The sequence below is a fragment of the Colletes gigas genome, unplaced genomic scaffold (genome assembly GCF_013123115.1).
Source record: "Colletes gigas isolate AHSC1104 unplaced genomic scaffold, ASM1312311v1 Colletes_gigas_Sc00012, whole genome shotgun sequence".
Classification (NCBI taxonomy): Eukaryota; Metazoa; Arthropoda; class Insecta; order Hymenoptera; family Colletidae; genus Colletes; species Colletes gigas.
The window spans coordinates 3,292,200-3,501,523 of record NW_025106641.1 but is presented as its reverse complement, the minus strand read 5'-3'; the positions used below and the strand labels follow the sequence as shown (position 1 = coordinate 3,501,523).

At 44.7% G+C, this 209,324-nt stretch overlaps 23 protein-coding genes across 32 annotated transcripts; 12 read left to right on the top strand and 11 right to left on the bottom strand.

The window, feature by feature from the left end:
• Positions 1–3,890: 3,890 nt before the first annotated feature.
• LOC122398670 (zinc finger protein 530-like) lies at positions 3,891–7,363 on the top strand. Its single transcript, XM_043398754.1, has 3 exons — positions 3,891–6,067; positions 6,304–6,463; positions 6,523–7,363. Exons 1-3 carry the CDS (start codon positions 4,686–4,688, stop codon positions 7,153–7,155), a joined length of 2,175 nt encoding a protein of 724 aa, XP_043254689.1. The 5' UTR covers positions 3,891–4,685; the 3' UTR covers positions 7,156–7,363.
• Positions 7,364–8,743: 1,380 nt separating this feature from the next.
• On the top strand, positions 8,744–29,247 carry LOC122399210 (protein yippee-like 1). 3 transcript variants are annotated; one of them, XM_043399714.1, is made up of 5 exons: positions 8,744–8,965; positions 26,300–26,695; positions 26,842–26,885; positions 27,300–27,408; positions 27,935–29,247. In XM_043399714.1, the coding sequence occupies exons 2-5, from the start codon at positions 26,594–26,596 to the stop codon at positions 28,022–28,024; spliced, it is 345 nt and encodes a 114-aa protein (XP_043255649.1). In that variant the 5' UTR covers positions 8,744–8,965; positions 26,300–26,593; the 3' UTR covers positions 28,025–29,247. The 3 variants fall into 3 exon arrangements, with proteins under 3 accessions (XP_043255649.1, XP_043255650.1, XP_043255651.1); XM_043399715.1 differs by lacking the exon at positions 8,744–8,965 and adding an exon at positions 11,342–12,089; XM_043399716.1 differs by lacking the exon at positions 8,744–8,965 and adding an exon at positions 24,121–25,000.
• Positions 29,248–29,387: 140 nt separating this feature from the next.
• On the top strand, positions 29,388–33,389 carry LOC122399209. The gene is made up of 5 exons (XM_043399713.1): positions 29,388–30,794; positions 31,504–31,850; positions 31,944–32,215; positions 32,353–32,584; positions 32,661–33,389. The coding sequence occupies exons 1-5, from the start codon at positions 30,766–30,768 to the stop codon at positions 32,831–32,833; spliced, it is 1,053 nt and encodes a 350-aa protein (XP_043255648.1). The 5' UTR covers positions 29,388–30,765; the 3' UTR covers positions 32,834–33,389.
• Positions 33,390–34,778: 1,389 nt separating this feature from the next.
• Positions 34,779–37,909, bottom strand: LOC122398695 (FGGY carbohydrate kinase domain-containing protein). Its single transcript, XM_043398796.1, has 12 exons — positions 37,775–37,909; positions 37,591–37,680; positions 37,117–37,383; positions 36,918–37,029; positions 36,602–36,839; positions 36,410–36,537; positions 36,151–36,333; positions 35,886–36,093; positions 35,661–35,811; positions 35,511–35,585; positions 35,158–35,435; positions 34,779–35,080 (listed from the first exon to the last, which is right to left on the bottom strand). Exons 3-12 carry the CDS (start codon positions 37,291–37,293, stop codon positions 34,993–34,995), a joined length of 1,638 nt encoding a protein of 545 aa, XP_043254731.1. The 5' UTR covers positions 37,294–37,383; positions 37,591–37,680; positions 37,775–37,909; the 3' UTR covers positions 34,779–34,992.
• A 102-nt stretch (positions 37,910–38,011) lies between these two features.
• Positions 38,012–38,959, top strand: LOC122398696 (ribonuclease P/MRP protein subunit POP5). The gene is made up of 4 exons (XM_043398797.1): positions 38,012–38,217; positions 38,352–38,497; positions 38,569–38,738; positions 38,832–38,959. Exons 1-4 carry the CDS (start codon positions 38,198–38,200, stop codon positions 38,946–38,948), a joined length of 453 nt encoding a protein of 150 aa, XP_043254732.1. The 5' UTR covers positions 38,012–38,197; the 3' UTR covers positions 38,949–38,959.
• Positions 38,960–39,306: 347 nt separating this feature from the next.
• LOC122399245 lies at positions 39,307–68,624 on the top strand. The gene is made up of 12 exons (XM_043399793.1): positions 39,307–39,653; positions 62,906–63,265; positions 63,572–64,928; positions 65,030–65,145; positions 65,216–65,356; positions 65,426–65,523; positions 65,597–65,780; positions 65,858–66,080; positions 66,168–66,418; positions 66,487–66,695; positions 66,856–67,009; positions 67,135–68,624. Exons 2-12 carry the CDS (start codon positions 62,921–62,923, stop codon positions 67,249–67,251), a joined length of 3,195 nt encoding a protein of 1,064 aa, XP_043255728.1. The 5' UTR covers positions 39,307–39,653; positions 62,906–62,920; the 3' UTR covers positions 67,252–68,624.
• On the bottom strand, positions 59,625–60,758 carry LOC122399246. The gene has a single exon (XM_043399794.1). It carries the CDS (start codon positions 60,303–60,305, stop codon positions 59,778–59,780), a length of 528 nt encoding a protein of 175 aa, XP_043255729.1. The 5' UTR covers positions 60,306–60,758; the 3' UTR covers positions 59,625–59,777.
• A 386-nt stretch (positions 68,625–69,010) lies between the features above and the next one.
• On the bottom strand, positions 69,011–71,088 carry LOC122398970. Its single transcript, XM_043399239.1, has 2 exons — positions 70,404–71,088; positions 69,011–69,126 (listed from the first exon to the last, which is right to left on the bottom strand). Exons 1-2 carry the CDS (start codon positions 70,763–70,765, stop codon positions 69,066–69,068), a joined length of 423 nt encoding a protein of 140 aa, XP_043255174.1. The 5' UTR covers positions 70,766–71,088; the 3' UTR covers positions 69,011–69,065.
• A 929-nt stretch (positions 71,089–72,017) lies between these two features.
• Positions 72,018–74,416, bottom strand: LOC122398842. The gene is made up of 2 exons (XM_043399075.1): positions 73,806–74,416; positions 72,018–73,127 (listed from the first exon to the last, which is right to left on the bottom strand). Exons 1-2 carry the CDS (start codon positions 73,975–73,977, stop codon positions 72,313–72,315), a joined length of 987 nt encoding a protein of 328 aa, XP_043255010.1. The 5' UTR covers positions 73,978–74,416; the 3' UTR covers positions 72,018–72,312.
• Positions 74,417–74,918: 502 nt separating this feature from the next.
• Positions 74,919–76,655, bottom strand: LOC122398841. Its single transcript, XM_043399074.1, has 3 exons — positions 76,196–76,655; positions 75,383–75,885; positions 74,919–75,214 (listed from the first exon to the last, which is right to left on the bottom strand). The coding sequence occupies exons 1-3, from the start codon at positions 76,619–76,621 to the stop codon at positions 75,118–75,120; spliced, it is 1,026 nt and encodes a 341-aa protein (XP_043255009.1). The 5' UTR covers positions 76,622–76,655; the 3' UTR covers positions 74,919–75,117.
• Positions 76,377–80,710, top strand: LOC122398838 (A-kinase anchor protein 10, mitochondrial). Of its 3 annotated transcripts, none has more exons than XM_043399072.1 (10): positions 76,377–76,499; positions 78,259–79,036; positions 79,114–79,237; positions 79,303–79,439; positions 79,522–79,672; positions 79,791–79,905; positions 79,997–80,171; positions 80,233–80,306; positions 80,378–80,430; positions 80,581–80,710. In XM_043399072.1, exons 2-10 carry the CDS (start codon positions 78,516–78,518, stop codon positions 80,668–80,670), a joined length of 1,440 nt encoding a protein of 479 aa, XP_043255007.1. In that variant the 5' UTR covers positions 76,377–76,499; positions 78,259–78,515; the 3' UTR covers positions 80,671–80,710. The 3 variants fall into 3 exon arrangements, with proteins under 3 accessions (XP_043255007.1, XP_043255006.1, XP_043255005.1); XM_043399071.1 differs by lacking the exon at positions 76,377–76,499 and adding an exon at positions 77,760–78,006 and having other exon boundaries at positions 79,821–79,905; XM_043399070.1 differs by lacking the exon at positions 76,377–76,499 and adding an exon at positions 77,760–78,006.
• Positions 80,711–83,093: 2,383 nt separating this feature from the next.
• On the bottom strand, positions 83,094–84,938 carry LOC122398839 (G-protein coupled receptor 143-like). Its single transcript, XM_043399073.1, has 6 exons — positions 84,392–84,938; positions 84,214–84,325; positions 84,055–84,149; positions 83,797–83,975; positions 83,395–83,722; positions 83,094–83,326 (listed from the first exon to the last, which is right to left on the bottom strand). The coding sequence occupies exons 1-6, from the start codon at positions 84,539–84,541 to the stop codon at positions 83,102–83,104; spliced, it is 1,089 nt and encodes a 362-aa protein (XP_043255008.1). The 5' UTR covers positions 84,542–84,938; the 3' UTR covers positions 83,094–83,101.
• Positions 84,939–92,383: 7,445 nt separating this feature from the next.
• Positions 92,384–95,556, top strand: LOC122398693 (lymphocyte-specific helicase-like). Its single transcript, XM_043398794.1, has 7 exons — positions 92,384–92,565; positions 92,879–93,240; positions 93,302–93,885; positions 93,970–94,577; positions 94,659–95,053; positions 95,122–95,380; positions 95,444–95,556. Exons 1-7 carry the CDS (start codon positions 92,502–92,504, stop codon positions 95,512–95,514), a joined length of 2,343 nt encoding a protein of 780 aa, XP_043254729.1. The 5' UTR covers positions 92,384–92,501; the 3' UTR covers positions 95,515–95,556.
• A 264-nt stretch (positions 95,557–95,820) lies between these two features.
• Positions 95,821–97,706, bottom strand: LOC122398694 (putative 28S ribosomal protein S5, mitochondrial). The gene is made up of 6 exons (XM_043398795.1): positions 97,591–97,706; positions 97,365–97,439; positions 96,936–97,280; positions 96,610–96,840; positions 96,338–96,537; positions 95,821–96,198 (listed from the first exon to the last, which is right to left on the bottom strand). The coding sequence occupies exons 1-6, from the start codon at positions 97,679–97,681 to the stop codon at positions 95,821–95,823; spliced, it is 1,320 nt and encodes a 439-aa protein (XP_043254730.1). The 5' UTR covers positions 97,682–97,706.
• A 2,384-nt stretch (positions 97,707–100,090) lies between these two features.
• LOC122398886 (homeobox protein Nkx-2.4-like) lies at positions 100,091–129,080 on the top strand. Its single transcript, XM_043399147.1, has 4 exons — positions 100,091–100,821; positions 104,404–104,708; positions 119,985–120,071; positions 128,739–129,080. Exons 1-4 carry the CDS (start codon positions 100,101–100,103, stop codon positions 129,078–129,080), a joined length of 1,455 nt encoding a protein of 484 aa, XP_043255082.1. The 5' UTR covers positions 100,091–100,100.
• Positions 129,081–143,344: 14,264 nt separating this feature from the next.
• Positions 143,345–172,772, bottom strand: LOC122399267 (5'-3' exoribonuclease 2 homolog). The gene is made up of 17 exons (XM_043399825.1): positions 172,574–172,772; positions 172,121–172,248; positions 171,930–172,041; positions 171,674–171,847; positions 171,433–171,595; positions 170,902–171,362; positions 170,613–170,819; positions 170,391–170,534; positions 170,161–170,321; positions 169,920–170,088; positions 169,738–169,827; positions 169,514–169,670; positions 168,967–169,195; positions 168,621–168,827; positions 168,461–168,540; positions 144,023–144,237; positions 143,345–143,841 (listed from the first exon to the last, which is right to left on the bottom strand). The coding sequence occupies exons 1-17, from the start codon at positions 172,646–172,648 to the stop codon at positions 143,770–143,772; spliced, it is 2,844 nt and encodes a 947-aa protein (XP_043255760.1). The 5' UTR covers positions 172,649–172,772; the 3' UTR covers positions 143,345–143,769.
• An 807-nt stretch (positions 172,773–173,579) lies between these two features.
• On the bottom strand, positions 173,580–178,202 carry LOC122398862 (3'(2'),5'-bisphosphate nucleotidase 1). Of its 3 annotated transcripts, XM_043399107.1 has the most exons (6): positions 175,723–175,826; positions 175,391–175,604; positions 174,655–175,025; positions 174,330–174,549; positions 174,169–174,253; positions 173,582–174,106 (listed from the first exon to the last, which is right to left on the bottom strand). In XM_043399107.1, exons 3-6 carry the CDS (start codon positions 175,010–175,012, stop codon positions 173,846–173,848), a joined length of 924 nt encoding a protein of 307 aa, XP_043255042.1. In that variant the 5' UTR covers positions 175,013–175,025; positions 175,391–175,604; positions 175,723–175,826; the 3' UTR covers positions 173,582–173,845. The 3 variants fall into 3 exon arrangements, with proteins under 3 accessions (XP_043255043.1, XP_043255044.1, XP_043255042.1); XM_043399108.1 differs by lacking the exon at positions 175,391–175,604 and having other exon boundaries at positions 173,580–174,106; positions 174,655–174,945; positions 175,723–175,940; XM_043399109.1 differs by lacking the exons at positions 175,391–175,604; positions 175,723–175,826 and adding an exon at positions 177,986–178,202 and having other exon boundaries at positions 173,581–174,106; positions 174,655–174,945.
• LOC122398861 (dimethyladenosine transferase 2, mitochondrial) lies at positions 176,186–178,016 on the top strand. The gene is made up of 3 exons (XM_043399106.1): positions 176,186–176,920; positions 177,019–177,317; positions 177,390–178,016. Exons 1-3 carry the CDS (start codon positions 176,186–176,188, stop codon positions 177,586–177,588), a joined length of 1,233 nt encoding a protein of 410 aa, XP_043255041.1. The 3' UTR covers positions 177,589–178,016.
• A 288-nt stretch (positions 178,203–178,490) lies between the features above and the next one.
• On the top strand, positions 178,491–180,036 carry LOC122398860. Of its 4 annotated transcripts, none has more exons than XM_043399105.1 (3): positions 178,491–178,536; positions 179,250–179,403; positions 179,471–180,036. In XM_043399105.1, exons 2-3 carry the CDS (start codon positions 179,287–179,289, stop codon positions 179,921–179,923), a joined length of 570 nt encoding a protein of 189 aa, XP_043255040.1. In that variant the 5' UTR covers positions 178,491–178,536; positions 179,250–179,286; the 3' UTR covers positions 179,924–180,036. The 4 variants fall into 4 exon arrangements, with proteins under 4 accessions (XP_043255040.1, XP_043255039.1, XP_043255038.1 ...); XM_043399104.1 differs by having other exon boundaries at positions 178,500–178,583; XM_043399103.1 differs by lacking the exon at positions 178,491–178,536 and adding an exon at positions 178,823–179,176.
• A 279-nt stretch (positions 180,037–180,315) lies between these two features.
• On the bottom strand, positions 180,316–181,612 carry LOC122398859 (transmembrane protein 179). The gene is made up of 2 exons (XM_043399101.1): positions 181,345–181,612; positions 180,316–181,262 (listed from the first exon to the last, which is right to left on the bottom strand). The coding sequence occupies exons 1-2, from the start codon at positions 181,452–181,454 to the stop codon at positions 180,707–180,709; spliced, it is 666 nt and encodes a 221-aa protein (XP_043255036.1). The 5' UTR covers positions 181,455–181,612; the 3' UTR covers positions 180,316–180,706.
• A 919-nt stretch (positions 181,613–182,531) lies between these two features.
• Positions 182,532–190,990, top strand: LOC122398885 (autophagy-related protein 2 homolog A). Its single transcript, XM_043399146.1, has 19 exons — positions 182,532–183,027; positions 183,224–183,536; positions 183,627–183,940; positions 184,024–184,203; positions 184,287–184,511; positions 184,593–185,065; positions 185,135–185,443; positions 185,531–185,648; positions 185,715–185,815; positions 185,890–186,369; positions 186,435–186,713; positions 186,776–187,304; positions 187,380–187,567; positions 187,635–188,134; positions 188,215–188,686; positions 188,757–189,461; positions 189,586–189,860; positions 189,990–190,291; positions 190,373–190,990. Exons 1-19 carry the CDS (start codon positions 182,854–182,856, stop codon positions 190,610–190,612), a joined length of 6,177 nt encoding a protein of 2,058 aa, XP_043255081.1. The 5' UTR covers positions 182,532–182,853; the 3' UTR covers positions 190,613–190,990.
• Positions 190,991–192,162: 1,172 nt separating this feature from the next.
• Positions 192,163–195,659, top strand: LOC122398921 (dynein regulatory complex subunit 7-like). Its single transcript, XM_043399186.1, has 2 exons — positions 192,163–192,525; positions 195,160–195,659. Exons 1-2 carry the CDS (start codon positions 192,163–192,165, stop codon positions 195,556–195,558), a joined length of 762 nt encoding a protein of 253 aa, XP_043255121.1. The 3' UTR covers positions 195,559–195,659.
• Positions 195,660–195,839: 180 nt separating this feature from the next.
• LOC122398784 (protein distal antenna-like) lies at positions 195,840–198,489 on the bottom strand. The gene has a single exon (XM_043398970.1). It carries the CDS (start codon positions 197,910–197,912, stop codon positions 196,536–196,538), a length of 1,377 nt encoding a protein of 458 aa, XP_043254905.1. The 5' UTR covers positions 197,913–198,489; the 3' UTR covers positions 195,840–196,535.
• Positions 198,490–209,324: the final 10,835 nt, after the last annotated feature.

The window sequence follows — 209,324 nt, the reverse complement described above, 5'->3', positions numbered from 1 at the left end:
GACGAGAAAAAAGTACAACGAAGCCATTAGGGCATATGGACGGAGCAAAGATCTCCCCTGAAACTATGCACGCATTAATTCATGATCGTGATAGTTTTTCTAGAGGAGGGTGCACGATTCCCTGTCGATGAACGCATGAGTTGTCGTCGGTGCGAGTCGATTTCAGGGTGGCTAGAAAATCGATGAACTTGTGGCAGGTCCTAGGACTAATCGTGATCGATGAGCTGGCGCGCAACGGCACGTGACTGGTGATCTATCGCGTGGAAACGACCGATCGCGATATATGGACGAGAAAACATTTTCGCCCTTTCGTCGGTTCGTCGTTCTTTTTCCGTCGACGCGACACGCTTCGAATCTTACTTCAAACAGTTTCGTTCGTCAAACCGTCTCTCCGTTCGCGAGACGAAAATAAAAACACAAGAGCTATCCAGATTAATTTCTGACCGATCATCGAAATCATAATCGGGTCAAGAATGCGTGGGCAACTAATTGCTCTCAAGGTTTCGACCCTCCGGACACGCATACCGACGCCATTCGATCGGATAGAAATCTCGAAATTATAGCCGGCTATATAGATGTTCCCGAGGACAGAAAAGCTCGTTAGACGGTCGTGAGTATCGATGACCCTCATTAGGTAATCATCTTTTAATTAAGCCCAACGAGAAGGGGAAAAAAGACGCCGCCGATCGGTCCGCGACCACGAGTCCGTGATTACCTTGCTCTACCGGTTCGACTGGAGGGGTTCGTGTCTTCGAATGGGGCCGACATACAACTTGACGCACTCTGATCTTACCTGTACGAGAGGGGATAGGTGCACCTCGATCTTCTGTCAGGTGCATTTTAAAAGCGCCTGCCTCAGCAGGAAACTCGTAATCCTCTTTTCCTTTGTGGCCGGCGACGACTTTTTCTACACAATACGTAACACGTGCCTCTTTCTTCGAGCAAGGCGACGTAATCGTATCGCGTTACGGTGCAGGCAAAATATTATGACTTCCGTGGCTCCGTCGCCGGCAACTGCAAGCAATAAATATCCCATCGGGCAAGTTACGATCACCGTACGTTTCGCGAGCGCAGGTTTCAAACAATTGTAATCGCTAAATATTTACATGACATATTTGAATTGTTTTAGAATGTATACTGAACACGTTACGACTGCATTTCTATTGCAACAACGTTCCCGAAGATGCGTCTGCGGAGATGACGAAAAACGTGATGTCATCGAAAGCGGATCTACGGAATACAGAGTTAATTGATACACAGAAATCGCAACTGACCTGCAGAGGATGGGTACGACGAAGGGATGGTCGTCGAACGGTTGTTTGACGGCACCATCCCCCTCCCTCCCCCCCCCTTCTCCACCTCTCTTCGCCGGAGCACGACAAACCTGGTATCGCATTCACGGTCCAGTGCCTCGGGATTCGGGTCTCCACCCTGCTTCTACGCTGTCTCCTCGTAAAAAAAAAGAGAGCGAGGGGAGGAGAGAGCGAGAAGGACAGCACGGCGTAGGCTACGCTACGCGTCGTCGACGATCCGTAACCCTCGATCGTCGGTTTTCAAACGTATCGCAAACATACTTAACAGATGGTTACATGAGGAACGCATTTGTCTTACAAATCGCGGTTTCGGTACGTCACCGTGTCTTCTGGTACGGAAACACTTTACCGAAGTGTCCGCTTATCGACGGAGATTTATCGACGACGGTTTACGGGAATTATTTATCGTCGAATACCTCCTCGTTCGCGGTCATAGGCGTTGACGATATCTTGGAAGAAGGTGTACAGGCGTCACCGATCCGTTTTGGATACTCGACGTCGCCCGTAGCCCAAACCTTTGCACCCGTGCTCGGCGTGAAATGCATCTCGCGATCGGATCGCGAGACGTGATCGCAGTCCCGTCACGCGTCCCTCGTATTCCAATACGGAATCGCGAGTGCGAATGTTAATCAGCGGACGGGAACGGAGAACGAAAGCAGGAGGGCGCCTTGGTGCAGAGTCCTCTGTAAAGAATAGATAAAAATAAGTGAAACACGAACGTCACGTTGACGCTTCTAATTCGCGTGATATTTCGTCCACGTTTGCGTAATGGATAATGGGATTTTTATTTCGCACGATTCGCTGGTAATTGTGGCCGAGTGTGGCGCAACGTTATTTTTGATATAATAACTCTGCCGCGCGAAAGTTATCTATCAAGAGGGCATAAGTCGTCGGTCGCGTGGTAAGAAACTCCACGGCGATATACACGGCAGGTGCGCGTGCAGACAGCTCGAGGCGCTTACCAGTTAATCATGGGGCGGGCAAACTTTTTTCTGAAAGGGCCCCGAGTAAGAAGCTGCGGGATTTACCGTGCCAAAAAGAGGTCACGCTATGCTAAAGCGAACGCAAGTCTTTTTAATCATCTTGTCAGGGTAGTATAATCCGTGGAAATCGTTCGTAAAAATTCTCACCACTGGGCTACCACTGCCGCAACAGGCATCGTTTACGCGTGAAAAAGATACGCCCGCAATAATGTTACGCGAATCGTACGAAATATTAACAAATTTTTGCACATCCACAATGTGCACACGATGTCCCGCGGTTTTCCCGCCAAATCCCGAGAACGTGATCTAGAAATCAAAAGGAGAAATAATAATAAATATGAAGAAAATCTACACTTTCGATAAATAAATAAATAAATAATATTACCAGAATTGTAGAAAATATTTAAAGTTAGCTTGGACAAGCGAGGTTAGTTTGACGTCGCGTCATCGATGGAATGCATAGTTCCTGTTGAAATAAGAAAATAGGTACATGTTTGCAAAGATAACGCTTGATCTATCGTGTACGTCGAGCGGAGAGTCGACTCGAGGGAGATGAAAATGAATGAACGTAACAGTAAGATTCTCATTTCGCCAGCACGCATTGGCTTTTTGCCAAATCGTGAGCGCGAACCATTAACGCGCGGGATTGCTTATCAGTTGCTGAGTCCGCGTTATTGCGTCGACGATGACCAACCGAGCGACGGCAGTGTTTCTGTCCCTGTGCCACCTAGATGCCCCCACGTCTCATAACTCGCCAGATATCGGTCATAAATGACGAAAGCGATCACATTCGCGGGAACGTGCGTCCATGATATCGACCCTCCATCGATTAATATACTATTCGCACGTTGTAGAAAAACGGTCGCGCAAATGAAGATTCCCTTTCTTCCTTTGACGTTGCTTTATTCGATAAATATCGATGCTCAACATCAATAAATTTTTACATTCGTAAAGAAAAAGGTTAAAAATTTGATAGGATGCAAATTGAGGTTATAAAAATAGTCCCTATGCGACAATGACTTTTGGTCGACAATCGGTAGCGCTAAGTGTCAACGTTTACGCGAATGTGTGCATGTATGATAAAATGGCGTTTATACACGATGAAAGAAGATGAAAAGAAGTAATAACAACTATTTTATAACATGACAGTAACGTAGGGAGCGTAGATGTTATAACAATACTGCCGACAACACCCTACGTAGTCACCCTATACTCGTTTACCATTTACATCCTGGAATAATTGATTACCGCGTAACCTGTAATTGTAGGTTACCGCGCATTACAATAGAAAACGTTCATTTTTACCTGGATTTTGTACGATCCAATGTCAAGCCACGATCGATCGAGGATCGCATTTCGAATTCGAACGGAATGTCATCGCGATGAAAAAAAAACCAGGGAATAATAAAAAATATTTAACGAAAAGAAAAACGATAATTCGTAACCTACGAACATTCAAATATGGCGGAAGAAATCGCGTCGGCGGTACAGTGTTGCCAGTACGGAAGTGCTCGATGACGCTATTGCTCCCTCCAAAACCGCGCGTGCATTGGCAGCATTGTTTTTTGGTAGTTTACAAATAAAATGGCCGATATATGAGGCTATTTTGTATGGACAATAAAATAAGCAATTCTGTAAAATTAATGACCATCGGCCGTTCGTGTATGTACGTCAAAGTACAGGTACAGTGTCGTGAAACACGAGAAAAGAAGGTGAAGTGTAAGTGAGTGTGTGGGAGTGCCGTGAGAAGAAGGTGGAGGTTGTCTTTCAAGACCCGTGGACGCCGCGGTCCCGAAGACCGAAACGAGGAATCACTTACGGACTCTAATACATACAAAAGCCAGCCGACCGCTGTATTTTTTCCATTGGCGCGCGGTGGCGCGGCAACTAAACGAAAACGACTCTAGGTTTACGGAACCTAGTTTACAGCACGCAGGCCCCCTCTGCCGTCTGCTCCAATTCTTCAAGCACTCTCGCTTCGCCTCCTAAACACTGTGTGTTCCTAAGTCTGGCAAAATAATACTTGGGAACACGCCGTCTTACCCGGTCTTTATATGTCACACATGATAACCAGTGCACGGTGGTGACCACCTTGCAAACATATCTTTATGCATACTGCTTATCCATACATCTTGGATAGTACTGCGACAGCCACAATATTATTGTACCACAGAGCCACTTTAGGCAGATATGATTCCCAATCTTGAAACCCAAGGCCGAGATACTGGAGTGTGACGGGTACGTTTACTTAGAACCTTTCAAAATATTTCCCGCCGACCAATTTGTTGTAGTGGAAAGAAGTGGTGCGGACGATGCGTTGACAGAGACGGAGGGGCCCACGAGCACTGCGTCCAGCCAGCCCACCCCCTCCGTTACCCCCCTGTCAAACATGTGCACCACTCCTGGCAACGTGGGCACAGGGTTTGGGTATACCTGGTCCTTTGGCGGACCTGGTGCGGAAACCCGAGAAAATGCACAGGGTGAACTTACTACGAATATTAATTACGCTGTGAATAATAATCAGGATCAAGGTACCAGTCAAAAGATACAGGTTGATATCAAGCCTACAAAACTTACCAATAGTACGCATCGTAGACCAATGTTCGCTATGAACGAAACTTGTCAACAGACCCCCACGACCCACCATGGCCATACAGCTGGAGCTCATAATCAAACGCATGGCACGCATGTCCGTATTAAAAAACAACATGATGTATTTTCATTAACATGTGACAAAGGAGGTTGCAATTGTGATGCTGCACACCCAACACCCCCACCTTCTCTATTTTCAAATACACTAGTTTTTACCACAGCTGACAAGCACGCCATGAGTAAGCATTTCATGACACCCCTTGGACCATTACAACTTACGGCGGAAGAATGCAATGAGATTTTAATGAAAAGAGCGGCTGCTGCCTCAAATCAAGCCAGTGTAAACAATGTTGCAACGAGCCAGACAGACAGCACTGCTCATTTTGGACATGTTTTAACGCATGTCAATACCACACAAATTGAAACAAAGGTCAAACAGCAGCAAGACATGGGAAGCCAAGTACGGGTACCAAAGGAAAGGCCATATTCTTGTTCGGAATGTGGAAAATCTTTCCTCCTCAAGCATCACCTTACAACGCATGCGAGGGTGCATACTGGAGAACGACCTCATATTTGTGTTCATTGCGGAAAAAGTTTTGCACACAAACATTGTCTTCATACTCACCTGCTCCTTCATAGCGCGGATCGACCGTATCAATGCCGCGAATGTAAAAAGTCTTTTACATTAAAACACCACCTGGTAACGCACACGCGTGTACACACGAGAGATCGGCCATTTATTTGTCAAGAGTGTGGGAGAGCATTTCCTTTAAAGCGTCACCTAGTGACTCACAGTAAATTCCATTCAGGAGAAAGACCTTTTGTTTGCGAAGAGTGTGGAGAGTCGTTTTCGCAAAAGGACCACCTCACAATGCATTCGCGCTTCCATGGCAGTTTACATCCATTTGTTTGTCACGATTGCGGGGCAACCTTCCAGAGGAAGTTTGAGTTAGTGAATCATGGCCGTCTACATGGCAGAGTTCCACATTCGTGTACTGTTTGCGGAAAGGAATTTCTGCAAAAGAGAACACTATTGGCACATATGCGTTTACATACAGGGGAAACTCCATTTGCTTGCACGGTTTGTGGAGAAGCTTTTCCTAGGAAAACAGACCTGGTTGCCCACTCTAAAATCCATAACAACAATACTAATACAGATGAAAAGCCTTTGATGTGCAGGTAAGCAATGTTTTCGATATCCATGTATAAATCTTCTCTGTTCTGACATGTTACATATTTCAAAACATGTAATTGTATAACAATCATAATAAAGATATAGTTGAATAAATTTTAAGTAAACATCTTTAAATTTTGTTTCTGTTTCATCCAGTATGATGTCACTAAGATGTTTCCATTCTACGTAAAAAAGACGTTTTTATGTCTTTCACACACTTATGCTACACGTACTATTTCAGGGAATGTGGATTGGACTTCTCGAATCGAGAAGCCCTTACTTTGCACTTAAGGTTACATTCTGGTGATCGAACACTTGTTACGGATCTTTGTGGATTAGCAGCCGCCTTCCAGCAAACTCCTGGACACTTCCTTACTCCCAACACCCCAGGAACCCATCAGGTATCACCTATATTAGTTTAACATATAGAACGCGCTTGTTAAAACGTTCGAGTTTACAGATGAATGGACCCATTGGAAACCCCGGTGTCAGCCATATGCACGGTGCGACGCAAACATCACCACCAGTCGGAACAGGCCCAAAACCGAAACCACATGTCTGTCCTGATTGCGGTCGTGGTTTTGCACAGAAACACGGTCTGTCTCAGCATCAACGGCGTCACACGGATGGCAGTTGCCACATACGATCCCATGTGTGTGATAAATGTGGTAAAGCCTTCTACCAGAAGAACCATTTGTTACTACATCAACGTCAACACATGGATCCTCCTCCAAGTATACTTCGGCAGCAACAGAGGCAAGCTGCGCAAGCTGCTGCCCAACAAGCACAACAACAACAACAAGCGCAGCAACAGCAACAGGTGCAGCAGCAGCAACAGGTGCAACAACAACAACAACAAGTGCAACAACAACAGGTGCAGCAGCAACAGGTGCAACAGCAACAGCAACAACCTCAGCCGCAACAGCAACAACAAACGTGCACTGTAGACACAAAAACGATACAGCTTCAAGCGATACAGCAACAAGTGCAGCAACAAGTTCAACAACAGGTACAACAACAGCAACAACAACAACAACAACAACAAGCGTGCTCTGTGGACACTAAAGCAATACAGTTAAATGTTACTATGTGAGACGATATAGAAAGTGGGGACTGGACAGTCCCTGGAACAATAGCACTCCCAAATGCGCACTCGGCTGCCACCCTCTGCACGCACTTCTCTTGTACTAACAATACACATTAGATATATTTATTATCTCTAGAATCGAATACGAAGTAATCAATTTTATTACAAGAGTATATATACAAAGTATACATATTATATTCTAAATATGTAAGGCTTGTAACAAGAAAATAAAAATAACCATATATTAGTGTTTTACATATACTTTATATATCATTTACTCTAGATATGTAAAATGAAACTAAACAAATTAGTTGCCTTAATGAAATGAAGAATTTTAATGAATATATTAACTATTGTTTGGTGATCTTTTTTTTCATTTACTTTTAATTAGTAGGACATCACTTTATAAGAAAACGCATATTGAATAAACAAACATAAAAAAGAATAAGTTTTTTATGTACTACTGCTTTGTTATCCTTCATGCTGTGCTTGTATGGTGAAAGTCGAAAGAAACGTTTGATCGTGTGAGTGATCGGTAAAGATGAGTATGTAGAATGTATCAAGAAAGAGGAAGAGGGTGGCAGACAGCGCATTTATGAGACATTGAAATTGTAGGTCTGCCCGAGCATAAAAATGAATGGTGTCTATAAACGTATTTTTACGTTACGTGGTTTGTGCAATTTGTTTAACAAATTGAAGAGAATTAAGAGCGCAAGAGAATTACAAAATTTATATTCCATTAAATGGTCATTAATAATTTAAAGAATTCGTAGATTCGAGCACATTTTGAATCCGTGAAACATTTTATTTTCATTTTTTATACAACCGTACTCTTTCAATTTCTAAACTTCCGTGCTTTCCTAGGTTCGCAACTTAGACTTTTTTACTTTATAATATCGGAATGATATGCGTGAAAGGCGTTCACATGTTCTCGGAATAGCGAACTTTTGTAATAGTTTGTCAGAGATATGTAATAGTTGATAGAACTGCGCAAAAAAAAGAAAGAAGTAATAAAGGTAGCTTTCCTACATAGTTTTAACACATATCATATTTTTCCAGACAAATACAAGCACGCAGTTCGTTTCCAGATTTACGTTAAAGTAAAAAAGAAGAAAAAAAAGTTCGACGATAATATATTGTAAGACGAGCTTTACCTTTTGTGCAATACTCGCGTTTAAGATGTTCCTTTTTTTTGCATTCCTGCCTGCGTGTACAAGAGACGGATTATTATGTCAAAATCACATTCTGCCCAGACATGTAAAAAAAAAAAATAAATGGGGTACGCGATTAATTAGTATTTCTATTTTTGAAACCACAAACGTGTACAATCAAATTCACATTTGCACTCGTATCATGTATCCTCATTAAAATTATCTAGTCACAAATTTGCTAGATTGTCTCGCACATTTTCTAAGAGTTTATAGCATCGTTATATCAGTTCCGAAATTTCCCGCGCGTTGCAATTCAGATAACGTAGCAAAGAAAGGAAAAAGGTAATGTTGTCGCGAGCGATCTCTGGCGACGATGTCCGGAGAGAAATGGAAACTCGGATGGCGCATGCGCACAGGTCATCGTATACCGTCCCGCCTGCGGACGAACCGAAATAAATCGAACGACGCCGAGGCGATCAGCGGTACGGTGCTCGCTGGACGCGACTGTTTCGCGTTAGTGATGATCGAAACGAGTCGTCGTGGTCGTTGTTTGCGGCATTTCGCGAAAACGAAGGAACCGTGATCCGTGATCAAAGGCTCGAGGTGCAGAAGAGGCCGAGGACACGCGTCGTCGCTCGTTGCCGCGGCCACGGATGCATATGGAGGTGCGTAAACCCCTCGTTTTGATGCACCCTCTTCTTATGCACGCGTTCTTTGTTTGCTTTGACAACACCACGTAAATACAAGACCGAGCTAGTGCCTGCACACAACTGCCATTTTGCTGTGGTCCGATCGTAACCGTTCCGCGAAACGCTACGTCCCACAAACAATCGAAAGTGCAACGGTTCGCGTTTAACCACGGTGAAAATTGTTATCGACGATGCCCCTGGGCTCAGTCCGAAGACTCGTCGTACGCGAAACCCGTTAATCTTGTACGATGTCTCGTCCAGTTTCTCTGATATCGATGGCCGTAACATCGTAACGCGGTCGAGGAAATTTACGCTCGTGTTGTTTTTCCCATTCGGTCTGTGCTTCGAACGACGCAATACTATTTTTTTTTTTCCCAAGTCTTCCTGCACTTGGCGTGCAATTATTCAGGCCATCGGGACAGCATCGTGTTCGGCCAAATCGTGCTACATGTGTTTCGTGCGACGATGATCGTTCCCTTGGAAATAGAAGGAAGATTAAATGTACGTGCGCATACGGCATCAGACTTTGTGTACGCTCTCAGCTGACGGGGGCCTGTCAGCTGCCTTACACGAGAAGATCAGGGCCGTCGCTTTGTGGCGTTCTGCGCGATTTTTCCCGTTACCTCGGTCGTTACAATTTTCTCACTGGTGTTCCTTTCATTCACGTCTTATTGCGATCCTGTACCGTAATCAGGACTTTTCCACTTGGTAACAGTGCAAAATCTGCCATATCGAACGGGTCTGTCGTCACGTCCACGCGTATGTGTGTGCGTGTTCACGCGCGTGTGTGTGCCTGTGTTTGTGCGTGTGAGACAAGAATCTTTCATTTCGTTGTTAATTGATAAATCGCGTCGAGACCTTCGCGAACTCGTCGAACATGTAATTACATTTCCATTGACATATTTTCTTGTTTCCCGTTTCTTTCGACTTATTTATATATATATATATACATATGTATATATTTTTGACGTTGTTATTAACCTCAGTGCAGTAACGTCAACGGCGTTATAGTACGCACATTTACGACGATAAATTTCACTGACATTTAACCGGCAATGTCACCAGATAATGCGCGCTGGCTTATGTTTTGTACACACTCGCAGCTGATTCAACCGTCGCGTCATAAAAATGTTTCGAACCGTATTATCTTTCCATGCGCGCGTGTGTACTCTCCCGCGATGTGTTTTCTTCTTACCGTGATGCGGAAGGCTTCGATCGTTCTGGAAAAAAAAAAAAAAAAAATACCTACATAATACCCAACGACACCCCCTCCTTTCCCCTCGGTCGCGTGTAGCCGCGGTAAGACAGCGACAGAGAGAATTGACGTAACGCTTCTCTGTCCGCGTTTCCCGACGACCAAACCGCGATCGATTTTTCTATCGTAAATATTTGGCGAAGCCAGCAAACACCGACTCGCTAAAATCGTTCCCGCCGGATGGGAACGATTCCGACGCTGGCCGTCTATTTTCCTTCTGCCTATCGATCGTAATTCGACTACGGTTTCTTGAGACAGAGCCTTCCCCGTTCGTCGTGTGCCGCCTTTCGAATTTAATAGACCGAGAACAGCACAGCGTGCGTGGATGCGCACGAAGCGCGCATATTAAAGTGCAATTCGCTTTGAAAGCGACATCCGTCGTCGTCAGGACGCTTACATGGAAAATTAAATATGCGCGACGAGTGACGAAGGACGATGACCCGAATTAACTAAACTCGAAGCTGCTGGCTGCTCCGCGCTTGTTCCTCTCCCGGTGTGTTTATTTAAGTTGCAGTGGCGTAGCTTCGCGCGACTCCCGTCTGGATAGAGTCGCGTCGTTCGAAGCGTGGAAAGCCACCGTTGTCGAATAAGTTTCTTTAACCGTTGCCGCCTGTCGCCACGCGTGCGAACGCTCCGCGGATACCGCTCTTGCTCTTTCTCTTTCTTCACGAAAAACCATTTTCTATGGCTTCTCGAGCTGGAATCCTTTGGTTGCTATGGGCGCGCTCGGCCGGCCAGTCGATCGACACAAAGCGTGCGACGAACGCTTATAGGCGTTCCGCGAACACGGTCGACGAACGCGTCTACGGGATTTCCGCACGCGATTTTATGTCAATCTCTCAAATCTTCCATCGAATTCACGATTATCTCATATACATATAAATGCAGTTTTATTTAATAATTTTTTGTCATCGTATATTAATATAAAAAAAAATTATATAACACTTTCGACAAGCATTACTCTTCTAGCGTCATTATTGCAATCGGTGTGCAACTTCGTTTGAAATTCAACGCGAAATTACGGTAATTAGCAGTAATTAATAATTGTTATCGACGCGTAATGTGCCACGATTCGGTGCACTCGTTTCGTACGAGTTTTCTAATCCGTGGATCGCGATCACGACGAGACGTTTTGTGCAAGATAAATACGTAGTTCCGTTCGCGCGAACTTGTGGACCTGTTGGACGACGCTTTTGTGTACGTTTACAGCTGATTGGGCTGTCAGCTGGGCTACGCGATAGATAGAACCGTACCCAGGCTGGCCAACGCACGTTCCAGAACGCTCTCCAAGGGGGCCCCTCTTGTTTTTCTCCTATTTTTTCTTCTCCGCTCTTTTCCAGCGGAGGCACTCGCTGTGCGACGCCAACGGGGGCAATGGCTCTTACAATCTTTAAACTTATCCCCTGCCGACAATGAGTTGCACGCGGGTTGGGATGGAAGCGTAGGGGTTACACGACGCGCGTATAAATACTTGTGTAACGTAAATATAAATACTCTCGCCGTATTTGGCGGATCTACGTGTTAATCATCGACACGGATCCTTTTCTCTTGCACAAACGTCCGTCTTCGCGTAAATTTATTGACCGTGCACGTGACGAGTGTGTACGTTTCGCATTTTTTTTTTTTTATTTTTTTCTGCATCGTTGCGAGTGTCCAGTGAGAAAAAGTGTGATGAACAGTGGCGCGAGTTCCGGATCCCGTACGCGCCGAGGAGCACGTAGCAACGTACAAAAGATCTCGCACGAACGTGTTTATTCCACGAACGGACTCGTCACACGAGCGTCGAGAATTCTGACAGGCCATGGAGAATTCCCCATTCATTAATCGAAGAGCGATACGTCACAGGTAGACTTCCGTTAAAACGTATTTTATCGCCGAGGCACGACCACGCGTATTATTTTCTTCGCTCGCACTTGATTAAACTCGGCGTCGGTGGTGGTGGGGGCTCGCGATCAAAAACCTCGCTATTATCATTTATCACTCTGCGCCTGGTTCGTTGTACGTGCGTGACCTATGCAACTACGCCTCGCATTTTCTTCAATTTCTTTTTTTTCTTGCACGTTTTCTCCTCTCATTTTTCTATCGCGTTGCAGGCCATTTGCGCGATATGGTTCTCTAACCTCAAAAAGGAACCAATGTCCGAAACGAATTACCAAATAAGAAAAGGGAAGCTAAATAAAAAGAAGTTTTTAAGAGGTAGCCTTTATTCGTAATCTTTCAAGTCGTTATTCCGAGTAACTGTGACCCGACACCCAAGCCAGTTGGACAATCAAATGCGTTAGCCTCTTCCCTTCTTTTACCGTGCACGGTTTTTTCCTGCCAGCGTATATACACACGTACATGTTCCAGACTTGGGTAAACATGTACGAGGGCGCGTACATATGTGTCCCGCGGATATATTTACGTACAGCATGGTACGGCTTCGATTATTGGTTCGTCAACTGCGAGTGAAATCAAACAAAAACACTCACTTGGCGGCGCGCAACGCGAGCGCCGATGCACAGATTGAAAACACTTTTTCCTTCCCTCCCACCCCCACCCATCCTTGTGTAACACGTTCGTAGACACGGGAAGGACGCGAAACGAAACGGTATAAAAACGGATACGAATCCACCGCGGACGATACAAATTAATTCCGGAGTCTCTGTTCTGCGCAGTTGGTCTAAGAACGAGCACGTTTCACCGTGTAGCGTAATAAACCGTAACCTTATTGTTTATTTATGCATGTGCGCGTGTCGTAATCGTCTATACGATACGAAACGTTTTAATTAACGCACGGAACAGTGAATGGACTTCGCCATTTATACGCGTCCCATTATTATCAGTAATATCCGCAAATAGCCGAACAAAGTTACGCGACAAAGATTTTTACGAACGCCTCGGACACGCGTTCGTTCGCGAGATAAAGGGTACGATCCAATCTGTGCAAACCCGTTCGTTATTAAATCCATCTATTTCGTCAGCTTCCAGACGTATTTCGCTATCTGAAAATTTCTTTCGCCGAAGTACAGTATTTTCTCCATATAAGCTCGGAACTCGTCCACGATATAGGCAAATATCATATCCCCTCTACTTATCCCCACTGCGTACCGTTAGAACTAAGCACTCGCTGTATCGGCGAGTATGCCTTCCTATGGGCGGTTCCCCAAGATAGCGGCGCGTTTGACAGTCGGTCGTCGAACATTGTCATACGATACGGGCTCAAATTACTAAGGCAACACTAATGCAATAATACAAATTTTTTATTTTTCGTTTTCTTGTTTTGAAACTTTTAACATGTCTGTGACAGTTTTCTGATTTAACTAAGATCAAGTACAACATAATTTTTATTATTGTTTTTCATAAATTATAATATACATTTGACCTTTCTTTAAAGTGTATCCTCATCTGAAAAAAGGAATTGTAATTTAATTGACCTATCATTTATTTGCCGAAATCGTGAGACAACTCAGAGTAAAATAAGTTGGTTAAACAGTTTAAATTCGCAAGTTATGTATATCTTTTCGGGTTATATCACTATTGCAGTAAACGATCGATACATACATATATGTACTGAAGTTATGACACGATTTAACTAGTACATATACAATATTAAATCAACAACGAAATTCATCTTTATTTTTGTTCTTCCTTTTTTCAAACTTCATCAACATATTCGTGACACTTTTCTGATTAAAATGACACCAAATACGATATACAATTTAGGTCCTATTTACTAACGCAATAAGAAATCAAAGGCATGCATCGCTCAAGTGACTCCACGTCGGCTGTATCGAAACACAGGCGATGTTTACGCGAGCCTATACAGAATCAGTATTTCATTCTGCGACCTCTACCAAGAGAGGTAGAAGTCAGAATTAGAACACCGATTTCGTATAGGCTCGCATAAACATCGCCTGTGTTTCGTTACAGCCGACCCGAAGCGAAGGAAGCGATAGCAAATTCGGCGATGCTCGGCCGCTCAGTCCCTCTTTGTCATATGCTCGCTGTTCTTTTCTATACTCGCCGCCTCCAGTAGGCGTCAACAAAGTATCAAGAATCGTTTCTCGTCCACGATATAGCCGAGCGTTGAGCCCCGAGAGCGTCGCTTCTATAGAGACAATACTGTATCGTGTTCCCTTATCGGTTTCGGTTAACGGAGATGCGCTGCTCTGTATGCGTGCCACGGATTCGGTAATCGCCTTTTTCTTCGGACGCGAACGAAAGATAGAGATTTAGGTTAGGATTCTCTTGTCATCATCGTTATCTTATTTCGTCGAATTACCGGCACACGCGGATCGTTAATTATGACTGCGTGCCGCTTCGTCGTAATGTAAATCGTCACGGCAAAAAGACGCCAGCTGAATATTATTGTATCGTCGTTTAGCGATTTGCTGGGAAGGGTGATTCATTCGTTCGCACATGGAACGTTATTGTACTACGCAATTCACAATGATCACGAATTCGAACGTTTTTACGTCGCTTTCCGTGACTCATTGCCTGTCGCGGCTGGATGGGTTTGAAAATTTCTTTTATCGTGACTCGCGGTTGTGTGCAGGATCCACGAAAATAAATTGACGAATTGATGGTACACGCGCGTCGTGTAAAGGGTTAACGGTAACTGATAGAGGGGGCGCTCGCAGGACCTTCTCGTTTACCGTAGCTCGTAGGGCGAATTTTCAATACATATTATATTAATTAGTCGATGCATAGAGGAAGGGATGATGTAAGATTGCTTGTTTGGATAATTTTGTTAGTGGAAACGTTACTACTCGCTCGAACAAATAAACGGCTAATATACTCTCGATTATATTTCCACGTTGAGTTTAAAATATTTTTGTTGGCTCAGTGGAACCAACACAACCGGAGAGAACGTTCCTAGCAACAACGTATCGTTATCGTGGCTCGTTTCTTTCTGACGTTTGTGTGCACGGCACCGTTATATTGTATATAATTACTTAGTGTGCGTGCGTGCAATCTCTCGCCAGTGGTTCAACAATCTTGGTCGTTTTAGAACTCCGCGCGAATTATTTATAAAACGGCTGCACCTTACGAGTTATCTGCATGCTAAGTGAACGCCGTTTCTCGGCTCGGCGAGTCCCGCGTGTAATGCAAAACTTGTTGCGAGGAAAACTCGACGTCGACTTCTTTAGAGTCATTGTTCTCGCGGGGGATACGACGATACACATATTGCACACAGCTCTAATCGCGTCCTCCGTGCTGCGCGGCGTACGTCGAGATTTCACAGTTTACCCCGACGTGTGCGCAGAAACGATCCACGAATATTTTTGGGTTTCTACTTCGCGATCTTAAATTTATCGCGCCGTTGGCCGCGCTCGGTTCGCGGAATAGAGAAAAATAAATATCGCGGTGCACGTTTCGCGGAAACAACTGACCGTCCGTCCGATATCTGGATTGTGTTACGTTCAACTATTTTATTCGACCCCGCGAAACGTCTACGCGCGATACATCGATTATTTTACCGTCTAAACGAATCGCGATATTTTCTTTCGCTTCGTGTTCCGCGACGCGAATCGTTCATAGGAATTGCCAGTGGTCGATACGTTTGAAAAATTGATAAAATCTGATTCTTTTACGAGCGTCGTTCGACTCTCGCGCAAGCGAGGCGATCTTTATCCGTCGAACAGCCTGCGTGACGTATTGAAGCCGTATCTTCCCGCGCACGAAAAAGAACATGGCCGTTGCACAACGCGAAACGAACGCGGATATTTACGAACTTTTTCGATGCAAAATAGACACGACGAACGAATGCAAGGGACCCATAATAAGGAATTAATTCGTATAATTGTTTGTGATGTAGACCATCTAGTGTTAAATAATCACTAGATTCTGAGATAATGGCGGGAAAAAATTAAAATAGGACAGTCTGTAATAATTGAAAGACTCGTTGTAATGCCACAGATTATACAAGTCAATTGTTGCGTATCGTCTATAGCAGACAGCTGATAGCTCGAGTGGCGTATGTATACAGGGTGTTCGGCCACCCCTGGGAAAAATAAGACGAAAATCAAGAATATCAATTTCTTGACTGAGGCTTCGTTAAAAAGTTATTAACAATTAAATTCAAAAATTTCAAATCGTTCTAGAAAAATTATTTTTGGTCGCGGGGGTCAATTACAATCATTTTTAGTGAATAGAGATACCCCCGAAATCCTACCCACTGTCTAGAAAAAAATTCGAGAAAGTGAAATTTTTCGACGGAAAAAAACAATTTCAAATCGTTTTGGAAAAATTATTTTCGATTGCGGGGGTCAATTATAAACATTTTTGGTGAATAGACATACACCCGAAATCCTACCCACTGTCTAGAAAAAAATTCGAGAAAGTGAAATTTTTCGCCGGAAAAAAAAAATTTCAAATCGTTTTGGAAAAATTATTTTCGATTGCGGGGGTCAATTACAATCATTTTTGGTGAATAGAGATACCCCCGAAATCCTACCCACTATCTAGAAAAAAATTCGTGAAAGTGAAATTTTTCGACGGAAAAAAAAATTTCAAATCGTTTTGGAAAAATTATTTTCGATTGCGGGGGTCAATTACAATCATTTTTGGTGAATAGAGATACCCCCAAAATCCTGCGCATTATCGAGAAAAAAATTCAGCAAAGGCGGAACTTTAAAAGTTAATAACTTTTTAACGAAGCCTCCATCAACAAATTGGTATTCTCGATTTTCGTCTTATTTTGGCCTCTGGAATCTCCCGTTAAAATTTTTCCCATTATTGGCCGGACACCCTGTATACAATATCTTTCTTATTTCCACGACAATGGTTTCATTTTATTCGCGTAGTTGTGTTTACGATTCGACGTAGAGCGAGCGATGACAGATTACGACGGCCCCGCGATAAGCGAAGACATCTGTAATCTCGTGGCGAAAAAAAAAAAAGGAAAAAAGATCGATGAAAGCGAAAGACTCATCGGTGCAGCTGGTGGTTCGGTATACGCGGCGACAATCGATAAACTCTTTTCAACAACTAACCCTGTACGGGAAGGGTTAAATAGATGATCGTGAATAGTATGGTATTTCGCGAGAAGGCGATCACGTGTCTGACCCACGGTCGACCGAACACGCATCGCGGGTCATGCAATACAGTCGCGACTCCACGCGTCATCGCGTGTATTGACAAAATGTTTTCTATTGCATATCGCATGGAAGGCGGTACGCGGTGATACGGCCTCAACGCGTTACACACAGGGGACGTGGATCGACGTCTTTATGTTACAACGTAATAGGAAAAAAAAAAAAAAACAAGATCACGAAGATTTAGCAAACGTTCGTTAAATGGCTCGCGATACTGTTACATTTTGCTCGACGTTCACGATGGATCGGTGTATCTACGTCTCTCGACCTTTGCAAACTGACCTTTTCCTTGAAAAACACACAGATCTTCCGACACGCGAAGCACGCCGATCAGATCCGCACGAACGTTAAACGATCTGTTTTCAGCGACAGCAAAAAATTACTTTTGAAAATTGTACCTAGGGGGCGTGGTAACAACGCGTTTAAATTAAACAGAACAACCTCTTGTAAAACGTTCGATCGATTAGTTATTGGTTAGAAAAATCACCGCGACATAAATCAGAAACGAAACGGTTTATAAGACAGACAGGTTCATTCATATGCATTATCTTGGTCTGCGGCTCGTATCTAGCCAGTAAAAACCGATGGTGGGAAATACGCGCTCCAGATGCGAAGTTCAACGCTTGACAAAAGGTGCGCGCACGGTGCACAAATGATCGCAACGAATGGGCGATACAAAGGATCGTAGATATTCTTGCGATGTAAATCAGCCCCCTTCGCGCATCGTGCGTAGCAGTTTACATCGGAATTGCGTCGATCGCCCCCTCTCGGGCGTAAACAACGAATACCTACACTTTGAATACAAAGTACCACTGTAAACACAAACATTTACGATGAAGAAAGGCGACGAGCGGCGTCTGTTGCGTAGTTTCTTTCTTTATCGCACGGCGGAGAGGTTTTAACGCGTATATCGCGCGCGTCAAAATACCGTCTCCGATGCTAACGTAAACAGTGCACGTCGACAGAATTTCGAGGCGTGTCTGTGTCCATTTTGTGCAACGGGGGGATATCCGTGAAATCGCGCTAGGGTGGTTTATCATTCGCAACGCGGCAGACGATACTGATCAGCGACGGAAAATTATTCAGATTGAGAATGTCCCGAAAAATATTGCACGTTTAAATTTATTTATAATGTTTTGCATTTGATGCGAGAGCAATTGCATTCCTCTTCGTCGTGCTGGTTTCTTGGGTGCGAACGTGTATAGACAGTCGCGTTTGATGGCGGCAAAGTCTGGTCTATACACTCCGGTGTATTATAGCTTTAATTATAGAATTATAGTTTTGGTTTCCAATAATGACGCAAAGCAACGGAAGACAAAATGTAAATACACGCGTTGTTTTCGCGATCGATGCGAAAAGAGTTTCTTAACGATGTATTGATATATACATGCTTCGTTTTGATAGACAGTTTAAAAATAACTAGGAAGACAAAGCGACCATAATGCGCAATATTTTCTGGGGCAACCTAATACCACGCTTATCTCGCAAGATAAGCAAAAATCAGTGTTTAAGAAATTTTGACAATCGTATCGTTAGTAGCTATTACGTTAAAAGGACAAATAGACGCATCGAGAGCAGAATATTTTAAGGTTAGAAAGGAAATAATGTCTCGCCCAGATATCGGTTCGAAACATTGACATTTCCATGTCGCGTTACGTACGTCTATTTATGGTAACCCATAATTTCGGATAGTTAGTTATAGATGGCACCACATGGAAAATTCATGTTCGACGAATATAAGTCTTGCTCGCGCGAGGGCCGTTTTTGCATGCACACTATCAGGTGCATCTAGATCCTCGGATTATTTTCTGTCACGGAAGTAGTCTTATCAATGTATAACGCCGTCTGTGCCGGGCGGTATTATCGTATTCGTGGTTTTACGTCGTATCGGGTACCGGAGGCCTGAATAATAGTCGATCTTTGCAATTAAAGGCTCATTCAGCGCCGCCATGACACGTGGGGCAGGCTGCTTTGCATGCAACTTTCGTTTCGACCGGTATTATGAAAGAGAGACCGTGTTTCCGAGCAATGTTATCCGGCGATATTTAGAACCCGGCACCGAAAATTGTATTACTTATCTTCGAATTCTAGAACGGTTCGAACAAGCGTTCGTTAGCATTCGTATTCGCTTTTGAACGGTGTGCAATTCACGCGAAGCAAACGCGTTCGCTCTTAAATGTAAACTTGAACGTCGCCGCCGAGACTTTCTAGTTTTCGTTTCAGTTCGATGATAGTAAATGGGCCCTTTGTCGGGGCAACCGTTTATTCCGAATCCTTGGAACAGGTGCTACGTGAATCCATGAACTTCGATAGTTCCTGCTTAATCCGCTCGATAAAGATTTCGCTGCTGCAGCGTCTCGTATAATCGCGTGCATTTGTATCATGTTACCGCGCGGTGTCGTCGACTGTGTTGCTCGAACGAAGTTCAGTCGAAAACGATCGCGCCTTCGCGTTCAATGAAAGGACAGCGGTAATATGTATAATTCGAACGCGGAAGATCTCGGCGCGCCGCCTTCGGGATGAAATTAGACGTAACGAGAATTTTTGTACCGTTGGCCGACAGCCATATGCACGCGTATATTATTACAGTAACGGTCACATTTTCTGCGATCGAAACTGTTTTTCTGTCTGCACGCGTGCCCGATCGTTAATATAAGTGTTATTTAACGACGCTTCATGAACCTTTACGATCGCTTCAATTTATGGTTCTGTCGGAATAATTCATTCGGCGTCACTTGACTTACGGTGGTCAGTACAAACGGACGGCCAACAAAGTACAGTAAGAAATTATTAATTCCAAAGCGGATGATTTAAAAGAATTTCAAAATGTTCCTAAGAGCCTTGGATAATGTCGTTGTCGATGGAATTACCAATCGAGTCCCGGGTGGTCAAATTCATCGCGCAAACGTGAACTTATCGACGGTAAAAACGAGGGATAACGAAATTTTCGTATAATGTTGTTACCTTCCGCACCGATTCAATCCTCCGCGGGAAGATTGTGCAATAATGCCGATGGAAGCTCCATCGAACATCGTTATACCGACTGTCGTTTTATCTTCGTTATTTATATCGAATCAGAAGCCTCTCCTTAGCGAACTCGATTGAGCAATTAATAACCTTAGTTTATTCTATCATCGTCAATACGCAGTCTTACGAGAATATTCGCCGTGTGACATTGATACTAAGGTCGACCGAGACAAAAACTTCTTGAGCGTGGAAATAAATTGATAAGATAGAAGCCCGGTATCCGTATCGATCGTTTGATTTCTCTGTCAATCGTTAATATTTTTGTAACGCCATTTTAATCGACGCTCATTGTTGTCGCGCTTTCGATTCTTTATTACGTTCGTCACGACGCTACCGTTGTTTTTCGTACTCGGGAGTTATATTTTCATTGACCCTGAATCAGTGGTTCTTAACCTCACTTTTTTTACGGATTCCTGTGCAATCTTCTTCGGAATAACGAGATAAGAATAATTGTTTAGGGAATTGTACATTTCTACTCCACCTTGACAAAGTACTTCTTTCAGCGTTTGAAAATTTCTAAATATCAGCTTTTATCACTACGTCTCGGAACAGTCGTAGTGATAAGCTTGGAACTTGTATGTGCAGGTGTCGTGGGCCCCTAGATATCTACATATCCACCAACACACAGGTTAAGAACCACTGCCCAAAATTGTTCCTACTCAGACTTCGAATGGCCTTTAATGCGACCGCAAATGTTTACGTCTTTCGGTTTGTTTGTTCGATAATCGTGCAGCATATCAAATCTTTCGCTTTGTCCAATGCCTACGAAAACATCTAAATTTCCATAAAATTCGTGTGTCGACATTTCTGCCAATGTCAATATCGACGAACCTCGTTCGATTATCTTATCGTTGCACCAAAATGCGCATTCATTTTTCTACTTGACTCAGCGGCAGGTTCAGGGTCGTGAGAAATTCACGGGCCGCGACAAGACCTCGACAAACAGATAAAAATCTTACATTAATTGTTTCGAATTGCCTCGAATTCGAAGCCGCTGCCAGAATCTTCCGACGGTTTCCGGCTTCCTTTCCGGCGCTTTTTGTTCGTAACGTCGAAGGTAGGTAGAATATATACGATCGTTTTAAAAAGAATTGCGGGTTACCGACGGTGAGTCACTCACGCGATCGGGAACGTGCGTCGACTCCGCGCAAGTTCCTTTTCTACGCAATTAAAGTTTTCGAGAGCGAACCGTGCACATTTTTCTTCGCTCGTGTTGCGCGTGGTTGGCTGGTTGACACGTGTTTTCTGCTGGAACACTTGGATCTGAAACGGATACGCCGATCGCACGTGTGTCGAACACGGAACGCCAGGTGGAAAAACAAAGCGTCCGCGCGAAGATACCGGACGACAGACGTCCGCGCAGGGGCTTTCGTTTGAATTCTTCGTGTCTTATTCGTTGGCGAGGCGGGCAGGCGGCGGCGCGCGCGCGCGGGCAGACTGCACGGGACGGAAAAAAAGGATGAGAAGAAAATCGGAAATACCGGGGATGCGTCGGCGACGGGTAGCAATGACCTTGGGCCGTGTATTGACTCGGACGTTCCATCTCTTTGTTCCCCGACAATTCGTCGGGAAACTTCTTTCTGCGGATTCGCAGCCCGCGGCCGACGAACTGACTGCCGCGCGCCATGATTTTGCACGGGACTTGAATGCAGTCGTCGTGTTCAAGGATGTACGAAGCCCAAGAAACATTTTTACATTCGAACGTACGCGTACACGCGTAACAAATCACTGTATATGCACGCTACAGATCGGAGCTCGAAGACTTTTGCAATATAGGTTAGGTCATTGATAAGGTTAAGTACACCAAGAGTACTCGTGCAAACGAATGAATTGACGCTTTCTTTTTTTAGATACGTGCACGTATATTCGCGTGGTGATTTTCTGACTCATCGTGCCACAGTCTTTCGGAACCTTTTGAACCTCCTGCTTTAAATACAAAGTCGGGGTTTCGCAAAGTTTTGCATTTCATTTCGGAATACCGCCGTGCAAAACAATAAATGTTTCAAATGTATGCACGTGTATAAGTCGCGTCTGCGACACGTATACTTTCGGTCTGGCCAGACTGATTGGAGCCCCGACGCGTTAAAAGGACGACGTAGATTGGATCGTTCCGTCAATTTACTTTCTGCAGTGTTATACCGTTTCGGGTCAACTAAGGACACTTACTCGAGCAGTCGCGTTTAACTCTTTGCCGCACAGGATTTCAGATAATAAAATAGGCCCATGTTGCATTAAAATTTCATTGTGTTTTAAATTAAACAAAATTGGTACATTTTTATTAATAAAAAATGAACCTGTATTGGCATGTTGAATACATTTGTAACATTTGTCGAAGCTATTGCCAGCTGCTTTACGTGAATAAGACGAAATATAAACCAATGCACATGTAGCTAATTAAAAATGTCCCACCATGCATTACGGTGCATCAAAAAGGTGGGACACTTTTAATCCCAGCGTGCCCCAAAGAGTTGAACTGCAAACCACGCAGAAAATAGATAAGAAATTGTTTCGAGAAATCATCGCGAAGAACGTTCGTTCTTATTTGCACCATTTTTTTGTATTATCTTTGGAGTGACTAGCACGCGTCGCAGATAATACAACAGGAAACGTACCCGGCACTCGAGAGTGCTAATTCTGCACTGCCATAAGCCTGGAAAGTATAGTACCGTTATCGCAAGGCCGTCGCGAATCATTGTTTCGATTGATCCAAGTTGAAGCGAAAAGGAAAGAAAGGGACAAAGACGGAACACACGGACAAAGAAAAGGATACGACACACGTAGCAGGAGCGCAGAAGGAATGGTGGAACCGACAGACGAACGGGGGGGGGTTAAAGCCGCAAAAAACGTCTGGCGACCAAATCCAAACAAGAGGAGGAGGTTGCCGTTCTTCTTCTATCCTTATAAAGAACGTTCGTTATTCCGTCTTCGGTATAACAAAACAAAGGCCTTGTCTCGCCTTTGTTTGTGTACATATAAACGTATGCAACCACGTGACTCGGGTACGCGGTACACGTTTAACACACGACGATTACAATTGTACAAGTCTTCATTCATATTAATGATATATTTTAATTACGAGTCCTTGAACTGAATCGTAAACGTCGATGTTTATATTTCTTTCCCTCCTTTGTGTTTCTGGATCGTTTCGATAGAACGTAACGATTACACGTTAGAGGATATTCACGTATCGTTTCGTGGTCGAGATCAGATACATTTGAGGTAATTTTCTGTTCGAGAAGTGTCTTTATTTCTGGCAGAGGTCTGAGGTACATAAAGCCACGTGATACCGAATCAATGGTATTGGTCAGTCGCATCTCTGGCTAGGAATGAAAACACGAGAAGATTTGGCAAACGGTTAGGAACCGATGGTCAGGGTTAGGCCTAGGTTATATTTCGAATAAATGAAAAGAAACACGTGTGAAATTGTACACAATACCTATAACATGTATGATATTGCTACTAGTATTTACACATACTCGCGTATGGGAAAACGTGTACATTTCAATATGTTAGACTTCATGACGAACGTAACTTCGTTATCGTGAAACTTGAGATAAGCTTATGACGAGTCAGACACGTAATTGTACGTCAAGGGGTTAATGATTATGATTACTATAATTAGTTTCGGTAATAGATTACAGTAATTATCGAAATGTGGATAAATCCAACTCCCGAACCCCAAGAACAAAAAGAATGGGGGAGCTAGAGATTCGAAAGACTCGACGGATGGAGAGGGGTAGGGAGAATACCTCCGCACTTCCTCCGTCCTTATAAAGAAGAAACCTCTCTTCAGGCGCATCATAATAAAGACCTTGTCTCTTTTCTTTGTTTGAACACGCGCCAGCACGTGGCGTCGCTCGATACGGAAAGAGTAACATCGATGCTATTGCGCTTCAAAACGTTCCGAGCAGCATTTCTGTTCACCGCTGCCCCGTCGCGCCATTATTTTTATGGATATACCCGTACGTTATCTGTTCTTTCTCTCGGCGTGATCCTCTTCGCCCCCCCCGTCAGCCACATCGACGCGCATTCGGAGTTTTTTCCTTCGCGGTAACGCAGCGAGCCGCGTCGTTGCTGTTTGACGCTCGGCGGCGTGTTATTTAACAGGCCGTTATAAATAACTTGAAACTGATAGTTGCGGAATAAATATACACGATAGCGGGTAAATAGCGAGCGCGCGGCGAAAACTGATTCCGAAGGGGACCACACGCGCGCGGGAGCCAATATTCGTCTTTATTTTTAATCCGCCGTCGAACGTTACGGTCCTTCGGGCGACGCACAGTGGCCCGTGGTGCGACAAATTTCTTACGAACAAAGCTACGTTTTTTTTTTTTCTCTTCGCGCGCGCGAGGGGAAGAGAGAAATTAGAAAAATGCCCCACCCTTGCAGATTTCTGTGCGTAAGCGTCGCAATCGCGAATACGCTCTTTGAGCAAATAACGCCAGCGCCCGGCTATCTTTTGTACGCGAATGTTATTTATCCGTCTCGCGCGCGTTCGTTCCACGATGCTTCGCTGATCTTGGTTCGCTCCAACGAATTCCTCTTGACGTCATCTCCTTCAGGAGATTCACGATCAGATTGACCGTCGGAGCGTTAGATCAGACGACGACGATCCCAACGAAGTGGTCGTCATCGTGGGCGTGCTAGTAGGTAATGTTAAACACGCTCGCTGCAGTAGTATTTTTCGCAGACTTTATTATTTCGCGGCACGGAACAAATCTTATTGTATTATTACTTTTTCGGTTTCTCTGTAATAAAGCGTTTTTTTTTATGGATGGAAAAGTAACAAGATAGTAATATTCGAGAATGTTATTAATCATGTCGTTAAGTGTTAAAAAAAAAATATTCAAAAATAGTGCAAAATGATGGCGTTGCAGCCATTCTCGTGAAGCGTGTTTTGAATTTGAGGCGCTCTATTTTTTGAACAAAATTGAACTTTCTACTTCAAATACTTGTCAATCAAAAATTGTTTCAAAAATCCCCTACGTATTATATAAATTTTTTCTTTTTTTTTCCAGATACACATTTGCGTCATTTTGCACTAGTTTTGAATATTTTTTTTTCAACACTTAACGACATGGTTAATAACATTCTTGAATATTATTCAGATTTTTACAGTGCTCTTACACCTTAAACCAAAACTAGTTACCCCCAATCGGTACCACCTTTTATTTTACAACAAATTTTATTTTATTAGTTCGTCGTATGCTAGAATGGGATAGCGCTCGGTAACAAATCGATAATATGGAATACAAACAAACGAAGATATCGGACAATTTTCGCACTCGAAATACCGACACGATACCGGTATTTATTTCGTTTTAACGATAATCATATCAGTATCGAGTCTCTGATTGTAATTCGGTAGGACCTCGATTACAGCATGCGAGCCACGTTTATTGCGTAGTGTCGAACGGATAGAGGGGATGGTTGCTAAGCAATAAGTAAGGTTAGGAACACATGGGGCCGCAAGTAGTGGGGATACTTGGTGTGCAGGGCCGACGCTACCCATAAAAGACGTCAAGCTTTCCTTTCAAAGTATTATAACTTGGCAACAAAAAATCGTAAATCAATTTTAAAGATGTCATTGCAAAGGGAAGGACTTTCCCCTTATTTTTTTGTATACCTGTTTTCTTTCGAAATTCGTTCCAACGCGAGACTGGACGGGAAATGAAAGAAATTAAAACTCGGTTGCTAAGCAATAAGTGAGGTTAGGAACACACGGGGCCGCGAGTAGTGGGGATACTTGGTGTGCAGGGCCGACGCTACCCATAAAAGAGTCCATGCTTTCCATTCAAAGTACTATAACTTGTCAACAAATAATCGTAGATCAACTTTAAAGGTGTCATCGCAAAGGGAATGCTTTCCCCCCTATATTTTTTGATACCGGTTTTCTTTTGAAAGGCGCGGTTAGACGGGAAATGAAAGAAATAAAAAATCGGTTCACAGGTGTCCCCGAACCGGCGCTGTCTGAACCAGCTCAACAGCTGATCGGAGTACGAAGCGGCGGTGAACGGGGCCACTATTGCACCACCACCCCGCGATTGGAAGAAATTCAATTCAATAATCGTCGCTGGTTAACGGCCAGACGTTCGCCACACACGGGAGAAAAGCGTCTCGACGACACTTGATAAGCGGAGTAGAGGAGAACGACGACAGCGACGACGACGACGACAAAGAAAAAAAGAAGACGACGACAAGGGCAAGAGGAAGAGGTCTCTTTGCTTGCTTGGACACGCCATCATGGTCAAAACTTTTCAAGCGTACCTGCCCTCGTGTCACCGCACTTACTCGTGCATTCACTGCCGTGCTCACCTCGCCAACCACGACGAACTCATCTCTAAGGTGAGCCGTGATAGATCAGGTAACGGACTGACTTCTCGCATTCACTTCTTCCGCTCTCAGTTATATATACATATATATACACCGTGTTCACACAGTGTTCGACCGGTAACGCAACGCTAACACGGTTTTTCCTTTTCGATTTGCAGTCCTTCCAGGGCAGTCAAGGTCGTGCCTATCTCTTTAATTCCGTGTAAGTATGCTAATGCCTGCCCTCGCAGCCCGAGATCGAATCGTCGTAGAAAGTAGGACACGTTATTCTACCCGAGGAACTCGTGTGTCGCTCTTGATGCGCTCTACAGGGTGCAAATAATAAAACTGTCCGTCCGCAGTTTTTTCGCAAACTGTGCAAAAGCACTGCAACGTTCATCCTGACTTTGAAACGTAACCATAATTTTTTTATTTTTTTATTTTTTTTTCTTTGCGTATTCATCTCTCCAACGAACCGTCTTCTCGCAAAAATCCATCAAAAATTGATTTCTCGGTCAAGATGAATATTGCGGCATCAATTTCAATCCGTGGAAGACGCGTCGAATATTTATTTACGCTTTTGTATGTTAACGTGTGCGCGAACAGCCGCAATAAAGATGTCTCTTTGTTATTTTAGAGTGAATGTGGGCTGTGGTCCTGCGGAGGAGCGAGTTCTGTTGACTGGCCTTCATGCCGTCGCTGATATTTACTGCGAATGTTGCAAGACCACCCTTGGGTGGAAATACGTGAGTTTTTGCTCTCCCGAATGAGCGTTATCCTGCACCCCCGGGGGCAAAAAGATAGCACATTTTGTCATATTTTGTACGATGCATTACAGAGAATAAATATTTTATTATACATGTTAACATCATTAGGCATGCTTGTACAGGGTGAGGTACTTAACACCGGCCACCTGAATAACTTTGGCTGCTATTGGGTGATAGTGTTCAAGGTCACCATTTTGAACACTCATATTAGTCGTGTATTACTGTTAGATAAATAAATCAACGGGTGCTTGATCATTTCCTCAAAGTAAATTATTTTCCATAAATCATTGTATTCGTCTAATACTCCATCAGGATGTAAGTAACAAAACCTTCGTACCCTCGATACCAACTAATTTTTTCCTATCACCAATAGCAGCCAAGTTATTCAGAAGTGTCCCACCCTGTATATACAGGATGCGCCGTGGTTAACCTGTGGACATCCTGCGCGCTATCTTTTTGCTTGTAACGTGTACGTGTTATGTTTATAACGGTTGAAATATTCCAGGAGCACGCGTTCGAGTCAAGTCAGAAGTATAAAGAGGGCAAGTTTATAATCGAGCTTGCTCACATGATCAAGGAGAATGGGTGGGAATAAATCGTCCAGGGGCAGGACAACGGATGTTCACCCCGATGCAGAAACACCCGACAAACTTTCCCCGATGACGACGACGACGACACGCCTACAATGTTGTTCTAATTGCAATGTGCGGCCCCCTCCCCTCTGTCAAACCACCAACGAAAGTCTGTGATTTCATTTGTGATTTGTAATCTTAGTAACTTTTTATGTTTCGGACAATTCGACGCTGTTTTTCGTTCTTTCCGATCGATTCATCGAGCAACAAGCGATGACACTGGCGATCCGCTGCGTCGCGGATCGGACACACGAAGAAGTATTGTAAAGAAATTATTTTTCAAAAAACAAAAAACTAACAAAAAAAAAAAAAAAAAGAAGAAGAAGAGGAAGAAGAAAAGAAAACAAACAAACAAAAAAAAGAAACAAACGATAGAGTATAAGACCGAGATGACGTTACGAAGCGATGGTGAATATGATGACGATGATGGTGCCATGGTGGAGAGAATAAGGATCCGAGATCGCTCTGTTCGAACAGTGGGGTGCCCCACCTAATTTTTAAATTCATTCATCCTCGCAAGACGTTTTTCGCGCGAATGTCGACGATAAATGGTAAAAATTATCGCGCGGGGCACCCCGATCGATCAGTTTTAATCCGTTATGCACCCGGGAGCAGCGCAAGTGCCCACAGACATTGCTGGACTGACCGCCTGCCTGCCGCGTCTATCATTGGAATTTCACTGCCGATATTCCTAATATTAATTAAGAAAAATTGCTGCGCCGCGTGTAGTTGGCGACGCAGCGGTGGGTAGTTTTTAGTATAGCTTACGATATAGCGTACTAAAGCCTATGTTATAATATTATAGGACCTCATGGACATAGAAACTAAGGAATACGTAAGAGTTAATGATGTTGAGAGAAGCAGAGAATGAGAGTGATGATAGGATAGAAAGGAAAGGTCTGGTAAACTCGTGTCGCGTGTACATGTTTGATTTTTATGTTCACCATGCCTGCCAAACTTGTCTGTTTGTCTGCCAGTCGCCATTACTGTTAGTCAAGAGAAACAAAAAATGGAAAAAAAAAAAAGAAACGTACCGTAATTCTAACATGTTCACGTTTTTTCGTCGGCTCTCGCAGGGTGTGGTATGACTGAATAATATTTTTGTTGTGAAAAATCATTTGGACTGCGCCTTCCTATGCACGCTCTATGATATATTAAAAGTAAATGAAAAAAAAAAGAAGAGGTTTAAAAGAAAAAAAAAAAAAAAAAAAAACGGAACAAGGTAATTGCTCATTACTTTTTAATAATCGATCTCATTTGTAAATATTAAATAGAGTTCAGTGTGACGTCGCGTATCACTACTACATGAGCGAAACCTCTGCACAACCGGCGGTTCGCTATTTCGATGCTCGAATTGTACGATTGATTTTTCATCGTCGATCATTAAACGAAAACAAAATTCATCATTGGTATCGATCCATCATTTTCGCGCCAGGCCAGCATGTGTAAAACACAGCTGCATTCCGATACAATTAATTTCCCATCGGGTATCGTGTCACGGAGATCGCTTGCGTGAATTTGAACAATTTTACGGATTTTTAGATAGCTTCTTGACGCTACCTTCGTTATTCTTTTATCTAAAAAATTAATTCGGTATACATATAACGTGTAGAAACTAAAATTAAAACATTTTATCCACCCCCTTTTGGGTATATACACTTTAGACACATTAATTCGGTTGCATCGTACGAAAGAATAAAAAAATATGCCTTCGCCGTCAATTTTTCTTTTATTTTAATATTTCAATGATTTGTTCTTGGCCATTGATCACGATGTGAATGTTAGTATACATATATGTATACGCCAACGATGCAAATGGGTTAAAACGAAGGTGGCCGTAAAACGTAGACGCGGAAAGAATTTCTTTTTATTTCAATAACAAAACTTCTATTGAGCAAACGTATAATAGCGAAACAAGTGTACAAAATTGATCGGTTCTAATCGCGCTAGATTTCTCGAGGAAGCATAGATTGAGTAATGGACGTATAAAATCCAGGTGGAGCAAAGACATTGAAGAGGAAAATACGAATCGTATGTTCATTGTTTTAAAGGCATACATATGAAAGTGCAGTGTACTTGTGTATATGTAGAAAAAATGATGAATGAATGTGCCGGCCTAATCCTTCATGCTGTCTCTTGAAGAGTACTTTTTATATTACTGTGCCGATGCCCCTTTACCCGCACTCACTTTTCTGGAAATCTTGTTGAATTGTGGCCCACCAACACTGATTCTGTAGTTTCCAGCCTCCACCGATATCCACCATTTCCACCATTACACAATTTTGCTTTGTAAAACATGTTCATAATAAAAAAAACAAAAAGAAATACAAAAAAGGTATTTAATCGAAAGGGAGCTTCTTTTATTTCGAACATGAAACTGTTTTTTTTTCATCTGAAAACAAAATAGCACCTGTGCTCCGTGCTTTCGATTTTGTGAATAGAAAATTGTAAAAATCCGCGAACCAACGTGCTCCCCTTCTTTATCGACATAGTATAAAATTGTATCGTGTGGTTGGCCCGTATCTCGACGACAGTAGAAGTCGCTGCGCGATGGATGCGTAAGGTCGACGTTGGTCCGCGGGTCTTTTGTGGTTCCTTGTTGTGCCTCGTTTTTGTTTACATTTTAGTTCGTTTAAAAATGTTATAAGCTTTCATTTATTCCTTCGAAGTTGTCTAGTGTCGGTCGAGCGTGACTTCTACATCGATGATGAAAAACGCAAAAGTCAAAGCGAGGTAACGAGTGCTCTTCGCGAGAACAGTTTTGATTTAATTGTACTTGTTGCTTCTGCTACGCGAAAAAACTATCATTGTTCATTTTGTTACTATTTTTCTTTTAACAACGTTCTGCACGATTTTTATTCGTACAACAATTCATTCTCGTTCGATGGGCAATGACATTCCTAAAAATTTTCCCACATTATATTAAGAATAAGAAAGTTATATTTAACTCGAGAGAGTATTGATTTTCCTCTCCCACTTTTTACACATACTAGGGTACCGTAAGTTTATTTCATTCTCATATCACCAAACGTGTTCTCGCTTTTCGTTTACATTACGTAATTAATATTTGTTAAATAAAATACAGTTTGGTTAAGAATATTATTTTATATGGTTGTAAAAATGAAAGGTTATTAGGTTACTTTGTTGTACGCCGTTCCGATTATAGTAGTTACTGCTTTTCGAACAGAAGCGCTTTAGAATAAAGATAATCGGTAATACGATACAATTTATTATACAAAAATGTTATAAATAATCAAAGAATTATTAGTACTAACTTACGAAAATTATAACCTAACGACCTTTGATAAATAACGTTTGCATCTGCACGTGTTAGTTAATTCATTCGAAGTTTTTAATATTGATGAATTGGAATTAAAAATTCTTATGAATGACTAAGAAAAATTTGTTTGTCTCTTGTTCTAATTGTTGTGTTTGTTTTTAGACAATGTATGGAGCGTTTTGGAGATCAAGGGGGATACTTTGACGTCGTGGTACGTCCAATGCTGCAGCAAGGACACGAAGGAGAGCTGTGCGGGTGGTTGAAAGAAATGAGTTTGATCAGGACTGTTTCCAATTGCCCTCATCCCGAATGTAAAGGGAGAAGTTTGGCTTGGAATCAAGCAAGAATTGTAGATAAATATAGTTGGTCCTGTCCGAATTGTACAAGGAAACAATCTATAAGAGAAAATTCCTTTTTCGTTGGAATCAAATGCGACCTGAAAATGTGCCTTCAACTGATATTAGGGTGGTGTCAAATGATACCTAGCGAACTTACTGCCAATTATTTAGGTATAAGAAAAATTGAATCAAACTATCAAACAATTACCATAATACGTATCTCCGAAAACAATTATAAATATTCCAATTGTTTTTTTTTTTTAGAAATAAAGAAACACGTAGTTAAGAAAGTATACGAAAGATGCGACGAAGTTTCCGAAAATTATGTAGCGACTCATCCGGAAGATTGGGTTTTGGGAGGTCAAAGTGCAATATTAATTGTGGATGAATTCCCTAATGGATATATGACAGAGAACCCATCAGATATTACTACTGCCAAGAAACGCAATAATAACTCTCATACCATACTGTGTATAGCTGAAGCAAATACTATACCGACTCGTATGTGGTTACACATGATCGAAGCAATTCCAGAGGTATCAGATGCCTTATACATTTATACATATTAAAACGGGAAAGGCAAATGAAACTTTGTTCGAAATTGCAAAATTGTTTCTTTTATTATTTAAATTTTGCTGTCAATGTTTTTAATGTATGCTGTGTTTCATTCTAGCCAATCAAAATAGATAAATCTCACGGGGATATTGATAAATGCAATATGGTTAAAGAAACTCTAACAGAAATCATGAAACATAGTGCTCCCGGTAGTTATATCGTGGCGAATAGCCGAGCACGTTGTTGCAGCTATGAATCACTTCGGGAATTGAAACAATACAAGGTGATCAGTGTCGAACACCTGCAAAAGTTTGATCCGCCGGGTAAAAGCAAACTTCTGAACAATTTAGGTATGTATTTATTTTTAATTGTTCGAGTAACTTCGTTCGATGCATTGTTCTTCATAAAATTGTCCTGTATTTTAAGAAACAATATGGCAAACCAGCGTCGAAATTTGCGAAGACGTTCAAGAAACTACACACAACCTAGGACAGCGTATAATAGCAAAGCATTTATGGAGACAAAGATTCGGTACGTCACCTTCCATGGCATTTCAGTACATGCTTAATCACATTGCAGAATGTTATCGCTTTGTTTGAACTGATTTATTTCAGTATTTTTCAACTAATTTTAGTCTGTTTTTCTATTATTACAAGCAATATCAACTGTTAGCAAATGACATATTTTTTCTAAAATAAGGTTTTACGAAATAATACTTTAATTCGAATTAATACTTAGTAATAGGGGGGGGGGCGGACGACAATTGCCAGTTGAATTGGCAATGTTATTGCGTCTTGATTGCACAAGTTGCACAAATGGCCTTATTGAAATTAGAAAAAAAAAAATAATACTTATAAAGGAAGTATACATATATATATATATATATATATATACTACAAGAAGTATGTTCGTAAAGAGGAGAATACGTTTCAATATTTAACTGAAACACGCACTTTGTGTCTTCCAAATATCAAAATATAAATCATTTTGAAGTTAAATGTTTATGAGGATTGTTGACTAGTTAGAGCTATATCATTATATGAAACTTGAATCTGTTAAAGCACATTTAAAAGGTACTGTTTGCTTAAGATTTTTCACTTTTTTATGAATTTAGGTTGAAAAACTAGCTATTAAAAGACTGACAATGATATTGATATGATACCAAATTATTATGAAAATCAAATAAAATTATAACGTTCGATTAAAAGTTTTGACGAATTTTTTACGAAAATAATCTGTTCTCTTTTTTTTTTCTTTTTAATAACAAATTATCAATTTATAATTAAAACATGCACAATGTCACCTATTCAAATTGTCTTACAGAAAATTAATCGATTTAAAGTGAAATGTAAAATGTCTGGTGCAATTAGTACCAGTATTTGAATTAGAAATAGTTAGGTGTCCTTGAACGATTGTCAGTTAATATTATATTACACAATAATTGACAGTTGTAATACTTAATGAAATACTAGAGTTTTATCCAAAGTTTTTATACCAGTATTATTTTAAATTATATGCTGCAAATCAACTATAATGTAAGTTAATTATTGTCGGTTTTTTTCCCCAAATTTCGGTCGCCGGAAGTTCGCCGGATCGCATTGTGATAAAACCGACTTTGTGATATACAAATATTATTTTCATTCTTTTCTTGAATCGCATCATTAAAAAAGGAATAGAAATATCAAGGTTGTAAAATTTTCAAGAACTATGTGATAATGACGTTACTTCGTGTGGTAAAAAAAAAAATGATATATTGCAGGTTAGAGAGATAAGAAAATATTCTTCTTATTGTAAGTTAATTGAAATTAACGCCAAGTGTACTATATATTAGTACCGCTTATTTCTAAGTAGTTGGTAACACCATTTTATAAGTTTATATATAATGATATTGAAAGAAGGAAAATTTTTCATTAAGAACGTTTTGATTAAGAAGCTTTTTAATATTTTTATAACGATCGAACGACTAGCAATATTGTTATCGTTATACGTTTATACGAGTGTTGTTGAACAATTTTTAGCGTGAAATATGCAATAAGTAAAATTACGCGTTTTGTACCAAAATATTTGTAACGAAAACATTGTACCGCATTGTATGTAAATTTTCAAATCCATACTTCAATACCAAATAAAGCAATAGAATTTCATATCATCGTGTTCTGTCGTTCGACAGGGGTGTGTTGGAATTCGATGGTTGGGTTGGGTTCCTGAGAATGTTCATTCGAAATTATAAAATTTGGAAGATTTTTCAACTTTCATAATTTCATAACTTTATGAAATATAATTCAGCCTTTCCTTTAATACGTGTCTGAATACATCGAACATTCTCAGGAATAGGGTTAGGCAAAATGTAATCTGATTACATTTATCACGATACGATTACACGTACACGCAGTAATTATCGTCTAATCACGATCTAGTTGTAAACGTTTGAAGCGTGTAATAATTGCCTAATCGTCGTGCAAGTACATGTAATCGAATCACGGCGAACGTAATCACATTATATTTTGATATTTTCGGTTTCTGGCACACCTACACTCGGGACAAGAAACTCCACTGGATCAGTTTCGCGTATATCTTTATTTGTAACAAACAAGGATAAAAAGATAAAATACATAACAAAAATATCTCTTTACAATCGATTTCGTATATATAAAATAGATTTTTAATTGATAAAAAGAATTATGTAAGTAGCGTTTCTTTCTATACTAGTCTCTTATCATGAGATTCTTCGTAAAACACGGAACAGCTGTGTCGACGGTTAGGAAATGTCTTCGTTCATAATTTTTCTGTAATCTTTCTGGTGTTGTACCATACTTCGGAAAACTCGATATTTCTGGAGATGATACCTTGAACAAAACAAGTGACACGTAGTGTGCATTCATAGACCAATTAAAAATATTTCTCGTTTAGTATGTCCGCTTACTTGTAGCACTCGGTTTTAGGTTTAACGATATTTGCAGATCCTCCTATTGCTCTCATAGCGTCGTATATAGTATTGAATTTTTTAGCCGCGTACGATCCAAGAATTGCAGCTCCTATCAATACCGATTCCCTTTCAATAGGGCAAAGTACAGGCAAACCTAACACGTCTGCTTGTATTTGAATAAATAAAGGGTTCAGGCTCAGACCACCGCAAACTAATAATTCCTCCAGTTTATGACCAGCAGCTTCTAATGTTTCCAAAATATGCTTCGTACCATACTGTTGGGAAATTGAAAATTCAGTTCGCGCTGATTTAAAACGATTTCTTGGCCAAAATAATATAAACATTCGTACCGTCAGTGCTTGGACTGTTGCCAAATAGAGTAACGCGAGATTGTCCTGATCTACCGACAAAGACAGTCCCGATATCTACATAACATCGAACGATAAAAGTCTGTATGGAAATGAAACGTTCGTTGCATAAAAGAAATATTGTATTATTACCATTCCTTTAAGGCTTGGATCGGCCAGAGGGGAACGGTTCCCATGAAAGTCGGGCCAAACGTGGATATCTTTCGTCAAGTAGGAGACATTTTTCAAACCTTTTTGTTCTGCCATTTTTTGCAACAGTTCGGACAAGTATTGTTGTATGTGCCTAGAAAATAATGTAGCAATAGGTAGACGAACCGGTAGTACGTTTTATTGTATCGTTTATCGATAAATGCTCACTTGTTGCCGCTTAAAGTTTTTAATATTCCTGGCGTTGCTGGATGAGTGTCAATTATGTGATCGAGTAGCTTTCCGGTCGCGCTTTGTCCGCCTTCGTTTAACCACAAGCCTGGAATCATGGCACTGAAGTACGGCCCCCAAATACCATTAACAAATAGCTTCTTTTCATTGACTATCATGTGGCAGGTTGAGGTACCACAAATCAATGCTGGAAATTGCACAAAAAATTAATAAAAGCCGAGAGTGGTAGAAAAGAATTGCTCACCTAATCTGTTTTGTAAATTCCAAGATGTGCCAGGTACGGAACAGCCTATCATACCAAGTCCACCGGCATGTGCATCGATAAGGGAAGTACCCACGGCTGTTCCTTTCAAAAGTCCCAAATCAGACGCACCTTTCACTGACAATCCTTGATCAATTGGATCGCCGGGGGTCTTCACGTCATTACCTTCGTATTAATAGTTCTCTTTATTAAAGGTAATATTTTCATATTATCCGTCCTAACACACGCTACCCATTAATACCTATTTTTCGCCATTTATCCTTCTTAAGATCGTTCAAATGAATCTGATCAAAAAATTCCTCGTTCCATTTATTGTTACCGTCTGGACTAGCGCTGTAGTTCCATTTACATACTAAAGAGCACAGAGATCTGAAATCGGATCAGTTTTATCGTGTCATTCGTGTTATTCGTTGGAGTAGAATAAGTCTATTACCTCGATTCGGAACCTGTTGCTTTCCACGTTAGGAAATCGGGCAGATCAAAAAGTAACGCCGCGCGATTCCAAGACGAAGGTAGATTTTTTTTAAGCCATAGCATTTTTGGGGTCTCCATTTCCAATGATATCTTTCCACCGACATAATGGAGCATTTCGTGACCTTGTGCATTTATGAAATCAGCTTCTTCCTGTGCCCTATGATCCATCCATAATATAACATTTTGCTTGTCTTCTCCTGCAACGAGAATTTAAACGATAGGAGGATACATTTTGTCTAAGCAAAATTAATATTATGATACTTTTTTGCACGTACCTGTGGGACTCACTGTGACCGGTGATCCTGTTTTATCCACTGCTACCAATGAACAAGTAGCATCAAAACCAATACCTTTCACATTCTCTGCAGAGATATCAGCTACAACCGACTTTAAATAAAGTAGGAGATATTATACTCTGACAATACGAATAGAGTTGGATCTATCTCTACTTATAAAGTTTTTTTTAAGTCCTACCTTCACTACATGACAAACTGCACTCCAAATATTATCAGACGATTGTTCGTAGAAATTGTGTGCAGGATGAAAGATTTCCAATGGACAAGTTGCCACTTTTACTATTTTTCCTTTAGAGGATACCAAAGCAGCGCGAGCACTCCCTGTTCCTACATCCACGCCAACAAAATAATCCATGTCTAGCTCCTTTAAACAAACGTGCTAGGGTTGTGTCTTTCGTCAGGAGAAGCCAACTGAATGTTCCACTTTGAATAGAATCATCATGAGCTGTAAATTAAGTGTACACAACCGTTATCACATACAGCTTTACAGTAATCATAGACTTTTTAATATCGTATGACCCTGAGATAACACAGTATTAAGAAATACGTTTATTAATAGTATAAGCAATAGTTTGACCCTATGTAGAATTTTATTAATTTCGTCATGCGTGTATAAAAAAAAAAAAGCAGTATAGTGGAAAATAATAATTACCAATAAGTTCCTTTTATATTAATAATCGTTTAAGGCTTTAAATATTCACGTTACACGCTGTATGGCAATATCTAATCAATGAGATTAATGCTGAAAATAAAGTGCAACGATATTATATAAGACGGGAAACACGTAAATCCGTATAAGGAAGTACGCGTGCATAAAAAATTCCAGGATACATTACCTTAAATAATTTTTTACCAGATCGTTCGACGGTTCGAATGTTAATTTTTAACATTTTACGTACGATTACGTTCCGCTGTTCGAAAGAAAAAAGGTATTAAGAACTAGATGACACGATCAAAATAAAAAATTAAAAATCCTACTGTTGGAACATGGAATCGAAAATATGTTCGCACGTTACAGTACGCACGTGCGCAATGATTGTATTTGATAATAACCTAACCGAACCTTGTGTATCGAGTAGCGAAAGTAACGCACGTGGTGGTGTTTTCCGGATCACATCCTATAAAGCATATAATTTAACAGTGGTGGATTATTAATTTGCAGAAAATGACGTTTGGTTCACGTAATTGGCGCATATTCGGTTCTTGAGCGTCGACTCTGCAAGAACATCGTCATTTTACACGTCACATAACCTAAAAACATGGTACGCTTTAAGAACAGGTAATAAAATTTCTCATAGAATCGAATTGTATAGATCAGTTGTACGTGATTTATTCTGAACAACGTATTGTTGGTTGTTCGTTTATTGTATTACCTTATGCGTAATATATGTCTAATGTGAAACATACTCATAGGTATATAGCGTTCGAAATAACACTTGGTGATAAGTCTGATAAGCCTTTCCCGCTTAAAATCACTAGTCTACACAATGCTATTCAACAAATAGTAGAAAAATTGTATGGTGATTTTGGTGTGGCTGCAATAAAAGCGGGGTTCAACGGTAATGTAAAAATTGCGTCGTGATAATCGTTTTTAAGAATCTTTAGAAGTGTTTTTTAAACAAATTTTTAGCGAAGTATTGTAACGCTCACACGAGAATAGCGTTGGTAAAAACCAGACACGGTCCACACAAGTTTTTATTAAAGTCCCTTCCACGATTGAACGATATCGCAGGGCGTTTAGTGTCCGTAAAAATACTCTATGTGGGGGCCACGATGAAACATTGTTTCCTTTTTATCAAAGTATGCAAATCTCTTAATCTTGTACAGTTAAACCTACGAACAATAATCGTGGGAACGTGCGGTTTATTAAATACGTTCGCATAAATCTTCCAGAAATACCAGCAAAAGAAATTAGAAAAAATGTGGTACACTCTGAGAAACGAGACTGAGAGGAAGGCCATGGAAAATGCTTTAATGACATTAACCCACAGCATGAAAGATTATACGTGAAACATTCTTTTAACGACTATATTTATTTTACTTTCATTTAATGTTGTGTAATCGATTGCCTGAAATAAAGATCTTACAAACGGGCATCTTTTTTGTTACAAAACCATGTGTTTTTAAGATGTAAATTGTTTGCGTTTCAGAGCGCCCGAAAACAAGTGTATTCCGTTCTGAATTCTTTTTTCGTGCAACACGACCGGTCCCATTGTTCCCTCGAGCGTCTAGTTTACCAGTCGTCGGAAGGGTGCGCATAGGGGTCGTTAGTTGCCGTCGCCAGTTGTCGCTGGCTGTTGCTGGAGAGAGCCCGTATTGCTCTCGTTCTCCGATCAAAGCAACGGTGGTCCGTACGAATGTTAGTTGCCAGTCGATCCGCGAAGTGCTCTCAAAGTGGTGCGATAGTTGTGTGCAAGACAGAAACTGCGAGTCGTTGAACGAACCCGCACCGTGAAACACGCGATTTTGTCGAGCCAAAAAGCAATAGAACACGCGCTCCATTCTCTCGACGATTCGTTCGGTTTCCTCGAGAGGAATTTCTTTCCTTGTGAAATTCACGTCGGAAATTCAACCGGCACGCCTCAACGAGACCGACCGCATCGTCGTCCCGTGAACAAATGTGCGTTCACGTTGCAACCGACGGATAAGTATCAACGAGAACATTAGAAACTCAATCCTTTCATCTGGCAACGAGGATCCAACGTAGCGTACGAGGTAAGAGGCAGTGCCCTTCTCGTATAGGTTATCGATTTCGTACCCCGTTATTCGAGGGGATGCGTTTGAAATAAGTTCGTTTTCCCCTTTTATTCGCGACAACTTCCATGGTTGTATCCGATTTTCGTTGGTAAGATGTTCCTCGATGTCGGTCCGAATGGTAACGATCGATTCGTAAAATCAGTGGCGTCGCACCCCCCTTCCTGGATAGATGTTATCACCCAATAAGAACAAGTGGGAAGATATCCGAGTGTCGAGCCTCCCGTAATTAGTTTTCGTCCGTGCTTAATCGCGAGTGTTTGTATACCGATGCGGATACGATTAAACGATGCCGATTCGATCGTGCGTGTCGGTTGTGCTTGAAAAATACGATCTTATCAACCTGGTAACAGCCGAATTCACGTTTCACGGTGCAACCGTATTTTCAAGTTCGATCGACGTTCGATGTCCGAACGATTTCTCTGTCATGAAAGTGTAAACGTTCGCACGGAGAAAAACATTGTTCGAGCGTAGAGTAGAAATTCGAAACGGAATCGCAACGACACAGAAATAGCCAACTTCCGACCGCTCGGCGTTCCCACGTATTTTATTTGGAAATCGTTCTCGAGCCTGGCGCAGACCACTCGGAAGCTGATACGCAGAGACGAGGTTACATTTTATTCGAATAATAAACGACATGGAATATAATTTTATTCCGTAATTAAGATTCTAAATTTTATTCGCTGATCGACATTTTTATCCGGATAAGAACGTGTTTGCCTATCTCCGCCGATACCAACAGATGTCATTCCCGCTCTTGTTGCGTAATGATAATTTTTTTTCTTGGTCCTCTCTCCCCAGAGCACAATGAGGTGCATCAGAAATAATATCGCGGTCACGCTTTCCGCCAGAGATGGACGGGATTGTTTTTCTCGAAAATTTTAATGCTCGAGACGAACGAGGGTTTCTTTCGTGCGCTTTGCGTAGCACCGCGAAGGGGTCTTTCACCCGATTAGCCCGATGTTCGGAGAATTATCGATTTGTCAATTAACCCCTGTGTACGCCTACGTTTGACCAACGGCTATACCGCCTTTCGTCTTCTCGAATTCATCCGTTTTTAACCTCTCCGATACGGGATAAAATTGTTGCCCCTTTTTTTGTTTAACTGAACAGCGGAACTGATTATTTCCCTAGCATGGGAAAGTGAAAACGCGATACCGTCTAGGTTAGATTTTTTAGGTGGTAGTATTCCTTCGCAAAGGATTCGTTGTGTGTCATTCGGTTAAGAGCGTTTCAAGCGACGTGACAGCGACCGTTGTTAATTAATTAAAGTACGGACTTCCAGGCTTCCGTTATTGATTAATTAAAACACGGAAACCCGTGTAATTACTCTGCACGCGTTAAAAAATTGATCGTTGAATATTTTGTTCAAACAATAAGTGACCTACGAATCCCATATACAGGGTGTTCGATCAACCATGGGAAAAATTTTAATGGGAGATTCTAGAGGCCGAAATAAGACGAAAATCAAGAATATCAATTTCTTGACTGAGGCTTCGTTAAAAAGTTATTAACAATTAAATTTAAGAATTTCAAATCGTTTTGGAAAAATTATTTTTGGTTACGGGGATCAATTACAATCATTTTTGGTGAATAGACATACCCCCGAATTCCTACCCATTTTCCAGAAAAAAATTCGAGGTGTGAAATTTTTCGTCAGAAAAAAAAATTTCAAATCGTTCTGGAAAAATTATTTTTGGTTCTGGGGGTTAATTACAAACATTTTTGGCGAGTAAACATACCCCCGAATTCCTGCCCACTTTCCAGAAAAAATTCGAGAAGGTGTGAAATTTTACGACGGGAAAAAAAATTTCAAATCGTTCTGGAAAAATTATTTTCAGTTGTGGGGGTCAATTACACTCATTTTTTGTGAATAGGCATACCCCCGAAATCCTACTCATTTTCTACCAAAAAATTCGAGTAGGGGTGAAACTTTAAACGTTAATAACTTTTCAACGAAGCCTCCATCAACAAATTGGTATTCTTGATTTTCGTCTTATTTTGGGCTTTAGAATACCCCATTAGAATTTTTCCCAGGAATAGCAGAACATCCAGTATTTATTTGCGACGTTTATTCGATCGAATTGTAAATTAAAATTAGACAATTTGCATAAAATTTATGCGTTTGGCGAGGGCGGAGTGAAGTCAGAGATAGTAAGTGAAAGGTTGAGCATAAATTTGCCGGAAGGGAAGATCTCGGCCCACGTTCGCGTTAGGTTAGGATGCGCCGGTCTTCCCGCGCAATAATTCTATGATCTTTATGGTGACCATTCATTAGACTAAGTTTGTACAGTAGGACGAGTTGGTTTGCAGGAAGGGTAGATAAGCTTGTGTAATCGTCAGCGATAGAGTCGTCCGTACACGACTTAATCTAATCGGTAGATTTCGAACGAGAACGAAACGTTGGTAGCATCAAATTTTTCATTCCCTTCGCGTAACCTTGTTACAGGTTATGTTGTTACGATCGGTGACACAGTATGGGAAACATACGAAAAGTAACGTATAATATTCTGCAAAAGTAAAATGTTGATTTTAGACCATTGTAAGCTACATAACCTAAAATTTGTTTCATTCGTTGTTAAAATTAACAATTATTCTGATATCCTAATAGTAAATTCTGTCACCCATAGGTGTCGTGGCAGTCAAAAGTGTCAATCAAGGGGAAAACGAAGCTGTTTTGAAACCGATCGATGAAATATTTGGTAATCGGACTCGTTAACGGTAATATCGAGAGGCAGACTCGCGTGAGAGTATTTCCAATAAACTGCCGATACACGATCGTAATCGTTCCGTAGGATATTTAATATGCTCGATGTTTTTCGCCGTTTATTACATAAACCCCCCTCCCCGTGTTTCGCAATGTATCGCAAGTAGGGCATAAGGATGACCATTACGTAATCCATGAAAGCGAAGTTATTTGCAGATTATATCGTTTATTTCGACGGCAGTTTGGGGCCGTTGAACATAACGACATACCTCGCTTTCATTGGACCGTACAAAATCCCTAATTATCTCGGTTCGCGATACGGTCGTCCGTACCGAACGATAAATATCATGCATAAAAATAATTGGTCACCGTCTTTTTCTAGAAGGATTCGAGGTTAAAGCCTGTAGTTTAAATAGGACGACATAATTACCTCTTTTTTTCTTTTTTTAACGATTCTAGAAGGTATCGTAAATACGATTGCAACGCGTAGAATCGTTTTTTCGTCGATGCTATTGTTTTGAAAAAGCATTCCGCGTGCAGCGCGAAAAAATGACTCGCGGTAATTTATTTTAACCGCGTAAATCACCTCGCACTGTCGAGCAAGTGGGGCAAATACAAGATGAAGTAGTAAAAAGTACGCAAGTTGGATGCCCAAATTGGGTTCAACTTTCAGCTGTGCCAAGTTTCGTTGGTTGTTTTATTTCGTTTGCGCTAGATCAGCCAAATTACGTAAACCTACTGAACCGTGACACCACGAACCCCCGATGAAAAAAAAAAAAATAATTATCGTCGCTCCATCGACTTTCTTTATTGACGTTTAAGGCGAACGTTGCCGTTTTTTTGATTTTTACGATAGTTTTTGTTCCCCCGTGTCGGCGATTTTTACTTTCGTTGTTACGTACATAGGCGAATAATTTGCCAGCGGTACAAAAGCTGCGTGACGCGTGAAATTAAATCGAACCGCAGGTATATTGACGCAACAGTTTTCAAACGGTCGACCACGTATAAAAAGCTTTTCGACAGGAGCTAGAGCAGCGGTAAAAGTGGAACTTTCTTTCTTTCCTCGCGGTCTCCCCCGTTCTCGTACGTATGAACGATGGGTTGTTTAATGTTTACGCTGGACGAGAATAATTTACGGGCTGCGCGCGTCTGACCGGGCCCCCTCCCCCTTTTCAGCCACGATGCGACTTATGATGTCATTTCCGTGGCGAGCAGATAAACCATTCCCCGTGAATATCTGTTATCTGAAATTTAACCAGCGGAAAGGGGAGACGTGACTAAAAATCAACAGACAAAACTTTAAAATATTTTATCGATACATTGTATTATATTCGTAACGATTCGAGTCGAAACCACGGCGCTAAAGTGACAAGAAGAATACACTGTTATGCAAAGTTACGACGCATCTGCGGTTTTTGGTTTACACGCGTAAACGACGCCGCGGTAAAAAGACACTCTAACCTCGCTCGGGATGGCAGGAGGGGGCTCGATAAGTTGTTTGTCGAAGGGATATATTATTAATATCGTCTGCGGTAGCGCCGAACGGAGACACGAGAATGGTTCCCCCATCCAGTCGCGTGGGGGGCTAATCCCGCGTTTTCATATCCACTCCCAAGGGCGTAGAAGTATAGCAACTGCAGTCGCTGGACGCGTAAAATTCTCGTTTAGATAGAACCGTCTAACGGCGAAGAAGATGTATCTGTTTATCCGTTATTCGTTAAATGAGAATAAAAAAAAATTAAATTGTAAATTGATCGTGTGGGTCGGGAAGCGTTGTGTCGTGACATCCAGGCGTGGGTCGTATCTGCGAATGCGCGCGCACGTTCGCGAGATGTGCACAATGCACACTCGGTCGACACGGTGACCCTCGAACGCTGTTAAGAATCATCTCATTAAGAGGACGCTCGAGCCTTGTAAAAACACGAACCGAAGTTAGGGTGTTACGTTTTTTTATACGATACTCGAGTCGATTAGGACGCAGTTGATCCAATGACGGATACAATGTAATGGTTAAATTGTAGGCTGCACGCTTCGACTTTGCACGAAACTCGACGCCAGCGAATCTGGGTTAGGTTAGGGCATCGTTCGAACTCTTTGTTCGATTCGTTTTAAAACTAGTTATGCAAATAATTTCTGGCACAAGTTATATTCCCCTTGCAGTATTTACTCGTTACGAAAGTAAACGTTGCAGACTTCTATAGAGGTTAGGTTAAACGGTAAACAGGCACGGAAAGAAAAGAAAGGCTCGTCGATGCGTCGCAATTGATGCGCGGCCGTAAAAGGAAGACAGAAACAGGCGAAATACTATATGGGGCGTATAGAAAATGCACGTGAAAAACGCCGTGGCTGTGAAAACAATGGCGGTGAAAAGCAGTTCTCCGGTTAGAACGAAACAATGGATATATACATCCAGCGATGGAAATAATTATTAAACGAGGGCCAGCAAGTGATCTTGATTGTCAGATACGAAGACTCGAGCGTACGGATCGCGCCCTGTTCCTCCCCCGCGGTCATAAATTATGCAAAGTGCTTTCCGCTCGTATTATCATCAACTATTTTCTGCGCCTTGTTCCCACCGTTGACCGTAAGAGAAAGCGTGCCCGTAGTTTGGCAAATCTTATTCGTGTATAACGAATACGATCTCCTTGAATTTCGTTCGTGAAATTCAGTTTGAAAAAAAAAGCGTTTCAACGTTTCGCGAAAATATAGATCCTTTTGTGGGAACCGTTCTCGCGCCATTGCGAGCTTTACAGTTAACCGGGAAGCATCCAAGATGGCCCATTAATTTAGACGCGATCGTACGGTACCCTAACGATAAATTGTCTATTCAGAATTATCTATTGTCTCGCGGTATCAGCGACGTTCGATCTTTTTATTATTAGCGACGTTCTGCACTGGCACGTGGGAAATAAATGCTAAATCGAAGGAAATGAAAACATTCGTACGATTCAATTGTTAATTAATTTTAATCAGAAATGTAATTGCAGCTTTCCAAACCACGGCCCAGAACTAAGGAATACGGCGCGATTTTCGTAAAGGTTATTCCGCCCGCGAGCAAAGTTGTATTCCACGAAAGACAATTAGTCGCGCTTGTCGCTCAATGGTAGTCGTTTAATCTTCCCCGGCGAACAGGTGCAATTAAGAAGCGTCTCCGTGCTTTCACGATAGCACAATAAAGTATCTTTATGGGACGATCGGACCGTGGATACGCAGTTTACTTTCGCGACTCTGGCCCCGTCCTTTCTGGGCACGCATAATCGAAGAAAGCGACTGTGAGAATGGTATGTGTGAATAGAATATAAGCGCGTGTCTCTTCCCTTTGTTCCGTCGCTGTCTGCGTTGAATTTTTAATTGCACGTTGTTCCCGGGCTTTTTATATTTCGCGCGCTCGTGTTGCGAATTGTATCTAAATACCCGTACAGCGGGTATGCTGCTCGAAATAATTAGATCTCTAGAAGACGTTGATATCGCGGAATTTTCTACCTATTATATTCCAACAGCCCTGGTATAATGATAATTACACTTTGAGAACATTGAAATTCTAATAATTTTTTTTTATATTTTCAATATAAATATAAATTTATTTTTTATACAATTTTTATAATTATAATAACAGTACTAGTACGGTGGTCCCCAGGTACGCGTTAACAAAAATAATTAATCTTTTGTTTGCTAATTGACCCAGTCTACAGGATGATCATTTGAAATTATTAAACTATTGTCCAATAGTCTTGATACAGAATTGTGGAAAATGTAACCCGAATGCATTCGCCACGATACGATCGCATCTGATCACACTATAATTACACTGTAACCGCGTGGTAATTACACGATAATTAGACAGTTATTACACGCTTGAAAGATTTATGGTTATGATTGCACCGCAATAAAACAACAATTATCGCGCGATTACGTGTAATCGTATCGTTGCAAATGTAACTCGCTTGCATCTTTTTAAACATGTTTTATTTCTGTATCCAGTGTAAAGTTTGCAAAGGTCTGAATAATAAGGTGGATGTTGGAAAACCTTTGGACCTAACCTATCTGTTTATCTATCTTCTATCTATACAGGATGATTCTAGTAACCAGGTCAGGTTATAGTTCTCTTCTGAACAAAGATAGAAGAACGTTGTAGAAAAGTATTTATCGTGATTTGATGATCTTGTACCGTCACCTCCCGTCCTCGCCGCCAGAGGGGTCGCTCTCTCGCAAGCGCTGACTAACCCTTCCGTTCCTATATATACTCTCCTCGACCACGATCTCTATTATCTTACGATCAGTTTCGTAAATCAGCCCCCTGGTAGTTGTGAAACGAATTGAGGATTTATTCGTGACCAAACCCGGGAGGATGTTTACGAACGGTTTTGTGTGTTTGTGTAAATTCCTCGGAATCGACTGGAATTCTGCGAGTGGTGGCATCGAAACGGCGGATACCCGTGTCCATCTAGAAACTCCTCGTAAAGCGAGTCCGGTTGCATGCACTAGCGTGCAGAAAGATGCTTGGCAGTTAGGTCCGCCCACGAGAGTGCAGTTTCCCCCCGGTCGGTCCCGCGCGGAGAATGATTTTAACGAGACGGTAAATATAACCAAGCCGTAGAACGAACAGCAGGGCATCATGCCGAATGGTCCGGTGGTGTTGCGTTAAATCGACCGTGTTGTAATAAATGTTCCACCCCTGTCCACGAGCATTTACCAAACTCTCAGCGAAACGCATGCACCCCCGAAAGTTGTTCTCGATTTCATTCAATCGGGGGGATCCTTCGTCTCGATACCGAATACCTTCGAATAAAGAACAAACAGGATCATATCCTACCTATCCAGGTATAATTCTAACAATAAACCCCTATCGAAAGGTTTCAGAGCCCCCTAAGCTTTCTTCCGTGTTTATTCTGGCCTTCAATGATTTCGATGATCTCCATAAGGGGGGGGGTGATATTCGTATAACAAAATGGCTCTCTCGATGTAAACGGTTCCTCGTTAATCATCGGGTAGAGAATGCATTATACTGAAAACAAGTAGAACGATGCTGTCTAGTCTAAGCTCCCACAGCTGTGGGAACCATCGCTCATGCTCTATCTCTTTCAGCTCGGTAATAGGTCCTGCAGGACCGGTAACTGACTGACGTCGCATTATGGCCGATTTGCACTGCCCGTCAGCCATCTATTAAGACATTCTTCGAAGCGATTGCCAGACCGAACGGTGACAGACAGTTGCTGCAAATACCTTCGAAGAACAGTTGCCCAGTCGGTATGAATCAGCCTTTATGGCCGTCCCCCGCATAAACGGTAGCACAGGATGGTAAAAATCTTTAAATCATAAAGGGGAGCCTCCACGACCTTCGTGTCTACGTTGGAAGTTTCCTCGCGTGTCACGTGGTTCGTTCAGGCTGGACCGCGGTCAGAAAAAGTTTGAGAAACACTGTTTTTGATGGATCAGATCCGCAGAACGGCCGACAGGGGGCGCGATTCGGGGGCTCGCGAATCCAGCGAGAGTCTGCGGTCAGGTCAGGCCGCGGAGAATGATTTGAACGGGATGGTAAATATATCCGCGAGCCGGGACGGACGAGAGAGGAAGCGAGGACCGGTGATGTCGCGCTTTCAGTAGGGAGAGACCGCTTCGTCAAACGAAGAAACGCGACTCCGCTGGCCACTCTGCATTCTGCAGAGGCCATTTACCGGGCTTTCGGCTCGGTTGGGTGAGGTTAGGTTCCCTCGCTGGGCCAGCGTCTCTTATTCATCACCCACGTGGCCGGTCGAAATAGACGATTGGTGACGGTTCGCTTTCCCCACCTTGGAGGTGTGTGCCTTAACACCGGAATTTAGATTCTCTCGTTAACGAATTAGGATCCATCAACGGGTTCACTGCCAGATCAAAACCGTACAATATTCTGCACAAGTAAAATTTCAGACCATTGTAAGCTACATAACCTAAAGTTTGTTTCAGCACTTATTTTCGTAACCTTGTTAAAATTCGCTCTTTTTGTATTTCCCTCTACATCTTCACTTGAGAATTAATTTTTCTATTATCCTGATAGTAAATTCTGTTGCCCATAGGTGGCGTGGCAGTCAAAGTGTTGGGAAGAGCTAGTTGAGAACTGTGTATTTCGAAGATCGAGATCGGAGAAATCGGTCGCGTGTCATTACGTTGGTGTCACGATCAGAGACACACGGTGTTCCTCAACGACGCTTAGGCAGGCTGCAAATAACTCGGCGGAGGTCCGTACGGGGTGCGGTGCCAAAGATTTGCTGTTTTTAAGTCGCGACACGTGGAGACCGGGCATTTTTATCGCGGCCTGATAGGAGACCGCGACGTCCGCTAATAATATCGCGGTTCCTTCCGCGTTAACGAACCCGAAAGTTAATTATACGTGGGAGATCGCCCATGGGACCTTTCGATCCGTGGGAAATGTATTTATTACCGCGTTTAAAAACGTCGTTTATCGATGTATATTTATTAGCTATTAATATTCCTCGACCCCCCCTGGACTCTGTCAAGGTCGTATTTATGCGCTCCAATAAAACTGTCCGTTTATTTAAACAACGCCGATTCGAATCGTTCCTATGGCTTTAAAACATATTTGCAGAGATTATAATTTCGATTCTAAATAGGACCAAGAAACTTCACCTTAAAATACAGCTTGTCACGGTTATGTCTACGAGGTATTTAGGGCCAAGAATTTCCAAAAATACTGCGCCCGTTTGAGTAAGCGAAACGCAGAAACGTGTCTCGTCGAGCAAACAAAAATAAATAAAGCTGACGGTTTGGCTTTTAAAAAAGTCTACGAAACAGTGTTCCGTTCGATCTCGTATTTTCCCGGCCTACCATCTACCGCCGACGCGTTCAAAACATTCTGCTTTTAACGCTCGCAGATTTACGGGTCGCGACCAGTGTGTAAATCAGCCCGAAGTCGAAATTCCTCTCGCGCGCAAAATCGATTCTTTTTCTCTTATCGATTCCTCGGCTCGAGAAATCGTTATTCTATGTGGTACATTAACGAACCGATCGCTATAACTATACACGTGCTGCTTGTTCTTTTTCTCTCCCCCCAAGCACCGAAGCATTACAGGCGGTTCGCGTTGATCCGAGCGGAGCATAAAACGCCGAGTAAATACGAAGAGAACAGCAGGGTTATTGCTAGTAGATTTATACGGATAGCAGCGCACACGTGGCGAGACGTGCACACTCGCCCCTCGGCGAACCCCACACGATCCAGTCCCCCCGGGGGGGCGCCCCACCATGCGGTAGTCATTGAGTCATCGAACGCGTGGAACAGAAACGTTAGCGCGGCTCGTCTGCGACGCATTCAATTCGCACGACCGGGGTATTAATTGTGGGACTCGCGTCACATGCACGCGAAACACACAGGCGTTCGAGCAGCGGTTCTTAACCTTTTATTTATCACCAACCACCCTTTTAAATAACTTTTTAAATGTCACGAAACACCAAAATTCTCCAATCCGTTCGAAAACGTTTCTAACCTCACATTTTCGGTAAGGAATTTTTGTCTCGAAAATGCGTAGGATTTCGGGGGTATGTCTATCGACCAAAAATTATGGTAATTGACCCCTGCAACTGAAAATAATTTTTTTGGAACGATTTGAAAAACTTTTTTTTCGCCAAAAAATTTCACATCTACTCGAATTTTTTTCTCGAAAGTGGGTAGGATTTCGGGGGTATGTCTATTCACCAAAAATTATGGCAATTGACCACTGCAACTGAAAATAATTTTTTTAGATCGATTTGAAAAACTTCTTTTTCGCCGAAAAATTTCACATCTACTCGAATTTTTTTCTCAAATGTGGGTAGGATTTCGGGGGTATGTCTATCGACCAAAAATTATGGTAATTGACCCCTGCAACTGAAAATAATTTTTTTGGAACGATTTGAAAAATTTTTTTTCGTCCAAAAATTTCACATTTACTCGAATTTTTTTCTCGAAAGTGGGTAGGATTTCGGGGGTATGTCTATTCACCAAAAATTATGGTAATTGACCCCTGCAACTGAAAATAATTTTTTTAGATCGATTTGAAAAACTTCTTTTTCGCCGAAAAATTTCACATCTACTCGAATTTTTTTCTCAAATGTGGGTAGGATTTCGGGGGTATGTCTATCGACCAAAAATTATGGTAATTGACCCCTGCAACTGAAAATAATTTTTTTGGAACGATTTGAAAAATTTTTTTTCGTCCAAAAATTTCACATTTACTCGAATTTTTTTCTCGAAAGTGGGTAGGATTTCGGGGGTATGTCTATTCACCAAAAATTATGGTAATTGACCCCTGCAACTGAAAATAATTTTTTTAGAACGATTTGAAAAACTTCTTTTTCGCCATAAATTTTCCGGTTGGTATGGCAGTTAGATTGGACTACGAGAGTCTATAAGGTGTAAGGTCTACTCGTATGCCTCGTCTGTGGTCCTGCGAAGGTTAAGAATAGATTTTCAGTGCCGTAGGTCAGGCTGTTAGACGTCTCAAAGTGCAAACGTACAAGTCGGACGTTTCGATACGAAGAATTCCATTCCAACACGAAAGAATTCCCCGATTGTTGTTCAAGGTTATACAGCTTCCGATATTCTTGTTTGATTCTACAATAGGTTTCATAGATATTGGTAACACTGGTGGTTAAACTGACAGATTACTTAAAATGTGTAAGATAAAAGACTCAGCCTTATAGTTTTTATTATGACGAAGTTTAACCGCCATTTTGTTATGGGAATACGTGAAAAGGTTGTATACAGAGATTAGTTTATTACATCGTTGGTAGGCTTATAGAGATTACAGAGAAAAAAAGGGAATTTTAAACTCGCTTATTTTGAGCGACGAGAAAGCGTTAACCTTTGACGCGCGGACTGCGACGAAGAATTTTGTTCCTTTTGAGCCCGGGCCATCTGCGGCCTCGCCATAATATTTGTACAGCAATGCGGCGTAGTCGGTATGCAGAGAACGCAACGCATCGAGTCGCCATGCATCGGCGTCGCAGTCGCGATAATTGTCGTATTGTAATCGAAAATATATTTTCCGCCGCCTCGAATCAACTAACGTTTCAATTTATCCTATAAGCTACTTAATTTTATTCAATGTATCACAGCAACTATTACGTGCTCTTCCAAATTGCTGTATGCAACGTTGCTGCATTAACGAAGGCAATAAATTGCCACACGATACGAAGCAAAGCTTATAGTAGACGTTCTTAAACGTCGGGTAGGGCTTCCCCTGTCATCTTCCGTTTCATTCATGACACCTTTCATCCAGCAGCTTAGAAAGCTATATATTCATTATAAAGCGTCCGAGAATAATTATCAATTATTTAGTGTGCCAGAAATCTCGTATGTTAAGATCGTATCTCTGATGGTAATTGAAAGTTTACAGTTCCCATAATCGTATGGTAAGATCGATTCCTTCGGAAAAGTTTCCATGGGAATTGTGCTGGGATGGTAAAAGCGTTGATCGGTTAAAACCTCGTTCGATTCGACAACAAAATGGGCGTTGACGGGGATCTCCGAGCAGACTTGGAACAAAAGAGACGAGAGAAGTGGTTTCGTTGCTGGTCGAGGGGCCACCCATATGTTCCTTGATCGTTGGATAGTTCCGTGGCGACCGAAAAAGCTACTCGAGACTATCTCGAGTGTCCATGAGCTTAATGCAAACGGCGCTGAAAGCGTAATACGGCCAGACTCTGGCAGATGGCTTTGATTTTGCCACGAAACTGCACAGGTCACCGATCCCCCTAGACCGTTGTTCCTTACTTAACCCTAATGTGGTTTATTGCCCTAACAGAGTTTCGTGTTTCGCACACCTACGATTAAGTCGTAAATTTCAGACTAACGCGAGTTACCAACGTTCCTTAGTTAGGGTAGAAATTAATTTAGACTACGTATTTTAGATCCGTTTATATATTAGCTCCAATTGGTTTTAGTGGTTATGTTTATTGGATTCTGTTTACACGGGAATTATAGATATTGTGCATTATAATACATATTTAATCATTCGGTGTTGAATAATCTCGAGTGTTTCGTGCGAGCACGGAATGCTTTGGCTGCGAGTGGCGCGCCCCCTAGAAAATAAACGTGGGGTCGCCCCTCTGTTGGAGACACGTACAGTTTATGTTTCTTTAAGCTCGCTCGAATATCATTCCGCCCAAGACCGGCACTAGAGCCACCAGTGCCCCAGTGCCACTAAAACGTGATAAATCTCGTCTCTCGATAAATTTTTTCAACGTTTCTTTATTTTTCTTCGCCCGAGCGTCCCGCTGTGGCGATTCGTTTGCCTCCGCGTAAAATCGGGTGTCGAAATTTACCAGTATACAGAATTTCAATAAAATCAGTGAGAGTCTCGTTAGTTCACGACCATCCATAAAATAAAGTATCCATGACTTATCGAACTCTGCTCGACGAGACAACTGCTTTCCCTTTCTCTTTCTCTTTGTCGCGATTTGTCTCTTTTGGCAGGCATTGGTCGCCAGTGAGAAAATTCGATCAGCGATAACTTCGGGCCATTGCAACGCGTCTCGTTCGTTGCACGGCCGACCTCCAGACTCGTTGTTGCCTTTTTTGGTCACATCTTCGCCGTCGTCCGAACTTTCGTCGACTGGATGATGCAACCGGTTCGCATCATCGCGCACACCGGGGATCGTTGACTCACTGGGTCACTTTGCTCCTCTTCGTCGGCGCCGGAGTTATTGTTCTTTGACGTTAATGGCGGGAAAAGCCGAGAACCCGATGAATGACCGTGACGCGAACGACGGGGGTTATTCGGTTTCCTGAAATTCCAGAAAACACTCGCGCGATTCCTTTTCGGTTCTGATCAAAATGGGGTTCGAAACTCTTCCGGAAATAACTGTTCCGAACGAATTCTGGTTAAGGTATTCGTTCTGTATAGGTTATGTATCCGATACTTAACGGTTCTCCTATCGATTTCACATGTAATTTGTTTCAACGTGGATATAACAATTAGCGTTAAATAAAATTAAATTAATCTAACGCGTTCACTGTCCGAGCTCACAGAGGCGTATCTAATAACGCGACGCTGTGACCCGTATACGGGCCACGGACTGTGAAAGTGTTAAAATATAAATTATACATTGAAAATTTCGATTACGGAATAAAATAGTTTACAACTATGTTTATCGGTCCGTGTGTCAATTGAGATCGGTTAATTCTGTGCATCCCTAAATTTCAGTTGGAAATTAGCCATGACCGAAACTCGAAAGAGTCCTGTGTAGAACTTGAATTCAGCCACAAGTGGAATCCCGGATCGGTGTTGAGAGTTGGACCGTGTCCAAGTTTTAAGTAGAACTCTCGAATCCCTCGCGTCACCGATAGAATTCGAATCTACTCGTGCGAAAAAAATGTATTATTCGATTCCGAGTAATTTGTCGAATCTGTACTATTTAATTTTGTTCAAATTCGTTTTAACGTGCCGTGCATCGCGCTCGACGCCCAACGGCCACGAATTTGTAAAATAGAAACTCATCCGCGTTGTGAGTCACCGACAAATAATTTGTCTTACAATTAGTACGTACGATTATCGAACGTAGGAGTTATTATACCGCGAGTTTGCGCAACCGAATTTTACGTAACCGCTAATTTTCAAAGAAAACTCTGAAATTTTATTTCTCTCTTGTAAGACGAGGAAGTTACGTGAGTGGAGAAGAATAATCGATTGTTGTGCACGAGCACCGTGCGAGCGAGTGCATTTCTCATCATCAATTTATTTTATAGTCCCATAAATATGTTAATTTCGTGGATCGTACGATTCTAAAACCGTGTGTTTTAAGAGTTGGGTGGTACGTGTCTGTTTACGTGAAACTGTTACGCCTCGTGTTGTGCACGATTGTTCAGTTACGCACGTTCTGTAACTAGAGACGATGCGCGCGCAACTTCTCTGACCAAGGAAGAAAGGGGTCGAAAGGCTGTTCAGTGTCGACAGTTCATTAGAGAAGCTGGGACAGAATAAAAGGGATCACGCAACAGGGTCGGTCGCGTTACACCGTTCGCCGTTTTCGCGTTACACCCGCCGTCTCTACCTTATTTGGTTTCGTTTTCCAGCCACGAAATTGCATAAAAGGCTTCCTGCACGAACTTTTACGCCGCCATCGCTTTTATGCGCCGCGTGCATAATGCAATAATCCGTTTAACCCTTATTGTCGTCAACGTTTCCGTCGCACGACTTAATTTGTCGCCGTTCTCGAGCTCGCTCGAAGAGGTTATGGTCGAAGTATTTCGAAAACGATTTCATTCTCTGATTCGGTCTTCAACATTTCAGGGCAGAATTTCTAACGACGGCTCGTGAGCGCCGTGACGTGGACCGAATTGGTTTTTCAACGCCTTCGAAAGCGTTTGAAAACCACTGGTTCGAACGCTTGAGAAAAAGGCTTCTTTGAGGACGAAATCTGGACCAAACGAGTCGACGCAGAAATCTGCTAAGAACGCTCGTTTCCAGCTGGCTCGATTCGCGCGGCTTGTACGAGTTGAACTCTTTTCTTTCTTTCGACGGCTCGTGTTTGCTTCTGGGTTAAACGCAGATCTAAATACGAAACGTAAGCGACTGCGATACTCTTGCCAGGAGGGACCCCGACAACCCGACGCTCGAGATGTATTACGTCCGACCGTATATACAGGGTGGTACACGTCTTTCGAACCAGACGAATATTCATTTTCTATGGTGAAAAATTATGCATTTCGAATTGCTGATTCGAGAGATATTTTTAGTCGAGGCGTGTCTCGCGCGGTAAACTTCGAATTCCACGCAATCGGGCATGCGATAATACTCGTCGACGCTTTCTGTTACTATTGATTCAAGATAGCGAAAGCGTCTAGGCGACGACCGTCGACTTTCATCCGTGAGAGATTAAAAAAAGGCCTTGACATCGAACGGTACGAGGTATAGAGAGGCCACAGTCTTTATTAATGTAATCCGAAACGTCTGGGTATACATATATCTCGCGTTCAACGGTATTAGGGTACTGACGTCTCGTCTGCATTGCGGATAGCTTCATTAGGATCCGATAAATCTGACCTGTTATAGCAATACATAGATTCATTATTCAAAAGGAAATTTCACACGCAATATTTTTATACACAGAGTGCTACATAAGTAAGTACTTGTAATACGAATTGTAAAATATATTGCTGGGTAAAGGAAAGACAAGTTCTAGAAACGGTATTAGGTCAGGCATAGTCTACAGCGAAAATCACTCGATACCGAACGCATTCACCTTCACCTAACTCACGGTACCACATCTTCTATCTCCGGCTCGATCTTTCTTTCTCCTCACAATACAATCTCTTCTAAATAATGCGATTTCACGTCTAAACTGAGTTTCGCTAACGAGGAATATCATCCAATTAATAATCGCCGATTTTTATGAAAAATCTTTCACGGCAGTAATTTTCGTTGCATAGTTCTTTGTAACTTTTAATTGACGGGTGTTATAACAGATCAGCGTTTCCCAGTGATGCTGATGGATTCTTTTTATCAAAACAATAAGACTGCACGTTGCGGATCTGTATCAGTTCAATCGCGACATACTTTCTAGTATGAATGCAGGAATTGTGTTTACAAAGCAACGTAAATGAGCTTATCAGATAGATTAGTTACAGTTAGGCGCCTCGTTAATTTCATAACGTTTCATATTATCTTGCTTCTGATCCCTTCCCATTCGAGACAAATAAGAACAAACGACTTTTAATTTGATTAAATATTTGAAATGAGAGATTGCAAACCCGGTGTTTACAGATTTATTTTAGGGTGGTTTTGAACGCGTGTACCACCCTGTATATCGAGGCTCGGTATTGTCTGTACACGTGGCCTCATTAACCGGCGTGAGTTTCTCCGCTTTGGGGGTGGTTCAGCACGCTCTATTCGTCCCACTGTATTTTGTTAATTGCATCCGCCCCGATCGACTTTCTGCGCCTCGTTTCGTCCCTGTCCTTTCCGCTTTCGCGTCGACCCTTTTGCCGCCTCGTTATGGCTCATCTTTCGCATCGTCGAGCCTTTATCATAAAATCATTATTACGATCCCGTCTCGATCCTTTGATCGCCAATTTAATGATCGACAGAGTTCGTTGAAATAGATTTAAAAATGAATTAATTGGTTAGTGTGTGGCCTCGCCACCAGAGGGTTTGCGCTCTCACAAGCACTCGACCGACCCCTCCGACCATGGGAAAAATTTTAATGGGAGATTCTAGAGGCCAAAATAAGACGAAAATCAAGAATATCAATTTCTTAACTGAGGCTTTGTTAAAAAGTTATTAACAATTAAATTCAAAAATTTCAAATCGTTCTGGAAAAAATGTTATCGGTTTCGGGGGTCAATTATAATCAGTTTTGGTGAATAGACATACCCCCGAAATCCTACCCACTTTCTAGAAAAAAATTCGAGAAGGTGTGAAATTTTACGACGGGGGGAAAAATTTCAAATCGTTCTGGAAAAATTATTTTCAGTTGCGGGGGTCAATTACAAACATTTTCGATGAGTAGACATACCCCCGAATTTCTACCCACTTTCCAGAAAAAAATTCGAGAAGGTGTGAAATTTTACGACGGGAAAAAAGATTTCAAATCGATCTATAAAAATTATTATCGGTTGTGGGGGTCAATTACAATAATTTTTGGTCATTACACATACCCTCGAAATCTTGCACATTTTCGAGAAAAAAATTCGAGTAGGGGTGAAACTTTAAACGTTAATAACTTTTTAACGAAGCCTCCAGCAACAAATTGGTATTCTTGATTTTCGTCTTATTTTGGCCTCTAGAATCCCCTATTAAAATTTTTCCCTGGGATAGTCGAACACCTGTAAGCCTTACTGATGAGTCGATAGATTTTATTTAGCGCGCGAACATTTCGAACACGTGCAGAGATCGCACGGCTCACTTACCCCAAATTACTTTACAAAACTCGTGCACCCCCTTCCCCTATAATCAAGATTCTTCCTCGAAATCATTTAGGTTCCATAGCTGCGGGGGAGAACCCAGTAGCCGGCGGAACTTTTTCCCTCCGTCGGTTCCCAACGACGTTAACAAAGTAAAGCGAATTTTCTCGAGCAAGAAACTTGGCTAACGATCTCCAGTTGACCTCCATTACCAACCGGCGACCTTTGCCCCAGCGAAAAAGCTGGGTCAGAGTCGAATGAAAGAGCTTGAATGGCTCGAGACCGGGGCCCTTGATTCAACGCGTTCCTCCTTGAATTAATGAAGGAACGAACGTGCTTGTTTTCACGCGTGATACGGGATTCCGAGCGCCAAATGTTTTGGCCGCTCAAGGCCATCGAGCACGTACCCCACTCCATCGCGTGAGACCACAGAGATGGGCGTTTTTCATTTGGATAACAATTAAATCATATTATACGTGTAATTGTTACGGTAGAATGCACCCTTGAGAAAGAACGTGACTTGAGGTGTGACTTATGACCTAGAAAATAGTCTCGAGCGGCCAAAATATTCGACGCTGATTTTAATCTTTAGAGTGGCGGCGATTTTTGTGGGCGTCCTCGAAATTTCCATTTGGCGATCTGTACTTGACTTTGGCTATCGTTTGGAGGACCCCTTTTTATCGCGATAAGATAACCCTATTAAGCTTATCGATACGCGATAGGTTGTGTCCTATCGAGGCCCTTTAAAAGCGTTTGGCGGTATGGATCGTCTGCATTTCGTTATTGCAAGTTTCTAGTAAAAGGTTTCGGTGCTGTGGAAAGTCGACGGAAATTAAGAAGCGAAGGGCTCTGGATTCCGATGGTTCGTTACGCAAAATCTTATCTTTGGAATTTTTAATCTCGATATCAGATCGAGGATTAGGGGAATTCCATTTGAATTAATCGCACTTCTGATAGCAGGGGGGGCCAATTCGGAATTCTATCATTGATTGGCTTGAGCAACTTGACATTATCATTTATCGATATCGTTGATAAGAATTGCAAAAAGTACTAGGAAATGTCAAAAGCTAAATATCTCTTCTGGGAGGATTACGCCATGGTGGTCACCGGTGACCGACGACGTGTCTCGATATTGAAAACAGGCGTGGCAGTAAATGCTGTAATAGTTAACGAGACAATATTGCAACTTCTGAGCTGTCTCGATTGGTACATTCAGCGTACATATTAGAATCGTGAACTTTGAACAATGGCGGACGCCCCTTCTTCGTTTCTATAATACCCAATATTCCAATGGTTGCCTCAGATATGCTAATACTCGATAAGCGAAAACAATTCAGCCGGAATCGTTGATATTGTAATACCTTTGACCCAGAAGAAACGTTATGCAACAATCGCGAATTAATATTGTCGGCGGTGGAGCCCGGGGGACACGTGGTCGTTGAAAAGAATCTCGGTTGGATCCATTGTGATTACGACTGCCATTGTCTGACGACGATTGATGTTGTACGCAGTATATTTGACAAGGAAAATGTAAAAACTCGTTACAATGAACACGTGTCGCATAATTGGCACAATGGATTCCATCAAACGTCTTGCGACAATAGATTCCGTTCATTAGAACGTAAAAGACTTCATAGATCACCTTTCTCGCGTTGCAAAAAAGAAATAATCACTCGTGCAAGAAGTAGAGTTTTATATTAAATAGAAATATATTATATTTTCATCGCAGTCGGAAATTTGGCCTGCAGAAAATGTTTCATTTCGTTTGACCCAGTTGATAGGTTATGTACGGCTTAGACAAAACTCGACGAGTTCGCCGAATATCGCAATGTTTGGCGATGATTTACTGGAGATGCTTTATCGATCATACACGGTTTCTATGGAGCGTGGCTATGTACCTACGGTCTTCTTTTTATATTTAAATTGACCTTCGATAATCACAGAACTCTGGCATCATTCTTTGCGAAACATTTATTAAAGTTTGCTCGAGATATTTTCGGGCGGAGATGTTAATTAAGTCTTCGTCGGATTTGATACCAGAACCTATGAATATTTAAGGTATATCTATTTTATAAGATGGCTGAAAATGACTGGTACGAAAAAACTGACTAATCGATGAAGAAAAATATATTCTTTATTTTCAATATTACTTAATTCTATTCATTGTACAATTTTTATTTTACCGCTATAATACAATATTATTTGAGATCACATCTTGCGTACACTGGAAGCTCGATAAATTAATTTACAAAGTAGAAAATAATCAAGGAACGATATGATACAGGAACGTTGATTCACACACACGTTTGCTACCCACGCATCACACACATAATTAAATAATTTAGTAACCTTTAAAGCGTTTAGGACTTAAGTACGTTAAGGATTTTAATACTTAAAAATTCTTAAGAATCAATACAGGATTCTCAAGACTTCAGAGGCTTCGAATCAGATTCGAAGTAATTCGATTTTTACGTTATTTTATAGCTACGAAGCGTTTCAAGCTTCATCGCGTAGAGGTCACTTTAACCTTCTTTTCCGTCGCGCTGACTTTGACGAAAGTGGCTCCATCGTAAGATTTGACCACCGTTTTCTTTCGGTTGTTCCCTAAACCGAGTCGTTTCGCCTCTCTCCTCTCGTTCAAAGCGTTCTCCGTCTCCTCGACGTTGCACGAATGCTCTTTGCGTGCATCGTCGTCCGTCTTCTTCGATGATCGTTCGATCTTTCGGTTTTTCGTCCTCGTGTCGCCGTCGAACGTTATTTTCCCGTCGTCCCCCTCGTACCTAACCTTGCTTCGCGACGATTTCGGGCCCAACAGCACTCGTCCCCCATCCCCCCGGTACTCCACGTCTCCCAAGTTCAGGTCGATCCTCAATCGACATGCGTCGCCGATCACGCGCACGCATCCGTAGTTTTTGCCCACGGTGACGGTGCATCCGTCGCCGACGATCTCGAGGATCTGCTCGTTGGACGATAATTTTAAGGACAAACCGTCGCCGCGGATCTTCCTCACGCTCGCCTCTGCGACACCCATGTTCCTCAAATCGATCGCGTGCTCGTGTAATCGTAGAATTGTTTCTGTAAATCGAAACTGACCGAGACGGGAAACTTATGCAACGCGAGCAGATCGATTTCACCGGTGTTGTTCCCGATTGTGCTTCCCCGGGACTTTGGTTATTCGAGAGTCTCTCGCCGTTTTGACGTCCGTTCTTTCGTGTCTCGCGAGTGTTCCTTTGCTTTCAGAAGTTTTAATACTCTTCTTTTTCCACGATGATCGAAGACTGATGCAATGACTGTCTAGTGTTTCCTAACGAACTTGGTGTGCAAGGAAATAAACTGATTGTATGAACGTTCCTTCGTTGATCGTTTCAGTAGAAGTACGTTTCGCGAGTGCTTCTATGACACAGCGCGAATTTCAGCGTCGCGTCGCCGTAATAATGGTTTCGCCTGGCGCGGCGTGCAACGGGGTCCTCCAGGCCGACCAATAGCGGTGTCTAGTATTCGGGACTTCCCCGTCGGGGCATTAGCGGCGCGCCACGAGCGCTTTGAAAGTTCTCGGTCACTCCTGGTCGATTATCGCGATCGGGAGTAATGGCTGTGACGTTTTAGTAAACAAGCAGGCTCGTTGGGATGAACCGCGGAGATAGGAAGCTCCATTCAACGAATAACGAGACAACAATCTCTCTCTACATATGTACGACATAGAGATATTTCTTTTATGGTTTGAAAATGTGTTAAAGAAAGCTATTATGTGTCGTGGTGTGAAACGCTTCCGGGAATTGGACGTGTTCGCGTTGGCATTTATCAGCCGCGGTGAATCGCTCGCGAGATACGACGCGATTGATTCTTTCGTGGCGGGGATAATTATTCAATGACAACGTGCGGAGTACGATACGAGGAGCACTCGAAACGCGTTGTACGCGATTCAGCCGCGCGCGAAAGGGGAACACCGGTCGGTGACGCGAAGAATGCTCCGTCAATTACGATTGAAATACACGTAATAGCGCGGAAGAGGCAGAGCGGGGAGCGGCGGGCGAGCAAAACACGCGACAGATTAAGACAGAACGATTAATGACGCGAGTGAACGAGCGCGGCCATTATTTCCGCGGATCTGATAAACGATGGCGCCTTTTTTTCCGTTTCGGAAATGGTCGCGAATTTTTAAAGGACACATCGAAAATAAAAAAACATTTTCTAGATTACTAGGTCATATTTTCTACTCATTGAAACGAAAAAGAAATTTTTCATGATTGATATTCATTTTTTCGTCAACATTTCCTTGCATTTTAATCGCAAGGTTTCACGACCGTTTGAAAAAAGTTTCGCAAGCGAGACACGCCTCGGATTCTCGCGGTCGCAGCTGATGATAAATTACACGGTACGATTGCGTAATACGGTAACGCACGATCATAATTTCGCGCCGGTATAGCAATCCCATTTCGCCTCTGGGTAGTCACCGTTCAAGCAGATATACAGGCTTGTTCAACGAATCGGGTCTACCTCAAGCTGAGAAAATTTTATACCATTTAATAACCACCCTTACGATTGCATCTCGTAATCTTGTTTGTCGAGAATTTCCTCGGATCTATTTGGACCAAGATTGGGCGTCCGGCGAGCCCCGAAACGATTGGTCCGCGCGTGTTTCGTTTTCGTGATTCCTGGAAGGAACGCCGGCCCGGATATTATTCATCGGTAATCGAATATGGCCGTGATTGCCGCGCGCTACGGTCAAAATCCGGATTTTAATTGCTTTCCAATCGATTCGTCTGCCCTTGGTACCGGACAGTTGTTTCAACCGTAAATCGGAATTTTTATCCTGACCGTGAACGTTCGTTCGTAAAAATAGATAGGATCGAAGATTATTATTAACGGGTTGTTAATTCTTACCGAATCTCTCGCTCGTGCGAACGAACTGTTGGGAACGTCCTTTTGTTGCGTCATTTCCTGCTCGATCGTCGATGAGGAATACACCGGGCGAACTGTGCCATCGATCGCGTTCAAACTTCGCCAGGAATTTTGTGTCTGTTGCGTCATAGGCTTGTTAGTATGCTCTGGTGCAGAAAAAAGCCGGAAAAAGGAAATCGTTTACGTTTTAAATCGCCAAAGATTCACAGTCGAGGGAGTGGCTCTGACAATCTGATTTTCTTCCGGTTCAAAGCATGAACATAGTGTTAATTTTAACAGGTACGAAACTGTGGGCGTCGCCTCTCGTACTCGCCACCAGAGGGGTCGTTTTCTCGCAAGCGATTGACTGACCCTCCGTTCCTATATATACGCAAACCCCAACAGATCGTCTAAAGCATTCATGTAGACGAGGTTTTTGAAAGTTTTCCCTCGAGCCCCCTAACCCAAGGAAAATCACAATATCCGCATCCTTATAAATATTCCAGAACCCTTAACAGACGTTTTTAAGTGCAGGTTATAGGACGCCAGGATATATAGGAAACATGAAAACGCGTTAAAAAAAAAAGGCGTCTAAGGCAGAGCCTGCTTTTGAAAGCCTTACTTGATGAGTCCCTTAGTTAGGCCCCTTCATTACCTTCCTACGGATTTGTCTTGATTCCTCCATCAGCAAAGCATTTCCGCAAAACGAATCGTTGAATATAAAAATAAAAAGGGTTATTCTCTGTTCAGAATGGCGACCACGAAATGAGCGTCTCCCCGCAGAACAAGCAAGCCAGCCTCGAGATGGATACGCCACTCGAGGACAATAGCCTTAAAGTGTCGTCGGTGCATAACGTGGCGAGACAGGATTCAGGAGTACCGGAGGACCTGGCGTCGCCCGTGGGCGACACCAGCAAGCTGTTGGACGAGGAGGATCCGGACGGCACGATGAACAGCAGCGACTGCAACATCACCGTGATCCACGTGACGGAGTCTGAGTCGCACAAAGCCGATCAGAGCAGCGACAGGAAGGATTACGCGGTCGAGGGAAAGGACAGCAAGGACGGCAGCGACAGCGGCGTGGAGGGTTGCGCCACCGAGGTTCCCAGGGTAAAGATCGATCGCGCGCCTTCTTCGTGGAAAACGCGACGGGTCGTTGCGCCGTTCAATTATTTATTCGCAGGGAATCGAGCCCCCTGGTAGTCATAGCTTCGTTTAATCGTGGTCTTAGGGCCACTTCAAGACCTTTACCTTCCTCTAGGGAGTGATAATATCAGTACGTTTTAGAAAATGCTAATACTTGTGATCACACAGAGTAGATCACAATTTCGTCAAGGCCCCCCTCACCCAAACGACCCTTTCCACACCTGACCCAAGCTACAGCATTGTTCCTCACGTTGCCCTGCTGGTTTTCAGGTCCGTAGTCGGAACAGTATAGATTACGCGAGCAGTTGCGGCGGCCTGGACGAAGCGTCCTGCGACTCCAGCCTGGTGAGCTGTTGCTCCGTGTACGAGGACCCGTGCGCCACGTTGCCCGACGACGTGAGACTGACCACCGGCGGCGAGGGCACCAGCGAGGGCGGCAGCGAGAGTTCCTCGATCGCGGGCAGCGTGTCGGTCCGCACGAGCAGAACGAACACCAAGAGGACGGTGGCCGCGTCCAACGTGGGGAAGAAGAAGACCGGCGCGACGGAGGCGCAGAAGACCAGTCGCGGGAAACCGGTGGCGCCCGTCAGCACCACCTATCTGTCGACCACACCGCGCTCGAAACCACGCACCGTCCCACCGCGGAGCATCCTGAGCAAGACGCAGCCGGTGACGAGGGACAGGGCCAGATCGCGGGAGAAATCGACGGTGAAAGAAGGCACCTGCGACAACACACCGACCAGTAGCCGTGTGTCGACGTCGTTCCGCTCCGGGACGGTCACCATGCCTCCGCGAACGAGGACGAGACCGATCCCGGACTCACTGCCATCAGCGTTGACCACGGAGATAAACAAAGACTTGGCGCAGCGGGGACGCGGTCCTGGCGGGAGCTGCAGGTCCAGGGGAGGATCCAGTACGCGGGGCGCGCGCACACCGAGCTCCACGCCGTCCGAGGAGGTGCGGAAACCTCTGTGCGCGCCCAGGGTACCGTACACTGGTCGCACGGAGGCTGGCAGAGCTGGTAAACTCGACAAATCGACCATCAGCGCGGACAACAAGGCTCTGGACACGTACGCCACGCTGCCCAGAAGGAACAGGACCAAGATCAGCATTCCCAAGATCGGCGAGAAGACGGACAAGGTCACCAGGAGCAGGTCCGGCAGCAGAGACGCCAGTCTGAGCAGGCAGATGGAGAGGAAGATAGCTGGAAAGGAGTCCGCCGTTCACAAAAGCCTGCCGCCTTATCCTAGACACAAAACCGCGGAGAAGACGCGTATTTATCACGAGACCAGCGTGCAAACTGGTTTGACCGGTCAGGATATTGAGAACGCGTTGTCCGGGGTGCCGAGCGCCATCGCGGGACCGGAAGTGGTCGAGAGACTGCACGAGGGCTGTCAGACGGAGGGCACGTGGGAGGACATGCATACCATGCACACAGATCTGAAGCGGCTGAACGAGGAGACGTCCTGTCAGAAGGAGGAGAACGAGAAACTGAAGGCTGAGATCACGGAGGTGAAACGTCTGCTGGAGGAAGAGCAGGCAGATCATGCGTTCGCGAGGCAGGAACTGGATAGGAACGCGCAACGGGTGCTGGCGATGCTGGGGACCCCGCAATCCGAGCAAGCAGGTGCTGTTGCATTTATTAAAGATTTATAAGCGAAGAGTAATAGACCACGTTCTCCTAGATTGTTTGTTAGACGGTGAATGTTAACCGTGGATTGTTTGCAGAGGGCAGCGACAGTTTCCTGGAGCTTGAGTGCCATTTGCAGTCTTCCGGCCAAGTGGTCGCTAATCAGCAGTTGGAAATAGCGGATCTTCAGTCTTTGTGCCGCATGTTGAGTAGGGTAAGAAGCGAATAATAAAGTGTTTTATATGATATCCAAAATCACTGACTCCTCGTTGTCCTTCGGGAAGGATTTAGAGAAGAGCCTGGCCGCCCAGAAGGCGTTGCTGCAACAGCAACAGGAATTAGAGGCGGAATCCGCTGAGATGCAAGACTTCCTTCAAGAAGAGAAAGCTACTCTGGTGGATGCTCTGAAAGAGGCGGAAACGGAGGTATTCCATTTGGTAAACAAACGTCGAGAGTTTAATTTCCCGGATGTCTAATTTCTGCTCGATTCGTAGCTTTCGAAGAAGGAGGAGATGCTGACGAAACGCGAAGTGGAATTGGAACGGCAGACGGAGGAGTGCAAGCATCTAGTGCGAATCAGTGAACAACGACGGTGCGTATTTGCAGTGGTTCTGATAGTGTCTGTTAAGGTGAATTGTAAATCATCTCTTTTCGTTTGTCGACAGACAAGAGAATTTATCTATGAGCATGAAATTGAATGCAGTCGAACGACGAAGCAGGGAACTGCTGCTCACGCAAGGCGCTGCTGTTTCCGGCGCTGCAGTCGCGCTTTCCGGTCTGGGGACCAGGCTGGAAGGACTCGTGGACCAATTGATAACCTCCTACAATATCTCGGTGAAAGATCTCGAGGTGGTGCCTTGTAATATTGCCATTGCGCCGGTTACGTTCGGTGATTGATAGTTAATTAGTATCATTTCCGTACGTAGGACGTGATATATCATAACGAGGCGTACAGCAGAAGCAACAGCAGCATCGAGTCGAGTCCCGTCAGTTCGAAACATAGTCTGAAAGAGTGTACTCCTAGTCCAAAGAGCGGGTCCTTCGTGTCGGCGGTAATTGGGGCCATCCGGAACGCGGCAACGCATCCTTTCGCAACGAGAAATACGGATAAGAAGCCTACGTTGGAGACGGCCAAACAGATGTACAAAGGTACCTGCAGGGAATTTTATATTCTTTCTCCAAGACTATATTGTATTTGCCAAGAGATCAATACGCGTTGTTCGTTTGTTTAATTAGAATTGAGCATGGAGTCGTCGTCCGATTTGCTCGATTTCGAGACCGAGCCGTGCTTGATGATGGAGAGCGTGCTGGAAGATGTTCCCCTGCCCGACACGTACTCCCACAACATGGTGTCGAGCAGCGATTCACTGCGCAGAGCTCTGAGCTTTCCCGAGACGGTGGACGAGAGCAATCTAAAAAAGACCCGCATCAACGACGAGTGCTCCAGTCTGACGAATCTCACGCAGGCGATTCTGCATCGTCGCAAGGTAGCCATGTCTCTTCGCAAGGGAATCAACGATTAAGATACAGTATTATCAATTTACGTTATTCGCAGGTGGAGAACGAGGAGGACGATGATTGCGATTCGATTAGCGAATCTGACACTGGCACCAACGATGGTCCGCTGGCTTCGGATTATTGTCCCGCCGTTGGTCTTGTTGATCAAGTAATCGACGTAGATAATCTTGTTACTAAATTGTTAAAAGTGCTGCGTATCATACAGCTAGATAACGATACGTGTATACAGGAACTGAAAGAGGAGAAGTAAGCTCGTGTTTCATTGCCATTTGGGGTTCCCAGTTAAAAAAAAACCAGGGATCGAAAACCGTGTCCGAACCGATAAATAATCGATGTCGCGACGATTTTCGATCCCTGGTCGCAAGACGCATGCAAACCGTAATTAAAACTGCGTGATAATTCACAGATCCGAATTAGAAACGAAATTGGTGGTAACCGTTACGGAATTAGAGGAGCTGCGTAAGATAGTGGACAACCTCCATCAGTCCGAAGAGATTTTAAACAATACCTCGGACAGAAGGCGCAGCGTGATGGAAAATTGCCGTCTGCTGATCAAAGAGGTAATGGTCGGCGATGTTAACGATACGTATCTATAAAACATCCTTCTGAAGACGTTCTTAAATAATATTTTTAACGAGCAATTGACTTTTTAAAAAAGATGTCAAATGGAATAATTCCTCTGTAGGCGGGTAAGGAGGAATTAAAATTTCACGAGCCCGCAGTTGCTAATAATAGTGGCCCTGGAGAAGCTACAGACTGCGAAGATCTCAACGCAAACGCAGCCGCTCAACTTCCTTCCTAAACGTGTTTCCTCGTCTTTATTTTTTTCTTTTTTTTTTTTTATCATTTTCGACGATGTACGTCCATAACCGAGTCTCTGATATCGTTTGCATATAACTGTTCGTTGATGCTCGAGCGAAATCCACGTCGAAATATTCTAACGATCTTGTCCGCTAGAGTTAGCACGCAAGAACTTGGTTCTTCGTCGAAACACAGCCAACGTGATTTGGTAATACCATAGTCGAAACGCTGCAGGCATTTTTGCGTGTGTCGGGAGTCATGTACAGCTTTCTTCGTTCCGTCATAATGGCAGGTATATTCGTGCGCATCGCTTTTAGTATTTTATCGTTGACTCGTGTCGTTGTATATAACAGACAAAGCCTCTATAATTTTTGAAGCTGAATAAGTAGCGTATGATCACGAGACAGGAACGTGGCCGCGCGTACGCGCGTAATTTGAATCATACTTTTCAATCATTATCGTTTCGCGTAACGTTAAATTAAGGGTTAGTTGTCCCGCGTTAGAATTAATTGCGGTTAATTGCTTAATGCGTAGATCGAATCAAGGAATAACTTTAATCGTGACTAACGAATGAATTTCTCGTGCCCCACCGAGTGCATTTCATCGTGCTGTAACCACGATGTACATTTTTGAGAGTATTAATTCCTCGTGTACTAGGGAAGCGATTATAGAATTTAATGTACCTTAACGGATTCATTGAAGTTCGCTTCTTCGTTCGAATATTGAAAAAAAAAAAAAAAAAAAAAACACGTGTAATCTTCTAATGTGAAATACAGGGTACATTAGTTTTACGGTACAACATTATCATCGCGAGGATTGGCATTGTATTGACGAATGGGGAATCCGTTGTCGATATTTGTGAATGTCCTTACATTTTTCATCGGTAATTATAATTGTTGAGGCATCTTTCGTTGGAAACGTTTATCAAATGGGATAGTTACCCCGCGAGCATTGAGAATGTAAAGGAAAAAGAAAACAACGTTACACAGAGCTGCTTTCTATTTTAATGGTGAGATATATTTGAGAAAACATATTCTTGTACACGGTTCCACGATTCACAATTATTCGTCATGTGAGTTGAGACGATGTATATAAGCGACCATTGTGAAACTTACTTTGTATTCTAATGCGTTCCAAGGATCGCTTTTTAAAAAGTTTCTTTCTCCTTTGAAGTACAAGTTACTTACTATAAAAACTGTATCTGTAAAGTCCGTGTGAAAGTGATCGTTTTTTCCCCCCCTCTTCGCCCTCCCATTTTTTGTTTTTTTTTTTTTTTTCTTTCAACGACATAAACGATTCCACCCAGATGACGTGTATTCTGAGGAACATAGTCCTAAGCATTTTTTATACAAAATATTGTGATGATATACCAAAAAGAACTCACGAATAATGTATTTTAATTTTTAATCAAATAAATTTCATTTCGATAAGAACATATCGTACATTATATCCTTATGTATAAAAATGTTTATGAAAGACATGTATATGAGTCAAAAAACAGAGGAATGAACGGGTGATATATTCACACTAAAGATAGAAAATATCCCATGCATATGAACCTTGCACCGTTTGCTAGATCTTGTGAAGTTTTAGTGGAATATTTTTATTCTCTAAAGTTTTAGTAACTCTCCATTTTTTTTAACTAGTTTCTCACATTCATATAATCCCTTATGTGCGACATTATCTAAAAATGACTACTTTAAACTAACCAGTCCGTTTTCGTGATAAACGTAATACAATGTAATGCGATGATATGAATGGGGGTGCTACGTAATTGTTAGGAAATTAATGATGAAAGTAAGAGTCGAGACTCTTTCATTCTTGGCGAAAACGACGCAGGAACGGTGATAGTAGATTTGCCAAACGCAATCCAGCCCTGGAATAAAGATATATTCATATTAGTTTCAAGGTTTCCATTAATTTACAATACATTTAAAAAATGCCATTTTCCCCACTGTGAATTGTCGTAGGTAGGTACGATCTTCACTTTTATGCTTTCACCATGCAATTCTTATGTCGCTTATTGGTGTAATCAAGCAGTGTGATGAAGGTACCAAAGATGGACAAAATTGTAAAATACAATTATACAGGATGTTCTGCCAACCCTGGGAAAAACTTTAATGGGATATTCTAGAGGCCAAAATAAGTCTAAAATCAAGAATACTAATTTGTTGATGCAGGCTTCGTTAAAAAGTTATTAACAATTAAATTCCAAAATTTCAAATCGTTCCGGAAAAATTATTTTCGGTTGAGGGAGTCAATTACAATCACTTTTGGTCAATAGACATACCCTCGAAATTCTACCCACTTTCTAGAAAAAAATTCGAGAAGGTGTGAAATTTTTCGGCGGAAAAAAAAATTTCAAATCGTTTTGGAAAAATTATTTTTGGTTGCGGGGGTCAATTGCAATCATTTTTGGTGAATAGATATACCCCCGAAATCCTATCCACTTTCTAGAAAAAAATTCGAGAAGGTGTGAAATTTTTCGGCGGAAAAAAAAATTTCAAATCGTTTTGGAAAAATTATTTTTGGTTGCGGGGGTCAATTGCAATCATTTTTGGTGAATAGATATACCCCCGTAATCCTATCCACTTTCTAGAAAAAAATTCGAGAAGGTGTGAAATTTTTCGGCGGAAAAAAAAAATTCAAATCGTTTTGGAAAAATTATTTTTGGTTGCGGGGGTCAATTGCAATCATTTTTGGTGAATAGATATACCCCCGTAATCCTATCCACTTTCTAGAAAAAAATTCGAGAAGGTGTGAAATTTTTCGGCGGAAAAAAAAAATTCAAATCCTTTTGGAAAAATTATTTTCGATTGCGGGGGTCAATTACAATAATTTTTGGTCATTACACGTACCCCCGAAATCTTGCGCATTTTCGAGAAAAAAATTCAGTACTGGCGGAACTTTAAACGTTAATAACTTTTTAACGAAGCCTCCATCAACAAATTAATATTCTTGATTTTCGTCTTATTTTGGCTTTTAGAATCCCCCATTAAAATTTTTCCCGGGGATGGTCGAACATCCTGTATATTGAATTAAATTCTGACCATCTCTAATGGGCAAACGACATTATTTTTTGTTATCGTAAATCGTCTAGGATGTAGATTGTAATAATTTGTGAAATTATCGATAAAAACTAAACAAAATTACCTGTTTGCTGATTTAGGCGCTGGCAACGGTTTAAATTCTACTTCCGGTTTATCCGAGGGCGGCTTCGACAGATCAAGAACAGGTAAGTCAGGTTTATTACCACCAGCAGCACCGGCTAGGAGGAGCGCCTCGACGGGAGCAAAGACGAGCACCAAACCGTCCACGTGGACACGGTAATTGTCGGTTCCGTTTTGTCGTTGATCGTAATAATCGCCCTCCGAGGAACTGAGGGTAGATGGCGTCGAGGTTGGCGACTCCGCGATCGATGACTCGTTCGCGACCGGTAAACACTTCGCTTTGCTAAAGAAGAACGCGGCGAGGAGCAGCACCGTTTTGAAGACTCGCATGTTGATCGATAGCATCGATACGCGTCGCGATTATCGGTGCCGAAATATCGTTGATGTTCCTTGACGTTCCTCGGAGACTCTCTCGAACGTTTTCGTTTCGTCGTGTCACGGAACAGAGAATCCGAACCGTGATTCGAGCGTTTGGTCTCGGGTTTACCGGTCAGCTGGCACGGCCGAACGATCGATCGAGAATACGAAAGAAGGACTGCGATTCCCTTTGTCGAGAGAAAAAACGATGCCCGTGGCGTGATGGTAGCGTGAGAAACGAACGTCTTGACGATGCGGAGGATGAGCGAGGTGTGACGACGTCTCCTGCCGACCGGCGATCCCGGTCCCCACCTGGCATGGAAACAGATCGTCAGGCAAGTTCAAGAACCTGAGGGCCACTGTGCACGTTCTCTTGCATACATAGCCAGGGTGGAGCATAATCTTGGATCGAATCGATTTTTCTACCGACTTTGATATCTTACTCGCACGAAATATCGCAATAACGTTCTTCGTTTTAAACGCATTACCGAAAGTAACCTTGTCGATAATAAGCCCGAGGTTTCTTAACCTATTAAATTCGTTAGAAAAATCGACTTTTAGATTCGAAGATTTTTAGTGAGAAAAAGTTTTTAAACGATAAGTACTCTCTGTTCCGTGTTTGCCCCGATCTTTGGCTTCGTTTTGGCGCCAATTAAGTGGCGTAATTCTATTCGAGTCGAAGCTCGACATCGAGAAGGAACAACACAACGACGGTAGCCGGTTTGCCGCCGTTTGTGTGTACGCAACATTTGCGTGCGCGACGAGATAGGGACGTGCGTGTTTCATAGTGTGGAAGCGGTTACCCACACGTGCACGGAACCGATTTGTAAAGGGCAACGGCCTCGTGTGGCCCCACCGAGTTCATTTCCCCGTTCCTCTGTCTCACAGTCGCCGCCTATTACCGTAACCTTGCCCTTGCTCTCACATTTCCGCCATGCTTGAACTTCGCGTACCATAGTCTTCCTGGTTCACCGCGAACAGCGCCCCCTGTCGAGCTTATTGAAAATCAGAATTCAACGAACGCGAACAGGTTATGTAAACGAATGCTTCCACATTCTTCTATTTGTACACGCGGTTCTAATAGACAGAAACAAGTTATCATTGTTCGAGAATTGGGCCCAATTTTAAATCTCCAAATATACTCGTGGTAAAGTAATTAAATTTCGTGAAATGAATGCAATAGAATAAACTTAACAGACATCGTTTGTTCAAACTTGTAATTTATTTCTTTGTCTTCTTATATATAATACAAATGTGCGAGTAAAATATGGTATAAATAAAGTATAAAAAGAAAATGGGATGAGCCTTAAAATATACATGAATTCAGTTGAGATGTTAGAATGTAGGCGTTTATAACGTTGTATAGGTCTATTACATCTAAGAGCACCATTGTTTAGCTTGCAACCACGGTGTTATGCATATCACAATTGTTATACATATATCCTTTAATCGCTAACGATAAGTAGAATAACAAATATCCGTTAAAACATTCAATATTGATCGATACAAGAATCGTACAGTAAACTAAAAGAATTTCAATAAAAATTTTTGTCGTTCTGGCAGATGCCCGTCTTGTCCCGGAATCTTCCTGGTCCGCAGTTTTCGATTCCACCGCCAAGCAACACCAGTTCCTGGGACTTGTTGGTCAGTTCGTTTCGTTCCTCGGACACCGAGGACACGTCCTTCTCCTCCTTTCGGGACAGTTGCTTCTTCAAAGATATCCCCGGCCTGGTGGCTTTGGAGATCTCTTCCCTCGCCGTTAAATCATCGGATTGGGCGAGATTGTCCATCATCGAATACTTGATGTGACCCGGCCTCTTGCTCTCCTCTTTCGGACCATCGACCAGTCCATGGCTCTCTTCGTTTCTCCACAGACTTCTCGTCTTTTTACCTTTTTTCTTGTTCTCGATAAACACTTCCAGGCCCCCTTCCAAGCTCGTCGGAGACGTACCCGGTTCGATCTTCTCCCCACCGTTTGCCTCGGGACTCCCCGACTTCTCGGGGTGTTCGCTCCTCGTTGATGGTCCCCCTTCTTTCTCTATGCGCACGATCTCGACGTGGTACGGCTCTCTGCCCTCGTCTTTGTCCTCCGTCTCGTAGACCGTTGGTTCGGACGGTTTCTCCGATGGTGTTCGTTTCGAGGCGTCGCGCGACGAGGTTTGGCTGTTTAGCTGCAGCACCTGCAGCGCCTCTTGCGCCAACTTGGACAACTGGCCACTTTTATCGGAATCCAGAAAGACGAACAGGAAGTTCTCGAACTTCGCGTCCACGTTGTAGTTGCCGGTTTGTTGTTGATCGTATTTGGCTGGCGCTGCGTCGCCGCGCGGGATGAATAATCCAAACAGAATGCCTGCATCGTAGAAACCATATGTTATTCAAACTTTAACTACCATCGATATTTTCGGTATTAACCCCTTGCTCGTAGAACGATCAGTCTTACTAAAGTTCGTGCTGAAGTGACAGCAGTGAAACTTATCGAAAGTAACTATTATAAGACGGAGACATCGATGTTAGGGAAAAAGCAACGTAGAAAGTGTATCGAAAGTATGGGTGGATCAAGATTTCACAATGCCAAGAATCTCTTTAACTGTCAAACGATGATATTTCAAGACTCGTGTCTTCGTCTTCGAAACGCTGGCATTTTGATCGTTTAATTATTACATTTTGTCCCAAAACTCTGAGTCCCAACAACAGCCAATGTGCGTGTGTTTTTTTTAGGTTCAGTCGACGGGGGAGCACCGAAATCACATCGAACATGAGGATACTTTGTTATCTGATTAAAAAATGTACTTAACGTGGTATGTACCAACAACGAAGGTTTTTAGCCAATGTTACGAATAATCGTTTGGTAAAGTCCCAAGAATAAACTGTTCGTTTCTGTATCCAGACTAGAATATCCCGATACATGTCGCCCGTGTTACCGAAGACGAAACTCACAACGACGAAGAGAGAGGTCATCGAACCCCGATAAAAGGACCACACGTCGATATCGATCACGTTCGTTGGATCGATGGAAGATTTGCTCTACCTGGCAGCAGAAGAAGGCGCGCGTCGTAGGGTACCATGTTGCTGAAGCTCCCTGGATCCGCTCGGATCGGCCGAGCTGTACGAAGTCTGATCCTCGACTGTGTGTAAATCCGTACGCCTCCTTGGCAGCTTCGGGATACGCCGCCACTCGTATATAGATCGAGGGAGCACATCAACGGCTGGAGAGGGTAACAAACGTTTCTCGTCCGACCGGGCGATCGACTTGGACGATCAAGAGGAGCTAGCCACCCGACAACAACGGGTTGCGTAATTGCCCGATATATTTTTACTCGTTTCCTCGAACATGGAACGCTGAAGAGGAGAGAGAATCACAACGAGCGGAGCTTCCCAGGATCGCCACTTGTATCTAGAAAGCACAATCGTCTAGATCCGTGGGACCTTTCAGGTTCGCTCGTTCACTCGGATCGAGATCGATCCGCGCATAGAGGGACCATACGCGGGAAACGCGTGCTTTTTAATGAATCCTACGACCATAAATGCCCGAGCAAATATCTCTTGTCTCTATCATTTTATCTGAAGCGTTAGGGTAACCGTTTCTCTTCTTCGCTCTAATCGATAAAACACTGAGTAGTGGTATACACTCAAGATCTTGAACTTAACGAGCGTAAAAGTGGTACGTGTTTCCTTATCTTTAGAGATCTGTTTACTTTCTATAGCACTCGAGCCGATCTCGCGGTATATGAAATGTAATCGATGATCGAAATCGTGTAAAATCTTCTTTTTTATTCGAAATGTTATAAAATTCCTTCAGCGTCGATAGAGAACTCTTGTTACGACGATTTTGATTGCTTCGATATCATTGTATAGGTGGTCGTTTTAACGAGCATTTTCAAAGTTAATTAGAATTATATTAATTAGAAATTCTTCCACGTACCATTTTAATTGCTCTGGCAAAAATAGATGTACTTCAGCATTCGTTGTTCTGGCGCTGATTACACAGCTGCTGACTACTTCTGAACATTCGTTTCTGCGTGAAACTTTAACTTAAAAGACTAACGAAAAAAAAAAATAATCCAGGTGTTTAAAGAGACACGACAGATCGGGTAAACAATGCAACTTATAAACTTTATTGTTACTCTTGTAAGTTCGCCGTTCCTTATATATTATGTACAATAATAATTACTTCGTATGAGATCGAACGCGAGAGTACGGTACAATAGAAATGCAGGATGAAGCAACGAAACGGCGCGCGCATACGTAACTCGACCTAAGTTAACGAAGGACGGATATTCGTCTTATACTAGTGCATACGATTCCGTGTAGTCGTTCGCGAATAACATTCATGGCACGTTTCAGTACGAGTGCATCCAATGAACTTCTTCCTGCGCCAGATTCTTCGCGTTGCGCGCCAGGTCGTCCAACAGTTTCGGCGCTAGTCTCATCGCCAGACTGCAAAAGAAAGAACCAGAATACTTTTCATAAACTGCATGCAATGACATAGTTTGAGCTTCCACAACTCTTGCAATTAACAATGATTATAAAGTTAGGTCAGATTCTAATTTGGTGCCTTCTCTTGGGTGTAAGGTTAGGTTGAGATATTCTAAAACTAATACTCACGGTATGAACGACAGTCGACGATGACTCGATCGACGACAACGACCCTTTCCATCCGGCGAGTATCCAGACTTGCAACGTCTTTTGGTTAGTTTCTTCGTCGGGTTGTCGGTGGACGATCCTCCGGGGTTCTGTTCCGCAGGATCTTCATCGTCCTCGAACGTGTTTCTGGTTTTGTCGTTGACCCTGGCCTTGACCGTGACGTTCTCGTTGATCGAGTCTTCCGGCTTCTCGGTCAACGACACCGCGGCGGTGTCGTTTGATTTCTCAGCGTCCGCCGACGGGGGGACTATGGCGTCGTCGACGGTAGAATTTCCAATTAAAAATTCGTTGTTCTCGTCGGCGATAGTTGAATTTTGAACGGATTCGGACGTCCCCGAAGGATCAGCCTCCTCGGTTACCGAGGAGGACACCTGAGTGGTGGACTCGGACGCCGTGGAACTGGTGGTGGGCTTGACGGTCGGTTTCACCGTGAAATCGGCGTAATCATAGAAGTAATCATACTCCTGCAGAATCGCGATACGTGTCAATATAAAAAAGCGTTGTTAAATATAAATAAAATTTATTAAAAATAATAAAGCGTGTCTAGTACGGCGAAACCTTGAATATCTGTAATAAAAAATATCTGTTTAATTATATGTTTGGGTGGTCGTAGGCGTTAACGATTGTTTTGAAGTTTTGCCCCACCCGCGAGCCGTTCTAATGACAGAGATATAAGTTAACGAGAATAATAGTTCTTCGTTATCGCTTTATCAGGTCTTATCAATCTACTTAACAATAGCGTGCAAACCGCGAACGATCAGTCAGTTGCGTTACCGTGTAATCGTCGAGCAATTCCGTGTCCATCAGCGCCAGGACTTGCACGTCCTTCAGGTGAATCTGGACGTTCAGGTCGCCCGTCTGTCGTTGATCGTAACTCGCCGGTAATGACAGGCAAATAGCCGTGTAATAAACCACGATTAGGAGAACGTAACGCGTTACCATGGTGGCCGGGTACCAAGCACCTTGCGAGGGAGACGAGAGGTTGGAAAAATACGCGAGGATCGTCGACAGGACTCGGACTGATGAGCGGGTCCGGGTGAGAGGCATCGTAACCCGATGGGTCTTCCTTGATATAGTGGTCAGTACGCCCGGGAAACCGGTATTCTTTCTCGACAAACGGTCACAGGAGCCTCGAGCATGCTGCCCGGACATTGGCCCCGCGTATACCGATATACAGAACGCGTGCACACGTTTCCCCATCACGCCGGTCGATTCTGATTTAAATGTTAAAACGCCCAGAACCTGGCGTGTTCACCTACGCGAGAATAATTCGGATGAACCGTGAGAAGGTAACGATTTAGCACGCATCGAACGTTGGGAGCCACTTTGCCCGTGGAGCTCTATCTTTAGACACTAGCTTTGCATAAGATTTTACTCTTCGAAGCTTAGACACTGAGCTTTGAAAGCTTGGATACGAGACTCGAATCAATATATAATAAATGTTCAACCGCTAAGGTTGAGTCTTTAGAGTTGTTCGAACTTACCAAACTTTGGAAAAAGAAGTATCTTTTATTATTAGTACGATGCTTTTTTACAAAGTTACAGCAGTTTAAAGATTGACCATTTTTTAACCTCTTAAGTTCGTTCTTGAGTGTATAAAACTCGAGTCGAAGTTTTAATGAAACCAAAGAATTCTAGAATTTCTAAATTTTATTTACAGAGTACATATTGACATTGTAGCGGTAGATTTTAAAGCAAGGTGATAATGAGTCCCCTCCCCCTAAAATATGCAACGATACCGTACGATTTTCACTGCGACTGTACCTAGCGTGACAAGTGTGTGTAAAAATACACGAAGACACACTTCTGCGTGTCAATTTGAAAACATTTCATTGTAGAGAAGCAAATGCTTTTGTTTATACATTCCACGACGAGAAACACCATCGATACTTTCGTTACCGAACGAAAAATTGATTCTTAAGTTTCTATCAGCACTTGTTATTGCCTGTAACGTTTTACATTATTTTGTTCGTATTTAAAAGAATTCTGACACGAAGATTTGTTAAGATCGTTTCTTAAATAGTAATATCTCAGTGGTAATACGGTTCGCGTGATAACTGCATGCAACCATGAGATGCGCCGTGAAAACATTCTCTGGTTGTCATTACGAAACCGCTTAGAATAATCGTGTTTCACGAACGCGGTTATTTTTCTACGAATCGTTGACATACGAACGATCACACCAATGCAACGATCGTGATTATGCAAGATCAACATCCTCGATGTTGTGATTTACGATCCTCTTTTTTTTTTTTTACTATGCACATTTCGTCTGTAAATATCAGAGATATGGTTATTCAACTGTTGAGGCAGCGATCTTAAACAGAGTTGGCGATGACATTAATGACGATTCGGTGAAATGTCATGTGCCGTGTGTGCGCGCGATCGAGGAAATTCATCGTGTCGTTTTCCTAATTCAGTGCTCGTTACCGTGTCCGCGAGGAACACGCGCATAATTTTCGCCTTCCACAGGAAGAAACTGGCGTCAACCTTTGAAACATTATTACCACGTACGAACGCCACATCGCGTCGTTTATCATGTTTCGTTCTGACGTGAACAATGTTTCCATTTTTTAAAAAGACTGGTAAATATTTATCGCTCGTTCATTCCGTGGTCCATTAATATTTCGCGAAAGAGAGGAATCCTTGTTGATCGCAACGTATCTAACCTAAAGACGAAAATATTTATCCATCTGACACTTGAAGGCTTCGAGCTCCCATGCTCGTTGACACGCTCGTTGATAATCATCAAAAATCGAATAATTTTCACGGTTTATAATATTCGATAATACGTATCACGTAACCGGATATAGAGAATAATTTTTTGGTGATTTCAGGGCAAAGAGACAGGCCCGGATCTTTGCAAACATCTCCTTCAAAGCCGACAAGTTCTGGGACATCGTTCGGAGATGTATTCAATGGCGGTTCGTCCGTCCAAACATCAACAGGTACAGTGTGCAGCCTTGAGAAAGAAGAGGAAAATGAGACATTCGACGGTGAAACGACAGAAACGTGTTCGTTCAGCTCTCAGCTCTCTAAAACGCTTCCACAAATACTCGCGGACAAAGGTGCTCTCGGTTACTTTATTCAGTTTATGGAGACACGGAACAGTATAGCGCTTATTAAATTTTGGCTCGAGGTGGAATGTTTGTGCAGTTCGATCGATATACAAGAAGTTAATGGAAAGAATGTTGAATCTTCGAATTGCACAGAAAATTCTAATAGACTGTCCGATTCGATGGACAATGAACATTTTCATCCCGAGGTGATGCAGGATGCTAAGAACGATCGTGAAACTAAAGATACGTTGTCCAACGAATATGTAAATAGTAACAATACAAAATCAAATTGCAACGACATGCCAAAGACTAGTCAAACGATAAGCAGAATACGACAATCAAATCACAATTGCAAGAGACGCGACGTGACAACCACTAAGCAGGATGCTTTAAGAATCTACAAGAAATATATAGCTAAAGATGCTTTGGGTACAAATCAAATCCCTGAAGGTTTAAAGGCAGAAATGGAGGAAGCTTTCGCTTGTGAAAACATTCAGTCTATGTTGCAGTGCCTGTCATCCGTTCAAACGATAGTATACGTACTATTAGAAAATGAGTAAGTATAAAAGAGCTGCTTAGAAATACTTGGCTTCCTCTGAAGAGTATAGGAATTCTAATATAGATCTTTTTCAGATACATTAACGACTTTTTAAGAAGTGAATTTAACTGCAAACATCAAATTGATGTTCTTACCAGTGGCAATGTACAGTTAACAGATATATTGTACAACGAAACTGCGTTCTTTTATTTCATGGAGGTAATAATTCTGTTTGCACACTTACCAGTATCTTAATTCGCGCGATTAAGTCTATGGTCTTCTAGTTTTTGGAACTCGAAAATAAGCGAGAATTACTGGACTTCTGGATGTCTGCCATCAATTACAAACAAAACTTGTTGGAAAAGAAGGATGCTACGGATCCCGAGGAAGCGCAAACCGATGCTCTGATTATTTATGACAAGTATTTTCTTCTTCACCAATTTTTCATTTGTATCTTCTTTATTCCTTTCAAAAACAATTACTAGTGTCCGTTATTCGCACAGGTATTTTAGTTTGCAAGCAACAATGCCGCTTGGCTTTAGCAATAAAATTCGTTTCCAAGTGGAACAAAATATTTGTCATGAAGATGGAGAGGGACCACGATCGGACTGTTTCGATAAGCCATGTAAAATTGTATACAATTTCTTGAATAAGGTAAAACGACACTCGCATGCTACGGAAGATATTAGTATATCTTTGCAATTGATATCAAAGACCAACAGTGATAAAACTTAACATCACCGTGTTCAGATTACATTATTATTTTTTCCAGCATTATCTACCTACCTTCTTATCGTCACAGTTATATTACAAATACTTATCTGAGTTGATCAATACTATACAAAGCAGTCCATGTTCAGGTTTACATCCAAGGATAAAAAGAGCAGGTTTGTATATTAGTTTTTGTACGTTTTTCATTATTAGTCACGATTATTATATGAATAAAATGATCTGACACGAGTTCTCTGAATAATTTAGGTTCCGACTGTAGCAGCGAGGTGAGTTCCGTTAGTATTAATATGCAAAGTACCCTGCAGGCAGGGAGCGAAGGACATAGATCGGTCAATAATAAAACTAATATCAGCGGTGGTATGGACATTGATACTAGACAACTTTACGATCCGGATTCCTTATGGAGACGTAATAAATATAGGTAATTGTTTAATTAAAAGTGTTTTCTACTGTAAATTATTTCAATGCACATTTCTTTTCAGTTTGAGCGTTGGTTATATCGACAATTTAGGCAGATTCGTTACTGAGATAGAACCAGATCCTCAGAGAAAATCTGGTAAGTCGTTCAAGACACGCTTCTAGAATATTACAATGGAATCGAAATAATTGTATGTAAAATAATTTTAGAGTCTCGATTAACGCGTGTCGTGAAAAGGCTTATAAATATGGAGCAAGATAAGGTGAGTTTTGTGTCACGCTTGTTTGAAGTGTTTACGTATCGATGCCTTTTGTAGAGACAATATATTTTGCACGAGTATAGACAAATTCACAATTTTATTGAATATTTTTAGTCGACATAGTTTCAAATCATAACGTATCGGTATACTTAGGCTAAAGAAGAACTGGCGTGGAAGATCGCCGAGATGATCATCCGCGAAATCACCACTTTGACTTTAGGAGCTTCGAATTTTTCATCCTGATGGCAGACTCCGCGTACGATGACATCGATTTTCTTTCTATGTATAATATACTTCGCACTTTAAATGCTTAAAGGTAAATATTTTTTTTTTTTTTAATATAATTTTTTTTACGGACCGATATCACATATTTTGCCAAAGTGCCAAATCAAATAAGAACGAAACGAAATATTTTATTACATTTAAGAACGAAATTTGATAATCGGGATAAGCTCACGCCTATACCTACACGTAAATTATCGTACTTTTATTACGAATATTTTTCGCGTCTCTTTTTACAACGTGCGACCGAACCACGCATTTAAAGTTGAGTCTATTATAAGATTACAATTGTGATCAACGTAGAATTAATAAGCAAGAATGTATAAATTTCCTACAATCGAAACGGACGTTTCCTAAATATTGATTTTTCATTGCAAGATCGTTACTCCGGTATTATTCAGTTTTTCTTCGTTGGCTGCCTGATAATAAATATAAAGTGTTTTTTTTTTTTTTTGCTCATTAAAGGCATAATGACGAACTGTATAAACAAAAACAGTAATTTTAAGTTTTTGTTAAATTCGTGAGATTATTAATAGATTTGTCTCTGTTGTAAGATACGATTGTAGTTTGTTTTTTTTTTTTTTCTGTTTACGGTGATGATATTAAGATATGTAGAACATATTGCTTCGTATTCAGTATGCTGTGTTACTTTTCTGATAGCTCAACTGCCAAGTACTTGTATAGTTCAATAAGTTTTACGCTTTGCCTTCTGTAACAATTTTTGAGGAAAACGTTTCTTAACAGACAAAAAATAAGACTTGGAAATATATATATATATTTTACGTGTGACGAGTAAAAGGGTTTACGACATATCGCAATGGAACGTGATTAGAATGCAGTACACATGCGTTTCGAACGTTAACAAAACGAAGTGCACTTTAGCTGTATTAGAAACGATCGAGCTTCCGACGAAACCGTATATATTCGTAATTTAAATTACGCGATAACGTTCTGTTCATTTTGCACAAATCGTCTGCAATAATCTTACATCGTACGTTCCACTTGGCAGTGTTTATTGTAATTTACTATACGGAACGAATATCCATTTCGTAAGTATATAGTAAAAGAATCTTTATATACAATCAGTCGTATATAGTTAGATTAAAATCGTATGTACTGTTAGGTAAAACAATTTAGCTTTACGTAAAGATTATTTTATTAAAATCGAATCTATTTTTAAAACGAGACGAATGATCGTAGTGCGCTGAGAGTACGATTTAGGTAATAATGTGTACATGTAGTTCCATATATTAATGTTAAAAGCGTTAGTCGATGAAGTTCAATGGTGCACGCTGGTTCCTTCTTGCGTAAATGCGAAAGAACTTGTACTAGCAAGTTATACAGTATTTTAATTGATCTGTTTGCGTTAAATGTTTTACACACACTGTACATGTTTCTTGTACTTTGCATTCAAGTTTAACTTGTAACAAGTAAGAAGTATGGATTATATTTGTACAGTCTTCGTATTTAAATATATCTTTTGGTGCTAACATAGAAAGATTCGCTGTCCAGAAAAATGAAATAGTCTTCGCGCCCCTTACAAAATGTACGCAAAGTCGGTTAAAAATGCGAATTGTTTGTTAACAGCGATGTACATAAATTTTTTATTACGAGGGAATCTTGTACGAATAAAAGTAATTTGTTGATCAGAATATATCGAGATATCTGTTCGAAGATTCTACATGTACTATTAACCGGGATATAAATATTTTTCGAGCTGCCTCTTAATAATCATAGCGATACAGGTCGATCGCAGAATTGTCACATTGTCGATACGAAACATCCAATTCCATTTTGTATTCCATAAACTGACGTAAATTTTTACCGTTTTGTGTTGAACATTTGTGATTAATTAATTGTAAAATCGCAGCGTAAGAAACATTAGATGTACAGAAAAAAGGTTACATCGACTAAATAATAGTACTGTGTATGTGTTCTTATATATGTACAAAATAAAATCTCTTGTATTTATAACAATTAACATGCTTAAAGGGAAAAGCACCTCGTGTTGGAACAACGAATACTTTTTGCGTAAAGCTCTTTACGGCGTATTAATCTGTTTCGGGATGCAAACATTAGTAACAACTAATGCGCCACGGTTCATAAAATATTTAAAAAATCGATTACTCTATATATATATATTCGTGTAGACTATCGATCGCAAGTATTTAGATAATCGATTTAATGCTTATGATCGATGGTGTACATCCAATGCCTATCTATATAAATATTAATTTTTAACGTTGTTCTCGTCATATCGAAACGAATCATTGAGCATATTACAATAAACGTACCTTACGTTAAAAAATTGTACAAGGCAGTGAAAGGCACATACGTTGATAAATTCGTAACGGTAGCATCAATATGACGAATGTGTTTCATATCACAGACTTCAAAACGAAGAAGATCCATTTATACTCGTATGTGGCGGGCATCCGTATTTAGGATTTAACAATGGCGATGATTCGGTTAGTCGTATGCCCGTGTTACCTGTCGCAATTTTTCTTATATTGAAGCTGCCTAATTTCTGGCAACATTCGAGTCGGAATTTCTCCGCTTTGCCCCATCTTTTGTACACCAGCGCGTTGAAGAACGCTTGCAGGGGATTCGTAACAGCCTGTTAATAAAATTATGAATAATATACGCATCAAATTTGTCATTTATAATACCGTGAGATTTACATACCATTATGTACCACAGTGTAATAATGGCTTTGATCGGTAATTGAAACCATAGAGTCCATAATAGTATTCCGTTGATTAAATTCGGCAGCCAACACACGTAATACGCAACGTTGGTCAACGCGAATTTCACTTTTATAGTTTGTACCAGTTTTCTTTCTCTGCCCGTGATTTGCGCCAAACTGCAACTGACGGCAGTTTGAAGATCGCGCGTCGACGCGAAATACAATATTGGATTGATGATCATTACCGCCGTTAATAGTACGTAAGTAGCGCAATAATTCGGGAGAATGCGCAGTATGGCTGTGGACAAAGACGTTAAATTGTGGCAGCTGAAAATAAGTTAGATTTAATTTGTACAATTTCGAACCGATGGTAATATCATTGTCAAATTAAAGATACTAACTTTGCGTTTGGTATGTACAAGATTGCCAAGCCAAATGTTGTCAGAATTGCTGGACATATCCACGCAAAAGCATGGTAACAGGTAGGGTGTCCAGGTCGATCTCCGAGCAACAGTTTCATGTCTATAGCATAGCACAGAGTCCATATCCATGTTGCCATATAAAAATACTGTGTCCAGGCCTGAAAGACACGTTAAGAATCTGTGAACATGGCAGACAATAGATGAAGTAATTGCAACTGATTTTTGAATCTAATTTACAGATGAAAGTGCACAGAAGACGACGCTCGAAGTATCATCTTCCATTGGCATTATAGATTTGAAATTCATCCAAAGAGCAGATCTCATAAATACACCTAAAACATATAGAAATTACAGATAAACTGCTTTGAATGTACAAAGTGGTTGAGGAAGAATCACCTAAGGAAGCTAAGAGGTCGGCTGTTGCGAGCCATATTATAATCTCCCTCCCTCTGGACGAGGAAAAGCTTTGCCACCTGTGAGGTAGACTAGACGCTTCTCTTGGCAGTATCTGAAACAGAATTCCTTGTGTTTGTTGTTGTTGCAGCGTAGCTCGATATAATGAGATTTTACTTACCTGATAAATTGCACCTAGCATACCTATAGCTGAGGAGAGCATGCACACTGTGTTGTATGCATTTGTATTGAACTCCTGCATAATCACAATCGCCATGTCCGTACTGTTCGAGTGATGACAACAAAACGTTTGTATCGTCGGATCGGCCATATTATATTTGGTTTTGATTTCTCGAACATCGATCGAAGGGACGATAAGAAAAAACTATCGGCGATAAGATATTGCTTACTTCGTACGTTGTCACGTGTATCGAATTCGGTCATGCAAACCGGGGCTAACGAGTCTCTTGTTGATCGAATGTCGTTTCCAAACGATTTCCTCGCGGAATCAATCAAGATCCGTTCATTTCTTTTATCTTAAAACGAAGCCGTACTAGGCTCCCGATCGCCGGATCCGTCTCGACGCCATGCCTATCGCTTTGATCAGTATTCGCGCGTATATCTTCGAGTGGTAACATAGCTTCATGTAAATCTCATTATGCGTATTTCGTTTTAATTCCTATCGCTGGTAATGCTGTAATCGGATTCCATTTAGAGTCGGTCCAATACAGATGTCATCCGTGGGGTTGACAATTTTATTCAAACTTGTTTGATTGCTGTAAAGAACTTACGATGGTAGTTGCATGTTTCATTGACAATGAGGTTCAATTTTATGAAGAGATGCCAGATTCAGTATCGTGTGCTCCGAAGCTACCCGAAGTAATTTCGGACCGCCTCGTGGGAGTCGAGAGAGAAAGGCTTACATTTTTCTTCTCGCTCTTGACAACTGAAATTCGACCTCCCATCAACAAGCATACGATTTGGAATCTCGAGTCGAGATTCTCGACTGCCCAGGCATTTTTACTTTCCTACGTAGGCGCACAGTGTCTACACCTTATTAATATTATAATAACTATGTAATTCACTGTATATCTAAATATATATATACGTCCTCCCCAGAACTAAAATAAAATTGTACACCCAGAATGTTTGTTATCCCTATTTTAATAACTTGTTGCTAGAAAGAGTCACTAAGATCCCTTAGCTGTTTTGTGGGTTCAAATAATTAGACATCGGGGGAATATATTGCATTGTATTTATTAAACGAATAGAGATCTTAGGCTTACAGAGAAAGACATGTTTGTAGTTTTCATGCTTCTTTCGACAAGTACATTGTTTCACATCGCGTCAAGCATAATACACATTAATTTGAGACTATATGTACGTTACTCTAATTAATAAACGCTGTCTAATTATTCCTGAAGACACCGGTAATCCGTCCTTGACACTGCATCACATATTCCTAGTCTCTACGTTTCTTTGGTAAGAGCACGGTATCACGCACATCAAGCATAATACATAAAGCATGATTTGGAAAACGCCTAAGTTTGTCGTCGAATAGTTCGTTTCGTCCACGCTAGATGGATTTCGAATACCGGTGGCGAAAGAGAACGGACGATCAGAGGAGGAAGTAACATTCATTTGTATCACAATTATTTCAATCACTTTGCATCCATCAGTTTCTTTTATGGATTCACATGCATGCCTTTGTTTCCTCTTTATTATCATTATAGTAAATTTTTGCACGTTGGAACGTACAAGCACGGACGAGGTATATCCGAGTAGACTTTACGTCCAATGTATTTTGTTCGGTCCATTTTTATGGGGTTCTAAAACGGTAAAGAATTTTTGTCTCGAAAGTACATAGGATTTCGGAGGCATGTGTATTCACCAAAAATGATTGCAATTGATCCCCGCGATCGAAAATAATTTTTCCAAAGAGATTAGAAACTTTTCCATTTCGCCGACAAAATTTAAGCACCTAACTAACCCCTGTCGATTTTCCTCAAAAATTCGTTTTTGATTTCTCGTAATATTGTTTGACGCCCTACAGAAAATTTGTCTAATACTTTGAAAATACATTTCCACGTTCCGACCTATGTATCTACACGCACAGAAGCAAAGTTCCCATAATGAAAACGAAATCTTGTGAAATTTGTTTTACGGAAATACACGTTTTAGTACCCCTTGATCATAGTTTGATTACTGACAAGGAAAGAAATTTATTTTTATTATTCCTATGTATGATCGAACATATGTATATCATTTCACATGTCACTTGTAATATATCTGTCAACGTATAACGATCACCCCTCGTTACTGCCAGCCTCTCCAAGCCTCTGCTGGCTTCTGCTGGCCTTTGCTGACCTCTGCCAGCATGTGCAGGTCTGTGTCTGCTTCTGCCGACCTCTGCTGCCCCCTGCTGGCCTCGGCTGACCACTGCTGATACTTCCGACAACGTATAACGATTATAACTTGTTCCTGCTTGCCTCTGCTGGCCTCTGCTTGCCATTGCTGGTCTACGGAAGACTCTGCTGGCCTTCGTTGGCCTCCGCTGGCCTCTGCTGATGCTTCCAACAACGTATAACGATTATAACTTGTTCCTGCTTGCCTCTGCTGGCCACTGCTTGCCATTGCTGGTCTACGCAAGACTCTGCTGGCTTTCGTTGGCCTCCGCTGGCCTCTGCTGACCACTGCTGATGCTTCCAACAACATATAACGATTACTACGAGCTACTGCCAGCCTCTGCCAGCCTCTACTGGCCTCTGCTGGCTTCTGCTGACCACCGCTTATATTTCTGACAACGTATAACGAATACTACTGCCCTTTGCCTGCCTCCGCTGGCCTCTGCTGGTCGCTGCTGACCACTCCTGATACTTCTGACAACGTATAACGATTATAACTTGTTCCTGCTTGCCCCTGATAGTCTCTGCTTGCCACTCCTTGCCACTGCTGGCCTCCACTGGCCTCCGCTGGTCTCTGCTGACCACTGCTGACCACCACCGATGCTTCCGACAACGTGTGACGATTACTACATGTCACTCCTTGCCCCTGCTGGTCTCTGCTTGCCACTCCTTGCCACTGCTGGCCTCCGCTGGTCTCTGTTGACCACTGCTGACCACCACCGATGCTTCCGACAACGTGTGACGATTACTACATGTTACTCCTTGCCCCTGCTGGTCTCTGCTTGCCACTCCTTGCCACTGCTGGCCACTGCTGGCCTCCGCTGGTCTCTGTTGACCACTGCTGACCACCACCGATGCTTCCGACAACGTGTGACGATTACTACATGTCACTGCTTGCCCCTGCTGGTCTCTGCTTGCCACTCCTTGCCACTGCTGGCCTCCACTGGCCTCCGCTGGTCTCTGCTGACCACTGCTGACCACCACCGATGCTTCCGACAACGTGTGACGATTACTACATGTCACTCCTTGCCCCTGCTGGTCTCTGCTTGCCACTCCTTGCCACTGCTGGCCTCCGCTGGCCTCCGCTGGTCTCTGCTGACCACTGCTGACCACCACCGATGCTTCCGACAACGTGTGACGATTACTACATGTTACTCCTTGCCCCTGCTGGTCTCTGCTTGCCACTCCTTGCCACTGCTGGCCTCCGCTGGCCTCCGCTGGTCTCTGCTGACCACTGCTGACCACCACCGATGCTTCCGACAACGTGTGACGATTACTACATGTCACTGCTTGCCCCTGCTGGTCTCTGCTTGCCACTCCTTGCCACTGCTGGCCTCCGCTGGCCTCCGCTGGTCTCTGCTGACCACTGCTGACCACCACCGATGCTTCCGACAACGTGTGACGATTACTACATGTTACTCCTTGCCCCTGCTGGTCTCTGCTTGCCTCTGCAAGCCTCTGCTGTCCCCTGCTGACCCCTTATGACCCCCGCTGACCCCCGCTGACCACTGCTGACCACTGCTGTCCCTTGTTAACAACTTCTGCCATGATATATATGTATTAAAACATTGTATAATGTATTCTATGGCAATAAATGATATAATTACAAAGAATACTATGTGTTCTCATCATCTTTTACATTTCTTTCCTTTCCTCTTACTTATAAGACTCCCTGAAACTCCTTGGCTTCCCTGAACCCACTAGGAAGTCCTAAAACACCTCGGAAGTCCTGAAAATCAGAACTTTGCTAAAAATTCAGAGTTTCCAAGAATTTTCGGCGTTTCCAAGAAATTTTCAAGAAATTCCAAGACTTCCCAGCTGTTTCAGGGCTTTCCAGCTGTTTCAGGCCTTTCCAGCTGTTTCAGGACTTTCCAATTGTTTCAGGACTTTTCAATTTTTCGGATTTCCAAAATTAAAAGTCGTTTCAGGGTTTCCAGCTGTTTCAGAACTTTCCAATTGTTTCAGGACTTTTCAATTTTTCGGTGTTCCAAAATTAAAAGTCGTTTCAGGGTTTCCAGCTGTTTCAGGACTTTCTAGCTGTTTCAGGACTTTCCGATTTTTCGGGATTTCCAAAATTAAAAGTCGTTTCAGGGTTTCCAGCTGTTTCAGGGCTTTCCAACTATTTCAGGGCTTTCCAGCTGTTTCAGGCCTTTCCAATTGTTTCAGGACATTCCAATTGTTTCAGGACTTTTTGAAAAGTTAATTTTTGATTTCGGCGGCAAGTACGAGAGCTGGACACTTCGGAAATCCAATTCTAACTTGAAAAACGGTCTCTTAAAACTAAGGCAATGATTTGGAGAGGAAAGGAAAGGTAAAAATGAAGAGAACACATAGAATTCTGTTAAATTATATCATTTATTGCCATAGATTTACATTATACAAGGTTTAATACATATACATCATATCAGAAGTATCAGGGGTGGTCAGGGGTGGTCAGGGGTGGTCAGCAGTGGTCAGCCAGGGTCAGCAGGAGCCAGTAGATGCATGTGGAGGCATGTGGAGGGATGTAGAGGCATGTAGAGGCTTGTAGAGACCAGCAGGAGCAAGTAGTAATAGTTATACGTTGTCAGAAGCATCAGGGGTGGTCAGGGGTGGTCAGCAGTGGTCAGCCGGAGTCAGCAGGGGCCAGTAGATGCATGTGGAGGCATGTAGAGGGATGTAGAGGCATGTAGAGGCTCGTAGAGACCAGCAGGAGCAAGTAGTAATAGTTGTACGTTGTCAGAAGCATCAGGGGTGGTCAGGGGTGGTCAGCAGTGGTCAGCCGGGGTCAGCAGGGGCCAGTAGATGCATGTGGAGGCATGTAGAGGGATGTAGAGGCATGTAGAGGCTTGTAGAGACCAGCAGGAGCAAGTAGTAATAGTTGTACGTTGTCAGAAGCATCAGGGGTGGTCAGGGGTGGTCAGCAGTGGTCAGCCGGGGTCAGCGGGGGCCAGTAGATGCATGTGGAGGCATGTAGAGGGATGTAGAGGCATGTAGAGGCTTGTAGAGACCAGCAGGAGCAAGTAGTAATAGTTATACGTTGTCAGAAGCATCAGGGGTGGTCAGGGGTGGTCAGCAGTGGTCAGCCGGGGTCAGCAGGGGCCAGTAGATGCATGTGGAGGCATGTAGAGGGATGTAGAGGCATGTAGAGGCTTGTAGAGACCAGCAGGAGCAAGTAGTAATAGTTGTACGTTGTCAGAAGCATCAGGGGTGGTCAGGGGTGGTCAGCAGTGGTCAGCCGGGGTCAGCAGGGGCCAGTAGATGCATGTGGAGGCATGTAGAGGGATGTAGAGGCATGCAGAGGCTTGTAGAGACCAGCAGGAGCAAGTAGTAATAGTTATACGTTGTCAGAAGCATCAGGGGTGGTCAGGGGTGGTCAGCAGTGGTCAGCCGGAGTCAGCAGGGGCCAGTAGATGCATGTAGAGGGATGTAGAGGCATGTAGAGGCTCGTAGAGACCAGCAGGAGCAAGTAGTAATAGTTGTACGTTGTCAGAAGCATCAGGGGTGGTCAGGGGTGGTCAGCAGTGGTCAGCCGGGGTCAGCGGGGGCCAGTAGATGCATGTGGAGGCATGTAGAGGGATGTAGAGGCATGTAGAGGCTTGTAGAGACCAGCAGGAGCAAGTAGTAATAGTTATACGTTGTCAGAAGCATCAGGGGTGGTCAGGGGTGGTCAGCAGTGGTCAGCCGGGGTCAGCAGGGGCCAGTAGATGCATGTGGAGGCATGTAGAGGGATGTAGAGGCATGTAGAGGCTTGTAGAGACCAGCAGGAGCAAGTAGTAATAGTTATACGTTGTCAGAAGCATCAGGGGTGGTCAGGGGTGGTCAGCAGTGGTCAGCCGGGGTCAGCAGGGACCAGTAGATGCATGTGGAGGCATGTAGAGGCTTGTAGAGACCAGCAGGGGCACGTAGTAATAGTTATACGTTGTCAGAAGCATCAGGGGTGGTCAGCAGAGGCCAGCGGAGGCTAGCCGTGAACAGCAGAGTCCAGCAGTGGCAAGCAGTAGCCAGTCGTAATCGTTATACGTTGTCAGAAACACCAGGAAAGGTCAGCAGCGGTCAGCAGAGTCCAGCGAAGGTTGGCAGAAGTCATTGGTAATCGTTGTGCGTTGTCAGAAATATAAGCGGTGGTCAGCAGAGGCCAGCAGAGGCAGGGAGAGGCAAGCAGTAGCCAGTCGTAATCGTTACACGTTGCACGAAGTACCAGGAGTGGTCAGCAGTGGTCGGCAGTGGTCAGCAGGGGACAACAGAGGCCTGCAGGGGGCAGCAGAGGTCTGCAGGGGCAAGCAGAGACCAGCAGGGGCAAGCAGTAACAAGTAGTAATAGTTATAAGTTGTCGGAAGCATCAGTGGTGGTCAGCAGTGGTCAGCGGAGGCAAGTGGAGGCCAGCAGTAGCAAGCAGTGGCAAGCAGAGACCAGCAGGGGCAACTAATAGCAAGTTGTAATCGTCATACGTTGTCAGAAGTATGAGGAATGGTCAGCAGCGGTCAGGAATGGCCGGCGGAGGCAGGCAGAATTCAGTAGTAATCGTTATACGTCGTCAGAAATATAAGCGGAGGTCAGGAGAGGCCAACAGTGGCTGGGCAGTCGAGACTTGGAATCGTATGTCGTCGACGTGAGGTCGAATGTTAGTTGTTCAAGTGCGAGAAAGCAAATGAGCCTCGAGAATCGAGAGAGGGGGCATGTGTCAGTTTGCCTTTGGCGACTCTCCGAAACTTCACGAGCTCACGTACGCGTGATCTGGCATGCGTGAGTAGGGCACCGTCGGTGCTTTTCTGGCACCTCTGGCGGTCAGCAGGGGCCAGCAGAGGCCAGAGGAGGCCTATTGACGAGAAGTCGGATTTCGTTTGTCAAGAGCGAGAAGGCAAATGTGAGCCTTTCTCTCTCGACTCCCACGAGACGGTCCGAAATTTCTTCGCGTAGCTTCGGAGAATCGAGAAATTGCACGAGAAGCTCACGTATGCCTGATTTGGCATAGTGTGAGAAAGTGCCTTCGATGCATTTCTGGCATGTCTGATTTTATGGCCACCGTAATCACTAGACTTAACGCCACTTGATCTTGTTTTACGGAGATACGTAAAGCTCGGTGTAACAAGAACTCCTTTTTAACCCCTTAACCTACGATTTATGTTTCAACAGCTTGGGCCCAAAATGTAAACAAGATCGCGCAGACTTCGAGCCATTTTACGGCTCGGCAAATCGGTCCTAAGTTGTACTAAACGCGTACATCTTGTAGGGATACTTTTCTAATATTTAAGAAAATATATTTCAAAGTGCGAACGTGCGTATCACAAGCCTGGTCTGTGCTGTTCGTGGCGAGGCAAATTACAAACTGCGATCGTTGTACCACGAGCTATACCCGTAGTATTTACATTTGGCCCAACCGATGTACTACGAACCAGGCCCGTGGTAATCAGTTTTGGCCCGAATAGAAGACTACGTGTCTCACACGTAGTTGTAGGTTAAGGGGTTAATAAATCCCTGGTCAGCGAGTGGGCCACAGAGAACTTCTGTTGCGAGACACATGGTTTTACTTTCAATGTGTTTTATCATGTTGTACTTCTGCATTCTTCGGAAGCTGATAATAATTAATGGATCGAATATTCGATTCGCGAGTCGAGACATCGTGTAATGCAAATTTCCATGAGATGTTGGATCTAACTTATACTTTATTCGTGCCTTAGCAGAAAGCGCGCGTAACTTTGATACTGGGCCCTCTATACGTAGATGTATTTAACTAATAACGGTTCCCCGATCGTCGACGTGCGCACATTTGGCGGGATTTGTTCACCGGAGAAGGTTGCGTTGTTACGTAGACCTCGTGTTTCGCTAACGTACAAGTACGCATTGTTCTCCTATTTTAATTTATTATTTATTGGTCAAGTGTAATAGAATTGTTTTAAGTCGAAGATGGACAAAGAGAATGAAGATGTCAATATTAATCATATGACCAGTAGTTTGGGTTCAATCAAAGGTACGTTCCCTTTTTGTTTTACGTTCAATTTTAAATTTTCTGCAATGGAGTGTTTATATTGTAGTATTGGTTATAAACATTGTTTAATCCCTTGTGGTTAATTTTTTGAATTTAATAAGACGGCTTTCAAGCGAATAGTAAATTGTAGCACTCGTATTATAGTAAGATAAATGTTATATGTTAAATTCATAATCACTCGAAATTCGTTGTGCTTTAAATGAACAGAAATAAATAAATACATTTCTATACTAATAATTTACAAGGACGCGGTAAATATTTATTTTCATGTTTTTGTTTAATTCTCTTTGGGTAGAAAGAGGCGAGTCAAAAAATAGTATTATAGATTATGTAAGAATTAATAACGAGCCCTTGAAAGAAGATGTGAAGGAAGTGAAAAAGAGAAAACGACAAGCCGAGACCGAAGTCAAGCGATTAGAAGAAGAGAACTATAATCGTCAAATGCAAGAACTGCAATACAAGCGATTGATGCATTTATTGAACAGAAGCAAATTTTATGCGTCGTACCTTGTTAAGAAAATTAGTGGCGATTCAGAGGATGATGGTAATAAAATTAATAGGATTAATAAAAAAAAAGCGATTTCCACCAAAAGCCCTTTACCTCTGGCAAAAGGGGAAAAGAAGAGCTACAGTAAACAGAGTCATATATCGAAAGACGTAAGTATACCGATATACCTTTTATATAGCGTGACATTTCTAATTCTCATCGATTTTGTAGGTGCAAGACAAGCTAAAGTCTGTAAATATGATAGCGGACGACAAAGATGTTCAAGACAAAATAATTACAGACTCCGAGAACCAAAATAGCAAAGCTAATGACATCGATATAGAAATACCGAAATATTTCAATGGGATCTTACGAGACTATCAGATCGACGGGTTCCAATGGCTGAAAGTACTTTACGAGAATGGTATAAATGGTATTCTAGCGGACGAAATGGGACTTGGAAAAACAGTACAACTGATAGCCTTGTTTGCTCATCTGATTGAAAAAAGACAAGCCGGGCCTTATTTAATAATTGCACCACTCTCCACTGTACCAAATTGGTTGATCGAATTCGAAAGATTTGCACCGAAATTGCCCATCATTTTATTGCACGGTACACCGGAAGAAAGATACTCGGCGGTAAAAGAAATTAAACAAATGCACAGGGTCTCGAATCATTACAGTACTCTGCCAATCGTGCTTACTACCTTCGAGGTACCGTTAACCGAGAAACAGTTTATTAGATCTCAGCATTGGCGATATATAGTAATCGATGAAGGGCACAGAATCAAAAACCCCAACTGTATGCTCGTCACGTACGTTTGTTAAGATTTAGAATTTAAAAAACTCCCGGATTTCGACTGTACCGTACTATAATTTAGTTTAATTGTTTTATTCAGGATTTTGAAGACGTGCAAATCCATGAATCGGCTTTTATTAACTGGCACACCGTTACAGAACAATTTGTCAGAATTGTGGTCGCTTTTAAATTTCTTACTGCCGGAAATTTTTGACGATTTAGCTGTATTTAAATCGTGGTTCAACGCGAAAGAGCTCGAGTACGACGAAGGAACTAAAAAGTTTTTAAAACAAGAAGAGGAGAAGCACGTGTTATCGTCATTGCGCGAGATACTTCAACCGTTTATGTTGAGACGCGAAAAAGCGGACGTCTGTTTAGAAGTCCCGCCAAAGAAGGAATTGATCGTCTACGCTCCGCTCACGCAACTCCAACACGATTTGTACAAGGCGGTTTTAAATCGGGATATACAGAAATTGAGTTTGATGGACGAGAAACTAATTATAGACACGGAAGACGGTAAAAGACCGAAAAGGAAATGTACTAAAAAAATTGATTTTAATGGGTACTTTGGTAAAAACCACTCTGAAGATAATTTGCTTAAAAAATACGACGAGAGTGCAGTTTCTAAAACGTCTCCGCAAAAAATGTTTACCGATGTTCTAGATAGGAATCTAAATTTTATAATCAACGTTACACCTATCAGTAAAAGTAAGTTATTGTTATTGAGAATATTAATTTTTACGATATTTCGTTATTACATTGATATTCTTGTTGTTTTTTCTATTACAGTAATAATGTACAAGAAAATTGTAAATCACCCGTATTTAGTTCATTGCCCGTTGGACGCGTCTGGTCTGCCAAAAGTGGATAACGAGTTGATTGCGTCGTCTGGGAAACTTTTAGTGTTGGACGCGATGCTTGCAAAACTTAAAGAACGGGGACACAAAGTTTTGTTATTTTCTACCATGACAATGATATTGGATGTAATAGAAGATTATCTGTCGTTGCGGGATTATAATTACGTCAGATTGGACGGAAGTACTCCGCTCGCAGAGAGAAAAGACAGTATTCAAGATTTCAATACAAATCCTGATTTATTTTTGTTTCTTATATCTACAAGAGCGGGAGGCATTGGATTGAATCTCGCTGCAGCGGATACTGTTATTATATATGACTCCGATTGGGTAACGTTCTTTCTATAATTACGGTTTTATAATTATTACTCGATAATAAAAAGTAAGTATATTTACAGAATCCACAAGTAGATATACAAGCCATGGCTCGTTGTCACAGAATAGGACAGAACCGTCCTGTGGTTGTATATAAATTCTGCACGAAAGGGACGATCGACGAAACAATTATTAGTCGCGGTGAAAAGAAACGCTTTTTAGAAAAAGTTGTAATCTCTAAAAAGAACGATCCTATCAATATGCATAATAAAGAATCGTTACTGGAATTAAAGAGATTGTTGGAATCAAGAGAATGTGAAGTAGTTAAAGCTGAAAATGAAGGTGAATATAATTTAGACGTAAATGGTCTTACATACGATACTGATGATCATTTCTAATTTATAGTTTTCACGAACGAGGAACTCAACAAATTGCTAGATAGAAGCGACTTGTACGAAGAACATAAGAAATCTTAAATATCTTACATTCCCTTGAAAAGAATATAAGGGCTACATTTTATTTTGTTTAGTATTTTGTGTATTCTTCGATCTAATATAATATTTATTATTTGTACCTGATTAAAATAATTGATAGAAATTTCATAAACGTTTTTGTAATGAAGCAAAAGTAAAAATAAATGACAATTTTCTTCAACTTTAAACATTGGTATTTCCATTTCATTAACAATGGGTAATTGTATGTACAAACAATTTGAACCTCTAGTTCTTGTTGTTTATTTAAAAGAACAAATTCGGTGCTGTTAATCCACAGAGTGGTAGAATTTAGGCATCATCTTCTTCTTTTTTAACTTTTCGGCAATGTTTCGCTTCTGGATATTTTTCAGTAAGAAAACTACGAATTTCTCCATATTCGGCTGTTAATTTAACTCTAACATTGTAATGATCCCTTTGACGTTCTATCTTACGCAAATGAACTGCATACGAAGGTAACTTTGTGTAAAAAGGTTGAGATTTTTTCTTTTTTAAGACGACCCTTCCGTCCATTACATACTGATTGAAATCTAAAATTTCGTTATGTTCAATCTCATTCGGCTTCCTCACCGTTTCCGGCGAAGCAATCACCGTGGGGAAATAATTGTGCTCCTTCTTCATTTCAACTAAATGTAACTTTTTCTCGTCTGCTAATTGTTGATACGTTTTCTAAGAACATCATAAGAAAATAGTTAAAAATTGCACTAATAACAAAAAAAATTTATATGTAAATAAGGAAAACCATTGGTTTTCCGTCTATTTCATAGTTGCAGATACTAACGTACACGATCATTAAAGAAGAATATACCTGTTTTAACAAACCAATGAAGAAAGCTTTTATTATATTCTGAGGATTTCTCGACCCCTCAACTTTGGCATACAGATTTTTTATGCCAATTGCCTCGCAACATGTCTTAATAATGCGATGACATACGAGCCCATACCCTTGAGGCATTTGTCTAACAAATATTTTTGTACGACCAAATTGCGTGTAAAAATTATGAAGTACTGAAGTAAAGAGATTTAATCTTTTAGATTAAAATAACGACTTATTTTGAAAATAAAGAAAAAATTGTTTACCAGTGTGGTCGTTGTATCTTTCAATATACATTAATCTCTGTCCAGCCTTGTTTTTAGACGTTGAAAGGGCTGATTTATGTTCAGTTGTCGTCGCTGATGAGAATCCAGCTAAACCTTTACCATTTCCGGTCACAACAAAGGCAATGCATCGCTTTTGACGCCCGAAAATACTTGTCATTTTAGAAGTACGAACAATATGTAATATCCAAGTTTGAAAACCATCGAAAGTCTCTGAAATTCGATGTAAATGACTGGAGGAACATAAATCATCAACATAAACATCCGAATACTTTTAGGAATAATCATATATTAAATGTAACGCAAACCTCCATCGATAGGATCGGGTGGTCCAATTTTTCGTCCACCCATTCTACTTCCAGTCCAACCACGTTCTAAAGGTGAAAGCTTTTGTCTTTTACGTACGGAATATTTGTTTTGAAGTGGCGTTGCTACGTTTTCTATGCTTTGACTAAGAGGAACTGGCTTTTGCGGAACCATTACGTCCAGCCTAATCAGTGCATTTAATCCTGGAAACGTCAATTGTGCTTTTCCAAAGCCTATCTTTTGACCTTTGTTTAAATCGAACATTCTTGGTGCACCCTTGCCTCTTCCTCGCCTTTTACCAGCGTTACTAACATTGATGACAGACTTCCATAGTAGATTGGCTGGTCCTTAACAGTATAAAAGCTTTTTAATCAGTACAGACTTAACCATAACAGATAATATAATGTTCAAGAGAAACGAAATCAACTTACTTTTTGTAAAGAAGTTTACATTCCTCGCATTACACACCAGCGGCACGTGCGTTTTCAACAAATTAACAGTGGCAGCTGAAAACATTATATGTTAGACCAAATATATTTTACAATTTTAAGCGAATGAATTTGAATCAAATTGAAGAAGATACGAAGCTTCGAGGTTATATAAATAAAATATGAAATAATAACGAGCGTAATCGTATAAATGCAATGCTCGAAGTACCATTGCTTTCAATGTTTATGGTTTTCGCGCAATTTGTTATTAATCCACAAACACGGAACATCTGACTGGTCATTTTAATGGGACGAAACATCGTCGAACGAAAACACTTTGAGGAAGCGTTCGATCGTTGAAAGAATGCTCGATAGATGCCGGGAAGGGTCCTGTTGAGTTAGGCAATTTCATATCGTTAGGTTCACGCGTGGCAAACACAAATGATGACGAAAAGAACAAATTGAAAAGAGAAAATCGGTTTTGGAGACTCATTATGTATGCGCGCAATAGAATATAATTATTATACGATTTGGACTTGAGCCTAAGTAGAAAGAGTGGGTGGTGGACAGACATACGATGAATTTTCAAATTCAATTATCTCGAAACTAAAGTCTCGAACGAGAAAATCGTATCCTTCATTTTCGATATGTATACTAATTCACGGTTGTAACATCGATAAATTTAATTCTCGATGGTCTTATTTTCAGGCGTACATCTATTTTGGAGCTGTGGACGGATGGCAAAATGCCGGGGCGAATACTGCAAGCACGCCATAGCGATCCCTGGTATGCTCTACGGGTACGGTAAGTGAAAAAGAAAACAAGACTTACATCAATCTTGGAAAGTTGGCGCGCGCGCGAAACTCCCATAGTCCGCTTAGACGTATTCTGCGCGGGGGAGGGTGTCCGTAAATGACACGTTGCGTCACGCCGCGACATCGGTGGTAGCGGTCGGAGTCGTGTAAGAAGATGGTCGGTAAGGTCGTCAGGCGGCTGACGCGAGGGAATCCAGCGGTGGATGAAGGCGCGTGTGCCGACGGAGAAGCGTTCCCAAGGACAAAGCTAGACGGTGAGAGAGACGGATGGAACGTTGGTTCTTGGAAGGGGCGTAAGGCGAGGAAGGTGGGCCGTTCCGAGTTCGGGTGGCCATGAAACGCGGAGTTAGACGAGGCGGACAAGGTGGTCCTCCGCAGGGAGTCGGGGATCGCCGCGCGATAGGCGGACGCGTTCCAGGAGGTCTGCGGGAAAGCCTGCCAACGGCGTCGCGTCGATCAGCGCGGCGCAGCCCCGGCGGGACGCGTAGCACGCCGGAGGGACAACGAATGAAAGCGACCGAGGACGGGGATTGGCGGTGTTCGGCCAATGGGAGGACGGTTCGGTGGTACCGGGGGTCTGGGTGGAGGTCGGTTAGGTAGCCCCGCGACCCCCTCTAGTCGGCCGAGTGGGAGCCCTTCTCTCACACGCAAAAGGGGACATCTCATCACGACTCTTGGTAGCAGGCACTTCTCCGTAGTGGGCACTCCACTCATCGTGTCGTCGTACGGGTTCTCCGCGAGAGGCTGTGGGGCCCGAGCCCGGACGAGCGAGCGAGCGAGCGCGACCGGCCGAGCCGCTGGTCGAGTGGGTCTAAGCGGCCGTGAGGACCTCTCCAGGAGTACCCGACAGTCCTCTCCATTCATTCATCCATCCATCCATCCATCCATCCATCTATCCAGCCAGCGAGCCAGTCAGCCAGCCATCCATAGACGCGCTCTCCTCTCCTACGGAGAGAGAGTGTATCCTCGACGAAGGTGGAGGCGAACCGTAGAGTGGTACATCTACCATCGTCTCTCTATCGGTAGAGTCCAAGGACTCCAAGACCCCCCGGGTGATTTCAGTCGGCCGCCGGCCGGCTCTGGCCGGCCACTATCCTCGACCACGTGTGTGCCAGCGTTCTTCGCTGTCGTGTCGTGTCGTTTCGGTGTCGTGACGTGACGTGCCATCGTACCGTGTCGGTGACTACCTGCCAGCCGGGACCACCTTCGTCCTCCGAGGGTCGGTCGACTGCTCGTCCGGTTCCCCGGTGCGCGCGCGAAACCCTTCGTAAAGGAGACTCCTCGCTGCCACGACGCGGCGGACGCACCGTGAACTCTGTGCTCCTCCGTTCTTGCGATCGTTCGTTGTCCTTGACCATCGACCATCGACCATCCTGTGCATCTTGTTACCGCGTTCCGATCCGGTGCGTTCGAACAGAGAATAGAATGCGTCGGACGACCCATTGTCGTCGTTCGACGCGTCCCGGAACGGTGGAGTTCGCGTCTGACGATACGATGGACGCGTTTCCCGAACTGTACCGGATCGGTTGATCCCAGTGACTCGCGACAACCACGGCAAAGAACCAGTGAATCGTGCGTTCGAGGATTATCTATCAGTGTGCCCTCTAAAGTGCGACCAGTGAAGCCTATACGGAATTGTGCATAGTGTTGCTCGACGTTTCGCTCCCTCGCCCCGGTCCGACCACACGTTACAATCATTGACCGGTACCTTGAACGCGAGGCTTTCAAGTACTATCTGAACCAGGTACCGAGCGTCGGCGAACAAACGGGCTGCCGTCTCGCCGAGATACCCGAGACAACGTCGAGGTCAGCGCGGTTGGCGGCGGTGGCAGGTCCGTCATGTCGTTTCCTCACGGTTAGCGCCGGCCTCAGGATTCCGCGAAGCGCGAGCTTCAAGTACTTCGACGGCGCTGGCCTCGCCGAGATGAGCGGTGGCAGCGGCGGCGGCGGAAACAACGCCGGGAACCAGGGTAACGGTAATGCCACCAGCTACCATCAGCATCAGCAGCAACAGCAACAACAGCAACAGCAACAACAACAGCAGCAGCAACAACAGCAACAACAAACACAGCTGGAGCAGGCTAGCTTGCTGCCAGATCTAAACGGGATTGACCTGGCGATGAGCCTGTCCCCCAAACAGCATTCGTCCCACGTACAAACCGCTGGTGGCGCTCATACGACTCCGTTCAGTGTCACCGACATCCTGTCCCCCATCGACGAGTCGTACAGGAAACTCGAGTTGGCGATCGGCGTCGGCGTGGTCACGCATCCTCAGGTCTCGCCTTACGGCAACGCGTGCGGCGCCCGAGTGGGCGGCAATACCGGTAGCTCGAGCGCGAGCAGCGGCAGTCCACCGCTTCACGGAGGCTCGACGCCCGGTGGCGGCACTCCCGGACCGGTTTCCGGTGCGAACGACGCCGCCGGTGGAGGCAGCAGCGCTGCCGGTCCCGGCATGACCGCCATGGGCAATCCTTACGCCACCATGCAGCTCACCTCACAGTATCAGTATTGCGCGGCCGAGTTGTCCCCGTATCATCACGGGGGCCCCGGGGTCGCCGGAGGTGCCACCGCCACCGACCCAATGAGGTCTCATCATCCCTGGTACGCGCCCGCTCCGCCGGCCACCAACGACCCAAGGTTTGCCAGTGAGTATATTGCTTTTCCTCCTTAAGGCGTCGTTTGCGCCACCTTCGCGGGCCCCGTATCGGTATCTAAAATTTCACGCTCTTAGAATAGTCGATAACGCAGTCAACTGTCGACAATGCGAACCAACATCACCTAGCGTCCAATTATGTAATTCGTTAGGCCCGTAAAACAACAGTGCTCTGCCCAATAATCCTAAACACACACGTACGCCATTTCCTCGGTTGTACGTGGACCCTGCAACAAAAATTCTTCTGTAAATCTTAACAAACAGATCGTACATGGTATGACTAGTTATTTAAACCGATGGCACACGTGTCCTGTAAAAGATTCTTGCTCGTTTTGGGCCCGTCGAGTTGATGTAACCCCTTGAACTCTTGAGTGTACCGACGGGGAACCAGAATAGTGGCCGTCAAAATCAAACTACTGTAACAGAAAGGCGGTGGTATAATGTCTGTAGTCGCTTTCTGAAATGTCTTCGAATTCGATACTCGCGTTGCACGCGATCATCCCCTTCGCTTCCCAGCAGGCACGTCTGTCCCGCTTTTATCGGCCTCGCGTCCCACGGAGTCGCGGCTGTCCGGCGTTTAGGTCCATTTAAGTATCGATGAAATGTCAGGGTCGTGTTTCAAAGTCCACAGCAGTCTGTCTTTTCGTGTCGTTGCCTCGTAACACGGTCTCATGAATTCCACCGTTCGGAAAATGGACGTTTGAATGCCACGTACACCCGAGGCCTTATTATGGAATTCTTCAGCCGTTAATACAGAAGGAGCAGGCAAAGTCCATCGACGGTTGTTTTCTATGCATGGCGTCACACGTTGGGCATTCTCAAGCCATGAAAACGGAGTCTATTTACTTCTATCTTCATGAATAAGCATTTTATGTACGTCTAGTATTATCTTCATTCATCGCTATTTGTGGGTTGTTTTCTATCAATGTAAAGTCCTAGTGACGAACTCTGAGCTAGGCTGGATCTCGAGTCTTACAAAAACGTCTGAGTCATAACCACGGGCCTCTAACAAGCGCTATGATCATTTTTATAACACCTTGAAGATGTACATCGAGTTCAATGGTCCTAAGATACGCGGTACGAATTGCTTCATTAGGGGTTTCCCACTACAAACTAAATGGGACCAATTAACGGCGAAACTGCCGCCATAGCGTTTCAGCGGAGTTGGAGTTCGCGGAGAAACGTCCTCAGCCGTCGATACCGTTTAAGGAGGATCCACGTAGACGCACCAGGGCTCCTGGAAACGATTGCCGGGCAACAAAAGCGCGAATCCTTCGTCCCTGTGTCAACAGACGTACGTTTCCTTGGATTTCTGTCCGTCGCACGCGCCACTCCGGTCACCGACGGAGACGTATCGATCCTCCTGGCTCGAAAACGCGTGGCCACCGAACGCCACGAGAGATTTTAGTTAAACAAATAAGGCTGGACGACCCTCGTCGCGCCGGCTCGACGTTACTCGAATTCAATTTCCGCCTGGCTACGAGGATTTCGAGGCATTTTCGTTTCACGTTGGATTTTCGCAGGCTTGCTCTGGCCATTTGCTTTTTTCCAATCAGCTGTTTAGAAGACGCCTGCTTATTCTTTACTATTCTTTTACGTCCACTTGTCTATGGCTCTAAACGTTATTACAGCTGTAACCATAATCAGGAATTTCATCAGGTGTGAATGAAAGTTTATAGGAAATTCTATCGAAAGTGATGCACAGAAACGATAAACGAGACTTCGACCGTGTCCGCCCTGAGGGGCCCCGAATCCTTCTTCTTAACACCCTGTATAATTATCTGGAGGATTCCTTTCGTCGCCGGTGGCCAAAAGATAGATGCTCGAACACGTCAATTTGCTTAATGAGATCCCAACGCGCGAGTTAGGTCGTCGGTTGATTCGGTCGGGTTTCATTGTCCTTGAAGAGACGACTCATCGTCCACTAGGAAGTTGCTTGTTGGATCTGTGTCACCCTTACCGACGAGTGCTGTGCGTGGATCGATCGAGACGTTGTTGGGTTACCCCGAAAAATATCTGCATTGTGCTTCCTCGTTCGAGCGTTCTGTTTCCTTTCAATATCTCTTCTGCGGACGAAGATTTGCAATGTTAAAGCTAATCGATTGTTTTGTGTCTAATGGAGTATCATCCAGACCAACGTTTAACGTTGATGTTTTTAGAATAGATGAAGATGCTTTTAAAATCGATACCTTCTGGTACCGGGAACCTCTACATTTCTTCTCAAAAACTACCTTATATCATCAGGTGATGATCGAGCTCCTAGTCTTCCACATCTACAATCTTTCAAATTGGGTCATTTGCCTCGCGTTTCCAACGCTGGAATTCAAGATCTAACTGTATTCCACGTCTTCAGAATCTCTGCATACTCGGGACTCTGCATACCCTGTGTACTGTTCGATCCTCCATGGTCCTGGAAAGAAATTCTTATCAATTTTCCGGGCGATGCACGCGGTCCGTGCGTAAACAAATTCGGCAGTGTTTGCTCCCGGGTGTCTCGAGTGGTATGTCTTTCTCGCCACGGGACTGGCCTGACAGGCCCGGAGGAGGAGTACGGTTCTCACAGACATAATAATAATTCGGGACTTCATCGTCCGGACCTCCCGTGCTCGATGACGTTGCGCTTCGCGCGGCTAAATCGCTCCTTTTGTCCAGGACCGACGTGGCCGTTCTTGACAGCCCCTCGCCAACTGACAAGGGATGGACTGCTCGTTGGGTTTCAGTAGCTCGAATTCAGAGGCTCGACCATTCGTTGTGTCTCTCTTCCATCCACGGGTCCGTGCTACCTCAGGGATCGCGTCACCATTCCACTTTTCTCCGTTCCCTGCGCTCTCCACCTTCTGATTCTACGAAGAATTATTTTAAACGCGCCACCACCGTAATGCGCGTGCACGTCGCTCGGGGAATGCGGACGTTCGTCCAGTAGGAGTCTACGGCTCGTTATTGTTGCAACAATGCCTCGGTTATGCTAAATACCAAGCCTCACGGGGTGGTCCTCTGGAAACCATTGCATGTAGTCAGCACTTACATTCCTTTGGGTGATATCAGGATGGAGATTCAACCTTATTGCAACGTCTATCGTGATTCAGAATGGACTGCAATTTCACATATTTTGGGACATCTTTGTCCTCCATACCTTGAACAGTTGAATCAAGAAAGGGTGTTGTTAGAGAGAGGAAGACATCATTTGGTAGAAGTAATGTTAATGTTAAGGGAAATGCTACTACAAAATGGCCAAACGGGACCGTAAGACTAAGATAAAAATGAAATTACTATCCCCGGTTTCTCCAAATCGCCATTGCATGTAGTCAGCACTTAAATTCCTTTGGGTGATATCAGGATGGAGATTCAACCTTACCAGAATGGACTGTAATTTCACATATTTTGGGACACCTTCATCCTCAATACCTAGAACAGTTGAATCAAGAAAGGTTGTTGTTAGAGACAGGAAGACATCATCTGTGATATGAATCATGTTAATATTAAGAGAAATGCTTCCTTAAAATGGCCAAATGTAATCGTAAGACTAAGATAAAAATGAAATTACTATCCCCGGTTTCTCCAATATGTTTTGCAGTCTCGCGGCTGATGGGCGCCGCGGCGGCGGGCGCCGGGTCCAACATGGCCGGTTGCTCGGTGGGCCAGTCAATGGGCGACGTGACGAAATCGTCGGGCATGGGGATGGGCGTCGGCGTCGGCGTCGGCGTTGGCATGGGCGTCAGCGCGATGCAATTCCCCCACCTGCCACAGAGACGAAAGCGTCGCGTTCTGTTCACTCAGCACCAGGTTCACGAGCTTGAGAGGCGGTTCAAGCAGCAGAAATACCTGAGCGCGCCTGAACGGGAACACCTAGCCTCCCTGATCAATCTCACCCCCACTCAGGTACGTGTGAAACTTTTTTTTTTATTATCATCCTCTCTGTCGCTTTGGTCGCCTTACACGGTTGGGGTATTGTTTCGAGAACGTGAGACCTTCCGATGGAACGAGATCACGATGTTTACGTTGCTATGTAAGAACTGCAGGGTACCTTTGAGCCCTTTGCTTGACGAACGACAGGATCGACTTACAGAATGGAAGCCATATGTTGAAAGCCTTTTTGAATATTGTTCCTAGTGACATACAAATGAGATGACTTAGTGTTATCTGCTGTTGGGTCTCATACTCCTAAGTGTGACATTATAGCGGGGACAAGATGGTTATCAGGGGCAGTATTTCAGGTTCATCTCGAAAACGACGTAGGTACGAAACCTGATGTATTACAGTGTGCGTTTAGAGGCCTCAAAGATGGCCGCCATTACCAGTTAGACTAATTTGCCTTTGACCCCAGCTGATCACGCGCGTAGGGTAGTCTCTCAAGCTTCGGAGGAGACGTTCTCGCAGGGATGGGATCGGAAATAGACCTGACAGACACCTATAAAACGTGTTCCGTTAGTAAATATTCCACGTACAGCGGTCGACGGTATTTCTAACGTTAACGATTAAAGGTTCTGGAGTCTCGTAGCTCGTTGGATCTCCATTTCTCTCCTGTAATCGGTATCGACGTCCCGTCGGGACTAATTACAACGTAGCGACGTCGTAATCCGCGTCGATTTCGCCTGGATCGGTCCCGGATCGACCCACCTGTTTCCTCCGGTTGTAGAACGCGATGCTCGAGATGGTGGGACGAACACACACGCACACGCGAGTACACGCACACGCACACGCACGCTGGCTGCATGACGAGGATTAATTGCTGAGAGGAGATTAATTGCAGGGAGCAGGTGGTGGGTGTACGCGTGGGTGTATCTGCGTCTCTCGGCCAATCGGATCGATCGACCTCAGGGGCGTTGGTTGCTTCGGAGTTGTTAGCCGGAAACGTCGAGGCGGCTGCTGTCGAGCAGAGACATTCGATTATCGTCGACGAAATTCCATCGAAACTGGCGGACATTTTATCGCGTCATCTGTCACGCGAACATCGTTCGAGCTTGCTTAAAACTAGTAACTCCGAAAGTACTTTACCCAAAATCCTATACTCCTGCCCAACGAGTAATGGATGTTGGGCAATTTTGGTAGCGATCGGGACAAATCTAGTACCGAAAGTGTTAAGCAAATCGTCGTGGACGATGTTGGGAATAGTCCTCGAGAGACTGTGTTTGTTCGAGACGCGAGAGAGAACGGAATTCGACCAGGTAGGCCTCGGGATAGAGGTCCAGCGGAACGACGGGCAAATATTGTCTTAAGAACCCGAAATTTTTCTCTCCGTTCGATCGACACGGATTAACTACGCCTGACGTAAGTCTCGTGAAAGCTAGAATACACGTGGGTAGCTCGTACACGTTCAACGTCATTAAGAAATTTCTTATATCCTTACATCGTGACATAACGATTACCATTTCGCGGACGTTAAAATCACCACTGTGTATTCTCGACAACACGTGGACTTTTACATAGCTTTTCTCTGTTGTTTTCGGTGTCTCTCGGGGGGGCGCGCGTGGGCGGATTCGAGCGGAATCGTTTCGGCGGTGGCCATTTAAAATAGTCGGGGCCAGAATCAGACTTTAACGAGCAATCTTCATTGGGTAGACAGGTCTGCCCGGCTCGACGCGGCAGTCTGGCAACAATAAATAATTGTTGCTCAGCTCATTGGTTGCATCCTGGTCGCTCGTCCCCTCGTTCAGTCTGCCGTTTCGTCTGCGACGCGTCTCTCCGTTCAATCCGTTCGTCGTTCACTGCTGGGTTCATTCACGATCCTGTTCGAACGAATTCAATGTAAATTTATTGACACCACACGAAGAATTTGTTCAAATTGTTCCTTTTTCTCACCTTTTAAATAGCAAAAAGCATTCGCGACTCGCAACTCGTAATTCGGGGGTTTCCCTTTAAAGAGGGGAAAAGTAAGTAGGATGAGAGCTTCCATCGAACATAGAATAATTACATAAAGGGTTGTTAATTGCAGCCTCGATAAAATTCATTTCTATCCTTCTGATTTTAATGAAACATGGCGACCATGGTGGACCATCGAAACGTTCATCTTTGGAACTTCGCGTTTTCTTGGGTACTTCCCCTGGTGGAACGAGTGGATAGTTCGAAAGGAGGTGAATCCGTGTTAAAACGTGGTCGATTCGAAATGGGGGGGTTGGAGGGGAAAAGTAAGTAGGATGAGAGCTTCCATCGAACATAGAATAATTACATAAAGGGTTGTTAATTGCAGCCTCGATAAAATTCATTTCTATCCTTCTGATTTTAATGAAACATGGCCACCATGGTGGACCATCGAAACGTTCGTGTTTTCTTGGATTCTGCCCCCCAGTGGGACGAGTGGGTAGTTCGAAAGGAGGTGAATCCGTGTTAAAACGTGGTCGATTCGAAATGAGGGGGTGTTGGAGGGGAAGAGGTTGGTCCCGCGGCTCCCTAAACCGGAAGTCGTCGTGGCTCCCCCGGACGACCGCGTAGCGGGCAAAGTCGGGCGCGGAAGTCCGCAAAGAGGGCTGATTGCAATCAGCCGCGGATTTTCGCGTGGCTCGCCGCGGAGGGCGAGCGTGCGGAGGCGGCACATAAGTTTCGATAACGAGTTTCAGACTCGATGGCACTCGGGATCTCGCTCGAGCCGTGAATGCTGGCCACCGAAGGCCAGAGCCACGGAGCAACCGGGACGCCGAAAGAGAGGCTGCGACGAGAGAAAGGGAGACAGGGAGTACCTAGGGGGGGCCGGGTGTGCTGATCGTTCTGTATATACACGCACACGCACATAGACAGACGGGGAGACATACACGAAGCCCGTGTGTGTCGCAGACTCTTGAACTTCTGGGGACAAATAGAGACCAAACGAGCTCCCGGTATGACGTGCACGCGTGTCTACGTGTGTGTGTGTGTGTGTGTGTCTACGTGTGTGTTTGTGTGCACGCGCGGGCACACTGCCACCCTGCGGTACCATCCACTTACGGCCACTCGAAGTCTACGTACGAGAAGTCGTAGTCGTGCTCTGCTAGGTAGATCGCGATGGCTGGCACCCGGGGAGGACTAACGAATCATTATGCGAGAACTCTGCGCGGATCTTACGTGCCCCCGCTAGACGCTGCGCGAGGAACGCGGGAAATTGGAGCGTGGCGACCGAAAAAGGGATCTCGCCTTTTGTTACGTGCGTGGGTGTTGCTTCTGATGGATGGAGGAAGCGAGAAAAGTGGCAAAAATAAGACGAGAATCGAGACGAGGTATATACTAGTTGATCTTACACCTTATGAACTTTCGTGGTCCAATCTGATTGCCATAACGATCATTAAATTTTTCGGCGAAAAAAAAATTTCAAATCGTTCTCGAAAAATTATTTTTGATTGCGGGGGTCAATTACAATCATTTTTGGTCAATAGACATACCCCCGAAATCCTACGCGTTTTCTAGAAAAAAATTCGAGAAGGAGTCTAAATTTTTCGGTGAAAAAAAAATTTTCTAATCGTTCTGGAAAAATTATTCTCGGTTGCGGAGGTCAATTACAATCATTTTTGGTCAATAGACATACCCCCGAAATCCTACGCGTTTTCTAGAAAAAAATTCGAAGAGGTGCTGTATACGGACGGAGTCGGTCGAACGCTTGCGAGAGAGGGAGACAATAGCGTAGCCCTCTGTAGGCGAGCAAAGGCGACACCACGCGTGACTATAAAGGGTTGAAATTGATGCATCAGCTAGATCATAAAATCGAAACTAATTTCCCGTACGTGGCGCACTTTTCCCCCAAAAAACCATAAACGATCGAGTCGAGGAACGTGGCTTCAGTTCGGCGCGCGAAATACTAAATTTCTGGTCGAAACTGCCGACTAATCCGAGGTTACCATTCGAGGGTATCCATTAAACGCGGAGACAGGAGGATATTTTCATCGCGGGAAAAGGCTGTTGCGGATTCGACGGTCCTCGAGGCGGATTCTTTGGGACGCGATCGAGAATCGATACTGAATTAACGAGTCGAACGACTCGTAACGAACGGAGAAGTTACACCGATCGGCGGCTCTTCAAGACACTCGAGCCTCGAGTTCGACGCGAGCGCACTCTCGATGGGCTTGTAAAGGATCGAGAGATGCCGACGAAAAGAATTTTCCGCCTATCGTTTCGTATTCGGCCGATCGACAGGGGCCAAAGTGCCGCATCGACCGTTTCCGGGGCGAACGTCACGCAGAATCGACCCCGTTTCGGGTAACGAGACCTCTCGAGGAACGGCGTCGAGCAGCGATTTCTTTCGGCTCGTTGAGGCCGATGATGGATGATGACGCGATCCGCGGCCCGACGATGAAAATACCCGCGGGTTGGCAGACTCGACCTCGAGGCTTTTCTACCGGCTACGAGTCACTCTCGACGCTTCCTGCTCCTCCGACGTGCACCTCAATTACGAGAAAAGGGAACAATCTCGACGATCCTCGTCGTATTTATACTTCCTTTTCTACGCGTTAACCGCTATCCGATACTACGGTCATTTAGCTCCCACAAGATGGATGCAACGAGAACCACTGCACCCCACTTCTCCGCCATTGCAAAATTCTGTCTTATTTATACCAGACGGGGGACTCCTCTTCTTCCGGTTTCAGTGGCCACAGACTTCAAATACAAATCTAGGACTTTCAAACGATCAATGTTTTCCTTTTGGAACGCGTATACATATTTCCTGTAAAATATTCATATATCATGGCATTAGTTTCGAACCCGTTGAGAACAGAATCAATTTGTCATTGGAAACCATTACCAACCCATCGTTATATTCATGCGCCGAGTAATCTGTCAAAGGATCACGACGAGATCCTGCGATCCTGTCGATCGTGTTCCCGAGGAGGCGTAGAACCGTCGCGCGTGTTTGCACGGCATTGACCCAGCACGGTGCTCTTCAGGGCTCCCTCCTCGGGGTCCAACGGCGCTGTACGAGGTCGAAGAGGGGTAGATTCGGTGGTAGGCAAACCCATTATCATGATTATCCGCAGCTGAATCGCGGGACTCGCGTTTCCAACTTGACGCGTTTCCTTCCAGCCTTTCCCTGCTTTCTTCCACCCTTCGTCCTCCATTTTACAGGGGGACGGAATCTTTTCCGTTTAAAGATCTCGATCGTTCGGGGTTATTTCAGATTTGCCACGCTGCTTCAGCTGGAAGGAGATCGAACTATTAATATAAAACAATTTTTCTGTTTTTATAGCAGAACAAAGTGTTCTTGCATCGTAGAAACAATGTCCACTGTAGGTATTCTTGAATATTGTTGGATTATTAATAAATAATGTGAGAAACACTCTCCATTGTCTGCATACGAAATAAACATGATGCAGGCAATGGTTTCTTTCCTTTCTAAGCGGACGCCAGATTTTCTTTTAGGGGATCTGAGCTTCACTTCTTGTTCAGTTTTAACAGAGTAAAGACGTCCGTCCAAACCACGGAATAAAGTTTCACTTTTACTAACAAAGTGTACTGCTTTTTCACCCAATTCCAATAAATATCATCAATACTGAGGCAAATCGAGCCACCGTAGCGCCAAAAGTAAAATGGCGGAAAGCCCGCGTAGCGTAATTAACGCGCCGGACGAATGAAACGAGCCATTCGGAACGCGAAATTGATCGCGACAATTTAAATCGCGCTGAGACCCGAGGCTGGTCTCTCCGCAAATTATGCCCGGTGAGTTACATCGAGTTCGAAGCTCGTTAAAAGGCCGCGAAAGACCCGGGGAGTTTGCGTGCTGGCGCCGCGTAACCGGGAACGAGAGAGAGAAGTTAATTAGAAGAGAGAGGAAAAAACGAACGTGACGGAAAACGGAGAGAAATGGGGGGGAAGAAGAAAAAGCAAAAAAAAAGGAAATATATAGTATATCAAGGGCGAGGGTGGGGGGGGGGGGGGTGGAAAAATAAAAAAACTAGAGAAGGGAGACATTAATTAAAGTGCAAAACGGACGGCGGAGCGGCTGATCAAAAGTTAAATAATTAATAGAAGGCTGGAAGTTTCGGGGCGAGATCGCGATTAACGAAATAACCGACGAACCGAGGGAACTCGCGGCCGGGGAAACGCCACCGCGAACGAGAAGAAACAACGCCACCCGGGGCCACCCGCCATTGTTCCCTTCGAACAATGACGTTTGACGTATTGTACGAGCCGGCTGGATTGTCCGGCGATCCTTCCAATTCGTCTTTCGCGACCGTCAAACGTTTTTCCGCGCGATCCATATTGTTCCTACGCTGATGGCCTTATACCATCGGAATCGCGTAATGTATTGTTCCGTCGGTGGTATTGGCCATTTAGATCGTTTGGACGATTCCGTAATAACCGCGACAACGAACGGAATTCGTCAGAAATTTAAGACGCGAGCATTCGAATTGGTGGCTGTAATAAACTCTTTGAGACAGAGAATAAGAGGTGTCAGTAACAGAGGACCAAAGATTTATAGGGACGGTGGATCTTGTAGAGAATAAATCGCAAGATCCTGAGAATCGAAACGTAGATCTGTACAGGCCAATCGACTTCTGTATCCGCGGAAGACAATTTGCATAAGGAGAGGATAAAATCCCTTAGACGCACGAGCCTTCCGCAAACAGTATTAAAGGCTCCTTTCCCGACGAGCAAATTTGTAGCGAGCTTTGCTCGATGGCCAGGATCCACCCTTTGAATGTGCATATAGAACCACCTAATATTCCCCCGGTCTACGGGGCAGAAGCATAGAATGTTTATGCAGGCTACTCGAGGATCAACGCATTCTCCGCCGGTATCGTATAATACGGAACAATATTTGCGCGATGGACGCTCTTAAAGTACCCGCCTACTACACGCTTGTACGTCGATAATAATTCGAAAGGATCTCTGGTAAAGCGTTGGCGAATTTTATTAGAAAATTTGTCCGGATGTAATGGCGACGTGGCGTAGGAGCGCTCAACATCGACTGCCTTGAAAGGGGACGTCTTTCGCGCGAGTCGCGGATGGGTGGTTGGTCCGATACAGATCGACCGTTCGAAATTTTGAGAGCGGGAAAAGGGGTGAAATCCCGGAGTGCGTGATCGAGCGAGAGAGAGAGAGAGAGAGAGAGAGGAGGCGTACCAGAGGGAGTGTAATTTGCCTCTAATGCGGCACTCGACGAGGCAGCTGGCTCTCCTCTTCTCCGTTCGCCGGTCGGCCGCAACCGGTAACAGTAGCGATAATAATAACAATACCGGCAACAATGCCAGGAGTGGCCAGCCATTGTAACAATGGGGAGACTGCACTTGGAGTAACAATGCGAGCGCAAAATGGAGGGACGCATCTGTGTGTCCCGTGCCAAAGAGACGCCAGAAAGAGGGGGGATCGACGTGTCCCGGAGGGGCGAGGGGGGACAACCCGGTCCCAAAAAGATGGGAAACGGATCAAACGGAACGGAGCGCGAAACTTTCCGCCCCTGACGCCCTGCAACCACCCGTACACGGGGGCGCGAATAACGGGCTCGAGCGATACAATATTCGCGATCGAGAAATGGAGACCTCGGGCTCGAATAATTCAGAAGCAAAGAATTGCACAAGTTTGGACGAATGAAAGTGAAACGAAGGTGGGCCTAACATTTCGCGAAGGCCACGCGCGTGAAATTCCTCGGGTGTCGAAATGCGTGCGGTTAATTGGACGTCGAGGAACGCGTGCGCGTATCTCTCGAGTGCACTCACGGCTCCCTCGCATAATAACGCACGCATGAATATGTCGTCGGGTTTTGCGACCTCCTCCCGGTACCGACACGCAACCGGCAGTGTGTGGCCGACGTAATTGCGTTCCTCTCCTTTTTTTTCCCTCGTCTTCGGGGTGTCTACGGGTCAGTGAAAAGGTCGAGGATTCTTCGCGAGGCTGGTGACACTGGAACTCCCCCTGCAATGGTTTCTCCTTTTAACGTCTTTATTACAAGCTCACTTAACACGTTCACTGCCAGTCTAAAGTCCTAAAATTGTTTGCAAGACGAAAACTTTGATTTTAGTCGATTGTAACCTACAGAACTTAAAAGTTGTCCTAATAGTTACTTTTATTTTCATCAACTTTTTAATTAATTCTTTTGGTTCCACTGTTAAAAGTTCTGTCGCTCGTATATGGGTGACGTGGCAGTCAAAGTGTTAACACACGTTGCTTATTTTTAAAATTTGATTCGATTCACGAGGGACAAACGGCGAAGCTCGCCCTTTGTTAATATCTCGACATATCGCGGAGATATCGTAAATGGAGTTTGCCAACGTTTAACAAATAGAATTCAGGTTTTAATAAGAGGAATTTCAACTATAGCCACTTACGGCGCTAAGTGCCTCTTGCTTTGTTTGTTTCATACACTATGCTTGCGCAATACGGTCCGCGAGCGAACAAAAAACGAACGGGAGTTGATGCAACGGTTTCTCGAACGTCGAGTCGAAATTTTAAGGATCGCTCGCGACAAACTGGAGGACGATTGCGTAACAAATGAATCCCGGCGGGCGATTAAAAACGCCCGAGAGTGGGGGGGGGCCTGCCTATCCGCTTACGTTTCTAAACAGTTTCACCTCTTCTCTCTCTTTATTTGAAAAAATAATCGTTAACGATCGTCCTCCGACGCGGCGCGGAAACGAAAAAGCGATACGAGCACCGGCTCTATGAGTTTTTCAGTGTGTTTGCGTCAATTATCGCGACGAAGAGGCAGCTCACGAGTGTATTGTAAATACACTCGAACCGCGGCTGTCGCGTAATACGCCACCCAATTTCTTTTTATGCCTCGTCCTCCCCCCTCGTAGAACGCGGAGGCGTTCTTTGTGATCCCGCTGCACTTTCGGGACGGTCGCGCGAGGGTGCATACATTTCAACCGCAAACATCCGCGTCCCTCCACCCCTGCTCGGATCATCCCCGAAGAAGAAATTAGAGGAGACGAAAAGCGCGATCAACGAGGGTCGCGAAAGTCCTCGCGTTTTCCTGGAAAAATTCGAGTGCCGGTTGTAAAAGGCGTACGCGACGTTTAATAAACTATACGCGTGGTAAAAATCGAGTAGCAAGACGGTATTGATCGATAACCGACGTGGGTAGAGGGTCGCCATCTTGGATCTTACTGTGCGCTTAGCGGTGACAAGATGGCGATTTTCTCGAATTTCTTAGACTTGAAATCAGTGTTCGAAAGTACCGCTAGCGGTGGAACGGTGGATTTAAAGTTCCGCGGGGCTCGTTAAGGGTGAAACTGTAAAGTCATTTCTATTTGTCGGGTCGTAAGAGCCCCCGGGTTTTCAGACGTCCCCGGCTGGTAATCGGTAAGTCATCCCCGGCCGATGGTATTGAGTTAAAACAACAAAAGGGAGGCGGGAATCGTGTTTGCCCACGGGCCGCCACTCAGGAGGGTCAACACGGGACAATTAACAGCCCTAATCATAATTTGACGTTGCCTGATCCTTGGGTATCCGCAGGTTCAACCGCGACGGGATAATGTAATTTTTTCCAACGACTTCCGGCTCTGTGACAATTCTTTCCCGTCGTGGAAGACGTCTTCTCGAGTCTGGGGGGCCATTATGATACGTTCTTCGATTGGAACGAATCTGTTGACAAATTAGCTGGATATACTATTCTCAATATTATAGATTACTCTGAGAATAATAGCGTATATCAAACCTGATAGAAAATTCCAAGTTTCGTTCCATTTCTGTCTTGTTTACTAGCAGTAAGGTGAATAGGACCTACGGAGAAGATGAATGTAATTAGCAAGAGGGTTAATTACGAGTGTGGAGACTTTATTGCGGCAACGATACCCCAATGATTCCTCCTCGTTGTCTCCAGCGAAGGCACCTAGCCGCAGGCGGTCGGATGCGTTTAGAAATCGTTCGAGAACACCTCGAGTGGCAATCCCCGTCGATTACACGCGTCTTTCTTTCCAGCAACAGGACCGGGGGAGCCCCGTAGAGCGTAGCCGGAGGCAGCCGCACGGGGCTTCCGGCGGATAATCCGTCGGAAAGTTGGTGTCGGATGAAATTGCCCGAGGAAGCGATTGTGCCCAGGAAGGGTGGCGGTGGTGGTTTTGCGTCAACCCTCGATGCACGACCGCGTAATGACGTTAACGCTAACTTGATCAATCGTCCACTTTAACCCCCCACCCCCCTAAGTTCGTCGCCGGATGTACGGACTCGCCTCTGTCGAGCATAAGCCGAACAGGTACTCGATGTTCCTCCCGAGTGCCGTGCGTCCGTTTGATGAACTGCCCTCCCGGATTTATCGTTATTCGATACACTAATTGATGTCAGACCCGGGAGACGAATAGCCCAACAGGAGCGAGAGAGAATCGCGCGCGTTCGGGACACGGACACGCTCGGGTGAATAATTTCTGGAAAGCCGCGCGGAATTTTTTAAACGTCTGCGACAAAGTGGAGGATCGACTGCGCGCGTATTTCGACCGTGAAGGTTCCCCCGGACGGCAAAAGGGGGAAAAAAGAGGAATTCGGCTCGGTAACCGCAAAAATTAACGAAACCGTCGAGGACGAACGCGAGCGTCTCCCCAAAGGGTGTAGCATGCTACTTGTCATTAACTGACGACATTGCTCGACATGTTCAATCTTGTCGATTCGACAAAACAATATCAAATAATCCCGCATTTCTTTATTTCGTAAAGGAAACAAATGAATGTGTAGCAAATACACATGTCAAGTGTCTACATAACGTAATTGCCGCATGCGACATGTTGCCTCAGTGAAATCACGCCTTAACATCAATTCCGCTTTGTTCTATGGGTATTTCTATATTCTATACTACATATTTATCATTCACTCGCAATTAGAGGCTCGTTCCTAATGAACACTAATCCCAGGAGTCAATATTGCGAACGTCCAATCGACCAAGCCTGTAAATCATCCGTGAAAGCTTGTTTCCGCCAATTAGCCCGGAAGGAACGTGTCGACAGGTCCCTGTTGGACTTTCTCGGAGAAGAAAAGCCTCCGTCCGCTCCGTGGATCCTTACGAACGCTCACGGTAGGCGTTTCATTTGCCTACCCGACCGAACGAGAGTTAACCGCAAGTTAATCGGAAGTTAAAGCTAAGCTCCCCTTTCCCCGACGGCGAGCAAACCTCCAACGGACCCCCGCGGGCCCCGTTGCCTTTTTGCACGGGGCCCCGACGTGCCCGACCAAGGCAAACAAGGCCTTCCCTAACAGATTGCTCCCGGGGTCCACAGGATCTCATGCAGCCATTCTTTTGCAATTTTGCAAACGAATCTTGCGATGAATCTATTTTTTTTTAGCTTCAAATTAACTAACACGATTCGACTATCTATTTTGGAGGAATGTTTTTACAAAATGAGTCTCCTTCCCGGTTTTCTAGGGGGGTAAATAGGTAGCGTACGACGAGGGGTTTTTCTATCGAACAAAGCCAGCAACGTGGAGGTAGTATCGATGCCTGAATTGGCACGAGGGAGTCTGCATCGCCGGTTGGCAGAAAGATCCCGTCGATGGAGACGGGATGAACCCGTCGCAGGGAATTGTTATTTCAAGGGAACGGCCCGTCCGTCATTCCGTTTGTCCGTCGCTCCCGCAACGATGTGGTGTGTAAACAGAGAAAGTTGAACGAGATAGGGATATAACTGGTGTGTACACGCAGAGGAGGAAAGAAATTCGAGGCGAGGACCTTCCACGATCGAAACCTAGGCGTACGTACGGACGTTTCGCTGAATCTATGCTTGGACATCGATCGTTCTTTTCCATGGGAATTACAGGCACGTTGACTGTGTTGACTCGTCCGTCATGGTGGAAGTTTAGAAAGCGTCGCGACGCGTAACAACTTTCACTACTCGCCAGCGTACTCGAACACCTGAAAATCAATCGGTTGATAATTCACTCGAGATATCGCGTTTTCGTACGAACAAACGATTCTTTGAGATTCCAAGACCACACGGAACGAAAGGGTTCGAGGAGGCAAGGTTGAAAAAGTGGTCTCAAGAAAAGTGACGAGTGGTAAATTCGCCCGGGTTAGAGTCGGAACTATCCAAGGTGGGGGGACGGATCGAGCCCTTATTTCCTCGTCTGAAAGAGAATTCCGCGGGGGGGGAAAAAAGAGTCGCGACACGCGAAAGAGGAGAAACGCGCGTAGAAGCGAGCAGGCTGTTTGTAGACCTCTCGAAGTCGCCGCACGCCCGAAACTCCGACGGCTTCGACGAGTGGATTATCGGTGGAAAAAGGAATTAACGAACGGGAGCGGCGAGAGAGTACTTACCTCGTCTAGTAAGTACCTCTTCGTGGCTTTTAGATAAGGTCTCTCTCAGCCCTACGCATCGGTCGCGGCACAAAGCGTACGCGGAAAGTCGCGCAACGACGCGTCGAGGGCTCGCCAAGCCCCCCCACTGGCTCTCAAAGGAGCTTTTCTTTACTACGCCCCCGCCTGGGGGCCGCGAATCCTCGTCTTCCGCGATCATTCGTCATTTACACGAGCCCTGATTTCCTAGCACCTGGAAAACGCTCGCGTCAGTTCAATACCCTTCGATAGGGGGGTTGGAATGTTTACGATTCTTGTTCTCGCTCGTTGCATCCATCTGGATCCAACTGGTTCTCGTCTGGAGGCTCTGAAATATGTATATCATAGTAAGTGAAATGTTAGGAAGGATAGTTAGCGATCGTAGCACTGGTCTATTAACCCTTTGCGCCCCGAATTATATTTCAATTTTGTTACCAGCGGCTACCAACGCCTTTAAGTGTTTTATTTGAAAGTTACCTGTTTAAATATCTGTTTTATTTACTCTTTAGTTTGGACTTGAAAAAGTGTCGAGTGGGGCTTGACGAAGGAGCTCCCAACATAAAAATTGACGTCGAATCACACTCGACATAGGAGTGCAAAGGGTTAATGTACTGATCTGAGCCCATTGGGGCCCCCAGAGTAGAGTGTCTCGATGTACCTCTGGGAGGATCGTAAGACTCGGGATCGCGTGATCGAGGAATAGGTGGAACCAGCAGAGTCACCGATAGAACGATTGGCATTCGAGCAGCACACGCGAGGCGGCGAACGCGATGGGGGAGAAAGAATTTTCGAGGGTGGCCGATCCCGCTAATATTCAAAGAATTAGACAGACGGTGGCAGGCACTCGAGACACGGTCTGCTGCACGGGGGCCCCTTAAAGTGCTTTCGTTGCATTCTCGGCGCGCATAACTTCGACAATGGGGGTTACAGAGGGCTACAGGGGGATTGCAGCGGGTTACAGCCACTCGAGTGGGAGGTTACAGCCGAGCAACATATAGGTCGAGACGAGCCTTTGATTCGTTGCGATAAAAATCGAGCTTAGGCCTACCTTTCACACATGCCTCTAATTTTACCCCTTTGTACTCCTTGTGGAATCCTCGAATACGCTGCTCCCTTGCTCCTGAGGAATAAAAAAACCCCATTCAATGCCTAATCTTTCCAGAACATTCTGGTTAAAATCGTGCGTGCACTGTAATTTCTATAGTGTCCGAGTTTCTTACTTTATTGGTGTGTTGTCCAAGAGTACTCCTTTTATATTTAAACCTTTATACTCCCAAACTTATCTTCCATGCTCTTCGAGACTTTAATCCTTTCTCCTGTATGGTAAACAGACTACACTGATACTAAACTGTTTTGCAACAAAGATTATAAGAATCGTGACCAACTCTTGTGGCGTACAGATAGGAAGTGAAACTCAATGGCGTCTATGAGCCTGGCTCGTGATGTTTACGTTTGCGCCGATTTTTTGTTCGCGAGTCTAGCTCGTGATAGTCACGATAGGCAAAAATCTTCATCACAAGTCAGACTTGTTAAAGTATAAGAAGGGGTTAAGCGTATAGATTTGATCTCGAAACACAGGGATCTTAACACGGATCGAACGATATCCTGGCGACCCCGCGTTAAGGATCAAAATCATCCGACGGCGCGGGCGCCATTGTTTTCGCCGACGGGCGACAATGGCGGCGGTATCGAGGCCCCCGTGAACGGCGCATAATGCACAATGAGGATTATAACGCGGTCCTGTCATAAGCAGATGCCGATCCTGATCCCGCGCGCGTGAACGGCGTTCCCCGATCGCGTTCAATTGCCGTAAAAGCGGTTTCGAGCGGTTCTTTCAAGTCCCGCGCGTCCGCTGCTCCTCCGCGGGAACTTCACAAGCTCCCATTTTGCTTTCGACCATCGCGCGGAACAGGGGTCCGTTGGGTAACTATCGATTCGGTCCATCAATCGCCAGAAAATCACCGTTTTGCGGTCCTGGAACATTTTAGAGTTTAGTCTACCATTGCAAAACATTTCTTGAGATCTCGAACTTCGTGTTGTACTTAATTTTCCAATATGGCGGTCAGAAGATTAGTTTACCGGGGCAAACGGGAGTTTATTTCTGTTCCAATCTAAAAAAAAATCAGAAATCTTTTTAGACGTGAATATTCTGTGTCGAGAAAGATCGTTTACGCGACGGTGAAGGCGTCGAGGAACGTTACTCTGGTCCCCTCATCGTTGCAACAAAAAGAACCACCTCAAACGTTTCTGCATAATGTTTTTCTAAATGTTATAAAGTGTTCGGAGGTATGTAAAGCCGTTGTTCCTTGCGACGCGTTTAAAGGCCACGCGAGGCGATTTTTCACACGAAAGTCCTCTTAGCCTGGACTATATTTTTTTCATTTTTTCTAAAGAATTCGCTGTGTTTCCCCCGTTTAAAACGACTTTGTAACATCGACGATCATGGCGTTTTTCTTGGCAATTATCATTTTCTGCCGATATTCATCGATCAAAGGCAAATTACGCAAAGAAAGAGAAATGGCGTAACGATCAGAAAATAATTTTTTCCACCGCTGTCGCAGTGATGGAAAACATCAGGAGGAAAATTATTCCGGGCGGAAGTGAGCGGAAATTCGGACTCCCGTTCGTACAAAAAACCGAACGAGGCGTTAAATCCCTCTCGAAGGAATAACAGACTTATAATAACTGTGGATTATGGGTTTAGGGGTCCGCGGGCAGTTCCAGGTTACTTAAAACGTATACACGCGACAAAAGGCTTGCGCTCCCCCTCTTGTAAAAATATTTGAGCTCCTACCTGACGACAGTTCGCGCTCCCGTCTCCTTTATTTTCGATGGAAAAAAGAGAAGACCCTGTACGGCCTCCAACGACTTTCAATCTGAACAATTTCCAACAGTCCTAAAATTTATACACAAAAAGATATTAAAATCCACCGTCTTTACCATTTCTATTATTATTATTTTTTCTTTTCTATTAAGGAGGTTGTTTTTTTGCATTTCAGGTGAAAATATGGTTTCAAAATCATCGATACAAGTGCAAGAGGCAAGCCAAGGAGAAACAGATGGCGGAACAGAACGCTCAGAACCAGGTAACTATTCATTCAAGGAAGATACGAAAGAACCGCTGGAAAAATCCTCCCGCGAAGGGGTGGGGGGTGACATTCAATTAAATTCTGCTATTCGTTCGTTCCTCGATAATACGTCGTCCCCCTCCCCTGATAGATCGGATTTTCGCGAGGGATTTCGAAACGACGAGACACACGCGAACCCGACGACAAAATATCGAGCGTTTCGAAATGAAATGCTTTTAAATGAAAAATGCCCGCCCGCCCCCCTCCCGTTCAGGAGGGGTTGACGCACGAATCCTCGCATCCACATCGTATTTCGTTTCGAGTGGGCCACTCGACCGGCTCGAAGCGATTTTGCATTCATTCCGTTATTCCATCCCAAATTTTTCAAGGGATAACGTTCCGCGGAATGTAAAATTGTCCCTGTTAAACACGTAATTACACGCCACGACGAAGAAGGGGGGATATCGTTTCTTTCCTTTCCCTCCTCTGGTCTTCTGTTTTCGCTCCACGGTTTTTCATGGCGTGGCCCGTCTGTTTTTATTTTTATTTTTTTTTTTTTTATCTTGCTCTCAATCCTTTATCCACCGGCGAGCAACAGAATTTGTTTGAGTTACGCGCGCTCGCGATTCGTTAGCACAGCGGCGACAACCGGGGCAACAAGAGAAATAAAAATGCCCGCCTGCTCGAGTGTTTGCCCCGCGAGGCGACCGAATCGCGGCTATCGTAGCCCTACGAGTCCGTTGGAGTCTCAAATGAGGATACCGACGACACGGATAGATTGCTCCTGCAACGCTGTCACATCCCGATGACCCTGAAAACTAATTAATAATCACGTTACTCTATGTCGTCCATCTTTGCTTCTTAGAGATACTCCTTGGTAAGATTTAATCTAGCAAAACAACCTGACCACCGTGTTATTCCTTTCGAAATCTTGGTAATGGCGTCGAGTTTCGTATCCATGCGGGTAGCTCGAGATACCCAACGAGGGAGCCCTTTCTCCCCCTCTTTTCGCTTTTTTTTTCTACCTCGTTTTATCGATTCTAATAATGACACGGCCGGAGATTCCCGTAGATATCGTAATTGCGAGTTCGAAACGTGCCCTGTCTCGATCTCGTCGCACGCACTGGCGAATACGAATCGCTCCTCCACACCCAGCTCCCTCTCGTTCTGGAAGAATAACATTCAAAAGAGACGTCAGAGGCCAGCGATCGTCCCGATACACACAGATTCACCCCTCCCCCCTCCCCTCGTCCTCTGAATACATTACGAGGCTCGAGAGTATGCGAGATCACGGATGCCGAGGCATGCATTAGCAGCAAATTGTTCGATTCCTGTTTAGGCAGGAATCACAGACGTCGTCGCTTTTTCCCTACGCTATCTCTGCATCAATTCCTCTCTAACAGCCTCCTACGTTAAAGCTAGATTCAATATAAAGTATACAATCTGACGCTAGAGCCTCAAACTAACGTTTACAACCTTCTTCATCCCTATCGTCTCTAAACGATTAGAAGTAACAATTTATTCCTCGAGCAGTCTTTTACAAATTTACCGGATTCGTAACTTCGCCTAATATTCTGACCTGTGGATGCAACGAGACACGGCTGAAAAATCGTCCTCGTGTCAACAATCGACGGCGGTGTTTGCCTAACCGCCTCAAACCAACGATACAACCTTCTTCATCCCTATCGTCTCTAAACGATTAGAAGTAACAATTTATTACTCGAGCAGTCTTTCTCAAATTTACTGAATTCGTAACTTCGCCTAATATTCTGACCTGTGGATGCAACGAGACACGGCTGAAAAATCGTCCTCGTGTCAACAATCGACGGCGGTGTTTGCCTAACCGCCTCAAACCAACGATACAACCTTCTTCATCCCTATCGTCTCTAAACGATTAGAAGTAACAATTTATTCCTCGAGCAGTCTTTTACAAATTTACTGGATTCGTAATTTCGCCTAATATTCTGAGCGGATGCAAAGAGACACGGCTGAAAAATCGTCCTCGTGTCAACAATCGACGGCGGTGTTTGCCTATCCGCGAGCTCCTTGCGTCCGTCCATCGTTTCTCGGTCCGTGGAACGGTTCTTGGAAATGTTTTTTCGAAATCGTTCCCGTCGCGACCACTTCGTTATCGCTGTTTGTGCCGTTTTATTCTTCTTCTTTTTTTCTGCTTTTTTTCCCTCGATTGGCACTATTTTTGTAAAATACGCGTGTGGAGATGAACGCGCGCGACACTCGTGCGCGGAGATTCCGCGCGTCCCCGGTATAAGCGGATCCTCGTGGAGCATTTTTTTTCCACCTGGCGTATCATCGAAATTCGATGAAAACGCGCTCGTTTCACGGTTTTCGCGCGAGAACCCACTTTTCGCTTTCCGGCGCGGCTGACCGATCCCAAAGTCATTTTCTACGCCCGGGTCTGTGTTTCGCCGTTGTGGACGCGTTTACGCCACGGCGGGCGCTCGAGTGCCACCTGATTATCCTGCATCGGATTAATACAACTTGTTTCCAGTCGTCGTTCCATTTGTCTTTGCTTTGCCTCGTGAATTTAACCTTTCGTTTACCTTCCGTTCTCTTCTTCTTTGGGGACCCTTTCCCGGCACGCGTTAGGGCAAACAAAGCGCGTGTAACTATGCGGTGACTATAGCGGGACTCAAAAATGTCAGCCATCGAACGGTCGAACCTACCCCGCCTCCGTGTTCCTCGCCTAATTGCTCCAAAGACAGAAACGAGAAAGTAAATGGGAGAGTGAAGGGGAAAGACAAATAGATTTCACCGACAGCGAGAGAACCGAGGTCCACGGGTCGATAAAAAATGGTGTCCCGTCGATGGGGAAAGCGATCCCGATCTCTAGTAAAAAAACGTTCCTCCAGAGCGATGGCTTACAGAATAAAATAGACTATTCCTTGGACACATGGTTAATTTACCAGCCCCCCAGTTTCGAGCATTAAAACACGCCCAGAAGAAAGATCCGTCCACGATCAATCTTGTCCCTAAATAGGCTCGACATTGTCGCCGCCAAACGGCGGCTCGTAAACACCCATAGAACATTAATGGTGCTGAAAGTTATCCGGCGGCCCGATCTCTGTAAACCGTCCTCGCCCCTCGGTTTCGTCCACGCCAGGACGAGCAGCCGCCCCATAATTTACTCGTTAGTTTTCGTAGGCCCCCGGTGGACTCTTCAATTCGCCTCTCTCTCTCTCTCTCTCTCTCTCTCTCTCTCTCTCTCTCTCTCTCTGTCCCGTGTTCCGTATGGTCGTCCGTCCTCTTCCTTCCGCGGACCACTGCCGTCGACTGTCGGTCTCGATTTCAATTCCGTGGCTTGTTTACCGTTCCTCCGCCCTCCCCCGCCTCCTCCACGTTTGGTTCGCGCAGGAGTCTCGGTTCCATTATCTCGATCTGCTCGACGATACGTGTAATTGCGTGGCCGGGTTCGCGTGCACGCACCGACGCGAAACGGAGTATCGCGGCTACAATATACCGGGCGTGGCAGTTGTTACAGCATTGTTACCCGTTTCCCGTACAATGGGACGCGTCCCGCGGACAGGTCTCCCGACACAGGGAATCCCCGAATTCTTCCGGGTGACCGGGGCAACCATTTTCTCTCCTTTCTTCCGTGGACTCCCTCTCGTTATTTTCTAACAACTTTTTCCAGTGTGTCTTATCGCCGATCGGGACTAGCTTCCTAGATAATCGGTGCAGAGCTTTTTATAGGATCTTTGGGCTATTGTACCTATCCTTATGAAGCTTAACATGAAAGATAACGTAGATACGTTGAGTTGTTACCTTATGATTGAATGTTTTGGAGTCCAAAATGGGGCCTGTTAGAGTTGAGTTCCCCCTTCTTTCCTAAAAGAAAATAGTCTTATTTGGAAATTATATAGAATTGTAACTAGACTGCGGATGTTTATGCATTTTTGGGGAATTTTAATTCTCAAGAAACTACTCTCTAAGAAACTATAAGAAACTACTACTAGTAAGTTACTAACTCAATATGCAAAAATATAAGAAATACTTAAAGTAAGATACGAATTATTATATTTAAGGGTTGAGACAGTCATCTACAAAGCTCCCATTTTATTAATTCTATTAATAAAAATATGAATTTGCATTAAGATCCGCAGTCTAATTATAACCCTTTGGGATAGTGCTTTTTATAGGATTTTTGCACTATTGTACCTATCTTTATGAAGCTTAACATCACAGATAATGTAGATACGTTGAACTGTTACCTCATCATTGAACGTTTTGGAATCCAAAATGGGGCCTGTTAGAGTTGAGTTCCCTCTTCTTTCCTAAAAGAAAATAGTCTTATTTGGAAATTATATATAATTATAACCCTTTGGGATGGTGCTTTTTATAGGACCTTTAGGCTATTGTACCTATTTTTATGAAGCTTTACATCAAAGATAACAAAGTTACCTCACGATTAAATGTTTTAGAGTCCAAAATGGGGCCTGTTAGAGTTGAGTTCCCTCTTCTTTCCTAAAAGAAAACAGTCTTATTTAAAAATTATATATAATTATAACCCTTTGGGGTAGTGCCTCAGTGCTTTAACCGTATCCAAACTGGAGCCAGCTCCCGTGTACAGCCCTCGTCCGTCGATCACCGAAACGCGATTAACAGTTAAGAGAATTAATCGCCTCGCGAGTCGAAACACCGGGTAGCAGCGGCAGCCTCGAGGCCGACGTTCGTCGTCGGCGTAGACGACGGGTTGGCAGCAGCCGGAGCTCCGATTTTTTCCCTTTTTTTTTTTCCCTTTCTTTCGTTTTATTCCATTTCCTCCCCTCGCGGCGGTAAAAAATTTCAAGTGGCGGCGCGAGCGAGCGAACACGGGAAAAGGAAGGAGAGAAAGACGAAGGCGGGGAGCGAGAGCGTGCGAGAAGGAGAAAGAAAGAGAGAGAGAGTGAGAGAACCGTAGAGCAAGGGGGGTTAGAGGGGGAGGTATCCTGCAGGGGAGCGCGGAAACGGGTGCTCGAGGACCGGTCGCCATCTTGCCGTGAGTACAGTCATGCACAACACCTGGACGCGAATCGGGGTTACCAATACTAGTATTGATATCGATTAACCTCTCCCATCCCCCAGAGACGGCAAACGTCGATCCGTCGACCCGCGGATTCAAGCGTCGAGTCGCGGAATCGAGATCGACTACGACGCCCCCCCCCCCCCCCCCATCTTTGTCTTTCGCGGGGAGAACCGATTAATCGCGCGACGGGACGACCCAAGCAATATGGCGTCGTTGCTACGTCGCGATTTTAAGTCCAGGGAAGTCGTGGAAACGGCGTTGTCCTTTCTACCATTTTCCTGGCGCTTAAAATTAAAAAGCAAACATCGTAACGAGTGATCTGATTATATCACGATGATTAAGCGATAATTGCCATGTTGTTGCGATCTAATTACTTAACAATGAATCACACTCTTCCCAGATTGGATATTAATTCAATTTTACATCGAGGAGTCTATTTTATTCCGGATCAATTTAAACGAAACAATTTCCCTAAATTTCTCGAATCAAAGCCGTCCAAAGATCCCAGGACGACTCTGAAACGAGAGTCGACGTCTCCGCGGCCGGGGAGACTTAACCCAAATCCGTCCAGGAAATTATCGTCCGGCGGCCGGCGACTGGTCCGAATCGTTAAAAGAATCCAACGAACGGGAAAGCACGTTCGGTCGGAAAAGTCCGGATTGATCGCGGGGTCGCGCGAATTACAGGGAAAACGGCGGCGGAGAAATCCCCGTTGGCCCGGTTTTGCTCCCCCCGGGGTTACCCCGAAGGCTGTTTGGCGGTTATCGAGAGACCGTCTAATGTAATTACACCGGCGGTAAAACATCGGTTATTAGATCCGAGAAGAGAGAGAGAAAAAAAGAAAAAACCACTTCCTCGTTTACGGTACCCATTGAATTCCATTCGTCGCGGAAACGAGAGGTCCCGGCAGAAATCTTTTAATATCTCTTCTCGTGTTCTTTGTTCGACCGAGGCTTCTGTAAAGAACGAGACGCAGACGACGGTAGGACGGGACCAGGGGGCCGCCGGCGGCGACGTCGGAGCTCAGCTTTTTAGTTAATTACATCAATTCCGGCCGCGACCGCGACCACGAGTGTTTTTTTCCACGAGAGATGATGCATTCGCGTGGAAGTCACGCGGCGCATTTAGATACCCGATGCGCTCGCGGATGGAGGGAACGTCGTCGACGAACGCCCGGAAACGTTTCAAGTACAATTTATTTTGCGAATATCTCCGGCCTCGTTCCTATGCCCGCGATATATTAAACGAATTAAATAGGCAAAAGTGGGGTAAACTCGCGTACCAAACGGTGTCCTTGTCGCTTGCAAAAAAATCGGACAAAAGATTCTACAAAGCACCACCAAGCCCCAAGTGGACCTTGCAGGATCAAAACATTACATGTCTCTAATTGATTAAAATTAATTCCGGTAGATCCAAATTCTGCGCAGACAATTTAACACGTTGACCGCCAGTCTAAAATCCTAAAATTGTTTGCAAGACCAAAACTTCGATTTTAGTCAATTCTAAACTACACAACTTAAAAGTTGTCCTAGTAGTTACTTTCGTAACCCATTAAAATTTATGAAGCCTATTAAAATTCATATTCTTTAAAGTTTCAACTTGAGAATTAATTGTTTCAGTTCCACTGTTAAAAGTTCTGTCACCCATATGTGGGTGACGTGGCAGTCAAACTGTTAAAGAACGTTTCTAAACCGTAGGGTCGGGACGTTAAAGAATACTTAGTCATTGTCCGCGGTATCCTTCGAGAATTCGATCACGGCCGAGTCCTCGACCCGAAATCCGCCCCGTCGACAATTTTCTCTTTCCGTGGAAAGAACGTGTAACCTACAAAAGGGGCAGTCGTCGTTCCCCCCATCGAGCGGGAGGCGAGGGAAACCGGGCGCGTAAATATGTTTCCCGAGAATCCAATCACGGCAACATTGAGCCTCATTATGCGTCGGTGGCCGGGCGCTCAATGTACACGTACTACTCCGTTCCTAAGCACGGCCATTTTCGCCGGAAATCGCTTAACGCGCGTTGAAGTGGCTAAAGTGGCGTGACGCGTGACGCGCGCGCCGACCGTCATGCGTTTAGCGTAATCGTCACTTTGTCAGCGTGAAGTGCACGGCATGCCTGCACTTATGTTCGCGGTCGCGGCGTCCACGTAAGTCCGTGTTCGACCACTCGAAACCGAATCGCCGCTACGCACGCCCCCACCCTCTTCTCGCTTTCAGTTCCTCGCTACCGAAACCTTCGACAAAAGATATTTAGTAGATTAGAAATAGAGTCTTGGGGGAACAAGGAACGATAGGTAGGACAAATTTGATCACCTGGTGAACCTAGTAGACGCAAGGATTGAGCTACCAGTTAGCTAGCTAAGGGTGAGCTACTTATCTAGCTAGCAAGGAGTGAGCTAACGAGTTATCTAGCCAGGACTGAGCTAGCCAGCTAGCTAACAAGGAGTGAGCTAGTCAGTTAGCTAGTTACTGTCTGATTATTCTTCTGACTATTTCTGACTATTTCTTCAGCATAACTCCATCTATTGCTTGAGTACTGTCCTTTCCTCGCGATGAAGTCCACGAGCCCCCATCCTCTATTCACTTTCAGTTCCTGGTCATCGAAACCTTCGACAAAAGATATTTAGTAGAAGTAGAGTCTTAGGGGCAGGGAATGCAAGGTACAACAAATTTGATCACCTGGAGAACCTGGTGGACGTGTCTGACTGACTGTTTCCTCGGCATAACTGCTTCTATAGCTTGAGTACTGCTCTTTCCTCATGATAAAGTCCACGAACATCTGTAGCGGTTACATCAGTCTAAGATTAAATGCTCCCCCCTAAGCAGAAGATACCAAAAAATCTCCTATAAACTCTCGTAGCGTGTTTACCGAAATCCGTCCCACGCGATCAAGATGGCGGACGGCGTAGCGGCTCCGCGGTTGTTGGGCTCGAGCAAACGAGAAAGCGACGCGGGTCGGTTCCGTGGAAGGATCGTGGCCGCGTACGAGGCGTTATTCCCGAGCGCGATTATATTATTAAAGCATCGTGGAGATCGAAGAGGAATGTCGTGTACCGAATGTTGATACAGCTGAGTGGTCGTTCCGGCAGGTACTCGGCCGGCTTGCTTCGGCTTCTGTTTGGCATGCCGTGGGGTCCCCGGCCAGAAAGAGAGATACCGATGAGGGGGGGGGGGGGCTAGCAGGGGGCTAGGGACTGGGATGTTGACGCGGCCGACAGAGTCCCGGAACCCGGGTCCACGGTAGCTGGGGTACTGTTTATTCGTAATGAGAGAGAGTCACCGCTGGCTAGAGAGCCCGGAGACCCGTACGCTGATCACGAGGTATCGCGCGGGTTAAGTACCTGTGCCTACCGAGCCCCACGTGTTTGCTCGGAACACAGAAGCCCTGCTGGCGAACCACCACCGTCGTCCCACGTCTTCCGTGCAATGCGTGCGTCCGAGAGACTCCGGGATGTACATGCTGAGAGGCATCGACGTCCAAGCGAGCAGTCTGATCAGTGACCAGTTCGCTAGTTGCTCGTAAAACTGTATTGATTACCATTGTCCAGGTTCTTGACGTAGTTGCAGGATTACCTACAACAAAAATTTGAGAACTGTGTTAAAAAGAAGACTGTCGAGTTTGCATGAAAGATTTTTAACCCGTACGATGACTTTTCCCTGTTGCAGAGCGCGAGTTCGCCGCGTCGGGTGGCTGTCCCGGTCCTGGTGAAGGATGGTAAACCCTGCGGAAGCGGCGGCGGAGGCGGGAACGAGGGTAGCCGGGGCGGACCGAGCGCCGCGTTGGCGAGTCCAGCACCGCACATGACGGCGGCGTCGAGTCCCCACGGGTCCCATCACGCGGCGTCCTCGGTGTCCCATCACTCGGTGGTCGGCGTGAGTCACGTGATGACGTCCAGCCAGAGTCTACAGCATTGCTCGTACACGAGGGCGGGGGCGCAGCAGAGCATGCAGCAGCAACAGCAGCCGCAGTGCGGCGCGTACCTGCCGTTCCAAGGCCGGGCCTGGTAGTACATGCCATCGGCGGCGGGGGCGAACCCCTCCGTCGCGGGTCCAGCTTCCTGGTATCCGATGGAGGACAGTCCCTAGAAAGAGCAACGCGTCCCATGCACGCTCGACGCCGTCGATTATTACGGGAACGCCATGCCCGTGCCACAGAGGAACGCTGGGCCTCTGATGGTCGTCCTCGAAACGACTATGCCCGGGAGAGGACTGTTGTCTCCCCTTTTCGGTGACGAACCACCCCCCACCCAGTGAACAATTTTTGTTGCAAGAAACTCGGTGTGAATCACGAGGCCGGGGAGATCGAGGAGGATCGTTCGATGGATCCTCCGGGAGGACTTGGTTCGCGCTACGACCGCGGGACGGTTACTCGGGGACAGTGATAAAATGCGTTCAAGTCTCTTTCGCGTAGCGCAACGATTCGAATCGCTTCGAACCGTTTGGTCGAATACTCGCGAACATTTCTCAAGTGTCTCGAAGTGAACTCGAACCCGATGCTAAAGGTAATTCCTGTGTAAAGTACTTACGTCGATTTTTCTTTGTAACTTCTACTACCATACACACACACTTTCAGCGTTCAGTAACCGTCGAGGTCTCCGTGGACTCGCGAGCTCGCGAACCTTCGTGGATTCGACGATAGAAGGGACGTGCACCTTCTCGAAAAGGGCCTAACGATATGCTATACACGGTCGCCTGCTTGCTCTTGCGTGGGCGGAAGCGTTCGAAATCATGATCACGGACTAAAATAATAGGAGATACAAGAAAATTTGACGAAGCAAAATTAGATGGCTTCTAGGTAAACAAATTTATTGGAATATTTACTGTAGCCTCTTAATTTTTGAGTAGTCTAACTTTTGAACTGTTTGGTTCAGGACACAACTACCTTCGTATGTTTTTGTAATCCAAATCAAAATTATAGTTATAATTTTGCCTCGTGAGACTTTTTTTGTATCTCTAACCGTTTTAAAGATACAGCTGTTCATAGAAGCGCTCAGGAGTCTTAATTCGACCGCCATTGGAGAGTTTGCAACGTTAACTAGATACTAGAGATACTGATCTTGGACCAATCAAAACAACTATATCTCCTCTCATTTTGTATCTAATTTCACTGTTGGTCTACACTTAATTTCAAAGTCGCTGTTAACCCCTTAACGCTCATACCTTGTCCAACCCTCTAGTTTATTAGAGTGGATACAGAATACTATACAAAGTAAAACACTTATTTTTATTTTCATTTATCATCCCTTGAATGTATCAGATTTAACAAGAATCGTTCCTACAATCGGCCCATGAGCGTTAGGGGGTACGTCGAAGGCCAGAGTTTCCTTCCATCCACGGTGAACCGCCATTATAGTGTAGGGAACACGAGCAAGTGTATATCCAAGGCATTTCGAATTAAGGACATCGATCGGTAGGGTTGGATCGAGAGGGCGAAGACAAAGCGAAACGGGTGTCGGGAACGAGTTCGTTGCACCTGCAACCCCCAACGCAAACCGTGGACGTAGATGTAGGCACAACGGAACGTCAAAGCGGATTGCAGGCGCGCGAGTAATCTGCTCCGGGGCCACTCGAAGCGCAACCGATTCCAATTGCGAGAAACCGTACACCCCGGTGAAGGGGGGAGGGAGGGGGGACGTGTTCGATCGCGTGACTCGGTTTCACCAAAAAGCGACACCGGAGACGCGCTCGCGACAGTGTTGCACGTTGTCGCAACAACGCGTTCCACGGGAGGATCGTTGTTCACCGAGCCCCCGGGTCCAGGCGGGATTTCAATTCCCATTTACGGGGAACACGGACGATCCGGAGGCTAACTCGGAGCACCGACGAATTAGACTTTGCACTTTGGTGAATTTATATGGCGATGGTAAAGGATGAAAGCGTCGATGGTCGAAGGACGGAGCCCGGGGAGCGACATTTTTCACAATTAATTGCAGACGAAAACAACGTTTGTACTTTTTGTATAAGATCCAGAGTGGGGGGACAAAATCTAGATTCCTTGAAAGACGTCGAACGCGGGTTCTCTCGAACGACGATCGATTAATGCAGATTAACGTCGAGAAGGGATTCAACGACGATCGCGAACGGAAAGATTAAAAGTATTCGTCCTCGTTAGGGGGCCGGGGTGGGTTCCTTTGCGAGAGATTTGCAAGCTAAGGCCTCGTTACGCGAAAAGTGTTTTAAAGCGAAAATTCGGGAAAGGGAACGGACGTCGAGCAATTAAGGTCGCCTCGAGTTAGCCTCCGGGGTTCGTCGCGCGATCGAGTCCGGGAGTCGATATTCGAACTTCCGGTACCGCGAGAATTGTTGGACTGTTCCTTCTTACATGTTGTACGAACAAGCTCAAACTCTGCCATTGTACCACTTCTAAAAGCATCGACTCGTGAGGCGTCTTCATTTCACGCATCGTGATACCTACGGTTCAAAGAACAATTTCAGTTACGGAGGGCTACGGAAAGAGACACAGGAAGACAGGAAATCAACTCACCTTTCAGACAGTACCAAGGATCGAGAACAGTTACATTGTTAGTTTTCAGTTCCATTTCGATTCTGGTTTCGCTAAAAGACAACACAAGAAACTAATACCAAGATTAAACGACCGTAAAAATGACCTGGGTAGAGAGACATACCGGGTACTCCGGAAGCTCGAACGCCGAGAGAACACCGATATTTTCCATTTCGGTGGCCGAAACAACGTCTGCCGGATTCCTCGGCGGAAGAAAGCCAACAAGGAGTATGTGTGCCGACGAGGAGAGAGAGAGAGAGGATCGAGCAATCAGCTGTCGGGGCCGGGGAAAGCTGAAACACCGGTGTTTGGACGAGTGAAAAGGGGAGGCCCCGGAGGCGAGACAGAGAAGCGACTTCGCGGCCGGGTAGAACAGTCGAAACGGATTAATCGACCGCCCCGGGTTCGCCGGGGGTTCGGTTCCATTGAACGAGACGCTCCGGATCCCGCGTTTTCCGCGCCCCGGAATCGTGTCGCGAGCGAGTCGAGCCGCGACACGCGTGTGTACATAGTTCGAGGAGCGGTGTATATTGCGGGGGCGTCTCGCGGCTCGGGGGCTGGCGTCGCGAGCTCCTCGAAAAAAAGAGAAAAAGAAAAAAAATTGTGACGCGGTACGCTCGCGGGATAGAGAAGAGGAGGATCGATCGCGGCTCTTTCCACGGTCGACGAGAGAACGAAGAAAGGAAACGGGGCGAAAAGAGAGCGGCGAGCGTTTTTTTTTTTTTCCTTTCTTGTTTCTTTTTTTTTTTCTTTTTTTTTTTTTGTTACGCGCGTATCGCGCGCTGTGATAACGAGGTCACAGGTGTGAATCCGACGGTGTAAATAGAGGCGGCGGGTCTATAGGGCGCGAACGCCCGACCGGAAACGCGGAGGGAATCCGGGAGGAACACCATCGACGAGCCGGGGCGTTCGTCGATTCTACTGTAAACGAATTTAGCGAAAAAACACTCGAGCATTATCGGCAATTAATGTAACACACGGTACACACGGACACGATCGACACCACACACACAACACACATGGCACAGACAACCGTCAAGGTATAATCGATTGACGAATAGCGAGTAGCGTGTGACGGTGAAGAAATTTAGAGATTATTACAAAGTTTTGTAAATAACGACAGAGATATTAATAAAACGATACTTATTCGAACCGAGCCTGTGTGCGTTTCGACTCGTTCAACTCCCCCCCCTTTTATCCTTTCGCTCCCGATGCCTCCCCCCCTCACCACAGGACGGACAAAGGATCGAACACACCTGAATGGACCGGGAGATTGACGCGAGCCGGTGTACCCGAAATCGTTGATTGTGGGTTTCTCGTCGGGTCATCGGGGGGACGATGGCGCGATTGTCCGTCTCGCGACGGGTGGATCCGGGTCTGTTTTTCGACGCCCCTCCGTGGAAATATTCCCCGCGAAACGCGTACTGGGCGATCCAAAGTCGGTGGTATACAAATAATTGAACAAAAAACTACGAATTGGAGGCTTGGTACGGTCGATTGTTTTCAACCTCGACAAAGATGACGTCTGAATTCTCGCTTTTTGGCAAAGACACCCTACACCTGAGCAACGCGTCTAATTCCTCGTTAGAGAGAAGCTAATTACACGGAAGCTAATAAGAAAAGGACGTTGCAGAGTCGAAAGCGGTATCCAGGGTCTCCGGTTCGCGCAGAGGTGGGTAAGAATGTTTCATTACATCTCCGGGGCGATTTCACGTCGTTCCTCGTGGTGCGTAACGAACGATCCCGTCCGAGCGCCATGGAAACACCCTTCTTCGCGAGCCTGGCCGCGTGTTCCTGGCCCCGTAACGTCCTAACCCCCTTGGAACGTCGAACGGCGCGCCTGCGATTATTAAGGTAAGCCGATCTCTCGTCGATAGGTGAAGGTTGATGCCCGTCGTGCAGGTAGAGAAGCCACCAGCACCACCCGGAGGAGTCGACCGGCTGTTATTGGATATTTGACGTAGGAGGGGATGCTTTCGAGACTTAACCCCGATGGGGAGGTTAGGATTCCAGCGATTTATCAAGAGCACCGTGACTAATTGCTCCTGGAAGCGGGTTGCAGGTACACGCGCCCGGCGATCGCAATTTAACGGGTCAAAAGGGACGACGCCGACGGCGGAAAACTGTTACCGACTTCTGCGCGGAAGTGAGATTAATGGAAACCCGGAGGGGAAGGAAACGAGAGCGGTTTTCTGTCTTATGTTATCGCGCGACCCACGTTGGGAACCTTGCGTTGAAAGATCCTCGTGGAACTATCACATTGGTAGACCACGGAACATAGATACATTTGCTTTCGACTGCGCAACAAACGTATTGAACTAAAATTAAAATTAAAATTAAAACTAGATTCGAGCACCGATTTGTCATCGACCATCTTTGTTTATACAAACAATAGTAGTAATACTTGCATACATCTAGAACACTATGACCAAGTGGCGGTCGTAGAAAAGGGTAGTTCAAATAAAGAACCCAAGTAATTATCTAAGAATTATTAATAGCCCACAAGGGCAGTCTGCCTAATTCCCAGCATCCGTAATGCCGATCAGAAATCCCTAGGAAACCGGTGGCTTCGGGTAATCGTATCAACCGGCAGCAACAAATCCGCCTGTCCGGGGTAAGAACGATCAGAAGGGGGAGGAGGGGGGTATTCGAGGGAGAAATAAAGAGAAAGAGAGAGTATCGGGGTGAGGGGAGGGCGGGATGGAGGTTCCGTGCCACGTGCTGCTGTCACTGGCACAGATTATATTATATAGGAATGGCAGCGAATAGGTGTAGATATAAGCGTCGAGCGGCAGTTAATAAATATGATAATGGCGGACGAGGCGAGAGAAAGAGAGGGGTGTGTGGGGTGCGATATGGGATACCAGTGTATAAGAGTGACCACCAGAAGCGGAGGCCTGTCACCGTCAGGACCTCTCGTATGTCATGCGACGTACGCACACGCACCCACACACACACACACACACACACACACACGCATGCAAGCACACACAGACACTGGAAACGGACAGGGAGAATCGCGCGGGCGCGCGACACACGACCGTCGACAGCGTCGAGAGCGGAACGCGTGCGACAATTTTTTCCTTCTCGCTTTTCCTCGACCACCACGCGATATAATTGCTCTCGCTCCTAACAGACCGAATCTGACGATTCCAATCCGCGTACCGGACATTGTTCGAAGGGGTTGCGACCCTGGTTGAATCGAGCTTGCGAAAACCACAGCTTGGACATTGATACGGAGACTCGGTTACCGCGACAGATAATTAATTTTGTGAAAATTTAGATAGAGACACTAGGTAATTCGAATATAAAAATTTATGTTCCAGTTAGTTTGCAAGTATTCCTACTGTCAATTACATTACGTTCTGAGCGTTTTAAGGGCACCTAAGCTTGAGGCACCATGACGATCAACGTCTTGAAAAGGAAATGGAAGACGTTTTCATAAGGAATGAAAGATCATGCGGATAGATATGCCGGCAAGTTAGGCGCCCGTAAAAGAGTTGTTTCCCGCGGAATGGCACGCGCAGGCCACGGTTCTACGCGATTCCTTCAGGTCGATTGTAAATTCATGAAGGAAAAGGAAGTCGAACGCCCCACGCTGGGGGGGGGGACCCCCGTTCATGAATACCGGGCCGACGAAAACATGGGGCTGTTTCGATCTAAGACGCGAAAGCGAGGCAAGGGTGTCCTTAGGCAGGATGCTAATGTCGTCTTCCTCCGGGCTCGGTCCTGATGGCTTGCTGGTTTCTAATGCATTGCAAAGGGTTGTCAAAGGGGGGTGGGGAGGGGGCATCTTGGCATTCGTCATTCATAGCCTCGCCGTTCACGAGTCGATGGAAGCTTTTAAAGCCTCGTACGCATTGGATCTCGTCTCGAAACAACCGAAGACGCTTCCATTAAGTTACTCTGCGAGCTCGCGGTTGCACGGCTTTTCTTTCTTCCTTTGGCGTCGTCTTCAAGTTCTCCGTGATCCGCTGGTACAATGCACCGCCGTACACGAGCTTGGTACTCGTTACAAGGGTCCCCGGATAACTGAAAAAACCAATATGTCGCATGAATATCTTCAGTTTGAAAAGTACCGACGGTCGTGGACGTTCCGGTGTTTCTAATATCGCGACCGAGTTTCCCCGGGCGAGAAACGTTTCCCATCTTTACGCGAGATATTCAATTCCTATCGACGGATCCGTCGGGCGCCGATACCCCGCCGCTACCCGCCGCGATTGAATTGGAAATTTCCGGCCGGGGACAAAGAGTCGATTTCATTTGAAATCATGCCGCGGATCTCATAGACCTCCATTCAAACAGGTAGAGAAACGCAGATTGCCGGCGACACAAAGCATTCCAGCCGGGATAACCGAACCGGATAACGGGTCCAGATATTGCTACTTGACTCCCTCGCCCTGCAGGTAATTGCTACCCCGGGATGCCTTTGCCATCCACGCCGCGGAGGGAATTCGCGATATTCGCCCGTTCGTCGTACGTAAGATACCTGTGCGAATGGATATTTCATCGATGCGTTATTGGATCCGCGTCGCCCGTCAAAAGGACGTCGAACGGGATCAGTCTTTTCTCTGTCGCGGAATCACCACCCCCTCCAAGTCGTTGAATCGCTAACTGAACGCGCGTATGGAAAAGTTCGTCGTTGTTCTTAGACATCAAAGTCCACCTTTGAACAACGGCGACGAAGAGGCTCTCGGGATCAGGAATTCTTAACGGAAAGAAAGCATGATGTTTGTGTTCATTTATTTATAATAAATCTCCTTTGTACGAAATGGCCGATTTTAAAGATTTTCTGCCGAGAAAAGTATTCAACGTGCTGGAGAAAAGTTCTCAGCTTTCGTGAACGTGATAAACTTTTACCTACATGCATCTTGTTCAGACTGTCATTTCGGTTTTCCCCTATGACCGTTGGTAATCCTACGTGACTTCTTTCATTCGTGACTATTCACTCAGCGCCACCTATAAAATATACCAGCAAAGTATCAAACCACACTCACAAATACTATCTCGATATAGCCTCAAAAACTTTTTTCCTCTATGCTATATACTTTCCCAAAAAAATCATAAAAATCATAAAAATCACATCTTTTAACTCTTGGGAGGACGCAGACAGGAAACCACCAGTTTGGCGAAAGTTTCCATAGAACGTTCGACGTCACTCGCGAGACGCACTCGGTGGATCGAGACGAGAACGAAGTAAAAATGGAGAGAGCGCTGAGAACCGGGTGGACGCGTGTATCGTGTACGTACCGTGGTTCAATGTCGCGGCATAAGAAATCGTTTAGCCTCGGCGATCGGCCGAAGAAAACCCGGCAAAGTCTACTGTCTGTGTCCCGTGTCCGAGCGCGCGACGTCACGGTGGAACCCACACGTCGCAGTAGCGGCAGACTCGCGTGTGCACACACGTCGAAGCATTGGTGTGCGTTCCGAGCCGGGAGCAAAAATAGCGCGCCCTGCGTGGAGGGGAACCGTCCCCGCCCCTCGACGACCCTTCCGCTCCGCGGGCACGCCCCCCCGGCACGCCCACGCCGAACGGTCGGTGGCGTGGGCGAGCCTGACCTCCAGAAGTAAATCGTTCGAAGACGATGGAAAATGCTTCTGCTACGTGGCAGCCAGCTTTCCACCTACTGACCGAAACTTTCTTCCTCGCGCTCTCTCTCCACGGTTAGAATTATCCGGTGGGCAAAAGTTACGAGTGAAAATCGGTAATAAGGCTATTCTTCCAACGACGGAAGTACTACGTACCTTTCACAGAAGCGTTCCAATAACTTGGAAGTATCATCGAACCGGAATATCCCGTCGTTTAGCAGAGGCGCGAAAGCGCTCGAGGTTTCATTTCTATTTAAATCCCGTTAGGAGGAAACAGCTGGGCAAATCTGGCCTAGGATCAAAAGCTGTTCGATTTCGAACATGCTCGGTCGAGTGCCCGGCAGAAAATTGTTCCGTGAGTCCTCGATGGGCGAGGGCCCGCGGGGCACCCCGAGCCGTTATTAATTTTCAGGGCCCAGAGGCGACTATGGGCTTACGGACACACTTAACCGACGCCCGAAAAAACAGTTGCTGCGAACAGCGGCACAAAAGCTTGACGCGGCGCGGAACGTAACGAGCACTTAAGCGCTCGACAACAACGGTTGAACGCGAAAAATGTCATAAGATGGTGTATTGTACGGAGAAGGGAAGGCCACTCGTCGGCCCGTTGGCGCGTACACGATGGTATATTGTTTATCGAGCAGAAGGTAGACACGGGGTGCAACGGGTAACGCTTTTGTGAAAATTATGCCCGCGCACTTACACGGCGCGCGGCAAGAACGCATATGCCTAACCTATTCGATGAACTCTCAAGAGGTTAGGTTGCGAACGAACGAAGGAAAATCGCGAGATCGGAGGTTCCCACACACGGCGTGGCCACCAGGGGCGATTCATGCGCCCGGTTATGCATCGACGTTGTTGCGCCCCACGGCAGGGTGACGGCTACGTGCCACCGGTGCCACGGCTATTCCTGGCTCTTTTCTTTACGGTCGAGCGTATCGTTATTTCCGCGAGACTGGACAACTCGAGTCAAGGAGTCGACGCGGCGCGGGCAGGGGGCCCGTTTCGCACGGGGGGCCAACCGCGGGATCGAACTGCAACTCAGGTGGAGCCCTTGTCGGTAACTGGCGCGGGACATTATCGACAGGCGGGTGCCCCGCGCGGGAAACCTCGCGGGGGGTCGCATCTCGTCACCTTTCTCCATTCTGCCATCCGACTGCTCACTCGACTCTCGAACCCCCCAGTCTTTCCACGCTCGACCAAATTCCTGCAAGAACTCCGCAGGAAAACCCAGCGTGTATGGGACAGCGAAGTATCTGAAAAAGTACTGATAATTCCTAATACCGCGAACAATGGGAGCGAGTGTTAACCGTCATTTTTGCAACTGCATTACCAACACAGGTTTGGGTAATCGTAATCAACGTAACCACCAGATCGCTTTGTATCTCCCTAGAGAGAACGAGTGTGAAAGGTTCGAGGAATGCTAATGTTTAGAAACTTTTGTTATACCCTTCTTTCGCAAAATTTTTCCAAAGCACTTACCAATTCGATCTGGCGAGCAATCTTAGAGTGATTTATCAGGAATCGGTAAATTCGAACGAGTGAGACGTCTCTCGCGAACCATTGAACGTCAGCTTCATCAAAGATCACGGCCAAATTAAGCAGCGTACCCCCGGTCGCCTTTGTCCGCGACCAGTCAAAGCAACGACACGTCGCATCTTTATTGACGCGCACCGAGTAAAATTACGATCGCGTTTAGACACGAAAGACGAGCGCGGCGTAGGCGGCGGCGGGGCTAAAAGCACGCCGAGGGATCCGGGCTTCGAGGGAGGGTCGCGATCGAGCACTTGAGCACGAGCTGAGAAGAAATGCGGGGAGAACAATGGCTAGAGGTAACCAGGAGCCGGTGCTGCGTCATCCCGGTGTCTGAACCCGTCTCCTCCGACGCGGTAACGAGCTCCACGTCGACCAAAGAGCTCACCTTCCCGCGACCCGCCACCAAAACCGACCACCCACGGCTTCCTCGGCGCGATATCGCGTTACCTCGACAGAATTCCCGTCGTCGACGATTCTCGAGATAATTTGCGCCACCTTTGCCCAGCGTTAATTGGAGATAAAGATCGCCGTCGCTGATCGAACTCGGCCGACGTTGCGAACTAACCTCTAGTGGCCACCAATATGGCCGCCATATTTGTTACTCGGTTGGAATCGTTTATGGAATTGCATAGAGGGCGTTGGAGAGAAATCGGCGGGTAAACGGCGCCAAGACGATCTCGAAAATAATATTTTTTTCTCGTGCTCGGTTTAACGTTGGCTCCGCGGCGACGAGGGCCTCCGTCGGCGTGCACAGAAATTCGCCGGCAGCTGCTTGATCTTTCCGCGTGGTTTCGCGCCGCACAAGCGACGGCAGACACTCGGGCAATGCGTACTTATCAAACGCAGCCCGCGTATAGTCGCAACGGAATGAGAAAGAACGATAGACGGGATAGACGGCCGCGGGACAAAGAGAGGCGAAATCATGCGAGGCGAAACGCGAGACGGGAAACGAACAGGAAAGAGAGAGAAAAGTCGCGTACACTTGGCTACTTGGCATTTACATCCGCCATCCATTTTGCACGCCGGTACTTCAGTCCCTATTCTTTACCTTTAGGTGCCTGCGCCCATGTACGAGTACACACATACACACACACGAACGTTGCATCTCGACGTACATTAACACGAGTCGGGCGGCGTTTTTACGTGGCAATGCGTGGCCTGTGCCGCGAGTGCGTAAGAGAACAGACTGCCGGGAAGAAAAAAAAAGGGGGGAAAGAACAGGGAAGAAGAAGAAGACGAAGATGGGAGAGAACGAAGGGAGAAGAGAACTCGGATGTGCCGTGGAGCAGAGTCGTGTGAGGTGAGGGCGCACCTGGACCTTCTTCTCCATGGGCGTACAAGGGCTCTCACTGCCTTCCACTCCACGATTCAACCACCCAACGGACTGCCTCCAGTTACCGTGCACCAAAGTTTCTTCTTTCTCTGTTTTCGGCCCCCTTTCTTCCGCCCCCCCTTCCTCGCCCACTCGCTGGGTCGCTCGCGTTTCCTCCGTCTCTCTTCCCTGTTCTTTGTTTTTCTTTTTTTTTTTTCACGAGTGCGTGCGTACCACTGGAATCTGCGTTCGCCGACACAAACGCGCTTTACATCGGCTCCGCGACGGTGCTTGGCGTTTTATACGAAACAAAAAAAAAGCGTTCTATTCGGGCGTTACACAATGGGGGTGGGGGGAAAATAAAAACAACGATCGAAATCGAAGGGTTTCGTTTCCCGTGTCACTTTTGGCGGACTCGATCGGGGAAATCTGAGATTATAGTAATCGAAAGGGTACAAAGATTTTAGATTCATACGAGAACCGCAATTGTTGCTATATTTTATTGAGAAAAGTTTTGTGCATGTATCGATGCGTGGCATATTATGTACAAAATGGCGACGCGACTCGGATGGACCGTGTTACGCGTCTCGCCCTAGCAATAATCTCGGTTCTGCTCGCACATCCGGTACTCGGATGAATCTTTTTGACCGTCGAAGGCAGCAGCCAAGTCCCCGGGCGTTACGAGCCGTGGAAACGCTTTGTCCCCGGACGCGAACAATGCGAACATTTTGGGAAATTGGAAAGCGTAATCGGCACGAATGGCGTGGCGCGGTATCACGGTTGAAACCAGGCGGTCGGGTACATCTGGTACCGGTCTACCAGAGCGGGCGAGCATTGAACCAGCGAGTACCACTCGAGAAAACAATAGCGAGCAGCGCTCTTGTTCTACCTCTCTCTCGCTCTCCTCTCCCTTTGGGCTCTCCTCTATCGTCACCCTGAAATCTGGATCCTACGCTGTAGGACGGTTCCCTCGCGGAGACGCTTGGATTTCTTTAACCATGCAAACTTCGCGCTACCAACTCCAACTAGTTTGGCTACTGGACGCGTTTGCAACAAACAGGGCTCCTACAAAAATAAAAATAAAAATAATTACCGATCTTAACACTTTATCGGCTGCTAGATCATCGAGTATAGAAAGAGTTATCGACTATCGAAGTCGACAGACGGAACGAATCAACCATGTTCGTCCAACTCGATGAGAGTCTTGCCACTACGTATTGGCACGCATTGTACTCCACACGGCCCATTTAATTTGCATTGCCCGCATAAGATTATCCGGTGTTTCGTTCAGCGATCCAAGCCGATATTTCCGATAGCCCGCATGGCCAAGTGTAAACAACCCTTCCGTTCCCTCGAACCCAGCTCTCACACTATTTTATGCCCCCCCGTTCTATTGCTCTATTTTAAGCCCCCTTTTTAAGGAAATTTCATTAGCCAACGGTGCATTAAACATTCCAAACAACGTATGAATATAATATGGGATAAAAAAGGAATACGGTCTCGATTCTAACAAGATTTCGCGACGTCTCGGGCGCGCGGAGGTATGCCGGCAGTGTTCTTTCACGGAAACGTTCCTCTCTTTGAGGAATTTTCGCGAAGGCTGCATCTCGAGCTCGGTTATTGCGTCTGCACACGATTATGGATCATCGAGCGGGCCCGTGCGTGCCGCGCATACTCCTCCATCCCGAAGTGCTCCTTTCTGTGAAGCATGCGGCGTTATCTCGGCTTCCTTGTTGTCCCTTTGATGAAATAAAGCACTATCCGCGCCGAGATCTACCCCTACGCCGGTAGTTGCGGTCCCGTTCTCTGTACGAACGCGTCTATGTGTATACTTTATCCTTCACTCTCTCTCTCTCTCTGTGTCTCTCTTTGGTCTCGAGTTCTCTCGACGGTCCAGGACACAATGCGGCCCTTACATCTTCATCGAGTACGAGTCGTCGCTTGCGTGTAATGCGTTCACTCCGGTTTCCATACGGGTGTACGCGTTCCCCCGAACCATTTTCTACACGACAACTGGATTCGATCAGACTGTTCCTGCTCACCTTTTGCTTTACAACTTTTACGCTCTGCGAACAAGTAATTAACCCCGTGCAACATGATCTATTTTTAATCAAACTCTTTCATTCGGACTCTTTGATTTGGTCCGCAGTTTGGTATCGATGTGATAGAACTTACCAGTGAGGACGCGTTGTCGATGATCGTCTGTAAAAAGATGGATAGGAAGGACGTGGCGGATGGTCGAAGAGAATCCACTCGAAGACCTGTCGTAGAACCAATTAAATTATATTTGTCTCAAGTGCATACAATACAAAAATGTCCACGTGGTGCCGCGCATAAGTCGTTTACAGGGAAATAATATACGTACCCCATCTCGCTCGGTTGTGCACTGACGATATGTATAAACGACGAACACGAGGTACAATCGAGGCCTCGGCCTGGGAACGGGGGAAAAGTGGATATCTTTATTCGCAAATAGAAAGTAAACGTTTCACTCCCGATCGAGAATGAAAATTTTAAGCTGCTCTACCGATCGTTTCGAAAACAAAATGGCCTTATTTAATATTCATTGTTACCTCGTTAAAGTGTTCGCCTCGATCGGGGATGAATATTAGAAAGAAAGTAAAACTATCTGGCTCTGTGATGTACTACTGTAAACGAGTCTCCAGACCCGCGTCCTTTTCTCCGCCGAAGCATCGATCGTTTCGTTCACTGCGGAACTGGCGAAGTTCGTGAGAAAAAGAAAAATAAATCGATTGTACGTTTATACGTGGAAACGATCGGTTCTCGCGCCGTCGACGCATCGAGCTACGCGATTAAAAATCTTCGAAACAACCGAAACTCGCGTGCATCTGTTCCGAGATAGATTCACAACAACACTGTCCCTCGAAATCCAAATCGCGACGGTCACCGAACGGTGGGGATGTCCACCGAGTCGCGACCGTGATCGCTAAAATATAGCGTTCGCGTTGTTACTAGCGTTGTTCATGCAAACGGTAATTACATCGAAAAAAATTACAGAGATTAAAGTTTTACTGTTCATTGCAACCAACGGGTTTAATTTTTTATATTTGGAATAATTTTCGTGAACGAACTGAAGCGTACATCGGGAACACGTGAAACGCTATGATTATTAAGAGATCGTAGAACGTATAATTGCCGTTTACGTTTAAAGAATGCCGGGCTAGTAACAACGTGGAACGTCCAGCTGAATAAAATTCTACATTAACAGATTGTACTCGCTCGAATGTTGCTCCCGCATCTACTCAACTTTCCGCGGCGGAGGAGCAACCTTCCGGCGGAACCGTTTTAATATTGTACATTTCTTTTTGTTTCCCCCTTTGTCTACACGGACGTTCATATAAAATTACATTTGATACACTCTTACGTCGCTAAACTCGTGAGTAATAACTGCCAGCACTGGTCCGATCATGCACACCATCCCCTTTCGGAGTTCAATCTCCAGGTTCGCGAGTCCTCTCTAGATCGTCGGGATCCTCGTTGTGCAACGAGGATCTGAACTAAGAGGAAGATCGTGACGTCGATGTATTGCACGTGTATCCGTTATGACGACGAACGCTGGGTACCTAACACGGATAGGTAAAGGAAGCGGATATAGGAGCAGTGCGGTCATTTATTGCTCGCGATGAGACAATCCTCCTGGTCCTAACCACGGTGAACCCTAACATTTCCATAAACCTGATCTCGTGGGAGTCGACGACCGGCGTTGACGTTTGGCGAACGCGGATGTATCGCTACGTCTACCGTCTCCACCCTCCTCCCCTGTTCCCTCCGTTTCCGCTACCGTTCCCTTGGTAATTGGACGAATAATTCTGCAACAACGTAAGGAACGACTCGATTAATCCGACGAATCTCTGCTCCCATTTACTCCGATCGTGACCTCACACCTCCGACTTCGAGGACTTCTTGGACACGATCGAGTCGCCATTTTGGAAAACGCTGATTCGAACAATGGACGTTCTACTATCGAGTAGTCAGGCATTAGAATCTTACCCGTTGCGGATGATAGCTGTTGTTGTACTGTGAATTCTGATAATTGTTCCGCCCGTACGGCTGAGTGCTGTAGTTGTTCCGTGGCTGGTAACGTTGCTGGACGTTGCTGTGGGGTCCACCAGCCCCGTATCCCCTTGCCCACGGTCCCGGCAGCAGGGCGACCTGACTCGAACCGGCGCTCTCGTATCCTCCTTGGTAATCCGCGCTCTGGTAGCCTGAAAATCGAACAACCCTCTCGTCAGTATAGCAGAGAACTCTATTTTTTTCTCGCTGTCCCAATTTTCATCTCAGACAGCCAGCGTGTTCGTCGATCAAAGGGTTAATTAAAATCGTCGAATTTTAGAACGGCTTGACCTATAAATCACCTTCGTCCGCGAACCTGTCGATCAAATCTCGAAAACCGTTGACCGGTGCACGAGTATCGTACACCTTCGAGGCGGGGGCAAAGGGCGGACGGTAGCTACGGAGGGGGCGCACAATGATCGCGTAGGTGAATTGGGGGGGGCTCTCCCGGGGAGCGTGGCGGCGCGTGTCCCGTGTTCCCTCGAATAATATGTAAACGCGCGTGCACGATGGAACGTCCAACGGAAGACAGAAGTGTTTGCCAGCATCGCGAAACGTCATAATGGGGCCTCGATGCTAATAACGGATTTTCGAAAGGGCAACGCGCGTGCCGCGCACGGAAACGACGGGCATTGTACTGGGTGACTCGACGGAAAGTCGTCTTAATACCAAATACAACTACCAAGCGTCGTTTGCATCGTCAGAAATGAAAAGTTTCATGACTTGGAACTCGAATTTCGTTCAAATTGCAACGTCCATTTTGAAGTTCGATAGATCGATGAATTCTAGGATCAAAATGGCGGTACTCGTTGACTAAATGTGCATTTATTGTAATAACAGATACAGAGTATGGGAGGTGCTGATAGGGCTCGATTTTATCCTCGAAAACGACCGCGTATCGATACGAAAAGGGGTGGGACGGTAGAAATTGGAAGCACCGAGCATAACGACGACGCTGACAAAAGAACAAAACGGTTGGCCCCCCCTGTCTTGAATATTTATAACGTTCGAATCGCGAGATCATGCTTTTTACCCGGACTCGAGAGCCCGGTAGTTCGAAAATAAGAGAAGAGGGGGGGGGGCACCGTTTGTTTGATGTATCGCGACGAGTAGAGATCAATTTTAATTGAATTGATCGTAAGCTCGCGAAGGAGACGCGCGAACCGTCCTCTTGGTTGCCTCGCCGGAAACGGTAACGAACCCCCCTCCCCCCCGCGAGGAATCTCGCATTCATGTATTCCAGGCTCACCGTTTCGTCTGCTATCGGCGGTGTATTTATCCAAAGGGACCATCGATCCACTTGTTCCAGTTAAAAAAAAACTGCTCGGAATTGTCTACACTTGACCGGCCCCCCCCCCCTGCCCCCCGCGAGACTAGTCGACGCGTGTTCTATCGACGACTCGATCCCGTCTACGTTACCGCCTCGCTTCTTGCATCGATCCGCGTTACGGATACATGCGAATGTACGAAACTCGCGAAGCAACTGCTCGCGACACGATTAACTAGACGATCTGGGAACGACGCGACTACATATGCAACATAGTTCTCATAGACAGAAGCCCTCGGCTTATTAACACTAGATTTACGGAAGCTGTCCATTTAACGAGTGTCTGATTCCATATTTAAAATCGCAGAACGCGTAAATATTATTTTATTCATATTCCAATTAAAAGAAAAATCGTATTGCAAGGTAATCGTCAACATGAAAGGTATCAATAAATATACGTGCGATCAATGCCCCTAAATCTAGTGTTAAAGTTAACGCTAGAAGAGCTTGAAACGATAGATAGTTCCAATGGAAAATAAATGTTTATTCTTTTCTAGAAGCTCCACCAGTGTTACTATCGTGGTTTCCAAGCGGAATTACTCGACTTGTACCCCAAATAAAAACGTTTTACCCGCCTTCTTTAATAACGTGTCCCGTAAAATTCGCTAAATAATTTCCGCCGGCGTTCCCGTACCGCGAAAAAACCGAGAAATTAATACGGCCAACTCCCCCGACCGGCTGCAGTCTAATTAAATACCTGAGCGTGGTAACGATTCCTCGGGATGGGGTTGAAGCGGTCAGCGTGCGTGCAGGGCAGGGGCTGCTATTATCATAAACGCAACAATAACGAGGGATGATCCGATGTGTAAACTGTTGAAACCCTCCCCCGTGGCCCTTTTTTTTCGGCGAGGGTGAGGATTACCGGTGAGGGGGCCCCTCGGTGGCAGCACGGGGGATGTTATTGTTGCCACGACGAAGCGAGACGAGCCACGGGTTCTCCGGAACAGAGACCCCCGGGGACTCCATAACCTCCGCCAGCCTACGAATTCGACCACCCCTTCGACCCTCGATAATATTGACGGTGTTTCCCGCCTCCCATTACGAGCTCGATTGAACCAAACTATACGATTATCATGCGTCACTGATAGTCTCTCTGTGCCGACGATCGCCGACAGTCGCTTCAACCCTTCAATGGTAATTCCTTGGAGCACCTACGGGGATGCTTCTTTACGATCCCGTGTGCATCGAGTTGTTCTATATTCTGGAAGCACCCGTAGCAACTTCGTACCTTTTTTCGGGGCACTTGTGACGAGAACAATGTAACCTGTGCAAGTTTCCATGTAAATTGTGCTCGAATAAATGGAACACGAAGAGTTTGTCTTTTCACTTTCCTACCCAGCTCTTTCGAAGATTTCAGGTGTTGTTCAGGACCGTTCGAAACTCGACGATATTTTCGAGCGAAACGAGCCGCAATTATTGCACGAATATCGTCCCGAATCGTTGTTGTTCCCCATCGTCGGGGACGAGAGACACGCGAGAATCCGCGACGAGTGGTAATTTAATTGGAAAGTCGCGGGACGGTCCTAGGAGGGGGGAGAGGGGGGGGAAAAAATGATTTTCTCCGGATGTTAAAATGGCGGACAATTAATTACAAAATGAAAGCTCCGCCTGCTCGACGACCGAAGCCCCGAGTTTCGCGAAATTGTATTGGAAAGCGAACGAGAAAGCGACGCGGATAGGAGAGGAGAGAGATTCGTTCGTATGTAGGTAGCGTACGATTCTGTGTGTTGCCTATCCGCCATGGGTATTGGATTGGATTGGATCGCCGCGTCAGCAATACAAACACTCGAAGCCTCGATGTGGGTCGGCCTCTCCCGTTCCTGTTTCAAACTGAAATTACACTTTCCCGTCCGACCGGTCCCGACGCCCACACACCCCTATCCAACCCCGTTTTCTCCCTTCGATTTGTCGTTTTTCGTCCATCCTTTTCATCCAAGATTTTGGCCAAGTTCGCGGCCCCGCGATCCACCAGACTCGAACGTCTTGCCTTTCGTCAGGAGCAACGAGACAACGCCACTTTACCGACAACTTTACCGCAAATTTACTCTGCTTTATCGACGACATACTTTCAAAGACTTTTTTATCGACAATGTAATTTTAAAGGTTCTTGTCGATAAAACAGAGCAAGTATCGACTGCCATCACATCATACAGTTAGTTATTTTTCACATTGCTCGTTGAAAATAAAACACATGCAATAAAGTCTAGACTCAAACATGATTTAACAGTTCTATTTACAATTTTATCAAGATGTTAATCTTTCGAAAGCGAGTTGACGGAAGTAGATCGGAAGGATTCGGGTCAGAAGGCTCGAAAGACGGTCGGAAATTTGGGTCTGCGATTTCCGCGGACTCTGAAAAGCCTGGTAGTCGCAAATTGGTGGCAATCGTCTTTGATAAAGTCACGAAATGTCCGTATCAGCTCGGTTTCCGTCCGCGGGATTAGAAATTAAAGGTGGCGGTTGAACTCGAGGCATAAATTCTCCGACTGCCCCCCCCCCCCCTCCGCCCCCCCTTCTGTCCCCGCCGCGAGGCGCAGTGAAAAAGACTTTTGCGGCCGCGGCACGGAAATCGAAACCCTTTAGCTCCGCTTTCCTCGAGAGGCGAGACCAACCGACTAACTCGAATGAAAAGGCACCGGTGCTGGATAAGAGACACTTCGTGCACGCTCCTGCTGACGTGTATCCGAGCACGAAAAAAGGAAAGAAAAGAGAGCCGGGCAGGGATTTCGAGAGAGAGGGAAAAACCACGGAGATGACGCTTATTTAGCTTACCTTTTACTTACGGCGTGCTGTACAATGTTTACCTACGCCCACCTAAGCGTGTAAGATTCGAGGGACCGTTCGAGAGGAACAATGTTTGCGCAAGAAGAACCGATATTGCGATTTCGATATGCAATAGAGGAAGAGAACCAACGTCGCAGGGTCAAGGTTCACGATTTTCAGATCGAGAACAGTAGATTTAAACGCCTGATTTTAAGTTTCTAACAAGAAAGGCGAAATCGAATATGTCCCCCCGAATTCTGACAATAAATTTTGCTAATTTCAACCCCTGTATCCATCCGCGATGACTCACAAAGCAACGCTGAATAGAAAAGTGACTAGAAGTAACGAAGAACCAATATGGCCGCCATGACAGTTGTAAGTTCCGTGCGCGATGGATTTAATTCGTCTCGACAGAGTCCAGAAGCGTAAAAACGGGAAAGCAAAGGGGGGTGTGGTTGCGTCCGAAATGTGTCGCGAGTACCCATCCAGAAGAACAATGAGCAGCCGTGCGTTCCCGATCGAGGAGGCTGCCGGGTACAAGATGGCGCCAGTACGTAGAGAGTACCACTCGGGCGATTTCCGGCGGCTTTGTTCCGCCGCGGCACTCGTGCACACGGGGGCGTGTGTTCGATGAAACTCGAGGCACGAAGGCGCGTTTTTCAGCCGCCGGTGTACCCAGCTTACGTGCGTGCCGCGATATATAAAGAGGTTTTTCTTCTATGAAGCCAGTTAGCCAACGAACCGGTAATTCCTCCACCGTTTCGCCCTCCCCCCTCTTCGACTTCCTCTCACGGGAGCTTTCTCGCGCTTCGACTTCTTCTTCTTCTTCTTCCTCCTCGTACTCCTTCTCCCCCCTTCTTTTCACGTTTATTCGCCGCGAGCATTCATTCTCGCCTTTGCGCCGCGCGGAAGAAGAAACGAGCCGGGTGCAGCTCAAGATTTCCCCCTCCTCCCCCCCGACCACCACCCGTCGTCTCTGGTCCGCCCTTCTTCCGCGTCTCTCTTACCATTTTTCCCTGTTCCTCTTTTTAGTCGCCGGTAATGGAGGCCCTCGAAGCCGGCCCTTCTAGCGCCTCGACGAGCCAGCCGACGAAACGAAACGAAACGAGAGACGAGACACGTTTACTCCCCTCCACGACGACTTTTACTTTCCTTCTCCCACCGCGCTCGCGCTCCGTTTCCCTGTTTCCGTCGTTCACGGTGATTCGCTCGAGAGGAAAATGCAAGCCGTTTCCCTCCCCCTCCCCCTTCCAACCTCACCCCCCTGTCGAGGCCAGCAACGTTGCTACCCGTCGATGACGACGCTGTTTCGACGGCTACGCGGGGGTTAATTCGTTCCTCCGCATCGACGTTGACCGATATTTCATGGTTATCATTGCTACAACCCCTTCACGGTTACAAAATTCTAACAAAACTACCAAATATATCGAAACGAAAGTACTATCGTTGATTCATCGGGCAGAAGTTACACGGTAACATGTAATCGATGAAATAGTCCGTCCATCGACAGGCAATTACTACTGAAATTCGCGTCGATGTTCAGCGGCCCATCATCCGCGGTCCTGCGATTATTATTCAAATTTTCGTCGGCTTTGCGATTGTTACCACCACCGTGCTCGACTTCACAACTCCTCGAACGTTCCGCGGCGCGTACGAGGCTCTGTGATTACTCGGCTTCCGGTAATACCATCGACGAGCAGAAATTTCGAGCCTACATCAGGGATTATCGATACGGGCCATTCTAACTTCTCGTTGGCCACGTTAAATATTATCGAGATACCACTGAAATACAATGGTCACCATATTGTTTAACCTCATTAATATAAATGGAGTATAAGGGACCCAGCGCGAGAAGAGCAACATTAATACTATAGAAACAAAACGGTACTTACAAAATGTCTGTTCTGTGCGATGTGCGCGTAGTGAAACTTTTACAGAAACATTTTACTCCGTGCTTATACTCCATTTATCATTTATACTTTTCCCCGACAATTATTCGGGTCAACGTTACCCGAAGCTGGTCCGAACCTGGAACGTAACGAAAGATAAACCGTATTTGTACAGCTATGCTCGTGAAATTATCTGTCAGCTATTCGAACTTGAAAGATCTGTTCGATTTGCACGGTTCTATGCGTCGTAACGGTCACGACGCCTCCGATGTCCGTTCGCCGTGGAGAGATCGCCGGAAGTCGCGAGGGGGGGCAGATCGATCGTTCGCCGCGAATTAACAATCGCGGGCAGAATAAAAATCCAACGCGCGGAGAGGAAGCGTGACGTTCCGTTCCCCGAGCTGGTATTTCCAGCTTCGCCCACCGCGACGGAGAGGGACGTAGCGACGAGGCAGGGGGGTCGGGGAAGGTGGGAGGTACGGAGGGAACGGGGAGACGTGGACGGAGGCAGAACGAGCGGGTATCGAACAAGGACGGAGGGAAACACTTGACCCTGCCTGGCTGGTTGCCGCACAGCCGATGCTGTGCCAGCAAACCCCACCGTGCAACGTGCGTTAATAAACGCAACGTCCGCGTGTTGGTGGCTCGTCTGTGTGGCTCTCCTCCCGCACCCTCGACCCTTTCTCTTTCCAGCCCTCCGCGCACGGTCCTCACACCCCCGTCGGCAGGCACCGTCTCTTTTCGACTCCCACCGCGCACGCCCACCGCGGTCCGTGCGTTTCGCTCGTTTCCCGCATGCGCCCCCGCTCTCTGCTGGCGCGGTGACCAACGCGTGTGTGGCGCCACGCAGCGGTCGCGTACGGGCCACGGCGGAACAGAAAGAGGGAGTGCGCGGGGGTGGGTGGGTTTGGTCGCGCGCCGAGCAACGTGTTGACTCTCGCGATCGTGCAGCTCCTAATTTATTTACAATTTCGCGAAGGGGGAGCCGGATTGATTCGAGCTTTGCCCTCCTACCCCGCCCCCCGCCACGCCAACCACCCCCGTCCACCCCCGAGATCCAATACCGGGCCGGGAGTAGCCTACGCCGACTCGGCGCGCTCCTCTCTAATTCGCTGGGCGTTTAATTGCGCGCCCCGCGAGCCTAGACGACGCTGTATCGTTCGATGGTAATTACAGGAACGTTTCGGCGGCCTGTTCGCCTTTCGAAACCTGCTCCAGCGATTTGGACGAGGGAACATCGTCATTCGTCTGCAATGGGGTAGGTTCGGCATCTTTCGAAACCGGGTGTCTCCGTTCCACGTCTGCCTCGATTGTACCAACCTGTAGTGCGCGTAGACATGGAATCGATGTACAGTCGAGCACCGTGTAACGCGGGGGTTCCTTTATTCGTTATTATCGTCATTTATTTTGAATTCGTCAGAAGTACAGGGAACGAGTACGTTTGGCGTCAAACTAGAAGACCTCGACCCGCGTGGAGGGTAAAAAACAAACTCGGTCGCCTCTGCGGTAAACCTTCGAGCACACGGTTCGCGTACCGCAGAGCGTTTTCACTCGCGGTTTGTTAACGGGATGACCTAATGCGAAACAGGCACTGCAAGAATCACCCACGGCTGGCAAGGAGTTAATACGACGCGAGTGGGGACTCGTTGAATTCCCAGCCATCGAGAGGATGAGGAAACAAAACGGTAGCAATCACGGGATACCAAATATCCCGAAACGCGTGGCAGAAGTCGAAGAGTCGAGAGCGACGTTCTCGTTTTTCGGGCGGTGGGGGGTGGTGGCGGTCCCGCGGGCCGAGCATCGGCAAGAAATTATCGGTCGACGATAGAGGAACCGATAAGACCATCCCCTCCAAGGAGGGGGTGAGAGGAAGGAGGAAAGAAGTATGCAGAAAGCACTCGTGTCAGAGGCGACCAATAAATTTATCGAGCGGGTGTTGGCATGGAGACTGCCGGACAGAGCTCGGTCGGATGGCCCAGAGGGCGATGAGAGGGCACTCGAGAATCCTCCAGGAGCCCGTCACGGGGAAATTGGAGGCAGCCACGGCGGCCAGGAGGAGAGGAACCGGAGGGTGGAGACGCGTACCCTCGAAGAACGACGGAGACAGCGCGGGGGGCGGACGGGGAACGAAGATGGAGAACCCCGGTACGAAGAGAAAAGGGGGTTGAAGAGGCCGAGATATCGATTTCTCGCGGTGATCCAATCAACGATGGTGCCTTATCTGACGCCTTCGCCGGCGGCTTTAACGCACACCGATGTCCCCGGCCGGATATAGACCGTCCGGAGGCTCTCGCGAGTCAACCTCCTTTCTCTGTTTATTAAATATCGACGTGGACGCGCGACGGGCCGTGGGTCCTTCGATGTCTTTCCGCCGACCTGGCGGAAATCTTCGGTTGGAGGGCCGAGAAATTCAAAGACAGAGGGGGCCACGGGGGGAGGGGTACCACGATCTTCTGGCTCGGTCAGATGCGTCGCGTTACAACGACGGGGATCGATACGACCGATGCGAGCCAAGACGTCAGCCAATGTTTAACGAGGCTGCCAGGCCGGGCCTCGTTCGAGACTTTCCGCGACGTCTGGCGATCTTTAATTCATTAACGGCATTAATTATTCATCCCCGATAACGACGGGGAATCGCTGATCGGCCCCCTTCTTCGACGAACCGACAGAAAGAGCGAAAGAGAGAGGGGGAGTCCGCGAGAAGTGGTTCGATTTCCGAATACCCGATCCTTTTTATTATTCGCGGGTTCCAGGCCTTGGATAAATCGTGTACCAAGAGAGACAAAGATGGATGGAAGAGCCGCATTTTCGCGTGGACGTTCCCGGTGTGTACGGACTGGCTAATCCCTCTGACATTGTTCCGAAACAATACGACATCCGCCCCTAATTTGTACTGCCTTCGACGGGGACCGTTTCTCGTCGCCGCGCCGGCAGGCCGACAGAGTCAATATTTTCGCTGTCTCCGGGGTTCACGGCGGAACGGAGACGGAACATCGACGGAAATTCGCTAACCAAAGAGGAGAGAGAACCGTCGCCGGGGAAAAAGAGAAGAAAAGCCGCGGGATTTCTGCATAGCTTGCTGCCACGCGGCTCCGCTCGCTTGCTTGCTCAGCCGTTTCGGATTAAACCGAGTCTCGCGCACGCTGTTCCCTCTTTTCTCGCTGGGTTTCCCTCAAGGGGTACCTCTCGCGAGCCCTAAACAATCGATCCCCGCCTTTTTATTTCGGTTACTCGAACCACGCGACCTTGAAAATATCCTGCAAATCCGTTTCAACTTCGAAAATTTCATCGCGACGCGAACCGTTTCTTTTTTCCGCCGAATAACACGCAAGAGGAAGAGTTTGTCCTGGAGGGGGGGGCGAGAAACAAACGACAAACGCGACCCGTCCGTGTTGCACTCGGCGGGAAGTTGTGTCGATCCAACGCCGGATCCACGTTTGATTCGATGGAGCAAGAGGAGAGGAAAAAAAAAAACGGGAGAGAGGTAGGGAACGAGAGCAGAAGAGCGAAAGAGTAGTGCGCTCGGCGTTGTAGGACTCTCCGGTGGAGAGCCCTCCCTCTCCCTCTCGCCCGCTTGAAGCCCTATCCACTACTCATTTATCAAATAAATCAACACGGCTACTTGTGCACCTGTGGAGAGATTCAGCCACGTGCCGTCCAAAAGCCCCCTTTCTCCCCTGGCGAATCGATCTTTCGACCTGGCCAAGATCGAGACACGGAGGATCGATCGTTTCGAACTTACCCAAAATCGGACCTAAGCGTAATGGACGCTCGAGAGTCGATTAATGACCGGAAAAAATATCACGAAAACTAGATTCGGCGCGTGAACCATCGATGGTACACGAGGCGTGGAAGTATTAAATTGTAAGAATCTGAAAGACGGTTTTTTCAACGACGGAGGTTGCTCTGTCGTTCGCATGCAGATCAACCGAAGGGAAAGTGGTGAAGGCGTACGAAGAAAAGGGAATAAGAGGTAGCACGGGGAGGGATCGCGGAGGAGGAACGCGGAGGGTGAGGAAGAAAGAGGGAGTATAATCAAAGAGCTTCGAAAAATCAGGATGCACTTAGAAGCACGTACTCGGCCTATAGAGAGGCATTCAGTTATACTGGTGAGTTTGGAGTCAAAGCAAGGACCCTTGGCCTCAGCCGGCGCATTACCTCCGGTGCTCGCGTCGTCGTCCGCGTCTATGCCCGCGTTTACATCCACGCTACCTTTTCCTCTCGCGTTCGAGACTACGCGCGCTAACCGCGCCGGCTGTATTTACGATCACCGGAGACCGAGAGCATCGACGCGATTAGGAGCCAACTCGAGCGGACGGTCTTGGATGCATCAACCCCCTTTACGAATCGACTTTACCGACTATTGCGAATCCTCCCGGTTTTTAAAACGTGCCACGTGGGGTCCCAAAACAGCCATAGATGAATGTCCAGAGCAATTATCTTAAAGCAATAAAGATTTCTGCCATGGACGCCAGGCTATTGGATAGTCGGTCGAGCGCTTGCGAGAGACACAAGAGCTTGGCCCTCTGGCGGCCACTCGGAGTCGTGTGCAAAGAGTTAAACACGAGGCTGACAAGAAAGTAACGGAGCATTTTCCATTTTGGGGAACTTGAAAGACGATTCTCGGCGCCCTGCCTGCGAAATGTAATCGAGAAGGGCGATTAGGCGATATCGAGTCCTATACACGATCGCTCGACGAACAAGCAGAGTCGAGACGGTGAGGAGAGAACGATGGGGGGTTCGCGGACAGGGCTGAAGAGTCGCGAGGACGACGACACGGCGGGGCCCTGAAGAGCGAGAAGAGGCGCTGAAAAGGTGGCTACTCGGCTTTGTAACGGAGTTAAGAAGACGAGGAAGCCGCGAGCATAACCGCAGAAAACGTCGCCGGGGAAGAGAAACGGTGAAAGAGCGAACGCGGGAGACTGCCGGGAAGATCGAGCCGGAGAAAAAGAGTACGCCGCGAAGAAGAGGAAGAGGCGGCGGAGGATGGTCCTTGTGCACCGAGGACCCCAGGATACCGGCAAGGAGTATCCTAGAACTGTCGAGGATCCTTCACTCCCATCGTCCTCTTCCTCGGTGTGCCTTCGGCTCTCCCACTTCTCCTCCGGTCGCTGTGTCTCTCCTCTTCGTCTGCTCGTCCTCGTTCCTCCATTGTAAATATGCCCCTCACCCCTGGTCCCATCGGGATCTACTCTTGCAAAGGGAACCGTCGTCTCCTTCAAATGCTACACCCCGAGAGGGATATCGCCACCCCTCCGCACCCTCTTTTCATCCACCCCCCGCCCCCCCTCGTCACCCACCCCCTCCTCGTCACGGTTCGTAGCTCCTTCTTTATTTCTCCGTCGTTCGTCTCCCGGATGGCCTCCGTCGTCGCGGCGCTCTGTGTGCCGCGAAACTTTCGTACGGATTGCGAAATCAAGGGCTCTTCGAGGGCTCTGGAGTAGGTGAAGAGAGAGAGCGCCGTCCGTGCGACAAGGTGGCGGGGGTTTTCTGGCGGTGGCGCCCCGCGAGCGCGACAAGAACGCGAGCCTCGCGAAAAGAACCCTTCCCTCGGCTGCAGAACCGGAGGAGAGGGACGAACAACGACGGACTACGTGTTCCCTCCGCGTGCATTTTCGCCTTTGTTCGATGAAACGTCCGAGGAACCTCGATGGAACAAAATGGCACCCGGAATCTTGTCCAAAGTGGTTCCCCGGACGAGTTGCTTGGAGGAATATAGATAAGAGCTCAGAAGGCTGGTAACTAGGATTATTAACTCTGACGTTCGTTGTATCCATTGAAAAATTAGCTGGTGAAGCCTCTAGTTTTTCATTATTACGGAGGACAGTCCTTTTATATTTACCCGATAAACGCGCGTACGGATTATTCCCGCGCCTATGCAGCCCATTCGTCGAACGCTGAACATTCTGCTTTCAGACGCGAGTGGATTAATGGCTTTTAAACCAACGATGAAGTGGAACGAGCGCGAAGCGAAGAGACCAAACGTACACCGGCAAAATAGCAACATGGCGGGAGTACTCTCGATGGCCTTGAGCGGCCACTTGATGCGGCGACGAGAACAGCTACGTCTTCCGCGGATTCTGATCGAAAGACACTGCGCTACAATTACTTTCGCGATCCCAAAAAACCGAAATTCTGATTGTTCCTTTCCGAACGGAGGTTCCGTCAAAATGTCCGGCTCGACCGCGAAATACGAGCGTCGACCGCCCCGTTGAAATTCCGGATCCCGTGAAGAGGATTCCGCTGGACCTCCGGGGATCGGTCGAGTCCTCGAAACCAGTGAAATCGGATCCTCCTGAGGGGGTGGCGGAAGATGGGTCAACAAGTCGACACGCGGAGAACAACCGGGGGTACAACGCGAAGATCCGAAACCCGATACGTTCCGCAAGGAATCAAAACGTGTCACGGATCCGGGCACTTAAGGGCGCGGCCGAGAGACGTTCACACTTCCGATCGAGAATGAAAAGGAAGAAAGGGAGGACAGAGGGGAGAGGGGGGCCCACTTGACCCAACGCGTTCCGTTTCTGAATGGTGCACCGATGGTTTCGGTTCCCAAGCGGTTCCCGCCCGCCCCATGAAACACGAGCCCCGCGATTATGAATGCCGCACCGCAAATTGGACGGCTGGACACCTCGGAAGTTGGTGTATTTATCGTCTATTGACACGAGAAACTTGATATCTTGGACATCGTGGAGGGTGGTCTGATTTTCAAAGAGATACGAGCAATTATTAGTCAACTCCCCGTACTCGCGCCATTGGAGGGCTACGCTCTCGACTCTCTCGCAAGCGCTCGACTCTATCCACTATACACTTTCTTCGCGAGCAGAAACAGCGCCATAACCGGGGGGTTCTGCCGGTGAAATCTCCGCGGACGAAAGTCAGCGTGTCGGAGGAAATGCTTGGAGAAAAAACCGAGTTCTCGAACCACTCGAAGCCCCGCAGGACGCACTGAAAAACCCCAGAGGCGCCTGCTAAAATCCGATTCGACGGATGATCCTCGCCCGGTGACTATGGGAGGGCACAATGGAGGAGATTCGAGAGAGGAGAGAGGCAAAGATCGTTGGACCAGAGGGTGAAACTCTTCTCTCTCCTTCTCGGGTGCTTCTGGAACGGCTATTCCCTCGGCTCGCGGCGGAAATGAGGCGGAAAACCGCACCCTCGGGACTCACCTTTTCTTCGCGTTTTTCGGGGATGCGGACGTCGAGTTCGGATACGGATTTCGGAGGCAGCCGAGCGCGATGAAATCCGTGCCAAGATGGAGAACGGGGGGAAAAATATATACGTACATATATGTCTGTATAAAAAAAGAGAAACGGGAGAACATTTTCCATTCGTCGAGTTTACAAACGGCGGCGCTATCCGCTCTCCGGATCCGGTTAATCGCGTGACCCAGAAACCGAAAATGTAAATTACTACGGGGGCCACGGGGAGGAGAGGAGAGCAGGGAAAACATTTCTCTGGATCGGTGAGCGACGATAAATAGAGATAACCGGGGGGCGGGAGGGAGGCTTAAATGCCCGGGGAAAATTTCTGTGCCTTTCTCCGTTCCATCGGCGCGGAAAACAAGAAAAGGCAACCGACGGAGCGCGTTCGAAGAGACAATAAGACAAATTTACGAGATATTTTCGTCGAACGTGGAAAACTACCGCTTCAAGATACCGAGCACGAGAGCAGGAGTACCCAGGACACGGTATAATGCGAATATGAGCGAGAATTAATAACCCTCGGTTTCGAAGGCGGCGGCCATATTGCAAAAACTGAAAACGTCGCCAAGGAGATGAAACAATCGCATTTTTACTGTTCCGTTGCTTGTGAAATATTTGTCCAATGTATAAACAGAGAGAAATAAACAACTTGAAAGCAAAAATGTGTCGATTTTAACACTTTAATTGTCCGTCACCACTGATATTGTGGACCAAAGTGAGATACACGAAGATACTAGAATTAATGAAACGGAAGCTTCGCAGAGGGCTGTCTCAACCCCTAAATATAATAATTCGTATCTTACTTTAAGTATTTCTTATATTTTTGCATATTAAATGCATTCTATAGTTTTTTGAGGATTAAAATTTCCCATAAATGCATAAACATCTGCAGTCTAATTATAAGGAATTATAATAAGTTGAATGTATGATGATTGATACAGTAGATCACGTATACGTGACAGTGGCCAGCGTCTGCTAGCTCACAAAGTCACACATACGTAACAAGGGTTGAAATGTGGGACGAAGAGTCGCCATTGCAAATAGATCGAACTCGTCGAAATATATATGGAAAAGCTTACGTGGACCAACTTTCTCGACGAAAGAGACGCGATTTTTTATTTTGAGAAACGCGTAAGTGTAACAATCGTATGAGGGGGTGTACGAAGAGGAAGCGGAGGAGGGAAAGAGAGATGACCGAAGCGTCGTACCGGGTCGTAGATATATTCAAGAAGCCATCCAGAGCCCTCGGTGTATATCCACGGTATAATCGTGCGTACGCAGGGAGGCAAGAGAGCTCGTCGTCGTTTCTGAATTAATCTCATTCGACTGCCCCCTTTATGCTCGCGGTGCTCTCCCTCGCATCCTGCGGCGAGCCTCCTAGCCGCTTCGTGGCTTCAAGGTTAATTGGAACGAAAGCGAAGAAAGGAAAAGGAGCGTGAGCCCCCGGAGGGCGACCGGATAGAATCCCACGACGACGCGAGTTTTCTTACCCGAGCCACGCCACTTTAACGACACGTTCAACCGCCGAGCTTCTTCCCCGGAGGAACCGACGTTTCCTCCACCATTGGCACCCCCCCACCTTCTATCTTCCTCGAGATCCGCTCGAGATTCACTCTTCAACAACGATACCAACGCTTTCGCGACCATGATTGTTCCTAAAAGCCTCGATGACCACTAGAGTCCTTCAAATACAAAGTTCAGATCGAGAGTTAATTTTTACCCCTGAAATTTGACAAAGCAATACTAGATACTAGACACTCTGTGCACGGAGTAAAATACAAAGAGTTCGGCGTCGATCGGGGCTAAATAGAAGAAAATTAGAGGCTACGGGTGCATAGGTGTATCGATGATCACCTCCTACCACCCCCTATCTTCCTCAAGATCCGCTCGAGTTTTCACTTGTCAACAACGATACCAACACTTTCGCGACCAACGATTGTTTCTTGAAGCCTCGAGGAACACGCTTCGATGACCACTAGAGTCTTCCAAATACAAAGTTCAGATCGAGAACTAATTTTTACCCGTGAAATTTGACAAAGCAATACTAGATACTAGACACCCTGTGGAAAATACGAAGAGTTCAGCGTCGATCGGGGCTAAATAGAAGAAAATCAGAGGTTACGGGTGCATAGGTATATCGATGATCACCTCCTCCCACCCCCTGTCTTCCTCGAGATCCGCTCGAGATTCACTTTTCAACAACGATACCAACACTTTCGCGACCACGATTGTTTCTTAAAGCCTCGATGACCACTAGAGCCCTCGAGATACAAAGTTCAGATCGAGAAGTAATTTTTACTCGTGAGATTTGACAAAGCAATGCTAGATACCATGTACACGGAGTAAAATACAAAGAGTTCAGGCGTCGAATCGGTGCACGACTTAATGGTTACGCGTACAAGAGCCCCCGCTGGTCGCTTTCAAGTAAACATCGCGAAACGGAGGGGATCGGGGCTAAATGGAAGAAAATTAGAGGTTACGGGTGCACAGGTGTATCGATGATCGCCCCCCCCCCGGCAAAACAGAATAGCTTTTCTGTTCGCGCAACCCCGTGTCTAGGATATGCGCACCATTTACCTTCGTGCGGCATTACGTGAAAGGGCATCGGAGCGACGGCCATTCTATCCCATAAAGACGGGCCGGGAAGAAAGGGAAATTCTGTTGTAGGTGTTCCGTGTTCGAGAATCCTCGTTTCGTGTTAGCTCACGGGGATCTAATGCGAGGAGACGCGACGGTCCTCGACTCCTGAACCGGCCCCCGGAAGTCAACGCAACGGAAATTTACTCGATTGTTGGAACAACTTTCTACAGAGCTCCTATGGGTACCTAATTATACCAATATTTATTTATGGTAAGCGTTTAATCTTAACACTGGAATTACCGACGATTATAGTGTGTTTATTTGTGCCAAAGAAATTGAATAGATACGCGAAGAAATATAGAATGCAATGGAAGCAAGTGTTTAAAATTACGATAAATTTTTACAAGTTTTATTAGAAATTACGAATGGGTCATTTTGACTGGTTTGGTAGTTCTACTGTTAAATGATAGAGTTAATGAATTATTCTAACCGAGTCAGGATCGGAATTTCTCAGAAAAATTATGTTTTACGATCTTGAGTCGGTGTTTCTAGTGGAAGGAGACGTTGGAAAGTAGTATTAGACGACGACTAGCCAGACAGTGAGATTCCAATTAAAAGGGGGGTAGCCGATGGGCCGATAATATCGATCTCGCGAAGGGTCGGGGTTGGTTTAGCTTTAAGTAAAAGTCCAAACGAACGAGCCCTTGGCTCCCTTCGGGTCCACGATGGCCGTAAGGCAGGAGAGGCTTTCTATTAGCCACTAGAAATCGCACGAACCCTTCACAGGGACAAATCGAAACGGTACCAGGCGCCTCGCAACCCGCTCTAATAGAGTTTCACGCTCGTCGAGAATCGGTCTGAGCCGGGATAGACGGTTTCTGCCGGACCTGCGAGCTGGTCAAGCGTAGAATTGATAATCAAAGCGATCCGGGACGGTGCCACGTTTCCCTTAACGACTTTAGTTGGCTCGATTCTGTCGGTCACTCGGACGAGCCTCGTTCGATGATCCACCCTTCGTATAATTACTCGATCACGTCGAAATATCTACGATTAACACTTTAACGCGTTGGCTGCCAGTCTAAGATCTTAAAATTGTTTACGGAACCAAAACTTTCATTTTAAGCAATTGTAGATTGCACGACTTAAAAGTTGTCGTAGCAGTTGCTTTCGTAACCTCGTTAAAATTTACGAAGCTTATTGAAATTTATTTTCTTTAACATTTCAACTTGAGACTGCGGATCTTCATGCAAATTCATATTTTTATTAATATAATTAATGAAATTGGAGCTTTGTAGAGGGTTGTCTCAACCCCTAGATATAATAATTCGTAACTTATTTTAAGTACTTCTTATATTCTTGCATATTAACTAAATTCTGTAGTTTTTTGGAAATTAAAATTTCCCATAAATGCATAAACATCCGCAGTCTAATTATTACAGTTCTACTGTTAAAAGTTCTGTCACCTATATGTGGGTGACGTGGCAGTCAAAGTGTTAATGGCCGCACATATCGCGCGAAGACCGTTGTTCGTCACCATTGATATTGTAAACTAAAGTTAGATAGACGAAGATGCTAGGAATTATTATAAATGTAACCTCAACAAACGTAATAAGTTCAATGTAGATCACGCACACGTGACAGCGGCCGTCAAAGTGTTAAGGCCTGACCACTGTTTCCAATTCACAGATAGATTAAGGAAGTTGAGAAAGGAGTGCGTTCGAATTTAAAACTTTCCCGATTTGACCCAGAGTTGGCGAGCGAATAAACACGTTCGCCTCGAGCCCCATTGGTCCGCGAGCAAGAAGAAGAATCCTCCTCGTTGCTAATATTTTTTTTTCCTATTCCGGTGAACGAGCGATGGAGGGTCCGCGGAGGCAAAGGCCTCCCCCTCCCCCACCCCGCAGTGTTCTTCTCGAGGAGGGACAGAGTGGGAGGGACGAAGGTAGGAAGACATAAAATAGGAAAAAAAAATATTCGTATCTTTGACGAAGCCGAAGAAGAGTCGTCGTACGTGTCCTTAAGCGACTGCCAGGCTTCCACGCTAATGAGGCGCGGCGTAATTAGTGAGACTGTCTACCCGGCTGGACCCTTCACGAGGAGGGCGGATCCCTCTCGACGTCGAGTCGCCCTCTCACCCTCGCCACTCCACGCATCCTCAACCCGTTTCACGATTTCTTACCCGGTGGCCGCCGTAGAAGGAGCCGCAGTGCCTCGCTGACACCTCGGAAATTCACGACTTACGAACGCGAGAGGGGGGTAGGGATGGGGGAGAACCGACGGAGGACTCTCTCCGTGACTCTCGCGAAAAAATAGCGCGATTAAATCTAGCACTCGCCGGGGCCTTGATTCCTTTTTTTTTCGCCTCTTTTCTTTGCCTCGCCGGGGCGGCCTCTTCTCTTCCTCGAGCACCTCGAGAACACAACCCCCCCAGGACGCTTCAATCCTCTCGACCACGCGCCTGCAATTTCGGGTTCTCTCGAATAATCATGCGTTTCGGTCATCGCTGGCATCCGTTTCGCGTATAATTTAATTCGTTCGTTGAAATGGAGGATATTGGAGGGGTCAGTCGAGCGCTTGCAAGAGAGACAAGAGCGTGGCCCTCTGGCGGCGAGTACGGGAGCTAACCTAACCCACTCGTAATGTCTAACAAAAATTGTTACAAATTTACTCGACTGGATTCTTGAACATTTATCGTGGTTTTCTACAAGAGTACGAACGCTTGCGAGAGAGACAAGAGCGTGGTCCTCTGGCGGCGAGTACGAGAGGTAACCTAACCCAGTACATTATGTCTAATAGAAATTGTTACAAATTTACTCGTCTGGATGATTTTCTACAAGAGAACGAATGAACACTTATTTTCATTGCACTTAACACGTTTCTACACATATCCATTGATTAAATTTCTTCGATAGAAATAAATACAGTGATTGTCGATGCTTCTAGTGTTAAATGGGTTTCGACGAACGGTGTAGATCGCCGATGGGTTATCAGGGGTGGGTTTTCGGAGGCGGGAAGGCCGATTTAGAGCACAATGCGGTTCAATGCCGAGGAAATTAGCCACGGGTGCTGTCGGTGACGCCCGTCAACCCCACACCACTGGAAAACAAACCGTATCTGTCCCGGGCTGGCCGAGCCATGGGAGTCGATCTGTATCTTTGTCGGTCCGTCGAAAACAAACTAAAATATTTATTTCGCGAAAAACACGAAAATCGACTGAATCTAACGATCATCAATTTACCGTTTATATACCATTCGGTTCGATTAAGAGTTTCATTAAAAACAAAAACGGGGGAAAAGTTTATTGCTCGTGAAACGATCATCCAAGGGTCGGATGGAAATTTATTTTTGTTCGGTCCCTTCGTCGCCGGACAATCGAGAAACAAGGAAATAAAACTACAATGGCTGGCCAAGACACGGTTCGCCGCGAAAGAAGAACCCGTGCATTGCGATTATAAAAAATATTCCCCTCTCTTTCTAGACCACGAACGACGAGGTTTTTGAAGTTCCAGGTCCAAAGAGATCCACCGCGGGCATCGAGTGTCTGAAGAGATCGCGAGGACAAGTTCACCTATGCTCTCGAAGATGAATGGGGATCCTATAGATTAATGGGGAGCCTGTATCGCAGGTAGACATACGCCGGATGAATAGGCGAGGGTGAACGAGCATTTAGAGAAGAAGCCTCTGTCCGTTCTCTCCGCTGTCTCTCTCCTCCCCCCTCACCCCCCCTCACCCTTGGCCGCTTTTGTTCGACTCGTCTTCGAGATCGAAGGTTTTTCCATGAAAAACACGTGTCCCCGTTACGCAACTTCCCCGTAATTATCGCCAGTCGCGATTGTCGCTTGGTCATTCCCGATGTGACGATTCTACTCCCCGTTTCGAACAATCCCTCGAAACTGGTTCCAACGACCGTTTAACCCTTTCACGATCGAAATATTAATGTTCGTTTCGTCGAGATGGAAACGAAGAAAAGAAACTTAAAATTGGGGAGTCCCCGAAGGTGCAACGAGGTTAAGGAACAGCTTTTACAATATTCTTGGAGTTTCCAAATATTCTTCGCTAAAATACACGCTGTTTGCATTTTTGAACATTAAAATTCTCCAATCCGTTCAGGAGTTATGATGTTTTAATTATATTCTCAGCAAGGAATTTTTTTCTCGAAAATGGTTAGGATTTCGAGGGTATGTCTATTCACCGAAAATGATTGTAATTGATCCCTGCAATAGAAAATAATTTTTCTAGAATGATTTGAAACTTTTCAATTTCGCCGAAAAATTTCTGCATCTACTGGAATTTTTTTCTCGAAAATGGTTAAGAATTCGAGAGTATGTCTATTCACCAAAAATGATTGTAATTAACCCCTGCAATCGAACATAATTTTTCTGGAATGATTTGAAACTTTTCAATTTCGCCAAAAAATTTCTGCACCTACTCGAATTTTTTTCTCGAAAATGGTTAGGATTTCCAGGGTATGTCTATTCACCAAAAATAATCGAAATTGATCCCTGTAATAGAAAATAATTTTTCTAGAATGATTTGAAACTTTTCAATTTCGCCGAAAAATTTCTGCATCTACTCGAATTTTTTTCTCAAAAATGGTTAAGATTTCGGGGATATGTCTATTCACCAAAAATAATCGAAATTGATCCCTGTAATAGAAAATAATTTTTCTAGAATGATTTGAAACTTTTTAATTTCGCCGAAAAATTTCTGCATCTACTGGAATTTTTTTCTCGAAAATGGTTAAGATTTCGGGGATATGTCTATTTACCAAAAATGATCGTAATTGATCCCTGCAACTAAAAATAATTTTTCTAGAATAATTTGTAACTTTTCAATTTCGCCGAAAAATTTCTGCATCTACTCGAATTTTTTTCTCAAAAATGGTTAAGATTTCGGGGATATGTCTATTTACCAAAAATGATCGTAATTGATCCCTGCAACTAAAAATAATTTTTCTAGAATAATTTGTAACTTTTCAATTTCGCCGAAAAATTTCTGCATCTACTCGAATTTTTTTCTCGAAAATAGTTAGGATTTCGAAGGTATGTCTGTTGACCAAAAATTATTGTAATCGACCCCTGCAACTAATAGTAATTTTTTCAGCACGATTTGAAATATTTCAATTTTGCCGAAAAATTTTTTTTTTATATACGCAATCCGAACGGTTCCCACAGGCCTTACATTTCGCGTATCCTCTCCGTTCTCTCATCCTCGTGATCTAAAAGGAGAGGATGAAAGGAGGTCTGATCCGTTCCGCGTGCAAGACCGCGTAAGCGTCCTTTCGAGGCGGCCATGGGTCCGTGGAGAACGACTAATGGATGGATAATGACACGTAATGGATGCGCGACGGACATTACAGGTAATATCTCGTAAAAGCTGCCGGGCGTTTTCCGCCTGCCAGAAAGACTCGACGAGAAGGGAGGAGGTAGAAGAGATCCCACGTAAATAGACACACACCTCGGTGACGATGGATGGGACGAGAGGTAATTTCTACCGGCGAATCGAGACTGAGGAAGCCGTGGAAGCTTTCAACCGTTTCGTGTACTTCTACCATTGAGAGGCGCAATACCCATCTATATGTTTCAGTATTCTCCGTAGTGGTGTCGATGATTAATTTGTAGGGGAAAGTGAATTACACGGATTATTGCAATTCTTATTCGCTAGGTTGCCTTCTCGATAAATAAAGCTAGGTAAATTTCTATAATACAAACTTGTCTCTATCAAGCTTCCGTGTTCGGAGGTGCGAAACGATTTGTAATTTCAATTCGATACGTCTTACGAAGCATGTCAGCGGGGAATCTCGAACCCCAGCTAACTTGCAGGACCACACGCGGGGCAGCAACAATGAAACATGAGAAGAAACGTGAGAAGAACCAGTATAGGAAAGGGAACCAGGATCCCTCGGTCGATGCATCTGTTTTATCGGTAATACAGTATCACAAACTATCGATAAAACAGCAGCACTGTCGATAAAACAGTAACGCTATCGATAAAACAGTATTTTAGTATGCAACAGATCTATTTCACTAGCTTGCTAGATTAGGGAGAGGCTTAGGACACAGCACCGTTGGACAAAAATCGCCACGTAACGTTATGGAAAAACACAGCTACGCGGTTTTGCCCTACTTTCCCCTGCATTGTGGGGGGAAAAAATTAAACTACTCAAGAAAATATCGATGTATTGGTACGGGACTCGAAAGTTACACAAGCCTACACGGGAGGAGGGGGTTAGAGCTCGCGACACTCGGTTATCGAGTGGTCTCGCGAGGAGCGAGAACGAGAAGTCGCGGTGTCGGTAGGTAGCCGGTTCGACGGTTCGTCTTGCCGCCCGGTTTCTGCGCGATTCGAGCCACCGTCGCTGGCTGCCGCCGCTGCACCACGAGTGTTTGCAGTCCACTCGAAACCAGTCCCGGAACGAGCTTCGCGCGCGCGACAGGGACGCAACGCGAGGGTCGAACGGTAAGGGAACAGAGACGGACGGACAAAGCAACCGGGAGGGACAAGCAACGACGTAGGCGGGAGGCCAGAGAACGAAGCTTAATTTGTCTAACGAGGGGCCTCTGCCTGCACCTGTCATCTCTGGACGGAAGATACGGACGAACGGACCGTGTGGCCTCGACCAACCCCCCTAAAACTTCTCCCGCGCGGACGGGGGGCTCTCTCGTTCGTTTCATCCCTTCAGACGGAGGCGCGTTTGCTTGCTTACTTCGCTTTGCTTTGCTCGGCAACGCGTGTGTTTGACCCGAGTCACAGCATCAGAGGGATATCCCTGAGACTCGACTTGGTTTGGCCTAACACGGGGAGGGAACCTTGTGGACCCAAAGTGGGTTGGGGAAGCCACTACTCTTGGGTCTTGTTTCTAAATTGGTATCGATCAGAGTGGGAGCAGCGTTTTGTCCTGGAAGAAGCTCTGAAACTTGCAGACAAACACCACGCTGATTATTTGCATTTTGTCCTGGGCCTGCTAGTGGACTCTTCACTAAGATCGAGGAGCGTATACATATATGCAAACGGAAGGCCGGTCGAGCGCTTGCGGGAGAGACAAGAGCGTAGCCCTCTGGCGGCGAGTAACGCAAACTCTGATGACCAAAATCTAAACTGCTCCGCTCTCTTTGGAATTTGCATCGAGAACACTTGTTGACCAGGGGGACAGAGGCTAGAATGGGAAGACGATATCCAACGACTAGCGGGTCGATGGTCAACGACTATCTTTTCGACGAGGGTTGTTAGATAGCCTGAGTTAGGTGCGTGTGCTTGGCGTTTCACTCCCCTCGGTAAATCAATCATGCACGGTCACCGTGGCCCCGTGTAACACGTTTTGTTTTTACGGTCGCACGCATAGAGTGTCTTTCTTTACGCGCGTGCATACACCCACGCAGGCCCGGTCACGCCTCCCAGGGGGACGGTTACAGTGTCAACTCCGAGCGATCGTAACTCATCTTTCCAACAATCGGGACCTTCCTACAATTTACCTTATAAACGACTCTCTTTATCCTTCTCCTCGGTAAATAAATAAATAAATAAATAAATATCCTCTCCAAGAGACGACGGAACCCCCGGACGCCCGGACATCGCGACGGGAAGACCAACAACGAACGACAACGATAACGAATCGCTGGTACAAAGCGATAGTCGCGCTCGCCTTTGTGATTCATCATCCAGACACGCCGTAGATCGCACGGCGGGTGGAGGGGAGGACAACAGACGATACGTGAAAGGCCGAGGGGGGCCAAGGGTGGAGGTGGAACATCCACTAATTGGATAATTACGGAGTGCACCGCGTTTGTTTTATAATTGGGCGAAACCCGTGGAACCGTTGGTACCTCGACGTGCCAAACAACGAAACGGCCGGAGTCACGCTCTACGTGACGAACTACCCTCTGAGCTAATCCGGGACCAGAACCCCTCGTTGCTTTGCAACCCCCCTGGCTCGTGCTCCCCGGCACCGCCTCTGACCCCCCCACACCACCCCTCTATCCCCCTTCTTCCTGCAACCGTGGAGATCCATCTACCTCTGTGCGCCCTTTTTTCAACCCCCCTCCCCCCCCCCTTACTCGTTCAACTCGAACTGCAGACTTGGAGAAATAGAATCAATTCTGGTTGGTAGGAAAAATCTTGCATAGTTTGTAGTAAGCTAAGGGGGACCGAGTCAACTAGTAATTTCAGGGTAAAAATTGCGAGAGTTATTTGTGTCCGTCGTGACTCCTTGCGAAACGTTACAGGGAATACACCGAATTGCAAATTTACTATTATAAGTGTCGTGGGCACTGGAGAAACGAGACTATTAAAACGTGATAGCGTGGAACGATCACGCGACTTCCATTAGGGCGAGGAAAACAATGAATACCCCTACGTGATTTTTACTCGAGGATGGAACGTATCGTCGTTGATCCCGGGAGTCGCGTGCGCTTTAATTTGGTTCTCGTGAACCATTGTTCGAAGGATCGAGGGTCCCGATTCGCGTTAAAAATATCCCTCGATATGCGACAACCCTTTTCGCCGTTTTAGGCGGAACACACGGGTGCAACGGATATCTGAACAAAATGAAAGAATTTTTGAGAGGCGAATTTCTTAACCAAAATCAGGGAAAATGTACGCAGAAGGGACTCACCGTGATGCGCAGAGTAGACGTTCTGTGGCATCGACACCTGTCCGTACGGTGGTGGTACTCTGTTATGATTTGTGTAATGTCTGTAAACAGAAAGCATGTATTTTAATAACGTTAACGCATATATTAGAGATAATTGTCTGTAATTATTAATACAACTTACCCAAGTATTCTACGTCCTGCGTCGCTCAAGGATGCAGTCTGGGTCGAAGGAGTGAAACCAATCTGTGGCTTCCATGCGTTGCCAGTGTTGCGGTTCATCTGCTCAAAGTCTTGTGGTTTCAAGACTCTTGGCGGCTCTCTGACGCCTTTCAACTTTCTCGCAGGAAAGATGAAATTACCGCTGTACTTTGGATCCCTGAATCTGATGCTACGGTCAGAGAAAAGGGTTAGGAGATAACGGTCAACCTGCACGAACATCGCGTTACGTTTATTACTCAGGTATACGGTGAATTTTATTTAAACGGTGAAAGTAGAAAAAAAAAATAATTTTACAATTTTATACGTACCAATAAATTTTATTATTCCTGACTGGTGGCCCGTTTATCGGCGATGGTAAAGTAGCTCCGTCGCCCACGCAATCTTCTGCCAATAAAACGGTCCCGCGCATCCCATCGATCGATATTGGAGTTTCCGCGTCGAATACAACACAATTCACGTATAGTCCCTTTATAAAATTGTAACTACTATTGCCAAGTCCGACGTACAGTCGGTCGTCGCCGCGAACGTTTCGTTTTTCTGCGAAATAAACACAATTACATAGGTATTACAAGGTACATATAACAGTATAACTTTGTATTATTTTATATTCTCAACAATTAGAAATTGCACGTATATCTGGCGAATAAAACAAATCGATCGCCTTAATTATCACGATCGATGCCATTCTTTTTTAACGGACTAATCGTTCCATGGCAGATATCGATACATATCGATTATCGAGTAATCGAGAATAAAAGTACGAGGAATTTATAACCTAAAAATATTTTCAAAGGCGTTCAGCTATCCACCCGATCTACTTAAACCTAATATATATTTATATAATGAATTACTCACTTTCTGCTTCTGTCAAGTAGTCGTAGTACGATTCTAAAGCCTTGAATAATCTTTTCTCGTCGACGAAAGGGAGCAGAGCCACTCCTTGCCAAGCGAACTTCTTGCCGTTCAGGTCTATCTTGAAATCTTCGGGATAGAAATCAATGATCGTTGATTTCTGAAAATTTTATAAGTATCACGATGTGTATTTATTTTACATATGTAAAATGTTGTTAGAAACTTACTGGATCGCTCATTAATTTTGCCCATGGCTCGGGAACGTGTTTGCTGCTGGCTGCTGGAAACACGCCCATTAATTGTTCCAGTGGACGAAACTGGAACGCGAAAAAAACAGAAGTTAGAAACTCTGCGAACGTATCGAGTGATAGTCGTATTTACGTGGATTTGTATTTTTAAATTAGCTTACCGGTGTCGTTCCTTTTTCAAACTCTGTGGACAAACCACCGATATTGATGAAGTCACTAGCAAACGGGGCATAGTGGTACGGAAAGTACCATTTCCATGACGCGCAGCCTTGATAATAATATCGTAAAACCCAACACAAACCGCGCACGTATTGCAGAGCGACATTATTTCTATAAATAAAAAAAAAGAAATTATTATTCTGTAATGTACGTAAATTTGTATGCCAAACAATCTCAGCTCACCTGAACTGCAAGTTGTCTGCTGATACGTCGAATTTCGATTCGTAGTATCTATCTTTGAAACCATCTTCCCATAATCTGACTTCGTCGTGAGCTTGATCATCCTCTAAATCATCCTTCTCAACGTCGTCGATAGTACGTCTCTGTCCTCTGTTGGATGAATTCTGCAAAATGTTCGACACGCGTAAGCCACACGCGTAGGTGAACATAGACGGTAATGTGCATTCCCGTACCTCAGGACGAATCATGCTCTCTAGAGCTTCATTAGCGTTTCCTTTTGTGTGTTCAGTTGCGGTGCTAAAATTTCTGCCTTGAACACGCATCTGATAAGCTTCGTAACGTGCGTTCTCCACTGGCTTAACGCGCTCGCCTATGGGCTGTAATCAAAACGCGTGTGTCAAGTGATTATTACTGTTACAAACACGGTTCATAGAGTTTTCATCAACGAAACTCACTGTAGGTGCAAACTGCCCGGCAGGAATCCATTTTGGTTTATAATTGCTGATCGCCAGCATCCTTTTTTTCTTGTCCTTTTCACGCTGCCTGAAAGCCAATTCATTTTGCTGCCTCTTCTTGAAAATTTCGTCCTCGACGTCACCAAGCTCGGACATTATCATTTGAACTCTGTCCAAATTCACGTCCCCGCTATCAGTCAAGAATCCCTACAGCAGAAAAATTACAAACGTACTCCACTATTCATTTAGCTTACAGTCGCAAGTCCCGATTTTAACGCATATTACGTACCCCTGTTTTGTACACTATTTTCTTGTACAAATTAACAAGTCTATCGATCGCCCCTTCCCTGATCTCCAACGACGGCAGGTGGGGCAGAAAATCATTTCCTACGAAGAAACACATGAACACCCAATCATCTATAGCTCGCTCAAAGTCGTACTTGAATGGTAGATTAGGCATCTGCAACTCTCTCTCCAAGTATTCCCTGAGTACATTTAATCGCACAAATATGAACTGGCACTCGGATCCAAAAACATTGTCTTCCTCTTTCTGAGGAGCCTCCGAACCCGTACACTCCTTCATGTCGTGCCCCAATTGGCCGCATATGTCGCATGGTTTGGGTTTATTCGGCTTAAATTCCTCGCGAATAATAGTGAAATTCGGCTCGTGAGTTGCGAGACCCAGCATAATTAAATCAGCGTCAGCTCCGCACAGAACGTGTTGCGTATTGGGATCGTGATCGGGTTGGGCTGTTACGCAAACAAAAAATTACAATATAGCAATAGAGTTAATGTATTAAAAGTATGACTGCTTGTTTACCTCTTTGTCTACGTATAAAATCCATTATCTTATGTTCGCCTTCGCCGGGTACGTTCGCATCGCTTAAAATTACTTTTATATTTCTCCAACCCGGATCATTGTTTAAACGATCGTGTACATAATAATGCAAGCAATTCGATAATCTTGCCATAAACGGTGTGCCCTTAAAGAGAAGTACTAGTTAATCATTGTTTGCTAATGAATGTATCCGGATAATGAAAAGATTAAATTTTGCGCGAACCGGTGTAATGCAGTTACTATCGAAATGGTCCTCTTTCGGTTTCTCTGGTGGCAAAGAGGCCCCCTTGAGAGTCAATTCGGAACGTATTCTGCTTATCTCGTTAATTTTCTCACATGTTTCTTTTGATGCTCTAAAACGCCTTGATCTCTGCTGATTCATTTTGGCTCTGGGCGCCTATGCATTTTAATTAAACGTATTACCATAAAGTACAATCACATAATTATAAATACTTTACTCGTATTGTACGAATACTTACAACCCCATCTATGGCCATATAAAGTAATTTTCTAGGCCTCACAATGCGGAAAAGGCGATCGATGCATTCAAAAATAGCTTCCATCATTTCGTCTTCATTTTTTGGCGCTGGCCTGCAATAACAAACTATTACACAAAAACCGTTTAATCGTTTATGATTTAGAATTGTTAATTACTTCAATGAACGCTTACTTATCCTCTGGATGGGTACAAGGATGTATAATACCATTCATATCAAGATACAAATTATCAAACTCCACTCCATTTGGATTTGGATCCGCTGAATTCACAGGGACCCGCACGCCATTGGTAGTTATTGGCTACAAAAGTGTGATATAAATACATGAAAAAAGTTTAAAAAATCGCAAACCTGCCCCTAAATAAAATAAACACAAATTTCTTACAAGTACAATTTCACAGATCTGTACAAACATCACGTTTTTGGCGATATAAAATAGAGTAAATAAACTCGTCAATAAACGCGCTGTAAACCATCAAAAACATACTTCGCGTATGATCCAAACAATTACAAAATGTAAAGAACATCGCGGAGATCGTGCAACGGTCGTACAGTGTTCGTATATACAGGATAAATATTGCAAATCAAACAAAGTGTCTTTCGTACAAACAAACAATCTAACCTACCTTCTGTTCGATGCATTCGACGATCACGGAAGGGTACTTTCTACTCAACCACCGAAAAAATGCAGGTACACCCATCTTTCGTCGCTCGACGTCGTCTTTCTATGCACTGTATACCTTCTCTTTAACCGATTTTCGAGATTTTGTTTATAAATCAAACGAGTACAAACTGTTTTCACCGTTCGCTCATATTTAACCTACAACATAGATCGGCCATATTAAACTGACCAAGTATACAATTTCGTGTACGTGTGCTGCCACCTATGCACTGTCTCTTGCATCATATTTCTAGAATTATTCCCCAAAAATAACAATCTCTAGAGAGAACTAGGCTTGCTAAATAAAAGTTAACCAAACTAGATTTGTTTTTTTATTTTCCTTTAGAAAATATCACCATAGATATAACGCGCCCATAATTACAATCAGGATCTTATACCAACATGCAAAATATTGGTATTTTACCGTTATTTCTCGATTATAGCTTCATAACCCTTATGGAAAGTAAAATACGAAATACCAGTATGACGTCACACCGGTATATGAAAATATCGATATTTACCGATAATTTTTTCGGTTTCCCCACTTTATTATAATTTTTAAGAATTGTTTTAAGTAGAGACTTCGAACTGGTACCTATTATTCTCTTATCGTAATTATGTTATCAATCTATCATATTAAAACCGATATAATACCGAAATTGTTGTAATACCAAAACTAAAATAACTGCCACGAAATCGATACTACCTTTTGACGTTGGAAACATTATATTCTGAAACGTTTCTACGATTAGCTTATTGTATATTAGAATGGGAGAGTAAACTTGATAATAAAGGGGATGTGGAATATAAATGAGCGAAGATCGATCCTCGACTCCGGTGATGAGGCGAGAAGACTCGACAGACTAACAATTTTCACAATTAATAAAAAGTACTACCAACATAAACATACACGTGACAATTTCAAATTTTACCAGAATGATGATCCGAAACAGAAAACACAAATTATTCAGGAATATTTATTACACAACTGCTGAAAAGTATTACATCCGCCTCCATGGTCACTGGATTTAAATCTAAATAGAATCCATGAAAAATAATAAAAGAACTAAAAATATGACGAACTTTTTTCATAAATATAATTTAACCGTTTTTGATTGAGCAGAGTTTGAAACTTCAATCAAATATAATTCTGGAAACTTTTACTCTAGTCATCTGAATACTTTGCCATCGTGCATAAACATATATTAAATCTTTTACGAAAAACAGATTATTTACATTACTGTTTTAATTTTTCTTTCACTTCCTGTGGTATCTGACTCATGTACCATCGATGGTTCTGACCAGCAGCAGTGGCTAATATACCTTTTAGATTCGCATGTGTTGTTTCTGAATTGTATGGATAATACTCTCCATAAATGTCTGTTAAAGTACCACCAATGGCATGAAGTATTGCCTCGGGTGCACAAGTATCCCATCTTTTGCAACCTTTACTAGCAAGTACATAAGCATGAGCTTTCCCTTCCAATAAAAGTATTACCTACGAAAATGCGACAAAGATATAAAAACTGAAATAAATAAATTTATTATGATAAATATTACCTTGTAACCTGCGCCGCCGACACGTAAAACTTCGTCGGGACATAAAGCATTTATAGCTGCTTGAACAGTACAGTCAGAATGTGAACTGAAAGTGCATGGTACATTTGTTATATCTTACTATGTACATTTACAACTTAAGTTGTTTCAAAACTGACTCATACCGCGTAGTTGTAATTATTCTTTTTCCATCTGGAGGTGCAACTGGGGTGAATCCACCAAATCCAACACCATTAATACCCCAAATGGTACGTCCTAATATATCATTTTTATCATCTTTATAATAGGGCTGATGAATTACACCTCCAACCGCTCTTTGTCCAATTGCCACTCCTACTAAAACTGTAACATGTTCCAGAAGACCCTGTACATACTCCGATGTTCCTGAAAGCAATATTTTTTTCTCATATTATCTGTACTTAACCAAATTCTACTTCCATAAATATATGTAGAGAAGGTAATTAAAAGGAATAAAATATATACACGTACCATCCAATGGATCTACCCAAATACAAATATCTTTAAGATCTACATTTTCCAAGTGAGGTGGTAATTCCAATTTTAATACCTCTTGATCTGCCTCTGTTACAACCCAATCTAACGGTACGTCGCAATCACTCGACTCTTCTTCGCCGATAATGGTAATATTTGGAAATTGAGAACTTAACGAAGCAATAATACACCTTTGAGCACAACGATCGGCTTCGGTTTGCAAATCATTTTTGCCTTTTTCTACTATATTTAGACCTCCGTGGCTCATAACATCTCTTATTATTTTACCTGCTCGCACCGAAGCAGATATAGAAGAGGCTATTATTCTTGTTAATAAAGAAGCACTTTGAGCCATTTTTCAAATTTTCCTGTTAATATTAATAAATACTGACACTGCTTTTTTTTTAAATAAGAAACACCGCATATATCTTTTGCTAACAATGTTTCAAATATGTTGCATGCACAATTGAACCAAATCAAGCTACAAAAAAACTTGTAACAAAAAAATTTAGAAAGCAGCATTGTTTCTCAAGGTTATATTAGGTAATGCAAGAAAGTGCAGAGTCTTGCAATAGGTATCACCAAAGTTTCATATTATTATTTTAACATTTTATTGTTAGAATTAATATTTTCAAACTGTTTGTTATATGTTATATACATATATTCGATTACAGCTAAGATAGCGAATAAAATTTCTAATGTAACAAATGGAAAATAATTATGATTTATTTACCGTCATTCGCGTACAATTGTTTAAAAAATTGTAAATTGTATATGGATAAAAATTATCCGCCGTGAAGAAAGCCAAATAACAGTCTGTCAATTTTTTTCATTTCAAGTACTGCTTCGTACAAAATTATTAAAAACTTGGATCAAAATAATTGTTTCTAGGTATTACGTCACATCGCCAAATTCATTTCTTTGTTGAGTGCCACAAAATCGCATAGCTAATTAACATAATCATTAATAAATTCAATATTTACAAATTAAAACCGAAAAGCGGAATTTATAATTAATTGAGAATAAAAGAAAATAAATATGTATCGACAGAGGAAGCATACTTACAAGACCGTAATATTAATTTTGTAAACGAAAGAGCAGATGTTATAACAAAGTAAAACATTATCTGCATAATCAGATTACGAAGACAGTCATCTATCTTATAAAATGACACTATATAAAATCTTAAAATGCCCTTCCAACGAAGAAAAGTTCCAAACAAAAATTTAGAATACAATATTGCTTAATAATCGTTATTAAAAAGATTATTTTGTATCGCGACTATGTATGCCTCATATACGTACGTGTAAAATACTGTATGTGGACATTTGTATCGATCGGAATAAATCGAAATATTAATAACAATTTATTTGACAAATTCAGCAAAATTCGAAATACTTAATAAAATTAGATTAGTTTTAAAATATTCGTTAAACAAATCGTGTACAAATCTAACCTTAAAAGTACGTACATGTATCGTAATATTAATTACATTCTGTCGTGAAGAATAACAAATGAAAAAAAAAAAATGACGGTATTGGTAAAAATTTTAAATATTTCAAAAACCTCTGTATCACGAACAATTGAATCTAACAACAGTGCTATACTTCGTGCGATAAAGAAATCTACTCCGCGTTTAAACTTTACGCAGTTCGTAAATTGTTCAACGGCAAAGACAAATAATAACAAACAGTATTATGAGCACTATGTAGCAAGCTTTTTACCAAAATTTAAAATCGACATTATACAGAACCATTTATCAGAAACAAAAAATTTATCACAGTTATATTTAATAAACCCCAACGTAGCTAAGGAGTTTGTATTATTAATTAAGGATGATCTATTAAAAAACACGAATCATGTGATCGAAATGAATCCTGGTCTTGGTCTTCTGACAGTGGAATTATTGAATGCCAATGTACCGTTTATACACATGTACGAAAACCAATCTAACTTTTACAATGAACTGATCAAATTATGTAATGAATTACCAGAAAGGTTAAGTATAAAAGAAGCAAACCTTATTGATATATCAAAAACAATGCATTCAAAAAACATTGTTAAAAATAAACATAACGTATACGATTTATTTAACAATGTACAGAACAAAGAATGGGAGGAAGAAAGTTGTATGCAACTGATCGGTGTAGTAAACAAACTTGGGTTTATAAATCATTTAATAATGAGCACGGTGTTTCAAACAAGCATTGTAATGTTTGGACGGCCAGTTTTATATCTTGCAATACCTCCGTCCATATGGAACGTTAGTACAAGATCTTTATCTCAAAAACATTCCTAAAAACACACTATCACTCCTATCTAACAATTTGGACAATTCTGTAAATAATTTTTAACTTTTAGAAACTTGTAAATCCTGCTAAAAGACGCAGCGCCACACATATTATGTTTCAAATGTTATTTAACTACAAAATGTTTGGACTGGTGGACAGGAAAGCATTTGTACCATGGTGCACGAATAAAGCGAAAAGGACACAAGGCACGTGCGACCAGCAAGACATTGTGTTTTTTCACGTCGTTAAATTAGAACCGAAGCCTGAACTTTTCATATTGTTTCGTGGAAAACAAAATGTGAAAAACTTTTGGCATTTCGTTAGGCACAACATATATAAACCATCGAATAGAATAATACCTATAATGGAGTGAGTATAATCATATAAATATAATATATATTGAATATTTCTTTTTGCAAATAATTTATGCAACTGTTTCAGAAAAATAGTACCAGGTTGTGGTGTGAAATTGATAAAAAAGAATTATAATATTTTTACTCAATTTAACGACTTGTCTCCTATTCAAATGTACGATCTCTTTATGGAATTTCAATCCTGGCCAGAATACGAAACTAGTGCATTCGTATCAAGTGCGGCTGAAGTCCATAAAATGTATAATGAATATATCGAAAGAGTATAATTAATTACTATAATAAATTAACAATGTAATTTTCATTTTATTGTAATAAAATATTGTTTAAAAATATCAATATATTCGTAATCCAACTGATTGTTTCTTAGTACTATTCACCACTAAACACTCCGATCGTACTTAATTCTACGAACCGCCAAAAACTTCGACCGTCGTAGTTTCTTTGCGTTCGTGACGCACATATCTGTATCTATCATTTGTACCAAAATTTTCACGATCGACAAAAATAAACAAAACGTACGCATATAACGTCACCATTCAATATCCGAAAATCTTACCACGCATCTAATCTTTTCTAATATATATATACACAATACAATCTATTTACCAACATTATACCGAAATGGATCTGCACCGACATGACATCGTTTTATTATCAACATACCAGTATTCACATAATTCGGTTTCATCGCACATAATAAAAAAGTAACATAAAATATCGTTATTTTATCGGTCTTTCTAATGCAGATTCATTCCCCGACTCAAACGTAAGAGAATTGTTGCTGCGAACATGTCTGTCGTCTGTCTCTGGTAATACTGCCCCTCTCAGAGGGGGCCCTCTGTAGGACAGAGTCTGTACCTTCCTATGGTACTAAACTTAGAGAGTGGGGCAAGGTCTCCGGACTCTTCTTTATTTGCTATTGTTTCTACAAACGCATTGACTAATAGATGGAAAGCAATAAAAGAATGAATATGTACTATGCAATACGACCCGTTATGAAAACTATATACGAGAGAAAAACTTACGCAAAAATACTAAAAATGCACGTATTCCCTAAACTTTCAAAACTTACCGCGGCAAAACATCATGCAATTATTCCAGACTAATATTTCCTCGACCAATTCCAATTAAAATCCATTCCAACACTTTTTCTAAATAGTTTCCTCTTCAGAACTATCTACAGAAACCGATATCGTGCAGAAAATTTGTGTTAGGTAAAGAATTGAATTGCTTGTTGAAATGCAACGATAATGTTTAAAAAGTATGCGAATTAATTCTTTCAAATTTTGGTGGTCATTTGTAGCTATTCAAAACTATGAAATTTAATAAAAATATATATTAATATATCGCAGAAATTCTCTTTTATCCTTTAAGATTAAATTGAACTAGGTAATTGTTGTCTAGTGCCTGTAAATTTCACGCATTACCTAATTATTGTTTTAAATCATACGTTTTTACAAAAAAACATGATTTTTTAAAACTAGAGGTGTAGTAGAACAATTCTATTCCCAGGTTCGTGTTCAGGACGAGAAATTCTGCAGGAGTGCTATTGCAAAATATGAAAAATATATTTCTTAATTAAGCAGTGTTGTTTATATTTGTTAAATAGTTGATTTTATATGTATTTTTCATATTTATTTCTTGAAAAGATATAATTGTACACGTATTTAGCAACAGTGGGAGGAAAACGTCAAATTTATCGCAAATGCGTAATACATAGTGCTATGATTGACCTTGAAATTTCCCAGGGTCATGTGAGGTCATTTAAAGAAATATAGTATATTAAGCGTCATTTGTATCATCAATAATAAGTAACAATTCTCTTCGAATCGTCATTAATAAGTAATTGATAATGTATATTGATATTTGGATTAAATTGAAATTTAAATAACCTATATACATATAAGAAAAGAAATATCTGTTACAGTATTATTTGAAAACTTATACAATACTGTACATGTAAAATGAAGTGGATAATTTTTGGCACCACACTGATAATATGGATTTATATTATAATGTGTCAAGATATTGTATTCCCAGATGATGAAGAGACATCTCATATTAGTGGCAACAATGCAGTGGTAATTATGTATAATATAAATTATGTTCTAGTATAACAATGGAAATTTAATAAATACTTCCTTTCAGATAACAGAGCGTATTCCAGTATCTATACCGGGTCAATGCCCCCAAAATATGCTTCTTTATCCTGGTGATGGAAACAAAAGCACATGGATATGCGATTGTAGGCCTAGATTTTTGTATTTCCCTTTAAACGATACTTGCCATGAAGCTTATATGCAAGGACCTTGTGCACCACAGGATTATGTGGTGCTTCCTAAAAATGAAGCTGTTCCAAAATGTATCAAGAACCCCTGTAATGTAAATGGCTTAGTACCATACAATGGTACATGCTATTCTCTAAGAACTATAGGTGGTCCTTGTGCTCCAAATGGAGTGTTAGGAGTAAACGAAACTACTTTTGAATTGGAGTGCATACCAATAGATATTGCACCTTTTATAATAATTCAACCGCCTAAAAGGCAATGTCCTCTAGGAAGTCGCAGAAACAGTCTTGGAATATGTAGAGAAGTAATTTAAACCACTGATATTGCCCACTGTAATTACCACTGTAATTTAACCGTAATATTTTTTACACAAACGATACGTTGTTTATTCATTTGAAACGTTTAATATCATAAATAAATGGTGTATAGTTATGATTCAGATATATTATGAGAATATATTACATAGATATTTACAAAATATATTTAAATTAAATCGTTTCTAATATGAAATTCTTACTCTATATACATTCTCGTAAATTTTTACACTTATAAAATTTATATCATCGATATTCTCTATTAAAAGCTATTGAACTAACTGAAACATGTGATTATTTTATATTTGTTATTATTTTAATATATTTTATATGGGAATTATAGAGAATATATAATACAATAAAAATATTCTATATTTTACTATTGTTAGTGTTCTTTTAAATAAAACAATTACGTTAAACTTATATTGCTAAATATATGTTAATACTAGCTGTAATGGCTCTGTGTAATCTTATCCAGTCTTGATATGTATAAACATTAAAAACAATCTGATAAATTATATTTTATAAACATAAAATATACTTTTTATTTCGAAGAACTTGACTATCCTACTGGTTTATTCTTCCTAATGAATTTGGAAATTATCTTAGGTCATAATGCATTGTTTCAATTATTACATTAATTAGAAAAATGTGAGTTTGGAAAAACTGATTCCACCAAGTATAAATATTTATCTGAAGAATAAAAGTAGCAATATCACCGAAATATCATTATTTCCTCTTTGCATCTTATTGTTAAAGCAATATACAACACGTTTTCATTCCTAATTTGATTCCTGTATTTCATTACTTCTGGCAGCTTCTATTAATCTTTGTCTTTCTCTATACATAGAAACTTTCATATTTTCTAACTGGTGATACCGCAATAACTTCAATACTGCAAAAACTGATAAACCGACCCAAACAGATAAGCTGGTCCAGGTTCCGAATTGAGCTGCGCCTAATTCTATATGAAAATCGGACGTATCTATTCTGTCCGCTTTGTCGATATCATTTCCAGCTGCTAATTCGCACGATGGGAATCTTTTCGTCATACACTGGCACCAGGTCATAAATCCGAGCGTCACGATAATAGCAGCAACCAAAGTAATCAACGTGAGGAATATCGAACTGATAACATCTATGAATGCTGACAAAAAAGAACTGTCTTCACCGCGAATCATAAATATAGAAAGCCTATAGATCTGTACCGCAGATGTCACAAATAATATTACACCTATGAATATCGTATAATCGCAATAAGCTTGCGAAGCCCAGTTCACTACAATTTGTCCATCTGATTCTTGCCAAGTACCCGTGGAGAACAATAGGCAATATCCTCTGTAAATAAACAGTTACAGCAATGACACATTCCACGTACGCTTCAATGATAATTGTTTGTTTTACTTGATGCTGAAATTACCTGAATTCTTTTTGATGCAAACTCATAGGTATGATAATACAAAGTGACAAAATATTAGCCACAATATATCCGGATATCTGACTAAGAAGTAAAATATTTGTCAACGCCATATTTTCGACGATCGGAGACTTTTTATTCGGACAATACGTTCGCAGTAATGTAAAAATTACTACCCTTAATTAATTTTTAACAAACCGCCGAATATCTTTTGACAGATCATTCGAATTGATTCAAGCACTATGTACTGTGAACTTATTAATAAACGCGTACGCAGCGACAGACATGATAACATGATCTCGGATGCGTTCAGTCTGGTAAACCTTACAGAAATACTCCTTTCAAACTTTAATAACTTTCAAACGTCTCCAAATAACTAAATGCCGAGTACGATTCGATAAGAACAGTTTTATTTAAAATATTCTATTGTCTTGTTCGAAACGCAGGTCTCAATTACTTGTACGAAAAAAATAAAAAGTTTCTGTAACTGCAAAATATATTTGTGTACGATTTATTTACTTTGCAATACTACGTATTGTTTTCTTTTTTTTCTTTCTTTCATTGAAGTAGAATGCATTTAAACGGTAATATAAATGTAATGTTTCCTTCCGAATATGCATGCAATTATGTGTACACATACACACACACACACACGATGTAAAACTTTTTAGATAACAAATTTGAATAAAGAATAAAACGTAAATAGCTTTCGACTTGTTGCATGTTTCACAAAAACCATAATTTGAATTATAAGATGAAATCATATTTCACGTTAGACGAACAATGGCATATCTGAATTCCATTGAAAAACTTAATGACTAAATAATTATACAAGCGATTCTATTCGTAATCTATTATTGAAATAAAACCTCGTCCACCTCTAAACGAAAGTTAATTATAATGTTACAACATTCTACGTAGAAAATTGATAATAAAATTCTTTTCGAGACTTTAATGAAAATAATGTCGAGAATAAGAAAGACGTCACGAATAAATTTGTGCGTTAGTTAGCTTGTTTGAGGAAGAAAAATGCATAAACATTGTTGGCAAACAGGAAAGAATAAATTAAGTAAATGTAATAGAATTGGTATATTGCGTGCGACAGAAACATTGAATAATATTGCACCGATGCATCAAATGTGAAAGAGCATTGAAAACCTTATAGTCTCTCTCCATAGTCAGCTGATTTCAGTCAATGAGACATCAGCGCTTCGTTTCCCAGTGTTTGCCCGATAGCCAGGCACGCGTGTATGTGTGTATGTGTGTATTTGTAGTGCATCCAAAGGAAAACATTACGCAGCTAGAACCCCGTTACATCCGAATCATTGTATTATATTAAGAGTTGTTGTGCTAAGCTGGACACGTGTCGGAAAGATGGACTTCAGATAAATAAATTACTTTTCATGCATTGTGCCCGAATAACAGGCCTAACATATAAGTAGCGAGTCGAGGGACAGACCTTCAAAAAATCCCATGCCTTTCATAAATTAGACTGTCAAACGTGAGAAGAAAATGTCTTGGTTGGGATCCTTACCCTGGTCACAAGGGATAAAAAAACGAGCCTGCAGATATCTCCTACAACGGTATCTTGGTCAATTTTTAGAGGAGAAGCTGACATTAGATCAGTTCACAGTAGATCTTTACAATGGAACTGGTCGTGTAACCAATGTCAGCCTTGATGTACAGGTACTGGTGCTTCCTTTGTTTCGTATTTCTTTGTTAGCCGCAATACGACAATGATAAAGATAATAGAATTGGCTCGAGGAATGTGTATTTTTTACACAATGTAAATAAGAGCAATTCACCTGTTCAATGGTATCATTAAAGAATAGAAATGTGAAATTTAAAAATTGTTCCCTAAGGTTTATATTTTCTCTGTTAGGCACTCAACGAAATGGGAGAGCAGCAACATCTGCCGTTAGAATTTGTACATGGTTTTGTAGCAGAGATGTCTATTAGCATACCGTGGTCGACTTTGCTCAGCGAAGCTAGTTATGTGGAGGTGACCAGTCTCAGATTGACAGTTCAACCAAGACAAAGGAAAAAAAGTAGCACCTCGATGTTCGAATCCATGTGGAATTCTATGTCATCTAGCATGCAACTTGCACAAGAATGTTTACAAGAAGATGCTAACAATACTGGGAATTTGCAACCGCTAGAAGGAGTGGAATTGTTTGCACAAACGATAGATTCAAGTAAGGATTTACGTACAATGTACATGGAATGTTACAGATATAGTGATCTTGGTGTGCGTATCAAATTATAAAAACCTCTGTTTCTTTAAGTTTTATACAGGGTGAAAGTCAGATTTATAGATACTGTAATACGTTTGGAGCATGTGCCATTGGATTCATCGACGGGAGTCGCGGTAGAAATTCATATAAAGAATCTCGAATATTCCGATGAAGCAGGCATGGATCCAAATAGTACTTCGTTAGATCCTAGTCAATCAACAAAGGGATACATTGTGTCGGCATTCACAACAAAACGTTTCTACTTAGATGGAGTAACTTTCTACACAGATGAATTTCCAACTTGTACAAGAACTTTCTCTAGAAGTGTAATAACAACGAGTAGAGGTTCCACACCAGATTCTAAAGTAATGTTTTTTTAATCAGAATTAGTAAGAAAATAAAGAGAAAGGGAAATAGAAGGCAAAATTTTTGGATTCTTTTGCTACAGAATTCGGATGGTCAATTTATTTCTGCACAAATGTCCCCAAATCAAAATATGCAAACTCCTCCAGATGGTAACATTATTAATAATTTAAGCGGCTCGAATCCTATAATGTTCGCTAAGTTGGCAGGCAGACAAGAAATAAGAGTAAAATTGAAACAAGGGGAAGGTGTTTCAGGGCCGAAGGTAAAAGTTTAAATAATTGAAATTAAGCAGCATGCGTCATTAAAATGTACAGAGGCACAAAAGTAAAGAACCAACTACTTTAGGTAAAATTAGAAGTTACTTTGGGATCGTTGACTTCGTTTCTAAGCCCACGGCAGGCGCACGTTTTGATAGAATTAGGACAGGGGCTTGCATCTCCGGATTTAGAAGACATTAGCAATGTTGCGCCGAAAACGTGCACCGAGAAACCTATGGCTGGTAGCGACTTTCATTGCGTGGAACGCGAGCTCATTCAACAGATACAACCGACTCAAGGATTACGTACTATGGTGATAAAAATTATACCGCGACCCTTAAAATTGTATCAGAGACGAAGGGATATTAAATGAAAAATGTTTCGCAAATAACAGGATTTGAAGCATACGCAAGGCTGGTCAACAGCATCTTTAGACGAATCGGATAACGAGGATGTATTTTTACCAATGCGATTGCCAGGATCTACGTCAATGAGCGATTCTATTGCAAGTAACAACATCAGCATGGACGGGAGTATATCGTCCAGTAGTACTAGCTTAAAAAGTTCAGCGATCAATGTACCAAAGCAACGTAAACATAGATATAGCGTGGATAATAGTCTTCCTGTGGAAATATTTCCGTTTCACGTGAGAGTATCTTCCATAGCTATAATACTGTTACACGAGGATATATTGACTACGTGCGTAGATGGCGGCGGTTTAACATGTTCTAGTATACGGCAAATGAAGAATTCGGCGGAAGAATTTTTTAAGCAACTCGGCATGTTCGCAGCTACTGGATACGGGAATAAAGATTTTGATAAAGCATCGAAACTACTCTTAGACGCTTGCCATTTAAGTCACATTAGGTGTGCACGATCAGTATACCAGTATACTATATCGGTATACTTTAATTAATCCTTGATTATTTATTACAGATTGCTCGCCGCGCCGCTGGTAATCGACGGAAAGGAAAATACTACAACGGAAACCTCTGTAACGTCTGGAACATTGACGTTAGCTAGTTTAGAAATTATTGAATGTTTGATCGATTCGAACAGCTCCGGTGGAAATGGAACTCCCACGACGGAATACGTCGAGCTGCTTACTTTTCCAAAAGAGAATTTAACGAATGTTGGCTTCGCAAACAAAATAGATTTTAAAATGAAATTTAAATCGACCGATGACATTTACGATGCTAGATATGCCATAGTAGCGAAATATGCAAATCCGCGAACAGAAGTCGAGTAAGTGGCAAGCGTATTAAAACACGTTCGGGAATAATTGTCAGTACCATTTAAATATTTGCATTATATTTTCATTACGTTCTTTAGTATTGAATTGGAACCGTGCAAAAGCGAAGTGGATATAACCATTGTAGATAGGATATGTACCTTACTTAATCCGCAACCGATATGTGTTTATAATCCTGTATCTAACGACAAAAACATCGTGAGTTTTTTTTATTACACGCGTATTAATTATAACGTATCATTATTTCATTATACGTTTGTTTAGAATCAGCAAACATTATTTGACCAAGCCGTGGAAAGCCCTACTTCTTCGACTTCTTTAGTTATCATAAACGTATCTTCGTCGCAGTGTACGATAAAGCTCAGGTAATGTACGAATACGGATGTGGGGAGTACATCGGGATCATTACACATTTAAATGGTCAATAATTTAAAAATAGGTTTCCAATACCAGATTTAAGACCACTGCACGATATGAATAGGGTGCCGTGGTGGAAAAGATCAGTGAGAACGGATTACATGATCTTGAAACTGATCGATGCACAAATACATTCTACGATGAAGAATTTCCCCCGCTATGTGGCGAAGCACGAAATTCAATTTCGAAACCTGCTGTTCTCGTACGCGGAAACTGAGACGGACACGCCGATAAACATAGGCAAAGTCACGGCTGACGAGAATATGGGGTCGATGAATCAAGTTAACGAAGGTTTTGGTTGGTCCAGGGTAGTGATCACAATTTATCCGCAACGTTTAAGCGGTCAGTTGGAAGACAGTTCCGAGGGAGAACCGGATTCCAGCTTGGACGAAGCTTTGGAGAGCGTACCTAAACATCAACCGTCACCGTTCAGCTCGAAACGCGTTATCCACAAATCCGATACACCCCATGCACAAGGCGACAAAGACGATTCGGAACAAAGGTTTATCTTCATTCTAAATTATAATTCGCATTTTATAAAATAATATAATTCTGTTGCATTAATAGAGAAGGCGAGGAACTGATTATGCCAGGAAGCCGCGTAGAAATGCTAGAGTTCATGGACGAAAGCACCCGCGGTTCCAGAATTCAACTAGAAATCAACTTTCCGTGTGTTTCCGTCCAAATACCATCCAAGCACCTGTTCGACCTACTGTATAATAGATTCAACATCGATCTTCTTTTATGGACGCCATCGGCGCCAAGACCAAAATACACGACACATGTGGAGAGTCATATAGGTCGTGATTTAGCATCTACCTTGTTGCAAGAATCGGTTTACCCTAGGTAAATAGTGTTTAAAGTAGGCGAGTATAATTTCTAATTCAACGATACGTTTTTGTGTTTAGATTTAGAACGTGCAAGAGCGGGCTTCAATATGATTCCGATTCGGATTCGGACAAGGAAGGCATATTTCACTCGGCAGCCGATAAAAGTTACAGGCAACACCAGAACAGAGTGCCGAGAAACGGTCAGAGTAAATTAGCGATACTTTTGAGTATAGATCGAGGTATCCTCTGCATGTACACACCTGTTCGTGACTCTATGCGCAACGTTATTCCTGGCCAACAAGGAGAAATTATAATCCACACGGAGGACACAACGATATTCTCGGTAATCTCGCATAAAGGAAACTCGAATCTGAGCTACGTGTGCGCTATGATAAATAACATATCGTTGGATCATTGCGGATTAATGACTACTCCCGCGCAAACGCCCCCATTGAGATGGTTTCACAACGCTGTACCGCGACATTGTAAAAATTCTATATGCAGAACCAGCGCGAGCGCGAACGTAATGGGGACGAACAACGGTAACAAAGATATGGTGATGCTCGCTATACGAATACAGGCTAGTCATCAAACTCATCGTATAAAAGTGCGTTTTATAATTGCCTCGAATAAATATAATTTTTTATAGCAAATCGAGTAACCGTATCTTCTTTTCTGGTAGACTTTTAGAGTAGCGGTGGGCATAACAAATGCTACAATGAAGCACAGAATGTGCGTTACCGGTACGTCATGGTTCACACAGTTAACGGATTTTCTCGACGCGAACGATAATCCAGTCGCCGGCTACTCACCGTCGAGAAAACTAACAGAACTGCATTTACATCTCTGGGATTGCGCGGTTGATTATAGGTCTTTATTTCGAATTATTTAAAAAATGTACCCGAGTGTACCTAATCAGAAATTTCTGTGATTGCAGGCCAATTCATTTACCATTGAGATCGATGGTGACTCTCAGTAACTTTAGCGTGTCCAGCAACATAGCTGCTTATACGAATACCTCAACCCTGCGTTTTATAGCAGAAGACATGGCATTGTTCATATCAAACAAATTAGGGAAAGACGTAGACTTAAAGAGAGACTATGTGTGCGTTATGGACGTAGGGTTGTTCGAGTTGTCGTTAAGGCTAAGCGAGAGAATGTTCGGTGCGGCGCCCAGAGTGGATCTGAGAGCGAGCAACAACGTTCTGCATGTTCGAACATGTTCGGATTCCGGTTGTGCTCTTATTCAACTGTTGACTTATTTCGCGAACGATGGAGATCTAATACCAAACACAGAAAATATTGAAAGTATTATAGCACCGAGTTCGGGGGACGAAGAGAGTCTTCTCGGTGAGGAGAGTATCAATACATTGAGCAAAAGTCAAATGGAACGTGTAAATACTTTGATGGAAGAGGCGATGAAGGAGAACGTGAACGGTAAATTTAAACGATCCGATAGAATTTAAACACCAAAGTGAATATTAAATAGTTACCGGTAACAAATAATTTTGTTAAAGGGACAGACGCAAGCGTGGACAGTAAAGCATTAATAAATGAAAATCGAGTGGAAGTATTTTTCTTTCCGGATGAGTCTCACCCTTCTTCGTATGCATTACCTGAGATGTGTTTCGAGCCACGTGTCAAGCTGGAATGTAACGTCGATGTACAGAACCCTAACGAAGACTTTTGTATATTGGGGGAGGAAGCGGGCACAGGGATTATGCCCAGACTCGGTGTACCGGAAGTTCGTTGGCTGTGTCAAGAGTCCTTAAGAATAATAGATAACCATTTTGCGATTCCACTTAACAAAACCGATTTACTTAAAGCGCCTAGACATTTCCCTGTTCCGGTTTCAAGGTACACCCTGTGCGAAATGACACTGATTTGGCACATGTACGGAGGAAGGGACTTCGAATCGTCCTCGACGAATAACGAATATGTCGTTGTCAATGATAATAAAACTCGTGCTAAAACGACGAATCAGAAAACGTGTGTATGCAAATTCTACGTTGATCGAACGATATAGTCTCATTGTTTCACGTGATTTGTATGTTTACAGGGATAGGTCGCCGTGGTTCGAAGGAACTTTCAGTTCACCTAAAGACACGAACGAATGGAAAGCGTACGGTGGCCATAATCGTCGACGCGACGTTCTGATAGAACTGCAACTGAACAAAGTGCGTTTCCAGCACGAGATCTATCCGGAGAATACCGAGAAAGCGGCGAGGCAAATATTGCTGATAAGCGAGATAGAAATTCGAGACAGGCTGGCATCTTCGCACATTAATAAATTCTTGTACCAGTACAGTAGCGAGTCGAAACCGAGACAGTCTCACGCGAATATGTTTGTTTTGAAGGCAGTTCACGTCAGACCGGATCCACGACTAAGTAGCCAAGAATGTTGTTTGAAACTCAGCCTACTGCCGTTGCGTCTAAATATAGACCAGGACAGCCTATTATTCTTGATAGAGTTTTTCAACGAACTGAGTAATAATTCGAAGCAGATACTAGAGACTACTAACACACCGAGTAATTCTCAATCCTCCCCAATGTCTAAACAAGGGACGTCAGCGCATCATTTACCGGTTATGAGCGTGAACGATACCGCGCCTAATACTCAATCGTCAACGAATTCGTCGCAAAACGATAGCATAGATCCAAATTTACTGATACTTCTCGAGGATGAATTGATGATCAAAGAGTGTAAAACGAGCACGAAAACGAAGCAGACGGTTACCGAGGATTGTCAACCGATATATTTTAGGTAAGCATACGTATTTATATAAAAGTACGATCGTTTTGAACGATATCGGTAGCAATTGGTATCAGTTTCCCCCGTGTAACGTTTTATATTAAAGTTTCGTTTCGTTTCGTTTAATTCGTGTCAGGAGTGTGGTATTTTCCCCCGAAGTCCTTGTTAAATTAGATTATCATGGGAAGCGTGTAGATCTCACTCATGGCCCAGTAGCGGGCCTTCTAATGGGCCTGGCACAATTGAACTGTTCCGAATTAAGACTGAAAAGATTGACACATCGAGATGGACTTCTGGGAATCGATAAGCTTCTAACGTTTTTACTTTCCGAGTGGTTACAAGACATAAAGAAAAATCAACTTCCAAGTGTACTTGGTGGTGTAGGTCCTATGCATTCGTTGGTACAATTGTGTAAGTATACGTTATGTTCCAACTTCTTTCGTTTAAGGTACAACGCGTGACATCTCTGTTCTGATATATTTTCTATACACAAACGATATAAAAAACATTCCAACGTAATAATTCACGTTTTTGTTACAGTTCAAGGGATACGAGACTTATTTTGGATGCCCATAGAACAGTACCAGAAAGATGGTAGGATCATTAGAGGATTGCAACGAGGCGCGAACAGTTTTACCACCTCCACCGCAATGGCAACGTTAGAATTGACTTCTAAATTGATATACGCTATTCAAAGCACCGCTGAGACAGCTTACGACATGGTCAGTCCTGGCCCTAGCGTCAGGCATAAGAATAGAGGGCAGAAAGGGCGACGGAAAAGGTACAATCAACCGTTGGACATTCGCGAAGGAATGACTAATGCTTACTTGCTAGTAAAAGAGGTGAATCATATTAATATTCCCTATTGTTCCTATTGCTATTTGTCCTAACCTATTTGTCTAAACCAATGAATGGATTTTCAGGGTTTGGGTGAGACTGCGAATCAGTTAGTGCGCGTAGCTAGTGAAGAACACGAACAGAAAGGAGTCTCTGGTGCAGTGGGGGGCGTGTTACGGCAAATACCACCGACAGTTATGAAACCGATCATTCTGGTGACCGAGGCAACCAGCAACGTAATAGGTGGTATGCAATCGCAATTGGTGCCCGACGCGAGACGAGAAGCAGCTCAAAAATGGCGGCAAGATTCGGACGAAAAGAATTGAGGCCGCCCTCTCTTTTTAGTAAAAACATGTGAGTCGATTTAGGCTCGATCTCTGTGCGACACATTGAATCCATGACGTGAATCACGAGGGGAGAGAAAAAAAAAAAAACGGGGAAGTGAATTTCTTCTTTCAGGACGCTAAACATAACAGTACGAGAAAAAAAGTCAATTGACTCGACGACGCGTGAATACAAGGAAATTTAGAACTAATTGCGTAAATTAATTGAAAAGACTTTACAAGAACGTGCGATACAACAGATTTGTGTAATTATATGTTTCAGTTCCATTGGATTTTTGTTACAAACATATTATGAAGAGATCAAACCGATTTGTTATATTTATAGTTTATAAATAAAATATATTATCGTGAAACGTTATTCCCGCAGCTTGTATGCATTTTTGTTTTAATTATGCGTATATTTTATACCAGTGATATGTATCTGAAGATTTTTATTAATAAAATCGTAATGCTTATCGCACGTGATACTTTCTGCGCTAAAATAGGGACGAATCGTCCGTTCGAGTCGTTCGATCAGAAAACGTTCAAATCTTCTCGATTAAACGTAAAGTTACCCGTCGTTGATAACTAAAGCACGCTTGCTAACGTGAATTTATGCAAGAGAAAAACTAACCATCGCGTATTACAGACGAGGTGCATCGATTGTTCATTGAATCAAATAATTATTTTGATCCAACGAGTAAATATAACTAAGGTAATTCATATACTTGTATGCAGGGTTATTGCTAGAACTAATTTATGCAACTGTAACCTAGAATTTGTATTTTTGCTCCGGAAAACAAATATATTTACTTTGGCTTTTATCTATGAACCTTGAGAGATTGCTTCTAAGCTATTTTTTACGTTTATGACGAGAAAAAAAAATCGTGCTTTTTTTGCGATATGATACACGATACAAATATACCGGTATTCAGTCTCTATACAAAACCAACGGTTTATCATGAAGTCTGAAATAAACTTTCGTTAAATATCCAATTTATTCTTTACCTTATTCGTAGCAGGACTTGGTGGATTTACCCTCACGAAGCATGTATTCGTATCACTGGATATATGCTATATTTCGTACCCTGTCTTCTAGGTGTCGCGAACAGGAACTATTGGAAATCGTATGCCATCTTTTACCGTTGAAAATAACTACGCGAACCGTGTGATCAATCGTATATACCCACCGTTTAGTTAAAATTTCATGAACTTATCTTATCCTGATAGTATTCGTTACAAACTGCGATCGTACACCTACGCCTGGTACGTTACACTTCACAAGATTTCAAATTCTATCGTTTGAACGTGCCCGATACGTGCTGCCGCCTTGCGAGCAATATATTTATTAACCGTTACGACGAATACATCGTTTCAGAATTGCCATGGCAATAAACAACTCGTTCATTGAAAAACTTGCGATTTAAATTTTACCATTCTCCGATGAAAGTACACGAATACTGACGATTTACCGAACGAAACAAAGTTATCGATGAATTAGTTTCTGCTTCTGGTCTCGAATCTTGTTCGCGGCTAACTGTACTCGATCGAAAATGTACGAGAACGGCGAAGAAGGTGAATTTGAAAGTTACGAAAGTGTAACGACACTTGCGGAGGCCGAGGAAGATCGCAAGTTAGACGAATTAACGGTCAGCGATACCAAAAGTCTCGAACGGATTACGAAAGAACTCGTACAAGAAACACAGCGAGAACTCGGTTTGATCAAACTGTGTTGGCCAGAAGTTGATCCGAGAAAAGATCTTTACTTGAAAACGCTTCCCAGTGATTATTGTATCGTCAACGGTAAAGAGAAGGTGCTCGCGTGGTACGCCGAAAACTTTCGACGACAATTTCACGTAAAATACCCGAAACGGAAGCAGCTTCTGCTGATGTGCGAGAACGAATGCGGCGTGCAAGTAAGTGAATCGAAAATTACGAGCGAACGTGTAAAAGGTTAGTTTATTTTTCACGTCGTGTCTTCGGTGATCGGAGGCATCGCGAAAATTCGTTGCGAATGTTCGATGTGAATATAGCTAGAGTGAATAGGAAACAGTGAGAACGAGTAAGATGCAAGTGACGTTGGCAACGAACGTTCTTGACTGCTCAGCCAATGAAGACACGGCTTATATTTCATGTGTCATCGATGGTCGAATCGGACACACATTACGCGAGCTATGCTATTAGTACGTAAATAAATTTGGATCGCGATTTTGAACACGCGTTTCTACCGGAATGTCAAGTTAGTATGAATAATATGTTTTCATTTCATTCTACGTTTGCGAACATTTAATTTTGGAGGGAATATTCCGGAAGTTTTGGCGGGAAGTTTTGGAGGGAAGATATATCATTGGCGCCTTTTCTCGCGCGGTATCGTACGAAGTTGCTCATCTTTGCTTGACCGGTTGATTTTTCGAATAGCTCTAGATATGGCGTACAAGAAACTTCTACGCGAACTTTGAACTCGTTTAAAGTGTTGTCATCGGTTTAAAAGAACATCGGAATTTTTGTACGTAACATCGGATATATTTACAATTACACACTTTTCTGCACATATTACAACACGTGTTTCCGTTTATTTCTTTAAATATCGAATCGACGAGGTAACCTTCACGCAAACGAAACCGTGATCGACCGCGAAAAGAATTGATCCGAATAATAATTTTATCCGCAATGAGATATTTCGAAAGGTGACTAAATTATCGCTTTGCATCGTGTATATACAGGGTGCTCGGCCACCCATGGGAACAATTTTAATGGGGGATTCTAGAAGCCAAAATAAGTCGAAAATCAAGAATACCAATTTGTTGATGGAGGCTTCGTTAAAAAGTTATTAACAATTAAATTCAAAAATTTCAAATCGTTCTAGAAAAATTATTTTCGGTTGCGGGGGTCAATTACGATCATTTTTGGTGAATACACATACCTCCGAAATCCTGTCCAGTTTCGAGAAAAAAAATCGGGCAGGTGCTGAAATTTTTTGACGAAAAAAAAAATTTCAAATCGTTCTAAAAAAATTATTTTCGGTTGCGGGGGTCAATTACAATTATTTTTGTTCGTTACATATACCCCGAAAAACCTACGCACTTTCTAGAAAAAAATTCGAGAAGGTGTGCAATTTTTCGATAAAATTAAAAAATTTCTAATCGTACTGGAAAAATTATATTCGGTTGCGGGGGTCAATTGCAATCATTTTTGGTGAATAGACATACCCCCGAAATCCTACCCACTTTGGAGAAAAAAATTCGAGAAGTTGTGAAAATTTTCGACAAAATTAAAAAATTTCTAATCGTTCTAAAAAAATTATTTTTAGTTGCAGGGGCTAATTACAATCATTTTTGGTGAACAGACATACCCCCAAAATCCTGCGCATTTTCGAGAAAAAAATTCAGTACCGGCGGAACTTTGAACGTTAATAAATTTTTAACGAAGCCTTCATCAACAAATTGATATTCTTGATTTTCGTGTTATTTTGGCCTCTAGAATCCCCCATTAAAATTTTTCCCAGGGTTGCCTGTCCGAACACCCTCTATTTTAGCGAAAAAAAGTTTCATTTCTCGTTACTCCTCCGATGCTCGATCGCACATCTTCGGTAAAAGGATAAGTGTTAAAAAATATGCGAATACATTCATGTTTTATTATTTTTTCGGTGTATTCTCTTGATAAATATTTGTCGACTCGATTGTACAAAGGCATATTATTTATCTCCATATAAAAATTAAAACGTGTTATAAATAAAATTATATCGATATTATCATTAAAAAATTTTTTCTGAGTCGTTCGTTTTTAAAGTGTGTGTGTGTATTCTTTTTTAAAAGGTAACGAGGAATGTTGTCTTTAATAGATTCTAAGTTGTCTCCGTCGTTCGTCTTTCTTTCTCTTCGATTTAATTTAACTAATGGAAATATAACTGCGTAATAGGAATCTTTCTAATACACTCGAACCTTCTCTTCTACGATCTAAATAATAAAAATAAACTTCGCTATACATTTATTCGTACATGCTTCAAACGTTCTACAATACATGGTATGCACTTCGCGTGCAAGTGCACGGTCACAGTCTTATTTACACGCACTGTCAAACACTCGACAGCACTTTCTTCACTTTGGTTTCCTGTTGTGTGTTTCTTTTGTTTTTGTTCGTTATAAATACCGCTTCGCCGACCGTAAGATTTAGTTACCCCCGTCGAGGTACATTCGAACACGATAGGAACGACCGTTTTACGAGTCAATGTTTCGTTTAAAAAAAAGAAAAAAAAAAAAACAATGAATAAAGGGGTCAAGAGTGTTCTGATTTTCGTACGAAAACATCTGCGACGGGACGACGATTAGATTCTCAACTGGTAAACGGACTCGTTTCGCGACGATGCAACGTGAGATGTAAAAAAAAAAAAGATATAAATAAATATTCAAGAGAAAAGAGAGAGAGAGGTGATCACGAGGGGGGTAAATCTTACCGTAGCAAAGCACCGTTAAAGAATAAGGGAGGGAGGAGAAACGAATCGCGAGATGTGAAAGAGTGTCTTTACGGTTGAATCGTTTTCTTGTGTGCAGAAATTCGTATCTACGACTATCAGACCAAGTACGCTGCCATATCCGGAACTGTACACGTGGCAGGGGTGCGGAAAATTCGTCAGCGACTATATCGAGTACGTGCCGCTGGACAAAGCACTCAGCATGGTAAGTAGTCGAACGTATCATTCATCGAATAACGTCTTATTTCGTAAAGCTAAGCGACGAAGGTCCTTAAATATATATAATATTATATATATATATGTATATATATATATAATTTCTCATCGATATAACAAACATCGCGCCTCGTCGTTATCAAATTTTTTTTTTTTTTTTTGTTCTTCGTTTGGACCATTTAGTTTCGCGCGAGTCGCGTGCACACACTCACATACGCACAAACGCTCGTTTAACCTTACTTTATTTACCATACGTAAATAACTCGTCAACAGAACACGAGAGGTAGAACTGTTTGGGAAAAAGCGCCAGTCCACAATAAACATCGTGAAGCCATTTTAAATATACTCGCGCGATAATTAAAATCGTACACGCAAACTAAATAGTTTTAAACAAAAGGAATCCCGACCGTGAACAACGTGGGTATCGCGGATCTCGACTACCGACATCCATACGCACCGGGTGTCGCGTCGGTTACGACGAACCGTATATATTAGTTTTCGAGAGAGAAAAATGTCTGAAAACGTTTCTTTTATTCATTTCATTTACCGGTCGATGGATCCATATCCGTTTTATATTCTCGATTGGTCGCGAGGAAGTTTCGCGCGCGCACCTTAAAACTAACGAATGATAAAGTGATATAATAATACCTCTTCTACGGACACCTTAACTTTTAATCATAATTACAACAGTCCATTCACGAATTTGGTATATCCTCTTATGTACAAAGTTTCGATAAACAAAAGATCGTGACGATCCTTTATTTTTGATTCGGCCCGACTCTTTAAGGTAACTGAGGGAAGAGAAATATGTGTAGAACGATCGTTGCGTTGATCTTTTATAATCGCGATACGTAAGAATCGAAGGGGGGTTCTCTCGGAGTTGGGGGGCACGGCACAACAGTTCCCTGTTCGCGTTATCTCTCACTCGTGCACGCACGCGCGCGGACGAATACGAGGCGTGCGAATCCTTCGGGGGGGGGGGGATCGAGAAACAAACCGAAAAAGAACGAGGCAAAAAGAAAAATGAAAAGGAAATCGTTTCGACTACGTAGACGACGAATCCGTCGAAAGGAGATCGACCGTGTGTGTCACGTCGTTACGGGAAGAAGAAGACGATAGGCTCGATCTTCTCTTTCCCGCGTTGTACCGTATTCTTTTTCAATCTGCTGTCTCGTCGTTTGCCGCGCTTAACCACACTCTTTCTAAGATATATATTTAGCATCACAGAGCTTCTCTCGCCTACTTTCTGCTTTGTTTCGCGCTAGACGACGACTTCTTTCTACACGCTTTCAGATTGTCCAATAGGTATTTGAACTGTATAATCTGGAGCCTCGTGACCGCCGGGTCCGAGCATTTGTCCAACCACTTGAAGAACTTCTCGCCGTGCTCGATCGCCTCCTCGGTGCTGGTCGGTACGTCACCGGACGACGTCTCGACGTCCTCGTCCTCCGCCATCTCCATGTTCAAGCTGCGTTTCACGTTCTCGTTGTTGTTGTTGTTGCACAACACGTTGTCGAGCATGGCCCTCGCTTTGCTCGGCGATTTCTTGGCGACGGGGCTGGGCGTAAGCTGCGTCGGCGTCGGCGTTATCAGCGGGAAGCTGCACTGCTTGTACCACTTCCAGAACCACGAACCGTCTTGCTGATTGATGCTCGGATTGAAGCTCGCCGACTGCTGCCCGAGCAGCTGTTGTTGCTGCGTCAGCCACAGCCACAGCGCCTCGTCCACCTTTTTGTTGCTGTTCCCGCCGACGCCGCTCACGTTCCCATCCTTTTTCGGTTTCGACGACCGTTGAATGCTGTTGTTCTCGTTGGTCTTCCTCGGCGACGCCGGCACCGGCGTCGAGGGCGCCTCCGCGGCAGGTGGTAGATTCTTCCTCGTGCAGGACTTGGCGACGACAGAGTCCATCTGTGCGGGCGCGATCGCGGAGATGCTGTGCCTCTTGTTGCTGGACCCGTTCAAGCTGTTCACGGCGTTCGAGAGACACGGGTTCCCGGTGCTGCTCTTCGTGTACTGGAGACCGTTCTCCACGAGACCGACGGCGCTGCCGTGCGACAGCGCCGGCGACATGCTCAACAGATTCTTGGCCAACGTACCGGTGGCGCCCGACAGCAGGCCCAGCTGTTGCAGCAGCAGCGAACTATTCTCGGGTCTCATGCCCGCCATGCTGGTCATCAAGCCCACGTAATCGATCTTCGGTTGCTTGCTGTCCTGCTTCCCGTCCGAATCCGTGCAAATGTCACCGACGAACGACGTGCCGGCGCCCGTCACCGACGTCTGCTGATCTATTTTCACTTTCTTCGCGCAAGGACCCTCGTCCTCGCTGGAGAGATTCGCCGAACCGCCGGCCAAGTTGCCAGCGCCCGTGACGTTCGCGCCGGACGACGAGGCAGGCGAGTGTGCCTCGCTGTCAGGCGTCGAGGAATTCCTCGCCATGCCGCGGATCTTCTGCTCCGACTTGCACCAGCCGCGTAACGTCGACTCGGGCACACCGATGTCGCGGGCCACCGACGCCTTGCTCTCGCCCTCGTGAACCCTCTGTATCGCGTCCATCTTCTCGGATGCGGATAGCGCCCTTAAAGGGCGCTTTCCGGGTCGCGCCGACTCGCCCCTCATCGCGGCGAGACGACTCTCTTTAGCGCCTTCCCGCAAACGATCCTCGTAACCGCCGTCCTCCGTCGTCGCGATGCCTTCGTCGATCGCCTTCGGATCTATCTTGACGATCTTTCGATCCCTGGTGCGCGACTTGTCGCGACCGTCCAACACCCGATGATGATCAGGGTCGTCGACGTAAACGTCCAGATTCGTCGTCCTTAGATCCAGGTTGAACGGTTTTTGCTAAAACGTGTTACGTGTAGTGGGTTTTCCCTAACGGACACGCACACGTATCTCGATAGAGATCGATTCTTTTTTTTCCCCAACGGTTTTTTTCCGTCCGCGTCTTCGTTCGTGGTTATCTTCCTCTCGTTTCTTCGTTCCCGAACCGTCGCGGTGTCGCGAAGCGTCACCGTGCCTCGAGCGGTCTTGTGACGCGCGCGAGAAGGCGATCGATCGACGTTCACGTTCCAGATCGCGCCATCCGACTATATCGGGCCTGCGTGTGGACACGCGAGGAATTCCAATTGCTCGTCCGCGAGACGTCGGGGGGACAACGCACGCACGACGTGCTCGATAAAGAAAGAGGAACGAAAGAGGTCGAACCTCGAAGCGCGACGAGCCGCTCGGCGTTCCTTCTGCGAACGTTGTCCGATTCGATGAACGTCGATAAGAAGGTTGTCCCAATTAGGCGTCGGTTGGAACAGCAACGGTGGCCACAGCGTCGATCGACGACGACGAATGGCAACGGTAACACGAGGCGGCAGAGATCCGTACGCCGTACCGTTGCCACGGCGTGTGGCAGCGATTCGTATCTCGCGCAGTAGTAAATAATACCGTGTGTAAACGTGGTTACGCCGGTCGGGGGAGGTCCTCCTCCGTGGAATAGCACATGCGCTCACAGAGAGTAATAAAGAACTTTTTTATGAATGAAACAACTCGGTCGGGCGGTTCCCCTCCTCGTCCTCGTCTGCCGTCCTCCCCCCTCCTTGGGTCTATTTCTCTCTCTGTTCGCCACGCTTCTCCGGTCGACGCGCACCGTCGAACCTCCTTCCTCTCTGTCGCTCCTCTCCGCTGAACGCGTCCTCGGCGCTAGCGCGAGTAAAACGGGGCACGTTGCTTCGCTGCTCTGCTCTTCGTTCGCGGGCACATCAGCCAATCCGCAGTCCGCGCGGGAAACGATATTATTGCTGTACCACGAGGAATAGCGGCGACTGGGTAGGAACGAGACGGCGAGAAAGATGGAATCGAGAGAAACAAAGACGGGGCTAGGCACACACGCTCGGGAGAGAGGTCGCGCACCGGCTCCGAGTCAGATCAGTTTTCGCCGTCGCGTTATTCGCGCGGTTCGCCGTTTCGTTGCGTTTCGCTCTTCTGGGTCTGTCCACGAGCCCTCTCGATGATTGCTCGTTCGTTCTCCGTCTTCCTCGCGGCAACGCGAGCGTGTCCTCTTCTTGCTCGTTCGCTGCGTGTGTTCGGAGGTCTCGAGCCAGCGACGGAGATTATCACCGTTCGTGCGAGAAAGAGACGCTGCTGCCAGACCGAAAGAAAAAAAAAGCACACACGGTCTCGATGCAACAACGGCTCGACGAAAGGACGGGCGTCAAGGACAAACGCGAGCACCCGTCGTCGCGCACCAATTCCGCGAAAACACCGTCAAAATTTACAGCGATCGACGAAATATCTCTTTTCTTCTATTTCCTCTTCCACGCGAAGAGATTGTACAGCCGCGGAAACACCGACTCCAAATTCACGAAAAATCCAGAGTATCGAATCGTTCGGTTTCCTGTTTCATTTCACCGGAACAACGACCAATACGTTGTAATTGCGGCTTTCTCGGCTGGCACACGCAAAATGCAGAGAAACCACGACCGGACACCACTGATCAATTATTCACCGTGTCTTCACTTCGATTTCCTCACTGAGAAAAAAAAAGAACCGACAAACGACAAACGAGAACCGACTACCGGTCTCCGTGGGCGCGTACAGCGTGTATATGGTAAACGTGTACTAGTGGCGCGCGCGGTTTCTATAAATAACGATATCGCCGATTAATCCCAGCACAGAGGACAGACCAGACGGACCGTGACACCGGCGATCCTCACCTGACGGTGGATCGACCTCGACTGAACCGCCGGTGTGTGTGCGCGTCGTTCGTCGCTGGCTTCGCGTTTACTGGTTTTCGGGGGCGCGTCGTTCGCTTCCCTCTCGACCGTCGAACCTGATCGCCGATCAGTTGACCCGCCCGGTTCTACGCTTCGTAGCTAACTGTTCCGTTGTGTGTGCACGGTATTACACGGCGGGGCGCGAACTACCAACGCACGATGCTCTCGCGACGAATCGCGACGCTCAACTGCGGCGGTGGTCGCCGCCGGCTTTCCGCGGACTCGCGACGCCGTCTTCTCTCGCCCCTCCCCCCCCTACTTTGCTGCCCCGCCGCGACCCTCCCCGCCCGATCTTCCCCTCGTCGCGCGGCACCGCGCCATTCGGCTCTCTCTTCCGCCGCGTCGAAGCCCAGCTTGCGCCTCGCCTTGCCATGCCATGCCATGCTTTGCCATGCCGCGCTGCGCGTCTTGCTTTTGCCTCGTCTTGCCTATACTCGCTCTTCTACGCTACCTATCGTCCCTTCCTGACCCCCCTCCCCGCCGCTGCCCTCGTCCTCTTCCTTTCGTCCCTCAGTCTTCCGTCGCGCTGTCGAACCGCGCGCGTTTCTCTCGTTCTTTACCCCTCCGCGCCCTTATCCACTAAAACCCCTCTTCGGTCCTCGACCCTCTCGGCCGCTCTCTTAACCGTCGACGACGACGACGTCGTCTACCCCCCCGATGCTACCGGTGTTCTTCGTCCTTAACCAAGGTGACACCGAGGCATACAGTAATATTTTCCCCCCACCGGCGACGCGTCGAAAAGTTTCTCGCGATCGCGCTTCGTAGTTGGCGCGTCCGTGTCCGAGTTTCCGGTCGACGGCGCGTACGACGGCGACGTTCCAGAGAAAAAGAGAAAGAAAACGGAGGGGGCAGGCGCAGGAAGGAGAGTCGGTCGTCGTCGAAATTTACGAGCGACGCGATTTTTTCGCGCGCACCGAACACGCTCGTTTAATTTCCCCGCGACTCCGGGATCTCTCTCCGGGGCTCGGCGCTTTTTCCAAGCTCTGTTCGCTCTTCCTCTGAAATATATAGAGGCGGTAGCGGGTAGACGGGGGCGGGCGGCGGAACCCGCGGCAAAACCCTTAAATCCGACCCCTCCTACCCCCGTGCAGTCGCGCGGCCCCAAGGGGGAGAGCCGGATTTATGAGCACGGCCTAAAATCCGTACGCGAACGGCGGGCGAACGGGAGTTACGGACTAAGGAACACCGCGGTAATTCGCGGATAAATTTACCAGGCCGCTGGGCGGCGGCAGCGCCGTATTTACCGTCGTAAATACGCGCGGACAACCATTGCGAACCGGCACCTACGTCGATTTCTTTTTCGCGGCCGAACGAACGGGTCGCCCTACCCTGATCCGATAATTATCGCGAGCGAGAGAGCGAGCGAACGAACGCCGCAGCCTTTGGCCTTCTACCGAGTCCCACTTTGCCTCGGAAACGACCAACGAGGACCGCGACGACGACGGTTGTATTACCTGCGTCGCGGCCCACGGGACGCGAACGAATGCCTCGAATGCTGCGGATTTTTCGCTCGTTCCAGAAATAATCGTGCCCCGAAATATATCGGGCTCTCGGTTTGCAACCGAACGGTTTAAAGGGGGAGTCCGCCGATGGCCGAGAAGCGACGCGAGGGGAGTAGGCGTTCTCGCGTTTTATGTAACGAGCCCGTTACCGTGAAGCGCGAGAATCGATTCGGCGTCGACGGTGACGCTGGGAAAGGAATCGATCGAAGACGAGCGAGTCGATGACGAGCGGGGAAAGCGAAGAGAAAAGCGGCCGCGCATCGTCGTTGCCCGTCATCGGCGAAAACAGAATCGGAATCTCTGTGGAAAAAGTAGTACGTACGCGTAAGCGCGCGCGCGCGCGCTCGCATAACGGACGGTTTATCGATAAATCCGCTGGTATATGCGAAAGACGCCGGGTTGCCCGTTATCGAGAGAAGAGCGGCGTTACGAAAATATTTCGAGCGCGCGCGCGCGAGAGATCGAGACGATACAGGTGAGGCGTCGGTGGAGGAGGGACGAAGGGGGGCTGCGCGGGGGGGGGCTCGGACGTCACCGGATACACCTTATCGATCTCGATATCGGTGCTCGGAGAGAGACGTGGTCGGACCGCACGGCGGCCGATTAACGAACGGAGAGTCGCGCAAAGGGGAAAGGACGAAGGCGCGAAAGAGAAAGGAGTGAGGAGTGGAGAGGCGTACGGGGGGAGGGGGCAAAATCGATCGACACGTCCTCCGGTACGCGGCGAGGCGCACTTTGCGCGTCGCGCACCGACGAGACGATGCCAGGCCGTGTGCTCCTTCGTCGCTTCGAGCCGGTAACCCGTACAATTAATTTTCACCTGCTTCCCTCGCGGCTCGGCCTTTCGCGGAAGGATGTGCGCGAGCGAAACCGACCGACCAGCCTACCGCCGTAAGACAGAGAACGGCGACGATCGCGCCGCCACACGCGCGCGCGATTTTACACGCCGACTGGCTGCGTGCGCGCATGTGCGCGTGCGTGCCTGCGTGCGTGCGTGCGTTCGCGCTACGTGACGTTCGCCGTCTCCCGACTTAACGGTCGCGATCGTTCCGCGAAAAAGACACGCGCGCCGGATGAGACCGGAGAAAACGGCCTGGATTAATTTTGCGACGTTCGACGGAGGATCGGCCGCTCGCGCTCATACCACCGTCACGCGGCTACCGTGGCTCGCATTCTTCGAATAGTTTAATATTCGTATAACATTTCCCAATAATTAAAATTTCCTTTCGACGATCTTGATAACGCGGTATCGTCTGTTCCTCTTTGCCAACGAGCCTTGCCGTTCGAAACGTTTCATTTACCCTCGTTCAATGGAAACCGCGAGAGGTAACGAGCTAGGACGACACGTGATGGGATTGGGTTAATGGATAAATATTTTACCGTATCTATCAGCGTCTAATTAATTAGTACCGGGCGCCTTCTCGCGGTTTCCATTGTACGGTGGCGACTTGAATGTTTCCAGCAAGTGCCATTCACAAAGCATGGCACCGCAACGTATCAAATCGATCCCATATACCTGCAAGAAATAAAGTTAAATCAGGTTACCTACGCCCGTAAGAGATTCCTGATTAACAGGTTACGCGTAAAACATTTCAAGCGTGCTCGCTACGGAGATTACCCCGTTGCGCGTGCAATATTTTGCGATAGACGAACGATCGAAAGGATCGTAAACGCGTAGAATTTTGGTAGTCGATCAAACCGGCGCAACGAATGGACAACGCGAATCACGATTATTAACGAGGGTGCTAATTGGAACGTCACGGAGGATTAACAAGCGCGATTGTTGAACAGTTCGGTGAACAACCGGGGCCAGGCAACGGTCGTCTTACGGGAACGGTTGTTATTTACCGCCGCAGGAATGACGAATACCGTCCTCGTGCAGCCTTAACTTGCAGTTTTCCGAGAAACAGCCGCAGGATTAGCTGGACGAAATCGACTATCGGTTTATCCGAGCACGGATTACCGAGCCCTTCCTGCGCCTTATTATCGAGCCCCGGGGTTTTACGACGCTCCTCCCGGTTCGGGGAGGCCGGGTCAAGTCGCGTTAAAAGTAGTCTGTCCGTCGTTAGCGTTCGGGAAAGTCCCCCGGAACATTTTTCAATTTTTCCACCGTCTCGCCGGCTATAAAACCTAGTTGGCCGGCGCACGACCACCGCGCCCCTCAATAAACGGCCGTAACTTTCGGCAGGGGTTGCTTTCTGTTTCGCGTAAAAATAATGAAGAAAGTTCTCCAGGCTCCTCGAGAGCAGAATCGACTCGAGAACCATTTTTATATTCCATGTTCGAACATATTTATAAAAGGGGGTGAATGTTGCACGAAGGGTTGAAGAGAAGATTCGGTGTTTCCACAATTTTTTCCCCTCCGTACGTTCGAGGATTAAGGGCCAATTTCGAAATCGGGTCAGGGACGGTTGGAATCGTTCCCTCCAACTTTATCTCGCGATTATTCGCGTTCGATTCCGTGAAGTTACGCGTTACGACACCACTCGTTAGCGAAAAACGCCCTCCGTCGCGTATACGCGCGTCTCCGAAGCCCGTAGAAGTTGGCGCCAACTTCGCAATCGTCCCCCGGCGCGAAACGTTCAACGATCCTGTTCGGACTCATTTGCGAGCCGGAACGAGGGAACGAGCAACAGAGACTTTCTTATTTACGACGAGACGCGGTTCCACGGCTTTCCGTTCGTCCCGGGGATTTCAGAACGTTAATGGCGATTTTAGCTACCCCCGATGCCAACCGACGTTACCGTCCCCCGTTCGTTTGATATATCCGTGGTACACGCGAATAAAAATACCAATAAAGCTTAGTCGATCGCGTAATCGCGAACTCGACGTAACAGAAATACGATGCTACACCGATTATACGAACTGTTTGCTCCGCCAACAAATTAGTCTACGGGTTTGGGAACTTTCCTCAACGAAAATATAATACTTGACTAATTGTTACTAAAAGATCTGGAGCTAGGGAAAAATTTTAATCGGAAATTCTAGAGGTAAAATCAAAAATACAAATTTGTTGATCGAGGCTTCGTCAAAAAGTTATTAATGTGTAACGTTCTGTCTGTAAAACGGCAAACTGCGAATAGCTGCATGCATAGGATAGCAGTTCACACTACAGACGAGGTATACGAGTGAACTTTATACCTTATGAACTTTCGTGGCCCAATTTGATTGCCATAAACTCTGGAAAATTTTTCGGTGAAATTAAAATATTTCAAATCGGTCTAAAAAAATTATTTTTAGTTACAGGGGTCAATTGCAATCACTTTTGGTCAATAGACATACCCCCGTAATCCTATGCACTTTCGAGAAAAAAATTCGAAAAGGTGCCTCAATTTTTCAACGAAATTGAAAAGTTTCAAATCGTTCTAAAAAAATTATTTTTAGTTAAGAGGGTCAATAACAATCACTTTTGGTCAATAGACATACCCCCGTAATCCTATGCACTTTCGAGAAAAAAATTCGAAAAGGTGCCTAAATTTTTCGACGAAATTGAAAAGTTTCAAATCGTTCTAAAAAAATTATTTTTAGTTAAGGGGGTTAATAACAATCATTTTTGGTCAATAGACATACAACCGAAATCTTACGCATTTTCGAGGAAAAAATTCCAGTAGATGCTGAAAATTTCGGCGAGAAAAAATTTTTTCAAATCGTTCTGGAAAAATTATTTTCGATTGCAGGGATCAATAACAATCATTTTTGGTCATTAGACATACCCTCGTAATCCTACGCACTTTCGAGAAAAAAATTCGAATAGGTGCCCCAATTTTTCGACAAAATTGAAAAGTTTCAAATCGTTCTAAAAAAATTATTTTTAGTTAAAGTGGTTAATTACGATCACTTTTGGTCATTAGACATACCCCCGTAATGCTACGCACTTTCGAGAAAAAAATTCGAGTAACTAAAAACATTATTTTCAATTATTTAAACTTCTTAACAAAGCCTCGATCAACAAATTTCCCCGAGATGCGGCCGAATACCGTGTCGCAAAATGGTTACCAGGTATGAAGGTAATCGGTAGAAGAGTGTAATAATATGATTCGTCAGATAGGGTGGAAAAGACGCCAACTAAAAGCTAATAGAACGTATAATGGCTCGCGTGGGGTTCTATGGTGTACGATTACGCGTAGGTTTTATAGTGTTTTGCGCCCGGGGACCCGGGGTACAATTAATAATTCCATGGAGCTCTTAAATCATTCGGTCGAGTACGGTTCGCTTTCTTTGTTTCGTTTTACGAGCGTATGCCGGGCGGTGGTAGGGGAACGGTGAGGATTAACTTGTCGTCGAGGACCGACGGCCGAATAAAAGGTGTTTTTGACCTGGGCCAAGTCGCTTAGAAAAAAATTACAATACACGTCCGTACGAGCTCACCTTGCGCGGCAGTCGCAGGTGTCCCACGGTCCTATTGTCGTAATCAGCGATCGTGCGACGAATGCAAACGAGACCGGAGTTATAACAACAGGATCAGAGATTCCTACGAGTCACGGGAAATAAACCTTTGATGGTTCCTAGAATCTGCCTGTTTCGCGTTCTCGATTACGGGCTACCTGCGGTCAAACGCTTTTGTTCGAACAGTACTTACGGCGCCTGAACCGCTTCGGGAAATAATTTCCACCCTTTACAGTTGGACAGCGGTTGCTTCTTAACGACCCAGGTCACATTAGGGCAATAAGGCTAATATTAATTTTCAGTTAAGTCGTAACACCAACTTCAATTTTAAAGACTCGTACGAACTCGTACTTTATCCGACTCTACCGAACTATACGTGCAGAATGTTCGATGATTGTCAACTAACCAGTCAACCCCATGCAAATTTCTTGACCGTTTTATCGCATGAATCATTGGAAGAAGTTCCATTAGATGCATCATTAGCCGAGAATAATGCCTCTGTGGGGGCACGGGCTCGGTTCTAATGATTCTGTCCATACTATCGCAGATGCACGATTGGTAGAATACGCGTCACCAATCTGATTAAACCAGTCGGAACTCGGAAGCCTTTTGCTTCCGTGCACCTGTGCTTGTATAGACAGAATCATTCGAACCGAGTGTATTCCTCGCGTGCATTCTTCTCGTCCGCCAATGATACGACGCGTGCAGTTTATGCATGACGGTGCACCAGCCGACAGACAATTCTTGAATGAACGATTTTCTGATGGATAGCCGACCTATAACCTGCCAGGCCTACTCGTTCCCAGCATAAAAATCCATCGAAACATTTTTGGAGACAAAATAAAAATAATAAAAACAATTTCGAAACAACGATAGGATGATTTCTAAATAGAACTTAAAAGCTGGGTGCAAGGTACATGAGTCACTCTCCCATCGATGACGTCACGTTGTACCTGGTTTCGTAGGATTTCGTTGCAACCAGAAATTAGTAACGGATGACGAATGAAAACAACACGAAACGATTCATTCGTGAGATTCGAACGGACGGAGTTCGGTTTCTAGTTAGGTCCGTGTTGTCCCAGCTCCGTCCGAACTTTCCAGAGCCATAAGGTTAATGGATGAATCCTTATCGCTTCGGAGATGTTCTTTGCTCCCAAATTCGATCAACAGGACCGACAGATTACTCCGTTGTACTCGAGGAGTTAATCCGAACCCCTTCGTTCGAGGGGACATTGTTCTCCGCCTCGGTCCCGGAGTAACGGAGTACAGTCGCCGGGGCGGGACAAGGCGGAATTAACGAGTGACTCATCCGCTTTGTTCGGTTCCGCGCGATTTCGCGATCTCGCGGCGGACAACGCCGATCGAATCGTTCCCCGTTCCTGTCCATACGTCGACAAACACGAATGCAAATGGTTAAGTTTTATTATTTATAATTAGAACGGTACAATCGGTGCACGATACACGATTTTCCGTGACGTTCGCGGGGCCCCCCCTCAGCGTCGACGAGGAGGAACGTCCGCTACGCGACGGAACGATAGAACGTGGAACGTTCATTCATAAAAAAGAAAATTATTACGCCCGCAGAGAAGCGACTCCCGCAAAGTGAATAATGCTCTCCTCGTTGGTTCGCCCTCCCTCTCCCGCAGCTCAGTCGCAGTCTGCGACTTCTGAACGACGATTATCCCCCCCCGCCACTCCTTATCGTCGTCGCGACTACCGAAAGATCGTTCGCGATAAACTTGCGCCATCCCACGCGAGTGCATTCGCGGTGCTCGCCGCCTCCCGACGATGGATTCCCCGACGGGCGAAGTTCCGGTCGAAAATCGAGTTCTTAACTCGCCTGTTTAATACGGCCAAGGGAGTTAATGCGGGGAGCCAGCCCGCCGGAAGTTTCGAAAGAGTGTCGATATATCGACGCGGTCTCTCTGTATCGGTCTACGTGCGGGCGCGACGGAGACGGAGAGAAACAGGGAGAGCGCATGTACGTGGAACGGGAGAAACTACCTAACAGTTCCCGACCCGTTGACCCCTAAAGTTTCCCGAGCGAGAATTCGCATTCCGTGAATGGGGCAATTCATAAATGTATCTCCCGATGTCTCTCTTTCGTCCGACTCGCTCTCTCGTGCTCCCTCCCCCCACGTGGACGGGCTCCGTTACGCGAGCCTCCATTTGCGCGCGCGTACGCGCTTTTTCTCACGCCGCCTCGCGCCCCCTAGATCATCCCCACCGGACGCTCGATCCTCCTTGTCGATCGCGGTTTCATTTTTCTACTCGTAAATTTGAGAAAACGAGAAACCGAATGTTTTGGAAAACTCGACTATTCCGTCAGTGGAAATCGTACTAATTCGCAAACTCGCGGGGGTCGTAGCGTTTAATTGCGCGAGTGGATTCCTTCAATCGGTCCGGGAAAGTAATCCAGCAGCCTCTGTCTCTCTTTCACCCTCTCCCGGGTATCTGTGTATCGTCGTCCCTGCATACTTTCGCAAACTTTGTTCGCTGTTCTTGAAAACTTTGAATCGGTTTCACCGCCGCGGCGACTGTCCCTCTTCCTCCCTGGAACATGAAAGATACATCGCTACCCTGTTGCGGCGGTGATTCGAGAATGGCGCGCCGGCATTTCTGCCGAGAATTAGAGGGGTCGTGCTCCCGCGTTTAACGCACACGTCTTTTCGAAAAATGCGAAATTATTAGCAGAACTATGCATTCACGTAAGAAAGTGTTCAAAAATGCTTTTGAACAGTGAACGCAAGTGTCTCGTAAATATATACCGAGATGAAAAACAGCTAACATCCGTAGGTTTTGAGGATTGGTGTATCAAGCTTAGTATTATTTATTTACGTAGTGTCTGTGGTATCTAGGTTTGAAAAATTTTGGAAAAGTTTTCCTTGTGTTCAATGCGATAATATTGAGAGAACAAGCGCTACTTGTAAGGTTTTTTCCCCCCCGGTAGTTGGATCATCTTCGTTAATTTTTCAAAGTGTGGTATTTTGGATGTCAAACAGCATTTTAAATCGCGACCCGGTAGCGAGTCTGTATCTCGTTTTTATAGCAGTCCGTGCGGAAAAATCCGGCTCCGTACGGGAGATGGCAGAAGTAGAGCCAATGCTTTTTAAATAAAACAGAATATTTTTGAAATAATGTCGGGGAATCCGCTGTATTTGAAACGATACAATGATAGATAAATATTTTAACGTATTATTCTTTATGGAATTGATCGACTAGTCAATTGCCTTTGGCTTGCAATTTTAGCAACTCTCCGTTGGATTTTCCGCGGTCGAACGCGACTCTCGGTGGAAAACAACCGGGGTGTTAAAGTTCGAAGCCGTTCGATGGAAATACCTGGCGGTCGGGTATACCTGGACCTTTCCCGTCCGCCATCG

Bases quoted from the DNA above. Each gene is read 5' to 3' on its own strand.
- LOC122398670 (XM_043398754.1), top strand. From the start codon at position 4,686: ATGTGCACCACTCCTGGCAACGTGGGCACAGGGTTTGGGTATACCTGG. The intron at 6,068-6,303 runs GTAAGCAATGTT...GTACTATTTCAG, and splicing joins GAAAAGCCTTTGATGTGCAG to GGAATGTGGATTGGACTTCT. The intron at 6,464-6,522 runs GTATCACCTATA...TCGAGTTTACAG, and splicing joins ACACCCCAGGAACCCATCAG to ATGAATGGACCCATTGGAAA.
- LOC122399210 (XM_043399714.1), top strand. From the start codon at position 26,594: ATGGTCAAAACTTTTCAAGCGTACCTGCCCTCGTGTCACCGCACTTAC. The intron at 26,696-26,841 runs GTGAGCCGTGAT...TTCGATTTGCAG, and splicing joins ACGACGAACTCATCTCTAAG to TCCTTCCAGGGCAGTCAAGG. The intron at 27,409-27,934 runs GTGAGTTTTTGC...GAAATATTCCAG, and splicing joins CCACCCTTGGGTGGAAATAC to GAGCACGCGTTCGAGTCAAG.
- LOC122399209 (XM_043399713.1), top strand. From the start codon at position 30,766: ATGATGAAAAACGCAAAAGTCAAAGCGAG. The intron at 30,795-31,503 runs GTAACGAGTGCT...GTTTGTTTTTAG, and splicing joins AACGCAAAAGTCAAAGCGAG to ACAATGTATGGAGCGTTTTG. The intron at 31,851-31,943 runs GTATAAGAAAAA...TTTTTTTTTTAG, and splicing joins ACTTACTGCCAATTATTTAG to AAATAAAGAAACACGTAGTT.
- LOC122398695 (XM_043398796.1), bottom strand. From the start codon at position 37,293: ATGGATTATTTTGTTGGCGTGGATGTAGGAACAGGGAGTGCTCGCGCT. The intron at 37,030-37,116 runs GTAGGACTTAAA...CTTTATTTAAAG, and splicing joins CAGTTTGTCATGTAGTGAAG to TCGGTTGTAGCTGATATCTC. The intron at 36,334-36,409 runs GTATTAATGGGT...ATTAATACGAAG, and splicing joins GGATAAATGGCGAAAAATAG to GTAATGACGTGAAGACCCCC.
- LOC122398696 (XM_043398797.1), top strand. From the start codon at position 38,198: ATGGTACGCTTTAAGAACAG. The intron at 38,218-38,351 runs GTAATAAAATTT...ACATACTCATAG, and splicing joins ATGGTACGCTTTAAGAACAG to GTATATAGCGTTCGAAATAA. The intron at 38,739-38,831 runs GTATGCAAATCT...TAAATCTTCCAG, and splicing joins ATTGTTTCCTTTTTATCAAA to AAATACCAGCAAAAGAAATT.
- LOC122399246 (XM_043399794.1), bottom strand. From the start codon at position 60,305: ATGGGTGTCGCAGAGGCGAGCGTGAGGAAGATCCGCGGCGACGGTTTG.
- LOC122399245 (XM_043399793.1), top strand. From the start codon at position 62,921: ATGAGCGTCTCCCCGCAGAACAAGCAAGCCAGCCTCGAGATGGATACG. The intron at 65,524-65,596 runs GTGCGTATTTGC...GTTTGTCGACAG, and splicing joins CGAATCAGTGAACAACGACG to ACAAGAGAATTTATCTATGA. The intron at 67,010-67,134 runs GTAATGGTCGGC...ATTCCTCTGTAG, and splicing joins GCCGTCTGCTGATCAAAGAG to GCGGGTAAGGAGGAATTAAA.
- LOC122398970 (XM_043399239.1), bottom strand. From the start codon at position 70,765: ATGCTATCGATCAACATGCGAGTCTTCAAAACGGTGCTGCTCCTCGCC. The intron at 69,127-70,403 runs GTAATTTTGTTT...TCTTTATTCCAG, and splicing joins GCGCCTAAATCAGCAAACAG to GGCTGGATTGCGTTTGGCAA.
- LOC122398842 (XM_043399075.1), bottom strand. From the start codon at position 73,977: ATGTGCTCCCTCGATCTATATACGAGTGGCGGCGTATCCCGAAGCTGC. The intron at 73,128-73,805 runs GTAGAGCAAATC...TCTACGATGCAG, and splicing joins GCGCCTTCTTCTGCTGCCAG to GCATTCTGTTTGGATTATTC.
- LOC122398841 (XM_043399074.1), bottom strand. From the start codon at position 76,621: ATGGGGAAACGTGTGCACGCGTTCTGTATATCGGTATACGCGGGGCCA. The intron at 75,886-76,195 runs GTAACGCAACTG...GCGATTCTGCAG, and splicing joins AATTGCTCGACGATTACACG to GAGTATGATTACTTCTATGA. The intron at 75,215-75,382 runs GTGAGTATTAGT...TTTCTTTTGCAG, and splicing joins CGTCGACTGTCGTTCATACC to TCTGGCGATGAGACTAGCGC.
- LOC122398838 (XM_043399070.1), top strand. From the start codon at position 77,982: ATGTTTCCATTTTTTAAAAAGACTG. The intron at 79,037-79,113 runs GTAAGTATAAAA...GATCTTTTTCAG, and splicing joins TACGTACTATTAGAAAATGA to ATACATTAACGACTTTTTAA. The intron at 79,673-79,790 runs GTAAAACGACAC...TATTTTTTCCAG, and splicing joins TATACAATTTCTTGAATAAG to CATTATCTACCTACCTTCTT.
- LOC122398839 (XM_043399073.1), bottom strand. From the start codon at position 84,541: ATGGCCGATCCGACGATACAAACGTTTTGTTGTCATCACTCGAACAGT. The intron at 84,326-84,391 runs GTAAGTAAAATC...ATTCTGTTTCAG, and splicing joins TGCTAGGTGCAATTTATCAG to ATACTGCCAAGAGAAGCGTC. The intron at 83,327-83,394 runs GTATGTAAATCT...TTTTATTAACAG, and splicing joins TTACACTGTGGTACATAATG to GCTGTTACGAATCCCCTGCA.
- LOC122398693 (XM_043398794.1), top strand. From the start codon at position 92,502: ATGGACAAAGAGAATGAAGATGTCAATATTAATCATATGACCAGTAGT. The intron at 92,566-92,878 runs GTACGTTCCCTT...CTCTTTGGGTAG, and splicing joins TAGTTTGGGTTCAATCAAAG to AAAGAGGCGAGTCAAAAAAT. The intron at 94,578-94,658 runs GTAAGTTATTGT...TTTCTATTACAG, and splicing joins CGTTACACCTATCAGTAAAA to TAATAATGTACAAGAAAATT.
- LOC122398694 (XM_043398795.1), bottom strand. From the start codon at position 97,681: ATGTTTCGTCCCATTAAAATGACCAGTCAGATGTTCCGTGTTTGTGGA. The intron at 96,841-96,935 runs GTTTGCGTTACA...ATCGAATTTCAG, and splicing joins ACCCGATCCTATCGATGGAG to AGACTTTCGATGGTTTTCAA. The intron at 96,538-96,609 runs GTAAACAATTTT...TCTTTACTTCAG, and splicing joins AAGATACAACGACCACACTG to TACTTCATAATTTTTACACG.
- LOC122398886 (XM_043399147.1), top strand. From the start codon at position 100,101: ATGAGCGGTGGCAGCGGCGGCGGCGGAAACAACGCCGGGAACCAGGGT. The intron at 100,822-104,403 runs GTGAGTATATTG...TATGTTTTGCAG, and splicing joins CAACGACCCAAGGTTTGCCA to TCTCGCGGCTGATGGGCGCC. The intron at 120,072-128,738 runs GTAACTATTCAT...TCCCTGTTGCAG, and splicing joins AACAGAACGCTCAGAACCAG to AGCGCGAGTTCGCCGCGTCG.
- LOC122399267 (XM_043399825.1), bottom strand. From the start codon at position 172,648: ATGGGTGTACCTGCATTTTTTCGGTGGTTGAGTAGAAAGTACCCTTCC. The intron at 172,249-172,573 runs GTAGGTTAGATT...ACACTTTTGTAG, and splicing joins TCGAATGCATCGAACAGAAG to CCAATAACTACCAATGGCGT. The intron at 172,042-172,120 runs GTAAGCGTTCAT...TTGTTATTGCAG, and splicing joins TGTACCCATCCAGAGGATAA to GCCAGCGCCAAAAAATGAAG.
- LOC122398862 (XM_043399108.1), bottom strand. From the start codon at position 175,789: ATGCAGATAATGTTTTACTTTGTTATAACATCTGCTCTTTCGTTTACA. The intron at 174,254-174,329 runs GTATGAGTCAGT...ATGCACTTTCAG, and splicing joins AGAATAATTACAACTACGCG to TTCACATTCTGACTGTACTG. The intron at 174,107-174,168 runs GTAATATTTATC...GCATTTTCGTAG, and splicing joins TCGGCGGCGCAGGTTACAAG to GTAATACTTTTATTGGAAGG.
- LOC122398861 (XM_043399106.1), top strand. From the start codon at position 176,186: ATGACGGTATTGGTAAAAATTTTAAATATTTCAAAAACCTCTGTATCA. The intron at 176,921-177,018 runs GTTAGTACAAGA...TTTAACTTTTAG, and splicing joins TACCTCCGTCCATATGGAAC to AAACTTGTAAATCCTGCTAA. The intron at 177,318-177,389 runs GTGAGTATAATC...CAACTGTTTCAG, and splicing joins AGAATAATACCTATAATGGA to AAAAATAGTACCAGGTTGTG.
- LOC122398860 (XM_043399105.1), top strand. From the start codon at position 179,287: ATGAAGTGGATAATTTTTGGCACCACACTGATAATATGGATTTATATT. The intron at 179,404-179,470 runs GTAATTATGTAT...ACTTCCTTTCAG, and splicing joins TTAGTGGCAACAATGCAGTG to ATAACAGAGCGTATTCCAGT.
- LOC122398859 (XM_043399101.1), bottom strand. From the start codon at position 181,454: ATGGCGTTGACAAATATTTTACTTCTTAGTCAGATATCCGGATATATT. The intron at 181,263-181,344 runs GTAATTTCAGCA...GTTTATTTACAG, and splicing joins TTGCATCAAAAAGAATTCAG to AGGATATTGCCTATTGTTCT.
- LOC122398885 (XM_043399146.1), top strand. From the start codon at position 182,854: ATGTCTTGGTTGGGATCCTTACCCTGGTCACAAGGGATAAAAAAACGA. The intron at 187,568-187,634 runs GTCTTTATTTCG...CTGTGATTGCAG, and splicing joins GATTGCGCGGTTGATTATAG to GCCAATTCATTTACCATTGA. The intron at 188,687-188,756 runs GTGTGTATGCAA...GTATGTTTACAG, and splicing joins AAAACGACGAATCAGAAAAC to GGATAGGTCGCCGTGGTTCG.
- LOC122398921 (XM_043399186.1), top strand. From the start codon at position 192,163: ATGTACGAGAACGGCGAAGAAGGTGAATTTGAAAGTTACGAAAGTGTA. The intron at 192,526-195,159 runs GTAAGTGAATCG...TCTTGTGTGCAG, and splicing joins AGAACGAATGCGGCGTGCAA to AAATTCGTATCTACGACTAT.
- LOC122398784 (XM_043398970.1), bottom strand. From the start codon at position 197,912: ATGAGGGGCGAGTCGGCGCGACCCGGAAAGCGCCCTTTAAGGGCGCTA.